Source organism: Pseudophryne corroboree, chromosome 7 (assembly GCF_028390025.1).
Source record: "Pseudophryne corroboree isolate aPseCor3 chromosome 7, aPseCor3.hap2, whole genome shotgun sequence".
Taxonomy (NCBI): Eukaryota; Metazoa; Chordata; class Amphibia; order Anura; family Myobatrachidae; genus Pseudophryne; species Pseudophryne corroboree.
The window spans coordinates 142,917,005-143,205,362 of NC_086450.1; the positions used below are offsets into that span (position 1 = coordinate 142,917,005).

A 288,358-nucleotide genomic window follows, 5' to 3' on the forward strand; every position below is an offset into this window, starting at 1 on the left:
AATACTCACAAAAAACTACATAGCAGAAAGTGCATATGTGCAAGGTCGACGTTTCGGTCCACTAAGTACCATCATCAGGACAGGCAACAGAACATCCTTGAAGCAGCTTAGCAAAAAGCAGAATGAACTGTGATCCATAATATGGAGGTATTTAAACCTTGGAGCATTACCCATGACCACTCTGTATAGCACTGATGCACCATGGGATATGAAACACGAATAGGGCATAATAAGCTGTATTAACAATGTTGACAACACAGTAAATCATATAACTTAAACAATAAAGTATAGTGTGGCATGCTAGACTAACTATACAACGTGTGGCTTATCTATAAAGTATTAATTAGTGCCCGCTCACATAGCGGGAACAGGAAATGCCATGCGTTCCACTACGCTGTGGAACGCACGCCAGCAACCATAGTAATGCGTGGCCGAAGGCAGAAGTGACGTAACCAGAAGTACTATGCGTTCCACAAGCAGTGGAACGCAAATACCGGAAATAATGATAGCTCCAATGTTAGCAGAGCTAATATAAAAGTGAACACCACACTTTATATGTAAGTGATCAAAACAGCAATATACAATAGAGTGTAAGTAAAAAACACACCAATATCATACCAATATATCAAACTAGAATAAGTTCAATAAATAGCTTAATATATTTCAATATTGTTAATGCAAAAAAAATGCCTCAGAGTGGATATGGTAATGGTCCAGGTTACATAACAACCGATCATAGTATCAATGTAAGAATAGACAAACAAACATATAAAATATAATATAACACTAATGGTCACCTCTGTCACACTAGCAAAAAAAGGGAGAGAAAAAAACGGAAAAGGGGAACCTAAACAAAGGAAGGAGATACCCCCATTAGATTTGGAACCGATCAGCATTAATTTTTTGGATGTCACCCTTTTTTGACATGGCGACACATTGGCCACTACCTTATTTAGGAAGGACACAGACCGGAACACACCGTTATTTTCTACGAGTCATCATCCAAGTCCCCTCAAGGAGGGTCTCCCGATCTCTCAATTTTTGAGAATATTGAGGATCAATTCAGATCCACACCGGGCAGAAGAACAGATCAGTGAGATGTCACAACGCTTTCTCACACGGGGTTATGCTCAAAAAACCATCAATAGATGTCTCCACAAAGCACGGGAAAAAAATTCTGGCAATACTCACATTAAACATTTTGACAATAGCCGTATTATTTTTACGAGCACCTATGATTGCATGGCTCATCAAGCCAAAAAGGCCAATACACAACATTGGCCAATAGTGTCAAGTGATCCAAGTCTGAGCAGTCTTGGGGCAGCCCCACCTTTGTACACATGCCGAAGAGGTCCTAATCTAAGGAATATGTTAATGCGTCCCCTACTACAGCCACGGAAGAACCAGGGAACTTGGTTACCAGGTAGGAGGACCACCTGCTTAAGATGCGCAGACTGTACGACCTGTCTTTCAATGCTTACCGGGTCATATTTCACTCATCCGCACAGTGGTAAAAAAATACGTATCAAACATAGAGATGTGCACCGGAAATTTTTCGGGTTTTGTGTTTTGGATTCGGTTCCACGGCCGTGTTTTGGATTCGGATGCGTTTTGGCAAAACCTCCCTGAAAATGTTTTTGCCGGATTCGGGTGTGTTTTGGATTTGGGTGTTTTTTTTCCAAAACCCCTCAAAAACAGCTTAAATCATAGAATTTGGGGGTCATTTTGATCCTATAGTATTACTAACCTCAATAGCCACAATTTCCACTCATTTCCAGTCTATTCTGAACACCTCACAATACTATTTTTAGTCCTAAAATTTGCACCGAGGTCGCTGGATGACTAAGCTAAGCGACCCAAGTGGGCGGCACAAACACCTGGCCCATCTAGGAGTGGCACTGCAGTGTCAGACAGGATGGCACTTCAAAAAATTGGCCCCAAACAGCACATGATGCAAAGAAAAGAGAAAAAGAGGTGCACAGTGGTAGCTGAACGGCTAAGCTAAGCGACACAAACACCTCAATATCACAGGAATTATTTGTTCTAATCAATAGTATTATTGGTCCAAATCGCTGGAAGAAAATGACAAAATCACTGGAATTATTCGTTCTAATCAATGGTATTATTGGTCCAAATCACTGGAAGAAAATGACAAAATCACTGGAATTATTCGTTCTAATCAATGGTATTATTGGTCCAAATCACTGGAAGAAAATGACAAAATCACTGGAATTATTTGGCAAGATCACTGTAATTAATAATTATAAATCACTGATATTAATTGGTAAAATCTCACTATCACCTGCCTAGTGAAGTGGAATCTAGATGGGCTTTTGTACCGGGGACACAATAACTTCATCAATTGTCTAAATCCCACTGCGCTAATGGCGGAAAACGGGCACACGTCTAACAGCGCACTGATTATACTGAGAACTGATTATACTGATCACTGATGATACTACAGAGAACTGACACTGAGCAGCGAGAACAGCACTGGACTATTGTACTATAGTATAGTGGTCACCACAATGCAGCACTGACACTGAGCACAGATATTAAGCACTGATCAGGATACTAGAAGTGACACAGAGCTGCAAGATACAGCAATGGCCTACTTTATTGTACTACTATATACTGGTGGTCACCACAATGCTGCACTGTACTACTATATACTGGTCACAACAATGCAGCAGATATTGAGCACTGATCAGGATACTAGAACTGAGTCTGACACGGAGCTGCAAGATACAGCAATGGCCTACTGTACTGAACTATATGTATACTGCTGGTCACCAAAATGCTGCACTGTCCTACTATATACTGCTCACAATAATGCAGCACAGATATGGAATGGATACTTGCAGTGACACAGAGCTGCAAGATACAGCAATGGCCTACTGTACTGTACTACTATAATTACATACTGGTGGTCCCCACAATGCAGCACACTGAGCACAGATATTACCAGGTGTATCTCACACATCGCTCAGTACAGATTACAGGATGTATAATCACCAGGTGTATAACACACGTCACACCGTACAGTATACAGTATGCAGCTCTGGAGGGATCAGTATTTGGCAGGAAGGCGAGGCCTGGTCCTGGCAGCAGAGTGACAGGCGGCCGTACAGTAGCAGTCAGCTCCAAATCTTGCAGTGTGTGGAGAGGGAGGAGGTGAGGGAAGGGAACGAGCGCTGGAGTGTCTGAGCGGTGGACTTGGAAGTTCAGGGGGAGTGAGGCGGGAGCTGCTCTTCCATAGCAGCGCACAGTGGTGGTGACGGAGTCTGACAAAGGAGGGAGGAGGAGGATTGGGGCAATTGGCCGCAGGGGAGCACTGTGCCGCAGCCATCACCTGCAGGGGGAGTGGAGGGAAACCCATCCTATCTGCCCCAGATAAGTGACTTCTGATCAGAGCAATTGAGGTTCGGAGTTTTTCTGAAAGGTGGAAAGGAAGGGGTTCTTTTTCATGTAGACTGGAAGGACTACAACAAACTTGGAGTGACTACACTTTTCACCCTAGTTCGACAGCCCTGCTGCCCTTTAATACACAGATGAATGAAGACTCCATTTGGAAAGGCGGCCGCTCAGCGATCAAGAGCTGATGCAGCACATGCAGGTGTTTCTGCAAATATGATGAAGAAAAGGACATCTCATAAGAAACATCGAAACAATATGGGACCAAGTAAACCAATCTCCCAGCCAAGGCGAAATATTGTATGCTGTAGAATACAGCATGGGTGGAAAGAGGGCAGTGGGCCAATAACCTAGTGGAAAGGAACAGTTCTGGATCAAGTACCAGTGAATCCCTCCCTCTATCTTATAAAGTATAATGGATTTGATTGTGTCTATGGACTTGAGCTTCACAAGGATGAAAGGGTGTCTGCTCTTGAAGCTCTACCAGACAGAGTTACCTCATCCCGAATCAGTGATGCCCATTTGGCTAACAAAATGATTGGTAAAGCAGTGGAGCATATGTTTGAAACAGAGGATGGTTCCAAGGATGAGTGGCGAGGGATGGTATTAGCACGAGCACCTATTATGAACACATGGTTTTATTATTATATAACCTATGAAAGGACCCAGTCTTATATATGTATCAACTTTTAGATGACTATAAAGAAGGAGATCTTCGGATCATGCCAGACTCAAATGATTCCCATCCAGCTGAAAGAGAACCAGGGGAGGTTGTGGACAGCCTGGTGGGCAAGCAAGTGGAATATGCCAAAGAAGATGGCTCAAAAAGGACTGGCATGGTTATTCATCAAGTTGAAGCTAAACCATCTGTGTACTTCATTAAGTTTGATGACGATTTCCGACTTCCGGTGGGCGGGGCATCCAGCATGGCCACTTTTTAATCCCTATCTGCACAGGAGCTAGAATAATCCACCCTAATCCTCCTTTTCCTGCCTCCATGGGGATACATGCTTCATAGGAGTGTGTCCCCTGTGTGTGGAGGAACAGTTTGATACCTTCCTTGCCCCTGTGGACCTATTTTACACGGAAGTCAAGCCGTTTATATTGACGGCATGGATGGCCGCCTGCCTTTGGTGTGCATCTCGGGAGGAACGGACCTGAAGTTACAGGGCGCCGACCACCTTACCCCCTCCACTCCATTTTCCCTTATCCCCCACATTACTGACCCACTTTTGCTGGGTGGCCGGAATACGAGGCCCCCTTCTACGTGCCTCGAGGGGCGACATCCTCACTGTGTTCCCGGGGCCGTGCTCTGGAGGCTTGGGCTACTGGGAGGAAGATATCCTCACCACGACACCGCAGCGGGGTGTGCGGCTGCCTGCGAATCTACTGCCTTCGGGGTGGGGGAGCCCCCTGTGAAGGACCTTACCGCTTCTCTCTGTCGGGGATTGGAGCGCGACGTGGGCTGTCCCCCTATCACTCCTCGGACCCGCCGCTCTGCGGGTGCCTCGCTGGGACCAACGCGTCGGCCGGGACCTCCGTAACCCGCCCGAGTCTGTGCTGCTGGGGGTGCTCGCGGGGATAGCCGCGGCTGTGTGCCAGTCCCTGCTGCTGGCACTTTCCTTGTGCAGACCATCGGGACTGCTGTTATCTGCCCCTGCCTGTACCTTAGTGAGTGACGGCTGGAGCCGGCAGGCCTGTGAATACACTGTGTGGCTGAGTGTTCACCCCTGCATGGATATACGGGGTGCACAATAACTCATCCCTATTCGTGCCGCTGAGGGTGGCTGTTGGGACTGTTCCTGCTGCTGACATCCAGGAGACCTCGGGGTTGCAGTTTCCGGGACCTTCTGCTGACTGGTGATCCTGGGGGAGGCACGCTACCTACTACCACTATCTACGTGAATGACCCTACTAGTGGATTCGGACCTGCTGCTTCTACCCGCTCCACGCGGCTGCTGTTTCTGTGAGGACGGATGCCGGGGCTGGCGGGCGAGCAAATCGGCTATAACACCTTCAGCCCGGAAAGGAACGTGCTGACCCCCCTCCCTTCTTTGTCGACCTGCTGGGGCTTGCAGCCTTCTACTGCCAACACCTGAGGGAGTCTGTGGCTGCACTGTCTGGATCTGCTCCCTGGCTGGTGTCCGGGGGCACACCACTACCATCCTCCACTCACATGCAAGGCCCTCTGGACACACCTGGTACTAATATTGTTTGTCCCCCCCACACACTTTTTACTAATACATACCCCTTTCCTCCTTTTTCTTACCCCACACTTGAATCCTTCCCCCCTATTGTGTGGACCATTCCCTCCCTTGCTGCTTAATTATCCTTCACAGTCATACCTACCCTTCTACTTCCACACTTCACTCTCCCCCCCCTGCACCTTACTCGTGCACCGTTAGCACGCACGGGAGTCTCCTGTATACCCACAGGGGGAACTAGCTGCTGGAGGCTTACTGGATCTCACCCTCCGGTTTCACAGGGTTGGAGACGGATCAGTACTTTCCACTAACTGTCCCCTAGCCTACGCCTGCTGTTTTCTATTCACTATTGCTGGGAGGTTTTTTGTCTTAAAGGATACTACGTGACACCGGCTGGGGCTGCTCCGGCGGTTTCTACCCTCAGACAAGGACTTTACACTTGGTATATTTGACCCCTGGCCATAGCCTTTCTTCGCTGTCTTGGATCCACTTTTCAGTATCCTGATACCATCCCACCTTCTGCTGTTCCTATCGGAACCTTCTTAAAATGTTTGTTATTTTTCATATATAGCTCACATGTGACGTTTGTTATTTTCATTTCAGTATTCCATTCTGTATTGCTTGACATAACATATTGTTTTTTGATGCATAGTATATTGTCTCTAGATATATGCTTATACTCTAGTTAAAAAAATTGCTGTGGTTTGCTGCTGGGACTGCTTCATAAGCCCCCCTGCAGGTTGCGGTATGCTCTAGATAATAGGTTTGGCCTAGCACCTCCGCCCGAGCTCTGTATGTAACTGCTTCTGTATTTTTGCCACTGTCCATATTAGGGGAAACAGTACTTAGAGGTGACGTTGATTGCCCCATTTTTCACCCTCTGGGGTATGGACAAATACCTCGACAAGACCATGCCCCCAAAACAATCCAACACTTCCTATAAGGGGGGAAAGGGGAAAGAGCCCCTCCCTAAATCGGGTCCACCCTCCCCGGTTGGACACGGGCCGGAACCACCTAATTTGCCCAGTGACAAAACCCCTCCTCTAACGGCTAAAGAGATTTCTGATTTTCTCATGCCCTTACTTGATAGGCGATTTGACGACCTTCAGGCCCGCTTAGAATCGGGCCTGGCTCGCATAGACTCTCATGCAACGCGTCTTACCGCATTGGAAACGAGACTGGGAGACACTGAGGACCTGGTCCAATCCTGTCAGGCGGGGATAGCTTCCCAACATACCTATATACAGCAACTGCAGGATAAAGTCGAGGACCTGGAGAATAGATCTCGTAGAAATAACCTTTGATTTATAGGTGTTCCGGAGTCCTTGGTGGGCCAGGCCCTCTCCTCATATCTTCCTGTAGACCTCCCAAACTCGTTGGGAATTATAGACAATATGGAAATCCCACATCTCGAAAGAGTCCATAGGTTGGGTGCGATGCAAGACGGTCATTGCTCGCTACCTTGATTATAGAGCCAAAGAACAGGTTCTCTCAGCCTACCGTAAAACTAGAGAACTGTTGGTGAAAGCTCACAAAATCTTGATATTTCAAGACTTCTCAGTTGCAGTGGCTCAGAAACGAAAAGAATTCTCTGAAGTTTGCTCCTATTTACATAGTAAAAACATCAGGTTTGCTCTGTTGTACCCAGCTAAATTACGGGTCACAGAGAACGGTAATCAGGTGTTTTACACGGACCCGGAAGTGGCGAGATCTCGTTTTCTGACTCATAAATCCCCATCAAAATCACCTGATGGATAGAGTGTTGGTCGGGAGGGAACAACGGGATGATTGTATCGGGAACTCCCGCCTCGGGCGGATATGTGCTAGCCATTGATTGGCGTTGTCTTCAGTTTATAAGATAATATAGTACTATACTATAAGTGTTCACCTTAATAATTTAATAATTATTTTGTTGGTTTTTTGTGTGCGCACCACTGGACCCAGTTGGTGCCCACTATGGTTTTGGAAGTTGAGAAAATGTTGGAAAAAGGAGTTGTGAGTCATCATGGTTCATTATTGTTGTTTCACACATTAAGACTGTGTTATAGATTTTATGTCATGCTGGTGTTTGTATGGTTGAAATTGCTAATGTCTTGGCGACCTTGGTGTGGGAGGGGGGCCGCCGCTGTCCGCCAGAATTTATTGATTACCAGTCAAGTTTCACATTGCCCTGAGGGGATTGGGTAGCCATGCCGTCTGTAGTTCCTTCCTCAGATGAGGTACTACCCCCGAAACCGATACAATTCATTTCCTGGAATGTAGGGGGACTTAACTCCCCAATCAAGCGACGACGTGTGACCGCACACCTCAAACGTTTCCACCCAGATGTTATTTTCTTACAGGAGACCCACTGGCTGGTGGGGGAGGAAAATGTCTTGAAGGCACCATGGCTTGGCCCCTGTATAGCTGCCCCCTTTCGAACGAAGACCAGAGGGGTAGCGATACTTTTTCAGAAACACCTACCTGTTATTATCCTGTCAGAAATCATAGATCCCGAAGGCAGGTATATTATTATGGACATAGAGCTTTTTCATACTAAATACACACTTGTCAATTTATACGCCCCCAATGTCAATACACATACCTTTATTCAGGACATTGCCCACATTCTTTTAAGCAGAACTAACTATTCCTTGATAGTGGGGAGGGACTATAACATGGTGGACGACCCCACAGTTGACAGATCACCAAGTGTGCCGAGAACTACTGACTCCCAGAGCAGGCATCTACTGGCCTTTCGAGACTCACTGGACCTCTCTGACCCATGGAGACTGCTGCACCCGACTGATAGGACACATACCCATTTGTCGCTAGCACATGGAACCTTGTCTCGGATTGACAGGTTTTTAATAGCTGATGACTTAGTATCCCAGATCGCGGGGGTAGACATACTCGATATATTGATCTCTGATCATGCCCCCGTCACGCTAGCGCTGGCCCATCCCCATATGCACCCGACAGATCGTATTTGGCGGTTCCCGCAATATTTGGCAAGTTCAGAGGATTTTAAATCATACCTAACCTATCATTGGACCAATTACGTTGATGACAACATAGAATATTGGGACAAGCCCGAGATTTTCTGGAATGCATCAAAGGCAGTGATGAGGGGTCATATTATTAGTTATGTCTCTCGGAAGAAAAGAGACTCTAAATTGGAATACACAACGTTAAAAGCTACTATGTCCAGGACCTTCCAAACATATACTGCTAACCCTACAGAGACTACTCTTGACGAATACAAACAGGCCAGGCGCCTACTTGAAACCTACTTAGCCACCCAAGCGAAACATTCCTTAGACTACACCAAAAATAAATTCTACATATGGGGCAATAAGGCTGGTAGATTATTGGCGGTCATCTCTAGACCTCCCCAAAAACGTCATGTTATAACTACCATACATCACCCCAGGACCGGTCGGGTTATCACAAAGTCGCAGGAAATAGTAGAACAATTCCATTCCTACTTTCAGTCCTTGTTCCAATCAACACAAATAGACACTGAAACACAAACACAGTTGCTCACGGATGACGTGCTGCCCCCTTTGACCAGGGACCAGAGAGAAGCCCTTATGGGTCCAATAACGGCGGAGGAAATTAACGCCGCCATCTCTAATTTGCCCCATGGTAAGTCTCCGGGCCCAGATGGTTTGTCGGGTGATTATTACCGCATGTTACAGGCCCAAATTGTCTCCTCTTTACTGGAACTGTTTCATGCAATACACAAATGGAGTTCCCCGTCCCCGCTTTTTAATGAAGCTTTTATTACACTTATCCCTAAACCTGACAGGGACCCAAATTTCCTTTCCTCCTACAGACCAATTAGTCTCCTAAATGTAGATTACAAACTTCAAGCTAAGATTATGGCAACGAGACTCCAATCCATCCTTCCTGATATTCTCACCACGACACAAATGGGTTTTGTGACTGGCAGACATGCGGTTAAGGCGATCCGCACGGCACTGGCGGCGGTGGTGGCATCCCAGTCTCCCTGCACAGACTCTAACATGCTTCTTAGCCTCGACGCCAATAAAGCTTTCGACATGGTACTATGGCCACACTTATTAACTGTGTTGGAGAAAAGGGGGTTTGATGTGAGTTTTATTAACTATATACGATATATCTACAGCACTCCATCCGCCTCGCTCCTAGATCAGAGGTCAACGGTTTTTCTTGGAAAGGGGAACCCGTCAGGGATGCCCTTTATCGCCCCTCCTATTTAACTTGGCCCTTGACCCACTGCTTAGAACATTGCAAGACTGGTCTGTTTTTAGAGGGATAAAAGTGGGTAGTCAGGAAATTAAACTATCAGCCTTCGCTGACGACATCCTCCTTTATATTTCGGACCCCGAATGTTCCCTAGCCCAGATCATGGACAGGATTACTTCATTTGGCCGCATATCGGGTTTTAGTATTAATATGGACAAATCGAAGGCCCAGCTGTTGTGCGGCGCTGTAACATGTCCAACTTGGGCCACACGTTTCCCCTTTCATTGGGTGTCCACATACAGATGTGTCCACTATTACCTTTCTGAAAAAAGTATCATGGCCTGCCGTTCATGGCACGAGATAAGATTTCCTCTTAAGATATAGACGGCAAGCCATGTGTATCTCCTCTGAAATATAGTGCAGTACCACTTTTCAGACAGCAGGTGGCATTTTCAGAAACTGAGCAAGCAGAAAGTCTGATAAAGAGATTCTAGAGGGAGTAGTTCAGACCTGATTCTAGCAGCATTTTATTTGCAAATGGGCAAAACCATGGGGGTCATTCCGAAATGATCGCACGCTAGGTTGTTTTACAGCGGTGCGATCAGGTCGAAACTGCACATGCGTATGCACCTCAATGTGCATGTGCGTCGTACGGGTACAAAGCGGATCATTGCTGAGCAATGGATTTAACGAAGAATCGATTCGCACAGCAGATCGCAAGGAGATTGACAGGAAGAGGGCATTTGTGGGTGGCAACTGAACGCTTTCTGGGAGTGTTTGGAAAAACGCAGGCGTGTCCAAGCGTTTGCAGGGCAGGTGTCTGACGTCAATTCCGGACACGAACAGGCTAAAGTGTTTGCCCCGAATTTACATCAGACACCCACCCTGCAAACGCATTGACACACCTGCGTTTTTCCAAACACTCCTAGAAAATGGTCAGTTGACATCCACAAATGTTTTCTTCCAGTCAATCTCCTTGCGATTGTCTGTGCGAATGGATTATTCATTAAATCCATTGCTCAGCAACGATCCACTTTGTACCTGTGCGACGCGCCTGCGTATTGCGGGGCACACACATGCGCAGTTATGTCCTGATCGCAGCTCAGCAAAACAACCTAGCGTGCAATCAGGCCTGCATGACCCCCATGGTTTTGCCCATCTGCTAACAAAATTGCAGCTATGGGGTGTCATTCCGAGTTGATCGTAGCCCTGCAAAATTTTGCAGGGCTACGATCAGGAACAGAGACATGCGGGGGATGCCCAGCACAGGGCCAGTCCGCCCCGCAGGTCAGTTACGCCCCCCCCTGCAGAAGTGCAAAAGTATTGCACAGCGGAGATGCTTTTGTACTTCAGGAGTAGCTCCCGGCCAGCGCAGCTTTAGCGTGCTGGCCGGGAGCTACTCATTACTACACGGCCCGCAGCAGCTGGTCAGCAGCAGCGATCGGGTCAGAATGACCCCCATGAGCCGTATGTGCAGGGCAATTTATCCATCATGCACACGGGAATATCAGCTGCAGCAGCTAATTGTGAAGTATTAATATTTTTCAAATACATCTCTCATACTAACTTCCAACATGTACCTGGCTCAATGTTGCCTATATGTTTAAAAAAATCTTTTTCCTTGTGATTGATAATGTGCTGATGAAGAGTTCATACAAACTCCACACAGAGATTCAATATAGAAATTATGATACTAACTAAAAGGCACTATTGATACTTGTCATTTTTTGCAATTGTTTGGTGGTTAAGGTGTGAGTAGAGAGAATTTTTGGTATTTCAATACCACATATATTTCATTGGGATCCGGTCTGAAGATCGACAGTGTCTGCCATACAAGTGGGTGCTGCGTCTGTCTGCCACAAATCGGTCCAGCGCTGAGGCTGTGTTGCCATAATAAGTCACTGGGTGCTCTGTGTGCCATACACGTGGGTGCTGCACCTGTCTGCCACAAATCGGTCCAGCGCTGAGGCTGTGTTGCCATAATAAGTCACTGGGTGCTCTGTCTGCCATACAAGTGGGTGCTGTGCCTGTCTGCCACAAATCAGTCCTGTGCTTGGGCTGTGCTCCATAATAAGTCACTGGGTGCTCTGTCTGCCATACAAGTGGGTGCTGTGCCTGTCTGCCACAAATCAGTCCTGTGCTTGGGCTGTGCTCCATAATAAATCACTGGGTGCTCTGTCTGCCATACAAGTGGGTGCTGTGCCTGTCTGCCACAAATCAGTCCTGTGCTTGGGCTGTGCTCCATAATAAATCACTGGGTGCTCTGTCTGCCATACAAGTGGGTGCTGTGCCTGTCTGCCACAAATCAGTCCAGTGCTTGGGCTGTGCTCCATAATAAGTCACTGGGTGCTCTGCCTGCCATACAAGTGGGTGAAGAAACATGAGACCCAGGGCCTGATCAGCCATAAGGCTGCAGCCTGGATAGCTGAGTCCTGGGGGGGCGCAGCACTGGCACAATAGATGCTTAGGCTCTACCTACTACTGGAAGCTGCAGATTCCATGCAGATCGCATTGGAAGACGGCCCTTATAGGAGACAGATGCCAGGGGTATTACTAGACCATTACCCAGCGCTACCCAGAATGAGCATGTAACCCCCTGGCTCTAAGCATATAACCCCTATGGCAAAAAGCATATGTAACCCCTGGCAACGAGCATGTAACCCCTGGCCACGAGCATGTGACCGGGTCAGACTTCCGGTCAGCAGAGTCAAGGATGCCGGTGGCTTCTCCTCCCACCTCTAGCCACCAACAGCACCGTGGGCAGCTACATGGACATCTGTATGTGCAGGGCAATTTATCCATCAGGCACACGGGAATATCAGCAGTGGCAGCTAATTGTGAAGTATTAATATATCTCCAATACATGTGGGAGTGCCAGTAGTGTCCTCGGTGCAGAGGTGTAGGTGGTGTAATCAGTGCAGGAGGGCTGGCAGTATCCCCAGTGCAGGAGTGTCAGTAGTGCGGGAGATGTCCTCCTTGCACTTGGTTGATGGTACAGTGGACACTTCTGGCACTCCCGCACTGCCAGCACCCCACTGCCCTCTTTTTTGGAGGCACAAGTATTATTTATATATTTTTAAAAAGATTATTATTATATATATATATTTTTTTTTTAATGGGATGGGAAAAAAAACCCCAAAAATTGCGTGGGGTCCCCCCTCCAAAGCATAACCAGCCTCGGGCTCTTCGAGCCAGTCCTGGTTCTAAAAATCCAGGGGGAAAATGGACAGGGCATCCCCTGTATTTTTAAAACCAGCACCGGGCTCTGTGCCTGGTGCTGGTGCAAAAAATACGGGGGACAAAAAGAGTAGGGGTCCCCCGTATTTTTTACACCAGCATCGGGCTCCACTAGCTGGACAGATAATGCCACAGCCAGGGGTCACTTTTATACAGTGCCCTGCGGCCATGGCATTAAATATCCAACTAGTCACCCCTGGCGAGGGTACCCTGGGGGAGTGGGGACCCCTTCAATCAAGGGGTCCACCCCCCAGCCACCCAAGGGCCAGGGGTGAAGCCCGAGGCTGTCCCCCCATCCAAAGGCTGCGGATGGGGGGCTGATAGCCTTGAGAAAATTGAAAGAATATTGTTTTTTCCAGTAGTACTACAAGTCCCAGCAAGCCTCCCCCGCAAGCTGGTACTTGGAGAACCACAAGTACCAGCATGCGGGAGAAAAACGTGCCCGCTGGTACCTGTAGTTCTAATGGAAAAAAAATACCCAAATAAAAACAGGAGACACACACCGTGACAGTAAAACTTTATTTCACACATGTCGACACACACATACTTACCTATGTTGACAGTGGCGTAACTAGAAATTTATCTCCCCCAAGCCAAAAACTTCTTCGGCGCCCCCCCCCCCATCCCCCATAATTGGGAGGAATAAAGGGGTAAATATGCGCGCGCCAGCAAAAAAGGGGGCGTGGATTCGTTGGGATGGGCGTGGTTTCGTTGGAATGGGCGTGGCATTGCAGGAAAAGACTACCTTATACCCCAGTTTTGCAACCTGCACGCCCAGACGTTGGCCACCACAGGAAAGAAAAATAATCCTGATTCATGCCCCTTACATTATTTGTAATTTTTCCTCCTTATAGTAATGCCCAGTATACATTATGCCACATACTGCAATGGCCCTTAGACAGTATGCCACACACAATAATGCACATGACACAGTATGTACACACCATAATGCCCCTGACACATTATGCCACACACCGTAATGCCTGTGACACATTATGACAGGAATCGCAATGCCCGTTATACATTATGCTACACACTGCACTGCCCCTGATACATTATAGCACATACGTCTGTGACACATTATGACACACACTGCAATGTCCGTGATACATTATACCACACACTGCAATGCCCGATACATTATAGCACATACAATGCCTGTGACACATTATGCCACACACTGCAATGACCTTGAGACATTATACCACAATGCCCGTGATATAGTATACCATACACCGTAATGCCTGTGACACATCGCAATGCCCGTTATACCCTATGCCACACACCGCAATGTCCGTTATATATTATGCCACACTGCAATGACCCTGAGACATTATACCACATACCACAATGCCCGTGATATAGTATACCACACACCGTAATGCCTGACACATTATGACACACACCGCAATGTCCGTGATACATTATGCCACACACTGCAATGACCCTGAGACATTATACCACATATCACAATGCCCGCGATATAATATACCATACACCGTAATGCCTGTGACACATTATGACACACACCGCAATGTCCGTGATACATTATGCCACACACCGTAATGCCCATTACACATTAAGTCCTACAGTAAGGCTTCTAATTACTTTTCAATTACCTGCTCGTTGTCAGGGGTTTCATGCACTGGGTGTCATGCTCGTTGCCAGGGGTTTTATGCTCTTGGTTCCATGCACGGTGCCAGGGGTTTTCATGCTCAGGGTGTCATGCTCGTTGCCAGGGGTTTCATGCACTGGGTGTCATGCTCGTTGCCAGGGGTTTCATGCACTGGGTGTCATGCTTGTTGCCAGGGGTTTCATGCACTGGGTGTCATGCTCGTTGCTAGGAGGTAGTCCTTGTTGCTAGGGCTGTGCTCCCAGTGCCACATATGTCTCCAGTGCCAGATATTCCCCCACGGTGCCAGGTACTCACATGCCCCCAGTGCCAAATATACCCCCCCCCATGTGCCAGGTACACATATACCTCCCCAGTGCCACATTATCCCCAGTGCCAGATATTCCCCCACAGTGCCACATTTGCCCCCAGTGCCAAAATATGCCCCAGTGCCAGATATTCCCCCCCAGTGCCACATATGCCCCGTGCCAGATATTCCCCCCCCAGTGCCACATATTGCCCCCCCCCCAGTGCCACATATGCCCCAGTGCCAGATATCCCCCCCCGTGCCACATATGCCCCAGTTCCAGATATTCCCCCCCAGTGCCACATATGCCCCGTGCCAGATATTCCCCCCCAGTGCCACATATTGCCCCCCCCAGTGCCACATATGCCCCAGTGCCAGATATCCCCCCCCCGTGCCACATATGCCCCAGTTCCAGATATTCCCCCCCAGTGCCACATATGCCCCGTGCCAGATATTCCCCCCCAGTGCCACATATTGCCCCCCCAGTGCCACATATGCCCCAGTGCCAGATATCCCCCCCCCGTGCCACATATGCCCCAGTGCCAGATATTCCCCCCAGTGCCATAAATGTCCCCAGTGCCAGATATTCTCTCCCCCCCCCCTCCCTGCCAAATATGCCCCCAGTGCCAGATATTCCCCCCAGTGCCATAAATGTCCCCAGTGCCAGATATTCCCCCCAGTGCCATAAATGTCCCCAGTGCCAGATATTCCCCCATTGCCAGATATGCCCCCTCAGTGCCAGATATGCCCCCTCAGTGCGTCGTCCCCCCCCCCCTTCCTCCTCCGCCGCCGCAGCCGCCGCCGCTCCCCTGCTGTTAGGAGGGACACAGAGGGCACAGTGCGCGCCTCTCCTGTGTCTCCGGCGGCCGCGGGTCATTGTAATAAAGGAAGTGCTCACGAACGGCACTTCCTTTATGAGACCCGCGGCCGCCGGAGACCCAGGAGGGACACAGGAGAGGCGCGCACTGTGCCCTCTGTGTCCCTCCTAACAGCAGGGAGGAAACGAGACCGCAGACTGACATGCGGACGCTCGTCCGCATGTCAGTCTGCACTAAATCAGTGGCGCCCCCGCAGCCCCTCGCCCCCCAAGCCACCGCGAGGGCTGCGGGGGCAGTAGTTACGCCACTGTATGTTGACTGTTTTCTGCCCAGCGATATCGGTGATCACACGGGCTCAGCAAGATCACTCAGCACACAGAGCTGCACCAGCGATGTGTGCTGAGCGATCTGTCACTGCCCGTGTTTGCAATAGAGAAAACATGGGTGATGACTAGATCTTTCAAGCATGCAGGGACGCACATCACTATCGCTATAGTCCATACACACATAGAGATTTGTGCTGTATTTCTAAGTGACTCAGCAAATCAATTAGAAAAGCAGCCCAAATCGCTATGTGTGTGTGATCGTATTCAGGTCATTCTGATGTACAGTATTGCCAGCTTTAGAGTCCAGTTCTTAATTGTGTAGGTGTGAAAATCTCAGTGTGAGAGGCCTTTGAAGTAGATTCCTTGGGGAATAGAGTTACAGCACAGTAACGTGTATTCTGGGTGGGGGAAGGGCTGCTGTCCTGGAATTTGAAATAAACAGTGAACTTTTAGCAATTCAGAGCCTCAGTTTATTAATGCAAAAATTGGGGTTATTTGTTACTCAGAGCACAGAGGTGAATGAAGTCTAAAGTGACATTAAAGAATAAGTTAATTAAAACCTAATAGTGCTACAAGGTAATGGAACATATTATAAGACTTTGCAATGATAAAATAATTCCAACTAAATAGTATAAATATACTGTAAGTTAGACAAAACTGAATGCAATCACTTGGATGCTTTGTACAATCCATACACAATTACAAAATACAGTGTTGCAGAGGTGACTACTTTTTTTTTTTAAACTATTTTCAAGATTGCATAACAAATGTAATACTAGGGTGAAGTACATGTTACAGATAAAATATAACAAATTAATTAATTTAAGCAGGTAGTCTAATTTTGATATTTCAAGCATTTGCAGAAAGGATGAGTACGATAGGTAAAGGGCCCTTTATGCAAATTCTATGCATTATTCGTTTGCGTACTGTCTTTTTTGATGTGTCGACATATGGCCTGTCGACCAATATTGGTCGACCTAATGACTGTTGACCTTCTTTTTGTCGACAATATGATCCATTCCAATTACATGCAGCTGGCTTGTCCATTTCTTTCTATAATCACTGGCAGCACAGAAAATAAATGGTCTACATAATTATTACAGGTCTCCAATGTAAGTACGTTTTTCCAAAATGTATTGATGCCATCAATCAGTTGCTCTTTTGTCCTTGGCTTACATTGAGAACGAATATAACTTTTCATTTGAGACCACACTAGCTCGATAGGATTCATGTCCGGTGATCTGTGAAAAGTCAATAAAGGGAGAGAATTTAAATATGGAATATTTGGCATTTCATGCTTTACAGGAAGCATCAGTCTACAGGGCAAAACTGTACTTACTCTGGTGGTGTGCGTTACCAAATGATGCCTTTTTCCTCTATGAATTTGGCCGAAGCACTATGTTTTGGATCATTGTCCTGGAACATTCGATGTCCAGATGACCAATACTTTCTTACATACGGCACTAAAGTATCATTAATGATCATGGACTGGAAGAATGTTTTATCCATGATACCTGACGTAGAACAATAAAAAAAACAGGATTTTATATACCTACCAGTAAATCCTTTTCTCGTAGTCCATAGACTTACAGTAGTCACTGGACAGTAGTTCTAAATAGAAAATATTGAAAAACAACATAGTAATGTACATTACTACTGTACTTTATATGTACCTTCAAAAATTAAAATTGGTCCTGGGCCTCTGCGGGAGATACCACCTCACACATGTACTTTTAATGGGTGCTTTGGAGATGGCTTAAATGATAAATGGCCACGTTTGCGGAAGGACCTCCTTGCAAACCTCTCAAGTGCTACAGAAGTTTCATCTGTAAATATGACATTGTCAAAATTTTCTCCAATAGCAATCCATTGACGAGCCTGTTGAACTCTCTTTTCCTTGTTAACATCTCTAATCATGTGAGTCATCCTGTGAAAGGAATGTAAAATGGGATACAGTTTACAGTGGGAATAGGATAATTGAGCGTCCAAACTAAGATAATGTTAAAGAAAAATCAGATGCTGATTTCAGAGATGTAATTAGTTTACCGCACTGTATACAAACTGTATAGAAATTGTATTATAATTGTAATTGAAATTTCAATTTACTGTACAGTACCTAGCACCGGCATAAGTCCAACCAAGTTGCCTCCGCATTCTTTTTATGCTACTACAGGAGATGTCAAGGCCATACTCAGCTTGCAGAATACGACGGAGTTCTATGGCAGTAAGCTCATCATTATCAGCAGTCAGCTCATCTACTATTTTCTTGACTCTCCTAAAGTACAGTCGATGAAAAATTAGAGATTATAATCAAAATGTAAAGTACTATCTATAGTATATCTATGCCATATCAGCAAGAATACAGTATTGTCAAAGAGTTTAAATAAAAACAAATGACAAGGGTGTATCGTACTGTATGTGTATCGGCAGAGCCGGATTAAGACCATGGGGGGCCTGTGACTCTTAATACTGTGGAGCCTCTAATAAAAAGAAGGCAGCTGAATATATATATATATATATATATATATATATATATGCAGCAGCTTAATGTGCTCCCCAAGCAGCACACGGCGGACCTCCTGACCTGCCCTGCACTACCGTCCCCACTGCAGCAGTGGCCACACAGACAGGACAGCTGAGCTGAGCGACGGCTCAGCTGTCCAATAATGTATGAATGAAGTAGCCAGTCATTGGATGGGCACGCAGGCTGCAGGGACTGGCTGCTTCATTCATATATTATTGGACAGCTGAGCTGTCGCTCAGCTCAGCTGTCCTACCTGTGCGGCCGCCTATGCAGCGAGGACGTGAGCCGGGAGCCCAGCACCGCAGATTGGATCGGAAGAGAGATCCGATCTGTGGTGTGGCAGGGGGCCCTTTGGAAAGGGGGGCCCGGGGTACGTACTCCCCCCCCCCCCCCCTTTAATCTAGCTCTGTGTATCGGTGCTCTCTCCTCCAGCGATTTTGAGCTGAAAGCAGCTCCCTTTTGGTTGTTTGAGCTGCTTTTGTGAATAATGTTGAAAAGCATACCATATAGATGCCTCTGTTGAAGTCACAGTATTTGCGGTCATCCTCCTGGCTAATGCTCCTACCGGTAGCCTTTTAGTTGGAGTGGACATCTTATTCGCTTTAACCGCAATGTGACCGCTTGTCCTCCCGGCCGGTACTTTCACTCCTGGCCTTATCCGGAGTCAATGGGCAGATGGTTACACAGCCATTTCCCTGCTTTGGGGATGTGATTCAGCCAGCCAGCTGATGGATAATGATCCGCTGCAGTCTGTGTATGGAGATGGTGACAGACGCGTTTCCCAGCCTACTCAATAGCATCGGCCGCTTCCTCAATTTTTTTATTTTTTATGTGATGCCGGCGTTTTTCCAGACACTCCCAGAAAATGGTCAGTTGACACCCACAATCGCGCTCTTCCTATCAATCTCTTTGCGATCGGCTGTGCGAATGGATTCTTCGCTAGAACCAGTGCACAGCAACGATCCGCTTTGTACCCATACGACGTGCCTGGAAAAATTGACTACTGGGACCTACACACGTAGCGATTTAGGCTGCTTTTCTAAGTGATTTGAGTGAATCGCTTAGAAATTCAGCACAAATTGCTCTGTGCGTGGACTATAGCAATAGTGATGCGCATCCCCGCGCTTCACTATCGCCCATCTAGTTAGTTCAAGCATGTGTGAAAGATCTAGTCATCTCCCGTGTTTTCTCTATTGAGAACTCGTGCAGTGACAGATCGCTCAGCACACATTGTTGGTGCAGCGCTGTGTGCTGAGCGATCTGAGCAATCTAATACCCCGTGTGTAGGCCCCATTATTCAGCAGCAGAAAAGAAAAGTATAATATATCCATTGGATTAAAGAGAAGCAATAGGTTATAGCAATACAGTAACTGAGACAATTTAGGCTTTGTTCATGAACCCATAATAATCTCTGGATTACACACTGAATTGAGAAAAAAATAACTGCGTTCTCTCCCTCTTTCATCATCAAATGCTGTTCATACTTATAGTAGGTAGGGATGAGCGGGCTCAGATATACAAGATCCGAGCCCATCCGAACTTCCCGATCCGAGCCGGGATCAGAGTCCGGCTCGGGTTTTCCTTCCAGACTCAGATCCCGGAACAAGTCAAAACGTCATCATCCCGCTGTCGGATTCTCGCGAGATCTGGACTATATGCTATTCCACACTTCTTGCTGCAATTATCACTCCAGCATTGCAGAGGGAGCAGGACGGACATGTCTGTTGTCTGTCTGTGGGAGGGTGGCGGGAAGGGTGGCGTGGGGTGGGTGCTGGTTCTGCTGTCGGTGCTGTTGTCCTGTGCTGTAACAAATCAGTCCAGTGCTTGGGCTATGCTGCCATAATAAGTCACTGGGTGCTCTGTCTGCCATACAAGTGGGGGCTGCATCTGTCTGCCATAAATCAGTCCAGTGCTGTGGCTGTGCTCCATAATAAGTCACTGGGTGCTCTGTGTGCCATACACATGGGTGCTGTGTCTGTCTGCCACAAATCAGTCCAGTGCTGGGGCTATGCTGCCATAATAAGTCACTGAGTGCTCTGTCTGCCATACAAGTGGGGGCTGCGTCTGTCTGCATAAATCAGTCCAGTGCTGTAGCTGTGCTCGATAATAAGTCACTCAGTGCTCTGTCTGCCATACAAGCGGGTGAAGAAACATGAGACCCAGGGCCTGATCAGCCTGGATGTCTGAGTCCTGGGGGGGGCGCAGCACCGGCACAATAGATGCTTAGGCTCTACCTACTACTGGAAGCTGCAGATTCCATGCAGACAGCATGGAAGATGGCCCTTTAAAAATGGCAGCTGCCTTCTAGGAAACATATACTAGAGGTATTACTAGACCATTACCCAGCGCTACCCGGAATGAGCATGTAACCCCCTGGCACTGAGCATGTAACCCCCTGGCACTGAGCATGTAACCCCTATAGCAACAAGCATATGTAACCCCTGGCAACGAGCATGTAACCCCTGGCAATGAGCATGTGACCGGGTCCAACTTCCGGTCAGCAGAATCACGGATGCCGGCGGAGTGCTGGCAGTATCCCCAGTGCAGTTGTGCCGGCGGTATCCTCAGTGCAGGAGTGTCGGCAGCCCCCGCACCCCACCCGCGATCGCGGCACCCCCGCACCCCAACCGCGATCGCTGCACCCCCCGCACCCCACCCATGATCGCGGTACCCCCGCACCCCACCCACGATCGCGGCACCCCCCGCATATCACCCGCGATCGCGGCACCCCCCGCATATCACCCACGATCGCGGCACCCCCCGCATATCACCCACGATCGCAGCACCTCTGCTCCCCTCCTGCAGTCACTGCCCCCCCAAGATCGCGGCACCCCTTCCCCCTCGCCACCACCAGGGCCAGCTCCAGCCCGCACCGGCTCCCGCACCGGTAATTCACCCCCCCCGCGCCCGCCAGCCTCCCTCCGCCCGCACCGGCTCCCGCACCGCTAATTCACCCCCCCAACCCGTCCGCCAGCCTACCTCCGCCCGCACCGGCTCCCGCACCGCTAATTCCCCCCCCCCCCCCGCGCCAGCCTTCTGTCACTTCAGATGCGCACAGAGCTAATCAGGTGAGTGCCACGGAGTGGCGCTTCCTGATTGGCTGAAGAGACACTTCTGTGACAGCATGGGACCCCTTTCAGTCCGTTTGGTCCGGGTGTTCGGTTTGTTGTTTTGCCAAGTACGTGGATTATAATCTGGACCCTGGATCAGGTGAGTATAATTATCTTTTATTTTCAGGTACCCGTGGATTCTACTTGGAGAAGAGGACCGACTGCTTTGTGTCAACATTGGTAAGTATGTGTGTGTCGACATGTGTGAAATAAAGTTTTACTGTCACGGTGTGTGTCTCCTGTTTTTATTTGGGTATTTTTTTTCCATTAGAACTACAGGTACCAGCGGGCCCGTTTTTCTCCCGCATGCTGGTACTTGTGGTTCTCCAAGTACCAGCTTGCGGGGAGGCTTGCTGGGACTTGTAGTACTGCTGGAAAAAACAATATTCTTTCAATTTTCTCAAGGCTATCAGCCCCCCATCCGCAGCCTTTGGACGGGGGGGACAGCCTCGGGCTTCACCCCTGGCCCTTGGGTGGCTGGGGGGGGACCCCTTGATTGAAGGGGTCCCCACTCCCCCAGGGTACCCCGGCCAGGGGTGACTAGTTGGATATTTAATGCCACGGCCGCAGGGCACTGTATAAAAGTGACCCCCGGCTGTGGCATTATCTGTCCAGCTAGTGGAGCCCGATGCTGGTGTAAAAAATACGGGGGACCCCTACACTTTTTGTCCCCCGTATTTTTTGCACCAGCACCAGGCGCAGAGCACGGTGCTGGTTTTAAAAATACGGGGGATCCCCTGTCCATTTTTCCCCTGGATTTTTAGAACCAGGACCGGCTCGAAGAGCCCGAGGCTGGTTATGCTTTGGAGGGGGGACCCCACGCAATTTTTTTTCGGCTTTTTCCCATTCCATTTGAACAAAAAAAAATAATAATAATCTTTTTAAAAATATATAAATAATACTTGTGCCTCCAAAAAAGACAAACCAAGTACCTAATCCCTTCTAATATAAATAGATATGCTATTACCCCAAAAAAAAACACCAAAAAAAACATGTTTTTAAATTTTTTTATTAGATTCCGCCAGCAAAGTGTGGCGGATTGAAAATGACCGAAACCGAAACGTTAAGCTGGCAGAACAGGGTCACGTATGTTCTTGATTATTGAAAAGTCCTAGAGTGCCGCCTATCGTTTGTGATATGTTTGCTTTTTGAAGCTCAGGAGGGCACCAGGCAAGCTGTACATTTTACTACATTGGGAGTGCCGAATATCTACATCTGGTATATATATATATATATATATATATATATATATTTATTTGCCTTGGCAGCCCAACCATGCTGGTATCCATAGTTCAGTATAAAAATAAGTAAATCTAATAAATGTATGGTGGTGAAAGAAAAGCCCAGTTTCACTGAAAAAAAGACACTTCTGCATGTTTTGAAATTAAAAAACAAAACAAAACTGAAGAACTGTAGGAAGGCACTGTCCGCCTACTTCGGTGACATCTCAAGTTGGACAGAAGTTGGAAGGTTGGTTGGTCTGATGAAAAGTTGGTTAGATGTGTGGAGCACTGGTAAAAAGTTGGTGAGATGTGTGGGGCACTGTTTTAGTTGAACAGACAAGTTGGATGGTTGGAAGTTTGGAGTGTTGGAGAAAAGTTGGTCTGATGTATGGCTAGCTTAAGTCCAGACCTACTTAGAAACTGCACAACATTTTTTACCATAGCAGGCCTGCACAAGCGATTGCAGCCTTGCTATGGGGAAGAAACAACCCTCATAGGCGGAGATACGGGCTGCAAAAAGCAGCTTCGTGCGATCAACTCGTAATGAGGCCCTTTATTTGGAAATATTTTATCATTGCAAAATCTTATATGTTCTTTTACTCTATAGCACTAAGGTTTTTCTTAACTTATTATTTAATTTCACTTTAAACTTAATTCACCTCTGTGCTCTGAGCAACATACTGTATAGTAACATCCCCCAGCCAGGATAAAATCTGTACCCACCAAGGAGTCTACTTCAAAGGCCTCTCATACTGAGATTTTCACACCTACACAATTAGCAATTAGACTCTAAAGCTGGCCATAAATCAGAACGACCTGATTACAGTGTCTATTTAACAGCAATGTTGGTGGAAAGCTACGTTACGTGATGCACTGGACACCCAGTGGTGAAACTATGAATTGTCATGAATTGTCATTGCACAACATGATGGCCCAACAACAAAAGGAATTCATGTCATGCCAAATTTACTGCCATTGCACTCTTTTCAGAAAGGTAATAGTGGACACATCTGTACATCACATACTTGGGTATTTGTGTCCCACGTTATATTTCAGAACTCTATAAAATCAACGTACATAAGGCATTACACACCTTGACCGATGATGTCAAGAGATGGGAACGCCTTCCACTGTCATACCTTGGTAGGGACAATCTTCTGAAAATGGTGGCAATACCTCGCCTACTATACCCCTTGCAAGCACTTCCCATACTGTTAACGAAGCAGGACTCACAGCAGATTAATAAACTTATTAGAACCTTCATATGGAAGGGGGGCCGAGCTCGTATCGCGCTACGTAAGCTTACTCAGCCTAAATCCAATGGGGGTATTAATTTCCCAGATGTAGTGGTTTATAACCACGCTGCTCTTTTAAGACACTTGAGAGACTGGTTGCAAAACAGCTCTATTTACACAAATACATCCCTCGAACAAAGCTTCCTTCCGACTGTAGCCTTGACATGTTTCCTCCATCAGCATGACTGGGAAATACCTGAACACATTCGGTCTAACCCTCTTCTATGGTCTACCAGGAAGATGTGGCACATACTGCGACACAATGCAAAACTAAACCCGTATTACTCCTTACATCTACCCCTAATTAAAAACCCAGACTTCTTAGACGGCATGGCTGCTCACCCCTTCCAGATTTGGAGGGGGGAGGGCATAACATCAATTCGCTCACTAGTGGCAGTGGGAGACCGCCGCCCGCTCACCCTCTCAGAGGTCTCAGCGAGGCATGAGGTGATTGTCTCATCTTCCCTTCCATATCTACATACACAATTCTATGTCAGACATGTCCTCGCACATTTTGCGGATGGGGACTGGACCAACTCCCTGGATAGCCTCTTAACACATCCGGTACCGAGATATAAGGCCATTTCTATCCACTACACTTTCTTGAGAAAAATTTACTGTGAGGGGTGGCATGTCCTCTTGGTTGGCTCACTTTCCTGATCTGACCATACCAACTATGGAAAAATCGCTACTTCACTCCAGAAAGGTCCTCCCGGCAAGCATGTACACTGAGTTGTTTCTTAATGTATATCATAACACCTACTTATCCCCACTACGGCGCTTCCATATGGGAGCGACCGACTCGCACTCTTGTCCAAAATGTCATCAGAGTGAAGCAGACACTTTTCACTGTTTGTGGACATGCCCGATTGTGCAATACTTCTGGCACCTGGTTAGGAGATATGCGGAGGCAAATCTAATTACCCACGGGCCCTTCACCCCTGAATGGGCAGTCTTGGGCATTATCGATCCTGCCCTCCGCATGCCATCGCAATGCAAAAAACTACTGAGAGCCCTAAGCGCTGCGGGGAAAAAGACTATACTACAGGGTTGGATAGATAGTACACCACCACAGATACCACTATTCCTAAACAAGTTGCATCATATATTTAGGATGGACTGGGTGGAGGCCATTGTAGACAGGGGTAAACAAGTGGAACAATTCTTTCACCTGTGGGAATCTTACATCCCCACTCTGCCCCTTACCACACGTCTAAACATTCACAACAGCCTCAAAAACACCACATGGTACCTAACTAGACTGGCCACACAGGAACAACCGGTATCCCTGGTCTAGGTGTGGATGGCTGTGGAGGCCTCCCTCTGGGTTGCTTATACCATGTGCAATAGAACTAGCATGATTACTGTAAACCTTTCTTTTTGGAAGAATAATGTCTTAACCAACGTTTGTGTATTATAACCTTCTGATTTATGTATTCCTTATGACTTTCATGATGACTCAATAAAAAGTTATTTGAAAAAAAAAAAAAAGTTTGATGACGATTTCCATATTTATGTCTACGATTTGGTGAAGACATCCTAAATGGGATTCTGTACTTTTTTTTTTTTTTGCCAAACGTAATCTAATGTAAACATTTGTAGAAAGTCGCTGCTTTCTGATTACAGAAATGCTCAGATATTCCTGCGAATCCACAATCCCTTCCCAGAGGAGAAAGAAAATTGAGAAACCATTGTTTGAGAACGTTTGTTCTCTTTCCCTTACAAAGAAACAAACCACTTTCCAAGAAGACTGATGTTTTTGGGATTATGGAGACATAATGTTTTTGAATATAAATCCTAAAGCAGGTGGTATATTAGAGCAAAAGAGTGCAAGAGACCAGCCATGCAGTTTCTGAAATATTATGATAAAATGTTACTGTATTTCATAAGCACTCATTCCTAACTCTGCTAAGTACTGTTTGGTATACTGTATCTGGCTTCCATGAGGTAGTTGTCCATTATTTCAGCTTCCATTGACCTTTTTGAAAGCGGTAGACGTTATTGATTCTTTTTCTTTTTTTTCCCCCTATTTTTAATTTTCTCCTGCATAGCCCAGTAAAATGTTGCAATGTTAAGTATTGACTTGTGCCTTCTGGGGGTCCACTTCTTCACCAAACTCAGCCAAATCTCATCCTAACCCTCTGTTCCACGTTCTCTATGTACCCCATCTGTGTCACCCATGTCTGTCTACCCCTCCCCTTTAGATTGTAAACTCTCACGAGCAGGGCCCTCTTCCCTCATGTGCTTATCCTTTGTCTTACTTTAATAATCTTCAACTATCCCACATCCAGCAGTCTTCTGCCACCTGATACTTATTCCAGTGTCATCTGCTGATGTAACTGTTTATTTACCCTGTACTTGTCCTATACTGTCATCAACTGTAAATTGCTGTTTTCCTGTTTGATTATTTATGTACTCTGTAATTGGGTGCTGCGGAACCCTTGTGGTGCCATATAAATAAAGGATAATAATAATATAGGGTGTATAATCCCCAGGTGTATCTCACACATCACACAGTACAGTATATAGGGTGTATAATCCCCAGGTGTATCACACACATCGCTCAGTACAGATTACAGGATGTATAATCACAAGGTGTATAACACACGTCGCACAGTACAGTATACAGGATGTATAATTAATTACCAGGTGTATCACACACATCGCACAGTACAGTATATAGGGTGTATAATCCCCAGGTGTATATCACACATCACACAGTACAGTATGTAGGGTGTATAATCCCAAGGTGTATCTCACACATCGCTCAGGACAGTATACAGGGTGTATAATCACCAGGTGTATCACAAACGTTGCACAGTACAGTATACAGGGTGTATAATCCCCAGGCGTATCTCACACATTGCTCAGTACAGATTACAGGATGTATAAAATCACCAGGTGTATAACACACGTCGCACAGTACAGTATACATACTGGTCACAACAATGCAGCAGATATTGAGCACTGATCAGGATACTAGAAGTGACACAGAGCTGCAAGATACAGCAATGGCCTACTGTACCGTACTATATGTATACTGCTGGTCACCAAAATGCTGCACTGTCCTACTATATACTGCTCACAATAATGCAGCACAGATATGGATAGTATACTTGACACAGAGCTGCAAGATACAGCAATGGCCTACTATACTGTACTATATGTATACTGCTGGTCACCAAAATGCTGCACTGTCCTACTATATACTGCTCACAATAATGCAGCACAGATATGGATAGTATACTTGACACAGAGCTGCAAGATACAGCAATGGCCTACTGTACTGTACTATATGTATACTGCTGGTCACCAAAATGCTGCACTGTCCTACTATATACTGCTCACAATAATGCAGCACAGAGATAGTATACTTGACACAGAGCTGCAAGATACAGCAATGGCCTACTGTACTGTACTATATGTATACTGCTGGTCACCAAAATGCTGCACTGTCCTACTATATACTGCTCCCAATAATGCAGCACAGAGACAGTATACTTGACACAGAGCTGCAAGATACAGCAATGGCCTACTGTACTGTACTATATGTATACTGCTGGTCACCAAAATGCTGCACTGTCCTACTATATACTGCTCCCAATAATGCAGCACAGAGACAGTATACTTGACACAGAGCTGCAAGACACAGTAATGGCCTACTGTACTGTACTATATGTATACTGCTGGTCACCAAAATGCTGCACTGTCCTACTATATACTGCTCACAATAATGCAGCACAGAGATAGTATACTTGACACAGAGCTGCAAGATACAGCAATGTCCTACTGTACTGTACTATATGTATACTGCTGGTCACCAAAATGCTGCACTGTCCTACTATATACTGCTCCCAATAATGCAGCACAGATATGGATAGTATACTTGACACAGAGCTGCAAGATACAGCAATGGCCTACTGTACTGCACTACTATAATTATATACTGGTGGTCCCCAGTACCCACAATGCAGCACACTGAGCACAGATATTTGCCTCACATTGAGCACAGATATGGAGCGTTTTCAGGCAGAGAACATAGATATTTTCAGCACACTGAGCACAGTTAGTTGCAGCACACTGAGCACAGATATTTTAGCACACAGAGCACAGATTGCGGAGCTTTTCAGGGAGAGAACGCAGCCATGTCCTCTCTGTTCAATCTCCAATGCACGAGTGAAAATGGCGGCGACGCGAGAATCCGACAGCGGGATGATGACGTTCGGGCGCGTTCGGGTTAACCGAGCAAGGCGGGAAGATCCGAGGCTGCCTCGGAACCGTGTAAAATAGGTGAAGTTCGGGGGGGTTCAGATCCCGGAGAACCGGACCAGCTCATCTCTAATCAAACATCATCTACATTGCCATATGAGCTTCGTCATTTATCTACTCATATGCCCTTGTGGACTCTTGTATGTTGGCATGACTAAGCGAAACTTTAGGGATCGCATGGCCAACCATAGATCATCGATAAGAGCGGCCCTAGATACTGGAGTGTCGGATAAACCAGTAGCAAGACATTTCCTTGAGGCTACACATTCAATAGCTAGCATCAGATGTATGTTAATCGATCACATCCCGATTGACATCAGGGGTGGTGATCGGTTGAAGAAATTGAGAGAATGTGAAGCACGTTGGATTTACACACTTGATACTGTTCAGCCACGTAGGGCTCAATGAACACAATCCTTATAATATTCTGCTTTAACTACAGCAAACTTGGATGAGCTTTGCTCCTTCCTTTGTTTAGGTTCCCCTTTTCCGTTTTTTTCTCTCCCTTTTTTTGCTAGTGTGATAGAGGTGACCATTAGTGTTATATTATATTTTATGTTTGTTTGTCTATTCTTGCATTGATACTATGATCGGTTGTTATGTAACCTGGACCATTACCATATCCACTCTGAGGCATTTTTTTTGCATTAACAATATTGAAATATATAAAGCTATTTATTGAACTTATTCTAGTTTGATATATTGGTATGATATTGGTGTGTTTTTTACTTACACTCTATTGTATATTGCTGTTTTGATCGCTTACATATAAAGTGTGGTGTTCGCTTTTATATTAGCTCTGCTAACAACGGAGCTATCATTATTTCCGATATTTGCGTTCCACCGCTTGTGGAACGCATGGCATTTCCTATTCCCGCTATGTGAGTGGGCACTAATTAATACTTTATAGATAAGCCACACATTGTATAGTTAGTCTAGCGTTCCACACTATACTTTATTGTTTAAGTTATATGATTTACTGTGTTGTCAACATTGTTAATACAGCTTATTATGCCCTATTCATGTTTCATATCCCATGGTGTATCAGTGCTATACAGAGTGGTCATGGGTAATGCTCCAGGGTTTAAATACCTCCATGTTATGGATCACAGTTCATTCTGCTTTTTGCTGAGCTACTTCAAGTATGTTCTGTGGCCTGTCCTGATGATGGTCCTTAGTGGATCGAAACGTCGACCTTGCACATAACCACTTTCTGCTATGTAGTTTTTTGTGAGTATTTTGCCAATCAATAAAGAACTTTTTATTCATCAAATGGTGAGTGCGCAATTCAAATATTTCTATATACTTGGATCTATAGTATCTTTATTGGAGCACCTCGCTGTTGGACCCCTTTCTGTATGGAGTGCGGACATTACTTTTTATTATATATATATATATATATACAGTCAGGTCCATAAATATTGGGACATCAACGCAATTCTCATATTTTGGGATCTATACACCACCACAATGCATTTGAAATGAAACAAACAAGATGTGCTTTAACTGCAGACTTTCCGCTTTAATTTGAGGATATTTACATCCAAATCAGGTGACCGGTGTAGGAATTACAATGGTTTTTATATGTGCCTCCCACTTTTTAAGGGACCAAAAGTAATGGGACAAACTAAACAATCCTAAATTAAACTTTCACTTTTTAATACTTTGTTGCAAATCTTTTGCAGTCAATTACAGTCTGAAGTCTGGAACGCATAGACATCACCAGACGCTGGGTTTCATCCCTGGTGATGCTCTGCCAGGCCTCTACTGCAAATGCCTTCAGTTCCTGCTTGTTCTTTGGGCATTTTCCCTTCAGTTTTGTCTTCATCAAGTGAAATACATGCTCAATCGGATTCAGAATTGGAAAAGATGGGGATGATTCCACACCAGTCATGAGTGGATGAAAGTATATTGATTAGTTAAGACCAGCAATTTGCATAATATATGCCTAATTGCTCAATACTGAACCTGCTGGTGGTGCACCAAAGAGTCAGTAATCAAGTAGATGTACCAAGGAGAGAAGAAAGAAGACTCTTGGTTGGTGCACTCTTGAAAAAAAGGGACGTATGTCAGTATGTATATTAATAGAAACATAAGATATAACTTTTATTCAAAATATTTAAAAAATAGTCCCCTATTACGAAAAGATTACTAAAATACTGATGAATATCAGTGTAGGTATTAGCGGCAGTGGTAACGGGAATAAATAATTTGTGTAAACAGTCATATATTGACTAGTATTGCGCAGCCCATGCGGACTTATGCTGGCATATTTTACTGGTAAACTGTTATCACCCTTTTTTTTTTACCATAGATATAATTAAGGGCATAATTCTATTGTCCCCTTTAAATTGTCACACATGCCCGATGTTTAGCATTTTGTTATTCAAATATACCTCATTTTTGTCACGCTAAATTTCTCCCATTTTCTTGCAAATACACATAGGATAAGGATAAGTTTCCGGATCTATATATTTTCCCCAAAAAAACGGGGCTGATAGGGCTGAATATTGGGGTAAGGGGGTTCACCTGCCTCTGGCATGCAGCAAAAAAATCCCATACGACTGCCGGGATTGGGGATAATGGAATATTACCGGGGAAGTCAATTAGCCGCAGTAAATTACTGTGGTAAATTGAATATCCTGAAGTTTTTTTCAAAGGTAGGTCAGGTAAAATAGTGAAGCAAGGAGCACACCCAGGCTTGTGTGGCTTTTCCAAAAATATGGGCTTGCATGCAGCCACTAACCTATTATGTATTTCAGTGTAATGCCAAAAAATGATGTGTATTGTGTTGAAACACAAGTAATGTTTAAATTAGAGATGTGCACTGGAAATTTTTCGAGTTTTGTGTTTTGGTTTTGGATTCGGTTCAGCGGCCGTGTTTTGGATTCAGACGCGTTTTGGCAAAACCTCCCTGAAAATTTTTTGTCGGATTCGGATGTGTTTTGGATTCAGGTGTTTTTTTTCAAAAACCCCTCAAAAACAGCTTAAATCATAGAATTTGGGGGTCATTTTGATCATATAGTATTATTAACCTCAATAACCATAATTTCCACTCATTTCCAGTCTATTCTGAACACCTCACAATACTATTTTTAGTCCTAAAATTTGCACCGAGGTCACCGGATGACTAAGCTAAGCGACCCAAGAGGGCTGCACAAACACCTGGCCCATCTAGGAGTGGCACTGCAGTGTCAGACAGGATGGCACTTAAAAAAATTGGACGGCTAAGCTAAGCGACACAAACACCTCAATATCACAGGAATTATTTGTTCTAATCAATGGTATTATTGGTCCAAATCACTGGAAGAAAATGACAAAATCACTGGAATTATTCGTTCTAATCAATGGTATTATTGGTCCAAATCACTGGAAGAAAATGACAAAATCACAGGAATTATTCGTTCTAATCAATGGTATTATTGGTCCAAATCACTGGAAGAAAATGACAAAATCACAGGAATTATTTGTTCTAATCAATGGTATTCTTGGTCCAAATCACAGGAAGAAAATGACAAAATCACAGGAATTATTCGTTCTAATCAATGGTATTATTGGTCCAAATCACTGGAAGAAAATGACAAAATCACTGGAATCATTTGGCAAGATCACTGTAATTAATAATGAATTATAAATCACTGATATTAATTGGTAAAATCTCGCTATCGCCTGCCTAGTGAAGTGGAATCTATATGGGGTTTTGTACCGGGGACACAATAACTTAATCAAATGTCTAAATCCCAATGCACTAATGGCGGAAAACTGGCGCACGTCTAACAGCGCACTGATTATACTGAGAACTGATTATACTAATCAATCACTGATTATACTGAGCACTGATTTTACTGAGCACTGATGATACTACGGAGAACTGACACTGAGCAGCGAGAACAGCACTGGACTATTGTACTGTAGTATACTGGTCACCACAATGCTGCACTGTACTACTATATATACTGCTCACAACAATGCAGCACAGATATGGATACTTGCAGAGACATGGAGCTGCAAGATACAGCAATGGCCTACTGTACTGTACAACTATATACTATTGGTCACCAAAATGCAGCACACTGAGCACAGATATTTGCTGCACACTGAGCACAGATATTTGCAGCACACTGAGCACAGATATGGAGCTTTTCAGGCAGAGAACGTAGCCACATCCTCTCCGTTCAATCTCCAATGCATGAGTGAAAATGGCGGCGATGCGCGTCTCTTTATATAGAATACGAATGTCGCGAGAATCCAACTGTGGGATGATGACGTTCAGCCGCGTTCGGGTTAACCGAGCAAGGCAGGAAGATCCGAGGCTGCCTCGGACCCGTGTAAAATAGGTGAAGTTCGGGGGGGTTCGGATCTCGACGAACCGAACCCGCTCATCTCTAGTTTAAATTGGCAGAATGTCATATTTTTTGACTAAACATCACTTTTGTGTTTATTAGGAAAATGTGTATATTATATGGAATGTCCTATAAATGATTGCCATGCTGCCTAGTGTCACAGTGGTTAGCATTGCCACATTACATTACTGCAACTGAGAACCATAGCCTCATCTATGTATAAGTTGTTCTCCCTGAGTTTGCATCAGTTTCCTCTGGGTCAGTGGGCGAGGTGTCAACAGTTTGGAAAGGTCACGATCGCCCTTATCGCCTCCCTTTGAATCTGCCAATGCTCTAGGTATTTTGGTGCACTGCTGAAATGATGGCACAACGTATATAAATAAGTGACAATATTTTGCCTTTTCAAGGTCACATCAAAGTATGCATCCTTTGTTCGAGTTCGACAGCCATGCGGGTTGCTGGCCGAACTTGGATGTTTTTTTATAGGGGCAATCATGTACAAGGCTAAACCATCCCTTGTACATGATTGCCCCTTTAAAAAATACATCCGAGTTCGGCCGGCATCCCTTACGGACTCCAAAAATTCATTACATCCCACCCTATATATCTATAAAATTTACAGTCTGTAATCATTTTCCCCGTAAAAAATATTTCACTGTATTATTTAAAAAATTAACACATGCAAGTTCTCCTATAATCTAAATGTATACTTTATGTAACTGTAATACAGACATACAGTATATATTTAAGAAGAGATTACCTTGATAAATCAATGCCAGTTGCCAGCTATAACATATTCTGGGTCTCTTAAAACTTGTAGCTCACTGTATGATTCTTAACTTCATCATAACTTTAAATATTTGACAGAAAAGTATTTTCAGATTACTTATTTGAAATTTAAATTCACGTGAAAACCTGCACATTTTCTGCAACATGCCAATTTATAACTCATTATTTGCCGTTTGTGAACCGCTGACCCATAGTGTCTAATTTATCAAATATTTTTGAAGTGTGGCAAAGCAGAGGAAATGATTTCACGAGGCACTTGAAATATCGGCTGACAGAACCGTGGGTAAAGCTATTCAAACAGCGTGATATTAGAGCCAGTCAAATGACAGGGTGTAGAATTGAGTACAATCAGGATTGAGAAAGACTGACACACTTCACAGCAATCAGGTTACAGAAATCAAAGGCAGCAATACTACGGTGAGACGAATTGAGATTTGCTCAACCAAGGCCCAATCAAGCAAAGAAAAAGAACACAAAACAGATTTATATCCACTATTTGGGCTCTCTGACCACCTGCAGTCTTAACTGTTACCTAGGGCATTCAATTTAAACAAGTATACTGACATACTGTAATAGAGATGAGCAAAAATGCGGCTAAGTTTTGCACTTGTTTTGTGATAGAAAGTCCATTTCACGTAATGCATTTTGCATTGTACTGTGCTTATAAATATACCTTTTGTGTCATTTATGGGCTATGAATAGAGACACGGGTGGAACCCATGTGCAGTCTCCGTGCAGGGCCTGCCTCTCTTGATGGTGCATGTCACAGGTAGACTCTGGCACTGTGGCAGAGTCTACTGCGCATGCGCCGTTCTCCGGGAACATGTCACCTGCCAGTGGTGGATATCCCACTAGGGGCCTGAGGCTTGTTCAGAGGTATGATGTGCGACCATGATACCGATGTTGTGTCTTTGTACGCAGGACGCAGAACTTGGTTGCGATAGTGGGTGTCTCAGAACATAACCCAGTGGCTGAGACATATGCATATTTTCGCATGGACAGTGAAAATAAAGACGCAGCTGCGATGGGAATAGCATACACCTCTTAATCATACCCAATGTATGTAAGAAACACATACTGTAAGAGTCTTTCATAATGTAAAATGTGCTTTAAAATGACTGCTAAAAATGCATTTGGCTTCTGTGGCTTATAGCAAATGTGATCTTTGTTTACCATTTTATTAAATAGGCCTTGAAAATGTGAAGAATGCTTATAATTGTGTTTTCATCCTCAGCTTCTAAGGATGAGTAAAGCTCTGAACAGTACATTTCTAAACTTGGTGTTTTGACCTGTCCATGGTCCTGAATCATCTTTCAAATTGAATCATGGGAAATTTTCACACTGGGGATATTTTGCTGCCCGGTGATTATGAAATAATAAGATTTTAAACCTACCCGTAAATCTTTTTCTCCTAGTCCGTAGAGGAAGCTGGGGACTCCGTAAGGACTATGGGGTATAGACGGGCTCGGCAGGAGACATGGGCACTCTAAAGACTTTAGAATGGGTGTGCACTGGCTCCTCCCTCTATGCCCCTCCTCCAGACCTCAGTTAGAGAAACTGTGCCCAGAGGAGACGGACAGTACGAGAAAAGGATTTTTGTTAATCTAAGGGCAAGATTCATACCAGCCCACACCATCCACACCGTATAACATGGAATATACGCAACCAGTTAACAGTATGAACAAAACAGCATCAGCCAAAGACTGATCTCAACTGTAACATAACCCTTATGTAAGCAACAACTATATACAAGCCTTGCAGAAATATGTCCGCACTGGGTCGTGCGCCCAGCATCCTCTACGGACTAGGAGAAAAAGATTTACCGGTAGGTTTAAAATCTTATTTTCTCTTACGTCCTAGAGGATGCTGGGGACTCCGTAAGGACCATGGGGATTATACCAAAACTCCAGACAGGGCGGGAGAGTGCGGATGACTCTGCAGCACCGATTGAGCAAACATGAGGTCCTCATCAGCCAGGGTATCCAACTTGTAGAATTTTGCAAAAGTATTTGAACCCGACCAAGTAGCTGCTCGGCAAAGCTGTAAAGCTGAGACGCCTCGGGCAGCCGCCCAAGAAGAGCCCACCTTCCTAGTGGAATGGGCCTTTACCGAATTTGGTAACGGCAATCCAGGCGCAGAATGAGCCTGCTGAATTGTGTTACAGATAGTCTGCTTAGAAGCAGGAGCGCCAACCTTGTTGGCTGCATACAGGACAAACAGTGCCTCTGTTTTCCTAACCCGAGCCGTCCTGCTACGTACATTTTTAAGGCCCTGACTACATCAAGGGACTTGGAATCCTCCAAGTCTCCCGTAGCCACAGGCACCACAATAGGTTGGTTCATATGAAACGATGAAACCACCTTGGGCAAAAATTGAGGATGAGTCCTCAACTCTGCTCTATCCACATGGAAAATCAGATAGGGGCTTTTGTGAGACAAAGCCGCCAATTCGGACACCCGCCTTGCAGATGCCAAGGCCAACAACATGACCACCTTCCAAGTGAGAAATTTTAATTCAACCGTTTGAAGAGGTTCAAACCAGTGAGATTTTAGGAACTATAACACCACGTTAAGGTCCCATGGTGCCACTGGGAACACAAAGGGAGGCTGGATGTGCAGCACTCCCTTTACAAAAGTCTGGATTTCTGGGAGAGAAGCCATTTCCTTCTGAAAGAATATAGATAGGGCCGAAATCTGTACCTTAATGGAGCCTAACTTCAGGCCCATATCCACTCCTGTCTGTAGAAAGTGGAGAAAACGGCCCAGGTGGAAATCATCCGTACGAGCATTCTTGGCTTCACACCAAGATACATACTTCCTCCAGATACGGTGATAATGTTTTGCCGTCACCTCCTTCCTAGCCCTTATCAGAGTAGGGATGACTTCCTCCGGAATACCTTTCCCAGCTAGGATTCGGTGTTCAACCGCCATGGCGTCAAATGTAACCGCGGTAAGTCTTGGAACACGCAGGGCCCCTGCTGCAACAGGTCCTCTCTGAGAGGAAGAGGCCATGGATCTTCTGTGAGCATCTCCCGAAGATCCGAATACCAGGCCATTCGAGGCCAATCTGGAACAATGAGTATTGTCTGCACTTTTTTTCGTCTTATGATTCCCAATATTTTTGAGATGAGAGGAAGAGGAGGGAACACATAGACCGACTGAAACACCCATGGTGTCACCAGGGCATCTACCGCTACTGCCTGAGGGTCCCTTGACCTGGCACAATACCTCCGAAGCTTCTTGTTGAGGCGTGACGCCATCATGTCTATTTGAGGAAGTCCCCAAAGACTTGTTATCTCTGTAAAAACTTCTTGATGAAGTCCCCACTCTCCTGGATGGAGATCGTGTCTGCTGAGGAAGTCTGCTTCCCAGTTGTCCACTCCCGGAATGAAGACTGCTGACCGAGCGCTTACGTGATTTTCCGCCCAGCGAAGAATCCTGGTGGCTTCCGCCATTGCCACTCTGCTCCTTGTCCCGCCTTGGCGGTTTACATGAGCCACGGCTGTGACATTGTCTGATTGAATCATAACCGGTAGGTTGCGAAGAAGATTCTCCGCTTGTCGTAGGCCATTGTATATGGCCCTTAATTCCAGTATGTTGATGTGTAGACAAGCCTCCTGGCTTGACCATAGTCCCTGAAAGTTTCTTCCTTGTGTGACTGCGCCCCATCCTCGGAGGCTCGCGTCCGGGGTCACCAGAACCCAGTCTTGAATGCCGAACCTTCGACCCTCTAGAAGGTGAGCACTCTGCAGCCACCACAGTAGAGACACCCTGGTCCTGGGGGACAGGCTTATTTTCTGATGAATTTGAAGATGGGACCCGGACCACTTGTCCAGAAGGTCCCACTGAAACGTCCTCGCATGAAACCTGCCGAATGGGATGGCCTCGTAGGTCACCACCATTTTTCCCCAGTACTCAAGTGCATTGATGGACTGACACTCTTTTCGGTTTTAACAGTTCTCTGACCATGTTCTGGAGTTCCTGGGATTTTTCCATTGGGATAAAAACCCTCTTTTGTTCCATGTCCAGAATCATGCCTAAGAAAGATAGCCGAGTCGTTGGAGCCAACTGTGACTTTGGTAGATTTAGAATCCAGCCATGTTGCTGCAGCACTCTCAAGGAGAGCGACACGCTTTTCAGCAACTGATCTCTCGTTCTCGCTTTTATCAGGAGATTGTCCAAGTACGTGATGATTGTGACTCCCTGTCTGCGCAGGAGCACCATCATTTCCGCCATTACCTTGGTGAAAATCCTCGGGGCCGTGGAATGGACAAACGGCAACGTCTGAAACTGGTAATGACAGCCCTGTACAGCGAATCTCAGGTACGCCTGATGAGGGGGATATATGGGGACATGAAGGTATGCATCCTTTATGTCTAGAGACACCATAAAATCCCCCCCTTACAGGCTGGAGATAACAGCCCAGAGCGATTCCATCTTGAATTTGAACTTTTGCAAGTACAGGTTCAGGGATTTAGATTTAGAATGGGTCTGACCGAGCCATTCGGTTTCGGAACCACAAACAGGGTTGAATAGTACCCCTTCCCCTGTTGAACTAGGGGAACCTTAACAATCACTTGCTGTTGACACAGCTTTTGAATTGTAGCTAAAACTATCGCCCTCTCTGGGGGAGAGATTGGTAAAGCCGATTTGAAAAATTGGCGCAGAGGCACCCCTTCGAATTCCAGCTTGTAGCCTTGGGATACAATTTCCATCGCCCAAGGATCCACATCTGATTGAACCCAGACGTGGCTGAAGAGTCGAAGACGTGCCCCCACCGGTGCGGACTCCCTCAGTGGAGCCCCAGCGTCATGCGGTGGATTTAGTAGAAGCCAGGGAGGACTTCTGCTCCTGGGAACTAGCCGTAGCAGGCATTCTTTTCCCTCTACCCTTACCTCTGGCGAGGAAGGAAGAGCCCCGACCTCTTCTGGACTTATGCGACCGAAAGGACTGCATCTGATATTGTGGCGTTTTCTTTTGCTGTGGGGGAACATAAGGTAAAAAAGTAGATTTACCCGCGGTAGCTGTGAAAACCAGGTCCGTGAGACCTTCCCCAAAGTTGCCTTGTAAGGCAAAACTTCGATATGTCTCTTTGAGTTGGCATCACCTGTCCATTGGCGGGTCCACAGGGCTCGCCTAGCAGAAATCGCCATGGCGTAGGCTCTTGAACCTAACAGTCCAACGTCTCTCTGGGCGTCTCTCATATATATGACTGCGTCTTTAATGTGACCCAAGGTCAATAAAATGCTATCCCTATCTAGGATATCAATGTCAGCTGACAAGGTATCTGCCCGAGCTGCTACAGCGCTACAAACCCAAGCCGACGCTATTGCCGGTCTGAGCAAGGCACCCGTATGTGCATAAATTGATTTTAAGGTAGTTTCCTGTCTGCGATCAGCAGGATCCTTGAGGGCTGCCGTGTCTGGAGACGGCAGCGCCACTTTTTTGGACAAGTGCGTTAAAGCCTTGTCCACCCTAGGTGAGGATTCCCACTGTAACCTGTTCTGTGCAGGGAAAGGATACGCCATAAGAATTCTCTTGGGAATCTGCAGTTTCTTGTCTGGAGTTTCCCAAGCTTTTTCAAATAACGCGTTCAGCTCATGAGATGGGGGAAAGTTTACCTCTGGTTTCTTTTCCTTAAACATACATACCCTCGTGTCAGGGACAGAAGGGTCATCTGTGATATACAAAACATCTTTTATTGCAATAATCATATAATGAATACTTTTGGCCACCCTTGGGTGTAACCTCGCATTATCGTAGTCGACACTGGAGTCAGAATCCGTGTCGGTATCAGTGTCTGCTACTTGGGACAGGGGACGTTTCTGAGACCCTGAAGGGCCCTGTGACACAGTCAAAGTCATGGATTGACTCCCTGTTTTATCCCTGGACTCTGCTTTGTCCAATCTCTTATGTTATAAAGACACATTTGCATTTAAAACATTCCACATATCCAACCAATCAGGTGTCGGCGTTGCCAACGGAGACACCACAATCATCTGCTCCACCTCCTCCTTAGATGAGCCTTCCGCTTCAGACATGCCGACACCCCCGTACCGACACCCCCACACACTCAGGGATATATCTAAATGAAGACAGTCCCCCAATAAGGCTCTTTGGAGAGACAGAGAGAGAGTATGCCAGCACACACCCAGCGCCACCGGACACCGGAATAAAATCCCAGTTAGTACAGCGCTTTTATATAAATATATAAATACACTCACTGCGCCAATTAAATGTGCCCCTCCCCCCCCTCTTTTTTGCTCTGTGTAACCGTGTTCAGCAGGGGAAAGTCCGGGGAGCCAGCTTCTCTGCAGTGTGCTGTGGAGAAAATCGCGCTGGTTAGTGCTGGAGGATCAAGCTCCGCCCCCTCAGCGGCGGGCTTCGGTCCCGCTCTAATTATTTATACTGGCGGGTTTTTTTTATATACCGCCTCTGCAGTATCTAATCTATTTGCCAGTGTCCCTTGAGGTTAATATTGCTGCCCAGGGCGCCCCCCCCCCTGCGCCCTGCACCCTTACAGTGCCCGCTGTGTGTGTATGTGTGGGAGCAATGGGGCGCACCGTTACCGCTGCGCGTTACCTCAGTGAAGATCTGAAGTCTTCTGCCGCCTTTGAAGTCTTCTTTCTTCTTAATACTATCTTCCGGCTCTGTGAGGAGGACGGCGGCGCGGCTCCGGGACGAACGGTGAGGGTGAGACCTGCGTTCCGACCCTCTGGAGCTAATGGTGTCCAGTAGCCTAAGAAGCAGAGCCTATCATTTAAGTAGGTCTGCTTCTCTCCCCTCAGTCCCACGATGCAGGGAGCCTGTTGCCAGCAGAGCTCCCTGAAAATAAAAAACCTAACAAAAAGTATTTTTCAGAGAAACTCAGGAGAGCTCCCCTGCAATGCACCCAGTCTCCACTGGGCACAGGATCTAACTGAGGTCTGGAGGAGGGGCATAGAGGGAGGAGCCAGTGCACACCCATTCTAAAGTCTTTAGAGTGCCCATGTCTCCTGCGGAGCCCGTCTATACCCCATGGTTCTTACGGAGTCCCCAGCATTCTCTAGGACGTAAGAGAAAGACAATTATTATAACATCCTATTACTTATACTCTTTGAAAATATCCCAGAAGATGTCGCAGAACCATCAAGGTACTTGAATATGGGCCCTCATTCCGAGTTGTTCACTCGCTAGCTGCTTTTAGCAGCATTGCACACGCTAGGCCGCCGCCCTCTGGGAGTGTATAGCAGAATTGCGAACGAAAGATTAGCAGAATTGCTACTAAATAATTATTTGCAGTTTCTGAGTAGCTCCAGACCTACTCACAGATTGCGATCAGCTCAGTCCGTTTAGTTCCTGGTTTGACGTCACAAACACGCCCTGCGATCGGCCAGCCACTCCCCCATTTCTCCAGACACTCCCGCATTTTTCCCTGACACGCCTGCATTTTTTAGCACACTCCCGGAAAACGCTCAGTTACCACCCAGAAACGCCCCTTTCCTGTCAATCATTCACCGATCAGCAGTGCGACTGAAAAGCGCCGCAGAATCCACAGCAAATCTACTAAGTTTTTAGTTAAATAACTAAGCAACAAATTGCAGCATAGCGAAAATCGGCAACGAGCGAACAACTCGGAATGACCCCCATGGTGTAAAAGAAATCTATATTAAGTATTTTTACCACATCTAATAGCAACAATTTACAGTCCAGGAAATAAATGAATAAACATACATAGTATGTAGCATGTTCAATCTCCTATATAATAGCCCAGATCTGTGACTTTGTGACTCATTTGCTAACGCTGGGCGGAGTCACAACACTGGGCGGAGTTAGTCAAATGAGTCACAGATCTGGCCAAATCTATAGGAGACTAGGAGCAGAAGCAGATAGTATGGGCATGGCACAGGCAGGGGTGCATACCTCCAAGCTTTCTTCAGGAGCTTTCTTCAGGCAGAAGGAGGGACACACATGCGGCGAAAATGGGGCGTGACCAACGAAAAGAGGGCGTGGCTTCATGGGAGGGCCCCCGTTTTCGTCAGTGAGGGGGCATGCCCAGCGCTCTGTGAGCTGCTGGCATGCCCCCAGGGGCTGATTATGAGTCCGGGGGGCCCAGGGCACTTGAGACAGGGGAGCCCTATCTCATTGCTGTGCCTGCTGTGGGGTTGGGGGCGTGGCCTAATTGTGGGACGCAAGGCCACGCCCCCTTACGCAAATTCTGGTTTGTTTGTTTTTAATGGAATTTTGGCCCCTCAGCTAGGGCTAAATCCAGAGGAGGTGGATGCTCCCCCCTAGACACCCGCACAGGCAGAAGAAAGCAGGGAGACTGCTGCCTCCCTGCAACACCACAGACCTGCCAATACGCAGCAGCGTGTGCTGACTGTAGCACAATGCTACCGCTGTTGTTGGCAGGACGGGGGAGCTTCTGAGCTGGGACAGAGCTACTCGAGCTGGGGGCCCCCTAAAACTGTGGGGCCAACGGTACGTACCCCCTGCCCCCCCCCCCTTAATCTGGCTCTGCTGCTGGAACCCCCCCTCAATCCGTACCCCCTGATGCCCCCTCTCCCTCTGTCTCCACTATTCACCGCTGCTCCAGGAGCTTTCCAACTGCCCCTCCCCCCCTCCGCGGGACACTGCGACCCGCGGGTAGGACAGCGGGACAGACCCAAAAAAATGGGACTGTCCTGCGAAAATCGGGACAGTTGGGAGGTATGGGGGTGTGTGAGGGGGTATGCCGTACAGACAGATGGGCAACGGCTCACTGTGTGCTTGACCCCCCACATCAGTAAACTCAGCAGGGTCTCTCTGGCGCGGAGGAGCGTCACTTTCTGGCACACTCCACGCTTCTTAGCTGCAGTTTTGTGGGGCACCTGCCGCTGTGCAGGTTCCGTACTGCCTCTGTTATCTCCAGCCCCGGCAACCCCACCGCTAGCTGCAGCGCTGCCACCCGCAGTGAGGTGCGCCCAGCTCCTTCACACACTTTAGCCAGCGGGTAGCGCTGCAGAAGTCCGAGCTGCTTGCAGGCTCCGACCCCCTCCTCCCTCCAGCTTCAGCGTCTCCTGGGAGCTAACCAGTCACTCCCAGTCTCCCCTTACCACAGTGCCCAGCAGCCGCGAGGTCCGCGCCGCATTCATGCTATGACCCCCTCCTCCCTCCAGCCGCAGCGTCTCCTGGGGGCTAACCAGTCACTCCCAGTCTCCCCTTACCACAGTGCCTGGCAGCTGCGCGAGGTCTGCGGTGTGTGACTGAGGAGGGGGGGAGGGAAGCGGACGGGCAGAGGAAGTAGGACTCCAACCTAAGAGAGTCAGCCATGCCAAGTCTCCACCAGCAGCAGATCCCAACAGGTTGGAGAGGAACAGCAGCAGTGACTCCGGTAAGACACATCTGTCTGTCACCACTGTTTTGTCCCTAATACCAATTTCTCCCGTGCTCTGTGTACTGTCATGTCCCTGTCACCCCTGGCCTTGCCCTGTCACCCTTATCCTGGCCCTTTCACCCTTATCCTGGCCCTGTCACCCTTATGCTGGCCCTGTTACCCCTATCCTGGCACTGTCACCCCTGTACTTGCCCTGTCAACCCTATACTGGCTCTGTCACCCCTGTCCTGGTCCTGCCGCCCCTACCCTGGCCCTGTCACCCCTGTCCTGGTCTTGCCGCCCCTACCCTGGCCCTGTCACCCCTATCCTGTCCTTGTCATTTCTGTCCTGGCCCCGTCGCCCCTGTCCTGGCCCCGTCACCCCTGTTCTGACCCTGTCACCCCTGTCCTGGCCCCGTCACCCCTGTTCTGACCCTGTCACCCCTGTCCTGGCCCTTTTACTGCATACACTCCAACTACCTTTTTGGCAGGTACAGTACCCGCAGCCCCTCCAGACCCCTCCCCAATGCACCACACCTCCGCACCTTCCCCTTCACCACATGCGGCACTCCTCCCCTCCCCCACACGCTGTGCCTCCAGACCCCCTACACCACCCGCGGCTCCCACTCTTCCACCACTTCACCACCCACAGCACCTCCAGACCCCCTCCACCATCCACCCCCCATATATGTCTCCCCCCACACCTGCCCCCCTCCACCAGCAGCATCTGCAGACACCGTCCTCCATCCGCGGTCCCCCCCTCACCCACCCCTTCCCCACCCATGGCACCCCCGCACCTGCCCCTCCACCACCTGCAGCACCTCCGGACCTCATTCCCCATCCACCGCACCACCTGTACCTGCCCCTCCCCTACCCACGGCGCCTCCGGACCCCCTACCCCACCCCCGGCACCCCCGCCCCTTCCAAACCCCCAGCACCTCCGGAACCCTTCACCCATCCGCAACATCCCTGCACCTGCCCCTCTCCCACCCGTGGCATCCCTGCCCCTCCCCCAACTGCAGTGCCTCCGGACCCCTCCCCCATCTGCAACCCCCACTCCTCTGCCCCTCCCCCACCCGCAGCACCTCCTATCCCTTCCCCATCCGGGCCCCCCCCCCGCTTCCGCCCCCTTCCACCCGCAGCATCTACAGACACCCTCCCCCATCCGCAGTCCCCCCCGCACCCACTACATTCTGTACATCGTGCCCTGCAGGTGCTGTTCACGCCGTCGCAAGGGGCTGCGCCTCCTTCACCATCGCACGCCCTTTCACTGTGCAATATTTAACCATTAACAAAGGAATGCAGGTAATACTCCATATAATACAAATATTGAACCCCAGAAAGGCATGCAAGGGTTAAGGGGGCGTAGCCCCTTTCGACGGTGTGAAGAGCGCCCGTAGGGCGCGATGAAGCACCTAGTTTAATATAATTGTAATATGTTATTAGTGCAAGAGCAATTTTATATATATTTAAATATCATATATATATATATATATATATATATATATACATATATATATAGATATACATATATATATATAGATATATATATATATATATAAATAGGGGGAAGGAAAAAAGGGGAAAATATATGTTGGTGGCAAAGGAGAGGCGAACTGTGAAGTCCCAAGAAAGAGATAGATGGGGAATGAGGTAGAAAGAAGATACCCTCAGTGTACATACTGTAACTCAGAAAAGTACCATGCCAAAAAATAAAAGCAAAGAGAAGCTGTCAGGGAATTCCAACCGTTGAAGTAAAGGTAGAGTCTAGGAACTGATATTTTAACAAAGAGGTCAGGTAATGAAGGGTAAGAGTGTACAGGTGTTACCAATCACTGTAACATAAGAAAACATTTTCTAAAGAGACCTCAGTTAGATTAAAGGTGTGTCAGCTTAAAAGTGGTCTGTCCAGGGTGACCAAGCCTTATTGAAAGTGTCAGAGTGTTACAAGTTGCTATAATGCTTTCCTTACACAAGTGGACCAAAAACTACAAATTGTGGCATTATGAGGGGTGATTTTATGTGATTGCCATATAGGGATTTAACTGCATTTAGCAAAAGCTTTTATGTTTTTGGAAGTGTCTTGTGGTGTATGGTATGGATCGGGCACAGATAATATGATGGAGAAATGTTTAGCTCTATGGGATGCAGTTAGGTTCCCGACGGATGGGATACCACGGTCGATATACCAACACCAGGATCCCAATGGACGCCGCAAGCCCAACGTCTAAGTAACAACGCCACTCAGGATACCGGTGTCACAATACCGACAGCCAGAATCCTGAGTGTCCATCCAGCGGGACGCTCTGGCGTCCTGCCGTGGGAGGGGGGTTAGGTTTAGGCAGTAGAAGGGGGGTTAGGGTGCAGGGTGCAAGGCCAAGAAGGTTAGGGTTAGGTACCTGGGAGGGAGGGTTAGGTTTAGGCACATAGAGGGAGAGGTTAGGGTTAGGTACCAAGCGGGGAGGGTTAGTTTTAGGCAATGGGGAAGGGAGGGTTAGGGTTAGGCACCACCCGGGAGGGTTAGGGTTTATGTGCCACTGGGGAGGGTTAGGTTTAGACACCCTCAAGGGAGGGTTAAGGTTAAAGTATGGGGCAGGGTGGCTTAGGGTACTTTAGAGGGGGCTATCGGGATTTTGATGGCTGGGATGCCGCTGTCGGTATTATGACCACCGGCATCCTGTCCATCGGGAAATCATACAAAACATCTGTTACAGATTTGATGAGATCATGATTATTAATTCTGTTACAATTAAAGGATCTTCTTTCTGAATGGTCCATGGCTTATTAAGCTCTTCTGGGCAGTGCCCCTTGCAAACCCTGGGTTAAGACTCGCAGAACTCACCAGCAGGTCTTCTTGCCTAAAATAGTTGCTTTTTCCATAAGTCATGATGTGCCTACCAGTACTGGGATACCACAGGGACTTACACCACTGGTGGTAGTGCGAGCTTAACCCCGGAGTGACTCAGGTCAATGCCAATGGAGCGAAAGACTAAAATAAGATAGGAGCGCTCTAAGATAAGAGACAGAAGAGCAAACAACAGACACCTAAACACTGAAATCTCCCAAACTCTGTACAGCTTTCGGGCGAGGAGACTACATAAAGTATGCACACAAACAATACACTAGAGAAAGAAGTTAAACAAAACAACAAAGAGAGAGAACCACTGACAGTGGGAGTACTGAAGGTCTGCAGGACAAATAGATACAGAGGAAACACTAGACAGTATAGCAAGAAAACGAGGAGTAATACTGGCAGAAATAACAAAAGCAACAGGACAGATTATGCAACTGAGGCAGAGTTGGATGCTAATAATTATGCAACTGACACAGACTTAGACACATATAACTGAGTTGTATGCTTAGAACTATGCAACTGACACAGAGCTGAACACAGGAATACTGAAGAGTACGGTAGCAGAATAACCAAAGATATCCACAACTAGTACTAGAACCTAGAGACAATGGGGGTAATTCTGAGTTGATCACAGCAGCAAAATTGTTAGCAATTGGCCAAAACCATGTGCACTGCAGGGGGGGGGGGGGGGGGGGGGGCAGATATAACATTTGCAGAGAGAGTTAGATTTGGGTGGGTTATTTTGTTTCTGTGCAGGGTAAGTGCTGGCTGCTTTATTTTTACACTGCAAATTAGAGTTCAGTTTGAATACACCCACCCAAATCTAAATCTCTCTGCACATGTTATATCTGCCCCACCTGCAGTGCACATGGTTTTGACCAACTGCTAACAAATTTGCTGCTGCGATCAACTCAGAATTAGGCCCAATGGCTTCCGCTGCAATCAGGAACTATGACCAGCAAGGAGTGAGAGACAGACAACACGTATATAGGAGATAAGATCCAATGAGAGTCACAGCACAGCCAGCCTATCCTAATTACCAACTTTCTGCAGCTATGCTGCTGCATGTCCAGCAGCCTCCTGACTTTAACAAGAGAAAACAGGCTAGAGTCAGGTAACATATTCTAAACAGGTGGGCTGCTACACATAGTAGCCAGATTCCAGGTTGCTAGGAGAAAGCCAGAAACACAAACAGAAATGAGCTGCACCAGCGACTCATAACAAACTCAAAAACATCTTATCCTGAGCAGATCCACCAGATGTGCAGCAGGATACCACAGGATTTGCACCACAGATCTGAGGAGCTTGTTAGCATGTTAGCACCAACTACCATCTGTAAAGCTTGAACCAGTACTGCAGAGCTTGAATTTAATGAAATCAGGCACCTATATCGGGATGTAGATATTTGACTGGCGGTCAGCATACAAACGCCGGGATCCCGGCTGCAAGAATGCCACGAATTACACTGCACTGCTGCGGCTCCCCCTTCCTCCTTCTCCTTCTCCCCTGCCCGGGATCTACTAGCAGCTGCTGCACAGAGGAGCCTGACTGCCTGAGCCAGCGGGGAGAGATGATACGTATCTATCTATCTATCTATCTATTCTGTCTGCCGTAATGTGTAAAAATGGGACGCTGTCTGCCGTACTGTGTAAAAAGGGGACGCTGTCTGCCATAATGTGTAAAAAGGGGGATGCTGTCTGCCGTAATGTGTTTGGTGTAGTGACGCTACTGTGCGGCATAATTTGAATAAAGGAGACTACTGTGCACCGTTGTATGAATTGGTATTATTTTGTGGCCACACCCCCCTCATGAAGCCATGCCCCTATATTTTTTGCACGCCTACGGCGCGCACTGCCCCTGTTTTACATGAGGGGGGTAGGGGCGCCAATGCCGTTTCTTGCACACAGCGCTAAAATGCCTAGTTATGGCACTGAGTTCTTCTATGCATTAAATAAAACTGTGTCCAGGAAGCAGCATTGTTTTATGCCCCAGAACAACAAAAATAACAACTACAATATCTGATGATATAAAGGCATGACTAAAAATCATGAAGGATACAAAGAAAAAAAAATGTAATAAGTAAGAGCTGCAGATCTGGAATGGGAAGGCCTATAAATTAAAGTAGTACGAGGGTGCATGCCACTAAATGAGAGATAAATAAAATGCCCTTTAATAACAGTTGCTTGAGATGATTCAGCATTTTCTTTAGATTGCTTTTATGTTGTGCTTGCAATCTGCATTGCAGATTATTTTACATAATTCAATATTTGTTATATTTGGTAGCAAAAGCTTTTTCCTAATTCTGCATTCTGTTTCCGCAGTGTGCATTCATGTGAATAGAAACGTGGTATATTACTTACAACACAGTATTATATAACTGCATATCTACTACAATTGGAGTCAATCTCTTGGAAACTGAGTGAACATTTACCAGTCAACTGTAGAAAACATTCAGATACTTAGACATATGTACAAAGAGGATACATTAACCTCTCTCTCGCATTCAATAAATTAATTCCGTTGTGTCAAGCTCTTTGCTCTTTACCTCCATGCAGAAAGCATGCTTGTGGTAGGAGAAAAAAAACAGAGAATGTGAAATGAAATGACATCCAAGGGTAACATGTAAACTAGAATGGAAGCTACCTCTGGTAGTTCTCTTTTATTGCTGCCTAAGGCTAGTGAACAGAGCAGCTTAAATAAAACGAGCCACTTTCCTGGTATCAAAGTAAAATAGCGCAAAATCACTGCAACTATTTTATGCTTCATTATGTTAGGACACATCAATGGCTTGTCAGAGAAAACTGCATACAAAAGCAAATATTGAATGAAGGAGTACAGAAATAAAAGGTTGTTTTGCTGGGATGTGCATAAGTTTATAAGGTGAACTGAAAATACTGAGCAATACTTATAATGGGATTTTACTTACCGGTAAATCTATTTCTCGTAGTCCGTAGAGGATGATGGGGACGCCGTAAGGACCATGGGGGTAGACGGGCTCCACAGGAGACATGGGCACTTTAAGAAAGAATTTAGTTCCTGGTGTGCACTGGCTCCTCCGTCTATGCCCCTCCTCCAGACCTCAGTTAGAGAAACTGTGCCCAGAGGAGATGGACAATACAAGGAAAGGATTTTGTTAATCCAAGGGCAAGATTCATACCAGCCACACCAATCACATAACTTGTGATAACTACCCAGTTAACAGTATGAAAACGACATAGCATCAGTCCAAGACCGATGACACTATAACATAACTCTTATTTAAGCAATAACTATATACAAGTATTGCAGAAGAAGTCCGCACTTGGGACGGGCGCCCAGCATCCTCTACGGACTACGAGAAATAGATTTACCGGTAAGTAAAATCCCATTTTCTCTAACGTCCTAGAGGATGCTGGGGACTCCGTAAGGACCATGGGGATTATACCAAAGCTCCCAAACGGGCGGGAGAGTGCGGATGACTCTGCAGCACCGATTGAGCAAACATGAGGTCCTCCTCAGCCAGGATATCAAACCTATAGAATTTTGCAAAAGTGTTTGAACCCGACCAAGTAGCAGCTCGACACAGCTGTAGTGCCGAGACCCCCCGGGCAGCCGCCGAAGAAGAGCCCACCTTACTAGTGGAATGGGCCTTGACCGATTTTGGCAGCGGCAATCCAGCCGTAGAATGCGCTTGCTGAATCGTGTTACAAATCCAGCGAGCAATAGTTTGCTTTGAAGCAGGGGCACCAATCTTGTTGGATGCATACAGGATAAACAGCGCTTCAGTTTTCCGGACTCTAGCCATTCTGGCCACGTAAATTTCAAAGCCCTGACCACATCAAGTAACTCGGAATCCTCCAAGTCACGTGTAGCCACAGGCACCACAATAGGTTGGTTCATATGAAAAGATGATACCACATTCGGCAGAAATTGTGCAATTCTGCTCTATCCATATTGAAAACCAGATAGGGGCTTTTATGTGACAAAGCCGCTAATTCTGACACACGTCTAGCCGAAGCCAAGGCTAATAACATGACCACCTTCCACGTGAGATATTTTAACTCCGCCGTTTTAAGTGGTTCAAACCAGTGTGACTTTAGGAAACTTAACACCACGTTAAGATCCCAAGGTGCCACTGGAGGCACAAAAGGAGGCTGAATATGCAGCACTCCTTTTACAAACGTCTGAACTTCTGGTAGAGAAGCCAACTCTTTTTGAAAGAAAATGGATAGGGCCGAAATATGAACCTTAATGGAGCCTAAGTTTTAGGCCCAAATTCACTCCAGTTTGTAGGAAGTGAAGGAAACGGCCCAGATGGAATTCTTCCGTAGGAGCATTCCTGGCCTCACACCAAGAAACATATTTTCGCCATATATGGTGATAATGTTAAGATGTCACATCCTTCCTAGCCTTTATCAGCGTAGGAATGACCTCATCCGGAATGCCTTTTTCCGCTAGGATCCGGCGTTCAACCGCCATGCCGTCAAACGCAGTCGCGGTAAGTCTTGGAATCGACATGGGCCCTGTTGCAACAGGTCCTGCCTTAGAGGAAGAGGCCACGGATTTTCTGTAAGCATTTCCTGCAGATCCGGATACCAGATCCTTCGTGGCCAATCTGGAACAATGAGGATTGTTCTCACTCCTCCTTTTTCTTATTATTCTCAACCCTTAGGTATGAGAGGAAGAGGAGGAAATACATAGACTGACTGGAACACCCACGGTGTCACTAGGGCGTCTACCGCTACTGCCTGAGGGTCTCTTGACCAGGCGCAATAACTCTGCAGCTTTTTGTAGAGGCAGGATGCCATCCTGTCTATCTGTGGCAGTCCCCACCAAACTGCAATCTGTGCGAAGACTTCCTGATGAAGTCTCCACTCTGCAGGACGTATGTCTGGTGAAGAAGTCTGCTTCCCAGTTGTACACTTCCGGAATGAACACTGTTGACAGTGCTCTTACATGATTCTCCGCCCAGCGAAGAATTCTGGTAGCTTTCGCCATCGCCACTCTGCTCCTTGTGCCGCCTTGGCGGTTTACATGAGCTACTGCGGTGACATTGTCTGACTGGATCAGAACCGGTTGGTCGCGAAGAAAGGTCTCTGCTTGACGTAGGGCGTTGTATATGGCCCTTAGTTCCAATATGTTGATGTGAAGACAAGTCTCTTGACTTGACCAAAGACCTTGGAAATTTCTTCCCTGTGTGACTGCTCCTCAGCCTCGGAGGCTCGCGTCCATGGTCACCAGGATCTAGTCCTGAATGCCGAATCTGCGGCCCTCTAGAAGGTGAGCACTCTGCAGCCACCACAGGAGAGATACCCTGGCCCTGGGGGATAGGGTGATCAACTGATGAATCTGTAGATGTGACCCGGACCACTTGTCCAGTAGGTCCCATTGGAAAGTCCTCGCATGGAACCTGCTGAAGGGAATGTTTTTCCCAGGACTCGAGTGCAGTGATGCACTGACACCTGTCTTGGTTTCAATAGGTCCCTGACTAGAGTCATGAGTTCCTGGGCCTTCTCTATCTGAAGGTAAACCCATTTCTGGTCTGTATCCAGAATCATACCCAAGAAGGGCAGACGAGTTATAGGAACCAACTGTGACCTCGGGAAATTGAGAATCCAGCCGTGTTGCTGTGACACCTTCAGCGAAAGTGACACGCTGTTCAACAACTGCTCTTTTGATCTTGCCCATATTAGGAGATCGTCCAAGTATGGGACAACTGTGACTCCTTGCTTGCGTAGGAGCACCATTATTTCCGCCAATTACCCTGAAATTGGTCATGACAAACCTGTACCGCTATTGTCAGGTACGCCTGATGGGGTGGATAAATGGGAACATGAAGTTATGCAGCCTTTATGTTTAGATACACCATCAAATCCCCCCCTTCCAGGCTGGCGATGATCGCTCTTGGCGATTCCACTTTAAATTTGAACCTTTTCCCGTATAGGTTCAGAGATTTTAATTTTAAAAATAGGTCTGACCGAACCGTACGGTTTCGGGACTACAGCCAAGGTTGAGTCATATCGCCTTCCTTGTTGCAGGAGGGGAACCTTGAGCACCACCTGTTGGAGATACAATGTGTGAATTGTATTTAATATTATTTCCCTTCCTGGGGGAGAAGCCGGTAGGTCCGATATGGAAAAACCGGCGAGGAGGCACCTTTCGAATTCCAGCTTGTAACCCTGAGAAACAATTTTTTATTGCCCCGGGAACCACCTGTGAGTGAACTCAGATGTGGCTGAAGAGTCGAAGACGTGCTCCCACTGGGGCGGACTCCCTGTGCGGAGCTCTGTAAGGATTATATCTCTGAACCACCTCGATTTAATAACCCCTTAGGTACCCGTGAGAGCGAAGCTTAACTCTATACGTAACATAGCCACTAAGGCGTTGGGCAGACATGTGTTGTGTATGTAATCCTTTAAGAATGGCCAAAACATCATGGGTTGTGTGAAGTACAGTGGTGTGTCCTAGGGTGAGTGTAGTTGCCATTTCAGCTACCATTGCACAGGCCGCTAGTGCCCGAAGACAGGCAGGCATACCTTGGACCGACACAGGCATTACTTTGGAAAAGAATGCCACGGGGCGCAGCTTGCCTCCATGAAATTGAGTCAGTACCCCCGCCATGGTTTTACAGTTGTCCCTTGCATATAAATGAAACGGCAGTACATAGTTTGGGAGGCCCAGTGCCAGACTTTTTACCAACATACATTTTAGACTTTCATATGCAGTTAACATTTCTTGTGACCATTGAATCTGTTTAGGTTTGTCATTGAGAGTGGCTTGTCTCAAGATATTGTCATAGTAGGAACAATCAGATATCCACTGTCTGCAATAATTAATCATGCCCAGAAAGGATAGCATTTCTTTCTGAGTGGTTGGGGTGACCAGGCCCAGTACAGACTGAATGCGTTGTGGACTGATTTTCCTTTCTCCCTTTGTAAGTACAAAACCTAGATAATCAACATGCTTTTTACACCATTGCATTTTTGTTTTAGACACATTCACAGAGCCAGTTTAACAGTGATATACCATCCTCTCGGCAGGCCTCCTCCGTTTGACTACAGAGAAGCAGATCATCTGCATACTGTAGCAGGACAGAACCATAGGGGGGGTGCCAGGGAACTGCTTGCCCTCAAAAGAAAAAGAAAAAAGTAATTGTGTCTGAGGGTCCACTGGTATGCTGAAAAATGCATTTTTTTAAATCAATTACTGAGAAAAATGCAGCGTGTACAGGGATGGCTGAGATGAGTGAGTTTACATCAGGTACAATAGGTGCAATGGGAACAATTAGCTGATTAATTGCTCTAAGATCTTGCACAAACCTTATAGTCCCATCTGATTTAGCTACAGGGTTAACTGGTGTGCAGTATGGGGATACTACATGTTTGAGAATGCCTTGCTTTAAAAATTGTTGTACCATGGGTCTAAGACCCTCTATCTTTTCTTGTGACAAAGGGTACTGTTTGTGGTACACTGGCTGTGAGTCTGGTTTGAGTGTGGCCTTGTATGGTGTGCAAGATATCAGTCCTGTGTCGAAGGGACCTTCTGCCCACACAAGGGGGTCTATTGTATCTAGTTCAGTGGTCTCAGTGAGCACGGGGAAGTGTGGTGAGGTTATGTCCATACCCCTACCAGTAGGGGTGATGGTTATCTGTAGTTCAGTAAGGAGGTCTCCTCCCAGCAAGTTAACTGGACAGTCAGGTATGACAGTGAATGAGTGAGTCCCTATGTAATGTCCCCGTGGTGTGTCAATAGGGATAGGTACAGTGGAGTAAGCTTTTGTGGGTATCCCATTGATTCTCATTGAAGGAGCGGACTTTCTCAGGGGCCCATGGTACTGGTCCCTGCACAGAACACTGGTGGTGGCCCCGCTGTCAATCAGGAATGGGACACTTGTTCCATTGACACCTAGATTGATCATTGGGGGTTCCTTCCAGTGTTCTGTGAACTGCATGAAAGTCGGGACACCCTCCTCCGGGCCCTGTCAGCGGGGCTGTCCCTACCAGTCAATCTGGAACCTTGGGGGGTCCCTGGGAACGTTGCTAAGGGGGGCAGATTCAGTTGATGGTTGCCTAGGTTTGTTAAGGGGGTAGGGGCAGTCCCTAGCCCAGTGTCCATCCTTGCCACAGTTAAAGCAGGATGTATGTCGTCTGTTTGGAGGTGCAGGGGGACCCCTATTATGTGGGGTGTCCCGCTGGGGGCGAGGGTTCCTGTGTTGCCTCCGGAGGTTCTGAAAACTGTGGGTCAGTACGTTTTGAGTAGTCTTTTTAATGTCAAAACAGCCTGCTGCTTCCTTCTCATATAAATGTTTACTGAATTCCTCAATGTTGTCTGAGATCCAACTAGAAACACTTTGTTTTACTGTCAAGGTCACAGAAGGCAGCAGGTTGTTTATAAATGTGGAAATAAGTAAGCTGTCAGTATTTACTTAGGGTGAGACCTGCTTCCTCTGACCAGCATTTTTTTTTTTAATCTCTTCCAGAATTCAGTCACATTCTCACTAGGTTTCTGTTTGCAAGCTACTGCTAGGGACGAGCGGGTTTTAAACACTGCGTCCAGATGTTCACTCAGTTCATCCCACTAAATTGTCTAGCCAGGGGTTAACAAAGTAGTAATTTGTAGGGGAGACACGAGCAACATATTCCTTGCAGGTCTCTCCCGGGAGGGGAGGGGGGTATTCAGTCTCTTTACTCTGATCTGATCCCATATTACCAATAAGTAACTAACGTGTCTAAACTGAATTAATAACAATCTTTATCATAAAAAAAACATAGATTGTTCCAAACACAGTGTCATATAGTGCGTGTACACTTACCACCCACGCAATATATTTCTAAAAGAATTCACAAATAACAGGGAAGGGGAACAATAGTCTATGTATGCATTCAGCTGATCTGATCATAGATCATTGGTAACATGTGGGAGTGCATATTTCCTACACAAACTACCGGGAACAGAAAACAACAACAGTACAACTTGTGATACCAAATGTACGTACACTTACCACCCGTACAATTAATATCTCTGCAATCCTGGACAATGTTATTTGTTACAAATCAACTTTCAAATGTACTTAAAATCACTGTAAACAACAATGTCCTCTGGCACTCAGCGTCCGTGCACCTACCACCCGTTCACTGAGTGTCCTTAATAGAAAAATTACAATATGAGTACTTATAAGACAGACATACAAATATTTAGGTGATCAAATCGAGGAGGCGTTGTTATTTGGACCCCTGGTCCATCTATGGTATCCCGGATACCTGTGCCTTTAAAGATTATATGGACCCCTGGTCCTTCTATGGTATCCCTGATACCTGTTTTATGACGCCTTAAATACGTGGACCCCTGGTCCTTCTATGGTATCCCTGATACCTGTTTATGACGCCTTAAAAAAAATCCTTTACACAAAACTACGTAACATTAAGTCCCGGACTTAAATATTACCTTGTCACGTGTTCCCGGAACACGGAGTGAGTTCAGATCCAGTAGATGGTCGCAATCCCTTAGCGGACAAGACAGACAACAAAATTCTCTATCCTACCGATCAGGGGACGATCAGCTGGATCCCGGACTGAGCCCTCAGACTGTAAGGATTATATCTCTGAACCACCTCGATTTAATAACCCCTTAGGTACCCGTGAGAGCGAAGCTTAACTCTATACGTAACACACGACACCAAGTAGTTAAGATTCACTCTGTTTATTGAATATTTTAACATTGGTATAAAAAGAGAACACATAAGGGTGTAACTGATAAGTGTAAAAGGGCTCATTGGCTTAGGGGTGGTGCCTGGGTGGGGTACGTATGGGTGGTTGCATACTTGGCATAACATAATTGGATATAGCAGTTGCTAGGCAGATATTATATACATTGCATCAGACGGAACTTAACACAGAATCTTCAGTAACACACAGAAGTAATAGAAACAGGTTTCATCTAGACAGAAACTGTCCTTGAAGATAAGGCGCAAACAAGCCTTGTATTGTATGAACAGATAAGGGTATCCTGTGAAGAGTGCGTACGTGTCTATTCAAGCACATAACAGTTCATATAGTATGTTTAACCCTTCAAGCTCCAGCGTCATGCATTGGATGTAGTAGAGGCCGGGGAGGACTTCTGTTCCTGGGAACTAGCTGTGCCCTGTACCCTTACCTCTGGTAAGAAAGGACGCTCCTCGTACTTTCTTGTTATTCTGCGACCGAAAGGACTGCATTTGATAATGTCGTGCTTTCTTAGGCTGTGAGGGAATATAAGGCAAAAAAAATCAGAATTACCAGCTATAGCTGTGGGGACCAGGTCCGAGAGCCCTTCTCCACACAATTCCTCAGCCTTGTAAGGTAAACCTTCCATATGCCTCTTTTAGTCAGCATCACCTGTCCATTGCATGTTCCACAGGCCACTTCTAGCAGAAATCGACATAGCGTTGACTCTAAAACCCAGTAGACTAATGTCTCTTTGGGCATGTTTTATATATATATATATAAGACAGCATCTTTTATATATATATATACATATATATATACACATATACTAGGGTCAATACCATGGTATCCTTATCTAGGGTTTCAATCTCCGCTGATAAGGTATCTGTCCACGTTGCTACAGCGCTATAAACCCATGCCGGCACAATCGCCGGTCTGAGTAGTGTACCAGAATGTGTGTAAATGGACTTCAAAGTACTTTTACTGCAAGCTATCTGCAGGATCCCTGAGGATAGCTGTTAAGTCAGCGCTACCTTTTGGGTAAACGTGACAAAGCTTTGTCCACCCTAGGGGAAGATTCCCATCGTATCCTGGCCCAAGTAGGGAAAGGATACTCCCTGAGAATTCTTTTTGGGAAGCTGCAGCTGCTTGTCTGGAGATTCCCGCTCTTTCTCTTCATGAGAGGAGGGAAATTTACCTCAGCTTTCTTCCCCTTAAACATGTGTACCCTCGTGTCAGAGACAGATGAGTCATCAGTGATATGCAAAACATCTTTTATTACAATAATCATATATTGAATACTTTTCTGCCAGTTTTGGCTGTAACTTTGCATTATCGTAGTCGACACTGGAGTCAGACTCCGTGTCGATATCAGTGTCTATTATTTTGGATAGTGAGCATTGTGAGACTCTGAAGGTCTCTGCGACATAGGGACAGACCTGTGTAGATTCACTGTCTGTTCTCTAATCTTTTGTGCAATAAATTTACCTCAGCACTTTATTTCACATATCCAATCAGGTGTCGGCGTTGTCGACAGAGACACCTCTCACACACACACATTTGCTCCATCTCCTCCTTAGGAGAGCCTTTTACCTCAGACATGTCGATACACACGTACCGACACACCACACACTCAGGGAATGCTCATCTGAAGACAGTACCCCCACAAGGCCCTTTGGAGAGACAGAGAGAGAGTATGCCAGCACACACCCCAGCGCTATATGACCCAGGAAAAAACACAGCAATTTAATGTTTACCCAGTAGCGCTGTTATTATCTGCGCCGAATTATGTGCCACCCCTCTTCTTTAAAACCCTCTCTTCTACCGTGGTATAAGCAGGGGAGAGTCCGGGGAGCTTCCTCTCAGCGGTGCTGTGGAGAAAAACATGGCGCTGGTGAGTGCTGAGGGAGAAGACCCGCCCCCTCGACGGCGGGCTTGTCCCGCTAAAAGTGTAAAATTGGCGGGGGCTCATGCATATATACAGTGTCCAGCTGCATATATGCTCCTTTTGCCAAATAAGAGGTTTATATTGCTGCCCAGGGTGCCCCCCCCCTGCGCCCTGCACCCTTACAGTGACCGGAGTATGTGAGGTGTGTGGGAGCAATGGCGCACAGCTGCAGTGCTGTGCGTTACCTCAGTGAAGATCATGAAGTCTTCTGCTGCCTCTGAAGTCTTCTTTTCTTCTCATACTCTACTCACCCGGCTTCTATCTTCCGGCTCTGCGAGGGGGACGGTGGCGCGGCTCTAGGACGGACGGCGAGGGTGTGATCCTGCGTACCAATCCCTCTGGAGCTAATGGTGTCCAGTAGCCTAAGAAGCAGGACCTAGCTTCAGAGAGTAGGGCTGCTTCTCTCCCCTCAGTCCCACGTCTGTTGCCAGCAGAGCTCCCTGAAAATAAAAAACCTAACAAAATACTTTCTGTCAGTAAACTCAGGAGAGCTCACTAAAAAGCACCCAGCTCGTCTGGGCACAGTATCAAACTGAGGTCTGGAGGAGGGGCATAGAGGGAGGAGCCAGTGCACACCAGGAACTAAATTCTTTCTTAAAGTGCCCATGTCTCCTGCGGAGCCCGTCTATCCCCATGGTCCTTACGGAGTCCCCAGCATCCTCTAGGACATTAGAGAAAATAAGAATTTACTCACCGGTAATTCTATTTCTCGTAGTCCGTAGTGGATGCTGGGAACTCCGTAAGGACCATGGGGAATAGACGGGCTCCGCAGGAGACTGGGCACTCTAAAAGAAAGATTAGGTACTATCTGGTGTGCATTGGCTCCTCCCTCTATGCCCCTCCTCCAGACCTCAGTTAAGGAAACTGTGCCCGGAAGAGCTGACACAACAAGGAAAGGATTTGGAATCCAGGGTAAGACTCATACCAGCCACACCAATCATACTGTACAACTTGTGATAACCATACCCAGTTAACAGTATGAACAACAACTGAGCCTCAGTAACAGATGGCTCATAACAATAACCCTTTAGTTAAGCAATAACTATATACATGTATTGCAGAGAGTCCGCACTTGGGACGGGCGCCCAGCATCCACTACGGACTACGAGAAATAGAATTACCGGTGAGTAAATTCTTATTTTCTCTGACGTCCTAGTGGATGCTGGGAACTCCGTAAGGACCATGGGGATTATACCAAAGCTCCCAAACGGGCGGGAGAGTGCGGATGACTCTGCAGCACCGAATGAGCAAAGGCAAGGTCATCCTCAGCCAGGGTATCAAAGTTGTAGAACTTAGCAAATGTGTTTGAACTCGACCAAGTAGCAGCTCGGCAAAGCTGTAAAGCCGAGACCCCTCGGGCAGCCGCCCAAGAAGAGCCCACCTTCCGCGTGGAATGGGCTTTTACTGATTTAGGATGCGGCAATCCTGCCGCAGAATGAGCTTGCTGAATCATGTTACAGATCCAGCGTGCAATAGTTTGCTTTGAAGCAGGAGCACCCAGCTTGTTGGGTGCATGCAGGATAAACAGCGAGTCAGTTTTCCTGACTCCAGCCGTCCTGGCTACATAGATTTTCAAAGCCCTGACTACATCTAGTAACTTGGAGTCCTCCAAGTCCCGAGTAGCCGCAGGCACCACAATAGGTTGGTTCAAATGAAACGCTGATACCACCTTAGGGAGAAATTGGTGACAAGTCCTCAATTCTTCCCTGTCCATATGGAAGATCAGATAAGGGCTTTTACATGACAAAGCCGCCAATTCTGACACACGCCTAGCCGAAGCTAAGGCCAATAGCATGACCACTTTCCACGTGAGATATTTTAGCTCCACGGTCTTAAGTGGCTCAAACCAGTGGGATTTCAGGAAATCCAACACAATGTTAAGATCCCAAGGTGCCACTGGAGGCACAAAAGGGGGCTGAATATGCAGCACTCCCTTAACAAACGTCTGAACTTCAGGCAGTGAAGCCAGTTCTTTTTGAAAGAAAATAGATAGGGCCAAAATCTGGACCTTTATGGATCCTAATTTTAGGCCCATAGTCACTCCTGACTGTAGGAAGTGCAGGAATCGACCCAGCTGGAATCCCTCTGTAGGGGTCTTCCTGGCCTCACACCAAGCAACATATTTTCGCCATATACGGTGATAATGTTGTGCTGTCACGTCTTTCCTAGCCTTTATCAGCGTAGGAATCACTTCATCCGGAATGCCCTTTTCCGCTAGGATCCGGCATTCAACCGCCATGCCGTCAAACGCAGCCGCGGTAAGTCTTGGAACAGACAGGGCCCCTGCTGTAACAGGTCCTGTCTGAGAGGCAGAGGCCATGGGTCCTCTGATATCATTTCTTGTAGTTCTGGGTACCAAGTTCTTCTTGGCCAATCCAGAACGATGAGTATAGTTCTTACTCCTCTCTTTCTTACTATCCTCAGTACCTTGGGTATGAGAGGAAGAGGAGGGAACACATAAACCGACTGGTACACCCACGGTGTCACTAGTGCGTCCACAGCTATCGCCTGAGGGTCCCTTGACCTGGCGCAATATTTTTTTAGCTTTTTGTTGAGGCGGGACGCCATCATGTCCACCTGTGGCCGTTCCCAACGGTTTACAATCTGCGTGAAGACTTCTGGATGAAGTCCCCACTCTCCTGGGTGTAGGTCGCGCCTGCTGAGGAAGTCTGCTTCCCAGTTGTCCACTCCCGGAATGAACACTGCTGACAGTGCTAGCACGTGATTTTCCGCTCATCGGAGAATCCTTGTGGCTTCTGCCATCGCCATCCTGCTTCTTGTGCCGCCCTGTCGGTTTACATGGGCGACCGCCGTGATGTTGTCTGATTGAATCAGCACTGGTTGGTTCTGAAGCAGGGGCTCTGCTTGACTCAGGGCGTTGTAAATGGCCCTTAGTTCCAGTATATTTATGTGTAGTGAAGTCTCCTGACTTGACCACAGTCCCTGGAAGTTCCTTCCCTGAATGACTGCCCCCCATCCTCGGAGGCTTGCGTCCGTGGTCACCAGGACCCAGTCCTGTATGCCGAATCTGCGGCCTTCGAGAAGATGAGCACTCTGCAGCCACCACAGCAGAGGCACCCTGGCCCTTGGGGACAGGGTGATCAACCGATGCATCTGAAGATGCGATCCGGACCATTTGTCTAACAGATCCCACTGAAAGATCCTTGCATGGAACCTGCCGAAGGGAATTGCTTCGTAAGAAGCCACCATCTTTCCCAGGACTCGCGTGCAGTAATGCACCGACACCTGTTTTGGTTTCAGGAGGTCCCTGACCAGAGATGACAATTCCTGGGCCTTCTCCACCGGGAGAAACACCTTCTTCTGTTCTGTGTCCAGAATCATGCCCAGGAAGAGCAGACGCTTCGCAGGAATCAGCTGCGACTTTGGGATATTCAGAATCCAGCCGTGCTGTAGTAACACTTCCCGAGAAAGTGCTACGTTGACTAACAACTGCTCTCTGGACCTCGCCTTTATAAGGAGATCGTCCAAGTACGGGATAATTATAACTCCCTTCTTCCGAAGGAGTATCATCATTTCGGCCATTACCTTGGTAAATACTCTCGGTGCCGTGGACAGACCAAACGGCAACGTCTGGAATTGGTAATGACAATCCTGTACCACAAACCTGAGGTACACCTGGTGAGGTGGGTAAACGGGGACATGCAAGTAAGCATCCTTGATGTCCAGCGACACCATAAAATCCCCCTCTTCCAGGCTTGCAATAACCGCCCTGAGCGATTCCATTTTGAACTTGAACTTCCTTATATAAGTGTTCAAGGATTTTAAATTTAGAATGGGTCTCACCGAACCGTCTGGTTTCGGTACCACAAACATTGTGGAATAGTAACCCCGTCCCTGTTGAAGGAGGGGACCCTTGATTATCACCTGCTGGAGGTACAGCTTGTGAATTGCCGCCAGTACTACCTCCCTTTCCCTGGGAGCAGCTGGCAAGGCTGATTTGAGGTAACGGCGAGGGGGAGTCGCCTCGAACTCCAGCTTGTATCCCTGAGATACGATTTGAACAGCCCAGAGATCCACTTGTGAGCGAACCCACTGGTTGCTGAAGTTTCGGAAACGCGCCCCCACCGCACCCGGCTCCGCCTGTGGAGCCCCAGCGTCATGCGGTGGACTTAGAGGAAGCGGGGGAGGATTTTTTTTCCTGGGAACTGGCTGCCTGGTGCAGCTTCTTTCCTCTACCCCTGCCTCTAGGCAGAAAGGATGCGCCTCTGATCCGCTTGCCTTTCTGAGGCCGAAAGGACTGTACATGATAATTCGGTGCTTTCTTAGGCTGTGAGGGAACCTGAGGTAAAAAAGTTGACTTTCCGGCTGTTGCCGTGGATACGAGGTCCGAGAGACCGTCCCAAAACAATTCCTCACCCTTATAAGGCAAAACCTCCATGTGTCTTTTAGAATCAGCATCACCTGTCCACTGCCGAGTCCATAATACTCTCCTGGCAGAAATGGACATTGCATTAATTCTAGATGCCAGCAGGCAAATGTCCCTCTGTGCATCCCGCATATATAAGACAACGTCTTTTATATGTTCTATGGTTAGCAAAATAGTATCCCTGTCGAGAGAATCAATGTTGTCTGACAGGGTATCAGACCATGCGGCTGCAGCACTACACATCCATGCTGAAGCAATAGCAGGTCTCAGTATAGTACCTGAGTGTGTATATACAGACTTCAGGATAGCTTCCTGCTTTCTATCCGCAGGCTCCTTTAAGGCGGCCGTATCCTGAGACGGCAGTGCCACCTTTTTTGATAAGCGTGTGAGCGCTTTGTCCACCCTAGGGGATGTTCCCAACGTAACCTAACCGTTGGCGGGAAAGGGTACGCCATCAGTAACCTCTTAGAAATCACTAGTTTCTTATCGGGGGAACTCCACGCTTCCTCACACAATTCATTTAATTCATCGGATGGGGGAAAAGTCACTGGCTGCTTTTTCTCCCCAAACATAATACCCTTCTTGGTAGTAACCGGGTTAATATCAGAAATGTGCAATACATTTTTCATTGCAGTAATCATGCATCGGATGGCTTTAGTAGACTGTGCATTTGTCTCATCCTCATCTACACTGGAGTCAGACTCCGTGTCGACATCTGTGTCTACCATCTGAGCTAGCAGGCGTTTAAGAGCCCCTGATGGTCTCTGAGACGCCTGGGCAGGCACGGGTTGAGATCCCGGCTGTCCCAAGGCTGCTGCATCATCGAACCTTTTATGTAAGGAGTTGACACTGTCTGTTAAGACCTTCCACATATCCATCCAATCCGGTGTCGGCCCCGTCGGGGGCGACACTACACTTATCTGCCCTTGCTCCGCCTCCACGTAACCCTCCTCATCAAACATGTCGACACAGCCGTACCGACACACCGCACACACACACACACAGGGAATGCTCTGACTGAGGACAGGACCCCACAAAGTCCTTTGGGGAGACAGAGAGAGAGTATGCCAGCACACACCACAGCGCTATATAACACAGGGATTTTAACTATAATGAGTGATTTTTCCCAATAGCTGCTTAATATATATTATTTGCGCCTAAATTTATGTGCCCCCCCTCTCTTTTTTACCCTTCTTGTATCAGGAATACTGCAGGGGAGAGCCTGGGGAGCTGCTTCGAGCGGAACTGTGAAGGAAAAATGGCGCTGGTGTGCTGAGGAAGAAGGCCCCGCCCCCTCAGCGGCGGGCTTCTCCATGCAGTTTCTGACTGTAAAATGGCGGGGGTTTTACACATATACAGTCACAGACTGTATTATGTGTATTTTTATGCCAAAAGGTATTTTATTGCTGCCCAGGGCGCCGCCGCCCCCCCCCCCCCAGCGCCCTGCACCCTACAGTGACCGGAGTGTGTGGTGTGCAGTGGGAGCAATGGCGCACAGCTGCAGTGCTGTGCGCTACCTTAATGAAGACCGGAGTCTTCTGCCGCCGATTTCATCTCCTTCTCTTCTGTCTTCTGGCTCTGCAAGGGGGACGGCGGCGCGGCTCCGGGAACGGACGATCGAGGTCAGGCCCTGTGTTCGAACCCTCTGGAGCTAAAGGTGTCCAGTAGCCTAAGAAGCACAAGCTAGCTGCACGCAGGTAGGTTTGCTTCTCTCCCCTCAGTCCCACGTAGCAGTGAGTCTGTTGCCAGCAGATCTCACTGAAAATAAAAATCCTAACAAATACTTTCTTTTCTAGCAAGCTCAGGAGAGCCCACTAGGTGCATCCAGCTCTGGCCGGGCACAGATTCTAACTGAGGTCTGAAGGAGGGGCATAGAGGGAGGAGCCAGTGCACACCAGATAGTACCTAATCTTTCTTTTAGAGTGCCCAGTCTCCTGCGGAGCCCGTCTATTCCCCATGGTCCTTACGGAGTTCCCAGCATCCACTAGGACGTCAGAGAAATAAGAAACGAAAGAATCAGTTAAACATTGTATTTAAAGCCCCCATACTACAGCTGGAAGGAGAAATCCAGTAATCCTAACGTCTGGAGTGAAGGGGGTGGGGGGCAGTTCCACAGTTGGTGCCACTAGTCTTACTTTCCATAAAAATTTGTTAATTTGTTAATGCCCTGAGGACGGGGCAAGTCCCCGAAACATGTCGGTGAATTAAAACTGACTATTTTTACTTTTGCAAGAATCTGCGTGAGTGCCACCTTCATTTCCTACATATCTGCATGAGGTAACCCCTCTGGGAAGGCACCGCAGTAACTATACTTTGCCAAAAGAGTGCCGGGACTGTCTGTCTATATATATATATACATATATAAAATACTGAAGTCCCTTTAATGCGCTAAATTAGGAAGAGCTCAAACCACAGAGAAAGTACCTACTGTCAGAATAGGTACAAAGATAGAATAGCACAAAGAAAAGGATTCTCATGGGAGCTATAACCACCTCAGAAAAACAAGAACATTATTAAAAATAATTTATTAATAAAATTTGCAATAAATCTTTATCACTCTTGTGAATGTATTGTAATACAGAAAAAAGGTATAATAAAATTCTTATCTTAAGACCATATACATCAAATGCACAAGGATATATTGATTTTGACACTGAACTGAAGTTGCATTCTGATGATATCAGCTGTTGTATATGATGTCAAATCTTCAATAAAGTAATTCAGATGTATGATCTAATCCACATATTTGAAGAAACCCAATGCGTTTCGTCTGTTAGGACTTCATAAGGGGTTGTAATCAGATATCAATATGCATGAATTTCAATATCATATCCAGACTGTTAAGTCATTGAATTAAGTCAGATATCAATTTAGTCTCATCAACTGATACTGATAGAAAGTAGTGCTGTGAACAATTCCTTTTAGGTGTATCATTAATCACCTCACAAAAATAAGTGATAGTGATGGTATGATTCAAAGGCAGGATTGGTAGCTTCCTTCAACAATGCCTCAGGATTCACCTCACAGCTATTCTATATATATATATAAAATATTAAATTTTTACTTTTATTTTATTCCTCAGAAGCACTCACCTTAATAATTTCCTTTTTTTTTTTTTTTTTTTTTGCGCCTTATGTCGGAAAATGTGCTAGATTGTCCACTAGATGTCTAGAATTTTGAAAATCTTATGTTTAGAATCCTTAATTTTCCAGAGGGGTCTATGTACTATGTCGATGGAGATAAATTACCAGCCAACCAGGGCTTAACTGCAAGGATGCCAACAGGTCTTTATCAAGGCTTGGAAAGTGATAAATAGCATGGTGATAAAGTACCAGCCAATCACCTCCTAACTGCCATGTTACAGGCTGTGTTTAAAAACTGACAGTTAGGAGGTGATTGGCTGGTGCTTTATCACTGTGCTATTTATCACTATCCAAGGCTTGATAAATTTGGGCCTTGGAGAGAAATGATTGACTGTCACTACAGCTGCCTTTCTCCCCTGCTCAGCACACAGCACTGAGCAGTGTGTACTGGGCTGGGAAAGAGAGGCTGCTGCAGCGGCAGTCAGTTCTCCCTCTCCCTGAATACTCACAGGGAAGGGAGCAGTAGGACCATGGACCACTCTGGGCCCCTTTAGGCCCAGGCTCGGGTAAAGAGTGAAAAACCACCTAAGTGATTATTTCCTGGCGCTTGATAGGGAGGTTCACCACAGCAGCTAAACACAAGGGGTTGATCAGACCCCAGATAGATAATACACAAGCAAAAAGATGTAGCGCTAGTAGGTCATTAATGAGAAAGGTTGGCCATAATATCCACATGATTTAATATTAATAAGAGCAGAATTCATAGAACATTATAGTGCACAATTAATAAAAATCAGAATAATAAAACCAATTAAAAATAAAAAGAGAGCGCTACTCCCATTTGTTGGTATGGAGATCAAAAGAATGCAGAATTCATTAGACCTGTTCCTTTTGAAGCAGTCCCTGACCGACCTTTCTCATTAATGACCTACTTGCGCTACATCTTTTTGCCCGGGTAAAGAGTACCTGCCCACCCCCCTCTCTCGGCACCACTGCTTAACTGTCATTTTTCAAACACAGCCTGTAACATGGCAGTTAGGAGCTGGTTGGTTGGTATTGGTATCTCTGTCCACTTTATCCATCTGCAAGACTTGGTGGTCTATTCATAGAGTAGCAAAAAGTATAGGGAAGAGAGCCAGAGGAGAAGTTGCCCATGGCAACCAATCAGCTGCTATATATAATTTTATAGAATGAACTTTGTAAATGTTACCTCACCTCTAATTGGTTGCCATAGGCAACTCAGAAATTTTCAGAATCAGAAATCAGAATCAGAAATTTGTATTTGCCAAGTACACCTTTGTATACCCAGAATTTATCTGCATGCCAGAAAGCTCACATAAACAAACATATTACATTACCAGTCACAGTACATTACAAAACAAAAAATCCATAAATATTTACAATCAATAGTCATTGACATACCCTATTTATAAACAGAATATTAGTGCAAAACTAGACAGACCCTTTTTCAAGTGTTCAGCAAACAGATTGCATGCTGAAAAAACTGTTTTGATGCCTGGTGGTTTTTACAGGCAGCGCTCTATAGCGCCTGCCTGACGGAAGTAGTTGAAACAAGGAACAACCAGAATGTGACTGATCCCTAACAATGTTAATTGCCCGATTCTTCACCCTAGACAAATATAATTCATGAACAGATGGAAGATCTGCCACAATAATCCTTTCCGCTGTTTTCACAACCCTTTGTAGCCTAAGCCTATCAGGTTCTGTTGCTGAACCATACCAAACTATAACCAAGAAACATAGGCCCTCATTCCGAGTCGTTCGCTCGGTATTTTTCATCGCATCGCAGTGAAATTCCGCTTAGTGCGCATGCGCAATATTCGCACTGCAACTGCGCCAAGTATCTTTGCTATGAAGATAGTATTTTTACTCACGGCTTTTTCATCGCTCCGGCGATCGTAATGTGATTGACAGGAAATGGGTGTTACTGGGCGGAAACAGGCCGTTTTATGGGAGTGTGGCTGAAAACGCTACCGTTTCCGGAAAAAACGCAGGAGTGGCCGGAGAAACGGGGGAGTGGTTGGGCGAACGCTGGGTGTGTTTGTGACGTCAAACCAGGAACGACAAGCACTGAACTGATCGCACAGGCAGAGTAAGTCTGGAGCTACTCTAAAACTGCTAAGTAGTTTGTGAGCGCAATATTGCGAATACATCGGTCGCAATTTTAAGATGCTAAGATACACTCCCAGTAGGCGGCGGCTTAGCGTGTGTAACTCTGCTAAATTCGCCTTGCGACCGATCAACTCGGAATGAGGGCCATAATACAGACTGGATTATAGTATAATAAAAAAGAATCAGCAATTCTTGGGGGAGGTTAAACTTTTTGAACTAAAGCAAAAAGTATAATCTCTGCTGATTCCGTTTAAGAATGACATCAATATTGGGCCCCCACTTCAGATCTTGTACGATTGTAGACCCCAGAAACTTAAAAAAGAGTTGACCATAGACACAACACTGCCAGCAATCACAAGAGGGGGTACAGAAACTGAACATCTTCTAAAATCCACAACCATCTATACTGTTTTAAGAGGGTTGAACTCCAGGTTGTTCCTGAAGCACTACTGTGCTGGCTGGTCCACCTCTCTTCTATATGCTGACTCATGCCCATCCTTTCTCAAACCAAAAACAGTGGTGTCATCTGCAAAATTCTAAAATTTCACAGATTGCTTACCAGCAGCACAGCCATTGGTCTACAGAGAGAGAGAGCATAGGCGAAAGGACACACTCTTGGGGGGGGGGGGGGGGGGGGCATACTGGTCCTACGAACTCTCAAGGTAACCTCACCTGCTTTCACGTACTGTTTACTGTCCATTAGGAAATCCACAATCCATTCGCAGGTAGATACCGAAACCCCCAAATTTAACAATTAGGAGAACAATGTTCCTGGAACGATCGTATTAAATGCTGAACTAAAGTCAATGAACAGGACCCCTGCATGGGTACCAGGCAGGTCAGAATGTTGCAGAATATGATGCAACCCCATATTGACAGCATCTTCAATTGACCTATTTGCCTAATAGGCAAACTGCAAGCTGTCCAAGCGAGGACCTACCGTTACTTACAAATGGTTCAGCACTAAACGTTCGAATGATTTCATGACCATGTGTAAGGGCAATTGGTCTGTAGTCATTTAAACTCGAGATGGCAGTCTTCTAGGGTAAGGGTACAATAGTGGAACACTTAAAACAGGAAGGAACCACACACAGTTCCAAGGATCTATTAAAGATCGTTGTGAAAAATTTCCAACCCAGAAGCCATCATAGGCTTTTGCCTTATGAATAGATTAACCACCTCGTCCTGATCTATCTGTAATCTTTGAGAACAACTCCCAATCTCAGGTAGAGCAGTTGTTGAGGAATCAATATTAAAATAAGATTTTACTCACCGGTAAATCTATTTCTCGTAGTCCGTAGTGGATGCTGGGACTCCGTAAGGACCATGGGGATTAGCGGCTCCGCAGGAGACTGGGCACAACTAAAGAAAGCTTTAGGACTACCTGGTGTGCACTGGCTCCTCCCACTAAGACCCTCCTCCAGACCTCAGTTAGGATACTGTGCCCGGAAGAGCTGACACAAATAGGAAGGATTTTGAATCCCGGGTAAGACTCATACCAGCCACACCAATCACACCGTATAACTCGTGATACTATACCCAGTTAACAGTATGAAATATAACTGAGCCTCTCAACAGATGGCTCAACAATAACCCTTTAGTTAGGCAATAACTATAAACAAGTATTGCAGACAATCCGCACTTGGGATGGGCGCCCAGCATCCACTACGGACTACGAGAAATAGATTTACCGGTGAGTAAAATCTTATTTTCTCTGACGTCCTAAGTGGATGCTGGGACTCCGTAAGGACCATGGGGATTATACCAAAGCTCCCAAACGGGCGGGAGAGTGCGGTTGACTCTGCAGCACCGAATGAGCAAACTCTAGGTCCTCCTCAGCCAGGGTATCAAACTTGTAGACTGTTGCAAAAATGTTTGAACCCGACCAAGTAACAGCTCGGCAAAGTTGTAAAGCCGAGACCCCTCGGGCAGCCGCCCAAGAAGAGCCCACTTTCCTCGTGGAATGGGCTTTTACAGATTTAGGGTGCGGCAGTCCAGCCGCAGCATGTGCAAGTTGAATCGTGCTACAGATCCAGCGAGCAATAGTCTGCTTAGAAGCAGGAGCACCCAGCTTGTTGGGTGCATACAGGATAAATAGCGAGTCAGTTTTCCTGACTCAAGCCGTCCTGGAAACATATACTTTTCAGGGCCCTGACTACGTCCAGTAACTTGGAATCCTCCAAGTCCCAAGTAGCCGCAGGCACCACAATAGGTTGGTTCCCATGAAAAACTGATACCACCTTAGGAAGGAATTGGGAACGAGTCCTCAATTCCGCCTTATCCATATAAAATACAGATAAGGGCTTTTGTATGACAAAGCCGCCAATTCTGATACACGCCTGGCCGACGCCACGGCCCACAGCATGACCACTTTCCACGTGAGGTATTATAGCTCCACGGATTTAAGTGGCTCAACCCAATGCGACTTCAGGAAATCCAACACCACGTTGAGATCCCACGGTGCCACTTGAGGCACAAACGGGGGCTGACTATGCAGCACTCCCTTAACAAAAGTCCGAACTTCAGGCAGTGAAGCCAGTTCTATTTTGGAAGAAAATCGATAGAGCCGAAATCTGGACCTTCATGGAACCCAATTTTAGGCCCATAGTCACCTCTGACTGTAGGAAGTGCAGAAATCGACCTAGCTGAAATTTCTCCTTTGGGGCCTTCCTGGCCTCACAGCACGCAACATATTTCCGCCATATGCGGTGATAATGGTTTGTGTTCACTTCTTTCCTAGCTTTAAATAGCGTAGGGATAACTTCCTCCGGAATGCCCTTTTCCTTCAGGATCCGGCGTTCAACCGCCATGCCGTCAAACGCAGCCGCGGTACATCTTGGAACAGACAGGCCCCCTGCTGCAGCAGGTCCTGTCTGAGCGGCAGAGGCCATGGGTCCTCTGAGATCATTTCTTGGAGTTCTGGTTACCAAGCTCTTCTTGGCCAACCCGGAACAATGAGTATAGTTCTTACTCCTCTCCTTCTTATTATTCTCATTACCCTGGGTAAGAGAGGCAGAGAAGGGAACACATACACCGACTGGTACACCCACGGTGTTACCAGAGCGTCCACAGCTATCGCCTGAGGGTCCCTTGACCTGGCGCAATATCTTTGTAGCTTTTTGTTGAGACGGGACGCCATCATGTCTACCTGTGGCCTTTCCCAACGGTGTACAATCATTTGGAAAACTTCTGGATGAAGTCCCCACTCTCCCGGGTGGAGGTCGTGTCTTCTGAGAAAGTCTGCTTCTCAGTTGTCCACTCCGGGAATGAACACTGCTGACAGTGCTAACACATGATTTTCCACCCATCGGAGAATCCTTGTGGCTTCTGCCATCGCCATCCTGCTTCTTGTGCCGCCCTGTCAGTTTACATGAGCGACCGCCGTGATGTTGTCTGTCTGGATCAGCACCGGCCGGTGTTGAAGCAGGGGTCTAGCCTGACTTAGGGCATTGTAAATGGCCCTTAGTTCCAGAATATTTATGTGTAGGGAAGTCTCCTGACTTTTCCATAGCCTTGGAAGTTTCTTCCCTGTGTGACTGCACCCCAGCCTCGAAGGCTGGCATCCGTGGTCACCAGGACCCAGTCCTGTATGCCGAATCTGCGGCCCCCTAGAAGATGAGCACTCTGCAGCCACCACAACAGCGACACCCTGGCCCTTGGAGACAGGGTTATCCGCCGATGCATCTGAAGATGCGACCCGGACCACTTGTCCAACAGATCCCACTGGAAAATCCTTGCATGGGACCTGGCGAATGGAATTTCTTTGTAAGAAGCTACCATCCTTCCCAGGGCTCGCGTGCATTGATGCACCGACACCTGTATACGTATTAGGAGGTCTCTGTCTAGAGACGACAACTCCTTGGACTTCTCCTCCGGGAGAAACCCTTTTTATCCTGTTCTGTGTCCAGAACCATACCCAGGAACAGTAGACGCGTCGTAGGAACCAGCTGCGACTTTGGAATATTCAGAATCCAGCCGTGCTGTTGTAGCACTTCCCGAGATAGTGCTACTCCGCCGAACAACTGCTCCCTGGACCTCGCCTTTATAAGGAGATCGTCCAAGTACGGGATAATTATTTCGGCCATTACCTTGGTAAATACCTCGGTGCCGGGGACAGACCAACGGCAACGTCTGGAATTGGTAATGACAATCCTGTACCACAATTTTGAGGTACTCCTGGTGAAGAGGGTAAATAGGGACATGCAGGTAAGCATCCTTGATGTCCAGTGATACCATGAAATTCTCCAGGCTTGCAATATTCGCCCTGAGCGATTCCATTTTGAACTTGAACCTTCGTATATAAGTGTTCAAGGCTTTCAATTTTAGAATGGGTCTCACCGAACCGTCTGGTTTTGGTACCACAACATTTTGGAATAGTAACCCCGGCCTTGTTGAAGGAGGGGTACCTTGATTTCACCTGCTGGAAGTACAGCTTGTGAATTGCCGCCAGTGCTACCTTTCTCCGAGGGCAGCAGGCAAGGCTGATGTGAGGTAATGGCGAGGGGGAGTCGCCTCGAACTCCAGCCTGTATCCCTGTGATACTATTTGCAGAACCTAGGGATCCACCTGTGGGCAAGCCCACTGGTCCCTGAAGTTCCCGAGACGCGCCCCTACCGCACCTGTCTCCACCTGTGGAGCCCCAACGTCATGCGGTGGACTCAGAGGAAGCAGGGGAAGATTTTTGATCCTGGGAACTGGCTGCTGGTGCAGCTTTTTCCTTCTTCCCTTGTCTCTGTGCAGAAAGGAAGCGCCTTTGACCCGCTTGCTTTTCTGAAGCCGAAAGGACTGTACCTGAAAATACAGTGCTTTCTTAGGCTGTGAGGAAACCTGAGGTAAAAAAATTTCTTCCCAGCTGTTGCTGTGGATACGAGGTCCCAGAGACCATCCCCAAACAATTCCTCACCCTTATAAGGCAGAATCTCCATGTGCCTTTTATAGGCAGCATCACCTGTCCACTGCCGGGTTTCTAATATCCTCCTGGCAGAATGGACATTGCATTAATTCTGGATGCCAGCCGGCAAATATCCCTCTGTGCATCCTTTATATCTAAGACGACGTCTTTAATATGCTCTATGTTAGCAAACTATTATCCCTGTCTTAGAGTATTAATATTATCTGACTGGGTATCAGGCCACGCTGCAGCAGCACTATTTATGCTGAGGCAATTGCAGGTCTCAGTATATAACCTGAGTGTGTATATACAGACTTCAGGATAGCCTCCTGCTTTTTATCAGCAGGCTCCTTCATCAAGGTGGCCGTATCCTAAGACGGCAGTGCCACCTTTTTTGACAAACGTGTGAGCGCCTTATCCACCCTAAGGGATATCTCCCAACGTGACCTATCCTCTGGCGGGAAAGGGTACGCCATCAGTAACTTTTTAGAAATTACCAGTTTCTTATCGGGGGAACCCACGCTACTTTACACACTTCATTCATTCATCTGATGGGGGAACAAAACACTGGCTGCTTTTTCTCCCCAAAAATAAAACCCCTTTTATGTGGTACTTGGGTTCATGTCAGAAATGCGTAACACATTTTTCATTGCCGAGATCATGTAACGGATGTTTCTCTGACGTCCTAGTGGATGCTGGGGACTCCGTAAGGACCATGGGGAATAGCGGCTCCGCAGGAGACTGGGCACAAAAGTAAAGCTTTAGAACTACCTGGTGTGCACTGGCTCCTCCCCCTATGACCCTCCTCCAAGCCTCAGTTAGATTTTTGTGCCCGAACGAGAAGGGTGCACACTAGGTGGCTCTCCTGAGCTGCTTAGTGAAAAACGGGAGAAAAGGCCGCCGAGAAGGGGGTGGAGCCTATCTCCTCAGCACACTGGCGCCATTTTCCCTCACAGCTCCGTTGGAGGGAAGCTCCCTGGCTCTCCCCTGCAGTCACTACACTACAGAAAGGGTTAAAAAAGAGAGGGGGGCACTAATTACGTGCAGTATTAAAAATACAGCAGCTATAAGGGGAAAAACACTTATATAAGGTTATCCCTATATATATATAGCGCTCTGGTGTGTGCTGGCAAACTCTCCCTCTGTCTCCCCAAAGGGCTAGTGGGGTCCTGTCCTCTATCAGAGCATTCCCTGTGTGTGTGCTGTGTGTCGGTACGTTTGTGTCGACATGTATGAGGAGAAAAATGATGTGGAGACGGAGCAGATTGCCTGTAATAGTGATGTCACCCCCTAGGGGGTCGACACCTGAGTGGATGAACTGTTGGAAGGAATTACGTGACAGTGTCAGCTCTGTATAAAAGACAGTGGTTGACATGAGACAGCCGGCTACTCAGCTTGTGCCTGTCCAGACGTCTCATAGGCCTTCAGGGGCTCTAAAGCGCCCGTTACCTCAGATGGCAGATATAGACGCCGACACGGATACTGACTCCAGTGTCGACGGTGAAGAGACAAATGTGACTTCCAGTAGGGCCACACGTTACATGATTGAGGCAATGAAAAATGTTCCACCAAAAAGGGGTATTATGTTCGGTGAGGAAAAACTACCTGTAGTTTTCCTGAATCTGAGAAATTAAATGAGGTGTGTGATGATGCGTGGGTTTCCCCCGATAACAACTGATAATTTCTAAAATGTTATTGGCATTATATCCTTTCCCGCCAGAGGTTAGGGTGCGTTGGGAAACACCCCCTAGGGTGGATAAAGCGCTCACACGCTTGTAAGAACAAGGGCTCTACCCTCTCCTGAGATGGCCGCCCTTAAGGATCCTGCTGATAGAAAGCAGGAGGGTATCCTAAAATATATTTACACACATACTGGTGTTATACTGCGACCAGCAATCGCCTCAGCCTGGATGTGCAGTGCTGGGTTGGCGTGGTCGGATTCCCTGACTGAAAATATTGATACCCTAGATAGGGACAGTATATTATTGCCTATAGAGCATTTAAAAGATGCATTTCTATATATGCGTGATGCACAGCGGAATATTTGCCGACTGGCATCAAGTCTAAGTGCGTTGTCCATTTCTGCCAGTAGAGGGTTATGGACACGACAGTGGTCAGGTGATGCGGATTCCAAACGGCATTTGGAAGAAGGGGAGGAGTTATTTGGGGTCGGTCTTTCAGACCTGGTGGCCACGGCAACAGCTGGGAAATCCACGTTTGTACCCCAGGTCGCCTCTCAACATAAAGAAGACGCCGTATTATCAGGCGCAGTCCTTTCGTGGGCAAGCGGGCAAAAGGTTCCTCATTTCTGCCCCGTGACAGAGGGAGAGGAAAAAGGCTGCAGAAATCAGCCAGTTCCCAGGAACAGAAGCCCTCTCCCGCCTCTGCCAAGCCCTCAGTATGACGCTGGGGCTTTACAAGCAGAATCAGGCACGGTGGGGGCCCGTCTCAATGAATTTCAGCGCGCAGTGGGCTCACTCGCAATTAGACCCCTGGATCCTTCAGGTGATATCTCAGGGGTACAAATTGGAATTCGAGACGTCTCCCCCTCGCCGTTTCCTAAAGTCGGCTTTACCGATGTCTCCCTCTGACAGGGAGGCAGTTTTGGAAGCCATTCACAAGCTGTATTCCCAGCAGGTGATAATCAAGGTACCCCTCCTGCAACAGGGAACGGGGTATTATTCCACACTGTTGTGGTACCAAAGCCGGACGGCTCGGTGAGACCGATTCTAAATCTAAAATCTTGAACACTTACATACGGAGGTTCAAATTCAAGATTGAGTCACTCAGAGCAGTGATTGCGAACCTGGAAGAAGGGGACTACATGATGTCTCGGGACATCAAGGATGCTTACCTTCATGTCCCAATTTACCCTTCTCACCAAGGGTACCTCAGGTTTGTGGTACAGAACTGTCACTATCAGTTTCAGACGCTGCCGTATGGATGGTCCACGGCACCCCGGGTCTTTACCAAGGTAATGGCCGAAATGATGATACTCTTTCGAAGGAAGGGAATTTTAGTAATCCCTTACTTGGACGATTCCCTGATAAGGGTAAGATCCAGGGAACAGTTGGAGGTCGGTGTAGCACTATCTCAGGTAGTGTTGCGGCAGCACGATTGGATTCTCAATATTCCAAAATCGCAGCTGATTCCGACGACTCGTCTTCTGTTCCTAGGGATGATCCTGGACACAGTCCAGAAAAAGGTGTTTCTCCCGGAGGAGAAAGTCAGGGAGTTATCCGAGCTAGTCGGGAACCTCCTATAACCGAGCCAAGTCTCAGTACATCAATGAAAGGGTTCTGGGAAAAATGGTGGCTTCCTACGAAGCAATCCCATTCGTCAGATTCCACGCAAGAACTTTCCAGTGGGACCTGCTGGACAAATGGTCCGGGTCGCATCTTCAGATGCATCAGCGGATAACCCTGTCACCAAGCACAAGGGTGTCTCTCCTGTGGTGGTTGCAGAGTGCTCATCTTCTAGAGGGCCGCAGATTCGACATTCAGGACTGGGTCCTGGTGACCACGGATGCCAGCCTGCGAGGCTGGGGAGCAGTCACACAGGGAAGGAATTTCCAGAGCTTATGGTCAAGCCTGGAGACATCACTTCACATAAATATCCTGAAGCTAAGGGCCATTTACAATGCTCTAAGCTCAGCAAGACCTCTGCTTCAAGGTCACCCGGAGTTGATCCATTCGGACAACATCACGGCAGTCACCCACGTAAACAGACAGGGTGACACAAGAAGCAGGAGGGCAAGGCAGAAGCTGCAAGGATTCTTCGCTGGGCGGACAATCATGTGATAGCACTGTCAGCAGTATTCATTCCGGGAGTGGACAACTGGGAAGCAGACTTCCTCAGCAGACACGACCCCCACCCGGGAGAGTGGGGACTTCACCCAGAAGTCTTCCACATGTTTATAAAACTCGACAAGTATTGCGCCAGGTCAAGGGACCCTCAGGCAATAGCTGTAGACGCTCTGGTAACACAGTGGGTGTACCAGTCAGTGTATGTGTTCCCTCCTCTGCCTCTCATACCCAAGGTACTGAGAATTATGATGGAGAGGAGTAAGCACTATATTCGTGGCTCCGGATTGGCCAAGAAGGACTTGGTAACCGGAACTTCAAGAGATGCTCACGGAGGATCCGTGGCCTCTACCTCTAAGAAGGGACCTGCTCCAGCAAGGACCCTGTCTGTTCCAAGACTTACCGCGGCTGCGTTTGACGGCATGGCGGTTGAACGCCGGATCCTGAAGGAGAAAGGCATTCCGGATGAAGTCATTCCTATCCTGATCAAAGCCAGGAAAGATATAACCGCAAAACATTATCACCGCATTTGGCGAAAATATGTTGCGTGGTGCGAGGCCAGTAAGGCCCCGACGGAGGAATTTTCAACTAGGTCGATTCCTACATTTCCTGCAAACAGGAGTGTCTATGGGCCTGAAATGAGGGTCCATTAAGGTTCAAATTTCGGCCCTGTCAATTTTCTTCTAAAAAGAACTAGCTTCAGTCCCTGAAGTTCAGACGTTGTGAAAGGGGTACTGTATATACAGCCTCCTTTTGTGCCTCCAGTGGCACCTTGGGATCTAAATGTAGTTTTTGGGTTCCAAAAGTCACATTGGTTTGAACCACTTAAATATGTGGAGTTAAAATATCTCACATTGGAAAGTGGTCATGCTGTTGGCCCTGGCCTGGGCCAGGTGCGTGTCAGAATTGGCGGCTTTATCCTGTAAAAGCCCTCATCTGATTTTCCATTCGGACAGGGCGGAATTGAGGACTTGTCCTCAGTTTCTCCCTAAGGTGGTTTTCAGCGTTTTCACCTGAATCAACCTATTGTGGTGCCTGCGGCTACTAGGGACTTGGAGGACTCCAAGTTGCTAGATGTTGTCAGGGCCCTGGAAATATAGATAAGCAGACTATTGCTCGTTGGATTTGTAGTACAATTCAGCTTGCACATTCTGTGGCAGGCCTGCCACAGCCAAAATCTGTAAAAGCCCATTCCACAAGGAAGGTGGGCTCATCTTGGGCGGCTGCCCGAGGGGTCTCGGCTTTACAACTTTGCCGAGCAGCTACTTGGTCAGGAGCAAATACGTTTGTAAAATTCTACAAATTTGATACCCTGGCTGAGGAGGACCTGGAGTTCTCTCATTTGGTGCTGCAGAGTCATCCGCACTCTCCCGCCCGTTTGGGAGCTTTGGTATAATCCCCATGGTCCTTACGGAGTCCCCAGCATCCACTAGGACGTCAGAGAAAATAAGAATTTACTTACCGATAATTCTATTTCTCGTAGTCCGTAGTGGATGCTGGGCGCCCATCCCAAGTGCGGATTGTCTGCAATACTGGTACATAGTTATTGTTACCATATAGTTATTGCTGTAGTTATTGCTGTAGTGAGCCATCTTTTCTAGAGGCTCCTCTGTTATCATGCTGTTAACTGGGTTTAGATCACAAGTTATATGGTGTGATTGGTGTGGCTGGTATGAGTCTTACCCGGGATTCAAAATCCTTCCTTATTGTGTACGCTCGTCCGGGCACAGTATCCTAACTGAGGCTTGGAGGAGGGTCATAGGGGGAGGAGCCAGTGCACACCAGGTAGTTCTAAAGCTTTACTTTTGTGCCCAGTCTCCTGCGGAGCTGCTATTCCCCATGGTCCTTACGGAGTCCCCAGCATCCACTACGGACTACGAGAAATAGAATTATCGGTAAGTAAATTCTTATTTTCTAGTGGATTGTGTATATGTCTCAACCTCGTCGACACTGGAGTCAGACTCCGTGTCGACATCTGTGTCTGCCATCTGAGGTAACGGGCGCTTTTCGGAGCCCCTGATGGCCTTTGAGACGCCTGGGCAGGAGCGGGCTGAGAAGCCGGCTGTCCCACAGCTGTTTTACGTCATCCAGCCTTCTATGTAAGGAGTTGACATTGTCGGTTAATACCTTCCACCTATCCATCCACTCTGGTGTCGGCCCCACAGGGGGCGACATCCCATTTATCGGCCTCTGCTCCACCTCCACGTAACCTTCCTCATCCCACATGTTGACACAGCCGTACCGACACACAGCACACACACAGGGAATGCTCTGACTGAGGACAGGACCCCACAAAGTCCTTTGGGGAGACAGAGAGAGAGTATGCCAGCACACACCAGAGCGCTATATAATGCAGGGATTAACACTATAACTGAGTGATTTTTCCCCCAATAGCTGCTTGTATAAACAATATTGCGCCTAAATTTAGTGCCCCCCCTCTCTTTTTAACCCTTTGAGCCTGAAAACTACAGGGGAGAGCCTGGGGAGCTGTCTTCCAGCTGCACTGTGAAGAGAAAATGGCGCCAGTGTGCTGAGGGAGATAGCTCCGCCCCTTTTTCGCGGACTTTTCTCCCGCTTTTTTATGGATTCTGGCAGGGGTATTTATCACATATATAGCCTCTGGGGCTATATATTGTGATGATTTTGCCAGGCAAGGTGTTTATATTGCTGCTCAGGGCGCCCCCCCCCAGCGCCCTGCACCCATCAGTGACCGGAGTGTGAAGTGTGCATGAGGAGCAATGGCGCACAGCTGCAGTGCTGTGCGCTACCTTGGTGAAGACTGAAGTCTTCTGCCTCCGATTTTCCGGAACACTTCTTGCTTCTGGCTCTGTAAGGGGGCCGGCGGCGCGGCTCCGGGACCGAACATCAATGGCCGGTTCCATTCGGTCGATCCCTCTGGAGCTAATGGTGTCCAGTAGCCTAAGAAGCCCAAGCTACCACCAGTTAGGTAGGTTCGCTTCTTCTCCCCTTAGTCCCTCGCTGCAGTGAGTCTGTTGCCAGCAGATCTCACTGTAAAATAAAAAACCTAAAATATACTTTCTTTCTAGGAGCTCAGGAGAGCCCCTAGTGTGCATCCAGCTCAGCCGGGCACAAGAATCTAACTGAGGTCTGGAGGAGGGTCTTAGTGGGAAGAGCCAGTGCACACCAGGTAGTCCTAAAGCTTTCTTTAGTTGTGCCCAGTCTCCTGCGGAGCCGCTAATCCCCATGGTCCTTACGGAGTCCCAACATCCACTTAGGACGTCAGAGAAATTTAGATTCAGGTCTTTCGGTCCTACAATAAAAATGTTCATCTCGTCTGCCAATTTCTGGCTCATAGCAGCATGTGTAGGTGGTTTCTTATCATTTGTAATAGCCTACATGCCTCTCAACACAGATACAGGCCACATGCTCACTTCTTCACTCTTTTCACTGCTTCATGAATAGACCCTTTAGTGGTATATATACTAAGCCTTGGAGAGAGATAATGTGGACTGAGATAAAGTACCCTCCAAACAGCTACTAACTGCCATGTTACAGGCTGTGCTTGAAAAATGACATTTAGGAGTTGGTTAGCTGGTACTTTATCTCCATCCTTTTTATCTCTCTCCAAGGCTTAGCACATAGAACCCAAATCTGTTTAGATGGCCAGTAGTCTCAGCAGCATCTGCGAGTACCTGGCTGAGGCATCTCAGGATTGGATATTAGCATCACACGATCAGCCAACGTCCTATCCCAGACTCTCTCAACAGCCACAAGGGAGAGAGAGAGGAAGGAGGAGCAAGCAGGATAGACACTATCTCACTACAGCACAGGACGGGGAGGGGAGGCAAGGACAGATAGGAGCATGGACGGACAGACAGAGCACCATATAGGGGCATAGTCAGACAGACGGGGGCATAGATGGATGGACAGGGGAGAATGGGCAGACAGATGGACAGAGCACCATATGGGGACATAGATAGAGAGGTGGATGGGGGGCATAGACAGACAGAGCACCTTATGGGGTATAGATGGACAGACGGATAGACATGGGGCATAAAAGGATGGACAGAGCACCATATGGAGGCATAGATGGACAAACAGACGGGGATAGGCATAGATGGACAGATGGATGGGGCAGGCATAGATGGACAGAGCATCATATGGGGTGATAGATGGACAGACGGAAGGGAGTGGGTGTAGACAGATAGACGGAATGGTCATGGACGGACACAGCACCATATGGGGCATAAATAGATATATGGACAGATGGACATGGGGTCATAGACAGACAGAGCACCATATGGGTGCATAGACGGACAGTAGCTAGGCATAGATGGATGGTGGGGGGCATAGATATATAGATGGACAGACAGACGTGGGGTGGCATAGACAGACAGAACACCAGGGCATAGACAAAGGGGGGCATAGACAGACAGACAAATGGATGGATGGTAGGGGAGAGGGGGCTCACCATCAGCGGGTCTGTGTGGCACTGTCCAAACACGATCTGTCAGTCAGCTGCGCAGCGCCGTCGTGACTGCAGAGACTGGATGCTTCCGGGTTCTCTCAAGCGGCGCCAATCACACATTGAAAGCGGCTCTGTACCCTGCCTCCCTCCTACCCTCCCTCTCTCCCAGGAAGTAAACTGCCAGGCTCCAAATCCAGCATGTGGCAGTACTAACTAAGCAATCCCGGTGCAGTGGGATTGCTTACTGGGCATTGGAGCCCCCCAACCGGCCAGGCCCCCATAGCAGTTGCATCCACTGCACCCTCTGTAGTTATGCCACTACAGACAGGGATAAACTTTTGAAACCTGAGACCTATGAAGTGATAGGGACTTAATACATTTACAAATGATTATGATACTAACGCATACTACTAAACGGGTGTATGTTATGTCAATATTCACAGTGTCGAAATTCATTAGGTCAAGATAGAATGTTGACAGGATCATAAAGTTGATTTTTTTTGTGTGTGTAATTCTTTTCCTATCCATAGCCTTAACGCCAATACATGGCCTAATGGTAATGGTACTGTAACTCGAACATTAACATTTACGCTAAAGCTAACCCTTCCGGAAATGTCAACATTATGTTAACGTTTGCAGGTGTTGGCATTTTAATCATGTCGACATCATAAATTATGACCTTTTGCTGTCGACATTTTGAATGTTGTCCTTGTGACTGGTGACATTGTGACTGCATACCTACTAAACTTAAAGCAAAGTGCTAATTGTTACCTGTTGTTATCTTTGTATTTAAACATACTGTACTGTACCTTAATTCTAGATGGATGATATATGCTGTATTTCTATAGTAGATGGCTTATATAAGGGCAAGTGAAATTTTACAACCAGGAAATAAAGCAAACAATTGCAAGAACTAGGAATTAGACAAATATTGAGTTATATCAAATACTAGTATGATTTCCAATGTCTGATCTAACAATAACAGTCACGATCAGTGCATGCTGAAAACTGAATTACATTTTTTTTAAAAAGGCGCTTTCTAACCCTAAATCCTACCTTGTTATAGATGAATGTATTTTAAACTTGCATGATCTATAGTATGCTGTACCTTTTAAATAAATGAAATGATGGTGGTAGTAATTAAATATTTTATAGATAGATAGACAGACAGACAGACAGACAGACAGACAGACAGACAGACAGACAGACAGACAGACAGATAGATAGATAGATAGATAGATAGATAGATAGATAGATAGATAGTCTTTTTGTTTGTTTTTTTGCTTGTATATTTTGGTAAATATTTCCACTTTCACATTACTGGAGTTGTTTATTTGTGTTGCTCGGGGATACGACAAAACACTGAGCCCTGTATACAATTGCATCCAGTGTTAAGAGCACAGCAGAGCCATGACATCAGGGCAATGGAAATATAAAAACTGTGCCTGGTTATGGATTGCAAATAAATGCCAGAAAAGCAAATACATCAAACCAGAAACATAAAGTAACAAATTCGGTAAATGGTGCAGGAAAGGGTGTGAAAGCAAATTAAATTTATTATGTAATGTGAAGGTAGAAAGTCCTATTACATTATATCTACTATTAAATTCTCATGCAAACTTCTTCATAGTTAAATGTTTTTAATTATAGTTTTACTCCCATCTTCAAGGGCTGAGTAGAGGGTCTTCAAAGCTTCAGAGCTTCTGGCTGTGGTTCATTAACTGGTGTTTTGACCATGTTTCCGACTTCACAGTTATTGCTGTGCCTCTCTAATGAACTGCATAGTATTTCACTATGTGGAATTACATAGTGTAATGACACTATAGTATGTGCCTATAGTATATGTACAGGGTGATTCAAAAGTCGCAGTACACCCTTTTGTTTCAAAAACACAACACTGTTTTTGTTGCAGGTTTCTGAAGATGGATTTGACAAAAGAGAGAATTGAGGTCATTCTGCTGACAAACGCCTTGTGCTTTGTTGTGGGCTCTTCACAAAGGATGCCAAAACCATTATTGAGGTTGTATCCTCGGTAGCACTTTTTGGACGACCACTCTGTGACTTGTCAGCCACAGTCCCAGTTTCTAGGAATTTGGAAATTAGGCACCAGACAGTGCTATGTGAAATTGGAGGTCTTTCTGGGTGCCGGTTGTTAAAATCTGCAGCTATGACACGGAAACTTCGTTCTCCAGACATCAAAATTACCTCAATTCTCTCCTCTTTTGTCAAAGCCATCTTCAGTTACCTGCAACAAAGTGTTGTAACTTTTGAACCATAATTGCTATTTCAAATCTGTTTGCAGCAATAAACTTTTCAGCAAATTCTGATGTTGTTTGACATTTTACACGACCCCCTTTCATTTGAAAAAAACTGACTTAGATTCAAGATGGTGCCCATGTTCGGTACATTCCCTAAAAGATAGCCCACCTCACCCATACCTTACTGGAGTATTCAGTTTTTCCATTTCCTGCACAGTTTTTGAAACAAAAGGGTGTACTGCGACCTTTGAATCACCCTGTAGTATAGGAGCACAGAGTTGACTCGGCAGCACAGCTGAAACATAACAGTATTATACCATAAAAAAAAATGTTTAGAAGATTTAACTTTCCAGTCCCCCTCATTAAAGGATGTATAAGAAAGGTGTATTAGAAAGGTGTTAGGTGTATAAGAAATATCAACAGCAGTTAATAATGATGATAATAATTAAAAAAAACTATTCCTAATCACAAGTGTGTGGTAATATGGAATTCAATTGTAGTAAGTAAAAACTATAAATATTTTGAAAATGTAACTTGCGTCTTATACTGTAGATCCAATACTAAGAATCATCAAAGAGTACACAACCTAACACTCATAAAGATACAGTATGTTAGCCACAAGCTTGACAAAACGCCATTATGCCAATCAACTAAAAGGATTTTTTTTAACAACAAAAATGTTTACTAAAATGTATGTAATGGGGGTGGGCACAAAAAGAAGGCATAGAAGAGGATACAACAGGGATCACAGGGGCGCAGACATCAAAGTATAACTAAGCATATGCATAGGATAGAAAATGGTAAGGTATACATGGATAGAAATATCCATGGTATTGAATTAATATGAATAAGGTCCATTATGAAATCAGGATTTTCACGCTGCCCACCTTCTGAGGGGTCTTCACAATCAGTAATATATTCATGCCATTTTATCCATGTAACCAGCGGCAGCTTCTTACCTGTCTGGCCGGGGGGGGGGGAGCTGGCCGATCTCCTTCCAGCTCCAGCTCCTCCCACTAATTGACGGCTGATTTTAACAGGAGGCAAGGCTTAAGTATGGTGCCAGCGGGAGTCGGGGCTTAAGTTCAGCTCTGGCAGAGAGCAAGCTGGCTTTTAGGGACTGCATCGGCTGTCAGACAGGGTTGACGTAATAGCAGGGGAGTTGCTTCCCATGGGAAGCACTCTCTCTGTTAATTACAGTCTGGACTGGCAGTCCCTGGGGGAGAAAACACCTCCCCCTGGTATTAACTGTCTGGCTGTGTTTAGCAGGGAGTGCTTGCAATGGGAAATCACTGCCACTGCTAGGAAGTCTCTGCAAATTGCAGATTTTATTGTGGGGGTCTGCAGTCCATAGGTAAAATCAGCCACTGCATGCAACTATAAGAGAGGAACAGAGGTTGAATCAGATACTTCCAGAGTTTCCATTTTAAAACTAAACTGAATTGTAGAGATTCTAATGATGAAGGGGCAAGAGGCCATTCCAATGCTGGGCTGGTGCCAGTCTCGCAGATATAGGGGTCCATGTACTAATGAGAGGGAAGGGGGGTCAAACGAAAAAGGCTGAAAAATCCCTGTACATATCGCTTCTCGATATGTACTAAAGAGCTCTGATCTGCCTGCTACCTGTCAGTGCTAATAGCAGACTAGAATAATGCACTGCCATAACCACGTATTGCAGCGCTGCATGACACAGGTGTTCCTAAGGGGAGAGGTGTATTCTCCAGCAACGGTTTCATCACTTCTCCATACCCTACAACATTTTACACATGAAAACCGGTACAAATTAGGAAAGGGTGTGTGGCCATGGGTAAAGCCTTTCCTATACTTCAATGTTAAATTGGAGAGTCAAAAATCGGTACAAATCCTTTTTTTGACAGGTAGAGACCATAAAAAAGATGTACTGTACCTGCCAAAAAGGTACAGTTGGAGGGTATGCTTGTCTGTCCTGTTATCTGCCTCTCCACACTGTAGAAGCAGGAAGCTCTCTGTCACTTGGCCAGTTGTCAATAAAGTTTTAATAACAAAAAAAAGCCTCACTGCTGCAACTTTACAGGAGAAAGGTGAGACCCCAGTCTTTGCCATGCTGCCTGTAACCTCTCTTCGCCAAAGCTGTTATTAGTATAAATCGCGCAGCCGCCTCCAGCTTTGCAGAGATAACAGGTGGAGCAGGAGCGACTTTTGTTCCACGATAAGTGGAGTTTTAGTACATGTGCCATACTTGCCTACTTTTGAAAATAATATTTCAGGGAGCTTGTGAAAGATACACCTATGAGCAAGACGTAAAGTGGACGTGTACTGGTCTGCCTGAGAGGTGTGTTGTAAAATTTGATTAGCATATAAATGTAAATGAACCTCAAAACTGTTACATAGTTTGGCACATATATTGGCCAACTTGAACACTTCTCTCTGCTAAGGTTGGGTAACATGGAGGTACTAAACAACATGCCAGATATACAGCATATGCTATAAAATATAAGCTGATGAACTCTAGGATATGTGATTAAGGGCCTGATTCTGAGTTGCCTGCAATGCTGATGTTTGCATAGCCATGCATTTTTTTTTTCTCATACGTCCTAGAGGATGCTAGGGTCCATTTCATGACCATGGGGTATAGATGGTTCCGCAGGAGCTATGGACACTTTAAGACTTTTCAAAGGGTGTGAACTGGCTCCTCCCTCTATGCCCCTCCTCCAGACCTCAGTTTTAGAAATGTGCCCAGGCAGACTGGATGCACTCCAGAGGAGCTCTACTGAGTTTCTCTGAAAAGACTTATGTTAGGTTTTTTATTTTCATGGAGAACTGCTGGCAACAGTCTCCCTGCTTCGTGGGACTGAGGGGGCAGAAGTAGGAACCAACTTCCTAAAGAGTTTCATGGCTCTGCTTCTGGCTGACAGGACACCATTAGCTCCTGTAGGAAACTGAACGCTAGCCGTGCCTAGATGTTCACTCCCACAGCACGCCGTCACCCACCTTACAGAGCCAGAAGTCAGAAGACAGGTGAGTGTTAGAAGACAGATCTTCAATCAAGAAAGTGATGGCTAAAGGTACCGTGCGGCTGGCAGGAGCGCAGCGCGGCATGTTGCCCACATATACACAGGCACTGCAGGGTGCAGGGCGTGGGGGGGGGCACCCTGGGCAGCATGAAACCTATGGAAACTGGCATAAATAAGGAGTATAAGTTGCTGAGGCACAGTCCTACCCCCGCCAGTATAAAAAATTACTTCATAAAGCTGAGGAGAAACACACCATTGAAGAGTGGAGCTTCCTCCTCAGTCAGCCAGCACACTGCTCAGTGTCATTTTCTCGCTCTCCTCAATCTGCAGAGACAACGCTGGTCCTCCTCCACTACTGAACAAGTATCAGGGTGCAAAACAGGGGAGGGGGGGGGGCACAGTGAATTTGGTGCTATATAATTGTGTGATTAGCATTATAAAAGCGCTGCATGTCAGTGGGCATTTTGTGTTCACAGACATTGTGTTACTGGCACTGGGTTGTGAACTGGCAAATCCTATCTGTGTCCCTCTGACAGATTTTACTGTGGGTCTGTCCCCTATAAGTCCCGGAGTGTCTGTGGTGTGGTTGTGCACGTGTGTGACATGTCTGTGGCAGGGAACTCTTCCTCTGTGGGAGACATGTTAGAGACACAGAGGTGTAATATGACACCAAGAGCCTGACTTAGTGAAAGGTTACATGATAGTGTGAATCACTACTGAATCTCATACAGAAAACCGAATATAATCTGTTGAAGATGTGATTTTTTTGAAGTAGTACAAACTGATACTGACACGGACTCTAATTCCTGTGTCAACACTAGTGATTCATGTTTTAGCTATAAAGGAGGTGTTAGAAGTTACGAAGCCCCATCTTTTACCACAAGGAGAGGGTTTACTTTAGTAAAGAAGTAATGTAATTTTCCCTCCACCTCAGGAGTTGAACAGTCTCTTGGAGGGAGTCTGAATTAACCTGAAAAGAAATTTCAGATTCCTAAAAGGAATTCAGGCAGCTTACCTTTTTCCAAAAGGTGGAAGTCACCCCGCATTTTAGACAGGGCCCTGTCATAAAAGAAAAAAGGTGTTTCTCCCTGCGCCTGAAATGGCTTCACTTAAGGAGCCGACAGACCGCAAGTGAGTGAGGTGATCTATTGATGTGGCCAATGGGACACTACTCAGGCCTACCATTGTCTGTGCATGGCTGAGTAGTGCTATTGAAAAGTGGTCAGAAAACTTGTCATTAGACATTGACACAATAGATGGAGACGAGATACTCCTAACGTTAGGTCATATCAAAGACGCTACTGCGTCCATACTAGAAACCATGAAATATATTGGTCTCTTGGGATCAAGAACCGCTACCATGGCAGTATCGTCTCGAAGTGCATTGTGGATTCGCCAGTGGAATGCTGATGCAGATTCCCAAAGAAATATGGAGGCTCTCCCGTATTCAGGTGAGGCCTTGTTTGGTGATGGGCTGGATGCGTTAGTCTCGGTGGCTACCGCAGGTAAGTCAACATTCTTGCTTTATGCTCCTATACCGGCGAAAAAGACACATCACTCTCACATGCAGTCCTTTCGGCTCAACAAATACAAAAAGGCCAAAGGTTCCCCCTTTTTTGCAGGTAGGGGAAGGGGAAAAGAAAAGAAATCTGCAGCGTCTCCCGGATCGCAGGAGCAGAAGTCCACCCCTGCTTCTGCCAAATCTGCAGCATGACGCTGGGGCTCCCTTGCGGGAGTCCGCTCGGGTGGGAGCACGTCTGAAACTTTTCAGCCAAATCTGGATTCAATCTGGCCTGGACCCATGGGTCTTACAAAAAGTGTCCCATGGGTACAAACTAGAGTTTTAAGACGTCCCCCCATGCCGATTTTTCAAATCGACCTTGCCAGCTTCTCTTCCAGGAAGAGAGGCAGTAACAACGGCAATTCAAAAATTATGTCAGGATCAGGTCATTGTCCTGTTACCCTTGTCACAGCAGGGGAAGGTTTTTATTCAAGCCTCTTCGTAGTTCCGAAGCCGGACGGCTCGGTCAGACCGATTTTAAACATGAAAAATCTAAATCTCTATTTGAAAAGGTTCAAGTTCAAGATGGAATCCCTGAGGGTAGTGATTTCCAGTCTGGAGGAGGGGGACTTCATGGTGTCAGTAGACATAAAGGATGCTTACTTGCGTGTTCCCATTTATCCTCCTCACCAAGCTTATCTGATATTCGCAGTACAGGATTGCCATTACCAGTTCCAGATGTTGCCGTTCGGACTCTCCACGGCACCAAGGGTATTCACCAAGGTGATGGCGGAGACGATGGTCCTCCTTCGTCAAAAAGGACTCAATATAATTCCTTATCTGAATGATCTCCTGATAAAAACGAGATCCAGGGAACAGTTGGTGCAGAACATCGCACTCTCCCTGTCAATACTCCTACAACACGGTTGGATCATGAATTTTCCAAAGTTGCAGTTGGAGCCGACGACAAGATTGTCCTTTTTAGGGATGATTCTGGACACAGAAGTACGGAGAGTATTTCTTCCAGTGGAAAAGGCTCTGGAAATCCAGAAAATGGTCAAACAAATATTGAAACCAACAAGCATGTCGATCCATCAATGCATTCAGTTGTTGGGGAAAATGGTAGCGCCCTACGAGGCCATACAGTTTGGCCGATTTCATGCCAGAGTATTCCAGTGGGACCTATTGGACAAGTGGTCCGGATCCAACCTACACATGCACCGGAAAATAATCCTGTCCCCCAAAGCCAGGATTTCGCTCCTGCGGTGGCTACACAGTTCTCACCTACTAGAGGGACGCAGGTTTGGGATTCACGACTGGGTCCTAATAACCACGGATGCAAGTCTCCGAGGCGGGGGAGCTGTCACACAGGGGAAAAGTTTCCAAGGAAAATGGTAAAGTCAGGAAGCCTGCCTTCACATAAACGTTCTGGAATTGAGAACCATTTACAACGGCCTTCTACAAGCGGTACTTCTTCTTCAAGATCATCCCATGCAGATCCAGTCGGACAATGTAACAGCAGTCGCGTACATAAACAGGCAAGGCGGAACGAAATGCAGAGCGGCAATGGCAGAGGTGACAAGGATTCTCCTCTGGGCAGAAAGACATGTTAGAGCTCTGTCAGCAATTTTCATTCTGGGAGTGGACAACTGGGAGGCAGACTTCCTCAGCAGACACGATCTCCATCCAGGAGAGTGGGGCCTCCACCAATAAGTCTTTGCAGACGTGACAAGTCTTTGGGGAGTTCCTCAAGTAGACATGATGGCATCTCGTCTACTCTAAACAAGAAGCTTCAGAGATATTGTTCCAGGTCGAGAGACCCTCAAGCAATAGCAGTGGATGCACTGGTGACCCAGTGGGTGTTTTGGTCGGTATATGTTTTCCCTCCACTTCCACTGATTCCAAAAGTTCTCAAAATAATAAGAAGAACAAGAGTTTGAGCAATCTTCATTGACCCAGACTGGACAAGGAGGGCTTGGTATCCAGATCTTCAGGTGTTGCTCATAGAAGATCCTCGGCCTCTTCCTCCTCGAGAGGACCTACTACAGCAGGGGCCGTGTGTGTATCAAGACTTACCGCGGCTACGTTTGACGGCATGGCTGTTGAGCGTCGGATCCTAGCCCAAAAGGGTATTCCCAAGGAAGTCATCTCCACTCTTATTCAGGCCAGGAAAGGAGTAACGTCTAAACATTACCACCATATTTGGAGAATATACATATCTTGGTGTGAATCCAAGAATGCTCCTACGGAAGAGTTTGAGTTGGGACGTTTTCTCCATTTTCTGCAGGCTGGTGTGGATGTGGGCCTTAGATTGGGGTCAATCAAGGTCCAGATTTTGGCCTTATCAGTTTTCTTTCAAAAACAATTGGCCTCTTTTCCAGAAGTTCAGACGTTCGTGAAAGGGGTTCTGCACATCCAGCCTCCATTTGTGCCTCCAGTGGCACCATGGGACCTTAATGTGGTGTTGCAGATCCTTCAATCAGATTGGTTTGAACCTCTGCAGGAGATAGAATTGAAGTTTCTCACTTGGAAAGTGGTGATGCTTTTGGCCTTGGCATCCGCAAGCCGGGTGTCTGAGTTGGGGGCCTTGTCTCACAAGAGCCCTCACCTGATCTTCCATGAAGATAGGGCAGAGTTAAGAACTCGTCAACAATTTCTTCCAAAGGTGGTTTCATCCTTCCACATAAACCAACCTATTGTGGTGCCAGTGACTACTGACATGTTCACTGAGTCAAAGTCTCTAGATGTGGTTAGGGCTTGAAGATTTATGTCACTAGAACAGCTCGGATATGGAAAACAGAGGCTCTGTTTGTCCTGTATGCTCCCAACAAGAGTGGGTGTCCTGCTTCCAAGCAGACCATTATGCGCTGGATCAGAGGTACGATTCAGCATGCTCATTCTTCAGCTGGTTTGCACTTGCCGAAGTCGGTGAAGGCCCATTCTACTAGGAAGGTGAGCTCGTCCTGGGCGGCTGCCCGGGGGGTCTCAGCATTACAACTTTGCTGAGCTGCTACTTGGTCAGGGTCAAACACTTTTGCTAAATTTTATAAGTTTGACACTTTGGCCGATGAGGACCTCAAGTTTGGTCAATCGGTGCTGCAGGGTCATCTGCACTTTCCCGCCCGTACTGGAGCTTTGGTATAAACCCCATGGTCATGAAATGGACCCCAGCATCCTCTAGGACGTATGAGAAAACAGGATTTTAATACCTACCAGTAAATCCTTTTCTCCTAGTCCGTAGAGGATGCTGGGCGCCCGACCCAGTGCGTACTTTACCTGCAGTTTTGTTCAGTTAGTTACACAAGTTGTATTTCATTTGTTTTCAGCATGTTGCTGTAAATGGTTCATGTCTGTTGGCGTGTGTTATGTTGAATGCCATGTTGTGCGGCATGGTTGAGGTGTGAGCTGGTATGAATCTCACCATTAGTTTAAAAGTAAATCCTTTCCTCGAAATGTCCGTCTCCCTGGGCACAGTTCCTATAACTGAGGTCTGGAGGAGGGGCATAGAGGGAGGAGCCAGTTCACACACTTTGAAAAGTCTTAAAGTGCCCATGGCTCCTGAGGAACCGTCTACACCCCATGGTCATGAAATGGACCCCAGCATCCTCTACGGACTGGGAGAAATGGATTTAACGGTAGGTATTAAAATCCTGTTTTTTACTACTGTGTGTGTATCCCCAAAAACTCCCACTAATGGCTAAACGGAGGCACGGAGATGGTATGTCTTGTGGACGGGTCTGAGAGTGGGTGTGTCACTGAAGTGGTTACATACACAGGCACTCAATCGTTCACTTTAGAGTCCATACTCAGAAAATCTGCATCTGCCATAAGGCTGGTGAAAGTTTTCATGGTACGACCAATGGTGGCATCTAAGGACGCGCCAGGGCGGTATATCAGCATCTCCAGGTGCTCAAAGTGGGCATCTCAGTCCCTGGTTAATATGCACTGATGTACACCAGTAAGGGACTTTGTAGTGACATTTGCATAAAGTCGCAGAGAGGTGACCGTGAAAAGAGCAGCTGCATCTGCGAGTGTCCACTTCTGCATCAGGCTCTAAATCTCCATATTAAACTACATTTAACAAGATAAGTTGTTTTATTCATTTAATGATATCTTTTTATTAGTGATGAGCGGGTTCGGATCCTCGGGATCCGAACCCCCGCGAACTTCACCCATTTTACACGGGTCCGAGGCAGACTCGGATCCTCCCGCCTTGCTCGGTTAACCCGAGCGCGCCCGAACGTCATCATCCCGCGGTCGGATTCTCGCGAGATTCGGATTCTATATAAGGAGCTGCGCGTCGCCGCCATTTTTCACTCGTGCATTGGAGATGATCGTGAGAGGACGTGGCTGGCATCCTCTCAGTTTCTATGTTCAGTGGGCTGCCAATTGTGCTGCAAATATCTGTGCTCAGTGTGCTGCAAATATCTGTGCTCGGTGTGCTGCAAGTGCAAATATCTACGTTCTCTGCCTGAAAAATGCTCCATATCTGACTGTGCTCAGTGTGCTGCAAATATCTGTGCTCAGTGTGCTAATTGCTTTATTGTGGGGACTGGGGACCAGCAGAATTATATAGTAGGAGGACAGTGCAGAGTTTTGCTGACCAGTGACAAGTGACCACCAGTATTATACATTCTCTGCCTGAAAAACGCTCCATATCTGTGCTGCATTGTAGTATATAGTAGGAGGACAGTGCAGAATTTTGCTGACCACCAGTATAACTATATATATAGCAGTACGGTACAGTAGTCCACTGCTCTACCTACCTCTGTGTCGTCAAGTATACTATCCATCCATACCTGTGGTGCATTTCAGTTTTGCACAGTTTACTGACCACCAGTATATACTATATAGCAGTACGGTAAAGAAGGCCACTGCTCTACCAACCTCTGTGTCGTCAAGTATACTATCCATCCACACCTGTGGTGCATTTCAGTTTTGCACAGTTTGCTGACCACCAATATATACTATATAGCAGTATGGTACAGTAGGCCACTGCTCTACCTACCTCTGTGTCATCAAGTATACTAGTATCCATCCATACCTGTGGTGCATTTCAGTTTTGCACAGTTTGCTGACCACCAGTGTATACTATATAGCAGTACGGTACAGTAGGCCACTGCTCTACCTACCTCTGTGTCGTCAAGTATACTTGTATCCATCCATACCTGTGGTGCATTTCAGTTTTGCACAGTTTGCTGTCCACCAGTATATAATATATAGCAGTACGGTACAGTAGGCCACTGCTCTACCTACCTCTGTGTCATCAAGTATACTAGTATCCATCCATACCTGTGGTGCATTTCATTTGCACAGTTTGCTGTCCACCAGTATATAATATATAGCAGTACGGTACAGTAGGCCACTGCTCTACCTACCTCTGTGTCATCAAGTATACTATCCATCCATACCTGTGGTGCATTTCAGTTTTGCACAGTTTGCTGACCACCAGTATATACTATATAGCAGTACGGTACAGTAGGCCACTGCTCTACCTACCTCTGTGTCGTCAAGTATACTATCCATCCACACCTGTGGTGCATTTCAGTTTTGCACAGTTTGCTGTCCACCAGTATATAATATATAGCAGTACGGTACAGTAGGCCACTGCTCTACCTACCTCTGTGTCGTCAAGTATACTATCCATCCATACCTGTGGTGCATTTCAGTTTTGCACAGTTTGCTGTCCACCAGTATATAATATATAGCAGTACGGTACAGTAGGCCACTGCTCTACCTACCTCTGTGTCATCAAGTATACTAGTATCCGTCAACACCTGTGGTGCATTTCAGTTTTGCACAGTTTGCTGACCACCAGTATATACTATATAGCAGTACGGTACAGTAGGCCACTGCTCTACCTACCTCTGTGTCGTCAAGTATACTATCCATCCATACCTGTGGTGCATTTCAGTTTTGCACAGTTTGCTGTCCACCAGTATATACTATATAGCAGTACGGTACAGTAGGCCACTGCTCTACCTACCTGTGTCGTCAAGTATACTAGTATCCATCCATACCTGTGGTGCATTTCAGTTTTGCACAGTTTGCTGTCCACCATTATATAATATATAGCAGTACGGTACAGTAGGCCACTGCTCTACGTTCCTCTGTGTCGTCAAGTATACTAGTATCCATCCATACCTGTGGTGCATTTCAGTTTTGCACAGTTTGCTGTCCACCAGTATATACTATATAGCAGTACGGTACAGTAGGCCACTGCTCTACCTACCTCTGTGTCATCAAGTATACTATCCATCCATACCTGTGGTGCATTTCAGTTTTGCACAGTTTGCTGACCACCAGTATATACTATATAGCAGTACGGTACAGTAGGCCACTGCTCTACCTACCTCTGTGTCGTCAAGTATACTATCCATCCACACCTGTGGTGCATTTCAGTTTTGCACAGTTTGCTGTCCACCAGTATATAATATATAGCAGTACGGTACAGTAGGCCACTGCTCTACCTACCTCTGTGTCGTCAAGTATACTATCCATCCATACCTGTGGTGCATTTCAGTTTTGCACAGTTTGCTGTCCACCAGTATATAATATATAGCAGTACGGTACAGTAGGCCACTGCTCTACCTACCTCTGTGTCATCAAGTATACTAGTATCCGTCAACACCTGTGGTGCATTTCAGTTTTGCACAGTTTGCTGACCACCAGTATATACTATATAGCAGTACGGTACAGTAGGCCACTGCTCTACCTACCTCTGTGTCGTCAAGTATACTATCCATCCATACCTGTGGTGCATTTCAGTTTTGCACAGTTTGCTGTCCACCAGTATATACTATATAGCAGTACGGTACAGTAGGCCACTGCTCTACCTACCTGTGTCGTCAAGTATACTAGTATCCATCCATACCTGTGGTGCATTTCAGTTTTGCACAGTTTGCTGTCCACCATTATATAATATATAGCAGTACGGTACAGTAGGCCACTGCTCTACGTTCCTCTGTGTCGTCAAGTATACTAGTATCCATCCATACCTGTGGTGCATTTCAGTTTTGCACAGTTTGCTGACCACCAGTATATACTATATAGCAGTACGGTACAGTAGGCCACTGCTCTACCTACCTCTGTGTCGTCAAGTATACTATCCATCCATACCTGTGGTGCATTTCAGTTTTGCACAGTTTGCTGTCCACCAGTATATAATATATAGCAGTACGGTACAGTAGGCCACTGCTCTACCTACCTCTGTGTCGTCAAGTATACTATCCATCCATACCTGTGGTGCATTTCAGTTTTGCACAGTTTGCTGACCACCAGTATATAGAGCCAGTTTGTGCAAGGAGAGATTGATTGCTTCTTTTTTGGAGGGGCCCAAACCAACCAGTCATTTCAGTCACAGTCGTGTGGCAGACCCTGTCGCTGAAATGATGGGTTCGTTAAAGTGTGCATGTCCTGTTTATACAACATAAGGGTGGGTGGGAGGGCCCAAGGACAATTCCATCTTGCACCTCTTTTTTCTTTCATTTTTCTTTGCATCATGTGCTGTTTGGGGACAATTTTTTTGAAGTGCCATCCTGCCTGACACTGCAGTGCCACTCCTAGATGGGCCAGGTGTTTGTGTCGGCCACTTGGGTCGCTTAGCTTAGTCACACAGCTACCTCATTGCGCCTCTTTTTTTCTTTGCATCATGTGCTGTTTGGGGACTATTTTTTTGAAGTGCCATCCTGTCTGACACTGCAGTGTCACTCCTAGATGGGCCAGGTGTTTGTGTCGGCCACTTGTGTCGCTTAGCTTAGCCATCCAGCGACCTTGGTGCACCTCTTTTTTTCTTTGCATCATGTGCTGTTTGGGGACTATTTTTTAAATCTGCCATCCTGTCTGACACTGCAGTGCCACTCCTAGATGGCTAGGGAGGGGCCTTAGACTGCACACCTATAGCTGCCAGTAATGTGAGGTGCTACCTACTGAGACTTGTAGTTCTACAGAAGAAAAGGGGGGGTGTTGTAGGTGCACTGTCTCTAGCATTACTGATATCATACAGCTTAGCATATAATAAATAGAGGAGTTTAGTTATTTATTGATCAATGCATGAAGCTGCAGCCCCGCAGCAAGGGACTCCACTCTGCTGCAGTACCTAACACTATAGGGGTTCACACCTAGGGCACGGGACCCCCAAAAAAAACACAGCCAAGCAACCCCAGGGCATTGCAGGGAAAAATTATGTGTAGTGAGAAGGATTAAGGGATAAGTGAGAAAAAAGGGTGTTATGGGGTGAATTAATATAAGTGAAAAAAAAATGTGTAACATGTATAATAAACAAACGGTGAAAGTGCCAAATTAAATGTAATGCTGCGATGCCCTGTTGTCGCCCAGCCACGGCAGTCCAGGAGGCCCCGTACCCCAGGAGCCACCCCATTTCTGACCTATTGTTCAGAATAATTGGACTTACCTAGAATTGTGCCCACTCCTAGATGGGCCAGGTGTTTGTGTCGGCCACTTGTGTCGCTTAGCTTAGCCATCCAGCGACCTTGGTGCACCTCTTTTTTTCTTTGCATCATATACTGTTTGGGGACTATTTTTTAAATCTGCCATCCTGTCTGACACTGCAGTGCCACTCCTAGATGGGCCAGGTGTTTGTGTCGGCCACTTGCGTCGCTTAGCTTAGTCACACAGCTACCTCATTGCACCTCTTTTTTTCTTTGCATCATGTGCTGTTTGGGGACTATTTTTTTGAAGTGCCATCCTGTCTGACACTGCAGTGCCGCTCCTAGATGGGCCAGGTGTTTGTGTCGGCCACTTGGGTCGCTTAGCTTAGTCATCCAGCGACCTCGGTGCAAATTTTAGGACTAAAAATAATATTGTGAGGTGTTCAGAATAGACTGAAAATGAGTGGAAATTATGGTTATTGAGGTTAATAATACTATGGGATCAAAATGACCCCCAAATTCTATGATTTAAGCTGTTTTTGAGTTTTTTTTTGCAAAAAAACACCCGAATCCAAAACACACCCGAATCCGACAAAAAAATTTCAGGGAGGTTTTGCCAAAACGCGTCCGAATCCAAAACACGGCCTCGGAACCGAATCCAAAACCAAAACATAAAACCCGAAAAATTTCCGGTGCACATCACTACTTTTTATATGCCCCTTCTGTCTTAATACATTTTACACTATAGTGCTTTCTATGGGGGTCATTCCGAGTTGTTCGCTCGTTGACGATTTTCGCTATACTGCGATTAGTCGCTTACTGCACATGCGCACGGTTCGCAGAGCGCATGCGCTTAGTTATTTTACACAAAAGTTAGGTATTTTACTCACGGCATACCGAAGCTTTTTCATCGTTCTGGTGATTGTAGTGTGATTGACAGGAAGAGGGTGTTTCTGGGCGGAAACTGGCCGTTTTCTGGGAGTGCGCGAAAAAACCCTGGCGTTTCTGGGAAAAACGCGGGAGTGTCTGAAGAAACGGGGGAGTGTCTGGGCGAACGCTGGGTGTGTTTGTGACGTCAAACCAGGAACGAAACTGACTGAACTGATCGCAATGTAGGAGTAAATCAGGATCTACTCAGAAACTGCTAAGAAATTTCTATTCGCAATTCTGCTAATCTTTCGTTCGCAATTCTGCTATGCTAAGATACACTCCCAGAGGGCGGCGGCTTAGCGTGTGCAATGCTGCTAAAAGCAGCTAGCGAGCGAACAACTCGGAATGAGGGCCTATATGTATTTTGTAATGCACTTTATGGTTGCTGGTTTTCACATATATACTGTAGGTGCATTGTATTCTGTATTTCAGCCACTGATATAACAAAAGATTCTTCATATTTTAAATACTATCAAAAAGTTTTTCTCTAACATGCTGCACTGGTCATGAAAGCTGCATTCTAAAATAAAGAAAAACCTTTCACGTTTTTAGACAGCTGTAGAAAACATTCTTGTAGTATGTTACTGTAGGTCGATTACAACTGAAAGGCAAAACAATAAACCGTGTAGTAGTAAAGAAAACTAAAAATGTGCTACAGTAAGTAGTAAGTAGTTAGTAGTTACCAATTGTTCCTTTTTGGTAACTTACTACTGTTGTTTTGTATGTTTATCTGAATTGATGTTGAATTTGATAAAACTGGTTAACTTTCCCAAGCAACATTTTTTTTTCTACTCTTTACCTTTTTCTCCATGTGAACTGCAGAACAAAGCTGCCCTGCAGCAAAGCTTCCAATGAATTATTAAAAACTGCTGAATGTTGTTTTATGAATTTAAGGACTAAATAAAGACCTCTGGCTTTGATGAGGTATCGACAACTTGATGCAAAAGAAAAATTACTCCAGATTATTTTCTTGGAGGGAAAAAAGTTGTATGTTTTACTGTTGTTTTCAAATAGCTAAGTCAAATGTTATTAATTATTATTATTATTATTATTATTATGAATAAATTAGATATAAAAACATAAAAAAGGATGTAGGAATAAATATAAAAATACAATGTACAGTATGTTTATTTTAGATATAGTGCATAAATCAGTTATATTGGTACAATAAGTTGACGTGATCATCTGTGAGGTCATCAACAGATTTTTTATTGTCTTCTTAATTATTACTTGGGTCAGGTGGCATATCTGTGATACACAGAATGGTGGGTGCTCCATTCATTTATTGGCCCATCACAGGTGCCTTTAAGGGAAGTGATAATCTACACAAGAAGAAACAAACAATTTCCCCCAGCACACTGCAATGGATTGGCACATCCTACATAATAATAGTAATGCAGCCACTAGCCACAGCAAGGCTCTTTAACCCTTTCATTGCAGAAGATGAGTGAGGTTTTTTGTCCACGTATACCTGTAAACTGTAGAGTAACAGTCCGACTCATTTGCCACAGCAATGGGGATAATTACCAAACATAGGGCCTCATTACGATATGTAAGGTATTGCACATCTGCAGGGAAGCGGCTGTGCAATACCGTACAACAAATATAGTAAAGCTGCAGGAGGTGTCTATAGGAAAAAGAAGCCTCCTGCAGTGTTCAAAGATGCAGCATCAGATCACCATTGTGACAGTCGTTCACAATAGTTGCAGCCCTCAGTAGTCTGCGTCCGATGCTAACCCTTGGCCCAGCACACCTTATGAAATGGTGCGACGCCCCTGTTTTGTAGACTGGTCCCGGTTGCCATCCCCATTTTGCCCCCCAAATGCTGCAGCATTTCAGTCATCTGTGGCTAAGGCAGTGTCGTAACTAGACATTTTGGTGCCCTGTGCTGAAAAGTTAATTGGTGCCCCCACCACCCATATGTAAAATAGGGACAGTGTGCGTCGGAGGCACGCTTAAATATAGAGGGTTGGGGCTTCATGGGGAAGGGGCGTGGCCACAGAATAGTGTCAATTTACATTACACCATGCAGTAGTGTCCTGTAGGTCACATACAGTACACCACACAGTAGTGTCTGCTATTCACATCACACAGTAGTGGTATAAATGTGAGTGGCTGGGGACAGGTATTAGAGGAGCGACATGGAAGAAGCAGGTGTGGATGTGAATGGCAGAGGACAGGTGTTAGTGAAGAGACACAGGAGAAGGAAGTGTAAATGTGAATGGCTTGGGGCGGGTATTAGTAAGGGGACATGGGACAAGGAGGGGTGAAAGGCTGGGGATAGAACAGTAGCCCATCTGTGAGATGGACCTGGTAGAACGAGGACACCACCAGTGGAACACAAAGCACTGCAGTTACCAGCCAGGCAGGCAGGTCATCACTTCATGTGCATTGCACAACAACACAGGTGACCTGCATCCTGTCACCTGTTGGATTCCCGCTGACCTGCTACAGAACGCAATGGGATACAGCGCAGTCCATAGAAAGAGAGGGGGGTAGAACTGGAGGTGGGGGGCTAACAGAAAAAAGCACAAGGTACAGAATGGATAGAGGTGAGGAAAAGGATAGAGAGAGGGAAGACAAAAAAGGGGGGGGAGTAAGTTGGGTGTATGAGGAGTAAGGAAGGGGGGGGGGATGGGTACGAGTGTGAAAAATGTTATGTATAATGGATAGGTGTGTAATCATTGTGTATATCATTTGTACACCTCTTTCTGGCCAATGTAACCATTTTTTTTGTAAGCTCTTCTGACATCACTGGATACCAATTACATTACACCACTCTCTTCCCATCTGCCAAGAAGACAGGCAGCTATAATTTGTACTCCTGACTGAAGGGCCCCATACACTAACGCGACATGTCCGACCGTCATACATCGTATGCGATCCCAACCATGCCTGCGGGGTCAGACATGATCATTAGTACAGCACATTCAATCTAGGGGATCTGATCCGATGCTCATGGGAACGTGCATCAGATCGGATCGGAAACACCTCCGATCTATATCGGCCCGAATGCCCGAAATCGGATGAAATCGGGCATTATTGTTCTAGTGTATGAGGCCCTTTACCAGTGCTGCCATCAGTAATTGTGGGGGCCAGAACTGACAAAATAGACAGGGCCCCCCTCAAAAAAAAATATATAATTCTGCCACACCGCTCCACTCCTATGTGGTCACACATTGTGACGTTACATATAGGTGAAGCCTTTAAGGATCTGCAGGAACAATTCACGGAGAGCTGATGCACAGGAAAGACTTCTTTAAAGAAGTCCTTCGTGCGTATCAGCCCGCTGTTGTTGTGCAGCCTGGTGAAGCTCTCCAGGTATCGGTGGTAGGAGCCAGGGGAGGGACCCCCTCTCTGTAAGGGCCCGGGACTCCAGTCCCCACTGTCCCCCCCTGATGGCTGCCCTGCCCTTTACACACATGGCTGTCCACATGGTGGTGCTATAGATCATTGCACATTGCATATCTTTATAATCAAATGACTGTAGGATTCTAGGTACAGCAAGTTAAAAAGCAGGACAGATCATTTATTAAAGGGCAGCTGTTTCAAAGAAAATAGAAATACCTGAACATTAAGTATAAAACAACAACATGTATAAAAATTCCACGGCAATGTGAGCTTTAGTGGTAACATTTTTTTAAATCATGCTTGGAGACTCAAAGACAAATGCTCAGCCAGCCTCACAAATAGACCAGTACTCTTTGAATTCAGTATGTGGATGAAATCAAAGGACAGAACAAACACTGTTTTGAAAGTACTTTGAAGATGCTAAGAGAGAAAGAGGGAGGGCATTCGGTCTGCAAAGGTGCTGAGTGACATCCACAACACTCCGGTCCAAGAGAAGTTTACCTTTTAATGAGTGCGCTGGATGAATCCTTCAAATAAATGTAGTATATGTATATAGTTATTACACATTTGGGGAACCGTTATAGCTTTTTGAAGCTTTCTTGGAATCCATTTCGTAATTTTAAAGTTATTTAATTTATGGTGCTCAAAAAAAACGTTTTTTTTCATCAAAATTATATTTACTTAAAATCAACTTGATGTTATCGATCTGCTGTATTTTGTTGGAAGAAGAACATAGATAGCATTAAAGTTGTTTTTAGTTTGAATTTCTCTTGAGGAACTGAGCATTCAGTTGACCTGTATTAAGAATTTGAGAAGAAACTAGTCTAGATTTTTACAATTGCTCACATCACCCCCTCCTTCCCCCTCCACACCTTTCCTCATTCACATACTGGGGCCCATTTAGCAAATAAAATTTGTGGCTTATTCCTGAAAAAGGATACCAGCAAATAGGGATGGTTTAACAGAGGAGGGGGCCCGTGCCTAGACTCCATGCAGGCCACCTCCTCTCTACAGCAAAGTAGACTCTTGCATTGTGTTCCCAGATGCAGGTCTCCAGGAACATGGCACCCATCTTGTTCCCGGTGACTAATCTCTACGGCGTATGTGCGGTGGCCATTTTCCATGTGATTTTTGCTGCAGCACCGATGCCAGACTCCGGAGAGGTGAGTAATTAAACATGGGTGCACACTGCACCCATTATAGATACGCCTATGCCTGCAAACATTAAGTATCTTCCAAATGTACCAAGGAGGGACTGCAGCACGGAAATCTTTATTTGTCGTGGTCCCTCCATTTCAGACAGCAGCCGCATTCCCCATAGATTTCTATGATGGTTACAAAACTGTCAGATTTACCAAGGTCCAGAATGCAAAGTATTCCAGATTTTGGCCCCAGCAGCTAACTCCATCTGAAAAAGACCATTGTAGCCATTGGGCTACATTTCATGGGAACCCTCCCTGTTACTGGGTGCCACACATGCCTGGTCAGCAGACCCCACATGTGCAGTAGCGCACAGGAGTTTCAATAAAGGAGTGACGTGACCCTGATGCAGTCACCTCATTCGGAAAACATTGCAGGGATAGGCTCCTTCTGGAGACCCTGTCCCTGTGTATGACTTTTGATATATTCGGACGGAATATAATTTCTACTGCGAACATCGACCATAAAAAATTACAATTATTGGGCTAAAACACGATTATTATAAAAATGCCCCAGAGTATGGAAGGCAGTTGTCACCAATTGTATTTAATGAGTTAAAACAAAAATTATGGGTTGGATGTAATGCAGTGCAAGATAGCCGGAGCTCAGAGATTCCGGCTGACCTCATACAGTACGTTTTTTAAAGCGGCAATCATTTACAAGGCAAAACCAACCTGGTTTTGCCTTGTAAATGATAGCCGCTTTAAAATAAAATACGAGTTCGGACACAATCTCGGAGCTCTGGCCGTCTCGCACTGCATTAAAGCCGGCCCCATGTGTTTTTTTTTCTCATGATAAAACATCACAAAAATATGAAAGATAATTTGCAAATCATCTGATGAAATGGGGCACATGTATACAAAATTAAGAAAAGTTTGGTAAGTGGACAGGGCATCTAATTTAAGGATCATTTTAAAGTAATCAAATAGTTATAAACTAAGAATGGATAATGCAGAATAGTATGAACACTTATTTGCAAAGCTTCTATGGTGTAAATTAGCACTGCACACAAGGGTGGACTGACACTATTAAATGTAGTAGGCAGCAGCAGCATATTGCATGCCCTCTAGCATCTCACTACTTTTATAAGTGAGTTCTTCAGGAGGTGTTGAGGGCAGGATGAAGGGGGAGCCAGGGAAGCTCCTGCCCGAGGATCCTTCCTCTCAGTCAGTTGTGTGTCCAGACTCACCAGGGGCTGAGCTGTGGCCGGGTGGCTCTGTATATGGCTAGGGTGCATCTGCGCTATGCCCTCTGCTGGCTGGTGCATATACTGTATGTTGGCCTTTCCCGAACTACACAGGCTTGTGAAAATTGGGGCATTCAAGTACGTCCAATGCAGAGATATACACACTTTGACCGCATTTATACTTATGATTAAAGAGATGGAAAAGGATAGAGGGCTGAGAGGGTGAGTACGCACAAATGCATGCGCTGCTGAGTGGAACATATGAAATAATGCACCCTCTTTGGAGGCATATCGTTTTCACCAAACATAGGGTAGGTCAGATGCATTCCACACTGATAACAATGAGTAGCAGTAAACAATATTCCCCCCAGATGCCTATGTAGCATATGCATATGAGCGACCATACTATACACATTGTTTCCATGCACGCTTCTTTTCAGCTAGATACAGTACACCCTAATTACTTCCAATTCTGCATAGGGTCCTAATTAATGTTTGTACACAATTGCAATTGTGATTTTCTGGGATACAGAACTGGTAATGTTAGCAAGTGAAGCTGTCATCCAGAAAAGAAGATACACGGGCCACTCCCCTTAAACACCACCAAACGGTCACTTCCTGTCAATCACTTTGCCATGAAATCCTCAGTGCGAGCGGTATCACAGCAGCACCTTGATGCATGCAAAGTGCGATCGTAGCACATGCGTAGTCTGCCCATAATCGCTCGCTTGCATGAACATTGGCCACAGCAAACAAACATGAATTAGGCACTAGGCCCATTGTATACAGATGAAGTAATCAAATATAAGAACTTATGGCTGCTTTGGAATCAGTTGCTAACCTTTAGAACTAGATGTTCTGTTTATATTATATTGGCAACTACTGTTCCTCTACAAAGCAAATCTTTGGAAAAGTTGTGGTCCGTATTACTATAAAATTATTATAATAAGTGCGTGCATTTGAGCAATTAGCATCTAAGTGTGGAACAGCAGAGATAAAAATCAACACCTTCAGATCCAAAGTCAAGGAGCTCATTCAGAAAGGAGTGGATTACACCTTTCAGGTGAGTGGGGAGGTTTGGTGTGATTGGCTGTGGTAGTATGGACCCATGAATCCTGCAGTGCCCCCCTTCTCCCCTCTGCACTAAAAATGTGCCCAGTGAGAGGGCATAGCTAGCATGTGGTGGCAAGCTGAAGTGTAGAAAACCTTAGGAACAATGACATACTATGGGTGTGAAGGGCATATTGGGTGAATACACTTGTTAGGGACGTGTGAAATAGTGCACATGAAGGGACATGGGCAGCTACCAGAGGGAGACTGGATAGCCCTCAGAGGACATGTAGGCAGGCAGGGAAGGCAGGCTTTAGGCAATCTATGAACAGATGAGAATTCATGTTAAAGAATAAATAGCAGCTTCCCTAAAAATATCCTGATGATAAAATAAGATAGGAATAGGATAGGAGTGCAATTGTGAAGTATATGCAGATAAATGTGTTTATGTTGGTAAATATGTTTATGTTATATTTAAGGTATTCAAACATAGGGGGTCATTCCGAGTTGATCGCTCGCTAGCTACTTTTTGCAGCGCTGCGATCAGATAGTCGTCGCCTATAGGGGAGTGTATTTTCATTTTGCAAATGTGCGAACGCCTGAGTAGCCGAGCTCTGCAAAAACATTTTGTGCAGTTTCTGAGTAGGTCTGAACTTACTCAGCCCTTGCGATCACTTCAGCCTGTCCGGTCTCGGAATTGACATCAGACACCCGCCCTGCAAACGCTTGGACACGTCTGCGTTTTTCCAACCACTCCCTGAAAACGGTCAGTTGACACCCATAAACGCCCTCTTCCTGTCAATCTCCTTGCGATCGGCTGTGCGAATGGACTCTTTGTTAAATCCATCGCTCAGCAACGATCCGTTTTGTACCCGTACGATGTGCCTGCGCTTTGCGGTGCATGTGCATGCGCAGTAGTGACCTGATCGCTGCGATGTGAAAAACGGCAGCGTGTGAACAGGTCGGAATGACCCCCACAGCCTCTGTCTGCTATTGATATACACATCCCATACTTTGTCTGTCAAGGTGGTGTCTGTCGAGGTGGTGTGTGCATTAAACCAAATATGCACAAGGTGTGATCATGGTAAACAGTATGTGAGTGCCCCTGCAAGGGATATTTGTCGCATATAATGTTTTTAAAATAAGCAAGTAATTGGATAAGCAATGCAAAAACATACACTCGTTTCATCTCCCATAGGAGACTTTGTCAAGGATGGCTTCACTTGTCAGTAGACACAGTTTTCTAGACGTACAGGGAAGCAGAGTCCATCCAAATAGGAAGCTTTCACCACTATACAACGTACTATAAATATACTATGTACAGTAGTTGCAAGTCTGATATTTTAAGGTCTCTTACTATACTAAATAACACCCGCCACAAGAACTACAGTTACTATAGCAACATAAATTTGATACTGTTTGTGTAAACTAGCGTTCTCAAGATGACCAGGAAGCTTGAAGAATTTTTTTATCTGTTACAAACCAGAGATCAGGTCCAAATATATATTTATTACATACAACACCAATGCTAATAATGGAAAGTAGATAGACACAATGTATCCCCAAAATATTGATGACACTTGCATTTAGTGGTAAGGATTAAAACTCACAACTTTGCCAAGCCAGCATTTATGCAGGGTTGCCAGGTATGGACTAGTGTTACCACTAAAGTAAAAAAAAAAAAATATGACTAAACTTTAAAAAAAGATAACATCTATTTAGAGAGAAAATAAACGTAAACATTTATTTAAAAAAAAGTGTAAAATAAAAACAACAGACTTTACATACTGTATTAATGGAATAATGCACTCACCAATCCAATGATGGAAGCAGAGGGACAGGGGGAGAAGCAGCGCTCAATCCCCACAGCCAGCAGAGGATGAGTGCAAGTGAGGTCTTGGAGAACATACAATACATAACTAGACTGACTTCAGGGAAACCTGGAACCTCTTGGGATGCAAAGGAAAGATCTCCATTCCTGCCAGGCTCTGCCAGGTTATATATTTACAGTAAACTTGAGAAAAAAATAAGCTAAAAGTGGCCAACTGCTGGGACTAAGAACACCTGCTCCACCTATGCTAAGCCTCTCTGTGTAAGTCATCCATGGGCAACAGGTGCCTCGTTCATGGTTCACTGGTTTTGTCTATGGATTTGGTCTGTGTGTTACAACTGGAGAGTCCTTCTTTGGTTTCTTACTAGAACTCCGAGGATCTTCTGGCAGTGACCCCTGACCCCCCACCCCCCGGGTTGAGTACCATAGGATGCGCCAGCAGGTCTTCTAGCCTATAAGAGCCGCTTTTCCCATAAGGCTTTATGTGCCTACCGGTACTAGGATGCCCACCAAGTCTTACGCCACTGATTGTAGTATGAGATTAACCCCAGGGTGTCCTGAATCAATGCCGGTGAGAGAAAAAGTATGAAAGCAAGATTGGAATTATGAAGAGTGAGGCAAAGGGAAAGCACACCATGGAAACAGGGCTGAAGCGGAGGTACAAGGGTTAAAGGAAATAGCAAGACTGAGGGGTGGAAGACAAAGAGGGAATAATAAACTGAAGAAGCCAGAACCGAGGAGCTGCTCCAGACTGGGAGGAGCAGCAACTTCGGCTAAACACCAGTGCACAAGTGTACAGCAGAATAAAACTTAAGGTATTAAGTAAGACATGCAAAAACACACAAAATAACTCTGGAACTAAGTTAGGGCTGGGCACAGGAACATTGTCTGGAGATAAGGGCTGACAGGCAGGGGACAAAATCTACAGGCTGAGACTAGACCCAAGTGTCAAGGGCTCCCGCTTCAACTTGGAGCTCTAACCAGAAAGGAGTGAGAGGCAGAGAACACATACAGAAGGCGCCACACTCATCTAATGCAGATCCGATCCAGACGTATACTTCCAGCTTGGCTTGGCGATCCGGCGAATAGCCACACTACAAGAGTGCACAGAGATGCTCCCATTCCAGTGAATGGGGCGCGTGCGCATCTCACACGTATCCCAGACCCTATGATAGGTGGACGCGCTGCAGCACAGACGGAGCCACGATTAGCATGGCTCCATCTCTATATAGGAGACAGGAGCCAATGAAAGCACAGCCAACCTCTTAATTAAATAAAAAACTCCCTGCAGCCATGGAGCTGGCGGCCAGGGAGCGGAAGTTCAGGGAGAGCTCCTGTCGTCTACCAATGACCGGACCCTGAGAGCCGCACACCACTGCTGTGATAATTACCAAAAGAACTATGTTTCATATTCAAGAGGCAGACATGTGATGTCCACATTGAAGGTCAGCAGTCCATCAAATCTGTCAAAAGCTACCTTCTGAAGAGAGGGCATGCCCACCTTATTAAGAAGCTCCACAATGATTTTCATCTCGGTGCCCAGTAATTTTCCTAGTAGTGTTCAGCAAATCCTTATCTCTGCTTATTGCAACCAATCTCCCCCTCCTGAGGTAACAAACAGTTTTCCAGAAACTTTACAGCCACCAGTCTCTTTTCACGGCCTCTCAAACTCCATCTATAGTTAAGCTTAAGCTTCTCTGTTTTTTGCTGCCATAAGTCAGATATCTATATTTCAACCAAAAAGTCAATCAGTGGTTGTAGGTACTTGGGTACCATGTAAACTTATGAACAATCTACTGCATTTCTACAGAAATCCAATAACAAAGCTCACCACTCTTGGATTAAATAGGCTGTTCTTCCCAATTTTATCTCTCCATACATCACTGTTAATCTCCTCAACTAAATTTCAGATATCAAATCAAGATGACAGTCATTAGGTGTTTCTACTTAAGCACCTCACTCAATTTACCTATTAAGACTTAATACTATGAACTGCTGTTTTGAGCAAATATAGCCACAACAGTCAACTTGTAGTCATTCAACTTGTAGTCATTCAACTTGTAGTCAATCAACTTGTAGTCATGACTCTACCCCTCCCGTCCCTACATCTCTAACCTAAACTCTGTCCACACTCACTCTGCTCCTCCTCTGATCAATGCCTCACTTCTACCTTGGTCACATCCTCTCTTGTTCGCACCCAAAATTTGGCTTGATCTGCCCCCTGACCTATGGAACTGCCTTGCTCACACATGCAGACTCTCAACCAGTGAGTGCAGCTTTAAACAAGCCTTTTAAACATATATGTTTATTAATGCATACTAGCTCCCCTGGTAACTCTTAACTGCTGTATACTAGTACTTTTTCTCTCCACTGTTCTCCTCTTTCCCACCACCATTTCCTTTCACTGTAAACCCCCCCCCCCCCCCAACTATTTACTCTTTCCAATTAGTACTTAAACTCTTAAAGGCCCTCCCTTGCAGTATCAAGGTCACCAGTGCAGGAATATATCTAACTTACCTCAATATGTATACTCTTGCATATACTGTATATTTTTAAATGTTACTAGTAGTTTTTATGTATTTCTATATACATATATGTATTGTACATGTATATAGATATATAGATGGCTAGATAGATAGATAGATAGATAGATAGATAGATAGATACAGTGCCGTAACTAGGCATTTTAACGCTGTGTGCAAGAAACGACAGTGGCGCCCCCCCATGTAAGATAGGGGCAGTGCGCGCCGTAGTCGCGCGAAAAATTTATAGGGGCGTGGCTTCACGGGGAAGGGGCGTGGCCACAACATAATAGCAATTCATACTACGGTGCACAGTAGTCTACATTATTCAAATTACGCTGCACAGTAGCACCACTACACCAGGTAGAGCCCCTTTTATACATTACAGCAGACAGCGTCCCCCTTTTTACACATTACAGCAGACAGTCCCCCTTTTTACACATTGCGGCAGCCAGGCCCCCTTTTTACACATTGCGGCAGCCAGGCCCCCTCTTTACACATTGCGGCAGCCATCCCCCTTTTTACACATTGCGGCAGCCATCCCCCTTTTTACACATTGCGGCACCCAGTCCCCCTTTTTACACATTGCGGCAGCCAGGCCCCCTTTTTACACATTACGGCAGCCAGGCCCCCTTTTTACACATTGCGGCAGCCAGGCCCCCTCTTTACACATTACAGCAGCCAGAACCCCTTTTTACACATTGCGGCAGCCAGGCCCCCTCTTTACACATTGCGGCAGCCAGTCCCCCTTTTTACACATTGCGGCAGCCAGGACCCCTTTTTACACATTGCGGCAGCCAGGACCCCTTTTTACACATTGCGGCAGCCAGTCCCCCTTTTTACACATTGCGGCAGCCAGACCCCCTTTTTACACATTGCGGCAGCCAGGACCCCTTTTTACACATTGCGGCAGCCAGGCCCCCTTTTTATACATTGCGGCAGCCAGGCCCCCTTTTTACACATTGCGGCAGCCAGGACCTCTTTTTACACATTGCGGCAGCCAGGCCCCCTTTTTATACATTGCGGCAGCCAGGACCCCTTTTTACACATTGCGGCAGCCAGGCCCCCTTTTTATACATTGCGGCAGCCAGGCCCCCTTTTTATACATTGCGGTAGCCAGGCCCCCTTTTTACACATTGCGGCAGCCAGGACCCCTTTTTACACATTGCGGCAGACTGTGTCCGAGAGAGAGAGAGAGAGAGAGAGAGAGAGGGAGGGATATACTTACCTTCTCCCCGCTGACAGGCTCCTCGTGCTGGCATCTCCCTCTCGGTGCAGGCAGTGAGGTGAGAAGGAGGAGGAGGGAGGGGGAGCAGGGAGCCGCAGCAGCGCTATTTGATTGGTAGTAAGCGCCGCTGCAGCATCCCCCTCTCCTTCCGTATTGGTTGCCTGGCGCTGCTGTGGATGCTGGGATGAAGGAACCGCATCCCAGCATCCATAGCAGCGCCGGGCAGCCAATACAGAAGGAGAGGGGGATGCTGCAGCGGCGCTTACTACCAATCAAATAGCGCTGCTGCGGCTCCCTGCTCCCCCTCCCTCCTCCTCCTTGAACGCTGCCCGGCGCTGGTCTCTTCTCCCTCCAGCGCGGCGCACGGCGCACACAGCAGCCAGAGGCGGCATGTAATGAGTCAATTTGACTCATTACATGCCGCTGGCCGTTGCGCCCTCAGGGCAACTGCGCTGTGCACACACGTAGTTACGGCCCTGGATAGATAGATAGATAGATAGATAGATAGATAGATAGATAGATAGATAGATAGATAGATAGATAGATAGATAGATAGATAGATAGATAACTAGATAGATAGATAGATAGATAGATAGATAGATAGATAGATAGATAGATAGATAGATAGATAGATAGATAGATAGATAGATAGATAGATAGATCTATTGCAACATACATTTTAAATGTAGTGGTCCTTAATATGCCCTTGTCAGTACTTGTTAATTTGTGCCACGACCCCATCTGCAGATCATGCAGTAGTTTAGAAACAATTGCAAAGCCACACGTTGCCAAATGAGGATCTTTGATAGTGTTAATGAAAGCTCAATACTTTGTTTGTGCTCAGATTTTAGATGTTGAGCTGAACTGTCTAGTTCTTACATCAACTTCTTTACACTCTACCTTTTCTAAATGGAAATACAAGATATTTGAAACCAAAAGCAAATATTTGGGAAAAGAAATTAGATATGTTATGGGGAGAAAAAAAATCTTATGCTCCAAAATTAAATATAGGTTATAATGCAGTGACACCTAGTAAAATGCATTTCTAGATTACCAACACCAAATCTAATAGAATTTGTGATAGGAATTTTAATTGGAAAACTTGAAATGCAGCATAGACCATATCAGAACACCAAAGGTGTCTATGCAGTTTGTTTAATCTATTATAGATGGTCAAATGGTAATATTCTATGTGCAGTATATGTAATATGCACCAAATTATGAGAATATTGTACTCTCACTGTATACAATGCTTAACTGTACATGAATTCATCTTGTTTTTGAATGTGAGAATTTCAACAAAATGAATGTGACAAGATGTTACACACAGTAAACTTACAGAAATGTGTGACTACCAATGACCCTGTTATTTTGGCAGAACTGAAATAAAACTATTATTTTTGGAGAACTATGCTAGTTGTACAATAAATAATAAATTCATGTTTAGGTGAGTAAGGACTGTGGAGATTGGCAGCTTAAAACATACTGTAATATACGGAACGGATATTAATTTTTATCTTTATTCATTATTCATTTAATACAGAGTGCATTCTACAGTAGCTACTGCATGTAGCATCAACATGTCCTAGGCTAGCAGTGCTGTAACCAGGGCTGGCAACAGAAATCTTGGGGCCCGGTACAGTGACATCACTCTTAGATTTTATATATATATATATATTTATAATATATATTAAGTGCAATGGAATTTGCTGCGCTATATAAGAAATTTCATAAATATATATATATATATATATATATATATATATATACAGTATATAGATAGATATATACACACACACACACACACATATATAAATACTGTAAGTATACAGTATCTCTCCTTCCTCAAACACACCACTCCCCGATGAGAGACTCACCTGCACTGCACTCCCCAGTATCCAGACCCGAACACCGCACAGCACATACCATGCGGCCCTCACACCACACCAAAAGAGGCCAGCGCAGAGCACGGGAATCCTGGCCAGCGGAGCAGTTGCCATGTCACTGCCTGCATCAGAGCTGGACCTAGAAGAACAAGCGCACACTCGTGCCGCACAGTCACCGTGTGTGAAAGGCTCCTGTCACTCTGAGGCTGCACCCACACTGCCTACAGTTCACTGACCTATTTGGAAAAGACTGCTCACATCCCTGTTGGGCACTGAGCGCCATATCTTTGGGGCCCATCTGATCCTTGGGGCCCGGTACAGGTGTCCCCTTTGACCCCCCCTGTCGCTGGACCTGGCCATAACTAGACATTTTAGTGCTGTGTGCAATAAATAGCATTTCCCCCCCCCCCCCCCCCCCCGATATCCAAAATAGGGCAAGTGCACCAAAAATATAGGGGCGTGACTTCATGGGTAAGGGGCGTGACCGCAAAATGATACAAATTCATATTACGCTGTACAGTCTCTATTATTCAAATTACACCACACAGTAGCGCCATTTACACACATTACACCAGGTAGAGCCCATTTTACACATTACGCCAGGTGTAGCCCCTGTCACACATTACACCAGGTAGAGCCCCTGTCAAACATTACGCCAGGTAGAGCCCCATTTTACACATTACACCAGGTAGAGCTCCTATCACACATTACGCCAGGTAGAGCCCCTATCACACATTACGCCAGGTAGAGCCAATTTTACACATTACGCCAGGTGAAGCCCCGTCACATTACACCAGTTAGAGCCCCTATCACACATTACGCCAGGTAGAGCCCCTATCACACATTACGCCAGGTAGAGGCCCATTTTACACATTACACCAGTTAGAGCCTCTATCACACATTACACCAGGTAGAGCCTCTATCACACATTACACCAGGTAGAGCCCCTTTCACACATTACACCAGGTAGAGCCCCTATCACACATTACACCAGGTAGAGCCTCTATCACACATTACACCAGGTAGAGCCCCTTTCACACATTACACCAGGTAGAGCCCCTATCACACATTACACCAGGTAGAGCCCCTAACACACATTATGCCAGGTAGAGCCCCTATCACACATTACGCTAGTTAGAGCTCCATTTTACACATTTTGGCAGGTAGAGTCCACTTTTACATATTACTCGAGGTAGAGTCACGAGATAGGGTTGGGAGGGAGAGAGAGAGAGAGAAAAAGGTGACAGGTAGAGAGAGACAAAATACAGAAAGCATTACAGTAACTGCTTTAATACAGAGGGCTTAAAAGCAATCATACAATACAGAGTATTTCTGATACCATACAAAGTAATTTCCTCATTAGCAATTAATTAACCCCTACTTAGAAAATGATTAACTACTACAGTATGATTATAACATAATTAATTAATTAAGTTTAATTACTTTCTGCTTTCTCCCCACTTTTTGCATGTTGTTCCTCCCCTTTAACGTTAACAAGCAACCATTTTGTTTTTTAGGTGTGTGGCTATTACATTAGTCAAGCATGAAATAAATGTGCATATATTTGTTAATATATATAGCTGGTAATTGTCCTAAACTGTTGTTTCCCCATCTCCTCCTCCTGGCCTGTTGCTTCTTCTATATCTTCTACTCCTGACCTGTTGCTTCCCCATTTCCTACTCCCGACCTATCGCTTCTTCTATATCTTCTCCTCCCCACCTGTTGCTTCCCCATCTCCTCTTCCTGACCTGTTGCTCCCGCATCCCCTCCTCTGGACCTGTCACTACCCCATCTCCTCCTCCTCCACCCGACCTGTCACCACCCCATCTCATCCTCCTCCCCCCGACCTGTCACTACCCCTCCTCCTTCTCCTCCAGACCTGTCACTACCACATCCCCTCCTCTGGACCTGTCACTACCCCATCTCCTCCTCCTCCACACGACCTGTCACTACCCCATCTCATCCTCCTCCCCCCGACCTGTCACTACCCCTCCTCCTTCTCCTCCAGACCTGTCGCTACCACATCTCCTCCTCTGGACCTGTTGCTTCTATATCTTCTCCTCCGCACCTTTCGCTTTCCCATCTTCTCCTCCTCACGACCTATCACTTCCCCATCTCCTCCTCTGGACCTGTTGCTTTAATATCTTCTCCTCCCCACCTGTCGCTTCCCCATCTCCTGTTCCTCCTGACCTGTCACTACCCCATTTCCTCCTCCTCCTCCTCCTGACCTCTTGCTTCCCCATCTCCTCCTCCTCCCCACCTGTCGCTTCATCATCTCCATCTCCTTCCAACCTGTCGCTATCCTATTTCCTCCTATTCCTGACCTGTTGCTACCTTATCTCCTCTCGCTTCCCCTAATTTCCTCTCAACTTCATTTTACCCTCATACTAACAATACTATCAAATCTAACACACTCAGCAACCCCCCCAAAACACACACAACTCTAACCACACCCACACTGACAGCTCCGTCAGCCAAACACATCCACTGCTCTGACAGCACATATACAGTATATGCAAGCACTTTTCTTCCTGCCATCCCCCCTGACACTGACAACCCCTCCACATGCACACACAGCCCCCCTTTCTGACAGCTCACTTACAGAAATCCTCACTTAGGGGACTGTGGATTCAGCAGGTGGCAAACTCTGTCTCCCAGCGCAGTCAGCCATGGGACCGTCCATCACACAGCTGTTCCTGTATTTGATGGGCTCAGTCAGGGAGGCGGGATGCAGCGCACCGGTGTTTGGAACCACTCCCAACGCCGAGATGCGCTGTGCTGCTGGGGGCTCCTCTTCTCTGTCCTTCCACTGCCGCTGCCGCTCTCTGTCCTCCCGCTGCCGCTGCTGCTCCCAGAATGCCTTGCGCATTCTGGCTTGGGATGCTGGGTGGGAACGGTAGCGCAGCACTGCTGTTGAAAAATCTGTCTGCCAGCGAGGGAAGTGACGGCGCCTACAGGGTAAATGCTATTACCCTGCTTGCCCGCTTCTTGTGTGTGCCAGTGGATGCACCCTCAGTGCAGCTGGCCCACACCTAGTTACGGCTTTGTGTCCTAGTGTTTGTAATTATATTGCTATGTGAGTGTGAAAGAGTAATTACATCTTATAAGCAAGTTCCAATGAAATGTATTTATTAACATTCATCATACTGTATAGTGCCACCATATCCCGCTGAGCTTTAATCGGGAACAAACACCAGGGCCAGCGACAGGGAAGGGGGGTCAAAGGGGACACCTGTACCGGGCCCCAAGGATCAGATGGGCCCCAAAGATATGGCGCTCAGTGCCCAACAGGGATGTGAGCAGTCTTTTCCAAATAGGTCAGTGAACTGTAGGCAGTGTGGGTGCAGCCTTAGACTGACAGGAGCCTTTCACACACAGTGACTGTGCGGTGCAACTGTGCGCTCGCTCTTCTGGGTCCAGCTCTGATGCAGGCAGTGACAATGCAACAGCTCCGCTGGCCAGGATTCCCGTGCTCTGCGCTGGCCTCTTTTGGTGTGGTGTGAGGGCCGCATGATATATGCTGTGCGGTGTTCGGGTCTAGATACTGGGGAGTGCAGCACAGGTGAGTCATCGGGGTAAGAGTGGTGTGTGTGAGGAAGGAGAGATACTGTATACATATTTATATATGTGTGTGTGTGTGTATATATCTATATATCTATATATCTATATATATATATATATATATATATATATATATATATATAGTCATCTCGGGGGTCTGGCACTCCGTAGTTAATAATAACTTGTGCCGATGCCTTCGCTTTAAAATGTGAATATAGGCTCGGCGGCACTCGGCTCTTCTATTTGAATAAATGATGCGGACCACAGACTGTGGTCCGCATCATTTATTCAAATAGAAGAGCCGAGTGCCGCGCCGCCGAGCCTATATATATATATATATATATATAAAGTTTCTTATATAGCGCAGCAAATTCCATTGCGCTTTAATATATATTATAAATATATATATATATATATATATATATATATAAAATCTAAGCGGGCCCCAGAGATGTCACTGTACCGGGCCCCAAGATTTCGACCCTACTCGCAAGACTATAATCTACATATTCTATATCATGCATATCCTATCTCATGCATGGTACCACAAGGTGGTACTTAAAGATGCTTGGAGAGGCACCTGTAGGCTCCCTGCCCTACTATGTACATTGCTCTGTCTCTGCCTTACTACTCCACCTCCTTCCCTTACAGATGAGATCATCCCAGCACACTAGACTATCTCCAAACTGGAGAAACCTTGTGTGACCTGCATACCTGATGAAGCCTGGGTCCCTGGTAATAGATTCCTGCCAGTTAGTTCTGCTCACAGTCAAATAACAATACAGAATTCTGAAGGCGTTGGGTACGAAATTTCAACAGTTATAATGTCATCATTCTGTCGACTTGAAAATGTCAAAACTCCGATTCCCTAGTGTTCCCATAGGTATTTGTCGGCAAACCCTAACCCTAATCCCTAACACTATCCTCAACCCTCCCTCTAGTGCCTAACCCTAACTTTTCCCCCCTGCATCCTATCCCTACCACTCACAGACTAACCCTAATGTTGACATTCTGACAATGTTGACCTTTTGCCTCTCCACAAGTTAACAAGGTCAATATCATAAAAGTGGACTTTGTGTTGACGACATTATGAATGTCGACATTGTTATTGTCAACCTTTTGATTACAGAACTTCAGAAGCATTCTTTATCTCCAGACTACAAATTATGATGTAACTTGAACAAACTAGCTTCCAATAAGGAAGGATGGGAAAGCCGCTAACATCTTTACTCTCCATCTATAACTTTAGTAAATGTTTATATATGTTATCATTTTGGTGGTACTCCAGAAGTTATTTTGTGCTTGCAATGTTGACCGTTTGGCACCTAAAGAGGAAAGTGTGGCCTACCCTTATTCTGTCCTATACATAGTAACTGGAACATGCTGACCCTGAAACACATCAATTATAGTATGGCTCCAGAGTTAAGGGTTGTTGGTATAAGAATACATTTAACAGCAATAGCAACATGTAGGGGTCCAACAATGCATGGGGGCTGTGGGCAACTTGGTTCTTTTCCTCTCTATGGGGATGATGATTTCAACTTTTTTTTCTGCAGCGGGGTACACTGGTATTCCACAGGGAATAATATCAGGGTGTAGAGTTGGATCTTGATCCGAGGCACCAACAGGCTAAAGCTTTGACAGTTCCCAGGATGCACTGCACGCCTACTCTATAGCCCCGCCTCCAGGCACTGGAGCTCAGTTTGTAAATTGGTGCCTGCAGTGCAGGCGGCTAACAGGTGAGGCTGCACTTGGCAGCCCTGAAAATAGCTTTTTTAGAAGACTTCAAGGGCCGAAGCACTTTATATGTCATTCTGACATACTGTGCTGCGGCTCTATCACCTCCCCCAGCAGCGCTGCATACTCCAGCGGCCTGGTTCCCGGGTACTTGCAGTGGAGGCAAACCAGACTTCAGGCACACACCGCTGACGCTCTCCTGGATCACGTGGCTGCACATCAGGGAGGAGGTAAGAGGGCCCCCCAGGTGGGACCCACCGAATCGCGTTCCGGTTGCGGTCCCAGGAGACGGACCGTGCCACTGGTGTGGACACTGTACTGCACAGGGACCCCACTATATCCACCAGGGCAAGGGAGCACAGGTCGGATTTACTAAAATCTGTTTATCATAGGCTACACAGTACCTGGTGGTAAAGTCCAGCATAGGGGATAAGGCACTTACCTGCAGCCCCTGCCCCCAGCTCCGGGCGCCATCTACTGCCTACCATGGAGCTGCATTTCTCTCTCCCTCACTCCCTGACTGAGATTTTGGAGCCATCTACACTATTAGCTGGGCTTATCTCCAGGACTGCTGGGCACTGTCTCCTCTATAAAGCCGCCTGCCTCATCAGTGCTGTGCTTTTACAGACACTTAAGTATTGTACATGTCATTTTAGACAGCGTTAGTTAAGAACAAGTGTACTGCTATTTGAATATTTAGTAGAGATGAGCGCCTGAAATTTTTCGGGTTTTGTGTTTTGGTTTTGGGTTCGGTTCCGCGGCCGTGTTTTGGGTTCGAACGCGTTTTGGCAAAACCTCACCGAATTATTTTTGTCGGATTCGGGTGTGTTTTGGATTCGGGTGTTTTTTTCAAAAAACCCTAAAAAACAGCTTAAATCATAGAATTTGGGGGTAATTTTGATCCCAAAGTATTATTAACCTCAAAAAACATAATTTACACTCATTTTCAGCCTATTCTGAACACATCACACCTCACAATATTATTTTTAGTCCTAAAATTTGCACCGAGGTCGCTGTGTGAGTAAGATAAGCGACCCTAGTGGCCGACACAAACACCGGGCCCATCTAGGAGTGGCACTGCAGTGTCACGCAGGATGGCCCTTCCAAAAAACCCTCCCCAAACAGCACATGACGCAAAGAAAAAAAGAGGCGCAATGAGGTAGCTGTGTGAGTAAGATTAGCGACCCTAGTGGCCGACACAAACACCGGGCCCATCTAGGAGTGGCACTGCAGTGTCACGCAGGATGGCCCTTCCAAAAAACCCTCCCCAAACAGCACATGACGCAAAGAAAAAAAGAGGCGCAATGAGGTAGCTGACTGTGTGAGTAAGATTAGCGACCCTAGTGGCCGACACAAACACCGGGCACATCTAGGAGTGGCACTGCAGTGTCACGCAGGATGTCCCTTCCAAAAAACCCTCCCCAAACAGCACATGACGCAAAGAAAAAAAGAGGCGCAATGAGGTAGCTGTGTGAGTAAGATTAGCGACCCTAGTGGCCGACACAAACACCGGGCCCATCTAGGAGTGGCACTGCAGTGTCACGCAGGATGTCCCTTCCAAAAAACCCTCCCCAATCAGCACATGATGCAAAGAAAAAGAAAAGAAAAAAGAGGTGCAAGATGGAATTATCCTTGGGCCCTCCCACCCACCCTTATGTTGTATAAACAAAACAGGACATGCACACTTTAACCAACCCATCATTTCAGTGACAGGGTCTGCCACACGACTGTGACTGATATGACGGTTGGTTTGGACCCCCCCCAAAAAAGAAGCAATTAATCTCTCCTTGCACAAACTGGCTCTACAGAGGCAAGATGTCCACCTCATCTTCACCCTCCGATATATCACCGTGTACATCCCCCTCCTCACAGATTATCAATTCGTCCCCACTGGAATCCACCATCTCAGCTCCCTGTGTACTTTGTGGAGGCAATTGCTGCTGGTCAATGTCTCCGCGGAGGAATTGATTATAATTCATTTTAATGAACATCATCTTCTCCACATTTTCTGGATGTAACCTCGTACGCCGATTGCTGACAAGGTGAGCGGCGGCACTAAACACTCTTTCGGAGTACACACTTGTGGGAGGGCAACTTAGGTAGAATAAAGCCAGTTTGTGCAAGGGCCTCCAAATTGCCTCTTTTTCCTGCCAGTATAAGTACGGACTGTGTGACGTGCCTACTTGGATGCGGTCACTCATATAATCCTCCACCATTCTATCAATGTTGAGAGAATCATATGCAGTGACAGTAGACGACATGTCCGTAATCGTTGTCAGGTCCTTCAGTCCGGACCAGATGTCAGCATCAGCAGTCGCTCCAGACTGCCCTGCATCACCGCCAGCGGGTGGGCTCGGAATTCTGAGCCTTTTCCTCGCACCCCCAGTTGCGGGAGAATGTGAAGGAGGAGATGTTGACAGGTCGCGTTCCGCTTGACTTGACAATTTTGTCACCAGCAGGTCTTTCAACCCCAGCAGACCTGTGTCTGCCGGAAAGAGAGATCCAAGGTAGGCTTTAAATCTAGGATCGAGCACGGTGGCCAAAATGTAGTGCTCTGATTTCAACAGATTGACCACCCGTGAATCCTTGTTAAGCGAATTAAGGGCTGCATCCACAAGTCCCACATGCCTAGCGGAATCGCTCCGTGTTAGCTCCTTCTTCAATGCCTCCAGCTTCTTCTGCAAAAGCCTGATGAGGGGAATGACCTGACTCAGGCTGGCAGTGTCTGAACTGACTTCACGTGTGGCAAGTTCAAAGGGCATCAGAACCTTGCACAACGTTGAAATCATTCTCCACTGCACTTGAGACAGGTGCATTCCATCTCCTATATCGTGCTCAATTGTATAGGCTTGAATGGCCTTTTGCTGCTCCTCCAACCTCTGAAGCATATAGAGGGTTGAATTCCACCTCGTTACCACTTCTTGCTTCAGATGATGGCAGGGCAGGTTCAGTAGTTTTTGGTGGTGCTCCAGTCTTCTGTACGTGGTGCCTGTACGCCGAAAGTGTCCCGCAATTTTTCTGGCCACCGACAGCATCTCTTGCACGCCCCTGTCGTTTTTTAAAAAATTCTGCACCACCAAATTCAAGGTATGTGCAAAACATGGGACGTGCTGGAATTTGCCCATATTTAATGCACACACAATATTGCTGGCGTTGTCCGATGCCACAAATCCACAGGAGAGTCCAATTGGGGTAAGCCATTCCGCGATGATCTTCCTCAGTTGCCGTAAGAGGTTTTCAGCTGTGTGCGTATTCTGGAAAGCGGTGATACAAAGCGTAGCCTGCCTAGGAAAGAGTTGGCGTTTGCGAGATGCTGCTACTGGTGCCGCCGCTGCTGTTCTTGCGGCGGGAGTCCATACATCTACCCAGTGGGCTGTCACAGTCATATAGTCCTGACCCTGCCCTGCTCCACTTGTCCACATGTCCGTGGTTAAGTGGACATTGGGTACAACTGCATTTTTTAGGACACCGGTGAGTCTTTTTCTGACGTCCGTGTACATTCTCGGTATCGCCTGCCTAGAGAAGTGGAACCTAGATGGTATTTGGTAACGGGGGCACACTGCCTCAATAAATTGTCTAGTTCCCTGTGAACTAACGGCGGATACCGGACGCACGTCTAACACCAACATAGTTGTCAAGGACTCAGTTATCCGCTTTGCAGTAGGATGACTGCTGTGATATTTCATCTTCCTCGCAAAGGACTGTTGAACAGTCAATTGCTTACTGGAAGTAGTACAAGTGGGCTTACGACTTCCCCTCTGGGATGACCATCGACTCCCAGCGGCAACAACAGCAGCGCCAGCAGCAGTAGGCGTTACACGCAAGGATGCATCGGAGGAATCCCAGGCAGGAAAGGACTCGTCAGACTTGCCAGTGACATGGCCTGCAGGACTATTGGCATTCCTGGGGAAGGAGGAAATTGACACTGAGGGAGTTGGTGGGGTGGTTTGCGTGAGCTTGGTTACAAGAGGAAGGGATTTACTGGTCAGTGGACTGCTTCCGCTGTCACCCAAAGTTTTTGAACTTGTCACTGACTTATTATGAATGCGCTGCAGGTGACGTATAAGGGAGGATGTTCCGAGGTGGTTAACGTCCTTACCCCTACTTATTACAGCTTGACAAAGGGAACACACGGCTTGACACCTGTTGTCCGCATTTCTGGTGAAATACCTCCACACCGAAGAGCTGATTTTTTTGGTATTTTCACCTGGCATGTCAACGGCCATATTCCTCCCACGGACAACAGGTGTCTCCCCGGGTGCCTGACTTAAACAAACCACCTCACCATCAGAATCCTCCTGGTCAATTTCCTCCCCAGCGCCAGCAACACCCATATCCTCCTCATCCTGGTGTACTTCAACACTGACATCTTCAATCTGACTATCAGGAACTGGACTGCGGGTGCTCCTTCCAGCACTTGCAGGGGGCATGCAAATAGTGGAAGGCGCATGCTCTTCACGTCCAGTGTTGGGAAGGTCAGGCATCGCAAACGACACAATTGGACTCTCCTTGTGGATTTGGGATTTCAAAGAACGCACAGTTCTTTGCGGTGCTTTTGCCAGCTTGAGTCTTTTCAGTTTTCTAGCGAGAGGCTGAGTGCTTCCATCCTCATGTGAAGCTGAACCACTAGCCATGAACATAGGCCAGGGCCTCAGCCGTTCCTTGCCACTCCGTGTGGTAAATGGCATATTGGCAAGTTTACGCTTCTCCTCCGACAATTTTATTTTAGGTTTTGGAGTCCTTTTTTTTCTGATATTTGGTGTTTTGGATTTGACATGCTCTGTACTATGACATTGGGCATCGGCCTTGGCAGACGACGTTGCTGGCATTTCATCGTCTCGGCCATGACTAGTGGCAGCAGCTTCAGCACGAGGTGGAAGTGGATCTTGATCTTTCCCTAATTTTGGAACCTCAACTTTTTTGTTCTCCATATTTTATAGGCAGAACTAAAAGGCACCTCAGGTAAACAATGGAGATGGATGGATTGGATACTAGTATACAATTATGGACGGACTGCCACGGTTAGGTGGTATAAAAAAACCACGGTTAGGTGGTATATATTATAATAATAATACAATTATGGATGGACGGACTGCCTGCCGACTGCCGACACAGAGGTAGCCACAGCCGTGAACTACCGCACTGTACACTGGTTGATAAAGAGATAGTAGTATACTCGTAACAACTAGTATGACACTATGACGACGGTATAAAGAATGGAAAAAAAACCACGGTTAGGTGGTATATATTATAATAATAATACAATTATGGATGGACGGACTGCCTGCCGACTGCCGACACAGAGGTAGCCACAGCCGTGAACTACCGCACTGTACACTGGTTGATAAAGAGATAGTAGTATACTCGTAACAACTAGTATGACACTATGACGACGGTATAAAGAATGGAAAAAAAACCACGGTTAGGTGGTATATATTATAATAATAATACAATTATGGATGGACGGACTGCCTGCCGACTGCCGACACAGAGGTAGCCACAGCCGTGAACTACCGCACTGTACACTGGTTGATAAAGAGATAGTAGTATACTCGTAACAACTAGTATGACACTATGACGACGGTATAAAGAATGGAAAAAAAACCACGGTTAGGTGGTATATATTATAATAATAATACAATTATGGATGGACGGACTGCCTGCCGACTGCCGACACAGAGGTAGCCACAGCCGTGAACTACCGCACTGTACACTGGTTGATAAAGAGATAGTAGTATACTCGTAACAACTAGTATGACACTATGACGACGGTATAAAGAATGGAAAAAAAACCACGGTTAGGTGGTATATATTATAATAATAATACAATTATGGATGGACGGACTGCCTGCCGACTGCCGACACAGAGGTAGCCACAGCCGTGAACTACCGCACTGTACACTGGTTGATAAAGAGATAGTAGTATACTCGTAACAACTAGTATGACACTATGACGACGGTATAAAGAATGGAAAAAAAACCACGGTTAGGTGGTATATATTATAATAATAATACAATTATGGATGGACGGACTGCCTGCCGACTGCCGACACAGAGGTAGCCACAGCCGTGAACTACCGCACTGTACACTGGTTGATAAAGAGATAGTAGTATACTCGTAACAACTAGTATGACACTATGACGGTATAAAGAAAGAAAAAAAAATACCACGGTTAGGTGGTATATATTGTAATACAATTATGGATGGACGGACTGCCTGCCGAGTTCCGACTGCCGACACAGAGGTAGCCACAGCCGTGAACTACCGCACTGTACTGTGTCTGCTGCTAATATAGACTGGTTGATAAAGAGATAGTATACAATACATACAACAATGAATATATTACTATACTGGTGGTCAGGCACTGGTCACCACTAGTCACACTGGCAGTGGCACTCCTGCAGCAAAAGTGTGCACTGTTTAATTTTAAATTAATATAATATTATGTACTCCTGGGGGCTCCTGCTATAACAACCTGCAGTGCTCCCCAGTCTCCCCCACAATTATTATAAGCTTTGCCTTTTATACATTGATGTGCAGCACACTGGGCTGAGCTGAGTGCACACAGACTGAGTCACACTGTGTGACTGGCTGCTGCTGTGTATCGTTTTTTTTCAGGCAGAGAACGGATATAGCAGAGAACGGATATATATTAAAATAAATAAAAGTTAACTAACAACAACTGCACTGGTCACTGTGGTAAACTCTGTCTGACTCTGCACAATCTCTCTCTCTCTTCTAATCTAATTTCTAATGGAGAGGACGCCAGCCACGTCCTCTCCCTATCAATCTCAATGCACGTGTGAAAATGGCGGCGACGCGCGGCTCCTTATATAGAATCCGAGTCTCGCGAGAATCCGACAGCGTCATGATGACGTTCGGGCGCGCTCGGGTTAACCGAGCAAGGCGGGAGGATCCGAGTCTGCTCGGACCCGTGAAAAAAACATGAAGTTCGTGCGGGTTCGGTTTCAGAGAAACCGAACCCGCTCATCTCTAATATTTAGTACAGTGATATACATCCAGTATCTACTGTGCATTGTTATATCTATACTCATACATAGTAATATGTAAATTACTAGTCCAGTGCAGGTTTATTGTTTATATGTAATAACTTCTGCATTGTACCTGTGACTGTGTTCCTGGAGCTGTTGTGTGGATTCCATTCTTGTGTATCACACTACTCGCTATTAGAGATGAGCGGGTTCGGTTCCTCGGAAACCGAACCCGCCCGAACTTCATGTTTTTTTACACGGGTCCAAGCGACTCGGATCTTCCCGCCTTGCTCGGTTAACCCGAGCGCGCCCCGAACGTCATCATCCCGCTGTCGGATTCTCGCGAGGCTCGGATTCTATCGCGAGACTCGGATTCTATATAAGGAGCCGCGCGTCGCCGCCATTTTCACACGTGCATTGAGATTCATAGGGAGAGGACGTGGCTGGTGTCCTCTCCGTTTAGAGAAGAGAGTGAGACAGTAGAGAGAGACACAGTAGTAGTAATTTTGGGGAGCATTATTAGGAGGAGTACTACTATACTACTACTACTTGCTGAAGTGATATAGATTAGATAGTGTGACTGTATTAATTATCTGACTTGTGGGGGAGACACTGACAGTGGGGAGCAGTTAGAGTCTGAGAGCAGGACTCAGGAGTACATATAACGTACAGTGCACACTTTTGCTGCCAGAGTCAGTGCCACACTGCCATTGTGACCACACTGACCACCAGACCAGTATAATATATTTTGTGATTGTCTGCTTAGGAGTACTACTTGCAAGTTGCTGATAGTGTGACCAGTGACCTGACCACCAGTTTAATAATCAATCACCACCACCAGTTTAATATATATATATATATATATATATATATATATATAATTGTATATAATATATATATATATATAATATTGTATACCACCTACCCGTGGTTTTTTTTTGTCTGCGGTGCTGCTGAGCTGACAGTGTCCAGCAGGTCCGTCATCAGTCATTACATAATAAATATATATACCTGTCCGGCTGCAGTACTAGTGATATTATATATACATATATATTGATTTCATCTCATTATCATCCAGTCTATATTAGCAGCAGACACAGTACGGTAGTCCACGGCTGTAGCTACCTCTGTGTCGGCACTCGGCAGTCCATCCATAAGTATACTAGTATCCATCCATCTCCATTGTTTACCTGAGGTGCCTTTTAGTTGTGCCTATTAAAATATGGAGAACAAAAATGTTGAGGTTCCAAAATTAGGGAAAGATCAAGATCCACTACCACCTCGTGCTGAAGCTGCTGCCACTAGTCATGGCCGAGACGATGAAATGCCAGCAACGTCGTCTGCCAAGGCCGATGCCCAATGTCATAGTACAGAGCATGTAAAATCCAAAACACCAAATATCAGTAAAAAAAGGACTCCAAAATCTAAAATCAAATTGTCGGAGGAGAAGCGTAAACTTGCCAATATGCCATTTACCACACGGAGTGGCAAGGAACGGCTGAGGCCCTGGCCTATGTTCATGGCTAGTGGTTCAGCTTCACATGAGGATGGAAGCACTCAGCCTCTCGCTAGAAAAATGAAAAGACTCAAGCTGGCAAAAGCACCGCAAAGAACTGTGCGTTCTTCGAAATCCCAAATCCACAAGGAGAGTCCAATTGTGTCGGTTGCGATGCCTGACCTTCCCAACACTGGACGTGAAGAGCATGCGCCTTCCACCATTTGCACGCCCCCTGCAAGTGCTGGAAGGAGCACCCGCAGTCCAGTTCCTGATAGTCAGATTGAAGATGTCAGTGTTGAAGTACACCAGGATGAGGAGGATATGGGTGTTGCTGGCGCTGGGGAGGAAATTGACCAGGAGGATTCTGATGGTGAGGTGGTTTGTTTAAGTCAGGCACCCGGGGAGACACCTGTTGTCCGTGGGAGGAATATGGCCACTGACATGCCTGGTGAAAATACCAAAAAAATCAGCTCTTCGGTGTGGAAGTATTTCAACAGAAATGCGGACAACAGGTGTCAAGCCGTGTGTTGCCTTTGTCAAGCTGTAATAAGTAGGGGTAAGGACGTTAACCACCTCGGAACATCCTCCCTTATACGTCACCTGCAGCGCATTCATAATAAGTCAGTGACAAGTTCAAAAACTTTGGGCGACAGCGGAAGCAGTCCACTGACCAGTAAATCCCTTCCTCTTGTAACCAAGCTCACGCAAACCACCCCACCAACTCCCTCAGTGTCAATTTCCTCCTTCCCCAGGAATGCCAATAGTCCTGCAGGCCATGTCACTGGCAATTCTGACGAGTCCTCTCCTGCCTGGGATTCCTCCGATGCATCCTTGCGTGTAACGCCTACTGCTGCTGGCGCTGCTGTTGTTGCTGCTGGGAGTCGATGGTCATCCCAGAGGGGAAGTCGTAAGCCCACTTGTACTACTTCCAGTAAGCAATTGACTGTTCAACAGTCCTTTGCGAGGAAGATGAAATATCACAGCAGTCATCCTACTGCAAAGCGGATAACTGAGGCCTTGGCATCCTGGGTGGTGAGAAACGTGGTTCCGGTATCCATCATTACTGCAGAGCCAACTAGAGACTTGTTGGAGGTACTGTGTCCCCGGTACCAAATACCATCTAGGTTCCATTTCTCTAGGCAGGCGATACCGAAAATGTACACAGACCTCAGAAAAAGAGTCACCAGTGTCCTAAAAAATGCAGCTGTACCCAATGTCCACTTAACCACGGACATGTGGACAAGTGGAGCAGGGCAGGGTCAGGACTATATGACTGTGACAGCCCACTGGGTAGATGTATGGACTCCCGCCGCAAGAACAGCAGCGGCGGCACCAGTAGCAGCATCTCGCAAACGCCAACTCTTTCCTAGGCAGGCTACGCTTTGTATCACCGGTTTCCAGAATACGCACACAGCTGAAAACCTCTTAAGGCAACTGAGGAAGATCATCGCGGAATGGCTTACCCCAATTGGACTCTCCTGTGGATTTGTGGCATCGGACAACGCCAGCAATATTGTGTGTGCATTAAATATGGGCAAATTCCAGCACATCCCATGTTTTGCACATACCTTGAATTTGGTGGTGCAGAATTTTTTTAAAAACGACAGGGGCGTGCAAGAGATGCTGTCGGTGGCCAGAAGAATTGCGGGACACTTTCGGCGTACAGGCACCACGTACAGAAGACTGGAGCACCACCAAAAACTACTGAACCTGCCCTGCCATCATCTGAAGCAAGAAGTGGTAACGAGGTGGAATTCAACCCTCTATATGCTTCAGAGGTTGGAGGAGCAGCAAAAGGCCATTCAAGCCTATACAATTGAGCACGATATAGGAGGTGGAATGCACCTGTCTCAAGCGCAGTGGAGAATGATTTCAACGTTGTGCAAGGTTCTGATGCCCTTTGAACTTGCCACACGTGAAGTCAGTTCAGACACTGCCAGCCTGAGTCAGGTCATTCCCCTCATCAGGCTTTTGCAGAAGAAGCTGGAGACATTGAAGGAGGAGCTAACACGGAGCGATTCCGCTAGGCATGTGGGACTTGTGGATGGAGCCCTTAATTCGCTTAACAAGGATTCACGGGTGGTCAATCTGTTGAAATCAGAGCACTACATTTTGGCCACCGTGCTCGATCCTAGATTTAAAGCCTACCTTGGATCTCTCTTTCCGGCAGACACAAGTCTGCTGGGGTTGAAAGACCTGCTGGTGAGAAAATTGTCAAGTCAAGCGGAACGCGACCTGTCAACATCTCCTCCTTCACATTCTCCCGCAACTGGGGGTGCGAGGAAAAGGCTCAGAATTCCGAGCCCACCCGCTGGCGGTGATGCAGGGCAGTCTGGAGCGACTGCTGATGCTGACATCTGGTCCGGACTGAAGGACCTGACAACGATTACGGACATGTCATCTACTGTCACTGCATATGATTCTCTCAACATTGAAAGAATGGTGGAGGATTATATGAGTGACCGCATCCGAGTAGGCACGTCACACAGTCCGTACTTATACTGGCAGGAAAAAGAGGCAATTTGGAGGCCGTTGCACAAACTGGCTTTATTCTACCTAAGTTGCCCTCCCACAAGTGTGTACTCCGAAAGAGTGTTTAGTGCCGCCGCTCACCTTGTCAGCAATCGGCGTACGAGGTTACATCCAGAAAATGTGGAGAAGATGATGTTCATTAAAATGAATTATAATCAATTCCTCCGCGGAGACATTGACCAGCAGCAATTGCCTCCACAAAGTACACAGGGAGCTGAGATGGTGGATTCCAGTGGGGACGAATTGATAATCTGTGAGGAGGGGGATGTACACGGTGATATATCGGAGGATGATGATGAGGTGGACATCTTGCCTCTGTAGAGCCAGTTTGTGCAAGGAGAGATTAATTGCTTCTTTTTTGGTGGGGGTCCAAACCAACCCGTCATATCAGTCATAGTCGTGTGGCAGACCCTGTCACTGAAATGATGGGTTGGTTAAAGTGTGCATGTCCTGTTTATACAACATAAGGGTGGGTGGGAGGGCCCAAGGACAATTCCATCTTGCACCTCTTTTTTCTTTAATTTTTCTTTGCGTCATGTGCTGTTTGGGGAGTGTTTTTTGGAAGGGCCATCCTGCGTGACACTGCAGTGCCACTCCTAGATGGGCCCGGTGTTTGTGTCGGCCACTAGGGTCGCTTATCTTACTCACACAGCTACCTCATTGCGCCTCTTTTTTTCTTTGCGTCATGTGCTGTTTGGGGAGGGTTTTTTGGAAGGGACATCCTGCGTGACACTGCAGTGCCACTCCTAGATGGGCCCGGTGTTTGTGTCGGCCACTAGGGTCGCTTATCTTACTCACACAGCTACCTCATTGCGCCTCTTTTTTTCTTTGCGTCATGTGCTGTTTAGGGAGGGTTTTTTGGAAGGGACATCCTGCGTGACACTGCAGTGCCACTCCTAGATGGGCCCGGTGTTTGTGTCGGCCACTAGGGTCGCTTATCTTACTCACACAGCTACCTCATTGCGCCTCTTTTTTTCTTTGCGTCATGTGCTGTTTGGGGAGTGTTTTTTGGAAGGGCCATCCTGCGTGACACTGCAGTGCCACTCCTAGATGGGCCCGGTGTTTGTGTCGGCCACTAGGGTCGCTTATCTTACTCACACAGCTACCTCATTGCGCCTCTTTTTTTCTTTGCGTCATGTGCTGTTTGGGGAGGGTTTTTTGGAAGGGACATCCTGCGTGACACTGCAGTGCCACTCCTAGATGGGCCAGGTGTTTGTGTCGGCCACTAGGGTCGCTTATCTTACTCACACAGCTACCTCATTGCGCCTCTTTTTTTCTTTGCGTCATGTGCTGTTTGGGGAGGGTTTTTTGGAAGGGACATCCTGCGTGACACTGCAGTGCCCTCCTAGATGGGCCCGGTGTTTGTGTCGGCCACTAGGGTCGCTTATCTTACTCACACAGCTACCTCATTGCGCCTCTTTTTTTCTTTGCGTCATGTGCTGTTTGGGGAGGTTTTTTTGGAAGGGACATCCTGCGTGACACTGCAGTGCCACTCCTAGATGGGCCCGGTGTTTGTGTCGGCCACTAGGGTCGCTTATCTTACTCACACAGCTACCTCATTGCGCCTCTTTTTTTCTTTGCGTCATGTGCTTTTTGGGGAGGGTTTTTTGGAAGGGACATCCTGCGTGACACTGCAGTGCCACTCCTAGATGGGCCAGGTGTTTGTGTCGGCCACTAGGGTCGCTTATCTTACTCACACAGCTACCTCATTGCGCCTCTTTTTTTCTTTGCGTCATGTGCTGTTTGGGGAGGGTTTTTTGGAAGGGACATCCTGCGTGACACTGCAGTGCCACTCCTAGATGGGCCCGGTGTTTGTGTCGGCCACTAGGGTCGCTTATCTTACTCACACAGCTACCTCATTGCGCCTCTTTTTTTCTTTGCGTCATGTGCTGTTTGGGGAGGGTGTTTTGGAAGGGACATCCTGCGTGACACTGCAGTGCCACTCCTAGATGGGCCCGGTGTTTGTGTCGGCCACTAGGGTCGCTTATCTTACTCACACAGCTACCTCATTGCGCCTCTTTTTTTCTTTGCGTCATGTGCTGTTTGGGGAGGGTTTTTTGGAAGGGACATCCTGCGTGACACTGCAGTGCCACTCCTAGATGGGCCAGGTGTTTGTGTCGGCCACTTGGGTCGCTTAGCTTAGTCATCCAGCGACCTCGGTGCAAATTTTAGGACTAAAAATAATATTGTGAGGTGTGAGGTATTCAGAATAGACTGAAAATGAGTGGAAATGATGGTTTTTGAGGTTAATAATACTTTGGGATCAAAATGACCCCCAAATTCTATGATTTAAGCTGTTTTTTAGGTTTTTTGGAAAAAAACACCCGAATCCAAAACACACCCGAATCCGACAAAAAAAATTCGGTTAGGTTTTGCCAAAACGCGGTCGAACCCAAAACACGGCCGCGGAACCGAACCCAAAACCAAAACACAAAACCCGAAAAATTTCCGGCGCTCATCTCTTACATCCAGAAAATGTGGAGAAGATGATGTTCATTAAAATGAATTATAATCAATTCCTCCGTGGAGACATTCACCAGCAGCAATTGCCTCCACAAAGTACACAGGGAGCTGAGATGGTGGATTCCAGTGGGGACGAATTGATAATCTGTGAGGAGGGGGATGTACACGGTGATATATCGGAGGATGATGATGAGGTGGAGATCGTGCCTCTGTAGAGCCAGTTTGTGCAAGGAGCGATTAATTGCTTCTTTTTTGGTGGGGGTCCAAACCAACCCGTCATTTCAGTCACAGTCGTGTGGCAGACCCTGTCACTGAAATGATGGGTTGGTTAAAGTGTGCATGTCCTGTTTATACAACATAAGGGTGGGTGGGAGGGCCCAAGGACAATTCCATCTTGCACCTCTTTTTTCTTTAATTTTTCTTAATTTAATTAATTAATTAATTTTTCTTAATTTAATTTTTTGCGTCATGTGCTGTTTGGGGAGGGTTTTTTGGAAGGGCCATCCTGCGTGCCACTCCTAGATGGGCCCGGTGTTTGTGTCGGCCACTAGGGTCGCTTATCTTACTCACACAGCTACCTCATTGCGCCTCTTTTTTTCTTTGCGTCATGTGCTGTTTGGGGAGGGTTTTTTGGAAGGGACATCCTGCGTGATACTGCAGTGCCACTCCTAGATGGGCCCGGTGTTTGTGTCGGCCACTAGGGTCGCTTATCTTACTCACACAGCTACCTCATTGCGCCTCTTTTTTTCTTTGCGTCATGTGCTGTTTGGGGAGGGTTTTTTGGAAGGGACATCCTGCGTGACACTGCAGTGCCACTCCTAGATGGGCCCGGTGTTTGTGTCGGCCACTAGGGTCGCTTATCTTACTCACACAGCTACCTCATTGCGCCTCTTTTTTTCTTTGCGTCATGTGCTGTTTGGGGAGGGTTTTTTGGAAGGGCCATCCTGCGTGCCACTGCAGTGCCACTCCTAGATGGGCCCGGTGTTTGTGTCGGCCACTAGGGTCGCTTATCTTACTCACACAGCTACCTCATTGCGCCTCTTTTTTTCTTTGCGTCATGTGCTGTTTGGGGAGGGTTTTTTGGAAGGGACATCCTGCGTGACACTGCAGTGCCACTCCTAGATGGGCCCGGTGTTTGTGTCGGCCACTAGGGTCGCTTATCTTACTCACACAGCTACCTCATTGCGCCTCTTTTTTTCTTTGCGTCATGTGCTGTTTGGGGAGGGTTTTTTGGAAGGGCCATCCTGCGTGCCACTGCAGTGCCACTCCTAGATGGGCCCGGTGTTTGTGTCGGCCACTAGGGTCGCTTATCTTACTCACACAGCTACCTCATTGCGCCTCTTTTTTTCTTTGCGTCATGTGCTGTTTGGGGAGGGTTTTTTGGAAGGGCCATCCTGCGTGCCACTGCAGTGCCACTCCTAGATGGGCCCGGTGTTTGTGTCGGCCACTAGGGTCGCTTAGCTTACTCACACAGCTACCTCATTGCGCCTCTTTTTTTCTTTGCGTCATGTGCTGTTTGGGGAGGGTTTTTTGGAAGGGACATCCTGCGTGACACTGCAGTGACACTCCTAGATGGGCCAGGTGTTTGTGTCGGCCACTAGGGTCGCTTAGCTTAGTCATCCAGCGACCTCGGTGCAAATTTTTGGACTAAAAATAATATTGTGAGGTGTGAGGTATTCAGAATAGACTGAAAATGAGTGGAAATTATGGTTTTTGAGGTTAATAATACTTTGGGATCAAAATGACCCCCAAATTCTATGATTTAAGCTGTTTTTTAGGGTTTTTTGAAAAAAACACCCGAATCCAAAACACACCCGAATCCGACAAAAAAAATTCGGTGAGGTTTTGCCAAAACGCGTTCGAACCCAAAACACGGCCGCGGAACCGAACCCAAAACCAAAACACAAAACCCGAAAAATTTCCGGTGCTCATCACTACTCGCTATCACTATATTCTGTACCCTGGGAGGCTAGGTGCGTCAGGGTCTCATATATATATATATATATATATATATATATATATATAGTACTACAGATAGGTCCACACTTATCTTGACCTTTAATAGGATTAACTGAGACTTAATCCCCTCCTTTAATGACTTAATCCCTTGCTGTATTGTTCTCTGTATTGTATTGCATCTGAGAACAATAGATTAAGGGTTTATGCTAATAAGTCATGTTGTGACTAGGCACAGAAAACTATTCAAGATAACGGTGGACCCATCTGTACACAGGATATACTATTTTGTATTTTCTCTGTGTGTTTCAGTCACCTCATACCGCTCAAATCCTCTGTGTGTGCTCGGAATTTACTGTCACATAACGCAGGGGGTTATTTGCAGGTATTATATTTGTCTGGCTATATTCTACTGTCACACTCTAAGGCTACATTAATGTCTGCTACACAGGGTGGAAAACAGGGACGTGGGGTGAGCTAAATGGCTCAGGAGGCACTGACTAGCCCCAGAGCCAGATTTAAATGCAATATATGAGCCAAAGGGTACATGTGGGCATTATCCACAGGTGCAGCTTTATAAACTCCTGGAAATTTGGTGAGTTTTGATCAGAGATGTGCGAAAAAGTTAGCCAGGTGAGGCACTGCTTCACCTGCCATAGACTTTTTACTCCAGTGTTTTGGCTATAAAAATGATTAGATTAATACAAAGAAGATATTTCAAATAGATTATTTGTATTTTTCATATACATTATGCAGTCAAAGCTCTGGTAAAAACGTTAGTATGACAGGAAAGGCTCTGCCTCACCTGCCTCACCCCACCGCACGTCACTGGTGGAAAATCCGCGGACGCTCCTGCATCATGCAGTGCTTGCACCACGGATTTACCTGAGGTGGAAGTTTTAGCTACTGGTTCAGGCACTAGGTGTCATACATCTCCCAGCTAGCCCGCACCACCTGTGGCCACCCAGGAACCACCCTGGGAAGCATTTTCAAATATGCTATCTACACTGGTAACGCGTCTCACGCCCCCCTGTGGGCCCTCCTGTTCCATTACAGCCACATATTGTCCCTGTGGTGAACTCGCCGTGGGCAGATTCACTATCTACTCATGTGCAAAAATTATATAAATCTTTGATTGCTCAACCTACCCCTCGTCCCTCGAAAGGGACCAAGGGGTCCTCTAAGCAGGCCATTTCTTCCTCCCAATCCCCTAATATTTCAGATAATGATGGAAGTGTCAAAAATCCTCCGTTGGGCGGAACGCCATCTACCAGCCTTATCGGCGGGTGTTCATTCCAGGAGTCCTCAGCTGGGAAGCGGACTTCCTCAGTCGTCAGGACATGCACGCCGGAGAGTGGAGCCTGCATCCAGAAGTCTTTCAACTCCTAGTGGGGCCTACCAGATGTAGACCTAATGGCATCTCGACACAATCACAAGGTTCCGGTCTTCGGAGCAAGGAAAAGGGATCCTCAAGCAGCGTTCGTGGACACACTGGTAATTCCATGAAACTTTCGGCTGCCATTCGTGTTCCCGCCGGTGTCAATCCTGCCCAGGGTAATACGGAAGTTCAAGCAAGAAGGAGGAATATTACTTCTAGTTGATCCAGCGTGGCCCAGACGGCATTGGTTCTCAGACCTGCAGGGTCACTTCCTCAATGCCCAGACCTCCTCGTTCAGGGCCCTTGTGTCTACCTGGACCTGGCCAGACTGGCTTTGACGGTGTGGCTCTTGAAGCATCTCTCCTGAAAGCAAAAGGGTTCTCTGAGGCGGTCATTCAAACTATGTTGAAAGTACGTAAACCAGCTTTAGCTCGGACTTATTACAGGGTCTGGAATTCTTACTTCACCTGGTGTGCTGCTAAGAATTATGATGCATATACTTTCAAAACTTCCAGACTTTTGGCTTTTCTACAATAGGGCCTAGATTTGGGCCTTCGTCTGACCTACCTCAAGGTCCATATATCTGCCTTGTCGGTGTGGTTTCAGAGATAAATTGCGTCTCTTCCTGACGTTCACACTTTCACTCAGGGTGTTCTATGGATTCAGCCTCCCTATGTCCCTTCTGTGGCTCCGTGGGATCTGTCTGTTGTTCTGAATGCCCTACAGGAGTCTCCATTTGAACCTCTTGAGTCTGTGGACCTTAAATACCTTACGCTTAAGGTCGTGTTTCTGTTGGCTATTGCCTGTGCTAGGAGGATGTAGAACTTAGGTGCTTTATCCGGTCGTCCACTCTTTCTGATTTTTCACAGTGACCGAGCAGATCTGCGAACTCGCCCTGGTTTTTTGCCTAAGGTGGTGTCATCTTTTCACCTTAACCAGGAGATTGTGGATCTGGCCTTCATCTCTTCTGGCGTGTCCTCCAAAGAAAGATCTTTGGATGTGGTACGGGCTCTCTGTATTTATGTGGAAAGAACTGCCTCTATCAGGAGGTCAGATTCCCTTTTTGTAATTTATGGTTTTCACAAACGTGGCTGGCCTGCAAATAAGCAAATCTTGGCCAGATGGATTAGAATGGTGATTGCACAAGCCTATGTGCAGGCTTGGCTCCCAGCTCCTGCTGCTATCAAAGCCCATTCTACTCGGTCTGTTGGACTTTCTTGGGCAGCCCACTGTGGTGCGTCCACAGAACAATTGTGCAAGGCAGCTACGTGGTCCTCAGTGAACACGTTCATCAGGTTCTATGCCTTTGATACTTCCACCTCCCAGGATGATTCCTTTGGGTGCCGGGTTCTTGTGCCCGCTACAGTGCGTCCCCTCCCAGGAGGAACTGCTTTAGGCCATCCCCAATGTTATTCCCTGTGGAATACCAGTGTACACCACTGCAGAAAAGGAGATTTATGGTAGATTTACCATTGTTAAATCTCTTTCTGCAAGGTACACTGGATTCCACAGGGTGCCCACCCTGACACACTTAGCTTCTTTGGGTTTGTATGGCATTAGCCGCTAGTCCCTTCTCCTGTAGTGAGAATGTAGTTCTATGTGTCTAACATCTACCGTCTCTCTTACCTGCTACTGCATTGGCCTGGTAAACGAAACTAAGCTCCAGTGCCTGGAGGTGGGACTATAGAGGAGGCGGCGCAGTGCATCCTGGGAACAGTCAAAACTTTAGCCTGTTGGTGCCTCGGATCAAGATCCAACTCTGCACCCCGATGTTATTCCCTGTGGAATCCAGTGTACCTCGCAGAAAGAAATTTAACAAAGGGACGTCTACCATAAATCTCCTTTTTGCAAAAAAGCTTTTTGTTTTTTTCTAGTGCAGTCCAGATGTATTAAAGGCAGGGTAGTAACCTAGCCAATATTGCTCCTAGTGTGAACATTCAGAATACCTCCCAACAGTTAGATGGGGCCTTTGCAAATGCCTCGTAAAAGGAGGCATGGCCTCATGGCAAGAGGCGTAGCCTCACAGGAAAAGACTATTCCATGAATCACCCGTGATTAAGGAATTAATGCAGTATATGCACCAAATATCTCTTATGTTAGTTAATGGTGAAAACATTTCATACAATACTTTCGTTGCCATAGAACTCGATAGTGATGTTTTTGAATATGACAAGCTGAATCTACCACAATCTCTAGATACTGTAGCATTAGAAGTCACTTTTGTCTAGAATGCACGAGGACCACTCCCCTGTATCTGAGGCCACTCCTCTTCTCGTCTCATTGCTCCCAATTTTCTCAACCAGGCCCAGAAGTTTTTTATTCTAAAAAAATGGGCAATAATGTAACAAAATAATCTTGAAACAATGTAATTAATGAAATTGAATCAAATAAAATTTTCAGATGGACATTATACAACTCTATGTTGGACTCAAAGTTTCCTCTATTTTCTTCATTACAAAAGTGTGTGCAGTTGTAGAGGTGTGTTCTGGCGTTGGGACGGTGTGCCCGCTTCCACCGCTGCTCGGGTAGCAGCATGCAGGGGACCTGCATCCCCTGTGAGACACAACAGAGGACAGTGCTGGGATCAAGTGTCCAATCCCAGCCCTGTTAGTACTGCGGCGATAGGAAGCACTGCTTCAAACATGGCGCCAATGCAGTAGCTAATAGGAAGTGCTGCCCGCAGCATTTCAAATCCGACAATCATGGCTCGCGGAGTGGCAGCCAATAGAAAGCAGCCATGGCGAGCCAGTCAGAGCTCGCCACACAGTAGCTGGCCCCGCCACCGGTGTCTGACATCAGATGCCACCAGGAAACGGAGAGGAAGGTCGGGCGGCCGCAGAAGAGAGAATATGTTGCGGGAAGAGGTCCTGCGGCTCCGGAAGAGGCCAGAAGACAGCAACTTCGAGACTGAAGATAGAAGACGCCGGCTGGATGCAGAGAAGTGGTGGCGGCACCACTGGCCAGGATGGGCCAGTGGCAGAAAAGTGAAGCTGAGGACCGGGGAAGCTACCAGGAGTGGAAAGCAAGAGAGCTAACGAAGCTCCCCCCTGGTGCCTCTCTTAACGGACAGGTAGGTCCTCATGAGGGCACCTTTCAACCCTTCCTGCCTTGACCACCAGGGCCGTGGGCACAGTCAGGCCACAGGCCTGTGGCGCAAAACAGGAGGGCATTAGACATGTGGATAATTTCAGGTCTAAGATCTGTGGGCACACTAGAGGGCACTAGGCCATATCAGTTAAGTGTGCCCTCATTAGGTGAATAAGGTGACTCTGGGCATTAGGCCCAGGTCACCCAAACTGCCCCATGATAGGTGGGTGCTAGGCCTATGCACAATTAAGGGGCACTAAGCCCAGTTTAAGTGAGACCCACATAAGAGTGCGGTACTGGGCACTAGGTCCAGGCCACTCCATAGTGCCCTCAGGGGGCAGGCCCATAGGCCTGAGCGTCATTATAATTAATAAGGTGTTCTGTGCATTGAGCACAGATCACTAGAGTGCCCATCATTTAGCCAGGAAATAGCCTGAGCACCCTAAAAAGTCCTGGGCAGTAGGCCCAATTACAAAGTGTATGTGAGGTGGGCAGGCTTTGCAGCACCCACTCCCCAGTAAATTAAAGTAATTTCCCCTGTGTGGAGGAGCAGTCCAGCTCTACACACATAGCCATAGTCTGCTGAAAGAAACCAATGACAGCAAGGGAAGGGAAGGGCTGGCCAGCTCTTGATGTATGAAACAGCTTCAGACAGGAATTTAAAGGGACAGCACTGTTGCATAATCTTGTTCTGTACTGTTTGTTGTTTCCGTGCAGGGCAACGTTTGTTAGAGCTGTTGTGTTTGGAGATTGTCTCACCACACACACACACACACACACACACACAGTTAGTTCGAGGGCTTTGTTGTTGTAGTTAGTGTAGTTGTGTGCCACACTAGGTGAGGTTTAGCCCCTGCATGGTGGTTGTGGTTTTTGTCTCCTTACAGGGACCTGTAAGTGGAGAAGAAGTTGAAGTATAAGTTTGGGGATGGTGAATATAATCTGTGTCCGTTAGTCTCTGTGTGTTTGTTTGTCCCTATCTAGCCTCCTTCCTTCTGGGAGGACAGTGAACCTTGCACCGTGGTGCAAGTTTGAATTTTCGCCTGGTGTGCAAGTACCAATAGGCGATAATTTGGGCTCTGAGGCCAAGAGTGCCGAGGATGACCTTCACCTAAGCCCGAAATCCCTATTGTGGGAAACCTCAGTCCGGTCGGCATTTCGGTCTGCAGTCAGGAGGAACTGCACTCACATCATCTCCTCCTAGATCGGAATGAGCGTGTCTAGTCAGGATTCACGCAGCCTAACAGTGAGAGGGTGTGATGCCAGGTAACCAGCCAGTCTACACCTGCACGGCAGCAGGCATCGCACTGCACCACCCCTCTCACACAATTTCTTTTGAGTTTTTCTGTATTTCACATAGTAGATAAAATACATTCATTTATTTCTGTATGTCACGGACAGACAACAGTATAATTTGTGTGTGTGTGTGTGTGTGTGTGTGTGTGTGTGTGTGTGTGTGTGTGTGTCTGTCTGTCTGTCTATCTTTCTATATATCTACATACAATTGTCAAAACAATGTAATCCTAGTTTCTATAATGAAAATATATTTATAATCAATTAGTGTCCTCCTGGCCTCATGGTAATATTTGACTTTCATTATCGGTAAAGCCAGTGTTGTAAGAGTCTACTGCAAATGAAATGAACAAGGTTTTAAAATACTGTAGAAATGTGTACATTCCCATTCATGTAATTATTATTATGACTGACTGAAGTATTATACTAGTCTATCTTGATTAATATGTTGTAGCACGAATCATTAAACATTTTGATATGTGTCTACTATTTCAGAATATGATGGAGTATAGTTTATTATGCATTTTACAGTATGAATAATGTTTGAATTGTGAACTACCCTGAGTATTTTATAGAATATATTCTTTCCAGAGGTGCTGTACACACTGGAGCTCACTCAATGTACAGATAGGCAGCTACTTAAAGGTTTCCAGAGAATCACATCTCATCAGACCCATTCTCTTGTCTGTTCATTGGCTTCCTGTCAGGGCCCACATTGATTTTAAAATGTTATTGTTGACTTGTTAAGCATTTAAGGGCCATGGGACTGTCTGTTTCTGTAGTTCCCTATAGACTGCGGTAAGTCATGAAGTCATTATTTCTAGAATTGCTGTCAACACCAAATTCAATCTGCAGATCCTTTTGGTTAAGGCTGTGTTATAAAGTTTGGGAAATATTGCCTGCAGTGCAAGTCTTTATGAATAAACCAGCAGGTGGACAATGTAAAATGCCAAACACTTTTTCATATAATATTGCAAAGTACTGTTCTCCCCTGGGCGACTGCTCTGTAGTTTCCTAGGACTGCATTTTTGCAACTTCCGTATAGTAATATAAATCAGGGGTTCTTAACTCATTAAATATATGGTGGGTGCTGCTGGGTTTTATCTGATAACTATGCCCCCAATTGTTTTAAACTGTACTTTCATTCTGTGCCTATATGTTTATACATAGTCTGGCACAGATATATGCTAGGTACTTTTTGTCTGATTTATTCTACATAATCTACCAATAATACCAAACTAAAACACTGCATATTTTAAAATGCTATAAAAAAAAAGTTATATTTGCCACAAAAAGAAATGGAAAATAGTAAAGGAGTTAATAAAACATGTTTTGTTGTTAGTTATTTTGAGTCTATTGTTTTACGTATTTGTAATTTTTTTTAACAATAATGGGACCAATTTAGAGTTGAATGTAAAGAAGAGTTTGCACACACGCTTTTTAAGATATGAATAACCTTAAACATAGCCTATAGATCGGTCTGGGGTAGAGATGCGATAATCATCATGATTATCATCAACTGTAAAACATTGGTCTGATTTAAATATCTGCAAAAGTTATGTCTCCTACTGCACTTGCATGCTAATGACTTGCATCTGCCTCTACAAGCACATGGGGGGTCATTTCGAGTTGTTCGCTCGTTATTTTTTCCTCGCAACGGAGCGATTAGTCGCTAATGTGCATGCGCAATGTCCGCAGTGCAACTGCGCCAAGTAAATTTGCAATGCAGTTAGGTATTTTACTCACGGCATTACGAGGTTTTTTCTTCGTTCTGGTGATCGTAATGTGATTGGCAGGAAGTGGGTATTTCTGGGCGGATACTGGCCGTTCTATGGGAGTGTGTGAAAAAACGCTACAGTTTCTTGGAAAAACGCGGGAGTGGCTGGAGAAATGGGGGAGTGTCTGGGCGAACGCTGGGTGTGTTTGTGACGTCAAACCAGGAACGACAAGCACTGAACTGATCGCACTGGCAGAGTAAGTCTCGAGCCACTCAGAAACTGCAAGGAGAAGTCTTTTCGCAATATTGCGAATCTTTCGTTAGCAATTTTGATAAGCTAAGATTCACTCCCAGTAGGCGGCGGCTTAGCGTGTGCAAAGCTGCTAAAAGCAGCTTGCGAGCGAACAACTCGGAATGACCCCCATGGTCTCAGAATTGTACTTACATGCAACTCTAAAACAGGCCCAATAGGCATAATTTACATAAACAACAGTAAAGTATACTGACCTACTCTCCCGGAAGCTGCAGGAGACTCCCAATTTTCCAGATAGTCCTCCGCACCCAATGACGAGTGAGTAGATCTCCCGCGTTCCGCCCACTTTCCGAGTGAAGTGAGCAGGATGAGGAGATAATGCCATGATTAGTTAGTGTGTATGGAGGAGGCAAAGCTACATGGCACAAATCGCTACATTTAGCCCTGCCTCCTTCACACATACCTGCGAATCACGCAACTTTGATGCTATGGGGGTGGGGCCTAATGACCTTACCTTAACCTAGCCCCACTGCCAAACTTGCCTGCTGCAGTTCCTCTCTGGGATTTTCCTGGAGAGGAGAAGTTAAAAGCTGGCAAGTATGCAGTAAAGTAATTAAAAAGAAGCATATAAGGGGCATCACAGTGGCACAGTAGTTAGCTTGGTGCCTCCTAGCACTGAGGCCTTGGGTTTGATTGTTTGCATGGGGTTTGTATTTGCAGTTTTAATTGGTTTCTGACAAAAAATGAACCCTAGTGTATATGTGGTGTGTGTGTGTACACGTGGAAAGGAGTATTGGGCCTGATTCATGGATGGACACAGTATCAATTTTTTCAGTTTTCCGATGATCAAAAAACTGCACATGCGCAGGATCTGTACTGTACATGTGCAGTTCCGGTCTTGCGTCCTCGCACACAGTGTGGCTGCAGACATCACCTTCCTTAGGCGCAACAGTGGATCACAGAAGCAGCCAGGTGGCGTCAATTTACACATGATGCCCCCCCCCCCTCCTGCATTAGCATATTAAAGCATCGCTGCTGCATCCAAAGACCCAGTAGCAATATTGTAGCATACAACTATTAATCAAGCCCAGATTGTAAGCTCCACTGATGTGAATGACTAAATACTCTCTAAAAAGTGCTGCGGAATAGGCACTGTTTACACTGTATACATAACGGTTAATAAAATAAACACCATAATTAATAACTTATTAATACAAAGATAAACAATAAGTCGAAAACTTGATATAGACATCATTTTGGTCTTGGCCAAAACAACTTAAGAGACCGCAATATAAACCAATATCTGTGTAATGTATAGTATTTAGTCAGGCAACTTCTTATTATATCAGATATTGCTAACATAAATGGAAATTGATTTGTCATGTAAAATATGGACGTTTGGTTCTGAAACTTGGGTAGGCAGCAGTATAATAAATGAATGCAGTAACTGAAGGCATCTGATATGGCTAATATTTGTCTGGAGTTCTCTTTAAGGCTTGTGCAGACAGGATCTCGAGACAATGGCCTTTTTATAAAAACTGAGGCACTTTGTTAAATGTTGACAAAGCATACGTGGACATTTTCATAATCTCTGAAGTCTGGCTACATCCCAGGAAAAAAATAATATAAAATCAGCCGTACATGGCATCAATCTAAAAAATATTAACTTATAGTCTAACAAGATTTTTTACTGTTGTCTATGAGTTATCTTTGGGACGCACAAGAATATAGTGTAATTAAGTGCATACAGTAAATACCCTAGAATATAAAGCATACAGTAAAATATTGCTGTATCATTAAAGACAGCAAAAAATTAAGAGTCTTTCTGTCATCAACTACACATCATGGTATCAGACTGGTCTTTGTGAAACAAAAGTGAATGTCCAAGAGAGGACACTTCAACACTCCAATATTTTTAGAATCACCTAATTTTGCTTCAAAGGCTCATGTAAGTCTCGTGCTTTCTTTGCAGCCATATTAAAAGCAGTAATCCCAGGTAATCATTTCAGACATTCATTTACGGACAAATTCAAGTGCGCCCAGCCAATAGACTATCATTTGTATTTAATATTACTATCTCCGTATAATCTGTATATGTCTGGGAGTGCAAAATATCATCCCACAATTAAATCACCTTTCTAGACGGGGAATGTGAATAATTCCTGTTAAATAATTACCCTCTTGAAAGAAAAGGCTGTTCCTACCTATAAAGATTGCATTCTTTCCTTTAGTCTGTAGTCTGCTACGCGTGTCTTCAAGTACAGTGCAGTCAACTAAAAATTATATATTTAGAACTCAGAATGCTACAAAGAATTTGTTAACAAGAGATCTTACACTTGATAGAGATATTGCTACTGTGAAAAGAGCACTTTCTTATTTAGATAAAGTCTGGATTTACCTTTGTAATCTTTTTGGGGTTAAATGTGCAAGCCTAACCCCTATTATATATATAATTGGTCATAAGATACAATCTCTAGCAAGACATGTATATGCCCAGCACTTGTCACAAAGTTACATGCACGATGTACTTGCTGATATTTGACTCTCCCTTTTTGGGAGATCCATGATAGGGATGTCCAGTTGGTAGGTGTGTGGAACAATTAACTGCTCCATTGCGACAACACCATGCTTCTCAATGCCCCAATTGTACCCCACTGAGCAAAAGGGGTGGTGGTGGTGGGGGGGGATTTTAAGTATTCTAACACAAGTGGATTGAAGAAATATGTTCACCATAGAGACTGTGGCACGTTTCCAACATCCACTTAGTAAATGAATAGTTGTTTCTAACAGGCCCAGTAACAGAGGTGTACAAGGGAACATTTGTACTAGGTTCTCATTTGTGCTAGATCCTGAGACCCCGAGAGACACCAGACACTCAGGAGTCCACAGAGTTCAATCCAGGTTTTATCCGCTTTCATCTGCCATGCCTATGCCGCTGCAGTGGATTTTGCACGGTGCAGGCATGAAGAGGGAGCTTGTGGTCAGCGCAATAAAGATGTTAAGGGGAGGAGAGAATGTTATGTCATGACCTTATGCCTTTGAGGTGCAGAGGAGCCACAAAGAGGAGCAGAGGAAGACAATGAATGTAAGTGTGAGCAGGGGCTGGAGCCAGAGAGACACAGGGGAAATTATGATGGCGATGGAAAAACAGAGAGGGAGATGAGCTTGGAGATGGAGAGACAGTGAGGGAGATGAGGTTGGAGATGGAGATATAGAGAAGGGGTGAGGCTGGAGATAGGGAGACAGTGAGTGGGGTAAGGCTGGAAACAGAAACACTGGGATGGGTCTGGAGAAACAGAAACACAAGGGAATAAGGTGATGGCCAGTTGGCCTGTACCCATAAAAGAGGGATAGAGGGAACCCAAAATTGAGTATACCAGGCCCTAAGAATTTTGTTACTGACCCTGCCTTTTTAAACCAGCCATCAAGGGTACATTTATCAAGATTTTGTTTGAAGCTGTAAAGATGAAAATGTTAAAAAAAATTTACATTAGTCACTTGCGGGCATACTGGATTCAACCTCACACTATGGGGCTAATTCAGACCTGATCGCTAGGCTGCATTTTCGTACAGTCTGCGATGAGGTCTAAACTGCGCATGCCTATGCACCGCAATGCGCAGGCACATCGCACAGGTACAAAGCAGATCGCCGCTCAGCGATGGGTTTGTGTGAAAATCTATTCACACGACCGTTCACAAGGAGATTGACAGGAAGAAGGCATTTGTGGGTGGCAACTGACCGTTTTCAGGGAGTGGTTGGAAAAACGCAGGCGTTCCCAAGCATCTGCAGGGAGGGTTCCTGACGTCAATTTCGGTCCCGGACAGGCTGATGTGATCGCAGCGGCTGAGAAAGTCCTGAGCTGTGCAGAGACTGCACAAGATCTTTTTGTACACCTCTGCTACACATGTGATCGCACACTTGCAAAGCTAAAATACACTCCCCCTGTAGGCAGCGACTATCTGATCGCAGCAGTGCAAAAATCGCCTGCTAGCGATCAGATCTGAATTAGGCCCTGTATCCATTCTCATTGTCAACATTTTGAGTGTCAATTCGCATACCGAGCCCCTGCTGCCACTCTGCTGCAAGTGGTGATGTGGCTGAGATGCATACAACTTAAATCGGCCATAGTTGCCCAAAGTTGTGTCTGCATACTTCAATACAGTACACGTGCAGTTGCTAAAAACTCAAAGATCCTATTTTTCTGTATATCTTTGCATATATACAGGAAAGGAGCTGGTTTGTTATCCAATCAGAGCTCATGGACTGGCAGCCAATTAGGAGCAGCAGCTGCCGGTCCGTGAGCTCTGATTGGGTAGCAAACCGGTGCCTTATTGAGATTCATGCCGTAGCAGCCGGAGACCAGACATCACAGAGAATTGAGGGGTAAGAGAGGCGCTGCGCTCTCCCCCCCTCACATAGCAGCCAGCGGAATGCAGGTATGGTGGACAGCCCGGCGGTATGGCGTACCGGCTGGGAATTTCTTACCGGTACGCCGTACCACCCCGTACCGCTTGCAGCACTGGTGATCATCTATATATGCCAAGGCTTAGTGTGACCTAAACTGTATTTGATTTTCTCGAGCAATATTTTTTTTGCATGCCTTTATTATCCAAAAAATATATTTGCCCACTACCCAGAGGGCTTGAGAGGGGGCTGTGGGCAGTACTCAGATACTACAGGTAAGAAGCCTTGGGGCAGATGTATTAACCTGGAGAAGGCATAAGGAAGTGATAAACCAGTGATATGTGCAAGGTGATAAACGCACCAGCCAATCAGCTTCAATATGCAAATTAACAGTTAGGAGCTGATTGGCTGGTGCATTTATCATCTTTCACATATCACTGGTTTATCACTTCCTTATGCCTTCTCCAGGTTAATACATCTGCCCCCTTGTTAGTTGCATCTGTCTCCTTAGGAAAATAAAGCAGTCACTGTGTGTTGCAGCCTTAGTTAGCAATCCATTCCATGATCAATATACTGTAACCCATCCTGAGCAATGAAAGACACAGGCAGCGCCGGTAACAGGACAGCACAGGTAAATATGAATGTAAATAGAGCACATGCACCAATGCTGGGTGACTGGCCCTCCCCGTCCCTGTACTGCCACCTGCTGTCTTACAGTTCTGTAGCAAAGGTGATGGCTGTCACTGTTGATGTCTCCCGTAGTCGACTTGAAGATGAATGCGAGGAGCAGAAAGGAGAATGACTTGTCAGCCCATGGCTGATCCCCGCCACATATCTGATAAGTTAGATGGTCCCACGGGAGGAACCAGCCTGCAAAAAGTCCAGAAGCTGCCCAATCATGCTGGCGGAGGGGAGGGGCTCTCTCCTCTGGCCGGACTACTTCCTCCCTCTCTGTACTATATGACTCATTTATTAGTACCTGGCTGGCCTGCATAATGCAGCCAGCCGAGGGCCTCTTCTTTACGGCGGGCCCTGATGCACTTCACTGGTTGCACCGCCACTAGTTCTGCCACTGGGTCCTATGTAACACAGAAAAAAAGCATTTTGTTTCCCCAGCACCCTGAATGATAGCAGTAACTGGATATATATCCAACACAATATTAGAATTCAGAGATCTTGGTAACATATATTTGTGCAAATGTATGATTAAGCCCCCGAGCCACGTCAAGGCCTCTCTGTATATTGGGGGTCCCTAGCGCTATATCTAGGTGCAGGGTGTGGCACCCCAAAAATCAGCATAAACCAGAAAGCCCAGGGCAGCATACCATTTTTGTATCACTTTCTTAATAGTTTCGGATTAATAACACTAATTTATTAACACTATGGTTTTTTCACTGGTATGCTGCCCTGGGCTTTCCGGATTACTATATGCTGATTTTTGGGGTGCCACACCCTGTACCTAGATATAGTGCTAGGGACCCCCAATATACAGAGAGGCCTTGATGCAGATTGGGGGCTTAATCATACATTTGCGCAAATATATGTAACCGAGATCTCTGAATTCTAATACTGTGTGGGATTTATATCCGGTTACTGCTTTCAGGATGCTGGGGGAAACAAAATGCTTTTTTGCTTGCTTAGAAATACCCCTGAATGATATCACTGGGCTAATTGAGCATCTGCCACTACATATGTAACACACCATACACCCAGAGCAGACATACCAGACTGCTGTCAGTGTCAATCTTTCTGGTAACATCTTCGGAAAGATAGCATTGATACAGGTAATGATAGCAAAGATGCTTAGTTTAAGTTTTTGCTATGGCCTGCACATGTGCAAACTTTCTGAGACATTGCTGGAAAGATGGAATGACGGCGACACTTGCAGCCAGTTATCTGGGGAGGAGGCACTGCACGCGTGTGGTGGATGGCTGTACAGGGAGGGGCCCCATATTGAACAGAAATGCCTCTATTTAGGAACATGTGTAGAAGTGTGATAAATGTCCCCCACAATACAGAAAAATAGAAACTGCAAGTGAATCTGGTTAATTTATGCCCATTCCCTTCATGAAATTAAACTTCTTCTAAAACACTGCTTGTTCTAGTCTTAATAATGAGAGCGAGGGGACATCGGGTCTATCTTTATTACATGTGTCACATTTGTATGTCTGAATATTTTAATTACATGGCTATTTCAGTGCATAAAATTTGTCAAAATGGTAAATAAAGAGCCCAGTAAAAGCATGTGATAACTCCTGATTAGATAAGCTCCACAATTCTGAAGCAGTTCAATATTTCACTGTTCCAAGGGCCATATACTGTACATGCTTCTAATTATTTTCATTCATGTTTTCCAATTGCATTGAAATTTTTAGTTTTTAATACTTTTGTTTTGAAAAAATATTTAAATAACATTTAAAAATAATAACCAAAGGACCTTAACTTTTTTTTCATTGTAGAACAGCGAATACTAGAGTGCTTTAATCCATTAGATTCTATTTGAACAGGGACAGATCCAGAGAAAATGACAAGGGGGATACTATGACAGGAGAAGGGTGGGTTTTTTTCACGTGCTCCTGGTAAAGTGGGTAAGGCCTCATAACAAGGGGCGTGGCTTCTTTGGGAATGATATGTCTGTTTGACGGGAAGAGGGTGATGCCTTGGAGAGACAGATTGTGACAGGAGAGAGATGGTGATGGGAAGATAGTGGCGCAGGAGAGAGACAGAGAGTGAGGTAGTGGATGATGAGGAGAGATAATGGGAGACGGAATTGCACTGGGTGACAGGGAGAGCCAGAGGAACAGGAGAGGGCAGTAGTGAGAGACACTGGGTGACGCCCCTTACACATAATACCCCCCGTAGTTATGCCCCTTATACAAATAATGCCCACAGTAGTTGTGCCCCTTACACATAATACCCACAGTAGTAGTGCTCCTTATACACATAATGCCCACAGTAGTAGTGCCCATTATACACATAATGGCGACAGTAGTAATGCCCTTACACGCATACACTGGGTTACACTGCACTGCTCCAGCACACACACATGGGTTACACCGCGCTGCATAGGGGGGCATAGGTTACACTGTATAAGGTTGCATACATACAGTAGGTGGTTTCAAACACTGCACAGAGGGGGCAATCAGGAGGAAGGGGTACAATCGGGAGGGGTCGATTAGCCCTCCCATAACAACTCAACTCACCTATCGCTGGCATATCATGCAGGGAGCTGCAGACCTTCTCAAAGGCAGCAACCTCTCTTGTCAGTCTGCAGTACAGTGTGCTGTCTGTGCTGTGCTGTGGTGGATACGGCAAGAGGAGCGCTGCTCAGCATGACTGTATGAAAGGCCGCAGCAGTCTCAGTTGTCAAGTGAAGGATGCGAGGGCCCAAACACTTTGGCCAGCAGTGAGCCGGACACTTTGGGGTTGAAACCACATGTGCAATGTTCCCTCAGATATTGGCGGCTGCAGCCGCCCAATAGGTGAAGCCCAGCCTGTTGTCATCAGGCAAGTAGTTTAATTAAACTAAATAAATCTTAAAAATGATGGGGGGGGGGGGTACATGTCTTGCTGAATGTCTGTGTGATCAGCGTGATCTGTGCAGTGCTTCTCTGTGTGGTATGTGCAGTGCTTCTCTGTGTAAAAGTAAAGAAATAGATAAAAATCAGAAAAACAAATATGTAGAATCTCCCACCACAAGCATAACCAGCCCCAGTCTCTTTGAGCTGGCCTTGGTTCAAAAAGTACAGGTAGCAAAATGTATAGGGTTCACCAGTATTTAATGAACAAGCATTGGGATCTTGGAACCAGACCTGAGCAGGGGACACACTTCACGGGGTCACCTGACAAAAGCATTAATCCTCCCAACCATGGTAACAGGCCGCTGATTGGCTGTGATTGGCCTGTTTGTTAGGCAATCAGGGACCTAGCTGTTAACTGGAGAAGAGGATGGATCGGTGCCCTGGACTACTACTGAAGAAGGGGACCGACCAGTGCCAAGGATGTACAGTACACTGTATGTGTGTGTGTAATTAACTGTTACTACATTTGGTGTGCATGTATGGTGGGTTTATATTTATTTTACAGAGGGACTATAGGTGCCAGGTGACCTTTAATGCTCTGCGTGCTGGTATTTGTGGTTCTCCAAGTACTGGCATGCGGGGAGGCTTGCTGAGACCTGTAGTACCCCTGTAAAGGACAATATTCTTTAAATCTATCTTTGATTACTATCAACTTTGCAAACACCACCCAAGGGAGGGGGGGGGTAGCTCGAAGCTACAGTCCCGGCCTGGGGTACACTGATGAGGGGGAAGCCGTTTATTGAGAGGGTCCCCAGTTCCCCGGGAATCCCTTGCCTGAGCAGACTAGTTGGGGGGGGGGGGGGGTTAATGCTTTGGCCAGAATGACCCCATGAAGTGTGTCCCCTGGCTGTGTCATTGCCAACCTGCTTGTGGAGCCCAGAGCCAAATCTAAAAATACGGGGTACCACTACTCATATTTTTCCCCATATTTTTAGAACCAGGGATGGCTCCAAGAGCCCGGTGCAGGTTAATTAAATATGGGATTGCCATGAGCCAGTGCTGTGGCTCATTCCTGTTTGTTTTTAGGTTGTGAGTCTGTTGTATTTGTGTTAGCATTCCAGGATTTCTTGTACTTGTTTGTGTTAAGTGTAACTGCAGCCTGTCTCCTGTATGTATGGTCTGTGCAGTTTCACCTGTCAGATAATTATGCCATGTTTTCCTGCATTCTCAGTGCGTTTCATATTCCTGCTGGTTTCCTGTGTGTTCAGCTTCAGCTGCAGTAAAATTAGGAGTTTGTTTGTGTGTGTGTGTGTGTGTGTGTGTGTGTGTGTGTGTGTGTGTGTGTGTGCATGTGTAGCTGAACAGATGCATTGAGGGGCTAATTCAGACCTGATCGTTGCTGTGCGTTTTCGCACAGCGGGCAATCAGGTCTGAACTGCGCATGCGCATGCAAGAGATGCTATCAGCATCTCAGCCTAGCGATCGCCTCTGCCTGATTGACAGGCAGAGGCATTCACTGGGCAGGAGGGGGCGGGCCTGTGGCATTTTGCTGCTGTTTTGGGGGTGTGGTCTGGGCAATGTAGGCATGCCCGGACCATGCGGGGGTGAGCTGTGATGGCTGCGTGATGTCACACGCAACCGCTGCGACCTGGGATGTGACAAGTAGCTCCCTGTCAGTGCACAGTAGCTGCGCAGGTTGGGAGCTACTTATCAAGTACAAAAACATTGCCGCTGTGCGATGCTTTTGTACTTGTGCGGGGGTAGGGCCTAACATGCGGAGCAGACTAGCCCTGTGCTGGGCATCCCCCCACATGTCAGAGTAGCTGATCGTAGATGTGATAAATTTAGCACATCTACGATCAACTCTGAATTACCCCCTGACTTTCCTCATCCTGGCTGCTTTGATTGGCAATTGCTCCTAATATTACCCAGCCTGTCCTGAATCTGACTCTGGTTACAGCTTAAAGCTTATTGTTCCTGATAGTACCTGTGTTCAGTCCCTGTTCCTTGGTGAATCTAGAATCTGTACAGACATGCTATTAGATCACTGGTGATACCCAGTCCAGTTGGATTCTGGCAGGACAGGGTACACAGGATTCAGAGTTCATTACCTGTCACCTGAGTTCCAGATTGTGCATGTGAGACCTAGCCTGGAAGTACTTTCAGACAGGTCAAGCCTTACCTTGCCTTGTCTTGCTTTGTCCTGCCTTGCCTGGAATCCAGGGATCTCCTACAGCTAAATAACCTTGTAATTTGTACCTTGCCTTGTTCTGCCAAGCTTCTTTAGGAACTCATTGCTAAATTATTTATTATTCATACCATCCTGTGCATTGTTGCATGTGTATATGGTCTAGTTGAAAATAACAACTTGTGCATTGTAGCATATACATACTGAGTTAAGATTAGGGGGGTAATTCCAAGTTGATCGCAGCAGGAATTCTGTTAGCAATTGGGCAAAACCATGTGCACTGAAGGGGAGGCAGATATAACATGTGCAGAGAGAGTTAGATTTGGGTGTGGTGTGTTCAATCTGCAATCTAATTTGCAGTGTAAAAATAAAGCAGCCAGTATTTACCCTGCACAGAAATAAAATAACCCACCCAAATCTAACTCTCTCTGCAAATGTTATATCTGCCTCCCCTGCAGTGCACATGGTTTTGCCCAATTGCTATCAAAAATCCTGCTGCGATCAACTTGGAATTACCCTCTATATTCCAACCTGTGCATTGTTGCACTCATGTGCATTAGGTTATTTCTCTCTGTCCGCGTGTCGTGCAGCAGTATCTAGATAGGGTTCAGCGTATGTCTCACCGTACTGCAACTTACTCTTGCCCAGCCTCCAATAGACACTTTGTCTATACATAAAACCTGGGGGCATCTGAGAACGGGGTGGACCTAATCTGCCCTGGAAAGGCGGCTGCTATAGGCAAAGTCTTTGGCTGCAGGAGGCTAAAAGACTGCTGGGCAAGGGTAATTGTGTGAGCATCTCCAAGAACCATCAGATAGCCCATAGCATACTGTAATCCGCATAACAGGGCTAAACCCTTATATATTTTGTTTCCTGTACTTTTTGAACCAGGGCCAGCTCAAAGAGCCTGAGGCTACTTATGCTTGTGAGTGCGTGTGGGGGAGGGGGGAGGGGAAGATGTTTTTTTTACTATTTCTTCACTTTTACAAAGAGAAGCACTGCATAGAGACGCACTGATCTGTGCAGGCTTATGCAAACATGCTGATCAGGGGGACGTTTATTTATAAAGTGTATTTAGATTGAGTTTGCTCCATGTTTAAAAACACAGTAAATTATCTTGTTGTATCCTTTATATTGAAAGTACTTGTAGTCTGGTTCGATGGTGCATTGACTGTAGATTCGTCCATGTTTTGTAGTTAAATCATGAGTTTACGCCTTGCCTTTAGTAAATCTCATGACAAATGAATGCATTGAGGTTTACTTGCCAAAAACATAACCTATGTTTTGTTTGTGGGCCCCACCAAAAACCATATTGTTTTTTTTGCATTATGTACTTGCTGTTGTTATAAAGTATAAATTCCATGTGCTAGATAAAAGATAAACATCCTTCTAAACCTTTATCCATAATTCCACTATTTCAAAGAACACATAAGAATAACTTACCAAGGAAAGTACCGAATAATTATATACAAGCATTGGAGTGAAAAAAAAGTGTTTGAAAAAGATTGCAATTTCATTTACATCAGTTTATTTTCATTACTTTGCCAGCTTTTCATCATTTGCCCTTCTACTAATAAAAGCAATAACCTCTTCCTTTTTGGGTCATCTCAAATAAATTTCTGAGGAATACGCATCAAAAAATCAATACCTATTGATTTTGGTGAAACAGACAAATTGGTGTACTATTATCCTCATCTAACACTTCTGACAATCAAACTACTCATCATAACCGCGTCCTGATCGCCCGGTTTTAGCTGCTTTGTGATGTAAGTGAAATGGTTAGAGTTTAATGGGTTATAAAATGAAAATGCAAATATTAAATATTATTGATTTCTGATTAAAAGAAAATATACTGTGTATATAGTTATCTGATTGGTAAATACAGTCTAAATTTCAACCCTGACCTGCTGTGTGTGTGCGTGTGTTTGTGTGTGTGTATATATTTTCATGTCTGTTAGTTATGTATTAGTTTCTCATGGAGGCAATAATGTGTTCATAATTAATTCTAATGTGTGCCACCACATGCTATTCTGTAGTGCAGTGGTGTACCACCGGTAGGTTTTGATCTCAATTAGTGTCTGGGAATCTAAGTTTGGTGTCCTCTGATTTACAAGATACGCATTTACTTTTTTGGGAACTACAGGCATTAGGTACGTATGAATATTTTTGGGAAGCACCTTTTTAGGTGACTTAAAAAGTTACCATTGTTAACTCACTTTCTGCGAGGTACATTGGGTTCCACAGGGAAACATCAGGGTGTACAGTGAATCTTGATCCAGAGGCACCAACAGGCTAAAGCTTTAGGCTGAACAGAACAAATAGGCTGAGCGCTTGGTGAATGGTAGTGTAAACGATTGTCAGCAGCAGCTGGAAAAGGGAAAAGCCAATCCCTAGGAAATACAATGTGAACAACAAAAACCAGGTTGCGCTTGACAATCAAAAAAATATGAATATTTATTGTAATAAAAGTATTTACAACAATTCTCCCGGGAGTATGATAAAAACTATTCAATATGACATAATAATCTGCTCAAATAGAATACCCCTGAGCTTTGATAATTAATTAATTAAAAGGTACTTTCTATGCAAAGAATGCCTAATGCTGTTTGATGCAGGGACGTGCTGTCAGGGGAGGCAAGGGAGGCAGTGCCTCCCCTGTCATTAATGACTAAAATAATACAAAGAAGATACATATGACACATATCCTGTGTCATATGTATCTTCTTTATACTATTCTAATAATTTTAGTTTATTAAACTAGTTTGGGAGGCACTGATAGCAGTGCCTCCCGTAGACAGTGGGAACGGGGTTAAAGCGGGGGGCGGGGCCAAGCACTGGGCTGTAAAAGCCCGTTAAAACAAGAGGGGAAAGCAGCACTTCTACAAGTGCCTTGCTGGCAGGGAAAGCACGCCCCTGCCAGCGAGGCACATGTGATTGGACAGCGGATCCAGCACTGGATCCGCTGGCCCAATCACCCGTACACAGCGGCAGGACAAGGAAGGGACTCGGGAGCTCCCCTCCCTTCATTCCCCCTGACTTCTCTCCTGCCGGAGGGACAGCATCCGCCAGCACCCGCAGTCAGATCCTGCTGAACTCTCGTCTGGCGCGACACAGTTGCTGAGGTACTGAAAAAGTTTTGATCTGTAAGGCGCATCCGCCTCTGGTATCCCCTTGTCCGGTCCCCGTGCTGCCTATGCCCACTCACCCATCCATGTGCCGCGGCCGCACTTCCTCCCCTCCCTCTTACTGCGGAGGTGCCGTCGTGTACCGCTGGTCGCAGGCTGCCTCTTCCCCCCCCCCCCTTGGTCATGGAGGTGCATGAGCTGTATGTGTTGTGTTACCTGTGCCTCCCCCCCCCCTCCCCCATCCGGTCCCTGTGCTGCCTATGCCCACTCACCCATCTATGTGCCGCGGACGCGCTTCCTCCCCCTCCCTCTTACTGCGGAGGTGCCGTCGCGCACCGCTGATCGCAGCGGCTCTCTCCAGCAGCGGCTCTCCCTCCCCGCCCCGCAGCAACCAGCAACCCACATCTCTCCCCGCGCATTGGCTTTCTCCCCCGGTGGCCAGTAAACATTACCTAAAGTTTATTCAGGTAATAAAATCACCTTACACATAAGTTTTAGGTCTGGAAGAGTAAAACAAAGCTATAGGAGGCTATTTCCATATATCCTGTTAAGATGTGCTCATCAGAAATGTAAGTCATAGGGAAGAATTGTGAGTTAATGCATAACTCCCACCATGACCCTCTCCAGGAGGGACAGAATGCTCCTGGACTTCCCTCTTACTGTATGATTGCCATCACCTGTGCTGATATACCTTTCTTACCCATTACCCTGTTCAACACAGGTGATGGCAATCATAAATGAAAAGGAAAGTCCAGGAGCAAAGCATGGTGTCCCTCCTGGAGAGGGTCATGCTGGGAGGTATGAAACCCTGTTATCTCCCCCTGCGGATGCCGTCTTCATCTGCGGCGGCTTTCAACCCCCCAGCCGATGGGTCGTAGTGTCCGCTGGCTGCCTCGGAGCAGGAGGTAGGACTGGGGCACATATGAATCGATCTGGCCTGGTGGAAGGGGGGAGTGTCTCCCCAGCCATTGTTCTCACCGCACGTCACTGGTTTGATGTTAACTACAAATGGTTAAAAAAAGGAATTTGTAACATTGATGGTGAACTAAAAAATTAACTGCAGATCTGTATACAGAAAAATGAAACTCACTTAATCCGTGAAAACAAAGTCCCAAGAAAAGTCTTACATCTGTAGCAGCACGTGACAGTTCCAATGATCTTTAAATGATGTAGAATCTTAAATGAATAAACAATGTCCGAGTGATGTAGAAATAAACTGTGCAGATATACAATTACCCACTGTGATGATGGCAGCAGAGAGAGCCCGGAGTGATGTCGTCTCGGTCAGCCGCTATGCCCCTGCATGGGGATGGGAGAGCATGGTCCGCACTGAGCCGCCGGGCCAAGATGGAATGCAGCCCTGCACGCTGGCGGCTGATGCTGGTACTTCCCAGGCGGCTAAACTGTTACCTGTGCGGCCCGATGCCAGCGGGCTCTCACCAATAGCGGCACGACGGGACTCCCACGGGCAGCTCAGAAGGAGCCTCTCTGTTGTTCACCTATGCAAAGGTGAGATGATGATGGAGTCACAGGGTGTCTGCAGTGTTTGTAGACTGCAGTCAAACACACTGGTAGTGATGGTGTGGTAACTGAATTATCACACAGAGCTCCAGGTGGGTTTTGCTGAGAAGCACAGCTGCCGTGATGAAATGACTCCAATAGCCGGTGTCTGGCTGTGAGCTGAATAATGAACAGCCGCCGTGGCTGTGCTCGTGCTACAGCTAATCCTTTGTAATAGAATAGTCTCAGGGGTATACAGGAATGAGGGAGAATAACCTGTATCCTTAACGCGTTTCAGCGCCAGCAGGGCGTCTTTTTCCAAAAGGCAGGTATTGGTGTACTATTATCCTCATCTAACACTTCTGACAATCAAACTACTCATCATAACCGCGTCCTGATCGCCCGGTTTTAGCTGCTTTGTGATGTAAGTGAAATGGTTGGAGTTTAATGGGTTATAAAATGAAAATGCAAATATGAAATATTATTGATTTCTGATTAAAAGAAAATATACTGTGTATATAGTTATCTGATTGGTAAATACAGTCTAAATTTCAACCCTGACCTGCTGTGTGTGTGCGTGTGTGTGAGTGTGTGTATATATTTTCATGTCTGTTAGTTATGTATTAGTTTCTCATGGAGGCAATAATGTGTTCATAAGTAATTCTAATGTGTGCCACCACATGCTATTCTGTAGCGCAGTGGTGTACCACCGGTAGGTTTTGATCTCAATTACTGTCTGAGAATCTGTTAGGGTCTCCTGCCCTGTGCTGCCATGTCGTCATGGCAACCGGGAGACAAGTGCTAGCGGAGTAACCTGAGCGCAGCTGATACTCCGGTTCGGGTCTTTTGCTGTGCAGTGGTTACAGGCTCTGTGCACGGCAGGGGATCCGGTGCTGGTTTTTGTGCTCACAGTCTGTGAGGTCTGAGTGGGGCGTGGACAGCACCTGCTTTATAAGGCCTCTTCTTAGGTTAAGCAGATGCTGCTGAATCTTTGTTGGTTAGTCAGTTCCTGAAAGTTAGCCAGTACTGTGTAGCTTTGTATTTGTTGTTGCTTACTGCAAATAGGCCTGGGGATTTGATACTACACTCTGCCAATCCAGACCTAGCAGTAAGACTGGAGTCAGTCGTTTAACTTGCTGGGGTTCTTTTACTACTCTGTGAACTTAGCAAGTTTGCGGCTGTATTCTAAGACTTGCCTGCCTAAATCCTGTCTCACTGTGCAAGGTGTCAGGTGTCAGTTTAGTGGCAGTAAGCTGAACCTGTGCACTGCAAGTGAGAATTAGGATTGTGGAGACTCTCCTTGTGTCTATCATTCCATCTCTGACCAAGGAGTTTACTGCCACACCCGTTGGTAACCCTTTAGGGTTTTGCTGTTGCCCTTAGCAACAGCATTTCGGGTTCTCTACGTATTAAAACACAACATCTTGCTTTTCCCATCTGAGCATTACTAATACTAGGGAGACACCCATTTCCTTAGCCTCTGGGCTTCTCTGTTCACTTTGTGTGTATTTTGTTACCCTATCACCTTCTGTGTACGTAATGTCATATTCCCCAGTCTGTCTGTGAGTTCATTTGTTTTGCATACCTATCCGTTCAGACACCAGTACATTCCTGCAGGCACTGGAGTGCATAACAGTTCTGACACCAGTACATTCCTGCAGGCACTGGTGTGCATAACATATTCAGCAGCCTAATACTCCTGTTGAAATTTTGTGGGAATATGGAGCATACCCCTCAAAATACGTTGCAACAGGTGGTCGATCAGGTGCAGGTCCTGACTCGACAATTTAATGATTTGTCCATTAAAATGCACACCTCCCAGGCCGCTGGCGGAGCTCCCGCACCAGCAGCACCTTCAGGGGTTAAGGAGCCGAAAGTAAATCTCCCGGATCGTTTTTCTGGAGATCGCTCGCAGTTCTTTTGTTTCAAGGAGAGCTGCAAGCTATACTTCCGGCTTAGGCCTCAGTCTTCTGGGTCGGAGATTCAGCGGGTGGGCATAGTGATTTCCTTGCTACAAGGAGACCCACAGGTCTGGGCATATGGGTTGCAGCCTGACTGTCCGTCGCTTAAAAGTGTTGATGCTTTTTTTACGGCACTGGGCATGTTGTATGATGACCCTGACAAGACGGCCTCAGCCGAGGCTCAGATTTCGATCCTTAAGCAAGGGCGAAGGCCAGTTGAGGTTTACTGTACGGAGTTTCGGAGGTTGGCCCATGATACCCAGTGGAATGACCCAGCCCTGAGACACCAGTACCGAAGAGGTCTTTCTAACCAGATAAAGGACCAACTGGTACAATATCCCTTGCCTGATAGCTTGGATCAGCTCATGCAGTTATCCATCCGGGTGGATAGACGGCTGAGAGAGCGTAGGCTTGAAAGGGAGACTGAGGTTTCCTTCTTTCCCAAGGGAACCTCAGACTCTGAGGAATTTTCCGAGGAGCCTATGCAGATTGGGGCTACCCGCCTCTCCTCGCGTGGGAAGACGCGGAGGAGACAGCAGGGGTTGTGTTTGTACTGTGGGAATAAAGGTCATGTGGTAGTATCATGCCCAGAAAAGCCGGAAAACTTCAGGGCCTGAGGGTGATGGGAAATATCCTGTCAGGCCAGAAGTCAGAATTTCCCAAGAAGACTTTTATCATTCCGGTGACCTTGAAGATCCTCGGTCAAACTGTCAAGACTGAGGCCTTTGTGGACAGTGGGGCCGACGGGGTTTTTATGGACCGCCAATTCGCCCTGAAACACTCTGTTCCCTTAGTACCCTTGGCATCGGAAATTGAGATTTGTGGGTTAAACGGGGAACCATTATCCCAAGGTAAAATTACCTCTTGCACTAGCCAGATTTCTTTGTTTATTGGAGCCACACACTCTGAAAAATTGTCCTTTTATGTCACTGTCTGTACTTTTGCCCCATTGGTGTTGGGGTTACCCTGGTTAAGGGCCCACAATCCTCAATTTGACTGGGTCTCTGGGGAGATTCTTAGTTGGGGTACTGATTGTTTCAGGAGTTGCTTGAGCCTTCCAGTCAGGCTCTCGCAGCTAAGTTTGCCAGGATTGCCAGGGTGTTATGCAGATTTTGCGGACGTGTTCTCCAAAAAAGTTGCAGAGGTACTACCTCCCCATCGCCCCTATGACTGTGCCATTGATTTGTTGCCTAATGCTAAGCTTCCCAAGAGCAGGTTGTACTCCCTGTCACGTCCTGAGACTCAGGCTATGGCAGAGTACATTCAGGAGAACTTGGCTAAGGGATTTATCAGACCTTCACAGTCTCCAGTTGGGTCGGGGTTCTTCTTCGTGGGTAAAAAGGACGGTTCGTTGCGACCCTGCATCGACTTCAGGGAATTGAACCGTATCACGATTAAAAACTCATACCCACTGCCCCTCATTTCGGTCTTGTTTGACCAGCTTCGTACTGCCACCATTTTTTCTAAGATTGACCTACGCGGTGCGTACAATCTAATCCGAATAAGAGAGGGGGATGAATGGAAGACTGCCTTTAATACCCACTCAGGGCATTATGAATATTTGGTGATGCCTTTTGGGCTCTGTAATGCCCCGGCAGTCTTCCAGGATTTCATGAATGATGTGCTCAGGGAATATTTGGATAGATTCTTAGTTGTATACTTAGATGACATCCTAATCTTCTCCCATTCCCTGGAGGAACATCGGAAGCATGTACGCTTAGTCCTCCAGAAACTCAGAGACCACCGGCTTGGGGCGAAGCTGGAGAAGTGCGAATTTGAAGTTCAGCAAATCGCATTTCTAGGATATATTATCTCCCCAGAAGGTTTCCAAATGGAGGGTTCCAAGGTACAGGCAGTCCTGGATTGGGTGCAGCCCACTAGTTTGAAGGCGCTTCAGCGTTTCCTGGGCTTTGCAAATTTTTATAGACGATTTATCGCTGGATTTTCGTCTTTAGTGGCGCCCTTGGTGGCACTCACTAAGAAAGGGGCGGATGTTGCTCACTGGTCTTGTGAGGCTAAAGCGGCTTTTGCCCGTCTCAAAAGGGCATTTGTATCGGCCAAGGTGCTGCGACACCCAGATCCAGAGCGTCCTTTTGTGGTGGAGGTGGATGCCTCTGAGATGGGTATTGGGGCAGTGCTTTCTCAGATGGGAGTGTCTGATAATCGCCTTCATCCCTGTGCTTACTTTTCCCGTAAATTTTCGCCTGCCGAGATGAATTATGACGTGGGTAACCGGGAATTGTTGGCTATTAAGGATGCACTCGAGGAGTGGAGACACTGGCTTGAGGGGGCTAAGTTTGTGGTCTCAATTCTCACCGACCATAAGAATCTGGCATATTTAGAGTCAGCGAAGCGTCTCAATGCCAGGCAAGCACGATGGGCTTTGTTTTTTGCTCGCTTTAATTTTTTGATAACATATCGCCCTGGGTCAAAAAACATCAAGGCTGATGCGCTCTCGCGGAGTTTTGCTCCAATCCAGGAGACCACCGAGGAGCCGTTGCCCATTGTGTCCCCATCATGTATTAAAGTGGGCATTACCCAGGACCTCTTATCATTAGTCCTTAGAGCACAGGAGCAGGCTCCTCCAGACCTTCCGGTAGGTCTTTTGTTTGTGCCTCCTAGGTTAAGACAGCGAGTGTTCCTGGAATTCCATGCCAAGAAGTCGGCAGGTCACCCGGGTATTGCCAGAACTCGGGAGTTGCTATCTAGGGCGGTGTGGTGGCCCTCGGTGGCTAAGGATGTGGATCAGTGGGTTCGGGCATGTGACATCTGTGCCCGAAATAAGACTCCTAGAGGGGTTCCTGTTGGCCCATTACATCCACTCTCTATCCCATCTAAGCCATGGACCCACATTTCAATGGATTTTGTGGTGGACTTGCCCAAGTCCTCGGGGATGACAGCCATCTGGGTTGTCGTTGACAGGTTTTCGAAGATGGCGCACTTCGTTCCACTGGTTGGGCTGCCATCGGCCAGATGCCTGTCTGAATTATTTATGCTGCATGTTGTGCGTCTCCACGGGTTGCCACTTGATGTGGTCTCTGACCGCGGATCCCAGTTTGTGGCCAAATTCTGGAGGGCATTTTGTTCCGATCTCCAGATTTCTGTCAGCTTGTCGTCAGGCTACCATCCGCAGTCTAATGGGCAGACTGAAAGGGTGAACCAGTCCTTGGAGCAGTTCCTCAGGTGTTATGTCTCCAAGTGTCAGACTGACTGGGTTGCTCATCTGTCCATGGCGGAGTTTGCCTATAACAACGCGGCTCACTCTGCTACAGGGATCTCTCCCTTCCTTTGTGTGTATGGGCATCATCCTAAGGCCAATTCTTTTGACCCCCTGGACTCCACGCCTGGTGGTTCCTCTGTGGTTTCGGTCCTTAGAGGTATTTGGAGGAAAGTGAAGAAAGCCCTTGTGTCTGTGTCATTAGTGACCAAAAGGGTTTTTGATAAGCGGAAAAGACCCTGCAGCTTCAAATTAGGAGACTTCGTCTGGTTGTCTACCAAGAATTTGAAGTTGAGACAGCCATCTCATAAGTTAGGCCCCCGGTTCATCGGCCCTTATAAGATCACCAGGGTTATCAATCCGGTGGCATTTCAGTTAGATCTGCCCCGTTCTTTGGGTATCAATAAAACATTTCATTGTTCCCTTTTAAAACGGGCGATTAGTAATCCTTCTTCCAGTGGAAGACCTTCCCCTCTTCTGATACGTGGCCAGAGGGAGTTTGTTGTTGAAAGGATTCTTGACTCCAAGATGGTTTGGGGTCGGCTGTCATTTTTGGTGCACTGGAAGGGGTATGGCCCGGAAGAGCGGTCGTGGGTGCGCAGTTGTGATCTTCATGCCCCCAGACTGATACGCTCTTTCTTCTCGCAGTTCCCCGATAAACCCGGTGGTAGGGGTTCTTTGACCCCTCGTCAGAGGGGGGGTACTGTTAGGGTCTCCTGCCCTGTGCTGCCATGTCGTCATGGCAACCGGGAGACAAGTGCTAGCGGAGTAACCTGAGCGCAGCTGATACTCCGGTTCGGGTCTTTTGCTGTGCAGTGGTTACAGGCTCTGTGCACGGCAGGGGATCCGGTGCTGGTTTTTGTGCTCACAGTCTGTGAGGTCTGAGTGGGGCGTGGACAGCACCTGCTTTATAAGGCCTCTTCTCAGGTTAAGCAGATGCTGCTGAATCTTTGTTGGTTAGTCAGTTCCTGAAAGTTAGCCAGTACTGTGTAGCTTTGTATTTGTTGTTGCTTACTGCAAATAGGCCTGGGGATTTGGTACTACACTCTGCCAATCCAGACCTAGCAGTAAGACTGGAGTCAGTCGTTTAACTTGCTGGGGTTCTTTTACTACTCTGTGAACTTAGCAAGTTTGCGGCTGTATTCTAAGACTTGCCTGCCTAAATCCTGTCTCACTGTGCAAGGTGTCAGGTGTCAGTTTAGTGGCAGTAAGCTGAACCTGTGCACTGCAAGTGAGAATTAGGATTGTGGAGACTCTCCTTGTGTCTATCATTCCATCTCTGACCAAGGAGTTTACTGCCACACCCGTTGGTAACCCTTTAGGGTTTTGCTGTTGCCCTTAGCAACAGCATTTCGGGTTCTCTACGTATTAAAACACAACATCTTGCTTTTCCCATCTGAGCATTACTAATACTAGGGAGACACCCAGTTCCTTAGCCTCTGGGCTTCTCTGTTCACTTTGTGTGTATTTTGGTACCCTATCACCTTCTGTGTACGTAATGTCATATTCCCCAGTCTGTATGTGAGTTCATTTGTTTTGCATACCTATCCGTTCAGACACCAGTACATTCCTGCAGGCACTGGTGTGCATAACAGTTCAAACACCAGTACATTCCTGCAGGCACTGGAGTGCATAACAGTTCTGACACCAGTACATTCCTGCAGGCACTGGTGTGCATAACAGAATCTAAGTTTGGTGTCCTCTGATTTACAAGATACGCATTTACTTTTTTGGGAACTACAGGCATTAGGTACGTATGAATATTTTTGGGAAGCACCTTTTTAGGTGACTTAAAAACTTACCATTGTTAACTCACTTTCTGCGAGGTACATTGGGTTCCACAGGAAAACATCGGGGTGTAGAGTGAATCTTGATCCAGAGGCACCAACAGGCTAAAGCTTTAGGCTGGCCTAGGATGCATTGGGGCACTGTAAGCTCAGTTTGGTTAACCAGTCCAATACAGGAGCAGGTAAGAGAGAAGGTAGATGTTAGTCACATAGAACCACATTCTCACGACAGGAGAAGTAACCAGCGGCTAATGCCATACAGACCCATAGACGCTAGGTACGTCAGGGTGGGCGCCCTGTGGAACCCAATGTACCTCGCAGAAAGAGAGTTAACAATGGTAAGTCCAACATAACTCTCCTTTTCTGCAGCAGGTTACATTGGTTTCCACATGGAAACATCGTGGATGACCTAAAGCAGTTCCTCAAGGGAGGGGATATGCCTTAGCGGGTATGAGAACCCAGTGTCCAAAGGAAGCATCCTGGGAGGCGGAAGTATCAAAGGCATTGAACCTAATAAACATGTTCACAGAGGTCAATTGTTCTGCGGATGCGCCACGGCGGGCCATCCAAGAAGGTCCAAGAGACCAAGTAGTATGGGCTGTAATAGCAGCACGAGCTGGGAGTCCAACCTGCACATAGGCTTGTGCAATCACCATTCTATTCCATCTGGACAAGGTTTGCTTATTCGCAGGCCAGCCATGTTTGTGAAAACCAAAAAAGACAAAAAGGGCATCTGACCTTCTGATAGAGGCAATCCTCTCCACATACTGTATATACGGAGAGCCCGTACCACATCCAAAGACCGCTATTTGGAGAACAAATCAGAAGAGATAAAGGCCGCAACCACAATCTCTTGGTTAAGGTGAAAAGATAACACCACCTTAGGAAAATAACCTGGGCGAGTTCTAAGAACTCAAAAAAGAAATGCAGGAATAACAGTGTGCAAAGGAGCAGCTGGATAATTACACTCTCTCAGAAGGCTCTTAAAACCTTTACCACAAGTGATCACAGAACATAAATTGAAAGAGGACTTATCCTGTGCTCCACAGTGTAGACACAATTCAAACGATTCCAGAGTTTTTTTGTAAAGACTCATAGTTGTGACATAAAAATTGGAAGAAAAAGATGCGCATATAGTGAAGCACAATTTTAAAATGGTACACAAAATAATTTAGATAAAATACTTGTCAATAAAGGTAGCAGCATATTTTGATACACAGGACTTCCACTGGAAAAGGTGCAACGGGTGCTTCCCAGTTTAGGATGCCTGGAATGAACACTGCTGATATTGCTGGCAGATGGCGTTCCGCCCAATGAAGGATTTATGACACTTCCATCATAGCTATGTGGCTTTGAGTGTGACCATGATGGTTTGTGTATGCCACCATAGTGGCATTGTCTGACCGTACTTGAAGCGGCCTGTTCTGTACCAGAAGCAGGGCGAGAGTCAATGCATTGAACACCGCCCGCAACTCCAGAATGTTTATTGGGAGGAGTGACTCCTCCTTGGTCCAGCGACCCTGAAAAGAGTGTTGCTCCAACACCACACCCCATGCCTTCAGACTGGCGTCCGTTGTCAGCAGCACCCAGTTGGTGGATCCAGAAGGCTCGGCCTCTGCTCAATTGCTGGTCCTGTAGCCACCAGGTCAGCGACAAACGAACCTCTGGAGTCAAAGTGATCATGTGAGATCTGATCCGATGAGATAGGCTGTCACACTTGGGTTAACCTCTGCAGAGGATGGGAATAAAATTGAGCGTACTCTACCATGTCGAATGCCGACACCATGAGGCCAAGTACTTGCATCGCCTAGTGTATCGACACTCTGGGGCGACAAAGGAAGCATCTTATCCTGTCTTGAAGTCTCAGGACTTTTTCTGGAAACAGAAAATAAGAATTTACTTACCGATAACTCTATTTCTCATAGCCCGTAGTGGATGCTGGGGACTCCGAAAGGACCATGGGGAATAGCGGCTCCGCAGGAGACTGGGCACAAAAGTAAAAGCTTTAGGACTACCTGGTGTGCACTGGCTCCTCCCCCCATGACCCTCCTCCAAGCCTCAGTTAGGATACTGTGCCCGGACGAGCGTACACAATAAGGAAGGATTTTGAATCCCGGGTAAGACTCATACCAGCCACACCAATCACACCGTACCACTTGTGATCTGAACCCAGTTAACAGCATGATAACAGAGGAGCCTCTGAAAAGATGGCTCACAACAATAATAACCCGATTTTTGTAACAATAATTATGTACAAGTATTGCAGACAATCCGCACTTGGGATGGGCGCCCAGCATCCACTACGGACTATGAGAAATAGAATTATCGGTAAGTAAATTCTTATTTTCTCTGACGTCCTAGTGGATGCTGGGGACTCCGAAAGGACCATGGGGATTATACCAAAGCTCCCAAACGGGCGGGAGAGTGCGGATGACTCTGCAGCACCGAATGAGAGAACTCCAGGTCCTCCTCAGCCAGGGTATCAAATTTGTAGAATTTAGCAAACGTGTTTGCCCCTGACCAAGTAGCTGCTCGGCAAAGTTGTAAAGCCGAGACCCCTCGGGCAGCCGCCCAAGATGAGCCCACTTTCCTTGTGGAATGGGCTTTTACAGATTTTGGCTGTGGCAGGCCTGCCACAGAATGTGCAAGCTGAATTGTACTACAAATCCAACGAGCAATAGTCTGCTTAGAAGCAGGAGCACCCAGCTTGTTGGGTGCATACAGGATAAACAGCGAGTCAGATTTTCTGACTCCAGCCGTCCTGGAAACATATATTTTCAGGGCCCTGACTACGTCCAGTAACTTGGAATCCTCCAAGTCCCTAGTAGCCGCAGGCACCACAATAGGCTGGTTTAAGTGAAATGCTGAAACCACCTTAGGGAGAAATTGAGGACGAGTCCTCAATTCTGCCCTGTCCGTATGAAAAATTAGGTAAGGGCTTTTATAGGATAAAGCCGCCAATTCTGAAACACGCCTGGCTGAAGCCAGGGCTAACAGCATTACCACTTTCCATGTGAGATATTTTAAGTCCACAGTGGTGAGTGGTTCAAACCAACGTGATTGTAGGAACCCCAAAACTACATTGAGATCCCAAGGTGCCACTGGAGGCACAAAAGGAGGCTGTATATGCAGTACTCCCTTGACAAACGTCTGAACTTCAGGAACTGAAGCTAGTTCTTTTTGGAAGAATATTGACAGGGCCGAAATTTGAACCTTAATGGACCCTAATTTTAGGCCCATAGACAGTCCTGTTTGCAGGAAATGCAGGAAACGACCCAGTTGAAATTCCTCTGTAGGGGCCTTCCTGGCCTCACACCACGCAACATATTTACGCCAAATACGGTGATAATGTTGCACAGTTACATCCTTCCTGGCTTTGATCAGGGTAGGGATGACTTCATCCGGAATGCCTTTTTCCTTCAGGATCCGGCGTTCAACCGCCATGCCGTCAAACGCAGCCGCGGTAAGTCTTGGAACAGACATGGTCCCTGCTGGAGCAGGTCCTTTCTTAGAGGTAGAGGCCACAGGTCTTCCGTGAGCATCTCTTGAAGTTCCGGGTACCAAGTCCTTCTTGGCCAATCCGGAGCTACGAGTATAGTCCTTACTCCTCTCCTTCTTATGATTCTCAGTACCTTGGGTATGAGAGGCAGAGGAGGGAACACATACACTGACTGGTACACCCACGGTGTTACCAGAGCGTCCACAGCTATTGCCTGAGGGTCCCTTGACCTGGCGCAATATCTGTCCAGTTTTTTGTTGAGGCGGGACGCCATCATGTCCACCTTTGGTTTTTCCCAACGGTTCACAATCATGTGGAAGACTTCTGGGTGAAGTCCCCACTCCCCCGGGTGGAGGTCGTGTCTGCTGAGGAAGTCTGCTTCCCAGTTGTCCACTCCCGGAATGAACACTGCTGACAGTGCTATCACATGATTTTCCGCCCAGCGAAGAATCCTTGCAACTTCCGTCATTGCCCTCCTGCTTCTTGTGCCGCCCTGTCTGTTTACGTGGGCGACTGCCGTGATGTTGTCCGACTGGATCAACACTGGCTGACCCTGAAGCAGAGGCCTTGCCTGACTTAGGGCATTGTAAATGGCCCTTAGTTCCAGGATATTTATGTGAAGTGACGTTTCCATGCTTGACCACAAGCCCTGGAAATTTCTTCCCTGTGTGACTGCTCCCCAGCCTCTCAGGCTGGCATCCGTGGTCACCAGGACCCAGTCCTGAATGCCGAATCTGCGGCCCTCTAGAAGATGAGCACTCTGTAACCACCACAGGAGAGACACCCTTGTCCTTGGAGACAGGGTTATCCGCTGATGCATTTGAAGATGCGATCCGGACCATTTGTCCAGCAGATCCCACTGAAAAGTTCTTGCGTGGAATCTGCCGAATGGAATCGCTTCGTAAGAAGCCACCATTTTTCCCAGGACCCTTGTGCATTGATGCACTGACACTTGGCCTGGTTTTAGGAGGTTCCTGACTAGGTCGGATAACTCCCTGGCTTTTTCCTCCGGGAGAAACACCTTTTTCTGTACTGTGTCCAGAATCATCCCTAGGAACAGCAGACGTGTCGTCGGAATCAGCTGCGATTTTGGAATATTTAGAATCCATCCGTGCTGTCGTAGTACTACTTGAGATAGTGCTACTCCGACCTCTAACTGTTCTCTGGACCTTGCCCTTATCAGGAGATCGTCCAAGTAAGGGATAATTAAGACGCCTTTTCTTCGAAGAAGAATCATCATTTCGGCCATTACCTTGGTAAAGACCCGGGGTGCCGTGGACAATCCAAACGGCAGCGTCTGAAACGGATAGTGACAGTTCTGTACCACAAACCTGAGGTACCCTTGGTGAGAAGGGCAAATTGGGACATGGAGGTAAGCATCCTTGATGTCCAGAGACACCATATAGTCCCCTTCTTCCAGGTTCGCTATCACTGCTCTGAGTGATTCCATCTTGAATTTGAACCTTTGTATGTAAGTGTTCAAGGATTTCAGATTTAAAATAGGTCTCACCGAGCCGTCCGGCTTCGGTACCACAAACAGCGTGGAATAATACCCCTTTCCCTGTTGTAGGAGGGGTACCTTGATTATCACCTGCTGGGAATACAGCTTGTGAATGGCTTCCAATACTGCCTCCCTGTCGGGGGGAGACGTTGGTAAAGCAGACTTCAGGAACCGGCGAGGGGGAGACGTCTCGAATTCCAATTTGTACCCCTGAGATACTACCTGCAGGATCCAGGGGTCCACTTGCGAGTGAGCCCACTGCGCGCTGAAATTCTTGAGATAGGCCCCCACCGTGCCTGAGTCCGCTTGTAAGGCCCCAGCGTCATGCTGAGGACTTGGCAGAAGCGGGGGAGGGCTTCTGTTCATGGGAAGAGGCTGTCTGCTGCAGTCTTTTTCCCCTTCCTCTGCCCCGGGGCAGATATGAGTGGCCTTTTGCCCGCTTGCCCTTATGGGGACGAAAGGACTGAGCCTGAAAAGACGGTGTCTTTTTCTGCTGAGAGGTGACCTGGGGTAAAAAAGGTGTATTTCCCAGCCGTTGCCGTGGCCACCAGGTCCGATAGACCGACCCCAAATAACTCCTCCCCTTTATACGGCAATACTTCCATATGCCGTTTGGAATCCGCATCACCTGACCACTGTCGCGTCCATAACCCTCTTCTGGCAGAAATGGACAGCGCACTTACTCTTGATGCCAGAGTGCAAATATCCCTCTGTGCATCTCGCATATATAGAAATGCATCCTTTAAATGCTCTATAGTCAATAATATATTGTCCCTGTCCAGGGTATCAATATTTTCAGTCAGGGAATCCGACCAAGCCACCCCAGCACTTCACATCCAGGCTGAGGCGATTGCTGGTCGCAGTATAATACCAGTATGTGTGTATATACTTTTTAGGATATTTTCCAGCTTCCTATCAGCTGGTTCCTTGAGGGCGGCCGTATCAGGAGACGGTAACGCCACTTGTTTTGATAAGCGTGTGAGCGCCTTATCTACCCTAGGGGGTGTTTCCCAACGCGCCCTAACCTCTGGCGGGAAAGGGTATAATGCCAATAATTTTTTAGAAATTAGCAGTTTTTTATCGGGGGAAACCCACGCTTCATCACACACCTCATTTAATTCATCTGATTCAGGAAAAACTACGGGTAGTTTTTTCACACCCCACATAATACCCTTTTTTGTGGTACTTGTAGTATCAGAAATGTTCAAAACCTCCTTCATTGCCGTGATCATGTAACGTGTGGCCCTACTGGAAAATACGTTTGTTTCCTCACCGTCGACACTGGAGTCAGTGTCTGTGTCTGTGTCGACCATCTGAGGTAACGGGCGCTTTAGAGCCCCTGACTGTGTTTGAGACGCCTGTACAGGTATTAACTGATTTGCCGGCTGTCTCATGTCGTCAACAGTCTTTTGTAAAGTGCTGACACTATCACGTAATTCCTTCCATAAGACCATCCAGTCAGGTGTCGACTCCCTAGGGGGTGACATCACTAATACAAGCAATTGCTCCGCCTCCACACCATTTTCCTCCTCATACATGTCGACACAACGTACCGACACACAGCACACACAGGGAATGCTCTGATAGAGGACAGGACCCCACTAGCCCTTTGGGGAGACAGAGGGAGAGTTTGCCAGCACACACCAGAGCGCTATATATATACAGGGATAACCTTATATAAGTGTTTCTCCCTGATATAGCTGCTGTATATATTTATCTGCCAAATTAGTGCCCCCCCTCTCTTGTTTTACCCTGTTTCTGTAGTGCAGGACTGCAGGGGAGAGTCAGGGAGCTTTCCTCCAACGGAGCTGTGAGGAAAAAATGGCGCCAGTGTGCTGAGGAGATAGGCTCCGCCCCCTTCTCGGCGGCCTTTCTCCCGCTTTTTTATGGAAAAATTGGCAGGGGTTAAATGCATCCATATAGCCCAGGAGCTATATGTGATGTATTTTTTGCCATATAAGGTGTTTTTATTGCGTCTCAGGGCGCCCCCCCCCAGCGCCCTGCACCCTCAGTGACCGGAGTGTGAAGTGTGCTGAGAGCAATGGCGCACAGCTGCGGTGCTGTGCGCTACCTTATTGAAGACAGGACGTCTTCTGCCGCCGATTTTCCGGACCTCTTCAGTCTTCTGGCTCTGTAAGGGGGCCGGCGGCGCGGCTCTGGGACCCATCCATTGCTGGGCCTGTGATCGTCCCTCTGGAGCTAATGTCCAGTAGCCTAAGAAGCCCAATCCACTCTGCACGCAGGTGAGTTCGCTTCTTCTCCCCTTAGTCCCTCGGTGCAGTGAGCCTGTTGCCAGCAGGTCTCACTGAAAATAAAAAACCTACTTTAAACTTTTACTCTAAGCAGCTCAGGAGAGCCCCTTAGTATGCACCCTTCTCGTTCGGGCACAAAAATCTAACTGAGGCTTGGAGGAGGGTCATGGGGGGAGGAGCCAGTGCACACCAGGTAGTCCTAAAGCTTTTACTTTTGTGCCCAGTCTCCTGCGGAGCCGCTATTCCCCATGGTCCTTTCGGAGTCCCCAGCATCCACTAGGACGTCAGAGAAATAGTCATTGACTGTGTGTGTCCAGGGGTGCCCCCAGGTGCACCATGCTCTGAACTGGGACCAGTGAGGATTTCTTCCAATTTATGAGCCAACCGTGGGCTTGTAGAAAGCTTACTGTCAGTTGCAGATGACTGAGGAGGACATCTTGGGAGTTTGCCAGAATCAGCAAGTCATCCAGATACAGCAGGATCCTGACTCCCTGGCGACGGAGATGGGCCGTCATTATGGCCATGACCTCGGTGAAGATCCGAGGAGCCGAAGCCAGTCCAAATGGAAGAGCCTGGAACTGATAGTGGATGTTGCCAATAGCGAACCGCATATACTGCTGATGCGACATGGCAATAGGTATATGCAGGTACACATCCTGTATACCCAGGGATATCATATAGTCTCCGGGTTCCATAGCCAGTATAATTGAGCGCAGTGTTTCCATACGGTACTTGGACACTCTCATAAACTTCTTCAGTGATTTGAAGTTGAGTATAGGCCGGAAAGACCAATTGAGTTTCGGAACCAGAAACAGGGTCGAGTAGTAACCTCTGCCTCTCTGGGACAGAGGAACCGGCACTACCACTCCTACATTCAGGAGAGAACTCACAATCTTTTGCAGAGCTTGCGCCTTTAACGGATCCGAAGGGATAACCGTGGTGCAAAACTGGCGATGGGGATATCTCTTGAAGGAGACTGCATACCCGTGAGAGACAATGTCCCGCACCCATGTGTCTTAAGTGGTCTTTAAGCAGACCTCGGTGAACTGCAGAAGTTGGCCTCCCACCCTGGGGCCCCCAAGGGGGAGGCCTGTCCCATAATGCAGCAGGCTTGTCTATTTAAGAAGCAGGCTGAGGGGCCACCCAGGACTGCTTTGCTTTGCACTTAGTTTTTGTGGGAGCACAAGATTGTCTCGGGTATGCCTGACCTTTTGCTTTCCTTTAAGGCCTAAAGGAACAAAAAGTGGTACATTTAGCCTTCTGTGCAGAAGGATTAGTATTCGGGAGAAAGGCAGTCTTAGCAGCTGCCAATTAAGACACAATTTTTCTTAGGTCTTCCCCAAACAAAATGTCCCCTTAAAGGGAAGTACCTCCAAGGTCTATTTGGAGTCTAGGTCCACCTTCCATGACCTCAACCACAGAATACGGCGAGCAAGGACAGACGTAGTCAACGCCTTGGCTGCCAACATACCCGGCTCAGAGGACGCCTAATGAATGTAATAGGCAGCAGTGGTAATGTGAACAGGTATTGTCTGGCATTGTCAAATATATCCTCAGGCAGCTCTTCCTCTAGTGCCTGAACCCATTCTCTAATTCCTTTTGCAGCCCAAGAGGTCGCAATAGTAGGTCTATGTACAGCACCTGTAAGGGAGTAAATAGATTTCAGGTATCCTTCCGCATGCTTATCTCTCGGTTCCTTCAGTGAAGTGACAGTAGTGACAGGCAGAATGGACGACACCACTAGGCGGGTGACATGATAATCCACCAGCGGTGAATTTTCCCACTTGTTACATAACTCTGCAGGGAGAGGATAGCGAGCCAAGGCTCGTTTAGACAGAGAATTTCTTCCCTGGATTAGACCAGGGCTCCTGCCTGGGGGACCCTCTTACCTCCTCCACATAGCAGCCACGCGACCCGGGAGAGCGACTGCGACCGTGTGCCTAAAGCTGGAGCACCTCCACTGCAAGTACCTAGGAACAGGCCGCAGGAGTATGCGATGCCGCATGGGAGGTGACGGAGCCGCAGCACTGAATGTCACTCTGACATACAGTGCTGACGCCCCTTGAAGTCTTCTTAGAAAACTTTTCAGGGCTGACCAGTGCAGCCCTCCTGTTAAGTGACCAGCTGCTGCAGGCACCAACTCGAAACTGAGCTCACAGTGCCTGGAGGTGGGGTTATAGAGGAGGCCCCAATGCATCCTAGGACAGCCTAAAACTTTAGCCTGTTGGTGCCTCTGGATCAAGTTTCACTCTGCACCCCAATGTTTCACTGTGGAAACCAATGTAACCTGCTGCAGAAACAATGGTATATTATTGACCCTTGGGGTGCCAGCTGAAATTTGGATGTATTATACCTCTATATTCTGTTCTAGCATCTAAAAGAGGAATTAAGGCTGTTACGAACGTTTCAAAAGGTGGGTACACACTAGGTGATGTGCTCTATGAGCAATGTCACCTAGTGTGTTCCCTTCCCTGCCGGCACGGTCGGTGGCAGGCGTACACACTGAGTGATTTTTAACGACCATATCGCTCAGTGACGTCGCCGAGCTGTGCATGCAGCTTTTGGACGACAGTCGAAATTGAGCTGAATGCACGGCTGACAGCGAGGGTCGTTAACAACCTGCGGGGCCGCGCATCTCTCTGCGGCGGCATACACACTTGCCGAGAAAGAATATGACGTCGCTCAGGAAGCGTGAAAATGAGCAGTGTCGTTTACTTTCTTGGCGAGTGTGTATGCAGCTATAGTTTTTTTTTATTATTATTATTACTTATTGTTGTTGTAGATTTGTATAGCAGGACAGTGGTCCACAGCACCATGTAGTGGGCGAAACAGGGTATACTGTATATAAAACAAGGTAGACAAAATGCAGATATAAAAATAGGTAGCAAAGGTCCTGCACATTCTTATTATAATTTTACATGGTGATGCTGAAACTTGTTCCTTCGGGAGATATATTGGATTTTAGGACAGTAGGTGTAACCTCCTATTAACCTCAAAGAAGTATATTACTTTCTGGCGCTGAGTCTCTGTGTTTTCTTCCTCTTTAATCACAGAATTGTTTTCCATATACTGTATACAAAAATAAAACATACAATAATACATTGTAGTATAGTGTTTTATATCTGAGTCCCTCCGATGTGAATTAATTTTCTGTTTGCAGAGTCAGGAGTGCTGTGTATTGACTACAACACTGTTTAATCTATTAACCTATTTACTTAATTTTCTACTATAATTATTTCATAAATAGTTATATTAATAATAATAATAATAATAATAATAATTTAAAAAAAAGGGTGTGCGAGAAAAATGATGAAAAACTAAAAAAAGCTTAAGAACGCCTGGTGTATAGGGTGAATGCAGTCATTATTTTGACATTCAGAATGTCAACACCAGAATGTCAACATGATCTAAATTGATGGAATTGAAAATGTCAACATTCACAGTGTGGACATGAACATACCTCGTAATGCCGACATGGTCATTATGGTTGACTGTTCTGGAGATAAAAGTTTAGGAAGAAATCCCAACCTAACCTGATCCATTACTACAAGTCTTGTTTAATTTAGTGGGGGGGAAAAATAATTCCATAATGCATCAAATAAATGGATAACATTTCGAATGGGTGAATATTTTTATATATAAAAGCACTGATAAAAAAGTAAAGTTACAATATACCCTTAAAGTAAATATAACAATTCATTGATTTTCAGAAGCATACTATAGAGTATATTGTTTGTAGATTTGTATAGATTATAGCAAATAAAATGAAGCCAAACAATTACGGTACATTACTGTTTCTGAATCCACCCTGCCCATGGCACGTACACAAGGTAACTCACATTTGCAACGAAACAGTCGACATTGCAACTGCTTTGATTTGTAAATACTCTCCTTACTTTGGTAGGCAGTCTTGTTTTACTTATGGTTTCTCATGGAAACATAGTTTCAACAACATTCCCTGCAGTTACAATAGAAATGTTTAGATTATGTCACCCATCATATCATTTCCTATCAATATGTCTGCAATCATCACTGTTACTGTACACTATATCACTATTGCTTGAGTATGATTTACCATACCCATCATACAGTACAATGACCAATTTAAAGACTAGCTGATTTATCATTGGCAATGCACCAGCAGAAAAAATATACTCATTATCACCACCACCCCAATCAGTACAGCATTGGGGTGTAATGCAGATGTACTACATCCTAGGGCAGGGACGGTGATGGGGAGGTCAAAGGGGACACCTGTACCGGGCCCCAAGGATCAGATGGGCCCCAAGGATATGGCGCTCAGTGCCCAACAGGGATGTGAGCAGTCTTTTCCAAATAGGTCAGTGAACTGTAGGCAGTGTGGGTGCAGCCTCAGAGTGACAGGAGCCTTTCACACACACAGTGACTGTGCAGCGCGATTATGCGCTCACTCTTCTGGGTCCTGCTCTGATGCAGGCAGTGACATGGCAACAGCTCTGCTGGCCAGGATTCCCGTGTTCTGCGCTGGCCTCTCTTGGTGTGGTGTGAGGGCCGCATGGTATATGATGTGCGGTGTGAGGGTCTGGACACTGGGGAGTGCAGTGCAGGTGAATCTCTCATCAGGGTAAGAGTGGTGTGTGTGAGGAAGGAGAGATACTGTGTATATATTTATGTATGTGTGTGTATATCTATCTATCTATCTATCTATATATATATATATATATATATATATATATATAGTATTTATGAAGTTTCTTATATAGTGCAGCAATTTCCATTGTGCTTTAATATATATTATAAATATATATATATATATATATATATATATATATATAAAATCTAAGAGGGCCCCAGAATTTCTGTTGCCAGCCCTGTCCTAGGGGAACAGAAATAGATGTTACTTGTGGCAATACTTCCAATAGAGAAACTGTAAAACTAATTTATCTATCATCATCAATAACCACACTTTTAGTATTTGATTTTTGATCTGTATATAAATGTAAGCAACATATTTTGCTCCTCTTGCTCTTCCTTTCACTGAAAAATCATCACTTTTTTGTTAATTTTATAATCACAATATTTAGATTAGGTCTTGAGAATTGGGTAATTAACTATCCATCAACTTTTTTGTATGATTGTTTAGATTAGGACACCTGCAAGTATATGTCTTACTTTTTGTCACCATGCTGCTGTTGTTGGTGCCTCTGATTTTATGTCAACATCAAAAAGGGCTCTTCAGTGTGTTAATGCTACTGAATTTTAAGTAAACTTGTTCCATGGAACTTATGTGGCTCATTTCAACATTACTCTTTCCATCCTTGTTAACCAGATCAAGGTTGGATGAATTTCTGCTGTGACTGCTTATAGTGCCTGTAAAGTAACTGTCCTGCTTGAGAATGATTGCTTAAATTTTAGCTAATGCTTAGATTTTTTTTGCATTTTACTTTACCATTTTATTATTATTATTATTATTATTATTATTATTATTATTACAAACATAGGACAGTGGGGGTAATTCCAAGTTGATTGCAGCAGGAAATTTTTTAGCAGTTGGGCAAAACCATATGCACTGCAGGGGGGCAGATATAACATGTGCAGAGAGAGATAGATGTGGGTGTGGTGAGTTCAATCTGCAATCTAAATTGCAGTGTAAAAATAAAGCAGCCAGTATTTACCCTGCACAGAAACAAAATAACCCACCCAAATCTAACTCTCTCTGCAAATGTTGTATCTGCCCCCCCTGCAGTGCACATGGTTTTGCCCAACTGCTAAAAAATATCCTGCTGCGATCAACTTGGAATTACCCCCTTTGTTGCAACAATGAGCAACGCCTGTCCTATATAGTATAATTACCAATAAAAAAATAATTAAAAGACAGTGTTAATTACAAAATGTTGTTGAACAAGGAAAATGCAACTCTCACAGTGATCAATGGGGGTCATTCCGACCTGATCGTAGCTGTGCTAAATTTAGCACAGCCACGATCACTTACACTGACATGCGGGGGGATGCCCAGCACAGGGCTAGTCTGCCCGCATGTCAGGCCAGCCCCCCACCCCACCCCCTGCACAAGTACAAAAGAATTGCACAGCAGCAATGCTTTTGTACTTGTAGAGTAACTCCCAGCCAGTGCAGCTCCTGCGGCTGTCTGGAAGTTACTCGTCGCTTCCCTGCGTCGCAGCGGCTGCATGTGTTGTCACGCAGCCGCTGCGGCCCGCCCCCGCATGGTGCCGCCCCCCTCCCGCCCAGCGACCGCCTTTGCCTGTCAATCAGGCAGAGGCGGTCGCTAAGCAATGACAGCTGTCGGCTGTCAGTCATGCGCCAGCACACTGTGGCACCGGTGCATGTGCAGTTCTGACCTGAACGCTGCACTGCGAAGAACTGCAGCGAGCATTCAGGTCAGAATGACCCCCAATGTGTAGTAGAGATATACACTAATGCTGTCATAGCTGCGTCTTTTTACACAGCAGCTGTGTAAAAATATGTGAAAAATGTTGCAGCCAACGGAATTTGTATCGAGACGCCCATAATCGGTATCTCTATACAGGTTGAGTATCCCTTATCCAAAACGCTTGGGACCAGAGGTATTTTGGATATGGGATTTTTCCGTATTTTGGAATAATTGCATACCATAATGAGATATCATGGCAATGGGACCTAAATCTAAGCACAGAATTCATTTATGTTTCATATACACCTTATACACACAGCCTGAAGGTAATTTTAGCCAATATTTTTTATAACTTTGTGCATTAAACAAAGTGTGTCTACATTCACACAATTCATTTATGTTTCATATACACCTTATACACACAGCCTGAAGGTCATTTAATACAATATTTTTAATAACTTTGTGTATTAAACAAAGTTTGAGTACATTGAGCCACAGAAAACAAAGATTTCACTATCTCACTCTCACTCAAAAAAGTCCGTATTTCGGAATATTCCGTATTTCGGAATATTTGGATATGGGATACTCAACCTGTACCACTGCTTGTGTACAAAAACACAACCATCAGACACACATCAGGCAAACATTAACCATCTGAGTAGCCATAATGCTGCACAGCATGACCGCAGGACGTAAGACTGGTGACATTTCTGCTGTGTACAGGATCGCAGTTGCAAGCAGTGACACCCCCCCCCCCCCCCGAAACAGTAACCACACGCCTATGTTTTTACTGCTAATCCAGTTACCTCCCCCAAATGGTCCCTGACTGCCACTTTGCGAATAAATCCTCTATGTGACTGCAGTCAATATAAGGTAGACGCATGCACAGATCACTGAGTGATAACCACTCAACTGCAAAATATTTGTGTTTGCGTATATAAATCTGATTTAGGCCCTTGCCTGCCCTGCACTTACTACATTGCAGTACTCTGTGCTACACACAATCTGTGATAGTAAGTCTGGCCAGCAACTTACAAGTGTGGCTGACCACAGACCCTCTCTATAAGTTTGAGAAAGACAAATTACTTATTCCCACAGGACAAAGCAATTCTCACACTGATCAATAGATGTGTTTACCACTAGTCAGTGGGGAAAAAAATGTAATAGCCAGTACTAGTTATATTAATTCTTCTGCAAGATCAATTCAGTTGTATGAATTTCATCTTTTTAATGTATTGCTTTTACAATAGTTATATAATCTTATCCCTACACTAACACCTTGGATCAGAATGAATTCCCAGCTCTGTCTACAGTATGTGTATAATGTAAGACACACAACATTTATTTTACAAATATTGTGCAGAATGATATTTACAGAATAGTGACTCAAAAACAGAGCTGGAATATTGTGTGGACAGGACTGTGCACCTCTGTTTCCTCTCAGAACTTGTTTTTTACAATATTTGTTTTTGGTACTTAACCATCTAGCTATAGAAATCCACTATCTATTAAGGTAATCTCAAAGGGTGAGCATGCTAAACTTCTACAGACATACTGTATATACGGTTGAGTCACATTATCATGACCAGCAGCTGATGGCCATAGTAACCGCCGGGTGTAGCATGGACAGCAGTTAGACGGGCTGAACTGCCGTCTTAAGCCCCATACAGTATAAAGTAAAAGATCTCACTCAGAAGAGATAATCTGATCGAGATCTTTTACAATCTTGTCTAATGTGTACACTCAATGTCGTTAACGATCCCGTCCATCGTTAATGATTCCCTCCCCTGTCTGAACATGTACAGACGAGGGAGGTCCTCGTTAACGACAACCATGCTGCAGGTACAGCAGTCCTGGCCCGGACACTCCGACAGAGAAGCGGGAGTCTGTTTGCTATTGCCGCAACTTCTGCAAGGCGAAAAGGGCCCCCCGGACGGCCCTCTGCCTAAGGGGCCCTCGGACGGCCCTCTGCCTGCCCGTCCACCCGCCTGTCTGTCTGATAGCCCTTGCAGCAAAGCAATGGAGTGTCCCGGTCCTACAGCCCGCCGGCCACTGACGTTGCTCGCTGCCACTGCACAATAAAGTTTATTATGCAGTGCTGGTGACATCATCACATGACGCCACACCGGAGCCATTAGCCTAAGGAGCAGTCTGGCCCAGGAGAATAACAAAGAAGGGGAAATTTGTTGACTGGGGCAGAAGGGGACTGAATAAGAATGGATGCGTGTAGCTGCAGTGAGTGTGTGTGCACGTGGCTGCAGTGAGTGTGTGTGCATGGCTGCAGTGAGCGTGTGTACGTGCGTGTGCATGGCTGCAGTGAGTGTGTGTGTGTGTGTGTGTGTGTGTGTGTGTGTGTGGCTGCAGTGAGTGTGTGTGTATGACTGCAGGGAAGGTATATGCATGGCTGCAATGAGAGTGTGTGTCCGTGTGACTGCAGTGAGGGTGTGTCCACGTGGCTGCAGTCGGTGTGTGTGCAAGACTGCAGAGTGAGTGCATGGCTTAGAAGTGTCAGATGCATATACTGGACATTAATTATTCATCCCAACATCAGGAGATGGTAAGGAGGCACTCTCTGGCGCCCGAACAGAAACGGGTGTGGCCTATATTAAAGGGGTGTGGCTTTGTGGGAGGGCCACATTAGCAAACCATGCCCCCGTTTTCCGTCACTGTGGGGGTATGCCAAGCGCTTTGTGAGCTGCTGTCATGGCTCCAGTCCCTCTGTCTTCCATGAATAGATGCAGTGCGCAACGTCTATTCACCGCTGCTTTGGTAGGCAGAGCAGTGACTGACAGGTCAGGAGCCTCCCAACTGCCCTCCACCGTGGACACTGCAGCCTGTGGGTGGGACAGCGGGACAGTTCCAAAAATGCTGGGAGGTACAGTATGATCAACTTGCACCAATACCATCATGTGCAGGCAGATTGAGGGAGCACTGTAAGTAGCACAGCACCTTGATGTTAGCTAGCAACTTCACTTACCAATAAGGTGTTTACCCATACCTCCCAACTTAGAAAGTTGGGAGGAGGAACAAAGACGTGCCCCCGAAAATAGGGGTCGTGGGCAGGGGCTGCGGCCTCGTGGAAGTGGTGTCCTTGTTTTTGTGGCTGTGGGGGCATGCCAAGCACTCTGTGAGCTGCTGACATGCCTCCTGGCTCTCTCCTCAGGTGAATAGACGCTGTGTGCATGCGCACAGCATCTATTCAATGCTGCTCTGTGTTAGAGGGTCTCTCAACTGCTCCCCATCCCACTGCAGGATACTGCAACATGCGGGTGGGACAGCGGGACAGTCCCAGAAAAAATGGGACTGTCCTGCCAAAATCGGGACAGTTGAGAGGAATGGTTTACCCAAAGCTTCCTATATGTAGGCTTACCATACGGGATGCGGTCAATCTACCTACAATCAAAATCCTGACAGTCAAAATACAGACAACCATTGACCAATGGTCAAATCCTGACAAGGTCAAAATCCCAACATTTAAATTACCGACAAGGTCAAAATACCGACATTTAAAATGTTGACAGGTTAAAAAGTTGACATTAGTTTTCATGATTTTTTTCATTGAAACTGACTTGTTCATACTTTACCATCCCAGTGGACCTGGAGGGGCTATACATGCGAGGGGATGCGGTTCACTTATACAATGCCCATGTCAACCTATGTCGACATACATACACAAAAAAGGAAAAACTTGTGTCGACTTTTTGACCTGCCGAAATTTTAAATGTCTTTATTTTGACGTTGTCGGTATTTTAAATGTTGGCATTTGGACCATGCCGGGATTTTGACCTTGTCGGGATTTTAACAGACGGTCAATTGTTGTCGGTATTTTGACCATTGGGATTTTGGGGGTGATTCCGAGTTGATCGTAGCCCTGCAAAATTTTGCAGGGCTACGATCATGACCATAGACATGCGGGGGGATGCCCAGCACAGGGCAGCACAGCACAGGGCTATCCTGCCCCGCATGTCAGTTCTTTTTAACTATATAGACTTTAAGCAAAAATCCGTATTACCCATCTGGAGTGCTGAGTACTCCCAATAAATTTTGCTCTTAGGGAGAATTATCAAACCTAAAAGGTGTTGCACAATCAGCTTTTACCAGTCATTAGGAAGTTGTAGATAAATGATAGGTAGCACCTGACTGGTTGTTACGGGCAACACGTTAACTTCTCCTCTCCAGAAGGATTAATACAGTAAATCTCACCCATAGAGTTAGGACAAGGCAGTGGCAAAATCGCATTGTACGTTGCGGATGCTTTGCAAATTTATGTTACTAAGACTTCAGTGTTTATTATGTAACTACAGTAGCTGTTCTACCCGTTCTTCGCACGGGAGTTTCTGATTTTCATGGTTGTAAATATAAATGAGTATTACAAATTTGGTAATTCTATAGAGATGTAAATTTGAGAGGTCTTAATGTAAGTAAATATTAATCCATGGTTCTTGGCATTGCCTGATACGGTAAAAAGTGACAGGACCATTTCTGTAGTTTATTAAATTCTACCCACGGGAGGTGTAATCCAAATTTTGTCCGTTTAGGTGTTATCGTTCATGCACGCAAGTCACACATCGGTAGTGACGTCATTATGTCAACCCCATTTTTATTCCCTTAGGGGAGGTTTATTAAAATTCCAATGACATAGTTTCCTATTTCCCACCTGAAGAATACCTATGTTAAAGTTCAGCTTCCTAAAATATCGGGAAGTAAGAGAATTAGTGATGAGTCAGTCAGTCAGTGAGTGAGTCAGTGAGTGAGGGCTTTCGCATTTATATATATATATAGATTAAAATAAGATTTTACTTACCGATAAATCTATTTCTCGTAGTCCGTAGTGGATGCTGGGGACTCCGTCAGGACCATGGGGAATAGCGGCTCCGCAGGAGACAGGGCACAAAAGCAAGCTTTTAGGATCACATGGTGTGTACTGGCTCCTCCCCCTATGACCCTCCTCCAAGCCTCAGTTAGGTACTGTGCCCGGACGAGCGTACACAATAAGGAAGGATCTTGAATCCCGGGTAAGACTCATACCAGCCACACCAATCACACCGTACAACTTGTGATCTGAACCCAGTTAACAGTATGATAACAATGAAGTAGCCTCTAAAAAAAGATGGCTCACCACAATAATAACCCGATTTTTGTAGCAATAACTATGTACAAGTAATGCAGACAATCCGCACTTGGGATGGGCGCCCAGCATCCACTACGGACTACGAGAAATAGATTTATCGGTAAGTAAAATCTTATTTTCTCTAACGTCCTAGTGGATGCTGGGGACTCCGTCAGGACCATGGGGATTATACCAAAGCTCCCAAACGGGCGGGAGAGTGCGGATGACTCTGCAGCACCGAATGAGAGAACTCCAGGTCCTTCTCAGCCAGGGTATCAAATTTGTAGAATTTTACAAACGTGTTCCCCCATGACCACGTAGCTGCTCGGCCAAGTTTTAAAGCCGAGACCCCCTCGGGCATCCGCCCAAGATAAGCCCCCTTCCTTGTGGAATGGGCATTTACAGATTTTGACTGTGGCAGGCCTGCCACAGAATGTGCAAGCTGAATTGTACTACAAATCCAACGAGCAATAGTCTGCTTAAAAGCAGGAGCACCCAGCTTTTTGGGTGCATACAATATAAACAGCAAGTCAGACTTTCTGACTCCAGCCGTCCTGGAAATATATATATATATATATATATATATATATATATCTACATATTTTTAGGGCCCCGACAACGTCTAGCAACTTGGAGTCCTCCAAGTCCCTAGTAGCCGCAAGCACCACAATATGTTGTTTCAGGTGAAACGCTGACACCACCTTAGGAAAAAACTGGGGACGAGTCCGCAGTTCTACCCTGTCCGAATGGAAAATCAATATGGGCTTTTTTAAGACCAAGCCACCAATTCTGACAATCGCCTGGCCGAAGCCAGGGCCACATCATGGTCACTTTCCATGTGAGATATTTCAAATCCACAGATTTGAGCGGTTCAAACCAATATGATTTGAGGAATCCCAACACTACGTTGAGATCCCACGGTGCCACTGGAGGCACACAAGGGCTGTATATGCAATACTCCCTTGACAAGCGTCTGGACTTCAGGAACTGAAGCCAATTTTTTCTGGAAGAAAATCTACAGGGCCGAAACTTGAACCTTAATGGACCCCAATTTGAGGCTCATAGACACTCCTGTTTGCAGGAAGTGCAGAAATCGACCCAGTTGAAATTCTTTTGTGGGGCCTTCCTGGCCTCACCCACGCAACATATTTTCACCACATGTGGTGATAACGTTGTGCGGTCACCTCCTTCCTGGCTTTGACCAGGGTAGGTATGACCTCTTCCGGAATGCCTTTTCCCTTAGGATCCGGCGTTCAACCGCCATGTCGTCAAACGCAGCCGCGGTAAGTCTTGGAACAGACAAGGTCCCTGCTGGAGCAGGTCCTTTCTTAGAGGCAAATGTCACGGTTCCTCTTGGAACAGACATGGTTCTTGCTGAAAGCAAATTCCATCTTAGCTCCCGAGGCTATTAGTCCTCTGTGAGCATCTCTTGAAGTTCCGGGTACCAAGTCCCTCTTGGCCAATCCGGAGCCACAAGTATAGTTCTTACTCCTCTACGTCTTATAATTCTCAATACCTTGGTTATGAGAAGCAGAGGAGGGAACACATACACCGACTGTTACACCCACGGTGTTACCAGGACGTCCACAGCTATTGCCTGAAGGTCTCGTGACCTGGCGCAATACCTGTCCCGTTTTTTGTTCGGGCGGGACTCCCTCATGTCCACCTTTGGTCTTTCCCAAAGGTTCACACTCATGCGGAAAACTTCCCGATGAAGTTCCCACTTTCCCGGGTGGAGGTCGTGCCTGCTGAGGAAGTCTGCTTCCCAGTCGTCCACTCCCGGAATGAACACTGCTGACAGTGCTATCACATGATTTTCCGCCTAGCGAAAATCCTTGCAGTTTTGACCACTGCCCTCCTGCTTCTTGTGCCGCCCTTTCTGTTTACGTGGGCGACTGCCGTGATGTTATCCCACTGGATCAATACCGGCTGACCTTGAAGCAGAGGCCTTGCTAAGCTTAGAGCATTATAAATTTGCTCTTAGCTCCAGTATATTTATGTGGAGAGAATTCTCCAGACTTGATCACACTCCCTGGAAATTTTTTCCCTGTGTGACTGCTCCCCAGCCTCTCAGGCTGGCCTCCGTGGTCACCAGCATCCAATCCTGAATGCTGAATCTGCGGCCCTCTAGAAGATGAGCCCTCTGTAAACACCACAGGAGAGACACCCTTGTCCTTGGATATAGGGTTATCCGCTGATGCATCTGAAGATGCGATCCGGACCATTTGTCCAGCAGATCCCACTGAAGAGCTCTTGCGTGAAATCTGCCGAATGGAAGCGCTTCGTAATAAGCCACCATTTTTACCAGGACTCTTGTGCAATGATGCACTGACACTTTTCCTGGTTTTAGGAGGATCCCGATTAGCTCGGATAACTCCCTGGCTTTCTCCTCTGGGAGAAACACCTTTTCCTGGACTGTGTCCAGTCCCTAGGACCAGCAGACATGTCGTTGGAACAACTGCGGTTTTGGAATATTTAGAATCCACCCGTGCTGTCGTAGAACTACTTGAGATAGTGCTACTCCGACCTCCAACTGTTCTCTGGACCTTGTTCTTATCAGGAGGTCGTCCATTTTCTTTGAAGACGAATCCTCATTTCGGTCATTACCTTGGTAAGGACCCGGGGTGCCTTGGACAATCCAACGGCATCGTCTGAAACTGATAGTGACAGTTCTGTACCACGAACCTGAGGTACCCTTGGTGAGAAAAGCAAATTTTTGGGACATGGAGGTAAGCATCCCTGATGTCCCGGGACACCATATAGTCCCCTTGTGCTATCACTGCTCTGAGTGACTCCATCTGGATTTGAACCCTTGTAAGTGTTCAAATTTTTCAGATTTAGAATCGGTCTCACCTAGCCTTCTGGCTTCAGTACCACCATATAGTGTGGAACAATACCCCTTTCCTTTTGTAGGAGGGGTAATTTTATTATCACCTGCTGGGAATACAGCTTGTGAATTATTTTCAATACTGCCTCCCTGTCGGAGGGAGACATTGGTACAGCAGACTACAGGAAACTGCGAGGGGGGAAACGCCTCGACATTCCAATCTGTACCCCTTGGATACTACTTGTAGGATCCAGGGGTCCTGTACGGTCCCAGCGTCATGCTGAGAACTTAGTAGAAGCGGCGGAGGGCTTCTGTTCCTGGGAATGGGCTGCCTGCTGCAGTCTTCTTCCCTTTCCTCTATCCCTGGGCAGATATGACTCTTATAGGGACGAAAAGACTGAGGCTGAAAAGACGGTGTCTTTTTCTGCAGAGATGTGACTTAGGGTAAAAAACGGTGGATTTTCCAGCAGTTGCCGTGGCCACCAGGTCCCATGGACCGACCCCAAATAACTCCTCCCCTTTATACGGCAATACATCTTTGTGCCGTTTGGAATCTGCATCACCTGACCACTGTCGTGTCCATAAACATTTCTTGCAGAATATGGACATCGCATTTACTCTTGATGCCAGAGTGTAAATATCCCTCTGCGCATCTCGCATATACAGAAATGCATCCTTTAAATGCTCTATAGTCAATAAAATACTGTCCCTGTCAAGGGTATCAATATTTTTAGTCAGGGAATCCGACCAAGCCACCTCAGGTCTGCACATCCAGGCTGAGGCGATCGCTGGTCACAGTATAACACCAGCATGTGTGTGTAAACTTTTTAGGATATTTTTCAGCCTCCTATCAGCTGGCTCCTTAAGTACGGCCCTATCTGTATATGGTACCGCTACTTGTTCTGATAAGCGTGTGAGCGCCTTATCCACCCTGAGGGGTGTTTCCCAACGCGCCTTAACTTCTGGCGGGAAAAGGTATACCGCCAATAATTTTCTATCGGGGGAAACCCACGCATCATCACACACTTCATTTAATTTATCTGATTCAGGAAAAACTACAGGTAGTTCTTTCACCTCACACATAATACCCTTTTTTGTGGTACTTGGAGTATCAGAAATATGTAACACCTCCTTCATTGCCCTTAACGTGTGGCCCTAAAGGAAAATACGTTTGTTTCTTCACCGTCGACACTGAAATCAGTGTCCATGTCTGGGTCTGTGTCGACCGACTGAGGTAAATGAGCATTTTACAGCCCCTGACGGTGTTTGAGACGCCTGGACAGATACTAATTTGTTCGCCGGCCCTCTCATGTCGTCAACCGGCTTGCAGCGTGTTGACATTATCACGTAATTCCATAAATAAGGCATCCATTCCGGTGTCGACTCCCTAGAGAGTGACATCACCATTACAGGCAATTTGCTCCGCCTCCTCACCAACATTTTCCTCATACATGTCGACACACACGTACCGACATACAGCACACACATAGGGAATGCTCTGATAGAGGACAGGACCCACTAGCCCTTTGGGGAGACAGAGGGAGAGTTTGCCAGCACACACCAAAATGCTATAATTATACAGGGACAACCTTTATATAAGTGTTCCTCCCTTATAGCATTTAATATACATTTATATCGCCAAATCAGTGCCCCCCCTCTCTGTTTTAACCCTGTTTCTGTAGTGCAGTGCAGGGGAGAGCATGGGAGCCTTCCCCTCAGCCTTTCTGTGAGGGAAAATGGCGCTGTGTGCTGAGGAGAATAGGCCCCGCCCCCTTTTCGGCGGGCTTCTTCTCCGGAGATTGTGATATCTGGCAGGGGTTAAATACATCCATATAGCCTCAAGGGCTATATGTGATGTATTTTTCGCCATACAGGTATTCTACATTGCTGCCAGGGCGCCCCCCCCCGCGCCCTGCACCCTCCGTGACCGCTGTGTGAAGTGTGCTGACAGACAATGGCGCACAGCTGCAGTGCTGTGCGCTACCTGAGGAAGACTGAAAGTCTTCTGCCGCCTGGTTCCGGACCTCTTCAATTTTCAGCATCTGCAAGGGGGGTCGGCGGCGCGGCTCCGGGACGAACCCCAGGGCGAGACCTGTGTTCCGACTCCCTCTGGAGCTAATGGTGTCCAGTAGCCTAAGAATCCAATCCATCCTGCACGCAGGTGAGTTGAAAATCTCTCCCCTAAGTCCCTCGATGCAGTGAGCCTGTTGCCAGCAGGACTCACTGAAAATAAAGAACCTAAAAACTTTTTCTAAGTAACTCTTTAAGAGAGCCACCTAGATTGCACCCTACTCGGACGGGCACAAAAACCTAACTGAGGCTTGGAGGAGGGTCATAGGGGGAGGAGCCAGTACACACCATGTGATCCTAAAAGCTTGCTTTTGTGCCCTGTCTCCTGCGGAGCCGCTATTCCCCATGGTCCTGACGGAGTCCCCAGCATCCACTAGGACGTTAGAGAAAATGTATATTTAAAATGAGGCCTTCTTTAGTCCCTGGTAGATAAAAGTGGCAAAATTCCCTTACACGTATTTGTATCTTTTGCTGGTTATAAAATGAACAACTTTCCTTCTATAACTGTGAACAGAACTTCAGAACTTACTGCATGGTCTTATGTTTTTATATACAGGGAAAGTACATGTAGTACCTGTAAGGTGTATCACACACCAGCCTGGTTCTCTGCAAGGATGTAGGTGCAGTACTGTATGTTCATATTCATTTCATAGCATCCAGGGCACTATATGAGACAACTCTCCCTAAGTCCTCAGACCCATTTAGCACTTAATACATTTGGACTTTTTATTATAACAAATTTATGTATAAAATACCTATGGACCTACATAGCACCCAAATACCATAGTTCATCTTTTGCCAACATACTGTATCCTCCTTTACGATTACTGTACTAATAATTTGCAGAACATGATAATATTAACCTATCCATAGAATACTACACACATCATACATATACCAGTATAATTTAGGCTTAGTACATATGTCCCTATATAATAGGCTGAGCAATCAGAAATAACTATCCCCATTCCCTTACATCTTACTCTTCACAATGATTAAGTGAACCCTTTTCCTGCAGATACAACCTTGCAGGAACTATAATGTTTTATGACTGTTCCTCGTGCTTCTACAACCGATCCTATATACTGTGGGAACAAAATCTGAAAATCAGTCACCACGTACAACAAAAATAATTAGCAAAATAAGTATAGGTTTTGCTATTTTTTTGTGGTACTGAAATTTTAAGGAAAGAGATAAAAAAAATAATTTTAGTAATACTGTATAATAATAACAACTGGCAAACTATACAATACAGAATACAGAATAGACTGTCATTCTTAACGTTAACATAAATTAGCATACACATATTTTTAATACTGTCCAGCACACTTTCACTTAACTATGCTTTCAAAACACATAGACAAGTGTGAAGTCTTCACCTGTCTGACCATACTGAGCTGAACGTATGCCATAACTCAGGTCATACAATGGGGTATATTCAATTGTTTGAAAAGTCAGTTCGGTGTCTGTTTTTTTCCTATTTAATAGACAGGAAAAAATAGACACCCAACCGACTTTTCAAACATTTGAATTCCCCCCACTATGTCTCTTACATATTCTCTGAGCAGCTTCTGCTTGATAAATTGACCCTCTAGTCGTCAACGCTGGAGGAGCCCAGCACAGGCCAATCCAGAAGGCAGGGGCGATTTTGATTTTTCCCTCATGTCTTTGAGTCAACATAGACAATACAATCTCAAATTCTGTATAACAAAGCAACCCATGTTCCAATGTCAGAATAATTTCTGTTGTAGAACCTTTATAAAATATTTGCATTCCATCAGAATTGTGAGTAGCAAAATGAACGGGGAATAAAAAAAACAACAACTCTAATCTGCATAAGTGAAATATAAATTTAAGCAATAATATACGTGTGCAGCAATTAAACGCGCTATACTTTAAGAAATATTTGCCTTAAACATGCCATGTATTGCAAATCAGAATTTTCATCATTAAACCTCCTATTGTAAATCTCCCTAATGCTGCACATGAAATCTGCCTGCTGTTTGTCTATGCATATTTATATTAATATGAGGAACAATTGCAAAATATATATTTCTTTTTCTGGCTTACATTTAAAAATATTGATTCATTAGCAATTTCTCTAAGGAGCTGCCTGCCACCTGAATTGCTATTGATCCCAGCTTTGAACTCTTTCATAGTCAATAACCACCCAGCAGAGACCTGTTTTATCCTATAATTTGCTTATGTATTTTGAAGTGGCATTTTACAAATTGTTTATCACTGAAATTTTCACCTAATTTTGTGAATTTTGCAGTGATTTAGACTAGTTTAAAAAAAAATCAATATCATGCTGATGTCTTGATAAACTGTTTAATGGGATACTTAACATGAAGTATAAAATTAGTAATATTGTTACATACATGTATGTACTTGTATGTTTTATTACTTTATACAGCTTTAATGCATATTGTTTATTCAAAGTGAAAATTGAACACACTGTATTATATATTGGAACAAAAAAGGGAACATGTTTAAATTTAAGAAACTATACACTGTGTCACCTTGTACTAATGTCGCATCTGTGAATAAATATATATATATATGTATATATATATTCACAGATGTTGTACTGATGCTTAATGCTGAGCTGTTAATCCTTTACGTGAGTTTTTATTATCAGTAAATATTTGATATCATTTACTCATACTTGCGCCTGCCATTGTGTTATTTTTACATGGTTTCGATTGAGCTGCTGGTTTGAGCTCTAAACGGAGGAAGCTGCAGGATACATCTGTTTTGGGACAGAAATGGACTACTCACTGCAAAGAGTGTGAGACTAACTTGAATATGAATGTGCAGCTTCTCTGAACTAATATATATTATATATATATATACACACACACACACACACACATATATATATATATATATTATATATATATATATATACACACACACACACACACACACATATATATATATATATTATATATATATATTTATATTCTGCATCTATCTATATATGTTCAGTTTTACAAAATGTAGCAAGTATACTGTATATAATTTTATAATTTCTTAAAATTTCAGTATCAGTTTTCCAGTGTGGAAAAGAAAATGTAAATATTACAATACATTTTCAGTGTTTTATATAACAATTCGATTATAAGCTTGTTTTAATGCATTTCTATACAGTATACACATAAAAATGAATAAATAAAATCATCATTTTTTATGTAATAGGAAAAAGTAGAGCATGCCACATTTTTGTGAAAATATCCCTGACTGTAATCTGCACAATATTCCATATTATATATATGTCATTTCAAAGTAGCACAGGGAGCCTACAGTGTCAAATCTGCATGACAGATTGAGGTGAAATCTGGGAAGGGTGTGTGTATGGAGAAACAGTTTTGACTAAGTCAGACACCCTATAGAATTTATCCTGCAGGCTGCAAGAAACTAGTTTAATCACACATAGCGGAAGGGTAGAACATGGATAATTGTCTCTTAATTTATCTATCTTGTTTGGCTGAATTTTCAGAGTTTTATTTTAAGGAGGTGAGCTTACACAAAATCAACATTGCCACCTAGTGGTTATATATGGTACAACCCAGCTGTTAGTAGAAATGTAGATAGTAAACATTAAAGTGTGCCTTGTTCACATTCAAAGTGAGCACTTCCTAACAGAAAACATCTGGAAGGATAAAAATGAACAGGTGTTCTGCTTTTTGCATTCTAAATTAACATAAGATAGTTGAGTATAAAACTGAGTACATTACTGAGTGCTAGAGCTAAATGAAGAAATGAATATACATAATCTGTATTTTTATTTCAACAGCACACTGCATAATAAGGGGGAATTAACTAATGCAAGAAAAAAAAGTTATAATCAACAGTATAGAAATAGTATATGCTTACAGACCAGGCCTTAAAAACCAAACATTATTTTCCATTCCTTTAAAAGATATTTAAAAAATATATATAGTACTGAACATTTCATAAAGGCACATCAATGTCCTTACAGTGTGTTTGGTGGAAAAATGTACATGTTTAATGTTGTGGTAGTATAACGATAATATAATTGAGCCTGGAAGTTTCTTAAACTATAAATATTTAAAACTAAAAAAGTAATATTTATACAGAGCAAGCGGCAATTTGGTGTATTGTATCAATATTTCTAAGTATATCAACTGCCCCTCGTTACTCAGTGATGTCACTGCTTACTAGTGAATTGATAGGCTGTACTCAGGTTTTCACCAGTCAGTAAGAAAAAACAGAGGTTAATAAAAAGTTGACATCCTCCTGACACCACTGTTATGAGGCTGTGATAGTTTATAAAGCTATTACCACACCAAAATACTGTAAAAGCTCCTTCTCCTGTTGACACTACCAAAACCGTAGAATAACATAATAATGTATCATTAACAAGTTATGTCGGTCAGTGCTTTGTTTATAAGCCTATCAGTAACATGTTTTATAAGATCTAGTACTTTCACGTGTCTAAAGTCTCATTACAGTGGTTTGCATTATATAATTAAGAAGTGAGAATATAGGGAAAATGTTCTAATGGAGATATTTTCATAACATTTTATAAAATTGTTTTACGGGAACTCTCTTTATGAATGGAATCATGATTTGTGGTTTTCAAAAGTACAGTTGCTATGGCAGCACTCAAAATGGGCATAAGGGCAAATTGGCCATGATTTGGGCAGATCACAAGAGGATTTGGATAAATGTGGGACATGGCCTAAATTACCCCAAATGTACAAGTATATATGGATTGCTATATATGGGTGGATTTTATGAGGACCTCCCATCTAGCAATGTTGCTGGCAATGGCAGCAAAATTGGCATGACACAGTATATATACACAGTGTATATATATATATATATATATATATATATATATATCTCACCCCCAAAACGAATAATACAATGAAAATATAATTTCATTTTTGCTCATAAAAACATTCTGCCTAAGTGGTAAAAGGCTGGACCTGTCTGATATGCCCAATTACACCTATAGCTAACCCGTAAGTAGATCTTGTCGCTTAGCCCTTGATCGGCAGGATGTAATGGAGTCCAAGATCGCCGTAGGTGTGGGTTGCTGGATGATCTCAGATGTTTTTTAAAGGGAAAATTACCTACAGGTCATAGTTTTGCCTTGTAAGTGTTTGCCCCTTTAATAAAAAAAATCTGAGAAAAGATTTAATATTGAAAAAAAAAAAGTCAGAGATTGGCCAGCATCCCGCACTTACAGCGATCTTGGGCTCCATTACATCCCGCCGCAAATGTCCATGTGTGTTAAGCTTTACAGAGCAACCTTATATTATGCCTGCTGTTCTAATCCAGACAAAGGGGGAGATTTATCAGAACTTGTAAAAAGAGAATGTGGAGATTCTAGCAATCATTTTATAAAATGTACATGTCAAATTTAGCTAGAATAGTTTTTTAAAACATACAGTAATTTATTATAGAACTGTATATGCAGCCAGGGCCATAACTAGGCGTGTGCCAGAGGTGCCTGGCACACAGCGCATCTGCACTGGGGGCGCAGTACCGCCGGCAACACTGTAGTTACGTGCCGCAATGTGTTTCCACATTGTACAGCTGGTAAGCGCTGTACGACTCCCGCAGTCTGTGCTACTCTTTGTGCCATCCCTCTATCGCCTGACCATCCCATCCCCCCTCCCCCCAGTGGAGGTTACAGTGAGCTGCAGGCAGCAATGCCCAATCCCTCCCCAGCAGACGGCCCTGATCACCTCCTCCCCTGCGCGGTGAACTGCTGCGCAGGCAGCAATGCCCGATCCCTCCCAAACAGCCGTCCGTGATCCCCCCTCCCTCCTCCCCCACTCGGTGAGCCACAGCATGGGCAGCAATGCCCGATACCTCCTCAGCAGCCGGCCCTGATCACCTCCTCCCCCGCTCAGTGAGCTGCCACGCGAGCAGCAATGCCCGGTCCCTCCCAAACAGCCATCCCTGATCACCCCCTCCCTCCTCCCCCGCTCAGTGAGCCATGTCGCGGGCAGCAATGCCAGATCCCTCCCCAGCAGCCGGCCCTAATTACCAGCTTCCTCCTCCTCCGTACAGTGAGCCATCGCGGGCAGCAGTGCTCAATCCTGCAATCCGCCTTTACCATACAGCCTGAGCATCCCACAGATTTCAGTTCAGCCTGAAAGGCGATGCAGCTGCTATGTAGCCTGGACTGTTTACAGGTCCCGCCACTCTCCTGCACCCAGACACCTGTGGTGTCTTCCAGCGCTGGTCCTTAAGCCCCGCCAGCTATCCACGGAGCTCAGTGCTTCATGCTGCAGAGTTCACACTACATGAGCATGGAATCTCGGATTTCCTTCCCTGTAGATGACCTGCACCTGCCCTGCCACCTTCTCAGGACCTAGGTGAGTGCCCTGCCATAATGAGTAAAAAGGGGACTCTGCCTGCCGTAATGTGTAAAAGGGGACACAGCCTGCCATAATGTGTAAAAAGGGGAATCTGCCTGGCGTAATGTGTAAATAGGGGACTCTGCCTGGCGTAATGTGTAAAAAGGGGAATCTGCCTGGCGTAATGTGTAAATAGGTGACTCTGCCTGGCGTAATATGTAAAAAAGGGGAATCTTCCTGCCGTAATGTGTAAAAAGGGGACTCTGCTGACTTAATGTGTAAAATGGGGACTCTGTCTGGTGTAATGTGTAAAAAGGGGACTGTGCCTGGCGTAATGTGTAAAAAGGGGACTGTGCCTGGCGTAATATGTAAAAGGGGGACTCTGCCTGCCGTACTGTGTAAATGGGGACTCTGCCTGCCGTAATGTGTAAAAGGTGATCTACTTGGTGTAATGTGTGTAAGTGGTGCTACTGTGTGGTGTAATTTGAATAATAGAGACTACTGTGCAGCGTAATATGAATTGGTATTATTTTGTGGCCAGTCCCCTTCCCAATAAAGGCACACCCCTATATTTTTGACGGCGCGCACTGGCCCTATTCTAAATATGGGGTGGGGGGACGCCGATACTGTTTCTTGCACACAGCACTAAAATGTCTAGTTACGGCACTGTATGCAGCATACAGAGATCATGCGAATACAATACAAGACAAATAATAATGCATGTGTACAAACTAATCGAACATCAACAGAACCAAAATGATATGACCATACAAGAAAAGTGATAATTAGTTGATCACACACAGTTCAACTAGACGGAAAGACAGTACAGCTTGTAAACTTTGTATATTATGCAAGAAAATTGTTTTAAAAGGGAGGGCAATCTAACTTCAAGGTCTCCAAATTATACCAAGAAGTCAAATGAATTGCAGCGCAGTGAGTATCCTTCCTATTTGCGGATAGGGTATGTATAAAAGGTAACCATATACTTAAGAATTCCTCCACTTTGCTCTCTTTATTAATGGAAGTTTCAACCAATCCAACAAGTGAAACAAGTGTTCCGATCTAGGCATAAGCAAAGCCAGATAAAAAGAGGGTCATTATGACCTGATCGCTCGATGAAGTTTATTGCTGCGCAGTGATCAGGTCAAACTGTGCATGCACCGGTACCGCAGTGCGCCGGCGCATTGCTGACAGCCGACGTCTGTCGTTGCCTAGTGATTGCCTCTGCCCGATTGACAGGCAGAGGCGGTCACTGAGCGGGAGGGGGGCGGCACGGTGGCGCTTGCCCGCCATTTTGTGGGCGCAGTCCGGCCAACGCAGGTGTGGCCGGACCATGAAGAAGACTCCGAGAAATAGAATTATCGGTAAGTAAATTCTTATTTTCTCTATCGTCCTAGTGGATGCTGGGGTTCCTGAAAGGACCATGGGGATTATACCAAAGCTCCCAAACGGGCGGGAGAGTGCGGATGACTCTGCAGCACCGAATGAGAGAACTCCAGGTCCTCCTAAATAGCCGCTCGGCAAAGTTGTAAAGCCGAGACCCCTCGGGCAGCCGCCCAAGATGAGCCCACCTTCCTTGTGGAATGGGCATTTACATATTTTGGCTGTGGCAGGCCTGCCACAGAATGTGCAAGCTGAATTGTATTACACATCCAACTAGCAATAATCTGCTTAGAAGCAAGAGCACCCAGTTTGTTGGGTGCATACAGGATAACAGCAAGTCAGTTTTCCTGACTCCAGCCGTCCTGGAACCTATACTTTCAGGGCCCTGACAACATCCAGCAACTTGGAGTCCTCCAAGTCCCTAGTAGGCGCAAGGCACCACAATAAGCTGGTTCAGGTGAAACACTGACACCACCTTAGGGAGAGAACTGGGGACGAGTCCGCAGCTCTGCCCTGTCCGAATGGACAAATAGATATGGGCTTTTTTGAGAAAAAAACCCACCAATTTGACACTCGCCTGGCCCAGGCCAGAGCCAAGAGCATGGTCACTTTTCATGTGAGATGCTTCAAATCCACAGATTTGACTGGTTTTAAACCAATGTGATTTGAGGAATCCCAGAACTACGTTGAGATCCCACAGTGCCACTGGAGGCACAAAAGGGGGTTGTATATGCAATACTCCCTTGACAAACTTCTGGACTTCAGGAACTGAAGCCAATTCTTTCTGGAAGAAAATCGACAGGGCCGAAATTTGAACCTTAATGGGCCCCAATTTGAGGCCCATAGACACTCCTGTTTGCAGGAAATGCAGGAATCGACCGAGTTGAAATTTCTTCGTGGGGCCTTCCTGGCCTCACACCACGCAACATATTTTCGCCACATGTGGTGATAATGTTGTGCGGTCACCTCCTTCCTGGCTTTGACCAGGGTAGGAATGACCTCTTCCGGAATGCTTTTTTCCCTTAGGATCCGGCGTTCCACCGCCATGCCGTCAAACGCAGCTGCGGTAAGTCTTGGAACAGACATGGTACTTGCTGAAGCAAGTCCCTTCTTAGCGGCAGAGGCCATAAGTCCTCTGTGAGCATCTCTTGAAGTTCCGGGTACCAAGTCCTTCTTGGCCAATCCGGAGCCATGAGTATAGTTCTTACTCCTCTACGTCTTATAATTCTCAGTACCTTAGGTATGAGAAGCAGAGGAGGGAACACATACACTGACTGGTACACCCACGGTGTTACCAGAACGTCCACAGCTATTGCCTGAGGGTCTCTTGACCTGGCGTAATACCTGTCCCGTTTTTTGTTCAGACGGGACGCCATCATGTCCACCTTTGGTATTTCCCAACGGTTCACAATCATGTGGAAAAACTTCCCGATGAAGTTTCCACTCTCCCGGGTGGAGGTCGTGCCTGCTGAGGAAGTCTGCTTCCCAGTTTCCACTCCCGGAATGAAACACTGCTGACAGTGCTATCACATGATTTTCCACCCAGCGAAAAGTCCTTGCAGTTTTTGCCATTGCCCTCCTGCTTCTTGTGCCGCCCTGTCTGTTTACGTGGGCGACTGCCGTGATGTTTTTCCCACTGGATCAATACCGGCTGACCTTGAAACAGAGGTCTTGCTAAGCTTAGAGCATTATAAATTTACCCTTAGCTCCAGTATATTTATGTGGAGAAAAGTCTCCAGACTTGATCACACTCCCTGGAAATTTTTTCCTTGTGTGACTGCTCCCCAGCCTCTCGGGCTGGCCTCCGTGGTCAGCAGCATCCAATCCTGAATGCCGAATATGCGGCCCTCTAGAAGATGAGCACTCTGTAACCACCACAGGAGAGACACCCTTGTCCTTGGATATAGGGTTATCCGCTGATGCATCTGAAGATGCGATCCGGACCATTTGTCCAGCAGATCCCACTGAAAAGTTCTTGCGTGAAATCTGCCGAATGGAATTGCTTCGTAGGAAGCCACCATTTTTACCAGGACCCTTGTGCAATGATGCACTGACACTTTTCCTGGTTTTAGGAGGTTCTTGACTAGCTCGGATAACTCCCTGGCTTTCTCTTCCGGGAGAAACACCTTTTTCTGGACTGTGTCCAGAATCATCCCTAGGCACAGCAGACGTGTCGTCAGGATCAGCTGCGATTTTGGAATATTTAGAATCCATCCGTGCTGTTGTAGCAGTATCCGAGATAGTGCTACTCCGACCTCCAACTGTTCCCTGGACTTTGCCCTTATCAGGAGATCGTCCAAGTAAGGGGTAATTAAGACGCCTTTTCTTCGAAGAAGAATCATCATTTCGGCCATTACCTTGGTAAAGACCCGGGGTGCCGTGGACAATCCAAACGGCAGCGTCTGAAACTGACAGTGACAGTTCTATACCACGAACCTGAGGTACCCTTAGTGAGAAGGGCAAATTTGGGACATGGAGGTAAGCATCCCTGATGTCCCGGGACACTATATAGTCCCCTTCTTCCTGGTTCGTTATCACTGCTCTGAGTGACTCCATCTTGATTTGAACCTTTGTAAGTGTTCAAATTTTTTTAGATTTAGAATAGGTCTCACCTAGCCTTCTGGCTTCAGTACCACAATATAGTGTGGAATAATACCCCTTTCCTTGTTGTAGGAGGGGTAATTTGATTATCACCTGCTGGGAATACAGCTTGTGAATTTTTTCCCATACTGCCTCCTTGTCGGAGGGATACCTTGGTGAAGCAGACTTCAGGAGCCTGCGAGGGGGAAACGTTTCGACATTCCAATCTGTACCCCTGGGATACTACTTGTAGGATCCAGGGGTCCTGTACGGTCCCAGCGTCATGCTGAGAGCTTGGCAGAAGCGGTGGAAGGCTTCTGTTCCTGGGAATGGGCTGCCTGCTGCAGTCTTCTTCCCATTTCCTCTATCCCTGGGCAAATATGACTCTTATAGGGACGAAAGGACTGAGGCTGAAAAGACGGTGTCTTTTTCTGCAGAGATGTGACTTAGGGTAAAAACGGTGGATTTTCCAGCAGTTGCCGTGGCCACCAGGTCCGATGGACCGACCCCAAATAACTCCTCTTCCTTTATACGGCAATACACCTTTGTGCCGTTTGGAATCTGCATCACCTGACGTCGTGTCCATAAACATCTTCTGGCAGATATGGACATCGCACTTACTCTTGATGCCAGAGTGCAAATATCCCTCTGTGCATCTCGCATATATAGAAATGCATCCTTTAAATGCTCTATAGTCAATAAAATACTGTCCCTGTCAAGGGTATCAATATTTTTAGTCAGGGAATCCGACCAAGCCACCCCAGCTCTGCACATCCAGGCTGAGGCGATCGCTGGTCGCAGTATAACACCAGTATGTGTGTATATACTTTTATATGATATTTTCCAGCCTCCTGTCAGCTGGCTCCTTGAGGACGGCCCTATCTATAGACGGTACCGCCACTTGTTTTGATAAGCGTGTGAGCGCCTTATCCACCCTAAGGGGTGTTTCCCAACGCGCCCTAACTTCTGGCGGGAAAGGGTATACCGCCAATAATTTTCTATCGGGGGGAACCCACGCATCATCACACACTTCATTTAATTTATCTGATTCAGGAAAAACTACAGGTAGTTTTTTCACATCCCACATAATACCCTCTTTTGTGGTACTTGTAGTATCAGAAATATGTAACACCTCCTTCATTGCCCTTAACGTGTGGCCCTAATAAGGAATACGTTTGTTTATTCACCGTCGACACTGGATTCAGTGTCCGTGTCTGTGTCGACCGACTAAGGTAAACGGGCGTTTTAAAACCCCTGACGGTGTTTTTGAGACGTCTGGACCGGTACTAATTGTTTGTCGGCCGTCTCATGTCGTCAACCGACCTTGCAGCGTGTTGACATTATCACGTAATTCCCTAAATAAGCCATCCATTCCGGTGTCGACTCCCTAGAGAGTGACATCACCATTACAGGCAATTGCTCCGCCTCCTCACCAACATCGTCCTCATACATGTCGACACACACGTACCGACACACAGCACACACACAGGGAATGCTCTGATAGAGGACAGGACCCACTAGCCCTTTGGAGAGACAGAGGGAGAGTTTGCCAGCACACACCAAAAAACGCTATAATTATATAGGGACAACCTTATATAAGTGTTTTCCCTTATAGCATCTTTTTATATATTTCTAACGCCAAATTAGTGCCCCCCCTCTCTGTTTTAACCCTGTTTCTGTAGTGCAGTGCAGGGGAGAGCCTGGGAGCCTTCCCTCCAGCCTTTCTGTGAGGGAAAATGGCGCTGTGTGCTGAGGAGATAGGCCCCGCCCCTTTTTCGGCGGGCTCGTCTCCCGCTCTTCAACGGATTCTGGCAGGGGTTAAATATCTCCATATAGCCCCCGGAGGCTATATGTGAGGTATTTTTTGCCAAAAAATAGGTTTACATTGCCTCCCAGGGCGCCCCCCTCCCAGCGCCCTGCACCCTCAGTGACTGCCGTGTGAAGTGTGCTGAGAGCAATGGCGCACAGCTGCAGTGCTGTGCGCTACCTTAAGAAGACTGAGGAGTCTTCTGCCGCCGATTCTGGACCTTCTTCTCTTTTCAGCATCTGCAAGGGGGCCGGCGGCGAGGCTCCGGTGACCATCCAGGCTGTACCTGTGATCGTCCCTCTGGAGCTAATGTCCAGTAGCCAAAGAAGCCAATCCATCCTGCACGCAGGTGAGTTCACTTCTTCTCCCCTAAGTCCCTCGTTGCAGTGATCCTGTTGCCAGCAGGACTCACTGTAAAATAAAAAACCTAAGCTAAACTTTTCTAAGCAGCTCTTTAGGAGAGCCACCTAGATTGCACCCTTCTCGGCCGGGCACAAAAATCTAACTGAGGCTTGGAGGAGGGTCATAGGGGGAGGAGCCAGTGCACACCACCTGATCCTAAAGCTTTACTTTTCGTGCCCTGTCTCCTGCGGAGCCGCTATTCCCCATGGTCCTTTCAGGAACCCCAGCATCCACTAGGACGATAGAGAAATGGGGATACCTGCCTACCGTACTGTGTAAAATGGGGATACCTGCCTACCGTACTGTGTAAAATGGGGATACCTGCCTACCGCACTTTGTAAAATGGGGACACCTGCCTGCCACGCTGTGTAAAATGGGGACACCTGTCTGCCGCGCTGTGTAAAATGGGGACACCTGCCTGTCACGCTGTGTAATATGGGGACACTTGCCTGCTGTAATGTGTAAAAAGGGGACTTTTTTTATTTTTATTTTTTTTCCCCTGTGGTGGGTGTGATGATATCAGACGAGGCTGCGCGCACTTTAATGAGACCACACCCATTTTAATCAGGCCACACACCCTTGTCAGGAGCGCGCGCGCCTTCGGCGCGCGCATGCTTTTTCTTTTTACGGCTATATTGGGGGGGCGCATTTTGAAATCTCGCACTGGGAGCCAAATTGTCTAGAAACGGCCCTGCTCCTGTGAGTGGGTGCTTCTCATGTGCTAGACATGCCCCCAAAGAGGGGTGGCCATGCCCCCAGCATGCTGTGGTCACACCCCTGTGCGGGGGCACAGGAAGTTGTTGTGCTGGGGCCCTGGATTTCTCTTTGCAGCCCTGCCTGTCACAGTCACAGACTCAACTGACTACACTGCAGCATCTGGCGGCCAGGCACTGTTAGACTGCTATCAGTGGAGTGCCAATGCATGATGCGGATTGGTGGATCACAGTTGTATGTTGTATCTACATACTGATAGTAGAGATATGGAGTGTGTGTGTGTGTGTGTGTGTGTGTGTGTGTGTGTGTGTGTGTGTGTGTGTCATGCAATACATGATGTTGTTATCTTACTGACCATTTCCCTAGTATTGGTTTCAGCTGTGTGTAAATGCTAATTATTATTATTCTGATAGATGCCGTGTAGCCTCACTTCACTACTAACACTGTATGCTACTTCCATGGCTCACATTTCAACATTGTTAGTTCTGCATTTATTTGTCCTTTTGTTTATATAATGTGATCATTTAACATTACCAGCTTTGTTATATGAGGCAGCTTATATAATCAATATAGCTAAAAGGCTGTTTAAGCACTTGTGAGTTGGAGAGAAAAAGAAATACAACATGAGACTGGCACCTGTAGGGAAGAATGTATGGGTCAAAAATAATGCTCTTTTTTGCAAACATGTGTAGGATGTGATGTTCAGCTTATTGTAAATCCCGGGTGGTGTGAAACACTTTTCCTGCCTTACCCTAGTATTGCATATTCCAGTTCTCTGTAAGCAAGCTCCTGGCATTCTCCCAGTGCGTCTGGCCGCCTTTAGCCATTAACGATGATGTCATTCTGCTCCCGGAAGTGCAGCACACGTGTCCCCAGCGGTCAGGCTTCCAACATGTTTTGTACCTCCTTCCTGCTGAAAGACTATTTCATTGAAAGATACATATATATGGACAGCAAAATAGTCAAGTGCATTAATATTGTTAGGAATGTTACACATAAAAAAATTAGAAGTTACAGTAATGAATACAAATTTTGTTATTTAAATGGTAGACATGGAGAAATATCCATATTTACATTTAGCAATTAAATTAAAATAAATGCTTTCACACTGAATGAACCATTTAATGTTAAATTACCTTTGCAAAGTAGTGTAACAACTGCAAGACCATAGAACATCTTACAAGCTAATATTTTATCTAACTTATACTGTATATGTATCACCTAATAAGACACGGCATGTGAGGGCACCAAAAATTATAGCTATACTGTACCTCAAATTGTTTATAATTATCATAGGTGTGTGGTGTCAGTTCATTGTCTTATATGCAATGAGTTGGTGTAAAACAGTTTTTATGTTTTGAAACATTTTGGATATGGAAGGGTCTGTCTTATATCCAATGTTACACTCATGCTTATGGGTGGTCATTCCGAGTTGTTCGCTCGCAAGCTGCTTTTAGCAGCTTTGCACACGCTAAGCCGCCGCCTACTGGGAGTGAATCTTAGCTTATCAAAATTGCGAACGAAAGATTAGCAAAATTGCGATTAGACACTTCTTAGCAGTTTCTGAGTAGCTTCAAACTTACTCGGCATCTGCGATCAGTTCAGTGCTTGTCGTTCCTGGTTTGACGTCATAAACACACCCAGCGTTCGCCCAGACAATCCTGCGTTTCTCCAGCCACTCCCGCGTTTTTCCCAGAAACGGTAGCGTTTTTTCACACACTCCCATAAAACGGCCTGTTTCCGCCCAGAAACACCCACTTCCTGTCAATCACACTACGATCACCAGAACGAAGAAAAAACCTCGTAATGCCGTGAGTAAAATACCTAACTGCATAGCAAATTTACTTGGCACAGTCGCAGTGCGAACATTGCGCATGCGCAGTTAGCGGAAAATCGCTGCGATGCGAAGAAAAATACAGAGCGAACAACTCGGAATGACCACCATAGTCTGTAGCTAGCAATAAGCATTGTTCAATACATGGGAAGGCAACCTGCGGCACTGCAGCCTCTGTCGAACTACACATTCCAGCATGCCTTGCCACAGTTTGAGCAGAATCTAACAGCAAAACTGTAGCAGGGAATGCTGGGATCTGTAGTGCCACAGCAGATGGAGTCCCACATCTTGTGGAGTCAAATCCCCATAGAGAGGGGAAAAGAGAAAGAAACCAGGTCAATTTTAGGTGCACTCATCCAACTGATAAATTTTAATATGATTGTTATTGTAAAGCGTATATATCCTCAGCAGCAATATCAAATAAAGGTTTAAATGCTTAATAATCTAAATCGGTGTAGAAATTTATTTTATATTTATATATTTGTATGGGACTAAATTGTCCTTTATTAAGAATGGAGCGAAATATTAAAATTCATAGAGAGAGAGAAAAAGTGTAAAGTATGAGAAATTAAACAATATGTGAATAAAGATTTAAAAACAAAGCTAATGTGTTATTCCCTTAGTATAATTTCTTGTATTTATTTCAATCGTGCACTCACATACATGTATTTATGCAGCACTGTATCAGTGCTATGTTCATATGAGACCTACAATTTTCGTATTAGCTGGAGCCTATGTACTGTAACAGAGAAAAATATGCTGTCTTTCTTTTGAGTCACAAACTGTTACATCAAATTTTAACCATGTTTCAAAAATATGCAACAAAGTCACCACTCCTGCCCTTAAAGCTATGAATATTGGCCCTCATTCCGAGTTGATCGGTCGCAAGGCGAATTTAGCAGAGTTACACACGCTAAGCCGCCGCCTACTGGGAGTGAATCTTAGCTTCTTAAAATTGCGACCGATGTATTCGCAATATTGCGATTACTAACTACTTAGCAGTTTCAGAGTAGCTTCAGACTTACTCTGCCTGTGCGATCAGTTCAGTGCTTGTCGTTCCTGTTTGACGTCACAAACACACCCAGCGTTCGCCCAGGCACTCCCACCGTTTCTCCGGCCACTCCTGCGTTTTTTCCGGAAACGGTAGCGTTTTCAGCCACACGCCCCTGAAACGCCGTGTTTCCGCCCAGTAACACCCATTTCCTGTCAATCACATTACGATCGCCGGAGCGATGAAAAAGCCGTGAGTAAAATTACTTTCTACATAGCAAAGTTACTTGGCGCAGTCGCAGTGCGAACATTGCGCATGCGTACTAAGCGGATTTTCATTGCGATGCGATGAAAAATACCGAGCGAACAACTCGGAATGAGGGCCATAGTAAACTGATTCTAATGTTATAAACTCTGTGGTGAAACAATGTTGCTAAGTATGTGACTCAGGCTTGAAATCATAGACTATCATACACAGTAAAGAAGCTTATATAATATGGACGGGTGTGGTTCATCAAATCGACAGTGTCTAGGTCGACAATGTTTAGGTCGACCACTATAGGTCGACAGTCACTAGGTCGACATGGATGGAAGGTCGACAGGGTTTCTAGGTCGACATGTGCTAGGTCGACAGGTCTAAAGGTCGACATGAGGATTTTTTTTTTGTCGTTTTCTTCGTAGAGTGACCGGGATCCCAAATTAGTGCACCGCGTCCCCTCGCATGGCTCGCTTCGCTCGACATGCTTCGGGCATGGTGCCTTCGCACCGCTACCGCTTCGCTCGGCACACTTTACCGTTCCAATCGTAGTCCACGTGGATCGTTAAGTATGAAAAAATTCAAAAAAAGAAAAAAAATGTGAAAAACTCATGTCGACCTTTAGACCTGTCGACCTGGCACATGTCGACCTAGAAACCCTGTCGACCTTCCATCCATGTCGACCTAGTGACTGTCGACCTAAACATTGTCGACCTAGACACTGTCGATCTTCAGACCGGATCCCGTGAATAGCCTAGATATTAGAGAGAGCTAATGGGGATATGCTTTGATTAGAGTCTCACTGCACTGTGTTCAAAACTATCTGTTTTATAAACCTCAGCAATCTCTGATACCAACCACTGCTATTAATAATACATAAAATAGTGTGCAGAAGAGATGGGTTTAGTATTTCCCATGTGATGTTAATTCACAGAAATAGGTAATTCCATTATACTGTGATGGAATATATCCCTGTGATATGATGCTACAATGATTAGTATCCACTGGCCATACTCATAGTATATTAATCCCAATACATAAAGGTATTTAAAGAATATACAGGGAACGTATATACTCCAAATTTCTGCAATGCATATATGAGTTGGTATAACATATGCATATTAGCAGCAGTTGTCACTCGTATTGCACAGTGTTACATTGTGTCCTTGCAGGACATATTGATAGCGCATTCACTGTTAATCGTATTTAACTGAGTTGCAGTTTTTGTCAGTACCAGAGAATCATGCCCATTTACAGATTAATAGCAGTGTGTATATAATTGCACTGAATGTCCACTAAACACAGAAACAGTATTGCATATGAGACATTTTAAAGAAGGATTAGTTCATATCATCCCATATCTGGTATAAACCCCACATTGTCTCTTTTGTTAAATATTACAGAGATCTAGCCCGCAGCATACAGATAAAGTATCAATAGATATAGTATGCGCTCAAGGATTCCTCTGAGACATAAGTATATTTGGCTCCTTATCACACTCTATAGGTCTCAAACGTATGTGTTATGCCATTTGCACATTTAGATATTGTTAATACGGGAACACATAGCTACAGCCTATGCGCATTTCACTCCTATTGAGCTTCCTCAGGGCACTATAGTTGACTACTGACTATAGTGCCCTGAGGAAGCTCAATAGGAGTGAAATGCGCATAGGCTGTAGCTATGTGTTCCCATATTAACAATATCTAAATGTGCAAATGGCATAACACATACGTTTGAGACCTATAGAGTGTGATAAGGAGCCAAATATACTTATGTCTCAGAGGAATCCTTGAGCGCATACTATATCTATTGATACTTTATCTGTATGCTGTGGGCTAGATCTCAGTAATATTTAACAAAAGAGACAATGTGGGGTTTATACCAAATATGGGATGATATGAACTAATCCTTCTTTAAAATGTCTCATATGCAATACTGTTTCTGTGTTTAGTGGACATTCAGTGCAATTATATACACACTGCTATTAATCTGTAAACAGGCATGATTCTTTGGTACTGACACAAACTGCAACTCAGTTAAATACGATTAACAGTGAATGCGCTATCAATATGTCCTGCAAGGACACAATGTAACACTGTGCAACACGAGTGACAACTGCTGCTAATATGCATATGTAATACCAACTCATATATGCATTGCAGAAATTTGGAGTATATACGTTCCCTGTATATTCTTTAAATACCTTTATGTCAGTGACGTGCGGTGAGGTAAATGCCTGGGGAGGCACTGGCTAAACGGTCAGTTACCACGCACAAACGGCCTCTTCCTGTCAATCACCTTGCAAACGCCCGTGTGACCGGATTTTTTGCACCATCCCGTAGCTCATCGGCGATGCTCGTTGATGTTGTTTAGATTATACACATATATTATGCCACACCGTAGAGCAGATCACACATATACATTATGCCACCCTGTACTACTCTATATTGCATGTGTGTGTATATATACAGTATATATATATATATATATAAAATCAATGAATGAACAACAATTCTGCTTTCCAGTGCCGTAACTAGGCAATTTAGCGCTGTGTGCAAGAAACGGCATTGGTACCCCCCCTGTATGTAACATAGGGGCAGTGCGCGCCGCAGGCGCGTGAAAAATATATAGGGGTGTGGCTTCATGGGGAAGGGGCGTGGGCACAAAATAATACCAATTCATACTAAGGTGCACAGTAGTGTCCATTATTCAAATTACGCTGCACAGTAGCGCCACTACACCAGGTAGAGCCCCTTTTACACATTACGGCAGACAGCGTCCCCCTTTTACACATTATGGCAGACAGCGTTCCTCTTTTTACACATTACGGCAGACAGCGTCCCCCTTTTTACAGATTACGGCAGGCAGCGTCCTCCTTTTTACAGATTGCGGCAGACAGCGTCCCCTTTTTACACATTATGGCAGACAGCGTCCCCTTTTTACACATTACGGCAGACAGCATGCCCCTTATTACTCATTACGGCAGACAGCGTCCCCCTTATTACACATTACTGCAGACAGTCCCCTTATTACACATTACGGCAGACAGCGTCTCCCTTATTTCACATTACGGCAGACAGCATCCCCTTATTACACATTACGGCAGGCAGCGTCCCCTTTTTACACATTACGGCAGACAGCGTCCTCTTTTTTACACATTACGGCAGATAACGTGCCCCTTTTTACACATTACGACAGACAGCGTGCCCCTTATTACTCATTACGGCAGACAGCGTCCCCCTTATTACACATTACTGCAGACAGTCCCCTTATTACACATTACGGCAGACAGCGTCTCCCTTATTTCACAATACGGCAGACAGCATCCCCTTATTACACATTACGGCAGACAGCGTCTCCCTTATTACACATTACTGCAGACAGTCCCCTTATTACACATTACTGCAGACAGTCCCCTTATTACACATTACGGCAGACAGCATCCCAATTTTTTACACAAGTTCAGAGAAAAGAAGGATTGCGGTGGTGAAGGAGACAGTACCTTATAGTAATAGTACCTTACTGTACCGTACTGCCCGGCGGTGACACCAACAGCACTCGGCGCCGCTCACAGTCGCAGCAATGTGGTTTTGAGAGGAGCGGCCTCACTCCTCTCTTCAGGCTGGGCCACCGTCTTACTTGTTCGTTAAGGCCCACAGCCGGCCCCGGCAGCGGCGTACTACAATGAGTCAGCCGGACTCACTTGCGCTGGCTGTGGGCACCTCGATTGCGACCCGGCCAGGAGAGTTACACCAGCGCACCACAGGGCGCCGAACAGAGCAGCTTGCGCTGGGGAGACGGGGACGGCACCCGGCAGCTGTCACACTACAATCAGTGCGCTGACAGTCTGCCGGGAGCCTGTAATAATGGGTTAACCTGGTCTGTCAGCGGCCTGGGTATGGCGGATCTCCGCAGGAGGGATGTCCGGGCTCCAGGGCATGACAGAGTACTTGCATCTGGCCCATGTAGGGGGGGGCATCTGACTCTGCCCGTCCGTTCCAGCCCACCCCCTGCCACTGTCCAATCACATCTTGATGTGGGCTGAAGGCACAGCCCCCTGTCAATGAGGCAGTAGTGCTGGTGCCGCTTGTCATTAATTTTTCAATGGGCTTTTCCAGCCCGCGGCTTGGCCCCGCCCCCTGTCCAGCCCCGCTTCAGGCACTTTATTATTGTCAGTTTGAGGCAGCGTTCTCACTGCCTCCCATAGAGAGATGGCTGCATTTTGACATTAAAAATGATTAAAATAATGCAAAGTAGAATCTGTTTTATTAGTATCTTTTTTTGTATTATTTTAATCATTATGACTGGGGAGGCACTGCCTCCCCTGACTGCACGTCCCTGCTTTATGTATTGGGATTAATATACTATGAGTATGGCCAGTGAATACTAATCATTGTAACATCGTATCACAGGGATATATTCCACCACAGTATAATGGAATTACCTATTTCTGTGAATTAACATCACATGGGAAATACTAAACCCATCTCTTCTGCACACTATTTTATGTATTATTAATAACAGTGGTTGGTATCAGAGATTGCTGAGGTTTATAAAACAGATAGTTTTGAACACAGTGCAGTGAGACTCTAATCAAAGCATATCCCCATTAGCTCTCTCTAATATCTAGGCTATTCACACCATATTATATAAGCTTATTTACTGTGTATGATAGTCTATGATTTCAAGCCTGAGTCACATACTTAGCAACATTGTTTCACCACAGAGTTTATAACATTAGAATCAGTTTATTATATTCATAGCTTTAAGGGCAGGAGTGGTGACTTTGTTGCATATTTTTGAAACATGGTTAAAATTTGATGTAACAGTTTGTGACTCAAAAGAAAGACAGCATATTTTTCTCTGTTACAGTACATAGGCTCCAGCTAATACGAAAATTGTAGGTCTCATATGAACATAGCACTGATACAGTGCTGCATAAATACATGTATGTGAGTGCACGATTGAAATAAATACAAGAAATTATACTAAGGGAATAACACATTAGCTTTGTTTTTAAATCTTTATTCACATATTGTTTAATTTCTCATACTTTACACTTTTTTTCTCTCTCTATGAATTTTAATATTTCGCTCCATTCTTAATAAAGGACAATTTAGTCCCATACAAATATATAAATATAAAATAAATTTCTACACCGATTTAGATTATTAAGCATTTAAACCTTTATTTGATATTGCTGCTGAGGATATATACGCTTTACAATAACAATCATATTAAAATTTATCAGTTGGATGAGTGCACCTAAAATTGACCTGGTTTCTTTCTCTTTTCCACTCTCTATGGGGATTTGACTCCACATCCTTGTTCAAACCAGTTGGTAGCACCTTTGTGAGCCTTCAAATTTTATTTCATATTTATACAGGTGAATTCCTAAAATAGAATTAAACTAGACATGATGAAAGGCATCCCAACTTTATGATTCATATATAATTCATACATCTTGGTGCGGGTTACCCTCCAGATCTGGTAGGAGCCTTGCGCTTGACCAGTATTGGAACCTCTGGAGTCCCACATCTTATTTACCCCATGTCTAATAAAACTAAATAATGATGATGACTGAACATGACCCTATGAATCTGAGCAAGACATAAGCAATCTTCTCCTTTCTTGATTCTACTGGCCAACTATTAATCCACAACACTACTTTCAGTACTAGCATAGATACAGCCAGAGATGTTGGGGTATAAAAACAACTTGTTAGAGCTCCATATTGCAATAAATAGGCCTGTGGGGGAGATGTATCAAACCTTGGAGAGTGATAAAGTGGAGAGGCTGCCCAAAGTAACCAATCAGCCTAGAACTGTCATTTATCTACCACTGTATTTGAAATGACAATTATAAGCTGATTGGTTGCTTTGGGCAACTACTCCATTTTATCACTCTCCAAGATTCGATACATCTTCCCCTATGTCTACTTCTGTGTAGTGCTTGAAGAGTTCTGCACATGTTTTTAAAGGGTATATCACTTACAAGGCAAAATGATGCCTTGTAAGTGAGAGCCCCTTTAAAAAACGTCTGAGATCGGCCGGCATCCCGCACCTCCGGCGATCTCGTACTCCGTTACATCCCGCTATCTGAGATTTGAATACTCTTGGTAATGGAAGGCTATTACTGTATTTTATAGTAAAGATCTCTTATAGCCACTTCAGTATAACTCAAATGAGTAAACAGAATGAATTATTTTGGGTGAAATACTGTAGTTATATAGAGGGACGGTCCTTTCCTGTGTACATATAATTATGGAAAGATTCTCGTAATGATACTATAAAATTGCCATTCCTCTGTGTTACTGGGTACCCGGTCAGAAGGTCGACAATGTTAAGGTCGACGGTCATTAGGTCGGCCACTATTGGTCGACATTGACATGGTCGACATGAACTAAAGGTCGACACATGAAAGGTCGACATGTGAAAAGGTCGACATGCGTTTTTCATATTTTTTCTTTTTTGGAACTTTTTCATACTTTATGATCGACGTGGACTATGATTGGGAACGGTAACCTGTGCCGAGCACAACGGTAGCGGTGCACTAATTGGGGTTCCTCGTCACTTTACGCAGAAAACAACACCAAAAAAAGTCAAAAAAACTCTCATGTCGACCTTTTCACGTGTCGACCTTTCATGTGTCGACCATTTTAACGTGTCGACTATTAGTCCATGTCGACCATGTCAATGTCAACCAATAGTGGTCGACCTTAACATTGTCGACCATTCATACCGGAACCGTGTTACTGAGCCTGTATATTTAAGGTATAAGTCCACTTTTCTCAGAGCTGGCCCTAGGCATAGACAAATGTTGGCATGCCTAGGGGCTCAAGCAGCATCTGCTGATTAACATGATAGGCAGCATGCCTATATTCTGCGTGTGACTGCGCTGTATCTGCATACAAAATGCTACGTTACAGTGTATTCCTGGAAATCACTGTAATGTAGCATTTCATATGCAGATACAGCCACTCACAGAATATAGGCATGCCGCATATAATTTTAATCAGCAGAAACTGCTTGTGCATTCTAGCCACATAGTAATATGAATAAGATGCATTTTCATCAAAAAAGGCGCCCGATGTTAACAGAGCTGCCAGCTGACTCATGCCAGGCATCTCCTGCTGCATGGCATATTGAGGCAAGATGTATGTGGATATATCTGTATCCAAACAGAGGCAGAGGTCACAGTTCTAGCAGCCATATGTGTGCTGTGTGCGGGTGGGTTGGTTGTTCAGTAGTGTTCGACATATGTGTAAGGGGCAATAAGTGTGTCATGTGTATAAATGCATTAATAATGTACGGCATATGTGAAAGGGACATTATGTGTGTCATTATGTGAATAAGTGCACTAATAATGTGCGGCATACATATGTATATACACTGTATGTGTAAGAGACATTGGGAGTAATTCAGACCTGATCGCTGCTGTGTATGCATATGCACCACAATGCGCAGGAGTGACAGACTGCAGCGACGGGGATTGCTGGTCAGCTACAGGATTGTGCGAAGGATCCATTCGCACGGGTGTTCGCAAGGAGATTGACAAGTAGAGGGCGTTTGTGGGTGTCAACTGACCGTTTTCAGGGAGTGTCCGGAAAAACGCAGGCATGTCCAATCATTTGAAGAGAGTGTGTCTGACATCAATTCCGGCCCCGATCAGCAGGAAACAATTGCAGCGGCTGAGTAAGCCCTGGGTTGCACAGAGACTGCACAAAATCAGTTTGTACAGCTCTGCTACACATCCGAACGCACACCTGCAAAGCGATTTAATCCTCCCCCTTTAGGCAGCGGCTATCTGATCTCACGGCAGCAAAAAAGCAGCCCAGCGATCAGGTCTGAATTACCCGCATTATGTGTTAAGGGCATTTATAATGTGATGCATATGTGTAAGGGACATTATGTGTATACGGGTATTACATTTTTTTGACATAATCTGTAAGGTGCACTATGTTTATAAGGACATTAATAATGTGTGTCATATGTGTAAGGGGCATTACTGTGTGGTATTATGTGTATAAATGCATTACTAATGTGTGGCATTATGTGTATAAGGTGCTCTACTGTGTGGCATAATGTATAGAAAAGGCACTACTGTGTGGTTTAATGTGAATAAAGAGCAATATGGTGTGGTGTAATGTGAATAAGGAGCAATTCATTGTGATGTAATGTGAATAAGGGGCACTACTGTGAGGAGTAACATATATAAGATAAAGTGGTACTACAGTGTGATGTAAATGTAATGTGAATTAAGGACACTATCGCATAATAAAATGTCAATAAAGTTGCACTACTGTGTGACGTAATTTAAATTGGGGGTACTATTGTGTGGCCATGCCCCTTCCAAGCAAGAACACACCCCTTTTTGGGCTGTGCGCAGAATGTGAACACTGTTCCTATTTAAAATATAGGGTGTAGGAGAACCAAAATGGAGACTGCTATGGGTGAGGGGTGATGGTGCTGGGAAAGGGGCGCAGGGTCAAAGTGGAACTAGCGGTGGTGCTAGGGGGCACCAGCCAAAATCTTGCCTAGGGCATCATATTGGCTAGTGCCAGCTCTGACTTTTGAGAACATTCTCTTTTAGAAATATACAATATAAAAAGGCAATTTGCGCTCACAGGGGGCTTCTGGTGGATAGAAAACTGCATTACAAACATTTACAGTATTGGTGACACTGCTAGAGAATGACAGATAGGGCAAAATTCCATTTAGAAAATACACCCTATTGTACTATTATGCACATTCACGAATAAGAAAAAAAATACAGTATGTCCAGAAAGTTACTTTAACTTACTTTGCCAAGTAACATTTTTTATTTAATTTTTTTTCTATAGGTCTGTGGAAACTCCTAAGATAAGTTGATGGTTACATGTAAATAGATGGAACAGGGCATCTATAAAGTGAGACACAAGTGTGAGCATGGTTGCTCTCTGCTGTTACTGTAGTAAGTACTGTATGATGCTCTTTTTATGTTTTATTTTCTTTAGGGGGAAAAAAAGCAACATGAACATCTGAAAAATACCCACTAAGATGATACCATTATGACAGATAGCCTGGAAGGTGGTAAGCCTTTTATTTAAGGAAGGATGGAATAGGCTCTGGCAGCTCGCTGCCTGTCACTTCAATTGCTTCTGCCAAAGACAAAGATACAAGGAGCGGAGAAGAAATGTTGAAGCCCCTCTGGCTTCAGGAGGGGGAAGAACAAGATGAAGAGATGTCATGTTAGCCAATTTCACATAGAGGATAGAAGTTTTTGATCACCAGAAAATATCCCCTCTGGGCTCTGAGGCACCCCAAGAAACGCAAGTTTTCTGTCATGTTGCATTGACCTACACCCTGGGCTACTTCTTAAAATACTGTTTTCATCTGATCTTCTAACACTTTGGCAAACAGTCATGAACTGGCATAAATGATTAGCCCAGAGCATCTTAAATACTTAGGCCACTTGAAAGCCATGCAAATAATAACATTGGGAACCTTTAAACATTGCAGTCTTGCTTGCTAAACTAGGATACAATAGATGACTGATAGAGCTGCAGAATTCTCTTTAGTTTCAATTGTATGCCCAAAAAACTAATATAACTCTTATTAAATCTTATTATAACCATTGTAATGTAACTAGCTGCTGACCGTATATATTTTCAGTTCAACACAATATTGTGTTTTTCTTTAATCTAGGTTAGATTGTAAGCTTTTCAGAATACTTCAATTTTAAAACGTCAGAAACCTTTTTGGAAACAGACTGGAGACCGTCAGAATGCAGCAATTCAACATATGGGCTTATATTTCAAAAAGCTATTGTTAATGGCAAAATTGGATATACAAATTGTCTATATTATATACATAAATAGAAAATATGGGGCTGATTCTGAATTGGGAGCGAAGCAAAAACAAAATGGCAAGTAACTTTAAAGGGGCAGAGGTATTAACCTGGAGAAGGCATAAGGAAGTGATAAGCCAGTGATAAGTGCAAGGTGAGAAACGCACCAGCCAATAAGCTCCAATATGTAAATTAACAGTTAAGAGCTCATTGGCTGGTGCATTTATCACCTTGCACTTATCACTGGTTTATCACTTCCTTATGCCATCTCCAGGCATAATACATCTGCCCCTTGCACCTTAGCAAAGCCATGTTGCACTATTGTGAGGGGAGATGTAAAATATGCAGAGAGATTTAGATTTGGGTGATGCAGGGATTTATTAAGTTATGAGGGGGCTTATGGAGGTAATTCCAAGTTGATCGCAGCAGGATTTTTGTTAGCAATTGGGCAAAACCATATGCACTGCAGGGGAGGCAGATATAACATGTGCAGAGAGAGTTAGATTTGGGTGGGGTGTGTTCAATCTGCAATCTAATTTGCAGTGTAAAAATAAAGCATCCAGTATTTACCCTGCACAGAAACAAAATAACCCACCCAAATCTAACTCTTTCTGCACATGTTATATCTGCCTCCTCTGCAGTGCACATGGGGGGTCATTCCGAGTTGTTCGCTCGTTATTTTTTTCTCGCAACGGAGTGATTAGTCGCTAATGCGCATGCGCAATGTCCACAGTGCGACTGCGCCAAGTAAATTTGCTATGCAGTTAGGTATTTTACTCACGGCATTACGAGGTTTTTTCTTCGTTCTGGTGATCGTAATGTGATTGACAGGAAGTGGGTGTTTCTGGGCGGAAACTGGCCGTTTTATGGGTATGTGTGAAAAAACGGGAGTGGCTGGAGAAACGGAGGAGTGTCTGGCCGAACGCTGGGTGTGTTTGTGACGTCAAACCAGGAACGACAAGCACTGAACTGATCGCACTGGCAGAGTAAGTCTCGAGCTACTCAGAAACTGCACAGAGAAGTCTTTTCGCAATATTGCGAATCTTTCGTTCGCAATTTTGATAAGCTAAGATTCACTCCCAGTAGGCGGCGGCTTAGCGTGTGCAAAGCTGCTAAAAGTAGCTTGCGAGCGAACAACTCGGAATGAGCCCCATGGTTTTGCCCAATTGCTATCAAAAATCCTGCTGCGATCAACTTGGAATTACCCCCTATGTGCAGTCTCTATCCGAGTCCCCTCCTCTCTAGCAGGCAACGACAGTGAATCTGAGCACCATTTTCCCTACTGTGCATGCGCAAAACAGTGAAAATGGCCACTGCACCATTTTCCTGGAGACCTGCGTAGCACCAAGTGCTCAGAATTACTGTCACTGCCACAGGACTCTGGACTCAGGGGTCCTTGTGTACTGCACACACTGCACCCATTATGGATACAACACTGGGATGAGACATGTCCAAACTCAAATCTAATCTGTGGCGTAAAAATAAAGCTATCCATCATTGGTGGTCTACGTGTAAGGGTGGCCATACATTACAATGACTCGCAAACAAGCGATGATGCTAACAATTTCCCTGGCAGCTCCCCGGCAGTCCCAGACTCACAACATAGGGGGTCATTCCGAGTTGATCGTAGCTGTGAAAATTTTGCAAAGCTACGATCATCTTTCCTGACATGCGGGGGGACGCCCAGCACGGGGCTAGTCCACCCCTCATGTCAGTCCGGCCCTTCTTGCAGAAGTGCAAAGGCATCGCAGAACGGCAATACCTTTGTACTGCGTTAAAACGCAGCAAGCGAACGGGTCGGAATGACCCTCATAGTGCATAAACATAAGATAGATTTTTAAGATCTCGCAAAAGATCTGAAGAGTGGCCACATCCTGGAATATGCTGTCGTTGACGATAGCTTCAGATCTTGCCTGCGGAAATGAAGATCTGAAGATATGTCAAATGTCCGCTGGACCGCGCATCGGAACATTATCGTTCGTGAAACCTGCACATATTGCATAACTTCAATCGATTTATCATTCTGTTGCGTCAAAAATGTGCAATAGTCCCTAGAATCGTTCTAATGTATGGCCAGCTTTAAAGCAGCTAGTATTTACCCTGGTGTAAAATAAGTAAATAAATAAATGTATTTGCAACCCTTGCATTGCAACATGGGGCCTAATTCAGACCTGATCGTAGCGCAAATTTGTTAGCAGATGGGCAAAACCATGTGCACTGCAGGGGGGGCAGATATAACATGTGCAGAGAGAGTTAGATTTGGGTGGGGTGTGTTCAAACTAGAGATATGCACCGGAACATTTTTGGGTTTTTTGTTTTGGTTTTGGATTTGGTTCCGCAGCCGTGTTTTGGATTCGGATGCGTTTTGGCAAAACCTCCCTGAAATTTTTTTGTCGGATTCGGGTGTGTTTTGGATTCTGTTTTTTTTTTTTCAAAAACCCCTCAAAAACAGCTTAAATCATAGAATTTGGTGGTAATTTTGATCCTATAGTATTATTAACCTCAATAACCACAATTTCCACTCATTTCGTCTATTCTGAACACCTCACACCTCACAATACTATTTTTAGTCCTAAAATTTGCACCGAGGTCGCTAAATGACTAAGCAAAGCGACCCAAGAGGGCGGCACAAACACCTGGCCCATCTAGGAGTGGCACTGCAGTGTCAGACAGGATGGCACTTAAAAAAATTGTCTTCAAACAGCACATGATGAAAAGAAAAGAGAAAAAGAGGTGCACTGTGGTCGCTGGACGGCTAAGCTAAGCGACACAAACACCTCAATATCACAGGAATTATTCGTTCTAATCAATGGTATTATTGGTCCAAATCACTGGAAGAAAATGACAAAATCACTGGAATTATTCGTAAACATTTGTAGAAAGTCGCTGCTTTCTGATTACAGAAATGCTCAGATATTCCTGCGAATCCACAATCCCTTCCCAGAGGAAAAAGAAATTGAGAAACCGTTGTTTGAGAATGTTTGTTCTCTTTCCCTTACAAAGGAACAAACCACTTTCCAAGAAGACTGACGTTTTTGGGATTATGGAGACATAATGTTTTTGAATATAAATCCTAAAGCAGGTGGTGTATTAGAGCAAAAGAGTGCAAGAAACCAGCCATGCAATTTCTGAAATATTATGACAAAATGTTACTGTATTTCATAAGCACTCATTCCTAACTCTGCTAAGTACTGTTTGGTATACTGTATCTGGCTTCCATGAGGTAGTTGTCCATTATTTCAGCTTCCATTTACCTTTTTGAAAGCGGTAGAAGTTATCGATTCTTTTTTATTTTCCCCTATTTTTAATTTTCTCCTGCATAGCCCAGTAAAATGTTGCAATGTTAAGTAGTGACTTGTGCCTTCTGGGGGTCCACTTCTTCACCAAACCCAGCCAAATCTCATCCTAACCCTCTGTTCCTCGTTCTCTATGTACCCCATCTGTGTCACCCATGTCTGTCTACCCCTCCCCTTTAGATTGTAAACTCTCACGAGCAGGACCCTCTTCCCTCATGTGCTTATCCTTTGTCTTACTTTAATAATCAACTGTACCACATCCAGCAGTCTTCTGCCACCTGATACTTATTCCAGTGTCATCTGCTGATGTAACTATGTGTATTTACCCTGTACTTGTCCTATACTGTCATCAACTGTAAGTTGCTGTTTTCCTGTTTGATTATTTATATACTCTGTAATTGGGCACTGCAGAACCCTTGTGGTGCCATATAAATAAAGGATAATAATAATATAGGGTGTATAATAACCAGGTGTATCTCACACATCACACAGTACAGTATATAGAGTGTATAATCCCCAGGTGTATCTCACACATTGCTCAGTACAGATTACAGGATGTATAATCACCAGGTGTATAACACACGTTGCACAGTACAGTATACATACTGGTCAAAACAATGCAGCAGATATTGAGCACTGATCAGGATACTAGAAGTGACACAGAGCTGCAAGATACAGCAATGGCCTACTGTACTGTACTATATATATACTGCTGGTCATCAAAATGCTGCACTGTCCTAGTATATACTGCTCACAAAAATGCAGCACAGATATGGAATGTATACTTGAGGTGACACAGAGCTGCAAGATACAGCAATGGCCTACTGTACACAACTATATACTGTTGGGTCACCAAAATGCTGCACTGTAGTACTATATATACTGCTCACAAAAATGCAGCACAGACATAGGCGTGCGCAGGGGGGGTGCCTGGTGCGCACAGGCACCCCCTAATGTCCGACAATCCGATCTCACATGCCTGATGCAGCGATCGCCGAGCAGGCTGATTACTGTCCCCTCTGCGTTGCACCCTGTCAGGACTGCATTACTGACTGGACGCCTGAGTTAATCAAGGGTGCCACTGCCACCGGCTTCAAACTCCCGGCTCCACCTCCATGTACAAAAACTGCGTGATGTGACGTGATGACATCATGCTGATCACACGCCCACCCGTCATACGCCCACCTCTCTCCTTCTATTCTAGCCAACTCCAGCCACTGATGAGGAGCAGCATGCAGCCAGTATTCCTCTTAGGAAGACAAATTCAAAACTGGCAGGTGGTCGGCAGCAGCATTGACACGTAACACGTTTTTCCAGCAGCAGCAGTAACTAGTCTGCGACTGTCAGTGTCAGTGAGTGACTGCAGCTTGCAGGGGAAAGAGAGGGGGAGCCAGACCAGGCTGAGGAGGAGCAGTGTAATTGCAGTGAGTGCCATCAGGAGTGTTTGTTTGGTGCACACTACAACATCTGACAATGCTTCTGCATTATTAGGATTGGTACAAGGGTGGATATTTTATATTAAGCTTACCGTCAATAGATGGTGCTAGACACGCCCAAAAGGCGGTGCTAGACACACCCCTCCAACAGTGCACCCCCTAATAATATGTGCTGCGCACGCCTATGAGCACAGATATGGAATGGATACTTGCAGTGACACAGAGCTGCAAGATATAGCAATGGCCTACTGTACACAACTATATACTGTTGGGTCACCAAAATGCTGCACTGTACTGCTATATATACTGCTCACAAAAATGCAGCACATATATGGAATGGATACTTGCAGTGACACAGAGCTGCAAGATACAGCAATCGCCTACTGTACACAACTGTATACTGTTGGGTCACCAAAATGCTGCACTGTAATACTATATATACTGCTCACAAAAATGCAGCACATATATGGAATGGATACTTGCAGTGACACAGAGCTGCAAGATACAGCAATGGCCTACTGTACACAATGATATACTGTTGGGTCACCAAAATGCTGCACTGTAATACTATATATACTGCTCACAAAAATGCAGCACAGATATGGAAAGGATACTTGCAGTGACACAGCTGCAAGATACAGCAATCGCCTACTGTACACAACTATATACTGTTGGTCACCAAAATGCTGCACTGTAATACTATATATATACTGCTCACAAAAATGCAGCACAGATATGGAATGGATACTTGCAGTGACACAGAGCTGCAAGATACAGCAATGGCCTACTGTATTGTACTACTATAAGTATAATTATATACTGGTGGTTCCCAGTCCCCACAATAAAGCACACTGAGCACAGATATTTGCAGCACACTGAGCACAAATATGGAGCGTTTTCAGGAAGAGAACGTAGATATTTTCAGCACACTGAGCACAGAAATTTGCAGCACACTGAGCACAGATATTTGCAGCACACTGAGCACAGATTACGGAGCTTTTCAGGGAGAGAACGCAGCAACGTCCTCTCCGTTCAATCTCCAATGCACGAGTGAAAATGGCGGCAACGCGCGGCTCTTTATATAGAATACGAATCTCGCGAGAATCCGACAGCGGGATGATGATGTTCGTCCACGTTTGGGTTAACCGAGCAAGGCTGGAAAATCCAAGGCTGCCTCGGAACCGTGTAAAATAGGTGAAGTTCGGGGGGGGTTCGGATCTCGGAGAACCAAACCCGCTCATCTCTAGTTCAAACTGAAATCTAAATTGCAGTGTAAAAATAAAGCAGCCAGTATTTACTAGTGATGTGCACCGGAAATTTTTCGGGTTTTGTGTTTTGGTTTTGGATTCGTTTCCGCGGCCGTGTTTTGAATTCGGACGCGTTTTGGCAAAACCTCCCTGAAATTTTTTTGTTGGATTCGGGTGTGTTTTGGATTCGTTTTTTTTTTTACAAAAAACCCTCAAAAACAGCTTAAATCATAGAATTTGGGGGTCATTTTGATCCCATAGTATTATTAACCTCAATAACCATAATTTCCACTCATTTCCAGTCTATTCTGAACACCTCACACCTCACAATATTATTTTTAGTCCTAAAATTTGCACCGAGGTCGCTGGATGACTAAGCTAAGCGACCCAAGTGGCCGACACAAACACCTGGCCCATCTAGGAGTGGCACTGCAATGTCAGACAGGATGGCACTTCAAAAAAATAGTCCCCAAACAGCACATGATGCAAAGAAAAAAAGAGGCGCAATGAGGTAGCTGTGTGACTAAGCTAAGCGACCCAAGTGGCCGACACAAACACCTGGCCCATCTAGGAGTGGCACTGCAGTGTCAGACAGGATGGCACTTCATAAAAATAGTCCCCAAAGAGCACATGATGCAAAGAAAAAAAGAGGCGCAATGAGGTAGCTGTGTGACTAAGCTAAGCGACCCAAGTGGCCGACACAAAGACCCAAGTGGCCGACACAAACACCTGGCCCATCTAGGAGTGGCACTGCAGTGTCAGGCAGGATGGCACTTCAAAAAAATAGTCCCCAAACAGCACATGATGCAAAGAAAAAAAGAGGCGCACCAAGGTCGCTGTGTGACTAAGCTAAGCGACACAAGTGGCCGACACAAACACCTGGCCCATCTAGGAGTGGCACTGCAGTGTCAGACAGGATGGCACTTCAAAAAAATAGTCCCCAAACAGCACATGATGCAAAGAAAAAAAGAGGCGCACCAAGGTCGCTGTGTGACTAAGCTAAGCGACACAAGTGGCCGACACAAACACCTGGCCCATCTAGTAGTGGCACTGCAGTTTTCTAGCGAGAGGATGAGTGCTTCCATCCTCATGTGAAGCTGAACCACTAGCCATGAACATAGGCCAGGGCCTCAGCCGTTCCTTGCCACTCCGTGTCGTAAATGGCATATTGGCAAGTTTACGCTTCTCCTCAGACGCTTTTAATTTTGATTTTTGGGTCATTTTACTGAACTTTTGTTTTTTGGATTCAACATGCTCTCTACTATGACATTGGGCATCGGCCTTGGCAGACAACGTTGATGGCATTTCATCGTCTCGGCCATGACTAGTGGCAGCAGCTTCAGCACGAGGTGGAAGTGGATCTTGATCTTTCCCTATTTTACCCTCCACATTTTTGTTCTCCATTTTTTAATGTGCGGAATTATACGCCAGTATCAATAGCAATGGCCTACTACTATATATACTGCGCACAACTGAAATGCATCACAGGAATGGATGGATAGTATACTTGACGACACAGAGGTAGGTAGAGCAGTGGCCTTCCGTACCGTACTGCTATATATACTGGTGGTCACTGTCAGCAAACTGCAAAACTAAAATGCACCACAGGAATAGAATCTAGATGGATAGTATACTTGACGACACAGAGGTAGGTAGAGCAGTGGCCTTCCGTACCGTACTGCTATATATATACTGGTGGTCACTGATCAGCAAAACTCTGCACTGTACTCCTCCTATATAATATACTGGTGGTCCCCAGTCCCCACAATAAAGCAGTGTGAGCACAGATATATGCAGCACACTGAGCACAGATATGGAGTGTTTTTCAGGCAGACAACGTATACTGGTGGTCACTGGTCAGCAAAACTCTGCACTGTACTCCTCCTATATATATACTGGTGGTCCCCAGTCCCCACAATAAAGCAGTGTGAGCACAGATATATGCAGCACACTGAGCACAGATATGGAGTGTTTTTCAGGCAGACAACGTATACTGGTGGTCACTGGTCAGCAAAACTCTGCACTGTACTCCTCCTATATAATATACTGGTGGTCCCCAGTCCCCACAATAAAGCAGTGTGAGCACAGATATATGCAGCACACTGAGCACAGATATGGAGTGTTTTTCAGGCAGACAACGTATACTGGTGGTCACTGTCAGCAAAACTCTGCACTGTACTCCTCCTATATAATACAGCTGCTCCCCAGTCCCCACAATTAAGCAGTGTGAGCACAGATATATGCAGCACACTGAGCACAGATATGGAGTGTTTTTCAGGCAGACAACGTATACTGGTGGTCACTGGTCAGCAAAACTCTGCACTGTACTCCTCCTATATAATACAGCTGCTCCCCAGTCCCCACAATTAAGCAGTGTGAGCACAGATATATGCAGCACACTGAGCACAGATATGGAGTGTTTTTCATGCAGACAACTTATACTGGTGGTCACTGGTCAGCAAAACTCTGCACTGTACTCCTCCTATATAATACAGCTGCTCCCCAGTCCCCACAATTAAGCAATAAGCAGCACAAATATTATTAATAAATGGAGAGGACGCCAGCCACGTCCTCTCCCTAACATTTCCAATGCACGAGTGAAAATGGCGGCGACGCGCGGCTGCTTATATAGAATCCGAATCTCGCGAGAATCCGACAGCGGGATGATGACGTTCGGGCGCGCTCGGGTTAACCGAGCCATACGCGAGAATCCGAGTATACCTCGGACCCGTGTAAAATGGGTGAAGTTCGGGGGGTTCGGTTTCCGAGGAACCGAACCCGCTCATCACTAGTATTTACCCTGCACAGAAACAAAATAACCCACCCAAATCTAACTCTCTCTGCACATATTATATCTGTCCCCCCCTGCAGTGCACATGGTTTTGCCCATCTGCTAACAAATTTGCTGCAACGATCAGGTCTGAATTAAACCCATGGTTTGTCCAGGTGCATAGTTACTTTTATTTATTTATTTTTTTATTTGATAAGGAACACGGGTAAAGAAAAGAAGACTCTTGTGTGGGCGCACTCTTAAATTGAAAATGAAATAAGTTAGATGATAGAGTTAAAATGTTATTTATTAGGTAGGTATGCCTGAGAAAATAGGTATTGACAAGGGTATATCACAGAGAAGAGATCACAGAGAAGAGAAAAAGAGACAATAAATATATCAATAAAAAATACAATCGCAGAGGATCCGTGAACAGGAATATAAGTGGGACTATAATTTCACTGTGAACAGGAATGAACAGGAATATAAGTGTGACTATAATTTCACATAATAGCTATTATTGTACGTAGACATTTCTACGTGGTCATAGTAGACAGGACCCAGTGCGGAATTAGATAAAAGACAACAAAATTGACCAACTTCTGGTCGATTCTTGGTAGACTCACAGGTATGACCTAGGATAGAAAAGCATATGACTCATACATGTCCCACATCTGGGGTTATTGTTCTTATGTCTTCCAGTTATCTGTGGATGGTAAGTATATCATTGTAAACATACCATAGATAATAACAGAAACAAAAAAAGGGATGATTGTATAGATTATTGCCCAAATATACGAAACAAGGGAAAAATTATAACAGGTACAGTGGTGATTCTGCTTTCAGCGATAGGCACAGAGTATAACAAACTTTCAACTACTAAACTTGGTTTTCCCAGGGGGTCTCCCATCCAAGTACTAACCAAGCCCGACACTGCTTAGCTTCCAAGATCGGACTGGATTGGGCGGTAACAGTGTGGTATGATAATAGATGTTAAGTTATCTAACATATAAGATGAATAGATTGCCAATCAAGATGAAAAAGAGAAAAGATGGATCTGCTGCCAGCGTTAGGCAATGGTTTAATCCCAGATTATGATATAACCAATGGATTGCTGGTGAGAGTTCATGAAGAATATAGAGATTGGAGTAAGTACGGGCAGAATAGGTTATTATGAATTGCTTCCCAAATCACCCTCATTGCCTGAGGGTATATATTGTAAATTAGAATGAAAAAAGGAGAGGACAAAATATGTTCTGATATAGGTTGTTTACCAAATACCCCTCTATTACCTGAGGGAGGGTACTTTGTAGTCACAGATACTGAGGGAAAAAGTAATATTACACATTAACAAATCATGAATAAATATATCGGTGCTTATCTAGATCCGAGTATTAAATAGCAAATAACTACACCCAAATGGACATAGGATCCTGGTCACAGAGTGTATTCATTATTATGGCAGTATAAATAAGTAAAGAATCGCAATGGCATTGACAATACTAGGACTAACAATGTCTAATGTTAAATCTCAACACACACAGTCAATCACTAATGTTTAAGGTTCTGTGACAAATTCATCATGAGAGATCCATGGATTAAAAGAAGATATATATCTGTATCATACTGAGTATACCTCCATTGTTGATCCTAAAGAGAAGTGTTTGCCAGATAAGTCTGTAGTGTTGCCGCACACCCCTAGAGTGACCGTATCTGAAGTTACCATCAGTAGGTGAATAACTGAGTCAAGATCACACCAATCATGTCAAGGAGTCAGGTCATAGGATTCCCGTGGTTACCAGGGGTGGAAGACACGTTTCGCCCGTGGATAAGGATTGATCACTTCCTTCACCAGCGATCCATTGGTTATATCATGATCTAGGATTACAGTTGTTAACCATTGCCTAACGCTGGCAGCAGATCCATCTTTTCTCTTTTTCATCTTGATTGGCAATCTATTTATCTTATATCTTTTGCTAGGTGAACTCTCATCAGTGTTCCCAGAGCAAAAGGTAACTTAACATCTACTATCATACCACACTGTTACCGCCCGATCCTGTCCGATCTTGGAAGCTAAGCAGTGTCGGGCTTGGTTAGTACCAGGGCCGGCACCACCACTAGGCAGCTTTAGGCAGCTGCATATGGGCGCCGGCCACTAGAGGGTGGCGACTCACGCTGGCGATAAAAGAATGCTTACTTTATTATTATTATTGTAGCTGAGTGCCTTAAGAGATGAGGAGCAGGGACGGACGCCCAACTGTTATCAGCCAGCCGGCAGCACAGCCACAGACAGTGTAAGTATGTTTAACCCATCGGCTCTTATGTGCGCTGTCTGCTCCCTCCCTCCTCCGCAATCATCCTCCTCACCTCTCCCCTTCTGTGTGCCCATAGCATCCGGCATACACCCTTGTATATGCAGTGCAGTCTCCCGCATGTTACCCCGCGCTGCCAGCCGCCGCCGCCCCCCCTCCCCCCGAGATTATGCCTCCCACCCCGCGATCGCTTACCCACATATTTTCTTCCCCCCTACCCTTCATGATCCATTCTAAACATGCTACATGCCTAATTTGTTCAGTAGGCACATGGGGTCTCAGGAGTCTAGCACAGGGAGGGATTAAAGAAAGGAGGGGGGAGCAGCAGCGGCTCTGGGGGTATGTAACAGATAGGGTACCCCTTTGTTACCAATTAAATTTTAATTTTTGTATATATATATATATATATATATATATATATATATATATATATATATATATATATTGGAAGTAGTTGGCGGCACTCTCAGGCACTAATGGAATCCAAAACTGTATGACTTGAAGTCATACTGTTTTGGATTCCATTATTGCCTGTGCACCAAAAACTACTGCCAATATATACAAACAGTGGTAGCTGCCACGTCCAATGTATACATGTGTCTGTGGTGGGCACCCGACTTTTATTACCTTTAAGTATGTAAATAGAGTGCCGAACACCAGCTATATATATATATATATATATATATATATATACACACACACACACAGATATTGACATATACGTACAGTACAGTTTTTGTGCTTCTTAGCTGGCTAGCTGTGGGAGGCAGGTAGAGAGGGATGTAGTTCGTATGCCGGCGCTCGGGATCCCGGGGGTCGGCATGCCGACATCTGAATCCTGAATGCTAAAAATGCCACCCCCTGTCGGCATTCTATATGCCGGGATATCGGTGTCGGTATACTGAGCACCAGGAACCCGGCAGCCAGCATACCATACCCAACCCCCCTAAGCTCCCCTGGCTGACACTCAGGTGTAATTGTGTACGCACGTCAGGCTGCTGTGCGGTGTGTGTGACACTGCTGGGGAGCTGAGCAAGCTGTCATTGGGCAGGAACAGCTGGGCAGCCACGGAAGAACAAGAGGCTAGGCCAAAGTAAAGCTGGTAAGTTTGCTTATGCTGCTGTGGGAGGTGCTGTGGTGTGATTATTGTAGGGGCTGTATCTGTCAGTGTGGTCAGTCCTGTATGTATACGTATCAGTGTGGCCGGTCCTCTCTGTATGTGTATCAGTGTTCCCGGTCCTGTGTGTACTGTATATGTGGTCAGTGTGGCCGTTCCTGTCTGTATATGTGTCAGTGTGGCCGGTCCTTTGTGTATGTTTGTCAGTGTGGCCGGTCCTGTATGTATATGTGTCAGAGTGCACGGTCCTGTGTGTATGTGTGTCAGTGTGGCCGGTCCTGTGTGTATATGTGTCAGAGTGCACGGTCCTGTGTGTATGTGTGTCAGTGTGGCCGGTCCTTTGTGTATATGTGTCAGTGTGCCCAGTCCTGTGTGTATATTTGTTAGTGTGCCAAGTCTTGTGTATATGTGTGTCAGTGTGGCCGGTCCTTTGTGTATATGTGTCAGTGTGCCCGGTCCTGTGTGTGTATGTGTCAGTGTGACTGGTCCTGTGTGTATATGTGTTAGTGTGGCCATCCTGTCTCTGTATATCTGTCTGTGTGGCCAGTCCCGTATCTGTAAATCTGTCTGTATGGCCAGTCCCGTCTCTGTATATGTGTCTGTGTGCCCGATCCTGTATTTAAATCTAAAAAGCCAGGGCCACTTGGTTGCATTTGCCCCCCTGGCTGAAAGTTGCAACCCTGCCCCTGGTCATCACCATGTTATATATTTTCACTAATGGCATATAGGGCATTACCCCTCCTGTCACAATCCAGGGATGTTTTTTAGATTACATCTCACTCCGGGAATGGAAAAATGTGATAAAACCCTGTTTTTTTAGGGTTTTACAGCATTTACCATATGTACTAAGACCTGGCCTCCAGGCTTCCGATAGCGACGTTAAAGCCAGCAAAACCTGACATCACCCTATAGAAGCCTATGGGATTCTTTCCTCATTGGTGCTCTCAGAGGGATCCATCAAAGAAGTGCAGTCCCAATAGATAGTAGTATTATATTGCTGGATTATTGGCAGGAATAATACAGGTTGAGTATCCCATATTCAAATATTCCAAAATACGGAATATTCCGAAATACGGAATTGTTTCAGTGATAGTGAGATAGTGAAACCTTTGTTTTCTGATGGCTCAATGTACACACACTGTGTTTAATACACAAAGTTATTAAAAATGTTGTATTAAATGACCTTCAGGCTGTGTGTATAAGGTGCATATGACACATAAATGTATTCTGTGCTTAGACTTAGGTCCATGATACTGTAGCTCATTATGATATGCAATTATTCCAAAATACGGAAAAATCCGATATCCAAAATATTTCTGGTCCCAAGCATTTTGGATATGGGATACTCAACCTGTATTTGTTATATTTTTCTCTTAGTCTTCAAAGTGTTGGTGTAATCTTGATGTTATGCATTTTTTTTTACGGTACTTGGTATCCAAATTAATATTTTATGAGCTGTCCTATAGTGGTTCTTGTTGTGCAGTGGTGTGAACATGTATGATACCAAAAAGCAGTGTTGCTATTATGAATGTATATTGGACTTTTCTGGACCCTGAATGCTGTGTGGAGAGATTAGGAGCCATCCCGGTGCGCACTCTGGGAGCTGTTTACTCTGGTGCCACCCATCAGTGGTGCTCCACCCCTGTGACGTCACACATCGATGCGCAGGGAATGCTTGTGTTTAAGAAGACTTCCCTGCACATCGGCCCGCGATTGAGGCAGAGGCGGGCCACCATCTCTGTCCAGGTCTCCACTCCCAGCAGTCCCCACCGATGGCGGCCTTGTATATGTGTGTGTGTGTGTGTGTATATATATATATATATATATATAATCTCTGCAATAGTCAGCAGCACTCCATACTAGGCAATACAAGTGAATAAGGCCGGTGCCCTCCATATAACATCCCCAGCAGGGATGTCTCCAAACATAACACACAGTCGGCGGCACTCACGGCTCCCTCAGCGGGGAATAAAACGAGACCGAGTCACGAAGAAAGTCAACGTTTCAATGTTATAGATAAAACATTTTCATCAGGACATTTACCACAATGCTTACAAAACATACCTATATACAATCGAGGCCGTCCATGGCGCCCGCCGTCCGCCCGCTTCACGTCCATCAGCAATGACGTCACAGTGCCGCGCCAGACGCGGCGTCACGGAGAGCCCTGTTACACCTGTGAATGAAAACAGCATAATAGGCTGTTAAAGTGAAAGGAACAAACAAGACATACAATTGGCATTGAAAATCATGTGTCAGTGAAGCAACTCCTGAAAAATACAATCAATCAATGCGGCAAAGCAATACACATATGTCCAAGGCAGTCATTTAAGATATATACCCATATTTGTTAGCCATCTCTATCCTTCATATTAGAATAGGTGACATCTGCAGATTAATCTGATATTATGCTAAGTACATCAAAGTAAATGTATAATAGTAAACACATATTGACAAATAAATACTGGACTGCAATAATATAACACCTATATTATGGGATACGTTAGATGGAAACATAAAGGCTCATTGTAGGTCTTAAAGAAAACAATGTAGCCCAGAGTGTTCATTTAGACCTCTGGGTGAAAGGGTGTCCAGCAAGAAAATCCAACGGGCCTCTGCCTTCAAGAGAATTAACCCCCTATCACCTCCCCGTTTAAGGGGGGGAATGTGATCAATGATTTGATGTCTCAAAACCGCTAGTGAATGATTGGCAGTTAAAAAATGTCGAGCGACCGGCTGGTCGCTTTTGCCAGTGGACAGGGCAGCTCTTATAGAAGCCCGATGGCCTGCCATCCTTTCTTTAAATGTACATTCAGTTTTGCCAAAATAATGTAAGCCGCAAGGGCAACTTAACATATATATAACAAACTTTGTAGAACACGTTAGTCTATGGAGAATTTTGTACCGTTTTCCAGTGTATGGATGGCAAAAACTATTGCCAACAATCATATGGTTGCAGGTGGTGCAACCAAGACATTTAAAGCATCCAACTTTCAGAGAGTTCAAAAAAGAAGACGAGGGATTGGATGTAAATAAGGAATGTGGGGGAAACTGGATATTAGTTTTCACCAAATGATCACGCAGGTTACGCCCGCGTTTGTAAGCTGGCATTAAGCGGGTGTTCGACAAGGAGCTAAGTTGTTGATCGGATTGAATTATGGGCCAAAAATTTTTACTAGTCCGATTCATTTTATTACTAAGGGTGTTATATTTATTGACCCAGATGAATTTATCCTGATTAGTTTTTTCTTTCAGAAACCGGGTTTTTAAAGTGTTTAACTCGGATAGATGGTACCCTCGCTCAACGAATTTAAAAATCATAGTATCAAGAGATGCCTCGACTTTAGATTCATCACTCACAATTCTCCTCACTCTAAGCATCTGCGAGTAAGGAAGACCACTGAGTAATGCTTTAGGATGGTGGCTGGAGGAGAGTAAGATGTTGTTGCGGTCTGTGGGTTTCACAAACATATTGGTGGTAATTTTGCCATCACAGATCTTAATCTGTACATCTAGGTAATTAACACTCTCAGAATCAATATTGTAAGTTAGCTTAATAGAAGTAGTGGAATGATTGTGTGTGTCAATTAAGGCAGAGAGGGACTCCCGAGTACCAGTCCAAAGGACCAGCAGGTCATCTATAAACCTTAAATATAACAAAACATTTACGCGAACTGTTTCTTCTGAAAAGAATAATTGATCCTCCACCTGAAACATAAAACTGTTAGCGACAGAAGGGGAAACATTACTGCCCATGGAACACCCTTGAAATTGAAGGAAATACTGATTATTAAATAAAAAATAATTGCGCTGTAAAGTAAGTTTTAATAATTCCATGAAGAGATCAATATCCGGACCTGTATAGGCAGGATTGTTCGTAATCAGAGTTCTAACCGCCATTAGCCCTTGTTCATGGGGTATAGAAGTATATAGTTAGCCGACATCTATAGTGGCCAGTATACAGTTCAAAGGAACTTCTGTAATCCTACCCAATTGGGTTAATAGATCTGTTGTGTCCTTAAGGCAAGATGCTCTGGCTTGAATGCACGGTTGTAAATGAAAGTCCAGAAAAAATGGAAATGCTTTGATAGAGAGAACCACGTGCAGAAATGATGGGTCGCGCTGGTGGATGGCGACTGTCTTTATGGATCTTCGGTAAAGAATAAATGACCGGTGTTACAGGGAATGGGGTGGTTAATGCTTCACATTCTTCTTTTGTTAGTAAGCCGTCATTAAGTGCTCTTACTAAAATAAGATCTAATTCTCGCTTATAGCGGGCAGTTGGATCATGGGTTAGTTTCTGATAAGTTAGAGTGTCCTTTAATTGACGGTCTAGTTCGGCCACATAGTCCGCAGTGTTCTGGACCACAAGGGCTCCCCCCTTATCAGCCGGGCGAAATACGACATCATCGTACTTACTCATTTGCAGTAACACCTCCCATTCCTTTTTAGAAAGGTTTGAATGACCTTGTATTTCATGTTTAATGTCCTGCTGTACTTGATGGTCCACAGTTCTACAATAAGTACGTATAGCTTGATTTTGTGAGGATGGATCAAATTTAGACCTTTTACGTAGAGCAGAGGGTAACGATGTAGCCGAATTGCTCACAGGCAGGTTAGAGTTGAAGTATTCTTTAACCCTAAGTTGACGACCTAATTTGAACTGTTCAACCTTCCATTCGAAGGGATCAATTCTATTCGTGGGAACAAAGTTGAGACCTTTTGATAAGATTTTTTTCTCAATCGGAGAGAAGGTTCTGTCTGACAGGTTAAAAATGATTTCCGTCGGGTGTAGGGAGTTCGACCTATCCCTTTGCCTCTGCCTTTGCCTTTGCCTTTGCCCACCCCTCCTCGTGTAGCGCCGTCGGGATCTGCCAACTGTGCGCGGGTGCGTGCCCCTAAAGGGGGTCGACCTGGGAAATTATCTTGGGGATCATTTTCACTCTGGGAGGCAGATCCATCTGTAGATGTCTCAGTGTCTAATTGTGTAACCCTGTAGCGGTTATATGGTCGCCTACGTGGTGGACCCCGATTCTGTTGGGTGCCAGAAATCCATGGGTATACTTGACGTTTAAGGTAATCGTTATTCACCTTTTCAAGCTTATTACGTTTGTACTGAATTAAGTCCTTACGATATTTTTCTATCTGTACATTGATCTTAGTATACCAATCATTCGCGGTATCCGCCTCCAAGGTAACTTTATGTGACGATTCAAATGTTTCAATCTTTGATCGTATGGTGTTTAACTCCCGAGTGACCTCCTCAATAACTAAAAGAATTAAATCATATGAGCATTTATTCAAAATGGATATCCATTTTTTGCAAAATTGGATATTGAAGCGCCCGATAGTGGGGACGTTTTTAATACGAAAGCCCAGAGGGATTTTACCCACCCTGTGGTAATCGGATAGAGTGACTCCATGATAATGGTAGTCTTGTTCTTTACGTTTAAGCTTCAATAATTCTCTGTATAATTGGATATTATCCACACTTTCCCCAGATGGAGTTACGTTATCCTTAAAGTATATCTTGGCAGCATCGGTGTCAGAATAGCTGAACATCTCTCCCTGTGACAGTTCAATTGCCGCAATGAGGGCATCCACTCCTGCATTGCTTGAAGTGGCCATCCCAAAATAAACGTCTAAAGTTGCTCCCAAAGAAGTTCACATACACTGCTCAAAAATATAAAGGGAACACTAAAATAACACATCCTAGATCTGAATGAATGAAATATTCTTATTAAATACTTTGTTCTTTACATAGTTGAATGTGCTGACAACAAAATCACACACAAATTATCAATGGAAATCAAATTTATTAACCCATGGAGGTCTGGATTTGGAGTCACCCTCAAAATTAAAGTGGAAAAACACACTACAGGCTGATCCAACTTTGATGTAACGTCCTTAAAACAAGTAAAAATGAGGCTCAGTAGTGTGTGTGGCCTCCACGTGCCTGAATGACCTCCCTACAATGCCTGGGCATGCTCCTGATGAGGTGGCGGATGGTCTCCTGAGGGATCTCCTCCCAGACCTGGACTAAAGCATCCACCAACTCCTGGACAGTCTGTACTGCAACGTAGCATTGGTGGATGGAGCGAGACATGATGTCCCAGATGTGCTCAATTGGATACAGGTCTGGGGAACGGGCGGGCCACTCCATAGCATCAATGTCTTTGTCTTGCAGGAACTGCTGACGCACTCCTGCCACATGAGGTCTAGCATTGTCTTACATTAGGAGGAACCCAGGGCCAACCGCACCAACATATGGTCTCACAAGGGGTCTGAGGATCTCATCTCGGTACCTAATGGCAGTCAGGCTACCTCTGGCTAGCACATGGAGGGCTGTGCGGCCCCCCAAAGAAATGCCACCCCACACCATTACTGACCCACTGCCAAACCGGTCATGCTGGAGGATGTTGCAGGCAGCAGAACGTTCTCCTTGGCATCTCCAGACTCTGTCACGTCTGTTACATGTGCTCAGTGAGAACCTGCTTTCATCTGTGAAGAGCACAGGGTGCCAGTGGCGAATTTGCCAATCTTGGTGTTCTCTGGCAAATGTCAAACGTCCTGCACGGTGTTGGGCTGTAAGCACAACCCCAACCTGTGGATGTCGGGCCCTCATACCACCCTCATGGAGTCTTTTTCTGATCGTTTGAGTAGACACATGCACATTTTTGGCTTGCTGGAGGTCATTTTGCAGGGCTCTGGCAGTGCTCCTCCTGTTCCTCCTTACACAAAGGCGGAGGTAGCGGTCCTGCTGCTGGGTTGTTGCCCTCCTACGGCCTCCTCCATGTCTCCTGATGTACTGGCCTGTCTCCTGGTAGCGCCTCCATGCTCTGGACACTACGCTGACAGACACAGCAAACCTTCTTGCCACAGCTCGCATTGATGTGCCATCCTGGATGAGCTGCACTACCTGAGCCACTTGTGTGGGTTGTAGGGAGGTCATACAGGCACGTGGAGGTCACACACACTACTGAGCCTCATTTTGACTTGTTTCAAGGACATTACATCAAAGTTGGATCAGCCTGTAGTGTGTTTTTCCACTTTAATTTTGAGGGTGACTCCAAATCCAGACCTCCATGGGTTAATAAATTTGATTTCCATTGATAATTTTTGTATGATTTTGTTGTCAGCACATTCAACTATGTAAAGAACAAAGTATTTAATAAGAATATTTCATTCATTCAGATCTAGGATGTGTTATTTTAGTGTTCCCTTTATTTTTTTGAGCAGTGTGTATTTATATATATATATATATATATATATATATATACACATACACACATGGCCAAGTCACAGTATTATGACTAATTGCCAGAGTAACCGCTGTGCGCAGCATCATGGACAGCAGCAAGATGGAGCTGAGCTGTTGTTTTAGCCCCAGATTCATTATGATGGTGAGCTGCTCCACTGTAGTGTGTCGGTCGGCCCTCACGCATCTTCGTAGCCAACATTCACCTCTCACACCAGTGGCACGTGGTGCTCCGAAGTTTCCACGTCAATTATTTGCAATGTTGCCATTTGTCCAGTCACAGTACACCTGCAGCAGCACACGGACAGTTCACACACTCCGCTGTTTCAGAAATACTGCTGCCCTTGGCCCAAAACCTGATAATCATCCCTTTTTGCAACTCTGATGATTCGCCTCTTTTACCCATGACAGCAACAAGTGATATGTGTGCAAACGGCCTATCACACACCTTATATACCCACCAAGCCAGCGCACGACACGTGGCATACTTCATGGTCTACGCGCTGCCGACATCACATGTAGGAGGTGGTCATAATAATGTGACTCCGCCGTGTATAATTATTCCAAAGGTAAGTGCAAGCTTGCCTTTGGGGTAATTCAAGCCGTTTTACTGACATATGCAGAAGTTTTTTTTTACTTTAAAAAATATATAAATTGTGCCAAGGTTATTGCTGTTACTGTTACAGTGTTATTTATTGTTGCTATAATTTATGTTGTAAATCTAAAAATAAATCTAATACTAATTTAAAAAGTCAAGTGTGTACACTATATGAGCAGCTAGGGGGAGGGTATAGGTGAAGGCAGGGGCACTGTTGTGCAGTTAGTACTCAGATGGGAGACCCCCCGGGAAGTTAAAAGTTCGTTATACTATGTGCATAATGCTGACAGCAGAATATCTACTGTACCTATTCTAATTTTTCCCTTGTTTCGTCTATTTGGGCAATAATCTGTACAATCATCCCTTTTTTTGTCTCTGTTATTATATACTGTATGTTTACAATAATATACTTACCATCCACAGATAACTGGAAAATATAAGAACAATAACCCCAGATGTGGGACATGTATGAATTATATGCTTTTCTATCTTAGGTCATACCCGTGAGTCTACCAATTATCGACTAGAAGTTGGTCAATTTTGGTGTCTTTTATCTCTTTTTGCACTTGGTCCAATCTACTATGACCACGTAGAAATATCTACGTACAATAATAGCTATTATGTGAAATTATAGTCACTTATATTCCTGTTCATAGACCCTCTGTGATATACCCTTGTCAATACTTATTTTTAGAGGCATACCTAATAACATTTTAACTCTATCATCTAACTTATTTCATTTTCAATATATAATAAGAGTGCGCCCAAACAAGAGTCTTCTTTTCTTTACCCGTGTTCCTTGTGACGTTATTACTGACTCTGGGGGCACCACCAACTAGACAACCACAGGGAATTTTCCCACTATTGTCCTTATTTTGGTTTATTCCTAGATTCATTTATCTCTATCTTTGATTGGTTCAGTATCACTGGCTTCCTAGACGAAATTATTTAATTGGATCCCAACTCAGAATTATTCCTTATAACTACAAATCTGTAAATGTTTCACATTTTATTTTAAATGCAAAAAAAGTTGCAGTTAAATACTGTAGGTGTCATGGTATTTTTATTTGAATGCTGCCCTCTATGCAATGGATACAACTGTGAGAAGAGAACAGTTTTGTGTCTTATCCAAGGACAATAAACTAAACAACAGTACCTGATATTTACATATTTGGCTGAAAAACATAGCTAGCTAAGCCCGAACAGGCTGACACCCTCAGTGACCAAACAGGTGGGGTGAATTATTGTATAAAAATAATGTCAAATAGTGCTCTAGATTTATTTTACTGATTTTTACTAATGTTAACTAATTGAACAATTGCAACATTTTGAAATATGCTCAACACAATACTGTAAAAACATTTTTTTTTAGTATTTAGTTTCAGCTTAATCCCTTTAACTCTACAACTGGGGACTAAAAATATAATGTAAGAGATTTCATATTAAAGAAGAGGTCAAAAATAGATTCCCCAAAACAAAAACAAAAACAATTAAAATATTAATCTAGGTCAGATTTGAGGAAATTAGATGTTTGGGGTTTATGCCCACAGTTTGGTAATTGCTCTTATTAGTTACAACCTGCTTTAGGAAAATTGTAGGCATTTATATTAGTACATAAAGGTCACATTGAGCAGAGTTGACAAGTACATTGAAGTAACATTCATGTTACATTTTCTGAGGCACTGACTATGAAAACAGAGTACAGTATAAAGAATATTCTGATTGAAATTAATGAAAAATTACCATTTCTGCAGAACTCACTGCATTTTAAATGTTTGTTTTTTTTAAATCATATTATTACTTGTTTGCTGGTCTGAAGCATTCAATATATGGGCGCTTTATTAACACACACTTTAATATACACAATAATTGCATTATTTTACTGATTATATAATTTTTTTACATATCAAATATTATATTTGTTACAGTATTTTTTCTCTTAATGTACACAGTCTTTAAAGTGGTTATTTGACGTTCATAGAGGACAGTTAGGGCCGGACTGGCCATCTGGCACTTTGTGTCAAATGCCAGAAGGCTTCATCGGTCCGGCCTAAAAGCCTAGGCGAGCAGCTTTACTTGGCTGGACTGGCACAGAGAGACAGGGGCTGGCTAAGCAGATCAGCCACCCAACATACAGAGATCCAGGGACGTGCCACAAGGCCGGGTACTCATTCACTTGTTGCACACCCTCTTGAGGCATGACCATGCTCTCTAAGCGTAGAATGCTAGGGCTGTTTTAGAGCCCCAGTCCATCAGTGAGAACAGTCATATACATTGAACTCTATGGGGATTTTGTCAAGTAGTGATTTGCAAAAATAAGATTTTTAACCTACCGATAAATCGATTTCTCCTAGTCCGTAGAGGATGCTGGGACTCCGTAAGGACCATGGGGTATAGACGGGCTCCGCAGGAGACATGGGCACCATAAAGAACTTTAGATGGGTGTGCACTGGCTCCTCCCTCTATGCCCCTCCTCCAGACCTCAGTTAGAGAAACTGTGCCCAGAGGAGACGGACAGTACGAGGAAAGGATTTTTGTTAATCTAAGGGCAAGATTCATACCAGCCCACACCATCCACACTGTATAACATGGAATATACGCAACCAGTTAACAGTATGAACAAAACAGTATCAGCCCACGACTGATCTTAACTGTAACATAACCCTTATGTAAGCAATAACTATATACAAGTCTTGCAGAAATATGTCCGCACTGGGACGGGCGCCCAGCATCCTCTACGGACTACGAGAAAAAGATTTACCGGTAGATTTAAAATCTTGTTTTCTCTTACGTCCTAGAGGATGCTGGGGACTCCGTAAGGACCATGGGGATTATACCAAAGCTCCAAACCGGGCGGGAGAGTGCGGATGACTCTGCAGCACCGATTGAGCAAACATGAGGTCCTCCTCAGCCAAGGTATCAAACTTGTAGAATTTAGCAAAAGTGTTTGAACCCGACCAAGTCGCCGCTCGGCAAAGCTGTAATGCCGAGACGCCTCGGGCAGCCGCCCAAGAAGAGCCCACCTTCCTAGTGGAATGGGCCTTGACCGATTTTGGTAACGACAATCCAGCCGTAGAATGAGCCTGCTGAATCGTGTTACAGATCCAGTGAGCAATAGTCTGCTTAGAAGCAGGAGTGCCAACCTTGTTGGCTGCATACAGGACAAACAGTGCCTCTGTTTTCCTAACCCGAGCCGTCCTGGCTACATATATTTTTAAGGCCCTGACTACATCAAGGGACTTGGAATCCTCCAAGTCCTTCGTAGCCACAGGTACCACAATAGGTTGGTTCATATGAAACGATGAAACCACCTTAGGCAAAAATTGAGGACGAGTCCTTAATTCAGCTCTATCCACATGGAAAATCAGATAGGGGCTTTTGTGAGACAAAGCCGCCAATTCAGACACCCGCCTTGCAGATGCCAAGGCCAACAACATGACCACCTTCCTATTAGAAATTTCAATTCAACCGTTTGAAGAGGTTCAAACCAGTGAGATTTTAGGAACCGTAACACCACGTTAAGGTCCCATGGTGCCACTGGAGGCACAAAAGGAGGCTGTATGTGCAGCACTCCCTTTACAAAAGTCTGGACTTCTGGGAGAGAAGCCAATTCCTTCTGAAAGAAAATTGATAGGGCCGAAATCTGTACCTTAATGGAGCCTAATTTTAGGCCCATATCCACTCCTGTCTGTAGAAAGTGGAGAAAACGGCCCAGATGGAAAACTTCCGTAGGAGCATTCTTGGCTTCACACCAAGATACATACTTTCTCCAGATACGGTAATAATGTTTCGCCGTCACCTCCTTCTAGCCTTCATCAGAGAAGGGATGACTTCTTCCGGAATGCCTTTTCCAGCTAGGATTCGGTGTTCAACCGCCATGCCGTCAAACGTAACTGCGGTAAGTCTTGGAACACGCAGGGCCCCTGTTGCAACAGGTCCTCCCTGAGAGGGAGAGGCCACGGATCTTCTGTGAGCATTTCCTGAAGATCGGAATACCAGGCCCTTCGAGGCCAATCTGGAACAATGAGTATTGTCTGCACTCTTTTCCGTCTTATGATTTTCAATATCTTTGAGATGAGTGGAAGAGGAGGGAACACATAGACCGACTGAAACACCCACGGTGTCACCAGGGCGTCCACAGCTACTGCCTGAGGGTCCCTGGACCTGGCACAATACCTCCGAAGCTTCTTGTTGAGGCGTGATGCCATCATGTCTATTTGAGGACGTCCCCACTGACTTATTATCTCTGCAAAAACTTCTTGATGAAGTCCCCACCCTCCTGGATGGAGATCGTGTCTGCTGAGGAAGTCTGCTTCCCAGTTGTCCACCCCCGGAATGAAGACCGCTGCCAAAGCGCTTATGTGATTTTCCGCCCAGCGCAGAATCCTGGTGGTTTCCGCCATTGCCACTCTGCTCCTTGTTCCGCCTTGGTGGTTTACATGAGCCACAGCTGTGACGTTGTCTGATTGAATCAGAACCGGTAGGTCGCGAAGAAGATTCTCCGCTTGACGTAGGCCGTTGTATATGGCCCTCAATTCCAGTACGTTGATGTGTAGACAAGCCTCCTGGCTTGACCATATCCCCTGAAAATTTCTTCCTTGTGTGACTGCTCCCCATCCTCGGAGGCTCGCGTCCGTGGTCACCAGAACCCAGTCTTGAATGCCAAACCTGCGACCCTCTAGAAGGTGAGCACTCTGCAGCCACCATAGGAGAGACACCCTGGCCCTGGGGGACAGGCTTATTTTCTGATGAATTTGAAGATGGGACCCGGACCACTTGTCCAGAAGGTCCCACTGAAATGTCCTCGCATGAAACCTGCCGAAGGGGATGGCCTCGTAGGTCGCCACCATTTTTCCCAGTACTCGAGTGCATTGATGGACTGACACCCTTTTCGGTTTTAACAGGTCTCTGACCATGTTCTGGAGTTCCTGGGCTTTTTCCATTGGGAGAAAAACCCTCTTTTGTTCCGTGTCCAGAATCATGCCTAAGATCGATAGCCGAGTTGTTGGAACCAACTGTGACTTTGGTAGATTCAGAATCCAGCCATGTTGCTGCAGCACTCTCAGGGAAAGCGCCACGCTTTTCAGCAACTGATCTCTCGATCTCGCCCTTATCAGGAGATCGTTCAAGTACGGGATAATTGTGACTCCCTGCCTGCGCAGGAGCACCATCATTTCCGCCATTACCTTGGTAAAAATCCTCAGGGCCGTGGAAAGCCCAAACGGTAACGTCTGAAACTGGTAATGACAGTCCTGTACAGCGAATCTCAGGTACGCCTGATGAGGGGGATATATGGGGACATGAAGGTATGCGTCCTTTATGTCCAGTGACACCATAAGTCCCCCCCCCCCCTCCAGGCTGGAGATCACTGCCCGGAGCGATTCCATCTTGAATTTGAACTTTTTCAAGTACAGGTTTAGGGATTTTAAATTTATAATGGGTCTGACCGAGCCATCTGGTTTCGGGACCACAAATAGGGTAGAATAGTACCCCTTCCCCTGTTGAACTAGGGGAACCTCGACAACCACTTGTTGTCGACACAGTTTTTGAATTGCTTGTAGCCTTGGGATACAATTTCCATTGCCCAAGGATCCACGTCTGACTGAGCCCAGACGTGGCTGAAGAGTCGAAGACGTGCCCCCACCGGCGCAGACTCCCTCAGTGGAGCCCCAGCGTCATGCGGTGGATTTAGTAGAAGCCGGGGAGGACTTCAGCTCCTGGGAACTAGCTGTAGCAGGCTGCTTTTTCCCTCTTCCCTTACCTCTGGCGAGGAAAGAAGAGCCCCGACCTCTTCTGGACTTATGCGACCGAAAGGACTGCATCTGATATTGCGGCGTTTTCTTTTGCTGTGGGGAAACATAAGGTAAAAAAGTAGATTTATCCGCGGTAGCTGTGGAAACCAGGTCCGCGAGACCTTCCCCAAATAAATCCTCACCTTTGTAAGGCAAAACTTCCATATGCTTCTTTGAGTCAGCATCACCCGACCATTGGCGGGTCCACAGGGCTCGCCTAGCAGAAATCGCCATGGCGTTGGCTCTCAAACCTAGCAGACCAACGTCTCTCTGAGCGTCTCTCATATATAAGACTGCGTCTTTAATGTGACCTAAGGTCAATAAAATGGTATCCCTATACAGGGTATCAATGTCAGCTGACAAGGTATCCGTCCAAGCTGCAACAGCGCTACAAACCCAAGCCGACGCTATTGCCGGTCTGAGCAAGGCCCCCATATGTGTATAAATAGGTTTTTAAGGTAGTTTCCTGTCTGTGATTAGCAGGATCCTTGAGGGCGGCCGTGTCTGGAGACGGCAGCGCCACCTTTTTGGACAAGCGCGTTAACGCCTTGTCCACCCTGGGTGAGGATTCCCACCGTAACCTGTCCTGCGCAGGCAAAGGATACGCCATAAGAATTCTTTTGGGAATCTGCAGTTTCTTGTCTGGAGTTTCCCAAGCCTTTTCAAATAACGCGTTCAGCTCATGAGATGGGGGAAAGGTTACCTCAGGTTTCTTTTCCTTAAACGTGTACCCTCTTGTCAGGGACAGAGGGGTCATCAGTGATATATAAAACATCCTTTATTGCAATAATCATATAATGAATACTTTTGGCCACCCTTGGGTGTAACCTCGCATTATCGTAGTCGACACTGGAATCAGAATCCGTGTCGGTTTCAGTGTCTGCTACTTGGGACAGGGGGCGTTTCTGAGACCCTGAAGGGACCTGTGACACAGCCAAAGCCATGGATTGACTCCCTGTTCTATCCCTGGACTCTGCTTTGTCCAACCTCTGATGTAATAAAGACACATTTGCATTTAAAACATTCAGCATATCCATCCAATCATGTGTCTGCGTTGCCGACGGAGACACCACAATCATCTGCTCCACCTCCTCCTTAGATGAGCCTTCCGCTTCAGACATGCCGACACACGCGTACCGACACCCCCCCCCCCACACACACACACACACACACACACACACACACACACACACACACACAGGGATATATCTATATGGATATGGAGACAGTTCCCCAATAAGGCCCTTTGGAGAGACAGAGAGAGAGTATGCCAGCACACACCCAGCGCCAACTGACACTGGAAACCAAATTCCCAGACAAACAGCGCTTTTATATAAATATATATACACTCACTGCACCAATAAAAAGTGCCCCTCCCCCTCTTTTTTGCCCTCTGTGTTATGATTCCAGCACTCTGGTCTGAGGAGGTCCTATTGCAAGGACCGGAGCACTGGAACGTAATGCTGGGGAAGGAAGCGGGAATAGAAAGTTGCCCCTGGCGCCCTAACTCCGTTGTCTCGCCCGTGCTGTCAGAAATCCCCTGCGAGACTATGGTTGCTTGAGCCCATGGCAGCCGCGTTTGAAGGGCGGATTATGTCTGCCCAACTCCGATGCCCCCTCAGGTCTTAATGGGAGACAAAGGGAAATCCGAGACAGGGTGATAACAAGGGGCCCTCTGACTAAACAACCAGGCCAGGGGCTACAAGCTAACTGACAAAAGCTGAGGTATGTGCGGAAACCCGCCAGGGAAAAGGACAACCAAAATCCACTAGTCCGTTACTCCTACCCAGCACCGCTGGATACCAGAGTGGATCTGTGGGAGCGGAATCCTCCGCAAAAGCTCCGAAACCCAATTAATAAATAATAAATGATAAAGCGGCCAAGCCGCAACACACGGCTATGCCGTGACTCACGAACACCACTGGATGTTCAAAGGTGCTCAGTCAGGACTCCAGGAACAGATGACGACTTCCGAGTACAGGACAACTGAGAACAGGAACGACCGGATACAGCAGGACTGGAAACACTCTCAGCAAACAGATACAGCATGCAAGAAGCTATTACCGGCGTCTGTGAGAAGCCCAGGAAGTGAATTTAACAGGGAGTCCTCCAATCAGCTGTTTAGAGGCTGATTGGATTAGATGCCATACAGCTGCCTAGCTGCATGGCCAGGAAACAGGTATCCTATTAATTAAACTGGACCCAGCAACGGGGAACGCGGTCCGTCAGTGGCGTCCCCGTTGCCAGGGTCCGTGCGGCTCCGTGCGCCCGGCATTGCCAGGGAGCCGGCGGCTGTACGCGCACGGCGTCCCTGGTTGCTAGGCGCCGGGCCGCACTGACGAGCGGACCCCGGCGCCTAACACTCTGTCACCGTGTTCAGCAGGGGAGAGTCCGTGGAGCCAGCTTCTCTGCAGTGTGCTGTGGAGAAAATGGTGCTGGTTAGTGCTGGAGGATCAAGCTCCGCCCCCTCAGTGGCAGGCTTCGGTCCCGCTCAACTTTTCTATACTGGCGGGGGATTTTATAATATAGTGCCTCCGCAGCCTCTATATATATTATTAGCCAGTCCCAAGAGGTTTATAATTGCTGCCCAGGGCGCCCCCCCTGCGCCCTGCACCCTTCAGTGCCCGCTGTGTGTGTTGTGTGTGGGAGCAATGGCGCGCAGTGTTACCACTGCGCGTTACCTTAGAGAAGATCTGAAGTCTTCTGCCGCCTTTGGAGTCTTCTTTCTTCTTATACTCACCCGGCTTCTATCTTTCGGCTCTGTGAGGAGGACAGCGGCGCGGCTCCGGGACGAACGGCGAGGGTGAGACCTGCGGTCCGACCCTCTGGAGCTAATGGTGTCCAGTAGCCTAAGAAACAGAGCCTATCATTTAAGTAGGTCTGCTTCTCTCTCCTCAGTCCCACGATGCAGGGAGCCTGTTGTCAGCAGTGCTCCCTGAAAATAAAAAACGTAACAAAATTCTTTTTCAGAGAAACTCAGGAGAGCTCTCCTGTAGTGCACCCAGTCTCCTCTGGGCACAGGATCTAACTGAGGTCTGGAGGAGGGGCATAGAGGGAGGAGCCAGTGCACACCCATCTAAAGTTCTTTATGGTGCCCATGTCTCCTGCGGAGCCCGTCTATACCCCATAGTCCTTACGGAGTCCCAAGCATCCTCTAGGATGTAAGAGAAAAGTAGATTTTGCAATCACTGAAGTTATAAATGCATACCCACAGAAAATTTACTGCATAACTGCATGGTCCATGCAACTAAACATCTGGCCCAAACCTCTGAAGGGAGGCCAGAAACATATATTTGGGTACCCAGTTCACACCACATCATGCAGGCACACATGAACATACATGCAGGGATGTATGTAACATATGTACTGGCTGCAGTTCTCCAGGAATCGGCAGCGCTGCTTGTCTAACAGCCACCGCTGTTCCTGGGACTCAACATTCGGCTGTACTCTCCTTCAAAGCCCGTCCCCAGACTCTTGTGAAAACTAGAAAATGGGAGCCTGGTGACGGGCTTAGCAGGACAGTGGAGGGGTGTTATGCTGAACGCAGCATCCCGAGCGGCGGCTGTAAGACATGCAGATCTGCTGATTCCCGGAGACCTGCAGCCAGTACATATGTTACACACATCCCTGCATGTATGTTCATATGTGCTATCTTGCTCCCCCTGCATAATATGGTGCGAGCTGCAGCCCAGGAGCTGCAGCCACCACTGTTGGGTTCCAAATCAGATGGGCATCAGACACAGTATTATGAAAGATCACTCACTTGCCCAATTATTAACTTATTTGTACCTGACTGCTCCAAAATTTTGGAGGACATAAGGACCACCAGATACTATTTTTAGAAATTATGGGGCCACATTTATTCATTATAAAAAGGTAGTCACAGTTATCATTGTAATTCTGTAAGGGAGCACATACAGTATATGTTATATTTATTTGTGGGGATACATTGCTTTTTTTATTTTAACCCTGGTACCCAATAGTCAGTGGTACCAGAATGGGGCCTGTGCTACTGAGCATTCTACAGGTTGATGTTGGTAGTTAGTCGAGAAAGTCATGTGCTCCATCCAAAAATAATACCCAAAACTGGGTGGCAGATGGGGTGGCTCCCCTATTTTGACACCTCTGAAGCCTCCAGTGCATGTAACTAATACGCACTTAAGTTCATTGCTAAGATGCATAAGCATTGTAACAGGTGGCAGATCTTACACAGGGTCTACAAACCCCTTCCCCTCCCCCCAGTAAAATCTGCCACCTCCAGTGACTGTCTGAAGCACTTTCTGATATTCACATGCCACTGAGACAGTCCCAGGGAAATGGGCAGTGCCATGATTAGGCAGCTTTATGCAGTTTCCTAAGGGCACCGGACACTGGAGGGCGCTGCGACATCTGTTAGACTAAAAAATAAAAGCTGTCTCTGAAAGAGACATTCTTCTTTTACATTGCGCTAGTTAGCGGTGGCAGTGTGTCTATCAGGCACAGCCACCGATGTTACTCAGTCACCTCACCAGCACTCTGCACTACCTAATTACTAAAGGTAATAGTTGGTGGCGTGGATAGTAGAGGAACTATCCCGCTGGCCTAGCTCCTCCCCCTTGCGTCGTAACTCCTCCCCCTTACGGAAAAGGTCCCTTAGCCCACTTGATTCTAGATGCTAGAATCAAGTGGGCTAAGGGACCTTTTCCGTAAGGGGGAGGAGTTACGACGCAAGGGGGAGGAGCTAGGCCAGCTGTCAAAACTCCACAACTTTCTGGAGTGTTCCCTCAGCAGTGACAGGGCTGCACCTACAAGGAAGAGCGTTTTGGATCCCAGACAGTGGGACAGATTTATCAAGTACCTTTCATAACTTCAGCAATATTTTATTATCTGTGCATTATATTAACACAGGATTACACTACAGCCAGGTAAATAATACCTTCCTGCCTTCTCTTGCTCTGACTAAGGGGGTAATTCAGAGTTGATCGCAGCAGCAAATTTGTTTGCAGTTGGGCAATACCATGTGCACTGCAGGTGGGGCAGATATAACATTTGCACAAATAGCTAGATTTGGGTGGGTTATTTTGTTTCTGTGCAGGATAAATACTGGCTGCTTTATTTTTACACTGCAAATTAGATTTCAGTTTGAACACACCCCACCCAAATCTAACTCTCTCTGTACGTGTTATATCTGCCCACCCTGCAGTGCACAAATTTGCTGCTGCGATCAACTCTGAATTACCCCCTAAGTATCTCTCTCTTTCATCTCCTCATATCCCTTCTCTCCCATCTCCCCATATTCTTCCTGTCATTCCCATCTTCCCATATTCCTCCTCTCTTTCCCATCTCCCCATATTCCTCCTCACGTTTCCGTCTACCCCATTCCTCCTCTCTTTCTTGTCCCCCACTATTCCTCCTCTCTCTCTCTCCTGTCTCCCCCTATTCATTCTGTGTTCCGTCTCCCACAATTGCTTCTCTCGACGGCGGATACATCATGTAAAGTGTCAACCTAAGAAGTCAGAGGAGTCAGGAATAGTAAGGGGAGGAGTTTATGCCAGGAGCTAGTTGCTAACGCCGAGGTGGGTCTGTGTGCTTTAAATGCTTGGACCTGTTTTTAGTTCCAGTCTGGCCCTAACTCTATCTGATCATTCTATCCTTCTGGCAGCCCTGTCCTCCTCCTTTACCTTCCCAACATGCTGAACGTCACTGATGTAAAAAAGAAAAAATCTCCCACAGGTTGTTCTAGTAAATATTACCACAACACAATTTTTTTTCAATTGGATATCCAAGGTACTGTATCAGGGGCGCGCAGTAATGAATAGTACACCCAATTAAATATGCTCACATAAGTTATCAAATTTAAGGTATATAAGCAGGAGCGGAATGGGATAGAAAACCAGCCCGGGAAATTTTCGGATGCAGCCCTAATGGAGGCGGAGTCCGTTGAGGGTATGTAGGCTGTCAAGCGGGACAGGAAACTCTCTCCTCATAAGGCCTGATTCTGAGTTGGAGGCAATTGCGGCCTTCCCCAAGTCATTTACAGTAATTGTGTCTGCAAATGTATTCTAATTCCGCTACAAAGCTCTTCCCTGGTGTATATACGTGCATCAGAATGATGACAAAGATGCCCACTGTTAATTTTTACAGATGCTGCAATCATGCTTTGTGCTTCATTAGACGCCACCATTAGCGGCGCCATTAACACTATCACCAGCCCTATGCTAAGTGCAGATCATCCACTTGAGTATGGCCTCCAATGTGAGCAATTCAGTGTCTCTATATGCAACCACAATCAGCAACACGCTTGTGTCACCCCAATAACATGCCCATACTACATTACCAGAGGCGGAACTACCGCCAGTGCAACCAGTGCGTTGCACTGGGGCCCGCCTCTGTCCAGGGGCCCAAAGCATGTAATGAGTCAAACTGACTCATTACATGCCGCTGCGTGCTGCGGGCAACCGCTGCCCGCAGCACACAGCCGCCCGCTGGAAACAGGAGAGGAGGAGCGGTACGGGGGAGAAGGAGGAGGAGGGAGGTGGAGGAGGGAGCCGCAGCAGTGCTTTGTTACTGGTTGAGGCGCTGCTGCTGCTGCTGCTGCCCCTCTGCTTCACTATAGGCTGTCTTCCGAGAACAGCCTATAGTGAAGCAGAGGGGCAGCAGCAGCAGCGCCTCCACCAATAACACAGCGCTGCTGCGGCTCCCTCCTCCACCCCCCTCCTCCTCTCCTGCCCGGGAATCGTCAGAAGCTGCACCGAGGAGCCTGAGCCAGCGGAGAGGGTAAGTATAATTCTTCTTTCTTTCTTTCTTTCTTTCTTTCTTTCTTTCTTTCTTTCTTTCTTCTGCCTGTCGCAATGTGTAAAAATGGGGAATCTGCCTGCCGCAATGTGTAAAAATGGGGAATCTGCCTGCCGCAATGTGTAAAAAGGGGGAATCTGCCTGCCGTAATGTGTAAAAAGGGGGACGCTGTCTGCCGTAATATGTAACAAGGGCACGCTGTCTGCCGTAATGTGTAAAAAGGGGACGCTGTCTGCTGTTATGTGTAAAAAGTGTACGCTGTCTGCCGTAATGTGTAAAAAGGGGACGCTGTCTGCCGTAATGTGTAAAAAGGGGGACGCTGTCTGCCGTTATGTGTAAAAAGTGTACGCTGTATGCCACTATGTTTAACAAGGGCACGCAGTCTGCCGTTATGTGTAAAAAGTGTACGCTGTCTGCCGCTATGTGTAACAAGGGCACGCAGTCTGCCGTTATGTGTAAAAAGTGTACGCTGTCTGCCGCTATGTTTAACAAGAGCACGCTGTCTGCCGTTATGTGTAAAAAGGGGACGCTGTCTGCCGTTATGTGGAAAAAGTGCACGCTGTCTGCCGTAATGTGTAAAAAGGGGGACGCTGTCTGCCGTAATGTGTAAAAAGGGGACACTGTCTGCCGTAATGTGTAAAAAGGGGACACTGTCTGCCGTAATGTGTAAAAAGAGGAATCTGTCAGCTGTAAGGTGTAAAAGGGTCTCTACCTGGTGTAGGGGTGCTACTGTGCGGCGTAATTTGAATAATGGAGACTACTGTGCACCGTTTTATGAATTGGTATTATTTTGTGGCCACACCCCTTCCCCACGAAGCCACGCCACTATGTATTTTTGCGCGTGCCTACGGCGTGCACTGCCCCTTGTTTTGCATGCAGGGGTGGGGCTCCGATGCCGTTTCTTGCACACAGTGCTAAAATGTCTAGTTACGGCACTGTTGCTAGGTATCCATTTCTCTGGCCCTGAGCAGGTCCCCCTCACCAGATCCTCTCCAGGGGTGAGGGGGTGGACTTGGATGGGATGGGGAGGTGGGGGGGCCCAAAGCATTTTGCCGCACCTGGGCCCACCGCTCGCTAGTTCCGCCACTGTACATTACATCTGTATCTTTATAGGAGCACACATCATATTTCTAATACATGTGCGTGTCTCTGACTGTACTGCGGTTTTGTGCAACTACCATCAGGGCGCATGTGTGGTGCAACTCATATGCATGCGCAGAGGGAATACATTGGCCTTGGCCTTCACAGGGAAATAAAGACATATTGGCCCCCACATGAAAAAAAACACCACATTAACACCCAACAGGAAAAGATACTAGTGAGCTGGAAGATTTACAAATCCTTTTGCACTGACCTATCCACTTGACCATCTCCAAGCAATATAATCACAAGGGGGCAAGAGGTAATTACTTTTTAATTATATGTAGTGATGTGCACCGGAAATTTTTCGGGTTTTGTGTTTTGGTTTTGGATTCGGTTCCGCGGCCATGTTTTGGATTCGGATGCGTTTTGCCAAAACCTCCCTGAAAATTTTTTGTCGGATTCGGGTGTGTTTTGGAATCGGGTGTTTTTTTACAAAAACCCCTCAAAAACAGCTTAAATCATAGAATTTGGGGGTCATTTTGATTCCATAGTATTATTAACCTCAATAACCATAATTTACACTCATTGTCAGTCTATTCTGAACACCTCACACCTCACAATATTATTTTTAGTCCTAAAATTTGCACCGAGGTTGCTGGATGGCTAAGCTAAGCGACACGAGTGGCCGACACAAACACCTGGCCCATCTAGGAGTGGCACTGCAGTGTCAGGCAGGATGGCACTTCAAAAAAATAGTCCCCAAACAGCACATGATGCAAAGAAAAAAAGATGCGCACCAAGGTCGCTGTGTGACTAAGCTAAGCGACACAAGTGGCCGACACAAACACCTGGCCCATCTAGGAGTGGTACTGCAGTGTCAGGCAGGATGGCACTTCAAAAAAATAGTCCCCAAACAGCACATGATGCAAAGAAAATAAGAGGCGCACCAAGGTCGGTGTGTGACTAAGCTAAGCGACACAAGTGGCCGACACAAACACCTGGCCCATCTAGGAGTGGCACTGCAGTGTCAGACAGGATGGCACTTCAAAAAAATAGTCCCCAAACAGCACATGATGCAAAGAAAAAAGAGGCGCACCAAGGTCGCTGTGTGACTAAGCTAAGCGACACAAGTGGCCGACACAAACACCTGGCCGATCTAGGAGTAGCACTGCAGTTTTCTAGCGAGAGGATGAGTGCTTCCATCCTCATGTGAAGCTGAACCACTAGCCATGAACATAGGCCAGGGCCTCAGCCGTTCCTTGCCACTCCGTGTCGTAAATGGCATATTGGCAAGTTTACGCTTCTTCTCAGACGCTTTTAATTTTGATTTTTTGGTCATTTTACTGAACTTTTGTTTTTTTGGATTTTACATGCTCTCTACTATGACATTGGGCATCGGCCTTGGCAGACGACGTTGATGGCATTTCATCGTCTCAGCCATGACTAGTGGCAGCAGCTTCAGCACGAGGTGGAAGTGGATCTTGATCTTTCCCTATTTTACCCTCCACATTTTTGTTCTCCATTTTTTAATGTGTGGAATTATATGCCAGTATCAATAGCAATGGCCTACTACTATATATACTGCGCACAACTGAAATGCACCACAGGTATGGATGGATAGTATACTTGACGACACAGAGGTAGGTAGAGCAGTGGCCTTCCGTACCGTACTGCTATATATATATACATACTGGTGGTCAATGTCAGCAAACTGCAAACTAAAATGCACCATAGGTATAGAATCTAGATGGATAGTATACTTGACGACACAGAGGTAGGTAGAGCAGTGGCCTTCCGTACCGTACTGCTATATATATATATACTGGTGGTCACTGTCAGCAAACTGCAAAACTAAAATGCACCACAGGTATAGAATCTAGATGGATAGTATACTTGACGACACAGAGGTAGGTAGAGCAGTGGCCTTCCATACCATACTGCTATATATACTGGTGGTCACTGTCAGCAAACTGCAAAACTAAAATGCACCACAGGTATAGAATCTAGATGGATAGTATACTTGACGACACAGAGGTAGGTAGAGCAGTGGCCTTACGTACCGTACTGCTATATATATATACTGGTGGTCACTGTCAGCAAACTGCAAAACTAAAATGCACCACAGGTATAGAATCTAGATGAATAGTATACTTGACGACGCAGAGGTAGGTAGAGCAGTGGCCTTCCGTACCGTACTGCTATATATACTGGTGGTCACTGTCAGCAAACTGCAAAACTAAAATGCACCACAGGTATAGAATCTAGATGGATAGTATACTTGACGACACAGAGGTAGGTAGAGCAGTGGCCTTCCGTACCGTACTGCTATATATGCTGGTGGTCACTGTCAGCAAAACTCTGCACTGTAGTCCTCCTATATAATACTGCTGGTCCCCAGTCCCCACAATAAAGCAGTGTGAGCACAGATATATGCAGCACACTGAGCCCAGATATGGAGCGTTTTTCAGGCAGAGAACGGATAAAACTGGTGGTCACTGATCAGCAAAACTCTGCACTTTAGTCCTCCTATATAATACTGCTGGTCCCCAGTCCCCACAATTAAGCAGTGTGAGCACAGATATATGCAGCACACTGAGCACAGATATGGAGCGTTTTTCAGGCAGAGAACGGATAAAACTGGTGGTCACTGATCAGCAAAACTCTGCACTGTACTCCTCCTATATAATACAGCTGCTCCCCAGTCCCCACAATTAAGCAGTGTGAGCACAGATATATGCAGCACACTGAGCACAGATAAGGAGTGTTTTTCAGGCAGAGAACGGATAAAACTGGTGGTCACTGATCAGCAAAACTCTGCACTGTACTCCTCCTCTATAATACAGCTGCTCCCCAGTCCCCACAATTAAGCAATAAGCACAAATATTTGCCTCAACATTAATAAACGGAGAGGACGCCAGCCACGTCCTCTCCCTAACATTTTCAATGCACGAGTGAAAATGGCGGCGACGCGCGGCACCTTATATAGAATCCGAATCTCGCGAGAATCCGACAGCGGGATGATGACGCTCGGGCGCTCGGGTTAACCGAGCCATACGGGAGAATCCGAGTATGCCTCGGACCCGTGTAAAATGGGTGAAGTTCGGAGGGGTTCGGTTTCCGAGGAACCGAACCCGCTCATCACTAATTATATGTAATACTATATCAAAAATATCTGCCTCCTTTAATCTCCCCACATGCCCCCCTCACTCCCTCCATTCCCTATCTGCCCCTACCCCCCCTACCCTCCATATGAAGCAATATGCAGATCCAGATTAAGGCTATGGGTGAGCCGGGGCACTTTAAACAGTGGATACACACACACACACACACACAAATTACACACACACAAATTACACACACACAAATTACACACACACACACACACACACACACACACACACACACAAATACACACATTACACACACATGCATTACACATACATACACACACACACACACACACACACACACATAAATACACACAGCACAGAGCTAAAAATTACAATTTAACATACATGATAAAAAAACAAACAGTTAGCATACTGTTTGCTCTGCTGCTGGTGGAGGCTGCCGGTGACACAGGAGAGCGAGAGCTTGTTCCTCCATACACCCTCCGCTGGCTCCACACTTCTTAACTGCAGCCTGCGTGCCTAGCCAATGACTGAGCCGCAGGCTGCAACTGTACAGCATTGGACAGCTGAGCCATGGCTCATCTGTCCTATACTTCTATGCGGCGTCGTGGGCCACGGCTGTAAGGTTGCCTGGGCAACCTACAGGTGAGACGCTGGGAGCACAGTGCCGCAGATTGGACCTCCGATCTGCAGCGGGCCCTTTTAAAAAGGTGGGCCCGAGGTACTTACCCCAGGGGCCCCATCTTAATCCAGCTCTGGTTATATGAAATACATTATTACCATAAGCATTACAGTCAGCATGTCTGGCAGGAGCAGATTAGAAGATGTACCATCAACCTTCACTTTCACTTTCCCCTGTGACAGCGGCTTCATGCGGGATGCTGTATTCTCTCCCTCTCTGTCTGCCTGGTAACAGCTGCCAGCCACATACTGTATATAAATCGGCCCAGCGTAGGGGAGAGCACAGCCACTAAGGAGATTATGGGGCCCGCCCAGTGGCAAACCACCCTGGCCTCCCAGTGGGCCAATCTGCTCTTGCATGTATGGTGTCTAATTCAGTATAAATCACCCAGTAAAAACTGCTGAATTAGTGATTAAGGGGTAGATTTACTAAGCTCGGTGAAGTGATAAAGTGGAAGGTGATAAATGACCAACCAATCATATCCTAACTGCCATGTTACAGGCTGGGTTTGAAAAATGACAGTTACGAGCTGACTGGCTGGTGCGTTATCACCTTCCACTTTATCACTTCACCAGGCTTAATAAATCTACCCCTAAGAACCAGATTTATCAAGCCTTGGAGAGTGATACATTGCACGGTTATAAAGAACCAACCAATCATCTCCTAACAGTCATATTTCAAACACAGCCTGATATACATTTGGACACAATTTACACATATAAACAAGATGTTCAGCAATTCCTGAATGCCCAAAAAAGTATATTGCTGTATTCTATGCATGCATGCTGCAGGGGTACTTATAAGATGCCAACTTACTGGCTGGGAATGTGGCAATTGGTGTGAGGGGGGGTAGTAGGGGGCAGGAGGAAAACCTTGCACCGGCCCTGCCCAGGGAGCGGTCTTTTCTCCACTTATATCTGACAGTCTGGACTGCGATAGCAAAAAGAGCTTTCACTGCAGCCCTATTTAGATTCTAGGAGCTGTGAATGATGCAGTAGGTGATGATGCTGATTGTAACTTAAGGGAAGGAACACTCTGGTAGTTTGGGCACTGGCAGAGCACTGGCGTAAAGAAAATGAAAATAACAAACAGCCCAGTGCTTATTCATGGCACTACCTCACTGTTGAGCCCCGGAAAGCAAGTCTTACAAAATACAAAAAGCTCTGCATCTGTTGTTTAGCCTTTAAAAAATAAATTCATCATCTTTCCTATAGTAACAAAAATGGTAATGTTAATTAAGCAGTGTGAATAAAACGCTGAACCTTTATTTAATATAGCTGAAATGCTAATAATTACTAGGAATAGTAGGTCAGCTGGATGCACGAGGGATCGGCAATACACTTTCAGCCAATCAGAAGTGGCTAAATAGTGCCTAGATCAGCCAATCAGAAGCAGCTACATAGTGCCAAATCAGAATTGAATAGAATGATCCCTTCTAGGAGCATGTCACCGCAAAGCATAATATTTTAAGTCAAAATGTTTTAACGAGTTGGTGCAGCCATGCCCCTGTGTTTGGCCATGTCTCATCTAGCACCTGGGCCTACCTTATGTCTCACAGCCCTGGACATAATTCAACATTAGGCAAAACAATGACAGGGAAACCTTCGGGCACTCATGAATATCCAGAAAAGAACAATAGAGAAATATTGAAGAAAAAAAGAAGAAGAAAACCTCCTGTATGTAGTAAAAATCTATATATGAATGTTTGCAGGAACATTTTTAGTGGAGATGCATGTTTAATGCAAACTGGAGGCCGTCATTTTGTGGGATGCCTATTTTCATGAGACTACAGCCTATGAATTCACTAGGAACGAGCCACATCACTGAGGCATGCTGGTTGAGCACATAAGATGGCTGCCTTTTTTTCATGTAGGAGTTCACTTCAAAGACAAGAGTCTGTAGTTGGGGGTGAAAGGGTTAAATTAAAATATAAACAGAGAATGTGTCCCACTTCATCAGGGAGATATTTTTCTTGTCCCATATTTGCCACTGACTATCTGACTGACTTACTCTCTGTTTAATTAATCAACTGATGTAAAACAAGTGTTTTTTCATCCGTTAATTAATTAAGCCCAGTTAATGCAGTCAGTCAGTCAGTGGTAAGCGCAGGAGCCGGCAAGTATCTCCCAGAACAAATGACAGCAACAACCAGGTTGACATGTATGAAAATAATATTTATCTTATATAATTAAATGACTTGTGTTACACAGTAATGTGTCTTGTTAGAGTAGTATTTTGCAATTAAATACATTACATAACTGCTGCTAATTGCTGCACTTTGTAATACACTTGATTTTTTAATATTACAGATTAAAAATTGGGACAAATTTGCCCAGATCACATTAATCCCTGGTACCATAACCTTTTCCCATAGGTAAGGCCGATTTAAGAAATTAGTGGACCTCTGTAGCCCTCAACCCCATATACCTAACACCCAACATTTACTTAATAAATAATTGGGGCAGAATGATAGAGTATGCAGTAATGCGTGAATGGCTGACTGTCTGACTCATTTGTTATGACAGACAGGCAGCTGAGCCATTCAGGACAGGGGGCGGATCCCTGTTGCAAGCAAAAATGCCTTTTATAATGTGACTGGTCTCTGTGGAAGGTCCAGCTAACAGGAAGAAGTTCCAAAACGGCTAGACAAAGCAAAACAGAAAAACGTTTGTTATTGGTGCTAACAATAATATGCTGCAAATCCGGGTGTATCTAGCAAATTATATCATGTGGATTTTGTTCATATTTTGCTTAAAACATTTAAGCTTGCAGCCTGTCGGCAAGGTAACACAATTCTCAATAAGATCCTACACTAGCGCGTATATCCCCAACACACAATTAAACTGAAGTTTGCTCAGGTACAAAGGGTACCATCAAGACTAGGACTGACCTGTGAGCCACACCCAACGGCCTTTTATAGCATTGATTGGAAGCACCAGGAAGGAGTTCCAAAATGGGCAGACCAGACAGAGCAACAGCAGCACCCCTTTCTTTCAAGATCATGCTAGCACAACTGTGGGTGCAGGGTGGGCCCATAAGTCAAGGAGCTGGCATTGTGCCCCGCTGACTCTTGGGCCCACGGGGGTCATTACGAGTTGATCGCAGCCAGCAACTTTTTGCTGCTGCTGTGATCAACTAATCTCCGCCTATGGGGGAGTGTATTTTAGCATAGCAGGGCTGCGATCGCTTGTGCAGCCCTGCTATGCTTAAAAAGTTTCCTGCAAAACAAGACCAGCTCTGGACATACTTACCCTGTGCGACGGATCAAGCGATGAAGGTCCCGTCCTGACGTCAGACATCCACCCTCCGTTTGCCTGGACAAGCCTGCGTTCTTCTTACCACTCCCCGAAAATGGCCTCCAACGGTGAGTATCCGCCCCGGAACGCCTCCACTGTCAATCTTCTTCTGTCCAGCGCTGCGTCTTTTTTTTCCGCTGGGCGCTCCATTGCCTGGTGACGTCCGTGCGCATTGCGCATGCCGCGCATGCACAGTTCCGACCCATTCGCACCGCAGTGAAGAACAGCTGCGTGCGAACGGGTCGGAATGACCCCCCATGTACACTGTATCCATTGTAGATTCGCCACTGCCTCTAGACCATACCACTTCAGGCTAATAGATATCTCACTTGTACCATGAAAACTATAATGTTAGTAGATATGCTTGATCAACAGAATATAGGAGCTTTACCAAAATGTAGGAGACAATAACAATGATTATTGCCATCATTTTTAATACTCATTGGTGCGCCAATGCTCCATGTACAACTAATAAACACATCAGTATTTATAAAGCTTATTATAGCTGTATGGCCTTTGCAAAAAGAGACATGCTCCCAGGCCTTGCTAGAGATGCTCACAACACTTCAAGTCTTGAACTGATGTAATAACTGGTTCCAAAATACAAACATTTCCTGGAAGTTTTGAATATTAGATCTATTAAAAAAAGGTGGAGAAAGTCGGAAATGTTCAACTATGTCCAAGCTGTTGTATTTCCAAGCCTGTGTGAAACTGTTACAGCCTGTCACATATGTTTAACTTATGTTTTTGTATACTGTAAACAGCAATCCTCAAACACAGAAAGTGAATCTTGAACACATTAATTTTCACAGTTCGATTAGACAAAAAAAAATGTTTAGAAATATTTTTTTAAATTGTGTATTTTTAAATAACAAGTTACAAACATGAATGCCAAATTCTGGACACCGGGAGCAAATTTCAAACCCCCAGTTTGAATCAAGATCTACTAACAATGGTACCACAGACAGGCTTGGGCCTATGAAATTCAATACAATTTTAAATTGGTATGAAAATGTTCATGCATCTTTAGGCACACCAATAGTAGCCCTTCTCACAGCAGCACATACTGACTAAATTGTATCCCAATACTGATATGCACACCAATGTTCCTGAGAGGACATCTAGAAAACATTGGCTGATTGATTTGAGAATCACTGTGCTCTAACAGGAAATAGTTCTAAATGAACAGTATGAAAATCAAAGTATAACTGAAAAGCTGCTACATCAGAATAAGATCTACATATTTCATTTATTCTTCATCAGAGCCATAACTAGGGGTGTGCGAGTGGTGCCATCACACAGGATACAGAGTACTGCGAGGGGCACCATCACTGCCGCACATGGCTTGCATTGTGCCTAGAATGGCATCCTGCAGTCAGTAGAGCTACTGTAGAGCTTGGATGCTCTGGGCAGGCACCTTGCAGCCTGTGGAGCTGCCCAGGGTATCCTTAGGATGCTCCGGGCAGTACCCTACGTCACATAGATTGCAGCCAGGCCCCTTAGGCATGGTGTCATGATGTCATGGGTTTAGGGGGAAGGGGCCGTGCAGGGAACACTGCCATCCTGTATATGTTTGTGAGAGAGAGGTGGCTGGGGCAGGGATGATCGGTTCAGATTTTAGGAAATCCAAATTTGCCCGAATTTCTGGTATCCAAGGGGTTCTGAGCCGCAGCTTGGAGCTCCCTGTCTGCCCCTGGATCCTTATCCAAGGCAAAACCTCGGGATCCCACTGTCAGATCTTGCCGTTTGCCTTGGGCGCCAATTTCATAATTACCATTGAAATCAACGGGCTGACCGCTGATTGGCTGAGAGAGCCGTCTGTCACAGCTCTCAAGCAAAAAAATGCTTCCCCATAGACTTCAGTGGGGCAGATTCATGCAAGATGGCTGCTCCCACCTCACTGAGGACACCGTAGAACTCCCACACTGCTGACACCACCGGCACCCTCGCACTGAGGACATTGCTGACACACCCTCACTGCCGTCACCACCAGCTCCCCCGCACTGAGGAGACTACCAGCACCCCTGCACTGCCAGCACCATAGCACTGCCGACACCTCCACAGTGAAGACACCACCGGCACCCCCACAGTGTGGATACCCCCACACACCCGCACTGCTGATATCACCGGCACCATAGCAGTACCGACACTGCTGGCACCCTACATTGAGTACACTGGTAGCACACCCTGTCACAGTAAGTGCACTATTGGTGTACCCAACCTGTACTTTATTCGACCCACACTTCATTTGATCCGCTCTGTAACCTGCACTGTATCCAACCCACACTGTATTCGACCCACGCTGTATCTGACACACAATATATCTAATCCACACTGTATCCGACCCACACTGCAACTGGCCCTCACTGTAACCTGCACTGTATCCAACCCGCACTGTATCCGAAACATGCTGTATCCAACACATGCTATATTCAACCTGCACTGTATCCGACCCGCACTCTATCCAACCCAAAGGTCAGAACACTGTTTCTATGGTTGGGTAGATTTTAGGGAAATGCTCAACAAAAAGGCTGATTGATCATGGCTTTACGTGGGCACAGAATTGCCAGTCATCAGTGGCCCAGGACCCCCAGGAGGGAGGTACAGATTGGGCACTGAGAATAGGCATGTGCTGGGGTCATGTGCACTAGTGTAGGGGGCATCCATGTCTGCTGTTGCTATTTTACACAAGGTTTAGGTTTGTTGACTACTATTACTTTAGAGTAATGATATTTCACACACGATTCTTAATAAGTTTCTGTGTTGTACTGTTTTCTGTTGAAAGTACCTGCGAGTTGGTTTAATTGGTTAAGGCCATCAGTGGAACTAGTAGCAGTGCAGCTGGTGCATTGCACCGGGGCCCACCGCAGTGAAAGGGCCAATAGCAGGTAGCATTACAATGCGTTACATTGGCTGATTATATGCCACCACCAGTCCGCACTGAGAACTCCCACTCCTCTAGTAGCACTAAACACTGCTGGGCTGCACTGTCTGCAGCCGTGACTTTGTCCATTCCAGCTGGAGGGGTAGGAGGAGCTGGACTCCCCTCTCATCTAAGCTTCTCCCCTTTCCCTTACTCCAACTTCACTCTGAGGTCCGAGGCTGCCCTCCTTGGCCACCGGGGATCTGCCAGGGGTGTTGTTATGTTAGGTGTAGGGGGCTCAAACCTCCCCTGTACTCAGCTCAAAACTCAGGTCCCCCTCTCTGGGTGCTTGCCGCAGATCGAATTACTGGAGTGATCCGCAGCAGCCACTATTGCCATGCCCCTTCTCTCTCGCGCAACAGCCCCTGCTCTCCGAGTCAGTCTTTCATGCTATGGCTGCTGGAGCCTGGAATGGAATCTAAAGCAGCTCTTTGCCACTGTCCTGATCACTGGCTGTGTCATCTTCCCCGTTGCCTCCAGAGCAGATGAGAAGAAGTACCCAGAGGTCACCAACAGGTAATGATGGAATAAATGATACATGTATATGTTGGATAAAAAGTACTAATAAAGATATACATACTGGTGCCACAAAGGTAATAGATGGGTTGGGATCGGGTGACTGGCGGTCGGGATCCCGGCCGCCAGAATGCAGGCAGGGGGGCGAGCGCAACGAAGCTCCTTGCGGGCTTGCTGTGCTCACCGCGTTGCAGGCTCATTGGCTTGATGCGCTCGATAAAGGTTCTATTCCCACTCTATGAGTGTTGTGGACACCCACAAATGGGAATAGTCCTGGGCCTCCTGTCAGCATTCTGGCGGCCGGGATCCCGGTGTCGGTTTGCTGACTGCCGGGATCCCAACCGCTGGAATCATAACTACATCCCATAATGGATATGTAGTGTATACACCATTATCATGTAGGGCTTATGCCATTTTTATGTAGATTTCTGTGTATATATGTCTATGTGGTTGTCCCCAGTCATCTTCTGCCTCACCCAGTCGCCCTTTGCCTATCTACATATAAATGAAATAAAAAATAAGATTTTAAACCTACCGGTAAATCTATTTCTCCTAGTCCGTAGAGGATGCTGGGGACTCCGTAAGGACCATGGGGTTTATACCAAAGCATCCAATCGGGCGGGATAGTGCGTATGACTCTGCAGCACCGACTGAGCAAACTCTAGGTCCTCATCAGCCAGGGTATCAAAATTGTAGAATTTAGCTAAAGTGTTTGACCCCGACCAAGTCGCCACTCGGCAAAGTTGTAAAGCCGAGACGCCTCGGGCAGCCGCCCAAGAAGAGCCCACCTTCCTAGTGGAATGGGCCTTAACCGAATTTGGTACCGGCAATCCAGCCGTAGAGTGAGCCTGCTGAATCGTATTACAGATCCAGCGAGCAATAGTCTGCTTCGAAGCAGGAGCGCCAATCTTATTGGCCGCATACAGGACAAACAGAGCCTCTGTTTTCCTAATTCTAGCAGTCCTGGCTACATAAATTTTTAAGGCCCTGACTACGTCCAGGGATCTGGAATCCTCCAGGTCACTTGTAGCCACAGGCACCACAATAGGTTGATTCATATGGAACGAAGAAACCACTTTAGGCAAAAATTGCGGACGTGTCCTCAATTCCGCTTGATCCACATGAAAAATCAAGTAGGGGCTCTTGTGTGACAAAGCAGCCAATTCTGACACTCGCCTTGCTGATGCTAAGGCCAACAACATGACCACCTTCCAAGTAAGAAATTTCAACTCAACCTTGTTAAGCGGTTCAAACCAGTGTGATTTTAGGAACTGCAACACCACGTTCAGGTCCCATGGTGCCACTGGAGGCACAAAAGGGGGGCTGGCTGTGCAGCACTCCCTTTACAAACGTCTGGACTTCTGGAAGAGAAGCCAACTCCTTCTGAAAGAAAATCGAGAGGGCCGAAATCTGTACCTTAACAGAGCCTAATTTCAGGCCCATATCCACTCCTCTCTGTAGAAAGTGGAGAAGACGACCCAGATGAAAATCTTCCGTAGGTGCATTCTTGGTCTCACACCAAGACACATACTTTCGCCAGATACGGTGATAATGTTTTATCGTCACCTCCTTCCTAGCCTTTATTAAAGTAGGGATGACCTCTTCCGGAATCCCCTTTTTTGCTAGGATTCGGCGTTCAACCGCCATGCCGTCAAACGTAACCACGGTAAGTCTTGAAATACACAGGGCCCCTGCTGCAACAGATCTTCCCTCAGAGGAAGAGGCCAGGGATCTCCTGTGAGCATCTCTTGTAGATCCGAGTACCAAGCCCTTTGAGGCCAGTCTGGGACAACGAGTATCGTTTGTACTCTTCTTCGTCGTATGATCCTCAACACTTTTGTGATGAGAGGAAGAGGAGGAAACACGTAGACCGATTTGAACACCCACTGTGTTACCAGAGTGTCTACTGCTACTGCCTGAGGGTTCCGAGACCTGGCGCAATACCTCCGAAGTTTTTTGTTGAGGCGTGACGCCATCATGTCTATTTGAGGAGTTCCCCAAAGACGTGTTACGTCTGCAAAGACTTCTTGATGAAGTCCCCACTCTCCTGGATGGAGATCGTGTCTGCTGAGGAAGTCTGCTTCCCAGTTGTCCACACCCGGAAATGAAGACAGCCGACAGAGCGCTTACATGATTTTCCGCCCAGCGAAGGATCCTTGTGGCTTCCGCCATCGCGACACTGCTTCTTGTCCCGCCTTGGCGGTTCACATGAGCCACTGCTGTGACATTGTCTGATTGAATCAGAACCGGTAGGTTTCTAAGAAAACTCTCCGCTTGTCGAAGGCCGTTGTAAATGGCCCTGAGTTCCAACACATTGATGTGTAGACAAGACTCCTGGTCTGACCAAAGACCCTGAAAATGTTTTCCCTGTGTGACCACTCCCCAACCTCGGAGGCTCGCGTCCGTGGTAACCAGGATCCAATCCTGAATTCCGAACCTGCGACCCTCCAGGAGGTGAGCACTTTGCAACCACCACAGGAGGGACACTCTGGTCCCTGGGGACAGAGTTATTTTCCGATGTAAGTGCAGATGGGACCCGGACCACTTGTCCAGAAGGTCCCATTGAAAAGTCCTTGCATGGAACCTTCGGAAGGGAATGGCCTTGTAGGCCGCCACCATTTTCCCCAGAACTTGAGTGCATTGGTGAACTGACACCCTTTTCGGTTTTAGCAGGTCTCTGACCATGTTCTGGATGTCTTGGGCTTTCTCTATTGAGAGGAAGACCTACATTTGTTCCGTATCCCGTATCATACCTAGGAACGGTAGTCGAGTTGTCGGAATCAACTGTGACTTCGGTAGATTTAGAATCCAACCGTGTTGCTGGAGCCCTCTCAGAGAAAGCGCCACACTGCTCAGCAATTTCTCCCTTGATCTCGCTTTTATCAGGAGATCGTCCAAGTATGGGATAATTGTGACTCCATGCTTGCGCAGGACCACCATCATCTCCGCCATTATCTTGGTGAAAATCCTCGGGGCCGTGGAGAGTCCAAACGGCAACATCTGAAATTGGTAATGACAATCCTGTACAGCGAATCTCAGGTATTCCTGATGGGGGGGCATATATGGGGACATGAAGGAACGCATCCTTTATGTCCAGAGACACCATAAACTCCCCCTCCTCCATGTTGGCTATAATCGCCCTGAGAGATTCCATTTTGAATTTGAATCTTTTTATGTACAGGTTTAGGGATTTCAGATTTAAAATAGGTCTGACCGAACCGTCCGGTTTCGGGACCACAAATAGGGTTGAGTAGTAACCTCTTCCCTGCTGGTGCAGGGGAACCTTGATTATCACTAGCTGTGTACACAGCGTTTGAATTGCAGCTAACACTATATCCCTTTCCGATGTGGAAGCTGGTAGGGCCGATTTGAAAAATCGGCGCGGGGGCACCTCCTTGAATTCCAGTTTGTAACCCTGGGAAACTATTTCCAACACCCAGGGATTCAGGTCCGAACTGACCCAGGCCTGACTGAAAAGTCGAAGACGTGCCCCCACCGGTGCGGACTCCCTCAGGGGAGCCCAAGTGTCATGCTGTGGTTTTTGGAGCAGCCGGGGAGGACTTTTGTTCCTGGGCACCTGCCGAAGCAGGTGCTCTCTTGCCTCTGCCCTTACCTCTGGCCAGGAAAGAGGATCCCCGACCTCTTTTGGACTTGTGCGACCGAAAGGACTGCATCTGATAGGGTGTTACTTTCTTTTGCTGTTGGGGAATATATGGTAAAAAATTTGATTTACCTGCTGTAGCTGTGGAAACCAGGTCCGTCAGCCCATCCCCAAACAATACATCACCCTTATAGGGTAGTACTTCCATATGTTTTTTGGAATCCGCATCACCCGTCCATTGGCGAGTCCATAAGGATCTTCTCGCTGAGACAGACATGGCATTGGCCCTAGAAGCTAGCAATCCAATGTCCCTTTGAGCATCCCTCATAAATAAGACTGCGTCTTTAATATGTGCTAGAGTTAGGAATATAGTATCCTTATCCATATTATCAAATTGATCTGTCAGCTCATCTGTCCAAGCTGCAATTGCGCTACACACCCATGCCGACGCAATTGTCGGTCTTAGTACAGCACCCGTATGAGAATAAATACACTTTAAGGTAGTTTCGTGCCTGCGATCTGCAGGGTCCTTAAGGGCTGCTGTGTCAGGAGACGGTAGCGCCACTTTCTTGGACAAACGCGTCAGGGCCTTGTCCACAGTGGGGGGTGATTCCCAAATCTCCCTGTCCTGCTTAAGGAATGGGTATGCCATATAAATTCTTTTGGGGATCTGCAGTCTCTTATCCGGAGTCTCCCAAGCTTTTCCAAAGAATTCATTTAATTCATGAGATGTGGGAAAGTTAATAATCTGTTTCTTTTCCTTAAACATGTGTACCCTTGTGTCGGGGACCGAGGGTTCATCCACAATATGCAACACATCCCTTATTGCCACAATCATACACTGAAGGGTTTTAGTTACCCTAGGGTGCAATTTTACTTCGTCATAGTCGACACTGGAATCAGAATCCGTGTCGGTAGTAGTGTCTTGTGTTAAGGGACGCTTTTGAGACCCCGACGGGCCCTGTGAGTCGGTCCAATCCGAGGATTGACCCCCTGATGTCCCCCCTTATTCAGCCTTATCAAGCCTTTTATGTAAAGATGCCACACTTGCATTCAACATATGCCACATGTCCATCCAATCTGGAGTCGGCACAACCGACGGGGACACACCACTCATTTGCTCCACCTCCTCCTTGGAGAAGCCTTCCGCCTCAGACATGTCGACACACACGTACCGACACCCCACACACACAGGGATTAACCTATACGGGGACAAAACCCCAACCAGGCCCTAAGGAGAGACAGAGAGAGAGTATGCCAGCACACACCAGCGCTTAAAAACACTGGAAAAATATGTCCAGATAGCGCTTTTCTATATATAATATGCCAATTCCCACTCACTGAGTCGCTAATTTGGCCCCCTCCTCTTTTTTCCAGCCTGTGAAGTTCAGCAGGGGAGAGACCAGGGAGCCAGCGTTTTCCTCATGCAGCTTCTGTGGAGAAAATTGCGCTGGTTAGTGCTGAGGATCAAGCCCCGCCCACCCGACGGCGGGCTTCGGTCCCAGTGATTTTTCAATAAAAATGGCGGGGGATCATAGATTTACTGCCTCCGCAGCCTAATCAAACTGTATTTGCCCAAATGTGAGGTTTATTGCTGCCCAGGGCGCCCTCCCCCCTGCGCCCTGCACCCTTCAGTGCTGCTCTGTGTGTGTGTGTGTGTGTGACTGGGAGCAATGCATACTTACCTACTTTGTATTTCTCCTCTCCGGGAGAAGCCCGGAGAGGAGACACTGCAGGTTTCTTTGGGGGGCGGGGCCGGACTGTGACATCACTAAGCCCCGCCCCCACATCGGGAAATGCCGCGGGTCCACGGGAAGGGGGCGATTTGCATCATTTAAACCCCTTCTCCACCCGACGGACCCGCGAATGCGGGAGGTTATCTCTCCATCCTGCCCGCATCACTAGGGTGCGAGCAGGATGCGGGAGACCTGCCCACTCTTCCGGGGGTGCGGGGGGCTACCCCAAAAAACGGGAGCCTCCCGCAGCTTCCGGGAGAGTAGGTAAGTATGGAGCAATGGCGCGCAGCTAACCGCTGCGCGCCTTACCTCATGAAGATCTGATGTCTTCTGTCGCCTATGTCTTCTGCCTTCTCTATCCGGCTTCTATCTTCGGCATCTGTGAGGAGGACGGCGGCGCGGCTCCGGGACGAACCCCAGGTGAGACCTGTGTTCCGACTCCCTCTGAAGCTAATGGTGTCCAGTAGCCTTAGAAGCAGTGCCCAACTTGACAAGCCAGCTCTGCTTCTCTCCTCGGTCCCATGATGCAGGGAGCCTGTTGCCAACAGGACTCCCTGAAAATAAAAAACCTAACATAATTCTTTTTCCACAGAAAACTCTGGAGAGCTCTCTGCAGTGCACCCATTCTCCTCTGGGCACAAGATCTAACTGAGGTCTGGAGGAGGGGCATAGAGGGAGGAGCCAGTGCACACCCATAGTCAAAGTTCTTTTTAGGTGCCCTATCTCCTGCGGAGCCCGTCTATACCCCATGGTCCTTACGGAGTCCCCAGCATCTTCTAGGACGTAAGAGAAATACTCGATATTAAAGCTATACATACTAGTACTACATATGTAATAGATATGTATTATGTACCCCTTTATTACTGTATGTAGTACTTACTGTATGCCATTTTTATGTACAGTAGGTTTGTGTGCATATATGTAATGTTTGTTCCCTAGTCATCCTCTGCCTCTCCCCGTCACACTATGCCTCACCCTGCCTCGTCCTACCACCCTCTTCCTCTCCCTGCCACTGTCTGCCTCATCCTGCCACCCTCTGCCTCTCAATGTCACCATGTCACCCTCTGCCTCTCAATGTGGGTGCTCTGTCGCTCCCTGTTGTCCATTGTCTCTACCTGTGGTGTGGAGGAGGGGGGCCCAAAGCAAATTTTTGTACCTGGGCCTATCACTCGCAAGTTCCACCACTGGTTAAGGCTGATACATTACTAATTTGCAAAACATTTTTAAACAGAAATAACTGCCATGTGTTTGTGACGCTGCTCTGTTTCTTTGTTTAGCCAGCCTTTAGCCTACAGATGTGTCCTGCAACAGTGTTGTGGTGTATAGCAGTCTACTGTAGCACAGTAGCAGGAATGCGATGCACAGGCACCGCGGCATGCTGTAACTTACATATCACTAGCCGACTCCCATTCACTTCAATGGGGCGGCAGGCGCATACGCTCATGGCTCCCATTAAAGTGAATGCATAGCGTAGCATACACATTGCGAAAGCTACACTATTCCAGGGTTTGTATGGCAACAAACCAAAGGGACAAATCTGTATATTGGGAAACAATATTGTGAGCTGTGTGGTGGTGAAAATTCAGTGGAAATGACTGGAAATGAATGCTATTAAGGTTAACAATTCTCCAGGAACAAAAGAAAGGCCCAAAAAATTTGATTTTAGCTGTTTTTGTAAATTTATGGGAGAAATCCAAAACCAAAACTAGTCACAGCTGAAATCCAAAACCAGACGACAAATTACAGTAGAACCGAAACCAGCAAAAATGGTCCGGTGCCATGAGGGTTTTTGTATTATACTGAGCTGGCTGAGGCAGGGATAGGGTATCATATAATTTATTGACATGTTATAACAACATCCACCCCCAAAGCCCAAACTTTGACAATAAAAAAAAAAACTGATTTAGGCACCAAATGATGCCCCACCCCACTGTAGCACTTTCCATATCTTCAGTCACGGGCCCCACAATTTCTGTATGTCAGCTACCTCTGAGAGGCGGGTCATAAAAATGACTTACATCCAAATATAAATGAGTCCCAAAGCAGTAAGGTCTATTTGATGATGAAAAGGCATTGATACTTTTCAGGGCTTGCTCATATACTGTGTTCCATGTAAGTGGTCACAACATATCTTATCCTAAATTGCATGAAGCCTTAGGCATCATTGAGGCTCATTCAGATGTGGTTGGAGGTGCTAACACTTCCTTGGAAGCAGCAGTGATAGCTCTGGTATGGTAAAGCAGCAGGAGGCATCTATTACAAGCAGACACATCCTGCTGCAGTTGTGACTCGAGCTGTATCCTAGGATGCAGCATCAGATCCGTCTCCCGCCACTGGGTGGCTTACGGCACCCACGGTGCCGCACACGCTGCCCGTCACAGAGGCCAGGATATCTCTGTCCTACGATGGAGATCCCTGACCTCTTCCCACCCCCTAAACACTCCTCACAAACGGAGAGCATCCCTGCCCCTCCCCACCCCCCGCATGGCAGCAGACTGTCAATTACGGACAATCTGCTGCCATCCTGTTTCCGACATTGGAGGACCTGTTTGAGCACACAGGTCCTGTGCATGCACAATGTACTGACCATTGGGCATTTGCGCATTATATCAGGGGTGCAACCGCACCTGAATGACCGCCATTGTGCCTTACAACCAATGCAGGAAATTGGCACTGATGATACCATTTGAATGTATATATCTGATTTAGGCATGGCCATTAACCATCAGTGATTCAAAATCATCAATGCTCTATGCCCGTTGTTAAATACTGTTGCCATCGATGGGGAAGAACCAGATGGTTTCACATCATCAATGGTACAGAACAATTAGATTTTTTTATTTTTTTAATACATGTGCTGGGACATAGATCATACTTCCGCACCTGACACCCATGAAGCCTCATCCCCAGGCTGTGATTGGCCCGCAGCCCCTTTAATAGAACAGCAGGGATGACCATTAGTGGTTGAAACCATCGAAGGTTCCTTTGCAGATGGTTTTATACCATCAAGGTTAACAATCAATGGTACAATCTATTGTAACCCCACCGATTGACATCCCTATTCTCCCCCCCCCCCCCCCAAGAATATAACAGCTACACAATGTGGGTAAGGTGCAATCAGGAAGATTGCTAGACTCTTCCGGGAGCCATGCTGATGACACACAACTCTACCTCTCATCTACTGATCTGTCCCCCTCTGTCCTCTCTCAGGTCTCCAGCTGCCTCTCTGCCATCTCCTCCGGGATGTCTGAGTGCTCTCTGAAGCTCAACATGGACAAAACTAAACTCATTATCTTTCCCCCAGCCAGAGCAACACCCCTTACAAATATCTCTATCACTGTTGACAACACCATCATCTCCCCCATTCCCCAACTACGCTGCCTGGGCGTCACTCTTGACTCCTCCCTCTCCTTTGCACCCCACATCCATACTCTGGCGCAATCCTGTCGGTTCCAGCTATGTAACATTGCTCGCATCAGGCCATTTCTCTCCCAGAGTGCAAATAAACTTATCATCCACTCACTAGTCATCTCACGACTCGACTACTGCAATGTTCACACTGGCCTCACTTGCTCCCATCTCGCTCCCCTCCAATCTGTCCTCAACTCCATAGCTAGGCTCATCTTCTTCTTCCGCCGCTTCACATCCGAAAACTCCCCTTCGACAAAATCTACAGTCTCCCATTCCCCTACAGAATCCTCTTCAAACTCCTCACCCTCACATACAAGGCCATCTCTAATTCCACTGCTCCCTACATCTCCAACCTCCTCTCCCTTCATACTCCCTCCCACCCACTACAGTCAGCCAATGGCCGTCGCCACTCCTCTACCCTGGTCACTGCTTCCCATGCTCGAGTTCAAGATTTTGCTGCACCCCTTCAGTGGGACACGCTCCCCCGCTCCATTAGACTCTCCCCGACCTTGCAAAGCTTCAAATGGGCACTCAAAACCCACCTATTCATCAAAGCGTTCCCCTCCAATGCATAACCTAGTCCTTAGGCTGCTCCTCCATCCCCCTGCCCCACGCCTTGAACATCTCTGCTTCGCTTACATACTGCCATCAGGCTTCCTCCTGCTTGCTTGCACTTCTGTCATCTGTCTGTCGCCCCTCCCCACTAAATTGTTAGCTCTTCAGAGCAGGGCCCTCTTTCCTCTTATTATCAAAACCCTCTTCTTGACACATTTCACTCGTAGCTCTCTCCTACTCAACGACCATCTTTACCCACTTTTTCTCCTGCTGGTAAAGGTTCATCTCTATCTATGGCCGCCAGCCCCAAGTAGTACAATGATTACTCCCTCGCTACTTACATCTAAGCTGTATTATGTTTTGAGAATTGTGGTGCTCTTTGTTACCTGTACTCTATTTTTGTTATTTATTTACTGTAATGCTAAGTGTTGTCTCCCTGTACTGTCCTTTGTATGGCGCTGCAAAACACTTGTGGCGCCCTATAAATAAAACGTAATAATAATAATAATAATAATAATAATGGAGATTGCTGCTATTTCAGGGAGTCTCCCTGACAGTAAGAGAGAGTTGGCAAGTGCTGTATGCTCTCAGTATATACACTTTCTGGTAAACAGGGTTTTTTCTTTGTAACATTTCTGTATTATTTGTTCCTAAAGCTGATATAGAAGAAATTAATTTTATGGGTCAATCCAATGTCTCCTAAAATAGGGAAGGTATACAGGAGCTTGCCAGATTAACCCAGTTCACTCTGTAGTTTCACTAAGTGGTCTATGTACTAAACATTGGAGAGAGATAAAAGTGGACGGAGATAAAGTAGCAGTCAACAAGCTCCTGTCATTTTTCAAACACAGCCTGAAACATGGCAGTTAGGAGCTGGTTGGTACTTTATCTCCGCCCACTTTATCTCTCTCCATGACTTAGTACATTGGCGTCATTCCGAGTTGTTCGCTCGTTGCCGTTTTTCGCAACGGAGCGATTAAGGCAAAAATGCGCATGCGCATGGTACACAGTGCGCATGCGCTAAGTATTTTTGCTCAAAACTTAGTAGATTTAATCACGTCCGAATGAAGAATTTTCATCGTTGAAGTGATCGGAGTGTGATTGACAGGAAGTGGGTGTTTCTGGGCGGAAACTGACCGTTTTTAGGGAGTGTGCGGAAAAACGCAGGCGTGCCAGGACAAAACGCGGGAGTGTCTGGAGAAACGGGGGAGTGACTGGCCGAACGCAGGGCGTGTTTGTGACGTCAAACCAGGAACTAAACGGGCTGAGCTGATCGCAGTGTAGGAGTAAGTCTGGAGCTACTCAGAAACTGCTAAGAATTTTCTATTCGCAATTCTGCTAATCTTTTGTTCGCAATTCTGCTATGCTAAGCCTAAAATACACTCCCAGAGGGTGGCGGCCTAGCGTGTGCAATGCTGCTAAAATCTGCTAGCGAGCGAACAACTTGGAATGACCCCCATAGACCCTACACATGAGTTTTATGGTTAAACACGGGTAGCACAATCAGTGCACTTAGCAATAAGGATGAGGTCATGCCTTAACATTATTCTGTAAGTATGTTTCAGCGCAAGTTACAACATATCCAGAGCCGGATTAAGGGGGGTGGGGGCAGGGGGTACATTACCCTGCCCCCCCCCCCCCCCTCTTGTCCCTACCATCCACCATGGGGTGTATGGACAGTGCTTCCTCCAACTGCAGGCTGTGTGTGACTGTGGTGGGTGCAGGGTTGCGGCTGCCATGGTCCCGGACTGCCTTCAGGGGTCGCCGCTCCTCCTGTACCCTGTCACACACACGACTACAAAGCATTCCCCCCCACCCATGCCCCGGAGATCTCTCACCACACAGAGCATTCTCTGCCCTCCCTCCCTGCCGGAGATCTGAGATGCCAGATTTCTCAACAGCCCCGCCACCCTCCCTTCTCCAGCAGCAAGCCTGTGTTGGGGGTGAAGCACTTACCAGACAGTTCCAGGAGTGTCCTCGACCCCGGCCTCACACTACAGTGCAGCACCATGGTGCTGGATGACACCGGCACTCTGATCCTCCAGCCGTCGGCCTCCTCTTCATCCTGTGCCTGGGTCCGCAGGCCTCACTAACGGTGAGTGACCAGAGAGCCCTGTGCCCTCTTGCTGTATGACTAAGCTAAGCAACATAACCTCCTGGCCCATCTTGTAGTCTCACGCAGTGGCTGAATGTCGAGAGTGGGCCGCAATTGTTCGGTCCACTGACAGCATCTCCAGCACGCCCCTGAATTTTTTTTTTAATTCTGCAATTGGTGGACTTATACGACAGTACCGCAGGACTAATACAGCAGTACCCCTGGACTCATATGGCAGTGTCAGACAGGATGGCACTTTTCAAAAACTAGGCCCCAAACAGCACCTCATGTCGAAAAGGTGCAATGAGGTAGCTGTATTACTAAGACAAGCAACACAAACAATTCCCACTGGAATTATACGTCCAAATCACTGGAATTATACATCCAAATCACTGGAATTAAATGGCAAAATCAATGGAATTATACGTCCAAATCACTGGAATTAAATGGCAAAATCACTGGAATTATACGTCCAAATCACTGGAATTAAATGGCAGTACCACTGGACATATACGGAAGTGTCAGACAGGTGTAGTATGGTATGCCGGCGGCCGACCGCCGGCATACCGACAGCGTGACGGGCGCAAATGAGCCCCTTGCAGGCTCGCTGCACTTGCCATGCTGCAGGCACGGTGGCGCTACGCACGCCGCGCTATCTATTCTCCCTCCAGGAGGGGTCGTGGACCCCCAAGAGGGAGAAAAAGTGTCGGTATGCCGGCTGTCGGGATTCCGGCGCCGGTATACTGTGTGCTGGGATCCCGACAGCCAGCAACCTGAAGACCACCCGTGTCAGACAGGATGGCACTTTAAAAAAATAGTCCCCAAACAGCACATGATGATAAGAAGAAAAAAGGTGCAAGATGGAATTGTCCTTGGGCCCTCCCACCCACCCTTATGTTGTATAAACAGGACATGCACACTTTAACAAACCAATAATTTCAACGACAGGGTCTGCCACACGACTGTGGCTGAAATGACTGGTTGGTTTGGGCCCCACCAAAAAAAGAAGCAATCAATCTCTCCTTGCACAATCTACAGAGGCAAGATGTCAACCTCATCCTCCTGATAATGTCGGTATTATCTTAGACCGCAAAGCTATACCCCTGAGTACACTATTACCATAGAGCCGTTATGGCCACTAAACTACGTGCATGTGCTACGCACTTTGTACGCTATTTGCGTACAGAGTCCTGCACGTGGTACGCACTTGGCGTACACACGCCGCGCTGAGTGTACGGAGTACACACAGCGAGCGCACACACAATTGATAACCTTTAAACCTTGTTAATGATACAATGTAATGATATGCTTATACTTTAAACCTTAGCAGCAAAGTACTGCAACGATATAATACCTTTAAACCTTAAGTAGCGCTGGCGGTATAAAGTACCCGCAGTGCGTACACCTTATCAATACCAATACACCTTATACAGATTAATACACCATAAAGCCCATGCAGGAAAGTGAAAACACAACACTGATTTGTAGTTGCAACCACAGGGTTCTAAGGCCTCCGTGGATTAATTCCAAAAGGTAAAAACAATACAAATCATACACTACAGGCTAACAAGTAAATCTAAACAGAATCATGGCTACAGAGAATGTACATACGTGAGAATATTCGCAAGCGCAACCCGAGTCGGTCCTCCGCTGGTCATACAGATAGCGTTTAGAGTCTTCTCCCCGGCCAGGCAACAATGGTCCTTTTATACACAACATGCATACACAATACAATGGTCACTGTAATCTCATTGTTCATTGGACACAGAGATGTGTCTCTACATTACAGAAAAGGTCATAGGTGGATTTGAAAGGGTGGGCGATGTCTTTCCCCAACTGCTCTTGTGGGTGGTATCCTCTGGATTCCCGCCGCATATGTAATTTACAGTAAATACAGTTAATGTTCATAATCTACTTTTGTACATAACTATACGCAGGAACAAGCGATCTTTCTCTAACTAACACCGGAATGTTACCCTCAAAATACTCTACAGCTGGATACTAGACATCACCTTCCAACCTTTATATGACCCTTCCTATCATGCAGAGGCGAATCTCTCTGTCCAGGAACTGTTTAAACTAATAATACTCGCTGACATGGTCTAGGGGAACTATATCTACAATATACACTATTTGGGTTAAATATGTAATGTTCTAATAACCCGCTACGTGCTCACAAACTCTACCATAAATGCGCATACCACGTGCCAAGGCGCATGGCCGTGAAAGCTCCGTTACGCAAAGTGCGGATATGCGCACGCACGGCAGAGCGAGTGCACGCGCAGCGGGCATGTGCATGGGGTTAGTACGTTAGGCATGCATTACAATATTTTTCGACTTTGACACTCCGATCCCTCACCCCTTTCACTGTGTACATCCTCCTCCTCACAGAGTATTAATTCGTCCCCACTGCAATCCACCATCACAGGTACTCTGTACTTTCTGGAGGCAATTGCTGGTAAAGGTCTTCACGGAGGAATTTATAATTCATTTTGATGAACATCATCTTCTCCACATTTTGTGGAAGTAACCTACTACGCCGATTGCTGACAAGGTTACTGGCTGCACTAAATACTCTTTCGGAGTACATACTGGAGGATGGGGGGCAACTTAGGTAAAATAAAGCCAGTTTGTGCAAGGGCCCCCAAATTGCCTCATTTTCCTGCCAGTATACATACGGACTGTCTGACATGCCTACTTGGATGCTGTCACTTATATAATCCTCCACCATTCTTTCAATGGTGACAGAATCATATGCAGTGACAGTAGACATGTCAGTAATCGTTGGCAGGTCCTTCAGTCCGGACCAGATGTCAGCACTCGCTCCTGACTGCCCTGCATCACCGCCAGTGGGTGGGCTAAAAAATCTTTTCCTTTTCCTTGCAGCCCCAGTGGCGGGAGAAATTGAAGGAGGAGCTGTTGACGGGTCACATTCTGCTTGAGTTGACAATTTACTCACCAGCAGGTCTTTGCACCTAAAGAGAGATGCAACGTAGGCTTTAAACCTAGGATCGAGCACGGTGGCCAAAATGTAGTGCTCTGATTTCAACAGATTGACCACCCTTGAATCCTGGCAAAGCGAATGAAGGGCTCCATTCACAAGTCCCACATACTTTGCGGAATTGCTCCATCTTAGCTCCTCCTTCAATTTCTCCAGCTGCTTCTGCAAAAGCCTGATGAGGGGAATGACCTGATTCAAGCTGGCAGTGTCTGAACTGACTTCACATGTGGCAAGTTCAAAGGGTTGGAGAACCTTGCACAACGTTGAAATCATTCTCCACTGCGCTTGAGTCCGGTACATTCCCTTCTCCTTTGCCTATATCGTAGGTGGATGTATAGGCTTTAATGTCCATTTGCTGCTCCTCCATCCTCTGAAGCATATAGAGTGTTGAATTCCCCTCATTACCACCTCTTGCTTTAGTTGATGGCAGGGCAGGTTCAGGAGTGTTTGCTGTCGCTCCAGTCTTCGGCACGCGGTGGCAGAATGTCAAAAGTGGCCCGCAATTTTTCGTCTCCTGTACACCCCTGTCATGTTTCAAAAAATTCTGCACCACCAAATTAATTGTACAGTATGTGCAAAACATGGGACGTGCTGGAATTTGCCCAGATGTAATGCACGTACAATATTGGTGGCGTTGTCCAATATCACAAATCTCCAGGAGAGTCTCATTGGGGTAAGCCATTCTGCGATGATGTCCCTCAGTTTCCGAAAGAGGTTGTCAGCTGTGTGCCTCTTCCGGAAAGCGGCGATACATATTGTAGCCTGCATAGGAACGGGTTGGCATTTGCGAGATGCTGCTACTGTTGCCGCTGCTGTTGTTGCTGCGGGAGGCAATACATCTACCCAATGGGCTGTCACAGTCATATAGTCCTTAGTCTGCTCTGTTCCACTTGTCCACATGTACGTGGTTAAGTGGACACTGGATACAACCGCATTTTGTAGGACACTGGTGACTCTTATTCTGATGTCTTTGTACATTCTCGGTATCGCTTGCCTAGTGAAGTGGAACCTAGATGGGATTTGGTACCGGGGACACAATACCTCCATCAATTGTCTAAATCCCACTTTACTAATGGCGGATACCGGATGCACGTCTAAAGGTGGGTACACACTATTAGATATATCTGCAGATCAATTGATCTGCAGATATATCTATGTACGGATCGGGCAGTGTGCTGTGCATACACACAGCCCGATCCGTCGGGGGACTGACGTCATGAACTGGGCGGGCGGGCGCTCGCGCCCGCCCAGTTCACCTGTCAATCACCGCCGGCCGCCGCAGCATGTGTACGGGCGGTCGGACGACCGCCCCGTACACACACAGCGACGCGCCAATATATCGTTAGATATATTGGCTGTCGGCTGTGCTGCGCGGCCGACGCGATACGTCTGTGAACGACGGAGTTCACAGACGTATCGCCTGTACACACTGGCCGACGGTCCCGCGATGTATCGGCCGTTCAAGAGAACGGCCGATACATCGACCAGTGTGTACGGGCCTTAACACCAACATAAGTGTTAAGGCTTCAGTTGTTCGCTTTGCAACAGGATGACTGCTGTCATATTTCATCTTCCTCGCAAAGGACTGTTGGACAGTCAATTGCTTACTGGAAGTAGTACAAGTGGTCTTCCGACTTCCTCTCTGGGATGACGATTGACTCCCAGCAGCAGCAACAGCAGCGGCAGCAACAGCAGGCATACCACTCAAGGATCCTCTGGAGGAATCCCGGTTAGGAGAGGACTCCTCAGTCTTGACAGTAACATGGCCTGCAGGACTACTGACGTTCCTGACTGAGGAGGAAGTTGACGTTGAGGGAGTTGGTGTTGTGGCTTGCAGGAGCTTGGGTACAGGAGAAAGAAGGGATTTAGGTGTCAGTGGACTGCTTACGCTCTTACCCAAAGTTTCACAACTTGACACTGACTTATGAATGTGCTGCAGGTGACGTATAAGGGAGGATGTTCCTAGGTGGTTAACATCCTTACCTCTACTTATTACAGACTGACAGAGGCAACAGATGGCTTGACACCTGTTGTCCGGATTTGAGGAGAAATAATTCCACACCGAAGTGATGGCTTTTTTGGTAGTTTGCCTAGGCATCACAATGGGCTTCTTCATCCCATGGACAACAGGTGTCTCCCCCGGTTCCTGACTTAAACAAACCACATCACCATCAGAATCCTAATCGTCAAACTTTCTCCTCAGCGCCAGCAACACTCATATCCTCATCCTGGTGTACTTCAACAGTGACATCTTCAATTTCAATATCAGGAACTGGACTGTGGGTGCTCCTTCCAGCACTTGCAGGGGGCGTGCAAATGGTGGAAGGAGCCACCTCTTCCCGTCCAGTGTTGGGAAGGTCAGGCATCGCAACCGCTGATACACTTGGACTCTCCTTGGGGATTTGTGATACCATCTCAGAACGCACAGTTCTTTTCTGTGCTTTTTCCAGCTTAACTCTTTTAATTTTTCTAGCGGGAGAATGAGGGCTTCCATCGTCATGTGAAGCTGAACCACTAGTCATGAACATAGGCCAGGACCTCAGCCATTCCTTGTCACTCTGTGTCGTAAATGGCATATTGGCAAGTTTACGTTTCTCCTCAGACCATTTAAATTTCTTTTTTTGGGTCTTTTTACTGAACTTTGGATTTTTGGATTTTACATGCCCTCTACTATCACATTGGGCATCGGCCTTAGCAGACGACGTTGATGGCATTTCACCGTCTATGTCATGGCTAGTGGCAGCAGCTTCAGCACTAGGAGGAAGTGGTTCTTGATCTTTCCCTAATTTATCCTCCAAATTTTTTTTCTCCATTATTTTTCTGGAGTTATATAACACAATATGCGGCACAGGAATGACTGATGGCTGATGAATAGGACACTACCACTGGTCTGATGCAGGACAACACAGCAACACTGTAAGGGACTTGTTGTTGTTGTTGTTATTATTATTATTATTATACTGTAGCAGTGGACATTTAGCAGCAGCGTATAACACTGTGACTGCCTGGTCACTGGAATGACTGATGGCTGATGCACAGGACACTAGCACTGGTCTGATGCAGGACAACACAGATAATTATACAGCAGCACTGGGCATATGGCAGCAGATGACTCCACCACTGTGAATGGTCACTGGGCTGACTGATGCACAGGACACTAGCACTGGTCTGATGCAGGACAACACAGCACCGGGCATATGGCAGCAGATGCCACCACCACTCTGAATGGTCACTGGACTGACTGATGCACAGGACACTAGCACTGGACTGATGCAGCCCAATACACCACCCTGAACTGATGCAGCACAACACAGCACCCTATACAGCAGCACTGGACATATGGCAGCAGAGGACACAAGCACTGTGACTGAACAGATTCAGCACAAGACAAGGACACTGACGACACTGAGAGAACAGAGACACGACCTCTCTCTACACTCTCCAATGCCGGAGTGAAAATGGCGGGGACGCGCGGCTCCTTATATGGAATCCAAACCCCGCGAGAATCCGACAGCGGGATGATGACATTTTGCCTCGTTCTGGTTTCCAAGTCAGGCGGGAAAACCCGAGCCAGACTTGGATCCGGACTCGAATGGTAAAGTCCGGTAGGTTTCGGTTCTCAGAGAACCGAACCCGCTCATCCCTACTTCAAACTATAGGGCACCAGAGCAAGGTAATTTATAGCAGAGGGAGTAGTGCCAGATCAAGCCTAGTATATATATATATATATATATATATATATAGATATATTAGTGATGTGCACCGGACATTTTTCGGGTTTTGTGTTTTGGTTTTGGATTCGGTTCCGCAGCCGTGTTTTGGATTCGGACGCGTTTTGGCAAAACCTCCCTGAAAATTTTTTGTCGGATTCGGTTGTGTTTTGGATTCTGTTTTTTTTTACAAAAACCCCTCGAAAACAGCTTAAATCATAGAATTTGGGGGTCGTTTTGATCCCATAGTATTATTAACCTCAATAACCATCATTTCCACTAATTTTCAGTCTATTCTGAACACCTCACAATATTATTTTTAGTCCTAAAATTTGCACCGAGGTCGCTGGATGACTAAGCTAAGCGACACAAGTGGCCGACACAAACACCTGGCCCATCTAGGAGTGGCACTGCAGTGTCAGGCAGGATGGCACTTCAAAAAAATAGTCCCCAAACAGCACATGATGCAAAGAAAAATGAAAGAAAAAAGAGGTGCAAGATGGAATTGTCCTTGGGCCCTCTCACCCACCCTTATGTTGTATAAACAGGACATGCACACTTTAACATTCCCATCATTTCAGCCACAGGGTCTGCCACACGACTGTGACTGAAATGACTGGTTGGTTTGGGCCCCCACCAAAAAAGAAGCAATCAATCTCTCCTTGCACAAACTGGCTCTACAGAGGCAAGATGTCCACCTCCTCCTCATCGTCCGATTCCTCACCCCTTTCACTGTGTACATCCCCATCCTCACAGATTATTAATTCGTCCCCACTGGAATCCACCATCTCAGGTCCCTGTGTACTTTCTGGAGGCAATTGCTGGTGAATGTCTCCACGCAGGAATTGATTATAATTAATTTTTATGAACATCATCTTCTCCACATTTTATGGAAGTAACGTCGTACGCCGATTGCTGACAAGGTGAGCGGCTGCACTAAACACTCTTTCGGAGTACACACTGGAGGGGGGGCAACTTAGGTAAAATAAAGCCAGTTTCTGCAAGGGCCTCCAAATTGCCTCTTTTTCCTGCCAGTATACGTACGGACTGTCTGACGTGCCTACTTGGATGCGGTCACTCATATAATCCTCCACCATTCTTTCAATGGTGACAGAATCATATGCAGTGACATTAGACGACATGTCAGTAATCATTGGCAGGTCCTTCAGTCCGGACCAGATGTCAGCACTCGCTCCAGACTGCCCTGCATCACCGCCAGCGGATGGGCTCGGAATTCTTAGCCTTTTCCTCGCACCCCAAGTTGCGGGAGAATGTGAAGGAGGAGCTGTTGACGGGTCACGTTCCGCTTGACTTGACAATTTTCTCACCAGCAGCTCTTTGAACCTCTGCAGACTTGAGTCTGCCGGAAAGAGAGATACAACATAGGTTTTAAATCTAGGATTGAGCACGGTGGCCAAAATGTAGTGCTCTGATTTCAACAGATTGACCACCCGTGAATCCTGGTTAAGCGAATTAAGGGCTCCATCCACAAGTCCCACATGCCTAGCGGAATCGCTCTGTTTTAGCTCCTCCTTCAATGTCTCCAGCTTCTTCTGCAAAAGCCTGATGAGGGGAATGACCTGACTCAGGCTGGCAGTGTCTGAACTGACTTCACGTGTGGCAAGTTCAAAGGGTTGCAGAACCTTGCATAACGTTGAAAACATTCTCCACTGCGCTTGAGTCAGGTGCATTCCCCCTCCTTTGCCTATATCGTAGGCAGATGTATAGGCTTAAATGGCCTTTTGCTGCTCCTCCATCCTCTGAAGCATATAGAGGGTTGAATTCCACCTCGTTACCACCTCTTGCTTCAGATGATGGCAGGGCAGGTTCAGGACTGTTTGTTTGCTGGTGCTCCAGTCTTCGGCACGCGGTGGCTGAATGCCAAAAGTGGCCCGCAATTCTTCGGGCCACCGACAGCATCTCTTGCACGCCCCTGTCATTTTTTAAATAATTCTGCACCACCAAATTCAATGTATGTGCAAAACATGGGACGTGCTGGAATTTGCCCAGATGTAATGAATGCACAATATTGGTGGCGTTGTCCGATGTCACAAATCCCCAGGAGAGTCCAATTGGGGTAAGCCATACTGCGATGATGTTCCTCAGTTTCCGTAAGAGGTTGTCAGCTGTGTGCCTCTTCTGGAAAGCGGTGATACAAAGCGTAGCCTGCCTAGGAACGAGTTGGTGTTTGTGAGATGCTGCTACTGGTGCCGCCGCTGCTGTTCTTGCTGCGGGAGGCAATACATCTACCCAGTGGGCTGTCACAGTCATATAGTCCTGAGTCTGCCCTGCTTCACTTGTCCACATGTCCGTGGTTAAGTGGACATTGGGTACAACTGCATTTTTTAGGACACTGGTGACTCTTTTTCTGACGTCTGTGTACATTTTCGGTATCACCTGCCTAGAGAAATGGAACCTAGATGGTATTTGGTACCGGGGATACAGTACCTCAATCAAGTCTCTAGTTGCCTGTAATTTAACGGTGGATACCGGACACACGTTTCTCACCGCCCAGGCTGCCAAGGCCTGAGTTATCCGCTTTGCAGCAGGATGACTGCTGTGATATTTCATCTTCCTCGCAAAGGACTGTTGGGCAGTCAATTGCTTACTGGAAGTAGTACAAGTGGTCTTCCGACTTCCCTCTGGGATGACGATCGACTCCCAGCAGCAACAACAGCAGCGCCAGCAGCAGTAGGCGTTACACTCAAGGATGCATCGGAGGAATCCCAGGCAGGAGAGGACTCGTCAGACTTGACAGTGACATGGCCTGCATGACTATTGGCTTTCCTGTGTAAGGTGGAAATTGACACTGAGGGAGTTGGTGGTGTGGTTTGCAGGAGCTTGGTTACAAGAGGAAGGGATTTAGTGGTCAGTGGACTGCTTCCGCTGTCATCCAAAGTTTTTGAACTTGTCACTGACTTCTGATGAATGCGGTCAAAGGGACGTATAAGGGAGGATGTTCCTAGGTGGTTAACGTCCTTACCCCTACTTATTACAGCTTGACAAAGGCGACACACGGCTAGACATCTGTTGTCCGCATTTCTGTTGAAATAATTCCACACCGAAGAGGTGATTTTTTTTGTATTTTGACCAGGCATGTCAATGGCCATATTCATCCCATGGACAACAGGTGTCTCCCCGGGTGCCTGACTTAAACAAACCACCTCACCATCAGAATCCTCCTTGTCAATTTCCTCCCCAGCGCCAGCAACACCCATATCCTCATCCTGGTATACTTCAACAGTGACATCTTCAATTTGACTATCAGGAACTGGACTGCGTGTGCTCCTTCCAGCAATTGCAGGGGACGTGCAAATGGTGGAAGGCGCAACCTTTTCCCGTCCAGTGTTGGGAAGGTCAGGCATCGCAACCGACACAATTGGACTCTCCTTGGGGATTTGTGATTTAGAAGAACGCACAGTTCTTTGCCGTGCTTTTGCCATCTTAACTCTTTTAAGTTTTCTAGCAGGAGGATGAGTGCTTCCATCCTCAGGTGAAGCTGAACAACTAGCCTTGAACATAGGCCAGGGCCTCGGCCGTTCCTTGCCACTCCGTGTCGTAAATGGCACATTGGCAAGTTTACGCTTCTCCTCAGACGATTTTGATTTAGATTTTTGGGTCATTTTACTGAGCTTTATTTTTTTGGAGTTTACATTCTCTCTACTATGACATTGTGCATCGGCCTTGGCAGACGACGTTGATGGCATTTCATCGTCTCGGCCATGACTAGTGGCAGCAGCTTCAGCACGAGGTGGAAGTGGATCTTGATCTTTCCCTATTTTACCCTCCACATTTTTGTTCTCCATTTTTTAATGTGTGGAATTATATGCCAGTAATAGATCAACGTATAATACTGTTGGTCACTGGTCAGCAAAACTCTGCACTGTACTCCTCCTATATAATATACTGGTGGTCCCCAGTCCCCACAATAAAGCAGTGTGAGCACAGATATATGCAGCACACTGAGCACAGATATGGAGCGTTTTTCAGGCAGAGAACGTATAATACTGGTGGTCACTGGTCAGCAAAACTCTGCACTGTACTCCTCCTATATAATATACTGGTGGTCCCCAGTCCCCTCAATAAAGCAGTGTCAGAACAGATATATGCAGCACACTGAGCACAGATATGGAGCGTTTTTCAGGCAGAGAACGTATAATACTGGTGGTCACTGGTCAGCAAAACTCTGCACTGTACTCCTCCTATATAATATACTGGTGGTCCCCAGTCCCCACAATAAAGCAGTGTAAGCACAGATATATGCAGCACACTGAGCACAGATATGGAGCGTTTTTCAGGCAGAGAACGTATAATACTGGTGGTCACTGGTCAGCAAAACTCTGCACTGTACTCCTCCTATATAATATACTGGTGGTCCCCAGTCCCCACAATAAAGCAGTGTGAGCACATATATATGCAGCACACTGAGCACAGATATGGAGCGTTTTTCAGGCAGAGAATGTATAATACTGGTGGTCACTGGTCAGCAAAACTCTGCACTGTACTCCTCCTATAATACTGCTGGTCCCCAGAATAAAGATATTTGCAGCCCCCTGAAACAAAGTGAGAGGACGCCAGCCACGTCCTCTCACTATCATTTCCAATGCACGAGTGAAAAATGGCGGCGACGCGCAGCTCCTTATATAGAATCCGAATCTCGCGAGAATCCGACAGCGGGATGATGACGTTCGGGCGCGCTCGGGTTAACCGAGCAAAGCGGGAGAATCCGAGTCGCTCGGACCCGTGAAAAAAAAGGTGAAGTACTCGGGATCCGAACCCGCTCATCACTAATATATATATATATATATATATCAACAACTCTAATCCATACAGCGGCACTCGGAGGCTTGTTAAAATTGCAGAAGGTGCTTTTAATGGATCATAGTTACAATTTGCAAATTAAAAGCACCTTCTGCAATTTTAACAAGCCTCCGAGTGCCGCTGTATGGATTAGAGTTGTTGATAAAAATGGTTTTCCAGATGGCACCGGAGCATGATATCACCAGCTAGGTGAGTGCCGATCCGCTTGCAGCAGCTATATATATATATATATATATATATATACTTGGTGATTCATCGCGCCCTACGGGCGCTCTTCACACCATCGTTTGGGGCTACGACCCGTTAACCCCTGCACACCTTTGGACATACGCAGGCCGGTAGATAACAGAATCAGAAACACAGGGCAGTATAGAGGGCATACAGAAATGGGGTCAGGTTGAGAAAAGATAGAGAGGCGTAGGGGGGAGAAAGGGAATGTACAGAAACGCGGTGCGATCGGTAAAGGATAGGGAGAGGCAGGGTGGTAGGGAGAGGATATAGAGAGGGAAGTTGTTAGAAAATACCTTTGCAAGAGGCTACGACCCGTTAACCCCTACACAGGCTTCAGCTGTGCTATAATTGTTATTATGTGGGGTAAATATTGCAAGGGGGAAGGGCGTGCGATTGTCAAGGGGGCGTAGCCCTTTGTGAAGGCGTGAATAGTGGCCGCAGGGCACAATGAATAGCAGTGTAGTATATACTGCTAGTGTATGCAGCGCAGCTTATACACACAGTGGCCACAGGTAACGGAGCCGCGTATACACACAGTGGCCAGAGGTAGCAGGGCAGCTTATACACACAATACCCACAGATAGCAGAGCCGCTTATACACACACAATACCCACAGGTAGCAGAGCCGCTTATACACACAATACCCACAGGTAGCAGAGCCACTTGTACACACAGTGCCCACAGGTAGCAGAGCCGCTTATACACACAATACCCACAGGTAGCAGAGCCGCTTATACACACAGTGCCCACAGGTACTGTAGCAGAGCCGCTTATACACACAGTGCCCACAGGTAGCAGAGACGCTTATACACACAGTGCCCACAGGTAGCAAAGCAGTTTATACACGCAATGACCACAGGTAGCAGTGGTGCTTGTACACACAGTGCCCACAGGTAGCAGAGCCGCTTATACACACATAGTCCACAGGTAGCAGAGACGCTTATACACAACGTGCCAACAGGTAGCAAAGCAGTTTATACACACAATGACCACAGGTAGCAGTGGTGCTTATACACACAATGGCACCCGGTAGCAGTGCCACTTCTACACACAATTCCCATAGGTAACAGAGGCGCTTATACACACAGTGGCCACAGGTAGCAGGGCCACTTATACACACAATGGCCACAGGTAGCAGGGCCACTTATACACACAATGGCCACAGGTAGCAGTGCGCTTATACACACAATGGCCACAGGTAGCAGTGTCACTTATACACACAATGGCCACAGGTAGCAGTGTCGCTTATACACACAATGGCCACTGGTAGCAGAGCCGCTTATATACACAGTGGCCACAGGTAGCAGAGTTGGTTGTAGACACAATGGGCACAGGTAGCAGAGTTGGTTGTAGACACAATGGCCACAGGTAGTAGCTGAGTGTATACACACAATGGCCACAGGTAGTAGCTGCGTTTATACGTACAGTGCCCACAGGTAGCAGTGTCGCTTAGACACATAATGGCCACAGTATTATTTTTTTTTATTAATCCAATGTCCACTGGTAGCAAGTATACTCACAGAAGTTCAGTGTGTGTGTGTGTGTGTGTGTGGGGGGGGGGGTTTGGAAAGGGAGTGGGGTCAGTGAGGTGGAGGTGCCTATCTGTGCTGCTGATAACCCCGTTTCAGGGAATAACTTGTAGCGGCTGCGGATGGTTTCCGAGGTGCTACGTGTGGTGGAGGGGTGGGTGTGGGAGGGGGTCCAGAGGTGTTGCGGGTGGTGGAGGGGTGGGTGCAGTGGCACGGATGGCGGAAAGGGTGCAGAGGTGCTGTGGGTGGGGGAGGGGGAGGTGTGGAGGAGGCGCGGATGGGGAGGGGGTCTAGAGGTGCTGCTGGTGGGGGAGGTGTGGGTGCGGAAGGGGAGTGTAGATGCTGTTGGTGGGGGAGGGGTGGGTGCGGGGGGCTGTGGATAAAGGAGGGGGTCTGGAGGTGGTGTGCGTGGGGGATGGGCGATGCAGTGGGGGTTTGTTTGGGGAGGTGGGGTTGCAGGGGGTGAGGTTGGGTGATAGGTTCTAGAAGTGCTGTGGGTGGAGGAGGGGTGGCTGCAGGGGAGCCGTGGATGGGGTCCAGAGGTGTTGTGGGAGGTGGTCCAGAGGTGCTGCGGGTGGGGGAGGTGTGGTAGGTCCACGAATGGGGGAAGGTGTCTATATATGATGTGGGTGGGGGAGGGGGCCGGAGGTGCTGTGGTTAGGGGAGTGGCAGCTGCGGGGGTGTGGTGGGGGGCCGGATGCGCTGCGGGCAGGGGAGGTGGATGCTGCGGGTGTGGGTGCTACGGGGGTGGGAGGGGGATGTGGTGGATGCTGTAGGTGGGAGGGGGCGTGTGTCGCGGGTGGGGGGCGGATGCTGTTGGTGCCGCAGGTGGGGGAGGGGTGGAGGGTGCGGGGGTGTAGCGGGGGTGGAGAGGTGGGTAAGGGGGTGCAGCAGGTGGGGGAGGGTTGGTGGGTGCTGCGGGTGCTACGGGTGGGGGAGAGGCATGTGCAGCGGGTGGGGGGTGGATGCTGTGGGTGCCGCAGGTGCGGGGGGGTAGGAAAGAGGTAAGTATGGGGGTGGGGTGGGGGAGGGTGGGGTGGAGGGTGCGGGGGTGTAGCGGGGAGAGAGATGGGTATGGAGGTGGGGGAGGTGCGGGGGTACCGAGGGTGGGGGAGGGGTGGGGGGGTTTTGCGGGTTGTGGGTGATATGGGTGGGAAAGGGGGCGGGAGTGCCACGGGTGGGGGAGGGGTGTGTTTATGGCGGGGTTGGGGGACGGATGTGGTGGGTGCTGCGGGTGGGGGTGGGAGTGCCTTGGGTGGGGGAGGGGCGGGGGGTGCTGCGGGGGTGGGTGCTACGGGTGGGGGAGGGGGCGCGAGGCGGATGTGGTGGATGCCGCAGGTGGGGGCGGATGTGGTGGATACTGTGGGTGCCGCGGGTGAGGGAGTTGAAGGGGTGCCGCGGGTGGGGGAGGGGCAGGTGGGGTGGATGGTGCGGGGGTGTTATGGGGAGGAGAGGTGATTATGGGGGTGGGGTGTGGGCTGCAGCGGTTTGCGGGTGCTACGAGTGGGGGAGGGGACGGGAGTGCCGCAGGTGGGGGAGGGGCACGTGCCGTGGGTGGGGGACGGATGTGGTGGGTGCTGTGAGTGCAGCGGGTGGGGAAGGGGCAGGGGGTGCCGCGGGTGGTGGAGGGGCGGGGGGTGCTGCAGGTGTGGGTGCTATGGGTGTGGGAGGGAGTGCCGTGGGTGGGGGAGGGGCGTGTACTGCGGTTGGGGGAGGGGCTGGAGTGTCGTGGGTGGGGGAGGGGTGGGGGGTGCTGCAGGTGTGGGTGCATTGGGAGGGGGAGGGAGTGCCGTGGGTGGGGGTGGGGCATGTGCTGCGGGTGGGGGAGGGGCGGGAGTGTTGCGGTTGGGGGAGGGGTGGGGGGTGCTGCAGGTGTGGGTGCATCGGATTGGGGAGCGTGCGGGAGTGGTGTGGGTGGGGGAGGGGCATGTGCCATGGGTGGGGGAGGGGGCGTGAGTGCCGTGGGTGGGGGAGGGGGTGCTGCAGGTGTGGGTGCTACGGGTGGGGGAGGGGGGAGTGCCATGGGTGGGGGAGGGGCATGTGCTGCGGGTGGGGGAGGAGTGAGAGTGTCGCAGGTAGGGGAGGTGCGGAGGGTGCTGGTGTGGGTGCAACGGGTGGGGGAGGGGGCGGGAGTCCCGCAGTTGGGGGAGGGGAGTGTGCCGCGGGTGGGTGGAGGGGCGGGAGTGCAGTGGGTGGGCTGCAGATGTGGGTGCTATGGATGGGGGAGGGGCGGGAGTGCCGCGGGTGGGGGAGGGGCGGGAGTGCTGTGTGTGGGGGAGGTGCAGGGGGGTGCTGCAGGTGTGGGTGCAATGGGTGGGGGAGGGGGCGGGAGTGCCGTGGTTGGGGGAGGGGATTGTGCTGTGGGTGGGGGGAGGGGCGGGAGTGCCGCGGGTGGGCTGCAGATGTGGGTGCCGCGGGTAAGGGAGAGTCGGGAGTGCCGCGGCTGGGGAGGGGTGGGGGGTGCTGCATATGTGGGTGCTATGGGTGGGGGAGGGTGCGGGAGTGCCGTGGGTGGGGGAGGGGTGGGGGGTGCTGCAGATGTGAATGCTATGGGTAGGGGAGGGGGCGGGAGTGCCGCGGGTGGGGGAGGGGTGGGGGGTGCTGCAGATGTGGGTGCTATGGGTGGGGGCGGGAGTGCCGCGGGTAGGGGAGGGGCAGGAGTGCTGTGGGTGGGGGAGGTGCAGGGGGGTGCTGCAGGTGTGGGTGCAACGGGTGGGGGAGGGAGTGCCGCGGTTGTGGGAGGGGAGTGTGCCGCGGATGGGGGGAGGGGCGGGAGTGCCGCGGGTGGGCTGCAGATGTGGGTGCCGCGGGTAAGGGAGAGTCGGGAGTGCCACGGGTGGGGGGTGCTGCATATGTGGGTGCTATGGGTGGGGGAGGGGGCAGGAGTGCCGCGGGTGGGGGAGGGGTGGGGGGTGCTGCAGATGTCGGTGCTATGGGTGGGGGAGGGGGCGGGAGTGCCGCGGGTGGGGGAGGGGTGGGGTGTGCTGCATATGTGGGTGCTATGGGTGGGGGAGGGGGCGGGAGTGCTGCAGGTGGGGGAGGGGCGGGAGTGCCGCGGGTGGGGGAGGGGCGGGGGGTGCTGCAGGTGTGGGTGCCGCGGGTGGGAGGGTGCGGGGCGTGTGCCGCGGGTGGGGGACGGATGATGTGAAGGCTATGGGTGCCGCGGGTGCGGCAGTCAGAGCTCGTGCACTGCATTCTCCTCCGGACTGTGCAGCACAGTGCTTAAAGTGGTCCGAGAGAGGTGGGGGAACACCCCCCCACCCCCGTAGGTGCCAGGGCCACACCCTAGCCCCTCCCACTATGAAGATGCCACACCCACAGCCCCTCTCACCTGTTGTCACATCCCTGGCCTCTCCCCTCAAGAGAGCAATGTAACAGCATCACTCACCCTGTCATTGTATAATAATCACAGTTTATGATATAATTGCAGAGTGAGTGATGCTACTACATTGCTCTCTTCCACCCAATATTGTTCTCTTTAGCAAGGCCAGCAGACACATGTAATGGCAGATGCTCACAGTGTAAAATTATTTATTATATGTCATGTGAAGGTAAAATTACAAATAGTGCATACAATATGAAAGAAACATACAGGTATGTGGTGATACAGGTTAAAAAAAAAACCAGAGTACTGTCCACTGCTTTAACCTGTATAATCACATACCTGTATGTTTAATATTGGAAAGAGAAAGAGACAGACAGACAGAGACACAGAGAAAGAGAGAGAGAGATGGAGAGAGACACAGAGAAAGAGAGAGAGATACAGAGAGAGAGAGAGAGAAAGAGAAAGAAAAAAAAAAGAGTAAGAAAAAGAAAAAGGGGTCAGGTCTGCTTACCCGCTTATATATGTGACACATGCACACACAGGAACGAGGCGGCACTCTCCGGATTTCAAATAGAAAGTAGTGTATTCAAAATTTAATCTCAAAGTGCAAAGTGCATAACAGGTACAGATGTTTCAACACCGCACAGGGAGTTTTTTTCAAGATACAAATGCTGCAAATTTTGTTATTTGCAGCATTTGCACCTTGAAAAAAACTCCCTGTGCGGTGTTGAAACGTCTGTACCTGTTATGCACTTTGCACTTTGAGATTACATTTTGAATACACTACTTTCTATTTGAAATCCGGAGTACCGCCTCGTTCCTGTGTGTGCATGTGTCACATATATAAAGGGGTAAGCAGACCTAACCCAGGGAACCCATCTTTCTCTATTATACATCCTGGATGGCACCCCAGTGGATGTTCATATTTACATTGAGTGCCAGCTATATATGACTTTATATATAACACTGTGTCGGCGGCGCTCAGGAAATAATGACATTCATGTACAGGTGTAAGCTTCAACGTTTCGAAGGTTTAATCCTTCGTATATATGTGTGTGTATTTATATAATCTTACACTGTGAGCATCTGCCATTAAATGTGTCTGCTGGGCTGGCTAAAGAGAAAAATAATGGGTGGAAGAGAGCAATGTAGCAGAATCACCAACAGAGTTTTTCTCAGTCGCATTGTGTCCAAATATATGAAATATATATTAACATAGGCAGTTGAGATGAGTTATAAACTTACAAATAAATATATAATATGCAATTGCTTGGGTTGTTTTTTTTTTTATTACATGTGATGTGCAGCAGCAGTGTGATTGAATCCGTCTCCGGCTGTCCCATCCCCTTTACGTCAGCGTGGCTGGGTACTTAAGAGTCAGGGCAGCTCCTCTGCTCCCTTTAGCTGCAGACGTGCAATGTCATTATTTCCGCCGCCGGCAGAGGGTCTGGAGGAGGCAGGTCACCCTAAATCAATCATTCCTTCTTTAGCGCCACCCACCACCACATCATTGATATCGGTGGCCACGGTGCCGCTGGGCAGCGCATGGGGATTCTTTCCGGCTGTCCCTAACCCGGGACTTGAAGCCGCCTCAGCCTGAGCCTTCTATTTTCCTATAGTCCTCTCGGCGCTGCCTGTGTGGCTAGTTTAAGTGATTAGTGTTCTGCCTCCAATTAGAGGAGCCGGAACACAGTAATACCTTGTTCTGGCCCGATTTAACCTCTGCCCACACCCTTTTTTCACTAGTAACACCCCAGCAGCATTAACACCAGCACCACTCATTCACTAATAACATCCCCAGCAGCACTAACATCTATACTCCATATTCATTAATAACACCCGTAGCAGCACAGACACCCCACATTGACTAATAGGATCCCAGCTACACCCCTTCCCCACCCTTCATTCACTAACAACTCCACAACCTCAGAATATCACTCATAAACCCATAAACTTGTAATATGTTTGCCGCCCCCACACCCTCCCCTCCACTCACTTGCTTGCTGATGTATGCTAGTGTGGGTTGCTGTATGATCATAGGCGTGCGCAGCACATTTTATTAGGGTGTGCACCGTCGGAGGGGTGTGTCTAGCACCATCTATTGACAGTAAACGCAATATAAAATATCCATTCTTGTACCAATACTAATAAAGCAGATACATTGTCAGATGTTGGGGTGTGCACCAAACAAACACCCCTGATGGCACTCACTGCAATTACACTGCTCCTCCTCAGCCTGGTCTGGCTCCCCCCTCTTTCCCTTGTAAGCTGCAGCAGCTTACTTACAAGTCAGTCACTCACTCACTGACACTGACAGTCGCAGACTAGTACTGCTGCTGCTGCTGGAAAAATGAGTGACATGTCAATGCTGCTGCCGACCGCCTGCCAGTATTGAATTTGTCTTCCTAAGAGGAATGTTGGCGTCCTCATCAGTGGCTGGCGTTGGCATAGCATAGAAGGAGAGAGGTGACGGGTGGGCGTGCGAGCAGCATGATGTAATCACATCACATCACGCTGTTTTTGTACATGGAGGTGGAGCCGGGAGTTTGAAAGCCGGTGGCAGTGGCACCCTTGATTAACCCAGGCGTCCGGTCAGTAATGCAGTCCTGACAGGGTGCAACGCAGAGGGGAAAGTAATCAGCCTGCACGGCGATTGCTGCATCAGGCATGTGAGATTGGGGTGGCAGACATTAGGGGGTGCCTGTGCGCACAAGGCACCCCCCCTGCGCACACCTATGTGTATGATCCACAGCCAGAGGAGAGGGAGAGGGTCCCGTCATTGAGGAGGAACCGAATGAAGAGGTAGAGGCTGGGCAGGCACTGCTGTCTGCATGCCCGCTCTTAACTACATGCAGCACAGCGCGGTCCTCATGTCTGTCTGCCCCGCTCCTCTGCACAGCTGCGCGCCACGGGAATAAGACGAGGCGTCGCTCTGTGACGTTATCGCGTCTTATTCCCATCATGCCACTGAAAGGAGGAGGTGGGCCATGTCCCTGTAGTGCGCGCGCCTACCCGAGCAGCATCTATTGTTATGGGCGGGCCGGGCTGCACACACTAGGCAGCCGCAGAGCTGCCTGTACAGATAGCTGCGGAGATCGGGCAAGGTGGGCTGGCGGAGGCGGAACGCGTTCCGCCTCCATACACAAGTGACGGAACGCAGTTCAGCCCCGTTCCGGCCCACTTTAACCCCTGGTGCAGCAGCAGCAAGACTCACCGGCTGCAGTGTCACCAGGGTGCAGGGAGTGTACGGGGACGGGGGAGAGAGGGGACTGGGCGGAGATGGGGAGGGGACTGGGCGGGGATGGGCGGACCGAGGGAGGGGACTGTTCCTGGCCTGCATCCAGCCACCCAGATCTGTGCCTGTGACTCCGCCCAGCGTTAGAGGGCCAGGCACAGAATAACGGAGCCTTAATTTAGCTCTGTACTGCCCCACTCGATTACTGCGATCTGAAGATGAAGGACTTTTAGCAGTACCTAGAACAGGGGTGGGCAATTATTTCAGCTGGGGGGCCGCTTAACACTTCCAGTGAATATTCGAGGGCCACACACAAAATACTCAAAAAGAGCTCCCTTTTTACACATTATGGCAGACAGCGTGCCCTTTTTACACATTACGGCAGACAGCATCCCCCTTTTTACACATTACGACAGACAGCGTCCCCTTTTTACACATTACAGCAGACAGCGCCCCGATTTTTACACATTACGGCAGACAGCGCCCCCGTTTTTACACATTACGGCAGACAGCGTCCCCTTTTTACACATTACGGCAGACAGCGCCCCCGTTTTTATACATTATGGCAGACAGCGCCCCCGTTTTTACACATTACGGCAGACAGCGTGCCCTTTTTACACATTACGGCAGACAGCGTCCCCCTTTTTACACATTACGACAGACAGCATCCCCTTTTTACACATTACAGCAGACAGCGCCCCCGTTTTTACACATTACGGCAGACAGCGCCCCCGTTTTTACACATTACGGCAGACAGCGTCCCTTTTTTACACATTACGGCAGACAGCGCCCCCGTTTTTATACATTACGGCAGACAGCGCCCCCATTTTTACACATTACGGCAGACATCGCCCCCGTTTTTATACATTACGGCAGACAGCGTCCCCCTTTTTACACATTACGGCAGACAGCTCCCCCGTTTTTACACATTACGGCAGACAGCGTCCCCTTTTTACACATTACGGCAGACAGCGCCCCCGTTTTTATACATTATGGCAGACAGTGTCCCCCTTTTAACACATTACGGCAGACAGCGCCCCCGTTTTTACACATTACGGCAGACAGTCCCTACCCCCCTTCCCCCCCCCCTCCCCTAAACCCATATTGCAGTTTTTAACTCCCCTCCCTCTCCAACCCTGAACCTATATGGCAGCTTAAGCAGGAATCCAGGGGCTGGCTGGACAGGGGTTTACCTGTTTGTCACAGTGGCAGACGATCCCCGCTGTCCGATGATCTGCGCTGCTGCCGGCTGGACTCACTGCTGATGTGGCCTCTCCTGCTCCCGCTCGCTGCCTGCCGCTTCCTCTCCTCACTGGCCGCCGCTTCTCGGCCGCCGCTCCTGCACACTGCAGTGCCCGCCCCCCGTGCCGCCCAGCGCATGATAACAGAGGAAATCCCGGTCAGCTGACCCTGTGACGTGACCGGGATTTCCTCAGCGGCGCCGCGTCTGAGAGCAGTGCAATGACAAGCGGCATGTCGGGCCGCTTGTCATTGCACTCTGGTGGGGCACAGCGGGCCAGGCAGGATCGGTCCGCGGGCCGCATCCGGCCCACGGGCCGCCTGTTGCCCACCCCTTACCTAGAATCTCCCGTAATTCATCTGGGGGTCGAGCTTTTAGTCATGCGGCTCCGACTCTATGGAACTCACTTCCCCGCACAGTGCGAGATGCCCCAACTATAGAATCCTTCAAAAGTAGACTCAAGACTTTCCTGATTACTCAAGCATTTCCAAAATGTCCCTTTAGTATCTACATGCTTCTGTATTTTATGAAAAGCTGTTCTGTACTTCATTATTTCCTGTACAATATTATGCTATGTATCTGTTAAGCACCTTGAGTCCTATTGGAGAAAGAGCGCTATATAAATAAAATTATATTATTATTATTATTATTATTATTATTCCATAGGTGATTGAATAAAATATTTTTACAGCATTACAGCATTTGACTAGCATATGGCAACAGTGCTAACATTCTTCTAAAATTTCTCTGGTCTGAAAAATATGATGTACAGACAGTCATTGAACAGTGAAAAACTTTGTAAGGTTCATTTTCAATGTCCCATAATAGGAATGTAGAACTTTTCCCCCCGTATAATTTGAATTGCTTCAGTACATATTCACCCATCATTTAAAAAAAAATCATCAATTTGTAATTTTTTATGCTGATACAGTAACTAAATACTTATTTTTAAGAATCATTAATAGAAGTCACTGTATTCTAATTTTCATTTGGTGTGAAAGAAATTGCACCCTGCGTGGGTTTAATGTACTCATTTACAGATATGTTGTCATTTATTGCCATCTAGTGAAAAAAATAAGAAACTGCATGTTTCTATTTTTCTAAAATATGAATTTTGTTATATATACTACTTGCCTATTAGTTTGATAGACT

The 288,358-nt window shown here is 46.4% G+C and overlaps 1 long non-coding RNA gene and 2 pseudogenes across 1 annotated transcript; 1 reads left to right on the forward strand and 2 right to left on the reverse strand.

Annotated features, from left to right (window-relative positions):
* The first annotated feature begins 3,530 nt into the window (after positions 1 to 3,530).
* On the forward strand, positions 3,531 to 4,355 carry LOC134944061 (spindlin-Z-like; annotated as a pseudogene).
* A 12,863-nt stretch (positions 4,356 to 17,218) lies between these two features.
* On the reverse strand, positions 17,219 to 198,477 carry LOC134943464 (uncharacterized). Its single transcript, XR_010181553.1, has 4 exons — positions 198,326 to 198,477; positions 17,801 to 18,054; positions 17,467 to 17,641; positions 17,219 to 17,368 (listed from the first exon to the last, which is right to left on the reverse strand). It is a non-coding gene; the product is annotated as an uncharacterized LOC134943464 (long non-coding RNA).
* A 21,630-nt stretch (positions 198,478 to 220,107) lies between these two features.
* Positions 220,108 to 220,226, reverse strand: LOC134947219 (5S ribosomal RNA; annotated as a pseudogene).
* Positions 220,227 to 288,358: the final 68,132 nt, after the last annotated feature.